The sequence below is a fragment of the Paramormyrops kingsleyae genome, chromosome 5 (genome assembly GCF_048594095.1).
Source record: "Paramormyrops kingsleyae isolate MSU_618 chromosome 5, PKINGS_0.4, whole genome shotgun sequence".
NCBI lineage: Eukaryota > Metazoa > Chordata > Actinopteri > Osteoglossiformes > Mormyridae > Paramormyrops > Paramormyrops kingsleyae.
In genome coordinates this window covers 40608730-40847983 of record NC_132801.1, presented here as the reverse complement: position 1 = coordinate 40847983, position 239254 = coordinate 40608730, and the positions used below count along the sequence as shown (strand labels likewise).

Sequence of the window (239254 nt, the reverse complement as noted above, 5' to 3'; positions counted from 1 at the left end):
TAATAATATTGTCATGCTGAGTGGGACTGAACGGAGACAAACGCAGACGTCAGGGTATCTGGGAATACGGGGTTTAATTTCAGGTAAGGCAGGGCAGACGGACAATACAATGACCGGACTGGGGAAACAAACTGAAACGAGGACTAAATACAGAGAACTAATGACAACAACCAGAAACAGCTGATCACACTGGGATCCGACACGAGGTTAATGAGGGGGCGTGGCACACGGAAGGAGCGGAAGATCGGGGCAGGACAGGGGTAATGTTGGGATAAGATTTTTGTCGTTTTGTTAGCCATTAAGAAAAAAAAGCTCTTCTTGTTTTATCCTGTTCATTTTGTGTTTAAATGCCAAAGAAAACAAAAACAAACATATTTAGGTGTAATTTTGGGGGAACAGGAACCAATTCATTGGTTTTCCATTATTTGTTATGGGAAAAATTCTCAAACTTTTTAGGATTCGATCCGTAGTCCGGAACGGATTAAGTTCGAGAACCGAGGTACCACTGTATATATATCCACATTCATATTTGTATTAGTTCAGAATCCCTTCCGATGGGGGCCGCTGGACCACGAGTGTTGGGTAGAGCAATAATCCTGGGCAGAAAATTAATCTTGAATAAATCCTGCACAGAAGCAATGTTGCTTAAACGTGTTTTCTCTCCTAACACAGGTTAGTAAATATCTGGGTTTAATAGCATGTATGCCCAATATCAGATGTAAATACCATCCCTATTTATTTCGCTTTATTATTTTGTACCGAGAAGCCAGAAATCTATCTTTTTGTTCGGGAAATGCTAAGCGCTGGTTAGCGGTAACAAGCCATCCGTGTCTATATAGCATGGTTATAGCTGGGCGCTGTAGAAATTGGAAATAAAAACTCGGACAATTTCTCACTAACAGTGACGCACGTCACTCTCTTTTTATTAACTTATATCTGTAATTTCACGTTCATTGTGTATATATATCATACTTTTCACTTTCAACAGCAGTTCTTCAAAATATAAATTTTACAGACATTCGGTGTAAAGACAGAAATTGTTAATTATATAAACGATAAAAAAAAATAAAAAAAACTTTTTAGGCAGTTTTCAGCGTTCACTCGATCTGTTCACCAAGGGCGATACCATTAGCTTTCATTCCATATATTCCGAGTTTCATTGTATATATATCGGCATTCATTCCATATATATCGGATTTCATTCCATATATTCCGAGTTTCATTGTATATACTGTATATATCAGGTTTCATTCCATATATTACGAGTTTCGTTGTATATATATCGGGTTTCATTCCATATATTCCGAATTTCATTGTATATATATCAGGTTTCATTCCATATATTTCGGGTTTCATTCAATATATTCCGAGTTTCATTGTATATATATCAGGTTTCATTCCATATATATCGGGTTTCATTCCATATATTCCGAGTTTCATTGTATATACAGTATATCAGGTTTCATTCCATATATTACGAGTTTCGTTGTATATATATTGGGTTTCATTCCATATATTCCGAGTTTCATTGTATATATATCAGGTTTCATTCCATATATATCGGGTTTCATTCCATATATTCCGAGTTTCATTGTATATATATCGGCTTTCATTCAATTTATTCCGAGTTTCATTATATATATATCGACATTCATTCCTTATATATATATCGGGTTTCATTCCTTATATATCGGGTTTCATTATATATATATCGACTTTCATTCCATATATTCCGAGTTTCATTCCATATATATCGGGTTTCATTCCATATATTCCGAGTTTCATTGTATATATATCGGGTTTCATTCCATATATATCAAAGATGATTAAATATTTCCAGTTTGGCATGCCATAATATACAGTATATATATATATATATATATATATATATATATATATATATATATATATATATATATATATACATACACATTAGGCCTGCAACTAAAGATTATTGTGATTATATACATTTATTGCGGAGAAAAACCCTTTTCCGCATTTTACGCTAAAAATGCGCCCGCTTGTGATCACGTGAAACGCCATAGACTTTAGTGACTGAATGGCGCAAATAAGACGATTGGTGAAGAAAAACCCGTGAATGACAGGCGGCAAATTTAGTTTTAAAACGTGTCCGGTTGTATGCGCATACTGCAGTGATGAACTGTAAATAAGATAAATAACATAAGGCTATTTAGTTTGTTTAATAAAAGGACAAGATATAGACCTGGGCCGGTATGCATAAAACTTCCTAAGAATGGCCTTAAGAATGGTCGTGCGCTTGGACTTAAGAGTTAAAAAAAATCTTAGGACCTACGATTATTGTATAAAGCTGCTAAAAGTAACTTTCAGCAAAGTCTAAGCCCAATTCCTATAAGTGCTGACGGGGCCAGCGTTTAAGTGTCCTGAAATGAGTACTACAAATAAAATCCCGCCCCAAATACTGAGTTTAACCAATAGAGGAGCTGCACGGTGAATATATTAGTGACATTAAACAGTTAATAAAGAGCTTTATATAACATGCCTTTTCTGTGATCATACCTTTAATTGGTTGTACGAAAATCTACCTAGCACATCAACAAACAAACAACAAACAAATTTATTTTTGTATAGCGCATTATCACAACATTACATCGTCTCAAAGCGCTTTACAGCATCCCCACCCAAAGCCCCCAGTGAGTAAGCCATAGGCGACAGTGGCAAGGAAAAACTCCCGAGAAGGAAGAAACCTTGGGAGGGACCAGACTCAAAGGGGGAGCCCATCCTCCAGGGGCCGGCAGGGAGAGTCTAATACAGTAAAATTTGAGACACAAACGAGGAGCAGGGGGGAGATGACAAGCCGGTGCCAACGCTCCCTCCAATCGCCAGGCAACCAGAGGCTAAGAATGATATTAAAAGTTTCTTCCAATATTTTAACTCCAAAACAGCTCTGAAAGCTGAAACCACTAATTTGCAGGATAGTAAGGGTCTTATAATTGAAAATGAAATCGATATAGTAAATGAGTTTAATGATTATTTCACACAGGGTTCACAGTGGAAAACATGAGTAACTTACCACCATTTAGTACGAATACAGCGTTGTCTTTGACCAATATATGTATAACTGAGGCTGATGTGGTACTAAGCCTAGCTCAGCTCAAAATAAATCGCAGGGCCCCGATGGCATCTTACCTACATCTTACCTGGATGCAAATAACATTCTAAGGGATAACTAACATGGATGTAGGAGAGGTAGGTCCTGTTTAACGAATTTACTTGAGTTCTTTGAGGAAGCTACAAGAGAAATTGATCACAAAAAGACCTATGATGTGATCTACTTAGATTTCCAGAAGGGCTTTGACGATGTCCCCCACAAATAGCTCTTGCTTAAACTCAAAGCTGCAGGGATTTTATGAACTGTAGCAGCTTGGATTGAAAACTGGTTAACTGACAGGAAGCAGAGAGTAGTTATTAGAGGCACAATCAGGGGCGGAGCTAAAGGTGGGGCGGGCTGGGCCACCGCCCTTGGGCCCGGGCCCTCCCCTGGATCGTAGAGGGCCCTCCCCCCAGCCAAAAGAGGACACTTCCATATACTAAATACACATAAAGTTGTACTGATATAATTTCTCCCAAGCTCTTGACAGCTAGAACACATTACTTACACTTTAACTATGACTTATGATTTTATATCATGTCATTAATGTGTGACTGAAATGAAAGAGTACTATCTAGGACGACGCCCAGACTCTTAACCTGGGTGGAGGGGTGTATAGCGGAACTATCAATATTGATGGAGAAACTGTGGGATTTAGTTAGAGTGAAAGTTGTACCAACGAGTATGTATATAGTTTAGCCTAACCTAGCCACTTAAGGGAGCAAGCCAGCTCAACAAGATGCCGGTCCCAAGCCCGGATTAATGGGGAGGGTTGGCATCAAGAAATAAGGAGGCTATCTTCACTGCATCACAAATGTCAAAATGTGGGAAATATGTGGTTGTATAAATAAATGCGTTAAAGTAGGTTAATGATTCTGTGCTGTCTAAATTGTACTAAAAAGTTAGGCTACATGACATTTGAATGGGCTATACCCGGAGGCATGGATGCATTATGAGAATGAGAAAGACGGTGTGTTCACACTAATTAACATATACCCTATTCACTTAGACAATACACTGTAATTTATATCATTTATGGATGAGATGGGCAGGCAGCTGGAGGTAGAATTTATGTCCTTGGTAAAACTCTGACGGTCTCCACGCTGGTAACAATGTTGCTTTCTAGGCATAGCCAAACAAATCTCCTCCTGTCTGAAAAAGCATAGAAAACGCAATTTAGCCACTAAAACTTTAGTTTTTGTGAGGTACAGTCGAATTCTCTCATTAAGTTTTTTGTGTTCTTGCACCCACAATTTAATACTCGTTTCAGCGCTGCTACATATACATATGCGTGCGTGTGTTTGTGTGCGTGGGAGGGGAAGGGGGGACCTAATCTTTGTTTTGTCCCGGGGCCTTGTGTGCAGTTGTTCCGCCACTGGGCACAATGTCACAATGGGCATGTGTTCATAGTGGGGTACCGCAGGGATCAACTTTAGGACCACTATTGTTCCTAATTTACATTAATGATATTGACACCAATACATACAGTAAACTGGTTAAATTTGCAGACGACACCAAGGTGGGTGTTGTAGCAGATACTGATTTAGCAGCGGAGAGGCTACAACGTGATCTGGATTGAGTTAGCAACTGGGCTGATACCTCGCAGATGAAATTCAACATAGATAAATCTAAGGTAATAAAAAAGGCCAATAGAATGTTGGGTTACATCTCTAGGTGTGTGGAGTTTAAGTCAAGGGAAGTGATGCTACGATTATATAATTCCTTGGTAAGACCCCACCTATAATATTGTGTGCAGGTTTGGTCACCATACCTTAAGAAGGACATTACTGCCTTAGAAAAGGTGCAACGGAGGGCTACGAGAATGATTCCTGGTCTTAGAGGAATGTCTTATGAGGAGAGGTTAGTTGAGCTGAATCTGTTTAGCCTCGAGCAAAGGAGACTAAGGGGGGACGTGATTCAGGTATATAAGATTGTAACAGGACTGGATGCTGTTCAGCCAAATGGCTATTTCAATATTAGTTTAAATACTAGAACTCGTGGCCATAAGTGGGAATTTGAGGAAGCACTTCTTTAAACAGCGTGTAGTTAGAGTATGGAATAGTCTTCCTGCTAGTGTAGCGCAAACTACAAACCTGGGTTCCTTTAAATCAGACCTATATAAGATTTTAACAACCCTGAGCTATTAGTTAAGTTCACCCCAAACAAGCTTGATGGGCCGAATGGACTCCTCTCATTTGTAAATGTATGTTCTTATGACAAGAACAAGTACAAATACGGCTGATTCAAAGACAAGATCGAGACCTTCAAAAACTGGTCTTTAGTACTGCAACATTTGATCCATCCATTTTCTCCCGCTTATCCGAGGTCGGGTCGCGGGGGCAGCAGTCTCAGCAGGGAAACCCAGACTTCCCTCTCCCCGGCCACTTCATCCAGCTCCTCTGGGAGCCGAGAGACATAGTCCCTCCAGTGTGTCCTGGGTCTTCCCCAGCGCCTCCTCCCAGTGGGACATGCCCGGAATACCTCACCAGGGAGGCGTCCAGGAGGCATCCTAATCAGATGCCCGAGCCACCTCATCTGACTCCTCTCAATGCGGAGGAGCAGCGGCTCTACTCTGAGTCCCTTCCGAATGACCGAGCTCCTCACCATATCTCTAAGGGAGAGCCCAGCCACCCTGCGGAGGAAACTCATTTCGGCCGCTTGCACTCGCGATCTCATTCTTTCGGTCACTACCCACAGCTCGTGACCATAGGTGAGGGTAGGAACGTAGATCAACTGGTAAATCGAGAGCTTCGCCTTTTAGCTCAGCTCCTTCTTCACCATGACAGACCGATGCAGCGCCCGCATCACTGCGGACACCACACCGATCCGCCTGTCGACCTCCCGCTCCATTGTCCCCCCACTCGTGAACAAGACCCTGAGATACTTAAACTCCTCCACTTGGGGAGGATCCCATCCCCGACCCGGAGAGAGCATTCTACCCTTTTCCGGCTGAGGACCATGGTCTTGGATTTGGAGGTGCTGATTCTCATCCCAGCCACTTCACACTCGGCTGCGAACTGTCCCAGCGAGAGCTGAAGGTCACGGTCCGATGAGGCCAACAGGACCACATTATCTGCAAAAAGCAGAGACCTAATCCTGAGGTCACCAAACCGGACACTCTCAACGCCCTGGCTGCACCTAGAAATTCTGTCCATAAAAGTTATGAACAGAATCGGTGACAAAGGACAGCCCTGACGGAGTCCAACCCTCACCGGAAACAAGTCCGACTTATTGCCGCTCATGCGGACCAGACTCTGGCACCGGTCCTACAGGGACTGAACAGCCCTTAAAAGGAAGCCCGGCACCCCATACTCCCGGAGCACCCCCCACAGGACTCCCCGAGGGACACGGGCGAATGCCTTCTCCAAGTCCACAAAACACATGTAGACTGGTTGGGCAAACTCCCATGAACCCTCCAGAACCCTGCGGAGAGTATAGAGCTGGTCCACTGTTCCACGGCCGGTGCGAAAACCACACTGCTCCTCCTGAATCTGCGGTTCAACAATCCGGCAGACCCTCCTCTCCAGAACCCCCGAATAGACCTTACCAGGGAGGCTGAGGAGTGTGATCCCCCTATAGTTGGAGCACACCCTCTGGTCCCCTTTCTTGAAGAGGGGGACCACCACCCCAGTCTGCCAGTCCAGAGGCACTGCCCCCGATGTCCACGCGATGCTGCAGATGCGTGTTAACCAAGACAGCCCCACAGCATCCAGAGCCTTCAGGAACTCTGGGCGGATCTCATCCAACCCCGGGGCTCGACCACCGAGGAGCTTTTTAACCACCTCAGCGACCTCCGCCCCCGAGATAGGGGAGTCCACACCCAAGTCCCCATACTCTGCTTCCACATCGGAAGCGTGTTGGTGGGATTGAGGAGGTCTTCGAAGTACTCCTTCCACCGACCCAAAACATCCCGGGTTGAGGTCAGCAGCACCCCATCCCCACCATAAACAGTGTTGATGTTGCACCGCTTTCCCACCCGGAGCCGCCGGATGGTGGACCAGAATTGCCTCGAAGCCGTCCGGAAGTCGTTTTCCATGGCCTCGCCAAACTCCTCCCAAACCCGAGTTTTTGCCTCAGCGACCGCCGAAGCCGCATCCCGCTTGGCCTGCCAGTACCCATCAGCTGTCTCTGGAGTCCCACAGGCTAAATAGGCCCGATAGGACTCCTTCTTCAGCTTGACGGCATCCCTCACCACTGGTGTCCACCAGCGGGTTCGCGGATTGCCGCCGCCACAGGCACCGACTACCTTACGGCCACAGCTCCGGTCAGCCGCCTCCACAATGGAGGCGCGGAACATGGCCCATTCGGACTCAATGTCCCCCGCCTCCCCCGGGACATGGGAAAAGTTCTGCCGGAGGTAGGAGTTGAAACTCCTCCTGACAGGGGATTCAGCCAGATGTTCCCAGCAGACCCTCACTATACGCTTGGGCCTGCCAGGCCTGGCCGGCTTCCTCCCCCACCAGCGGAGCCAACTCACCACCAGGTGGTGATTGGTTGACAGCTCCACCCCTCTCCTCACCTGAGTCCAATACATGCAGCCGCAAGTCCAATGACACGACCACAAAGTCGATCATCGAACTGCGGCCTAGGGTGTCCTGGTGCCAAGTGCACATATGGACACCCTTATGCCTGAACATGGTGTTCATTATGGACAATCCGTGTCAGAAGTCCAACAACAGAACACCACTCGGGTTCAGATCGGGGGGGCCGTTCCTCCCAATCACGCCACTCCAGGTCTCACTGTCATTGCCCACATGAGCATTGAAGTCCCCCAGCAGAACAAGAGAGTCCCCAGAAGGAATGCTCTCCAACACCCCTTCCAGAGACTCTAAAAAGGGTGGGTACTCTGAACTGCCGCTCGGCGCATATGCGCAAACAACAGTCAGAACCCGTCCCCCCACCTGAAGGCGAAGGGAGGCTACCCTCTTGTCCACCGCGGTAAACCCCAATGTGCAGGCGCCCAGCCAGGGGGCAATAAGTATGCCCACCCCCGCTCGGCGCCTCTCCCCGCAGGCAACTCCAGAGTGGAAAAGGGTCCAACCACCTTCAAGGAGACTGGTTCCAGAGCCCAAGCCGTGCGTCGAGGTGAGCCCGACTATGTCTAGCCGGAATTTCTCAACCTCGCGCACCATCTCAGGCTCCTTCCCCATCAGAGAGGTGACATTCCATGTCCCAAGAGCTAGCTTCTGCAGCCGAGGATCGGACCGCCAAGGTCCCCACCTTCGGCCACTGCCCAGCTCACAATGCACCCGACCCCTATGGCCCCTCCTATGGGTGGTGAGCCCATTGGAAGGGGGACCCACGTGCCTTGTTCGGGCTGTGCCCGACCACGCCCCATGGGTATAGGCCTGGCCACCAGGCGCTCGCCATCGAGCCCCACCTCCAGGCCTGGCTCCAGGGGGGGGGCCCGGTGACCCACGTCCGGGCAAGGGAAAACGTGTTTCCAATATTTTTCTCATCATATGGGGTGTTTTGAGCCGAACTTCGTCTGGTTCCTCACCCCGGACCTGTTTGCCTTGGGTGACCCTACCAGGGGCATAAAGCCGCGGGCAACTTAGCTCCTGGGATCACTGGAACACGCAAACCCCTCCACCACGATAAGGTGTCGGCTCCAGGAGGGGTGCAACATTTGATATTACTATAAATTTATATCATGAACAAATGAAGCAATGGTGCAGTGGTAAAAAGAAATTAAAGGTGGGTAAATTTAAAAGGTGCATGAACAGCGTTTATATGCATTTACCCTCCACTACACCACTGAATGAAAGATTTGAGTTAATCTGAATAATTGCTTAATGTAATCCAAAAACTCACAATGTCACATAATAGAGTGGTATTCTGATCGAATTTTCCGCATAAGAAATAATGGAAAACCGATTAATTGGTTCCCGGCCCCAAAAAATTACAGCTAAATATGTTTTTTTTTCTAGCATTTAAACACAAACAAGAAGAGCATATACTTAGAGCTGGGCGATATGGCCTAAAAATAAAATCTCCGATTTTTTTCACAATAAATCCGTTTTTTCAATTTTAATCGATTTTCCCCTCCCCTACTCAAAATCAAACTACAGATGACAAATAAATGGTTCAAAACAAGTTGTTTTTTTTTCTTTTTACCGATAAGTGTAATCTGACAAGCCAAAAAAGATGCTTATAAGTGAGATGGCAGACCATCCCGGCTTTTCCACAGTATGTATGGGCAGTGTGTCTTTTGCAATATACATCGCGACAGCGTCTATTATTGCCTTCCACCGTGCCCTATTCTTATCATATGGCACACAGTTCGAAAACGTATCAGGGACGGTTGCTTGCTTAACTTTGGATGTTGTGCTGGTGCTGCGGCTATTTTCATTTCGCTGGGGGCTGCACTTCTCTCACTCCGCTGTGTGCCTCTGGTTTAGGTGCTGAAATAAATTTGTCGTGCTGCTTCCTTTGATTGCAACAGTTTTTAAACAAACTTTGCAACAGGGACTTGTTTGGTCAGTGTCCGATGGCGCAAAACCGAACCATTGCCATGTTGTTTGTGAATCCGCTACAGTGTTTGGGTGCCCCGCGGTAATATACCCGTGAAGAACGGTGCGTCACATTAGTTCCGCTTTTGGCGCACGCGTGTAAAATAAGTAATAAAATCGATTTTCATAAAAACACATCGTCCTGAACTGTAAATTTGAATTAATCGATAAAATCGATTTATTGCCCACCTCTACATATACTGTACTAAACACATCTAAGCACATTTATCAAAACAGTAATTTGTAAAGTAAGAAAATAAATATATATATGTGTGTGTGTGAGTGTGTATGTATATGTTTTCTCATTTGAATTGCGAACATGAGTTATTGATTGCACCAGAGGGTTACTGTAATCTTTTCATCCATCCATCCATCCATTTACTTCCGCTTATCTGAGGTCGGGTCTTTTCATAATAATTGAATTTAATTAATGCTTGCATCTCTATTGCAGTATTACAATATTTACATACTGTTGTGCAGATATTACATTTTCTCTTTTTTTGTATTAAGCTGTTTCAAAGTTTGAGAAGTGATTGAGACTATGATCTTGAATAAATCCTGCATGAAAGCACTGTTGCTTAAACGTGTGCTGTTTTTGTCTCCCAACACAGAACTCTGTCACCTTATTTCTTTTTTTTTGGAGTACACTGGCCTAGCCTTGCAGCTAGGTTGGTTACAAATTTGGGGGCTCATCCGGGATTAGCATGGTCCTGCCAATGCTAATCTAAAAATCGTGGGATCCAGATTTTTTATTATTGAATCGATCGCCTGACAGACTTCGCAGACAACGATGACTACTCTTTGAGAAGTGTGAAAGGACATCCAGGGTCAACTACTCCAGTTGATCCGTGCTGCAGACACAGAGGTCCTTTATCGCCTTGCAGCATCGTGCAAAGATGAGGTGGCGGAGGAATTGCCAGAAAGAGATGCAGCAATGGTGGAACCTTTCGACTACATTATGTGGTTCTTTAGGAGTGAGGAACTGCGTAGTCTGGAGGACTAAGGGCTGTCCCGTCTGCTTGCCTTCCAGGATCTCATCAATGATCTGCAAACACCAGGGGTCTCATTTACACTCACCTAAAGGATTATTAGGAACACCTGTTCAATTTCCATTAATGGAATTATCTAATCAACCAATCACATGGCAGTTGCTTCAATGCATTTAGGGGTGTGGTCCTGGTCAAGACAATCTCCTGAACTCCAAACTGAATGTCAGAATGGGAAAGAAAGGTGATTTAAGCAATTTTGATCGTGGCATGGTTGTTGGTGCCAGACGGGCCGGTCTGAGTATTTCACAATCTGCTCAGTTACTGGGATTTTCACGCACAACCATTTCTAGGGTTTACAAAGAATGGTGTGCAAAGGGAAAAACATCCAGTATGTGGCAGTCCTGTGGGCGAAAATGCCTTGTTGATGCTAGAGGTCAGAGGAGAATGGGCCGACTGATTCAAGCTGATAGAAGAGCAACTTTGACTGAAATAACCACTCGTTACAACCGAGGTATGCAGCAAAGCATTTGTGAAGCCACAACACGCACAACCGTGAGGCGGATGGGCTACAACAGCAGAAGACCCCACCGGGTACCACTCATCTCCACTACAAATAGGAAAAAGAGGCTACAATTTGCATGAGCTCACCAAAATTGGACAGTTGAAGACTGGAAAAATGTTGCCTGGTCTGATGAGTCTCGATTTCTGTTGAGACATTCAAATGGTAGAGTCAGAATTTGGAGTAAACAGAATGAGAACATGGATCCATCATGCCTTGTTACCACTGTGCAGGCTGGTGGTGGTGGTGTAATGGTGTGGGGGATGTTATCTTGGCACACTTTAGGCCCCTTAGTGCCAATTGGGCATCGTTTAAATGCCACGGGGAGGAAGGAACCGGAAAGAGGAAGGAACCGGAAAGGCTAGGTGAACCGGAAATGCTGTAAGTGACGTCAGACGCCGGAGACTTGGCGGAAAATCTGAATGAACAGCGAGCTGAGCGAGGACAGCGAGGGGAAGTTGGAATCACTCGAAGAATACATTGACTGGTACTTCGACACTACAGTCATGAAGAAGAACCTCAATACATCTTCCCCGGGCAAAAGCGAGACGCCGTCATCCAAAAGAAGTCGCCTGGCAGACTCCCCCGGAGCAACTTCGCCGACTAGTAAAGACTTCGCCGACATCCTGGAGTCAATCGACAAGCGATTATCCAGCTTCGACGCGAGGTTGTCTCTGGTCGAGATTTTGCATCAGGAGTTCACATCCCTGAGGGAGTCTTTGGAATTCAGCCAGCAACAGGTGGAAACACTCGCTGCTGAAAACGCCTCACTACGGGGCTCGGTCAAGTCTCTAACTGAGAATGTGACCAATCTAAAAGAAGAAAATAAAAAAATAAAAGAGACTGTCATCGATCTCCAAGCCCGTAGTATGAGAGATAACCTGGTGTTTTCAGGCATCCCGGAATCTGCTGAAGAGGACGCAGAAATTACGGTTAAAACATTTATCAAGACCCACCTGAAGCTTCCAGAGGACACTGTGGAAAGCATCTGCTTTGACAGAGTCCATCGGCTGGGAGCTAAGAGGCCTGGTGCCCTGAGACCGCGTCCTATTGTGGCCAAATTCGGGAATTTCAAACAGAAGCAGCAGGTGAAAAGCCGCGGCAGGGAGCTGAAAGGAACGGACTTTGGCGTAAACGACCAGTTCCCCAAAGAGATTCTGGAGCGACGCAAAGTTCTGTCCCCAATCCGACGCAGCTCCATCCAGAAGGGCTCCCGAGCTGTCATCGCCGTGGACTGGCTCTACGTGGATGGACAGCTCTACCGCGACCCTAACATCACTCCCTGGTTATATTAATGCCACTCCTGATAAGAACCTGTTATATTTTTCTTCTTTTCCCAAATCCTTTTCTGTTTACTTCAATCTAGCTTATACATGTTAATTCGCTAATTTAATGTTAGGTCATAACAAATACACTACCGTCAGTCTCCGCAGCGCTACAGTGCTAACAATGTTTTCGTTTCTATGTTTCTCACATATACCCTTACTCGCGTGCCCCTTTGTATGTCTTTTTCACTTCTCCCTGCTTTCCCTGCACCGATCACCTGCTTTAAATTTCTACTCAATCACACACAACACCCTCGATTTTTACACATCTGCACGACATGATCATGTACATATGTACTTAGCTTCACCACAACCACTCCGACCTTATAGTGCACACAGACATATAGGATACACACGCACACAAGCGCTCACACGCTTGTTCGTATCTGACTCATTTGCACATGCAATATTAGCTACACACACATGTCTATGGGCACACTAAGGTTTGTCTCATGGAATGTGCATGGAGCTGGCTCCAGAGAGAAGAGGTTAAAAATATTTAGCCAGCTTAAAAAACTACAGGCAGACGTTGTTTTATTACAAGAGACTCATAGACCTGCCACAGCTACAGATGAACTTAAAACACCTGAGTTTCCTAATGTGTTCTCAGCCTGTTATAACTCTAGGCAAAGGGGAGTAGCAATTTTAATACATAAAAATGTTAATTTCACATTACTCAACACAATTATAGATCCAGGGCTGCGAGGATTGCTGGGATTGCTGCGAGAGAGTGGTGTTGAGCTGCAGCGATTGTTTGGGATTGTTTTTTGGAGTGTTTTGAGTGTTTGTGTGCTTTACCTGTTTACGTGGGTGGCTGTTTATTTCTATTTATTTTTCTTATTTCGGTCAGCGTGAGTGCTTGTCTGTCCTGTCTGTTAATTAACAGCGCGATTATTACCGACAGAGATCTGCGGGTGTCGCGTGAGCGGCGTTTTTCTGTCCGCGTTTAAACTCCGTAACAAACACCCGCGGGGCGATAATAACTAATAATATCTAACATCGGTATCGCTACCCAGCGTCGGAAAAGGACAGTTGCTCCTGAGCTTTGCTCGGTCGCCAGTCGGGGCCGGGCGGACATTTTCCACTTTTTTCCCGCTCCGGCAGTAGCCTGCTGTGAGGGGGTTTTTGTGGTTTTTCGACCTCCCAAGAGCAACTTCGATTTCTCCTTGTTTTTAGTTCATACTTGGTTCAGGCAGAAGTTCTTCTGGTAAGTAGTAGTAAATTTATCAGGTTTCAAATTTTAAATAAAATAATAATTAAGTTCCGTTTTAACACAAGTAATAACTTATTTTAGTGTACTCCGCACGTTACTGCATTTATTGTTACGCAAATTAATCTTTATAGTTAAATACACTATATAAATTTACTGGGCTGGGAGTACGGGGTCATAGTGAGTTAGTTAATTATGGGGCCGGCTCAGTGTTGCGTTTGCAAGATGTTTGCTCTTCTGGACGTTAGTGTCCAGTCGGACTTCATCTGCGAGCGATGTAAGCTAGTGGACTCACTCATGGTCAAGGTTCGCGACCTTGAGGAGCAACTGGTTCGCATCCAATGCAACAGTGAGTTAGATGAGCTAGTTGATACGCCGTTTTAATTTAAAAAATTAAAAGTAGACACTGTAAAAGGCCTACCATTAGTGGTCTGTATTTGAATGCTAGGAGTATTAGAAACAAAATTAATGACTTAGAGGCTTTAATTTCTTCAGACAATTACGACATTATAGGAATAACTGAAACATGGATGAATGTCAATGATGGTGATGAATATAATATGGATGGTTATACGTTGTTCCGTAGAGACCGGATAGGCAAGAAGGGAGGTGGTGTTGCAGTATACGTAAAAGAAAACTTGCAGGCAAGGGATCTCACTGATAAAAATAAAAATTCAGAAGCTGTATGGATAAAACTTGATGCTAAAGATTCAAATGGCCTAATTGTCGGGGTTTGTTATAGAGCACCTAATGTAGCTGTAGAGGAAAGCAGAATATTATATGATGATATCAGGATTATGAGTAATAAAAATGATGTGGTGGTTATGGGTGATTTTAATTTACCTGGGATACAGTGGGACACAGTCTCTGGCTCTTCTGTAAATGAACTTGAGATGGTGGAATTAGTACAGGATTGTTTTTTTACTCAGTTTGTTAATACTCCTACCAGGGGAGAAGCCCTTCTTGATCTGGTTTTCTGTAATAACCAGGATAGGATTGGAAAATTAGAGGTTTTAGACCCATTGTACGGTAGTGATCATAACATGGTTAAATTCGAGGTAAATTTTAGTGTCCGAAGAGCAAAGTCGAAATTAAAAGTATACAATGTTAGGAAGGCTAACTTTAATGGTATGAGACGGAAATTAGAAACTGCAAACTGGACAGAGTTAAATAGCAAAACAGTAGAAGAGGCATGGGAATTTTTCAAAAGCACATTGTTGCAAGTGCAAGAGGACTTCATACCTGTTTCCAGCAAAACTAAATCTAGGAAACGACAACCAAGGTGGTTTACTAAGGAAATTAAGAATAAAGTCAGGAGGATTAGGGCTCTGTTCCACAAATGGAAAATAACTAATGATTTCAAAATTAAGCAGGAGTATCTAAGTCTACAGGTAGAGTTAAAAAATGACATTAGGCTATCCAAGAGGGATGTAGAAAGAAAAATTGCATTGGAGGCTAAGCATGACAGTAAAGGTTTCTTCCAATATTTTAACTCCAAGAGAGCACTAAAAGCTGAAATCACTAATTTGCAGGATAGTAAGGGACTTATAATTGATAATGAAATTGATATGGTAAATGAGTTTAATGATTATTTTTCAAGGGTGTTCACAATAGAGAACACAAGTAACTTACCACCAATTAATACGAATACAGCATCGTCTATGACCAATATATGTATAACTGAGGTTGATGTGATACTAAGCCTAGCTAAACTCAAAATAAATAAATCGCAGGGGCCTGATGGCATCTTACCTATAGTCTTAAAAGAGATGAGGGATATTATTAGCCAACCTTTAACTTTAATATTCCAGAAATCGTTATCTGCGGGTGTGGTACCATCAGATTGGAAGCATGCTAATATAACACCCATATTCAAAAAAGGGGATAGAAGTAATCCAGCAAACTATAGGCCAATCAGTTTAACTAGCATTACTGGAAAAATAATGGAAGCTATAATTCAAGTGAAAATGGTAGATTACCTAGATGCAAATAACATCATAAAAGATAGGCAACATGGATTTAGGAGAGGTAGATCCTGCTTAACGAATCTACTTGAGTTCTTTGAGGAAGCCACAAGTGAAATTGATCACAAAAAGGCCTATGATGTGATTTACTTATATTTCCAGAAGGCCCTTGATGTTGTCCCCCACAAATGGCTCTTGCTAAAGCTTAAAGCTGCAGGGATTTTAGGAACTGTGGCAACTTGGATCAAAAACTGGCTAACTGACAGGAAGCAGCGAGTAGTTATTAGAGGCACAATGTCACAGTGGGCCTCCGTTCATAGTGGGGTACCGCAGGGTTCAATTTTAGGACCTCTATTGTTCCTAATTTACATTAATGATATTGACACAAATACATACAGTAAACTGGTTAAATTTGCAGACGACACCAAGGTGGGCGGGGTAGCAGATACTAATCTAGCAGCAGAGAGGCTTCAACGGGATCTGGATTTAATTAGCGAATGGGCTGATACTTGGCAGATGAAATTTAACACAGATAAATGCAAGGTAATCCATGCAGGGAGCAGAAATATAAAGTACAGATATTTTATGGGTTCCACTGAAATAAAGGTAGCTGATTACGAGAAAGATCTCGGTATGTATGTTGATGCTTCCATGTCCCCCTCTCGCCAGTGTGGGGAAGCAATAAAAAAGGCGAACAGAATGTTGGGTTATATCTCTAGGTGTGTGGAGTTTAAGTCAAGGGAGGTGATGTTACACTTATATAATTCCTTGGTAAGACCCCACCTAGAATACTGTGTGCAGGTTTGGTCACCATACCTCAAGAAGGACATTGCTGCCTTAGAAAAGGTGCAACGAAGAGCTACGAGAATGATTCCTGGTCTTAGAGGAATGTCTTATGAGGAGAGGTTAGCGGAACTGAATCTGTTTAGCCTTGAGCAAAGGAGACTAAGGGGGGATATGATTCAGGTCTATAAGATTCTAACGGGTCTGGATGCTGTTCAGCCAAATGACTATTTCAATATTAGTCTAAATACTAGAACTCGTGGCCATAAATGGAAATTAGCGGGAGAACATTTTAAAACAAATTTGAGGAAGCACTTCTTTACACAGCATGTAGTTAGAGTATGGAATAGTCTTCCTGCTAGTGTAGTGGAAGCTAAAACCCTGGGTTCCTTTAAATCAGAGCTAGATAAGATTTTAACAACTCTGAGCTATTAGTTAAGTTCTCCCCAAACGAGCTTGATGGGCCGAATGGCCTCCTCTCGTTTGTAAATTTCTTATGTTCTAAACAGATCTTCAAGCGCAGAAAAGACCATCAGCCCGGGAGATGAGAAGCCCACAAGAAACCCTCCGGTGAAGGCCCAGCTGAACAGAGAACAGCACCCAAGACAAAGCTTCACCAGGAGAGAGAATCCAGAGGGGCTCCACTCCACTGCTCCAAACACCGCGCCTTCCTGAGTGCCATCAACTCAGCAGCTCTGCCATCAACTGCCAAGACCCCCCCCACTCTTCAACCAAGTAAACCAACTTCCTTTCATTCTAACAACTTAAGCTGCTCTGTTAACCTGCTATAAGACTTTAGGGTCCTGTTTCCACAAACTGTGCTTGCTTTGCAGAACAGTATTTCCCATTTAAGGTTACTCATTTAAATCCGGTCATTGCATTTTCATAATTACATCATTTGTTTTATTCCGTTATTTCGTGTTTGTTGTTTGTTTTAGGTGTAATGTCTGTCTTATGTTAGTTGTAGTGTTAGTTAGGAATAAATGCATGTCTTTTACACAACTTCAGCCTCCGTCATTGAATACTCACACTAAGTTCCTGCCTCTGTGCGATCTTGCTACAAGCTCTGAACCTCAAACTCGCGAGACTCTCTCTCATCGGCCGTGAGGGGAACTTTGCTACCAATCGTTTACATTACCTGGTGATGCAGCTCGCTGGACGAGCCTTCTAACCCAGGTTACTAAGCGATACTGGTAATTAGTGAGTCCCATTTAAGTCTCACATTAACAGACTCATAGGGATACCGCAATTGAGTTTGGAGGAGCCGACCATTCGGCATAAAGATTTGTTAATAATCAGCATTAAATAATAATTAATTAAACTTAAATTAATTTCAAACATATTGGTGGAGATATTTAAAATTACCTGAGCTAATAATTCCTACATTAATTGGTGGAAGAACGCGGGCACAAAGTTTAAACTTTTTGTGAGCACACAATTTAAACTTTTTATGACCGAACGTGCAGTTGAATAAGCGCTACTGTGAACAGGTTGCAAAGTTGAGGATTAATTGCACTCACGGCAGTCCGAAGGCATTTAAGCGGGATTATACGGGCTTATTATTTTTTTTAATTATTTCTATTATTAGTAGTTATTTTCTTTTTGTTTTTATTTTCGGTTATTTTATTTTAGGTTTCATTCGTTTTAAACTGTAGTAAACTTAAACCCTACATCTGACGAGATTCTCAGGTATAGCGCGTTGTTTCCAGGATCGATTCGGACGAGTTTCTCCGTTTCTATATATCCTGGCAGAGATCTCTCTCTATTAGCGAACAGTAATTCTTGTTATGAGGTTCTAACCTGAATTCTGTTGCGTTTGCACTCCCTGAGATAAGACCGATAGCTTAGCTACCTATCAGGATCTTACTCCCATGTGTGTGCCTGCTTTAGACAAAGCAAGTTTAACACCACTTTGCGCTGTGAGCCAAGTGTGTGTTATTTAGAATTTGGGAGTCTCCAGTGCTTGAGACCCGCCGTGGTTAAGCACCATTTTCGACGAGATATAGTGCACTCACTATTTAGATCCGTCGCCGTAACACGAGCGCTGTCTCGCTTCAGCAATTGTTTTAAGGGGTTTTAAACTGCGCAAGACACAGAAGTTAGCCGCAAGCGGCGTGTGCATACATTAAAAGTGTATGTGACTCATCTAGCGTCGACAACCGCCTAGCAGCCGTCTTGGTTACGAGTGCAGTCAGCGAACGCCACTCTAACCACTTAAAGGTCAGAGCCCTGAAGGCCTGCCTGACGCCATTTGTTTTTTTTTCTCCTGGGTCACCAGTGACCCCACCCCTTAGGCTCACGTACCTGGGACCCCCCCCCACAAAGGGAGCAACATCCCATTGAGCCTCTAGTGGTCAGGCATAGAACTACCACTCCATTTCAAAAGTGCGCCTCTAGTGGTCAGGCATAGAACTACCACTCCATTTCGAAATTGCGTCTCTAGTGGTCAGCCATAGTAGTGTAACTAAAATTCTAGAGAAAGTTGTTGCTCACCAGCTGTCTTCCTTTCTCCAAGATAATAATGCTAACGAGCTATATCAGTCATATTTCAGACCCAATCATAGCACAGAAACGGCCTTAGTCAAAGTGATAAACGACTTGCTTATGGCTTCCGACCGTGGCTGTATATCGCTATTATTCTTACTGGATCTAACTGCAGCATTCGATACTGTAGACCATAATATTCTTTTGGACCGGTTGGAAACATTGATTGCCATTAAAGGGACAGCACTACTGTGGTTTCGTTCGTATTTAACTGATCGTTACCAGTTTGTCCATGTAAACAATGAGTCATCCATAGCCACTAAAGTAAGATCCCGCAGGGATCAGTGTTGGGCCCACTAATGTTCAATCTATAAGAACATAAGAACATAAGAAATTTACAAACGAGAGGAGGCCATTCGGCCCATCAAGCTCGTTTGGGGAGAACTTAGCTAATATCTCAGAGTTGTTAAAATCTTATCTAGCTCTGATTTAAAGGAACCCATGGTTTTAGCTTCCACTACAATAGCAGGAAGACTATTCCATACTCTGACTACACGCTGTGTAAAGAAGTGCTTCCTCAAATTTGTTTTAAAATGTTCTCCCGCTAATTTCCACTTATGGCCACGAGTTCTAGTATTTAGACTAATATTGAAATAGTCATTTGGCTGAACAGCATCCAGACCCGTTAGAATCTTATAGACCTGAATCATATCCCCCCTTAGTCTCCTTTGCTCAAGGCTGAACAGATTCAGTTCCGCTAACCTCTCCTCGTAAGACATTCCTCTAAGACCAGGAATCATTCTCGTAGCTCTTCGTTGCACCTTTTCTAAGGCAGCAATGTCCTTCTTGAGGTATGGTGACCAAACCTGCACACAGTATTCTAGGTGGGGTCTTACCAAGGAATTATATAAGTGTAACATCACCTCCCTTGACTTAAACTCCACACATCTAGAGATATAACCCAACATTCTGTTCGCCTTTTTTATTGCTTCCCCACATTGGCGAGAGTGGGACATGGAAGCATCAACATACATACCGAGATCTTTCTCGTAATCAGCTACCTTTATTTCAGTGGAACCCATAAAATATCTGTACTGTATATTTCTGCTCCCTGCATGGATTACCTTACATTTATCTGTGTTAAATTTCATCTGCCAAGTATCAGCCCATTCGCTAATTAAATCCAGATCCCGTTGAAGCCTCTCTGCTGCTTGATTAGTATCTGCTACCCCGCCCACCTTAGTGTCGTCTGCAAATTTAACCAGTTTACTGTATGTATTCGTGTCAATATCATTAATGTAAATTAGGAACAATAGTGGTCCTAAAATTGAACCCTGCGGTACCCCACTATAAACGGAGGCCCACTGTGACATAGTGCCTCTAATAACTACTCGCTGCTTCCTATCAGTTAGCCAGTTTTTGATCCAAGCTGCCACAGTTCCTAAAATTCCTGCAGCTTTAAGCTTTAACAAGAGCCGTTTGTGGGGGACAACATCAAAGGCTTTCTGGAAATCTAAGTAAATCACATCATAGGCCTTTTTGTGATCAATTTCACTTGTAGCTTCCTCAAAGAACTCAAGCAGATTCGTTAAGCAGGATCTACCTCTCCTAAATCCATGTTGGCTATCCTTTATAATGTTATTTGCATCTAGGTAATCTACCATTTTCACTTGAATTATAGCTTCCATTATTTTTCCAGTAATGCTAGTTAAACTGATTGGCCTATAGTTTGCTGGATTACTTCTATCCCCTTTTTTGAATATGGGTGTTATATTAGCATGCTTCCAATCTGATGGTACCACACCCGCAGATAACGATTTCTGGAATATTAAAGTCAAAGGTTGGCTAATAATATCCCTCATCTCTTTCAAGACTAAAGGTAAGATGCCATCAGGCCCCTGCGATTTATTTATTTTGAGTTTAGCTAGGCTTAGTATCACATCAACCTCAGTTATACATATATTGGTCATAGACGATGCTGTATTCGTATTAATTGGTGGTAAATTACTTGTGTTCTCTATTGTGAACACCCTTGAAAAATAATCATTAAACTCGTTTACCATATCAATTTCGTTATCAATTATAAGGCCCTTACTATCCTGCAAATTAATGATGGTAACCGCTTGGTAACATAATTAGAAATTACAGTGTTAATTTTCATTGTTATGCTGATGATACACGATTGTATCTATCTGTCAAACCTAGTGACGCATCCCAGCTCTCTTCTTTAGCCGACTGTCTGCTAGACATCCGTTGTTGGATGGCAAGGAATTTCCTCATGTTAAATACTGAAAAAACTGAGGTTCTTTTAATCGGTCCTAAGGAGGCCCGCAATAAGTTTGTAATCCCCAACCCTAGTGGCCTCCCTACTCAATTTAAAACAGTGGTCAGAAATCTTGGTGTCCTGGTAGACTCCGACCTCTGCTTCAGTGCTCACATAAATAGCATTACCAGTACGGCATTTTACCATCTACGGAACATAGCCAAGCTTCGGAAGTTGCTTTCCTTTCAAGATGCAGAAAAACTAAAACATGCCTTTATAACTTCTAGATTGGACTACTGCAATGCCCTCCTTTCGGGTTGTCCATCTGGATCCCTACATAAACTTCAGTTAGTACAAAATGCAGCTGCCAGAGTTCTCACAAAAACTAAAAAATTTGATCACATTAGCCCTATCCTGTCTTCCCTGCACTGGCTACCGGTCAAGTTTAGGATTGACTACAAATTATTGCTATTGACCTACAAAGCTCTGAATGGCCATGCACCACAATATCTCAATGATCTTCTGGTCCCTTACAACCCTTCTCGCCTGCTTCGTTCACAAGGAGCAGGATATCTATTAGTTCCTAAAGTAGACAGGGCTATGGCAGGCTGCAGAGCATTCTCCTACAGAGCTCCGCAGCTGTGGAATGGTCTCCCGGCGGATGTGCGGGATTCAGGCACACTCTCACTTTTCAAGTCTAGATTAAAAACGCACTTGTATAGCTTAGCGTATAGGAAACCTAGTTCTGGTTCCAGCTAGTCCCTCACTCCCAGTCAGACTAACAGTATGAGGTGATGAGCTGGGTGGGGATCGGTGTCATTGGCTTTGGATAAACTGAGGCGTCAGTGCTGTCACTCTAGCTCTACACTAGAGTGCTGATGTTCAGGGAGTCCCCATGCCTGTGTTCCTGCCTGTCTCTCCCTCTTTCTCATGCTGCTATACCCAGATCTGCCGGAGCCTAGACGAATATTGCACTCGATCAGTTTGCTTGCACTGCCTCTGGTTTCCTTAATTGTGACTAATACACAATTTTTCTTACTTCCTCCCTCACCCCTTCTGGGGTGTGCTCCCTGGAGCACAATGTCGTTGAAGAATTTATGCCTCTGCTGCCTACAAGACAATTACCTCCACCACCGGTAACTACCCTCCAACCTGCCTGCCCTTGGCTCAACACGATGCCTCGCCATCCTTCCCTGCGGCTGTGCCTCTATTAATCCTGCCATCGTGCATCAAGCACCACGTGCCTGCACCGGTTGGCCGCTGCATTGAGACTGATATTTCAACCCCTGTATTAGCTTAGTCATTTCATCTTGTTTGTTTGACTCATCTGCCGGCCCCTGGAGGATGGGCTCCCCCTTTGGGTCTGGTTCCTCCCAAGGTTTCTTCCTCTTAGGGAGTTTTTCCTTGCCACCGTTGCCTTTGGCTTACTCAATGGGGGGTCCTTACGAGGCAGAAATGTAAAGCGCATTGAGACAATGTAATGTTGTGATAATGCGCTATATAAATAAAATTGAATTGAATTGAATAGTGTAACAACATCTGAGTTGGGTCTCTAGTGGTCAACACTGGTAATACCAACACACATAATTGGACACAGGTTTTTGCCTGAAAGCAGGAATCAACTTAACAGACCAAATCGATTAGATCACAACACATTAACATCTAATTAGGTTATTGCTGCATAACTAATTGATGTTTACAATTAAACAATAAGAAACAATTAATTTGGTTTGATTTCTGTTTTACCTTTTTGATTTATTTTAGGTTTTACTTCATTTTATGCTTTCATCCACTCCCTCTCCCCCAACTAGAGTAACTCACTGCTGTTCTAACCTGCAACAACTTCTCCCAGGGAACAATTTTTGTTTGTTTATTTTGTCGTGGGTAACTATTCCCGTGGTTCACTACACCCTTCCAGTTACCCATTGACAGGCCCCAGTTCTACTTTATTTTATTTTGTTGGTTTTATTTGTTCGCCCAGATTTAGGTGTCAAGCCACCCACCTAGGCATCACCCAGCCTGAGTAACAGATTTCTGCGGCCACCCTCCTGTTGACCGAGTCACAATGACCCACATGGAAAGCCCACTGGACCAGTGGAAAGATTTTGGTATCTGGTCTGAAGATGTGCCTCCCAACTTGCCACCCGGTCATGTCGATCTCACATGGTCCAAAGAAGCTGACCAAATTGAGGACGACATTGCCGAACTTATGGACATGCCACCCACTCAGAAATGCGGGAGTAAGGAGCTAACCAAAATACTCGGCTCCCTCGCACACCAACTCCTAGCCAGGCTGCAGATTAGCGAAGAGGAAACGTCCGGCCTCAAACAAAGAGTGCAATCACTCAAGCAGCAGGAGGAAAACACCCAACGACTACTGGCAGAGGCACAGAGAGATGCCGCCCAGGCCCAGCATCACATTGGGAATCTGGAGCAAGAACTCCAAAAGAGAAGCTCTCCACCCCATGAGGAGGAGGAGACGGAAGAAGGCGAAATACCTCACACCAGCAAAAAGCTTCAACACGCCCTGGAAGAGCTCAGAGCTGAAGCTGACCAGCAAAAACAGCAAGCCAGAGCCACCAGGGAAAACCTTGAAGCCAGACTGGACCAGGCCTGACACCCTGCTGGACAGAGCCCACGCGAAGCTCAAGAACAAGGATGGTCGGATCCAGGCCCTGGAAAACCATCTGGCAGAGGCACAGAGAGATGCCATCCAGGCCCAACATCACATTGGGAACCTGAAGCAAGAACTCCAAAAGAGAAGCTTTCCACCCCATGAGGAGGAGGAGACAGAAGAAGGTGAAATGCCTCGCACCAGCAAAAAGCTTCAACATGCCCTGGAAGAGCTCAGAGCTGAAGCTGACCAGCAAAAACAGCAAGCCAGAGCCACCAGTGAAAACCTTGAAGCCAGACTGGACCAGGCCGACACCCTGCTGGACAGAGCCCATGCCGAGCTCAAGAAAAAGGATGGTTGGATCCAGGCCCTGGAAAACCATCTGGACGAGGCACAGAGACGTCTGCACAAGATGAATCACCAACTGATCAGCTCCCAGGAACAGCTCATCGATGTCAGAATGAAACATCGGGCGGACGCAGAAGAGATTGACCGGGTGAGACAGGAATTGAAGCAAGCATATGAGGTGAAGTCGGAATTCGAGGCACCCTACGAATCAGCAATGGGACCGACGTCATCTCTAACAGTGCGGTCGCTCCCAAGGCACACGGGGATCTCTCATCGGGACGAGGTAACTCCCTGCCCCTCACCAGACCTTGAGGAACCAAGAACCCAGAAGGTCTCTCTCAGAGAAGACACCACAGATGGAACAGGCCTACCAAAGCGAACGTTACACCAGCACCGTGCTACCACAAAGGAGCTTGATAAAGTAGCTCGGAATATCAACACGTTTACCCCGAATCCCAGAGGAGGCCACGACATTCATGCCTACCTCCAAGACATTGACTTCCACCTCCAAAGACTGGACAATGTGACCAATGAGGACAGAGTCTACCTCATCAGGATCACATCTAGCCTGGAAGTCCGCAGCTTCTTGGATCGACAACCTAGTCGAATCAAAGCCGACGCCATGCTGCTACACGAAGCACTGACTCGGGAGTTTGCTGATCCTGAGTCAGAACAAGGTATCACCGTCGCCTTCGATGTTAAACAGAGCAGACAAGAAGCTACCCAAACCTACTACAATCGCCTTCATCGGGCATATTTTGGGTCCAGAAATGAGCCAGACATGGAAGAAGATGCGAACTTCAAGGCTCTCTTCCTTCAGAACCTCCACCAAACCATTAACCACTACCTGGGGCTCATGGCTTGTCCCTGCACCATGACAAGTCAACAACTGCGAGACCTGCCGATCAAGGCGTACCACAAACAAAGAGCAGCAGCTGAGAAGGCAACCAAGGCTCCGGCAGTGCTGAACCTTGGCACTACAGATCCTAACCTAGCGTTGGAAGGTGGCCACCCTCCTCATCAACCACCAATCCATGACCGAGGTTGGAGAGCAGCAAGCCACAGTGAGCGTTACCCTGGTGCGCCCCCACAGCAGTCAAAGACTCAGCCAGGCTGGTGGGAGACACGGCGCTATCTTAACAAGGGTAAGCTAAGACCAATGGAGCCATGGAACAAGCGGAGAGACCGACAGGGAAACCAGTTTCCTAAGCCAAGCTCTCCCCCAAGTTCCCGACGGAATCCACCACAGAACTGGCAAGACAGAAGGAGAGGTTACGATCCAGACTCAAGGCCTGGACGAACCAAGGAAGAAGAGGAGTCTAATCTACTACAGTTGCTGCGTGATTTCTTTACTCAGCATCCCCTCAAGGGTCAAGAGGACTTTCGGAAGAAAGATCCAAAATTACTAGGACGGAAGCACAAATCACGCAGGACCCCACAACCTTCACCTGAACCCACACCAGACAATGCCTACAAACTCCCTCAGAGGTCAGCCCCAAATGACACTCAACAGTCATCGGCCTTCCCTACCAGAGATATTGGAACAACTGAAGAAGTCCCACCTCAATTAGAAAGTGCTACTGACTCATGCCCAGTAAGAGCACCTGATGTTGGCGTCACCAACACAGAGCTTGATCAAGGGGATGAGCCCCCGCTGGTGCCCGGTAGCACTGTCCTGGTTGTGTGCCTTGACTCAGAGCACCAATCTGACTGTGGCGACGCCTCACCATTTCCTGGCCAGGCCCCTGTGCCACAGGTTCTGGGTGACCTGATGGAAAGGGGGGTAGCCAAGAAATTCTACCTCTCCATCATCCTGGAAGATGTTCTCACCCTCGAGGCCCTCATCGACACTGCAGCAGACATCATCCTCATGTCAGCCAGTCGCTTCTACCAGGTGCAGCACCTAGCCGCTCAGAAGAACAAAACCCTCCAGCCGAGGAAATGCTCTTTGGACGTGCAGGCATATTCACCAGTGGGCACCAGGATGGATCACATGATCCCCCTCAATTTGCACCCTGTATACATTTCCCAACTTGAGTCCATTCCATTCCTCATTGGGAAAGATTTGCTGAACTGGTTCGAGCCATTGTTAGACTTCCAACGTCAGAAAATTTGGGCTCAAGTAACAGAACCGCTGCCACTGTGGACACCTGACACAGCCACATGGGAATGTCAAACCCTGGCTGTCTCCTCGGACCTCACTCCACACCATGGAGAGAACGCAGCAGGAGATCAGTGTCTTGATGCAAGAGACCCATGCCAGCACCATGACTCCTTCCTGTGCAGGCAGGACCCTACCCTGGGATCCTTCTGCCCCAAGATCAGGAAAGGCATGTGGCCCCAAGGCATGGAAGTCATAGATGTGGTAATGACCATGGAGGTAGAAGAGTCACCAGTGACAAAAGAGACTGTATGTCACATGGAGCTTGCTGACGACCAACACCTGACAATTCATGCCATAACTGCCCAGCCTGACGCAGTGCAATCACCCAGCTGCCACAGCTATTCTCAGGAGGGACCAGCAGCACCCAACATTTTGGACACGCCCACACCAATGGAACCGTCGCAACACCACTACTTTGATGAAAATGTCTGTCAAGACATGATCACCATTTATGTAGATGGGTGCTCATTCAAACATCAGGGGACCCTGAAAGCTGGAGCTGGCATTCTGTGGCTCAATGACGACCCTGTCCCACCACAACAGCTCAAGCTTGGTCCTCACACATCGCAGTACACAGAGCTGGCAGCAATCTTAATCACCCTGGAGATGGCCTCCGAACGTGAAGTAAAGGACCTGCTGATCTTCAAAGACTTCAGCTATGCACGTCTCAACTTCATGTGCCATCTCCCTCACTGGACACGGAATGGCTTCAAGACATCAGGGAACAAGCCAGTCAAACACCAAGACCTCCTGCACACGTGCGATGTGCTGATTACCGCACGAAACACGCAGATCTATTGGAAGAAGGTTTGTGGTCATTCCAGACTCCTAGGACTGGACAAGACATGCAATGACCACACGAATGCACTCGCCAAAGCAGGACCACTGCACGGTGACTCGTGGGAGTTTTGTCCCCTCCCACCCACCCATGCTGTCCAGGTCGTCACCCGCAGCCACAGCCGAGCACCTACCTTGATGCCAGAGGCCTCACTGCTGAAACTTTCCCTTCAGGTCTCCAACTCTGACATCGTCTCCCTCCAGCCCACTGATGCTGTGCTCAGCAAGGTCTGCGATCATCTCTGCGACCTCTCTGCTAACTCGATCTCCACAACTGATCAGGCATCCCTTCCTGACCTCCATCACCTGATCTTGGCTTTACCCTTTCTTCATCTTGCCGAGGGCGTACCTCTTGATGTCCCTGATGCCCACACTTCACCATGGCTCGTGGTCCCTCAGGCACAAAGGGGGGTCATGCTACTGTACGGCCACGACGCACCCTGTGCAGGACACCGCAATTCCAAAACACTCAAGATGAAGCCAGCAGCTTGGAATGAACGACATTCCAACCAAAAGAAGGACAACTTTTCCAGCTGAAATCTCCTCCAAAACCCCAACAAGAAAGACCAAAGAGAAAGGGGAGGAAAGATGGTCACAGATAGAGTAGACTAAGGAGGTGGGCTTGACTACTGATATCTGGGTGACCTTTTCATTTTTTTTTTGTTTTTGTTTATGTTTCTTTGTTTTGATAACTTTTCATTTTATTTGATTGTTGTTTTTGGTAAACCTCTGAACCTTAAACTCGCCAGAAACATCGCGAGACTCTCTCTCATCGGCCGTGAGGGGAACTTTGCTACCAATCGTTTACATTACCTGGTGATGCAGCTCGCTGGACGAGCCTTCTAACCCAGGTTACTAAGCGATACTGGTAATTAGTGAATCCCATTTAAGTCTCACATTAACAGACTCATAGGGATACCGCAATTGAGTTTGGAGGAGCCGACCATTCGGCATAAAGATTTGTTAATAATCAGCATTAAATAATAATTAATTAAACTTAAATTCATTTCAAACATATTGGTGGAGATATTAAAAATTACCTGAGCTAATAATTCCTACATTAACCACTCTGCAAATGGGCTCGTCCAGGATTTGAACCCAGGACCGCTCACACCCACAGCGAGAATCATACCCCTAGACCAACAAGTCGCTCATACTGTCAGTGGTTATATGGTGTGTGGGATAAAAATTAGAGTTTTTTAATTTCATGATTTTGCTTGGCAGCAGAAAAATTCACCATGCACTTTTTGTACACAGTTGTGTACATTTCTTCCTACACAACCACGTTTTCAACATAGCAGTCAGAAAATCATGCTTTAAATGACAACAGGAACACACAGTTCCTTATATCTTTGATGGGTTTGGATATGCTGTTTTCCATAGCGTCTTGGTCATGCAAGAAGCACAGGAATGTTACATCTAGTAAAGCTGAAGTGCCATGAAGAACATTGCTGTTCTACGCTCAATGTCCATAGATCATTTTCTTATCGACTTTTACAAATGTTTGAGAAGATTGCTCTTTTACTCTAGATGTGTATTGAAGATCCCCATCAGTTTGCAGAATGCATTTTACACGTCAGGACAAGAGTTTTCTCTTTGATCGTTTTCCTGTCGGGTTTTGCAAATGTTTTGCGAGATTGCTCATTTACAATCAATGTGCATTGAAGATTGCAATCACTTCCAGAAGTTACTTGCCACATCTGCACAAGGTCCTTCTGCATGTGTGCACAATATGTTTGAGCTTAATCTTTGAGGTGTAGGGTTTTGCAAAGACTCGAGCAGATTGCTCTTTTACGGTCAATGTCCATTGAAGATCAAAATCGATTGCCGAAGGTGGGTCTGCTAAATTGTGCCAATATGTATCTGTCTGCTGAAATCACTATGACAATGCACTTGCAAATGTAAAGGGAAATTGACGTGAAACAAAAGCAAAAAGAGTGAACTTGAAAATCATGCCATCTGTGTAATTTATTAGGGAAGGAGTGACAGGCAGAGGTTAAATGAGCACAAGCTAGACTAACATGTATCACAGCATCGGTTGCCATAGAATTTTGACATTGGCTATCTCCTACTTGGTCACTAGTTATCATGGTATAAGGTACTGAGCACCAGCAGATAGGTTGGGTGTTGAACAGAGCTTGACCTGATACCGACTAAACCATTTCCATAAACTTGGACAGAATAAACACCACTTGGACACTGAATGCGGTGAGGACACTCAATCACTTGTTTATTGGTCTAGGTGCAGCTTAAATAGGAAATCACATGGCATGGTCACATGACAAACACACCTGAGAGTGATTCACAATAATTGGGAGCACACCCATTAGCCAATCAATCAATTGATCACACATTATTCACAATCATAGGAAAAACAAAGAAACATCATGGAAACCAACTGCATTGCATCTTAGCTTGGCTATAACCCAAACAGGAACGTAAAAAAGGTAAGCAGCTTCACTTTTGTAGCTGGTTTAGTCATTAGGTCAGCTACCATCTGATCTGTTGGGCAATACTCCAAAGACACTTCACCATTGTTTACAGTTGATCTTACAAAGTGATATTTGATATCAATATGCTTACATCTCTGTCTGCTAACAGGATTTTTTGCCAATGCAGTTGTACCTTGGTTGTCTTCATAGATCATAGGTACACCATATTGATAACAATCAAGATGCTTTAGCAGTTGAGTCAAGTACAAACACTCTTGTGTAGTGGCAGCCAAAGCCATGTACTCAGCTTCACATGTTGACAATGCTACATTTGGCTGCTTTTTGGTCTTCCAGGAAATCAGAGGACCATTCTTACATAGGCTAACACAATAACCAGATGTACTACGTCGGTCATTTGCATCACCTGCCCAATCAGCATCACTATAAGCCACCAACCTTAACCCTTCATCACATTTCCTGTAACAGAGCATCTTGTCATTTGTGCCTTTCAGATATTTCAGTACATGCTTTACAGTTGTCCACTGCTCTTCTGTTGGCTTACTGAAATACTGTGACAATTTGCTAACAACATAACTCAGATCAGGTCTAGTGCATGAGGTTAGGTAGATTAGGCTACCCACTGCCTCTCTGTATTTCCTGGGGTCACTCAGCTTTTCATCACCGTCAGTGTAATTTAACTTTGGTTCACAAGGTGTCGACCTGGGTTTACAATCTTGCATGTCAAACCTTTCCAGCAGTTTACCAACATAACTCTGCTGTGACATAGTCACAACCCCATCACACTGGTCAAAAGTGATACCTAGAAAATTCATCAGTCTACCCAAATCCTTCATCAGAAATATCCCAGTAAGCATCTCTTTGACAGCTTTTAAAGCTCTCTCATCACTGGCAGCAATAACCAAGTCATCAACCCATATCAATATTATCACTTTCTCATGTTCAGTTTCTCTCACGTAAACACAATGATCAGCTGGGTTCTGCACAAAAATGTTTTTGCACAGACAGTCATGTAACATTTTATTCCAGTTTCGACCTGATTGCTTTAGCCCATACAATGATTTCTCCAGCTTACACACCATTTTCTCATTTGTCTGAGATTTTACATCATACCCCTCTGGCTGTTCTATGTAAATCTCATAATCAATCGGTGCATGTAGGTAGGCAGTTTTAACATCCATCTGATGGAGGATCAAATCCTCCTGAGCAGCTTTCTGCATTAACACTCTCACACTAGTAAGGTTGGCAGTAGCAGAAAAGGTTTCGCCATAATCTATTCCCATCTCCTGACTATACCCCTTGGCGACATAGCGGGCCTTGTACTTGTTAGATCCGTCAGCATTGCTTTTGATAGAATACACCCATCTACCCCCCACTACTTTCTTGCCCTTAGGTAGGGTGGTCAGAGTAAATGTGTTGTTATCCCTCAGTGATTTCATCTCCTCATCCATTGCATTTACCCACTCTATTGAGTCGGATGAAAGTCTCAATCAGCTTCTCTGAAAGTCTGAGGTACATTTGAAACCATCTTATAGCAATAATCAATGTTGATCTGCGCCTGATCACTCTCCACTGGTCTTCTTCTCTCTCTACCAGGGTATCTCCGTGGAGAATATGGTTCTTGCTTGACCTCAGCTGGCTGTAGGTTTACCTGACTTGGGCCTAGCCTAGTCTCTGGAATGTCACACTGCTTGGGTTTGTCAGGGTCAGGTCTAGTTGTGCCATACCGCATACCAACATCATCCTCATCAGACATGTCATCAGTCTCCTGTCCCTCAACATTGGACATAAACCTCACCAGTCTGTGTTTCATCACCTTCCTACTGTCAGGATAGTAGACCATATAGGCTGGACTGTTCTTATCATACCCAACAAAGATGCCTTTCTCAGACCTTGGGTCTAGCTTCTTCCTGTCCTGTCTATAGGCATAACACACAGTACCAAACATCTGCATCCTAGACACATTAGGTCTCCTTCCTGTCAGCACAAAATAAGGTGTCTGTCTGGTGCGGTTGTTGAAACATCTATTCCTCACCACTGCTGCTGTCTGTACAGTTGTGTACATTCCTTTCTGAACAACCACTTTTTCAACATAGCAGTCAGAAAATCATGCTTTAAATGACAGCAGGAACACACAGTTCCTTATTTAACCCACTAGAATATCATTCTAGAAAGCTGTGGGTTATACGTCACTGACGCGTTCTTGAAAGAAAGGAGGCAGATCAGATCAGTTAAACCGCCATCATGGCTTTGAGAAATGGCCCTAGTCTACAAGCAGAGCTAATCAACTGATGCAAAGAGGCTGGCATTGATGAGAGTCATGCATTATTGTTGGTAAATGTGCCTACCCATACCGATGTTGCAGCCATTGAAGAGATAATGAAAACTGTGAAAGTCTTAGGGAGAGTCCGTGTCCGGGACACACGAGAAGGATCCACCTCACGTTTTCTGCTGGTGTTGTGTGAATGCAAACAAGCGATTGACCTCACACGCATACCTCCAGAAGTGTCACCTGGAGAAAGGAAAGAGCCATGGGCTGTCATAGCGGTCCAATCAAGAGAACCTGTACCTGACCCTATCTCTGGGGGATTTACAGAACGGTTGGATAGGTTCCTGAGGGAAGAAGGTAAGTCACTTAGTGACATACTAGCCCTGCTCACTCCCCCCGGAAAATCTGGCAGTTCCATCATACGTGCTGTGGGTGAAATTCTGGACAAGACCGTAAAGCACCCTAGTGACACTAACGCATACCGACGTTTGCGCATGTTTTCAGCTGTAGTTCCAACCCCCCCAGGAGAGGAGGTTATGGAAACCTGGATGGAACAAGCGAGGCTCATGATAACTGAGAGTGAATGCTCTGAGAAGGAAAAACGAAGGCGAATTTTGGAAAGTCTCAAAGGCCCTGCCTGGGAGATTGTTAGAGCTGTGAGGTTTTCCGATCCTGAGGCGAGTGCATTTCAGTACTTGGAAGCCTTAGAGAGCACTTTTGGATCGTCAGAGTCTGGTGAGGACCTGTATTTCAAGTTTCGTCTTTTGCGCCAAAGCACTGGAGAGACCCTCTCTGGATTCTTGAGAAGGATAGAGAGGATGCTCAGTAGAGTAGTAGAACGTAATGGATTGTCCCCAGGACTCGTTGATAAGGTACGAGTTGAACAGCTAATTCGAGGGGCAGTGAACTCAGACCTGATGTTGCTCCAGCTTCGGCTAAGAGAAAGGAAATACCACTCACCTTCTTTTCTGAACCTGCTGAAGGAGATACGTGAGGCAGAGGAGAGTGAAGCATCTCACCACAGAATGTCTGCTAAAGCCAAGGCCATACAATACCATGTCATCCAGGAACTAAAGGCAGAGATTCAAGACTTAACCCCCTGGGCCCTGAGGCCTTTTTTCCACTTTCGAGGTAGTCTGACATGCCTTGACATTTTAAAATATTTCACCTATCTAAAAAACATTTATCCCAAAGTGATACATTTGCTTTTATTCAGCACAAACTCAGCACCAATAATCTGAGACCTCTTAGAATGTTATTATTCTATTTTTTGTTAAAATCAACTTTAAACATATACTTTTCAAAAACCTATTTTCAGACATGCTGAGAAATTGTAAAAAATCACATTAGGCCTATAGACATTTCTAGGTAAGACTTTTGAGCTCTGAAGCTTATAGACACAGGGGTTGGCTACACATAGGTGAAAGTGACATTCAGAAATTTTATATGGTTTGATTACTAAAGTGTTAGAGCTTTGGAGTGACACTCTTTTTCTCAAAGTCAGTGGTCTTCACAATGAATATTGATGAGATAGGTGTCCTCACACCTGTAGTAGTTTGCATACTGTCAATGGCCCATCAGTCTGGAATGTCACTGCACCCCACACCCATCACTTTGGAAAGGCAGTTTGAAACGCAAGAAAAGTAGCAACAATAAAATCCCTTTCACAGTTTATTGATAGATGGAATGAAAAATGAAAAACTGTGACTATATAAATATAGAAAGCGATAAATATGATGCAGTGACTATTATTGACGCTCTGGGGACGAGGGCATCATCGACCGCGTATCTTTCTCGTGTATTTCAGTTTATATCTCGCTGAAATCATTATGTAGAATCATGAAAAAAACACTGACTAAATCCGTTATCTGTCTTCTTTTCAAAACTTCCATTGTCAGAAGTATTAAAGTTTTTAAAATTAGGTTAAATAGGCAAAAAAGCAAATCGTGTCACCTTTCGTGGTTTTACTTGCGTCGGGAGCGTTTAGGACCGCTCTCAGCGGAAGATCGCTATTCACGTTCTAAATACGCTGCGTTTGAATCGGCGACCACGTGATTGCAGGCACACAGGCTTAGCCCACTGAGCTATGAACACAGGTATGAGCTTCGCTGCTGAAAGTGGCAACACTGGCGCAAAGCTTCAGCGGCAGAGACGTATCCGTGTGCTATATTGTAGCCGATCAGTGTAAACACTACCCAGACATGTGCTCTTGTTTATTTCGGTCACAATGGGCGTATTCACATATTTCTTTACCCAATACTAACTGTCGGATTATCATGTTATTATCATGCGAATAGCGCGATTTGCAAGTGGGTGGGCGATCAGAGCCGCTTCGAGACGCAGACGCTTAAGTCAGTCACTCTTGTTCTTTCAATTCGTATCACGAAGCTGTAAAAATATATTTAGTTTCTACCTATATATATTTGAAAAGTAGACCGTCCAAGGTTTCTGAGAGTATTTTTAAAATGTGTATATGACAAAAACTCGCAGAGTTATTTAAACGGTTTTGCGAAATTTCTGTCAGATCCCGCCGGCGGGATCGCCGGTCCCAAGGGGTTAAGAACCCAGATATGTGGAGGTGAGTCCAAAACAGTGTCTACATCATCTCTGGTAATTAAACCTAAAGAACAGCAGATAAAACAGACTGACAATTCTGAAGTCCAAGAGTTAAGGAAACAGGTTCGACACCTGCAACAGCAGTTGGCAATTATGAGTGTCAGCTCTACTCACCGCTCATCTCAGATTCCAGAGCCATGACCAAAACCCTCCATTTCTGCAACGTCCCCGAAGGGCAAGTCTGCAAGAACGAGAGATGATTATTTCTGCTACAGATGTGGTCAGGATGGGCATATTGCAACAAAGTGTCAGGCTTCACTAAACCCGGATCAAGTGATTCAAAAGCTGATTCGTTCTCTCCAGCAAGCAAAAAGTGAGAAGTATGAGACTGACGACAACCCCAGAAAAGCTCAGAACCAAGCATGTTTCTCCAAAAAGAGTCAGACGGATGTCAGCGAATCCGGCAGTCTTCCTAAAGGCCTGGTTGGACCAGCATTAACTGTGGATGTGAAGCTTAATGGTCATGGGTGTCAAGCCCTGCTAGACACCGGATCACAGGTGACGATTGTGTTCGATAGCTGGTTTTCCCGAAATCTCCCAGATGTGCCCATTCACCCGCTGACTGGATTGTCCATATGGGGGCTCAGTTCAGCCAGTTACCCGTATAAGGGATATATAGTGATCGATGTTACCTTCCCTGCATCCGTAACTGTCGTGGAGGAGTCTTTGTCCATTCTGGCTCTCGTTTGCCCTGATCCTCAAGGTCCCCCTCAGGTGCTAGTTATAATTGGTACTAACGCCAGTTTCTTCAAACAACTTGCTGCACTCACTCAAGGTAATGAGGGAGCCGATGTCGCATGTACGTTAAAAATCCAGACCCGACACTCTGCCATCCATTTGCCACAGCGGCAGGAAAGTAAAAGACTCCCTGACAAGCCTGAAGGGAAAGTCCGGTGGATAGGGCTTGGTGATTGTGTTGTCCCACCCAGAGGGGAAGTACCGGTCATCTGTCAAATGGAGATTGACAAGCCTCGGAGAACCGAGATCTTTGTGGTAGACACTGAGGAGGCAGACAGCCTTCCAGCTGGGACGTTTATAACCCCTGTAGTACTTCCGTCTTCGGCTGTAGATGGAAAAAACATTCAAGTCATAGTGCATAATGAAACATCTAAGGACATTTCTATCCCAGCAGGGACCGTACTTGCCCACATGTATCCCACTGACACGCTTGCAGTACCCTCAGTGGGTTCCAACAGCTCCAAAGAGATAGACCCAATGTTGTTTGATTTCAGTGAGTCATCCATTCCTAAGGCTTGGGAACTAAGGTTGCGACAGAAGTTGGCAGCCCGAGGTGATGCCTTTTCTACTGGCGAGTGGGACGTGGGACTAGCTCGTGGAGTTGAACATCACATCAGACTGACGGAGAACAAACCATTCAGAGAGCGCTCCAGACGCATTGCTCCTGCAGACAGAGATGATGTACGGCGCCATATCAAAGAACTGTTGGTGGCTGGAATCATTAAAGAGTCAAGGAGTCCGTATGCCTCTCCCATAGTAATCGCACGGAAAAAGAGTGGGGCAATCAGAATGTGCATAGATTACCGAACTTTAAATGCTCGTACCATTCCGGATCAGTACACCACCCCCAGGATTGATGACGCCCTGGACTGTCTGGCTGGTAGTAAGTGGTTCTCCGTACTGGACCTCCGTAGTGGTTATTATCAAATAGCCATGGGGGAGGAAGATAAAGAGAAGACAGCGTTCATCTGCCCCTTAGGCTTCTTCCAGTTCGAACGGATGCCACAAGGGATTACTGGAGCTCCAGCCACATTTCAGCAGCTAATGGAGAAAGCTGTTGGTGACATGCACCTCCTCCAGGTAATAGTCTATCACGATGACATTATCGTGTTTGGACGCATGCTGGAAGAACACGAGGAAAGACTACTAAAAGTCCTAGACTGTGTGCGAGAGTGTGGCCTGAAAGTCTCAATTGAAAAGTGCCAATTTTGTCAGTCCCAAGTCCGCTATGTGGGACACATTGTGTCAGCTGCTGGAGTATCCCCGGATCCAGTCAAGATTGAAGCTGTAACTCGCTGGAAGGTGCCCACTGATCTAGAGTCCTTGAGATCGTTTCTTGGGTTTTGTGGATTTTACAGATGATTTATCAAGGATTACTCAGCCATCGTAAGGCCCTTAATGGAGTTAACCAAAGGGTACCCACCAACGTCTGGACAGAACCGAAAGGCAGGAGATGCCAAGAAATATTACAAAGAGACCGAACCTTTCGGAGAGCGTTGGGATGACCACTGTATTGCAGCTTTCCGTAACATCCTTTACAGTCTGACCCATGCTCCAGTTCTTACTTTCGCCGATCCAACCAGACCTTATGTGCTGCATGTGGACGCTAGTCTGAGAGGCCTTGGTGCTGTTTTAAATCAGGAGCATCCTGGCGGGCTCAGGCCTGTGGCCTATGCCAGTCGAAAACTGAGTGCCTCCGAGCAACGTTACCCCATTCATCAGCTGGAGTTCCTGGCGCTTAAATGGGCCGTTGTGGACAAATTTCACGACTACCTGTATGGTGCCCAGTTCGTAGTTAAAACAGACAACAATCCACTTACCTATGTGTTGTCAAGTGCAAAGCTGAGTGCGACGGGTCATCGTTGGTTAGCTGCTTTAGCTACCTATAACTTTAGTTTGCAGTACAAGCCGGGAAGTCACAACATCGATGCGGACGTGCTGTCCCGATATCCCTGTGAATGAACTGGCTGCTCTGAATGGCAGGAAGTTTCAAAGTCAGGGGTAAAAGCCATTTGTCAGCTGGCGAGTGTTCCTGAGAGTGAGTCGTCATCCGGACTGGTGGATCATTTATGTGTCCCTCCACAGAGCGTTCCGGGGGCATTCGTTTGTCCCACTGCATTGAGTCTGGGTCATATGGAGCAGTTGACTAATGAAGAGTTGAGGAGGGCTCAAGAGGAGGATCCTGTGGTGGGTGTAATGAGGAGAGAAGTGGAGTCTGGGAAAATACTTACCGGAGCGAAGAATTCCAATGCTACCGTGGCTCTGCTGCAACATCAAGGTTCTAAGTTGGTCATCCAGAACCAACTTCTGTACCGAGTCTCAAAAGGTTACTGTGGAGGAGAAAAGAAACAACTCGTCTTACCTGAAAAGTACTGGTCCCGGGTAGTATGTTCCTTGCATGATGACTCCGGTCATTTGGGAATAGAGAGAACCACGGAACTCCTGAGAGATCGCTTCTATTGGCCCCGAATGTCCACCTACATAGAACAGTATGTCAAGAACTGCGGTCGCTGTGTAGCCAGAAAGACGATACCCAAGAGGGTTGCACCACTGAACCACCTGACCAGTGGTGGGCTATTCGATTTAGTGTGTATTGACTTCTTGTCCATAGAGCCGGACTCTAAAGGTTTCAGTAACGTCCTTATAGTAACAGATCATTTCACTCGTTATGCCCAAGCGTTTGTAGCCAAAGACCAAAAAGCTCTGACTGTGGCAAAAATACTGTGTGACAAATTCTTTGTTCACTACGGCTTACCCTCCCGAATTCACTCCGATCAAGGCAGAGATTTGGAGAGTGGTCTCATAAAAGAACTACTGCATATGCTGGGGATCCGGAAATCCAGAACGTCTCCCTATCATCCACAAGGGGACCCCCAGCCTGAAAGGTTTAATCGAACCCTACTGTCCATGCTGGGTACTCTGAATCCAGTGGAGAAAAGCAGATGGAGTCAACATATTACCCGACTAGTGCACGCTTATAACTGTACTAAAAACGAAGCAACCGGGTACTCACCGTATTACCTTCTGTTCGGAAGGGAGGCTCGTTTACCGGTGGATGTGTGCTTTGGGACTTCACCTGATGGAAAAGGAGCTGGTAGCCATCGACAGTACGTGGAGAGGATGACATCAGAATTGCAAAGAACGTATCAGTTAGCAGCCGAAACTGCTCAGAAAAGTCAACAGAGGAACAAACTCTTGTATGACCGGCATGTAAAACATCAGACCTTGACTGTAGGAGATCGGGTGCTGATAAGAAATCTGGCATTGACAGGAAAACAGAAACTCGCAGACAAATGGAATGCTGTACCTTACCTGGTTGTGGAGAAGCTGAAGAACTTACCGGTATACCGTTTGAAGCCGGTATCCGGGATGGGAAATGTGAGAACTTTACACCGAGATCATCTCTTACCGGTGGGGGAGAATGTGAGGTTGTTAGTATCGGAAGAACCGAGGATGGGGTCAGGGGGGCCAGTGACCAGGACAGGACAGGTGGAGAGGGAAAAGAGAAGATTAAGAGAAAGAAAAGTGAATGTGGTAGAAAGTGACTTAAGAAATGACTCTGAAAGTGAAGAGGATGACCTGGGGTATTATCACCCGGATAGGGTGGAGGGACAGCCCAGGACAGAGGCTGATGCACAGGATGGATCTGTGGTGGAGGAGGACTCAGTTTGCCGTGGGGGTGAATTGGATAGACCTTGTGAAGAGGAGGAAGAGCTGACATTCACTGAAGAAGATCAGGGAGGCCTATTAAATCAGAATTCAGTGGAAACCAGAGATCCTGGTTTAGGAGGGGGAGATCCCGGCGCTAGTAATTCTACCAGAGAGGTAGTCGAAGTTAGCCTTTCCCGCCCCAGAAGGAACAGAAAACCTGTAGTCAGATTGAGCTATGATAGCTTGGGTCGATCCACTAACAGACCTGTAACCCTAGTTCATAAAGGGATGGTTGTAAAGGTAGATGGTGGGGCAGGTTTAGCCAGGAAATCTTGTAATACCGTCTGGTGCCACCATATGGCTCAGTGTACTCAGTGTGCACAGGTAAATGCTTCCGTAGAGGCCAGGGTTACGGTTAAATTGTAGAAAACTAATCTCATGGGGACATGAGATATTTAGAAGGGGGAGTATGTAACCCACTAGAATATCATTCTAGAAAGCTGTGGGTTATATTGTTCATTTGTCAATTTGTGTTTTCATTTAGAGTTGAAGTATTGATGTAAGTGAATGTTTGTTTCCAAGTCGCAGTATATGGTGCTTGTGCTTTTAAGAACACCGTTTTAAGAAACCGTAGCAAGGTGGGTGGGGGTGTACAGGGGAAAAACGTGGTTTGGCAATACATGTTAGGTTGTCTTCATTTTCATTGGTTTGTATGTGTTAAGACCCACCCTCCCAGGATAATAGAAAATTGCGAGTGGTTAAAAAGGAGGGAGAGGGAGAGGGAGAGGGAGACCCGGGGAGGGGCAGCTGTAAGTTGAGAGAGCGAGTAGAGCGATAGAGATACAGACTGGAGTAATTGAGGGAGTTAATCGATAAGCCATCATATTAATATTTTTGCAGAGGATATAGTGAGTGTGTATTCTCAGGCGGTGGCCATTATTTTGGTTGTTTTACCTGAGTTATTGGTGTGTATTGGTTTCGCTATTGTGGTTATTTCACTCGCTGGTAAATGGCGTGTGAGCGGACTGAGTTTTAAGTTATCCGAACGATAAACTGAAGGAAGAAAACCAGGACTGAACGCGACAAGAGTTCATCGCACGTTTGGATCAAGGGAAACTAAGTGGCGCCACGGATCGCCGCGTGATCGGGGGTTCTCCTGGCGGCGCTGGAGGGTAACCCACGCCGGCGGCCCGAGACAGCGCTGGAAGTGGACCTGCAGGGGCTCTAACAAAGGGTTCCCCATAACAGTTTTGAGGTATGTTATTGATTTATTTTGTGCTCAGGAGAGTGAAGAGGCCAATTTTCAGTTTCTCTGGTCACTACGAACACGAGCTACATTCCAGGCTTGCAACGGGGTGGGTTATGAATAAATGCTTAGGGTGTGCACGGGCCCACGAGTGTTTATACAGTGTCATGCATCGAAATTGTAGAATCTAAAAAAAAAAAAATTACCTGTATGTAAATCAGGCTTGTCAAACTATGTAAAATATAATGTATTTAAAAAAAATAGAAGTATAAAAAAATGTAAATATAAATTTTACATAGCACACTACGCTGCTATGGACATCATAAATTACTGTTCAGTATTCAGTACTTTTGTTGCACTTTTCAGACAATTTTAATTTTACTGTTAAAACTGTTTTAATACAATGTTATATTTTGTGAAATGTAAATTTAACAAACCAGAGAAATAAAGACTACAAACAGAATCTAAAATCTAAAATTAAGTAAAATTGTAAGTTTGAGGATGTTTTGCGTCATGATTTTTTTTTTTTGAGGAGGCGGGCCACAAAAGGATTCACCCTACACAAGGGGGCCTCCTGCTGAAAAAGTTTGAGAACCACTGGTTTAAGGTATATGTGATTATTATTTTGGTTAATTTAGTAACCCAGCGGCTGGGAAATTTTCCTTTTCCCCTTTGGGGCTAATTGTTTTCTAACTAGTAATTCTTTTGATGGTGTGATTCATTTTTCACGTGAAACGTGTTTCTGTGGTCCATTTATTCTTTCTGACCTTAATTAAAGTCCGTGTTTTACTTATTCAAGTGTTTCATTAATCACAGAGAGTTTCGATTGACAAAGGGTAGTTGAGTTTGTTTAGATTTGATTCAACAGATTGTTAAAGGACCAAGGTAAACCAGGTAGTGACACCAAAGGGGCCTGAATACAACATCGCTAAGGCACTAGATTATTGAACCTGGAGCTGCCCCCTTGCCAGTTTGGGTAAAATAGGGCAGGGGGCGCTACACTTATATCTTTGATGCTATTGGATATGCTGTTTTCCATAGAGTCTTGGTCATGCAAGAAGGACAGGAATGTTACATCTAGTAAAGCTGAAGTGCCATGAAGAACACTGCTGTTCTACACTCAATGTCCAAGGATATTTTCTTATCGACTTTTACAAATGTTTGAGAAGATTGCTCTTTTACTCTAGATGTGTATTGAAGATCCCCATCAGTTTGCAGAATGCATTTTACACGTCAGGACAAGAGTTTCCTCTTTGATCGTTTTCCTGTCGGGTTTTGCAAATGTTTTGCGAGACTGCTCATTTACAATCAATGTGCATTGAAGATTGCAATCACTTCCAGAAGTTACTTGCCACATCTGCACAAGGTCCTTCTGCATGTGTGCACAATATGTTTGAGCTTAATCTTTGAGGTGTAGGGCTTTGCAAAGACTCGAGCAGATTGCACTTTTACGGTCAATGTCCATTGAAGATCAAAATCGATTGCCGAAGATGGGTCTGCTAAATTGTGCCAATATGTATCTGTCTGCTGAAATCACTATGACAATGCACTTGCAAATGTAAAGGGAAATTGACGTGAAACAAAAGCAAAAAGAGTGAACTTGAAAATCATGCCATTTGTGTCATTTATTAGGGAAGGAGTGACAGGCAGAGGTTAAATGAGCACAAGCTAGACTAGTATGTATCACAGCATCAAATGTCATAGAATTTTGACTTTGGTTATCTCCTTCTTGGTCACTAGTTATCGTGGTATAAGGTACTGTGCAACAGCAGATAGGTTGGGAAAGCCTACCACACAAACTAAGGGATCCCCATTTATTAACCGCACTGCACATGGGTTCATCCGGGATTTGAACCCGGGACCTCTCGCACCCTAAGCGAGAATCATACCCCTAGACCAACGAGCCCCTCATCCTGTCAGCTGCTACATGGTGTGTGGGAAAAAAATCAGAGTTTTTCAATTTCATGAATTTGCTTGGCAACAGAAAATTTCACCTTGCACTTTTTGTACACAGTTGTGTACATTCCTTCCTAAACAACCACGTTTTCAGCATAGCAGTCAGAAAATCATGCTTTAAATGACAGCAGGAACACACAGTTCCTTTTATCTTTGATGGGTTTTGATGGGTTTGGATATGCTGTTTTCCATGGAATCTTGGTCATGGAAGAAGGACAGGAATGTTACATCTAGTAAAGCTGAAGTGCCATGAAGAACACTGCTGTTCTACACTCAATGTCCAAGGACATTTTCTTATCGACTTTTACAAATGTTTGAGAAGATTGCTCTTTTACTCTAGATGTGTATTGAAGATCCCCATCAGTTTGTAGAATGCATTTAACACGTCAGGACAAGAATTTTCTCTTTGATCGTTTTCCTGTCGTTTTTGCAAATGTTTTGCGAGATTGCTCATTTACAATCAATGTGCATTGAAGATTGCAATCACTTCCAGAAGTTACTTGCCACATCTGCACATGGTCCTTCTGCATGTGTGCACAATATGTTTGAGCCTAATCTTTGTGGTGTATGGCTTTGCAAAGACTCGAGCAGATTGCACTTTTACGGTCAATGTCCATTGAAGATCAAAATCGATTGCCGAAGGTGGGTCTGCTAAATTGTGCCAATATGTATCTGTCTGCTGAAATCACTATGACAATGCACTTGCAAATGTAAAGGGAAATTGACGTGAAACAAAAGCAAAAAGAGTGAACTTGAAAATCATGCCATTTGTCTCATTTATTAGGGAAGGAGTGACAGGCAGAGGTTAAATGAGCACAAGCTAGACTAGTATGTATCACAGCATCAAATGTCATAGAATTTTGACTTTGGTTATCTCCTTCTTGGTCACTAGTTATCGTGGTATAAGGTACTGTGCAACAGCAGATAGGTTGGGAAAGTCTACCACACAAACTAAGGGATCCCCATTTATTAACCGCACTGCACATGGGCTCGTCCGGGATTTGAACCCGGGACCTCTCGCACCCTAAGCGAGAATCATACCCCTAGACCAACGAGCCCCTCATCCTGTCAGCTGCTACATGGTGTGTCGGATAAAAATCAGAGTTTTTCAATTTCATGAATTTGCTTGGCAACAGAAAATTTCACCTTGCACTTTTTGTACACAGTTGTGTACATTCCTTCCTAAACAACCACGTTTTCAGCATAGCAGTCAGAAAATCATGCTTTAAATGACAGCAGGAACACAGAGTTCCTTATATCTTTAATGGTTTTTGATGGGTTTGGATATGCTGTTTTCCATAGAGTCTTGGTCATGCAAGAAGGACAGGAATGTTACATCTAGTAAAGCTGAAGTGCCATGAAGAACATTGCTGTTCTACGCTCAATGTCCATAGATCATTTTCTTATCGACTTTTACAAATGTTTGAGAAGATTGCTCTTTTACTCTAGATGTGTATTGGAGATCCCCATCAGTTTGCAGAATGCATTTTACACGTCAGGACAAGAGTTTTCTCTTTGATCGTTTTCCTGTCGGGTTTTGCAAATGTTTTGCGAGATTGCTCATTTACAATCAATGTCCATTGAAGATTGCAATCACTTCCAGAAGTTACTTGCCACATCTGCACAAGGTCCTTCTGCATGTGTGCACAATATGTTTGAGCTTAATCTTTGAGGTGTAGGGTTTTGCAAAGACTCGAGCAGATTGCTCTTTTACGGTCAATGTCCATTGAAGATCAAAATCGATTGCCGAAGGTGGGTCTGCTAAATTGTGCCAATATGTATCTGTCTGCTGAAATCACTATGACAATGCACTTGCAAATGTAAAGGGAAAAAGAGTGAACTTGAAAATCATGCCATTTGTGTCATTTATTAGGGAAGGAGTGACAGGCAGAGGTTAAATGAGCACAAGCTAGACTAGTATCTATCACAGCATCAATTGTCATAGAATTTTGACTTTGGTTATCTCCTTCTTGGTCACTAGTTATCGTGGTATAAGGTACTGTGCAACAGCAGATAGGTTGGGAAAGTCTACCACACAAACTAAGGGATCCCCATTTATGAACCGCACTGCACATGGGCTCGTCCGGGATTTGAACCCGGGACCTCTCGCACCCTAAGCGAGAATCATACCCCTAGACCAACGAGCCCCTCATCCTGTCAGCTGCTACCTGGTGTGTCGGATAAAAATCAGAGTTTTTCAATTTCATGAATTTGCTTGGCAACAGAAAATTTCACCTTGCACTTTTTGTACACAGTTGTGTACATTCCTTCCTAAACAACCACGTTTTCAGCATAGCAGTCAGAAAATCATGCTTTAAATGACAGCAGGAACACAGAGTTCCTTATATCTTTAATGGGTTTTGATGGGTTTGGATATGCTGTTTTCCATAGAGTCTTGGTCATGCAAGAAGGACAGGAATGTTACATCTAGTAAAGCTGAAGTGCCATGAAGAACATTGCTGTTCTACGCTCAATGTCCATAGATCATTTTCTTATCGACTTTTACAAATGTTTGAGAAGATTGCTCTTTTACTCTAGATGTGTATTGAAGATCCCCATCAGTTTGTAGAATGCATTTTACACGTCAGGACAAGAGTTTTCTCTTTGATCGTTTTCTTGTCGGGTTTTGCAAATGTTTTGCGAGATTGCTCATTTACAATCAATGTGCATGGAAGATTGCAATCACTTCCAGAAGTTACTTGCCACATCTGCACAAGGTCCTTCTGCATGTGTGCACAATATGTTTGAGCTTAATCTTTGAGGTGTAGGGCTTTGCAAAGACTCGAGCAGATTGCACTTTTACGGTCAATGTCCATTGAAGATCAAAATCGATTGCCGAAGGTGGGTCTGCTAAATTGTGCCAATATGTATCTGTCTGCTGAAATCACTATGACAATGCACTTGCAAATGTAAAGGGAAATTGACGTGAAACAAAAGCAAAAAGAGTGAACTTGAAAATCATGCCATTTGTCTCATTTATTAGGGAAGGAGTGACAGGCAGAGGTTGAATGAGCACAAGCTAGACTAGTATGTATCACAGCATGAATTGTCATAGAATTTTGACTTTGGTTATCTCCTTCTTGGTCACTAGTTATTGTGGTATAAGGTACTGTGCAACAGCAGATAGGTTGGGAAAGTCTACCACACAAACTAAGGGATCCCCATTTATTAACCGCACTGCACATGGGCTCGTTCGGGATTTGAACCCGGGACCTCTTGCACCCTAAGCGAGAATCATACCCCTAGACCAACGAGCCCCTCATCCTGTCAGCTGCTACCTGGTGTGTGGGATAAAAATCAGAGTTTTTCAATTTCATGAATTTGCTTGGCAACAGAAAATTTCACCTTGCACTTTTTGTACACAGTTGTGTACATTCCTTCCTAAACAACCACGTTTTCAGCATAGCAGTCAGAAAATCATGCTTTAAATGACAGCAGGAACACAGAGTTCCTTATATCTTTAATGGGTTTTGATGGGTTTGGATATGCTGTTTTCCATAGAGTCTTGGTCATGCAAGAAGGACAGGAATGTTACATCTAGTAAAGCTGAAGTGCCATGAAGAACATTGCTGTTCTACGTTCAATGTCCATAGATCATTTTCTTATCGACTTTTACAAATGTTTGAGAAGATTGCTCTTTTACTCTAGATGTGTATTGGAGATCCCCATCAGTTTGCAGAATGCATTTTACACGTCAGGACAAGAGTTTTCTCTTTGATCGTTTTCCTGTCGGGTTTTGCAAATGTTTTGCGAGATTGCTCATTTACAATCAATGTCCATTAAAGATTGCAATCACTTCCAGAAGTTACTTGCCACATCTGCACAAGGTCCTTCTGCATGTGTGCACAATATGTTTGAGCTTAATCTTTGAGGTGTAGGGTTTTGCAAAGACTCGAGCAGATTGCTCTTTTACGGTCAATGTCCATTGAAGATCAAAATCGATTGCCGAAGGTGGGTCTGCTAAATTGTGCCAATATGTATCTGTCTGCTGAAATCACTATGACAATGCACTTGCAAATGTAAAGGGAAATTGACGTGAAACAAAAGCAAAAAGAGTGAACTTGAAAATCATGCCATTTGTGTCATTTATTAGGGAAGGAGTGACAGGCAAAGGTTAAATGAGCACAAGCTAGACTAGTATCTATCACAGCATCAATTGTCATAGAATTTTGACTTTGGTTATCTCCTTCTTGGTCACTAGATATCGTGATATAAGGTACTGTGCAACAGCAGATAGGTTGGGAAAGTCTACCACACAAACTAAGGGATCCCCATTTATTAACCGCACTGCACATGGGCTCGTCCGGGATTTGAACCCGGGACCTCTCGCACCCTAAGCGAGAATCATACCCCTAGACCAACGAGCCCCTCATCCTGTCAGCTGCTACCTGGTGTGTCGGATAAAAATCAGAGTTTTTCAATTTCATGAATTTGCTTGGCAACAGAAAATTTCACCTTGCACTTTTTGTACACAGTTGTGTACATTCCTTCCTAAACAACCACGTTTTCAGCATAGCAGTCAGAAAATCATGCTTTAAATGACAGCAGGAACACAGAGTTCCTTATATCTTTAATGGGTTTTGATATGCTGTTTTCCATAGAGTCTTGGTCATGCAAGAAGGACAGGAATGTTACATCTAGTAAAGCTGAAGTGCCATGACGAACATTGCTGTTCTATGCTCAATGTCCATAGATCATTTTCTTATCGACTTTTACAAATGTTTGAGAAGATTGCTCTTTTACTCTAAATGTGTATTGGAGATCCCCATCAGTTTGCAGAATGCATTTTACACGTCAGGACAAGAGTTTTCTCTTTGATCGTTTTCCTGTCGGGTTTTGCAAATGTTTTGCGAGATTGCTCATTTACAATCAATGTCCATTGAAGATTGCCATCACTTCCAGAAGTTACTTGCCACATCCGCACAAGGTCCTTCTGCATGTGTGCACAATATGTTTGAGCTTAATCTTTGAGGTGTAGGGTTTTGCAAAGACTCGAGCAGATTGCTCTTTTACGGTCAATGTCCATTGAAGATCAAAATCGATTGCCGAAGGTGGGTCTGCTAAATTGTGCCAATATGTATCTGTCTGCTGAAATCACTATGACAATGCACTTGCAAATGTAAAGGGAAATTGACGTGAAACAAAAGCAAAAAGAGTGAACTTGAAAATCATGCCATTTGTGTCATTTATTAGGGAAGGAGTGACAGGCAGAGGTTAAATGAGCACAAGCTAGACTAGTATCTATCACAGCATCAATTGTCATAGAATTTTGACTTTGGTTATCTCCTTCTTGGTCACTAGTTATTGTGGTATAAGGTACTGTGCAACAGCAGATAGGTTGGGAAAGTCTACCACACAAACTAAGGGATCCCCATTTATTAACCGCACTGCACATGGGCTCGTCCGGGATTTGAACCCGGGACCTCTCGCACCCTAAGCGAGAATCATACCCCTAGACCAACGAGCCCCTCATCCAGTCAGCTGCTACATGGTGTGTGGGATAAAAATCAGAGTTTTTCAATTTCATGAATTTGCTTGGCAACAGAAAATTTCACCTTGCACTTTTTGTACACAGTTGTGTACATTCCTTCCTAAACAACCACGTTTTCAGCATAGCAGTCAGAAAATCATGCTTTAAATGACAGCAGGAACACAGAGTTCCTTATATCTTTAATGGGTTTTGATGTGTTTGGATATGCTGTTTTCCATAGAGTCTTGGTCATGCAAGAAGGACAGGAATGTTACATCTAGTAAAGCTGAAGTGCCATGACGAACATTGCTGTTCTACGCTCAATGTCCATAGATCATTTTCTTATCGACTTTTACAAATGTTTGAGAAGATTGCTCTTTTACTCTAGATGTGTATTGAAGATCCCCATCAGTTTGTAGAATGCATTTTACACGTCAGGACAAGAGTTTTCTCTTTGATCGTTTTCTTGTCGGGTTTTGCAAATGTTTTGCGAGATTGCTCATTTACAATCAATGTGCATTGAAGATTGCAATCACTTCCAGAAGTTACTTGCCACATCTGCAAAAGGTCCTTCTGCATGTGTGCACAATATGTTTGAGCTTAATCTTTGAGGTGTAGGGCTTTGCAAAGACTCGAGCAGATTGCACTTTTACGGTCAATGTCCATTGAAGATCAAAATCGATTGCCGAAGGTGGGTCTGCTAAATTGTGCCAATATGTATCTGTCTGCTGAAATCACTATGACAATGCACTTGCAAATGTAAAGGGAAATTGACGTGAAACAAAAGCAAAAAGAGTGAACTTGAAAATCATGCCATTTGTCTCATTTATTAGGGAAGGAGTGACAGGCAGAGGTTAAATGAGCACAAGCTAGACTAGTATCTATCACAGCATCAATTGTCATAGAATTTTGACTTTGGTTATCTCCTTCTTGGTCACTAGATATCGTGATATAAGGTACTGTGCAACAGCAGATAGGTTGGGAAAGTCTACCACACAAACTAAGGGATCCCCATTTATTAACCGCACTGCACATGGGCTCGTCCGGGATTTGAACCCGGGACCTCTCGCACCCTAAGCGAGAATCATACCCCTAGACCAACGAGCCCCTCATCCTGTCAGCTGCTACCTGGTGTGTGGGATAAAAATCAGAGTTTTTCAATTTCATGAATTTGCTTGGCAACAGAAAATTTCACCTTGCACTTTTTGTACACAGTTGTGTACATTCCTTCCTAAACAACCACGTTTTCAGCATAGCAGTCAGAAAATCATGCTTTAAATGACAGCAGGAACACAGAGTTCCTTATATCTTTAATGGGTTTTGATATGCTGTTTTCCATAGAGTCTTGGTCATGCAAGAAGGACAGGAATGTTACATCTAGTAAAGCTGAAGTGCCATGACGAACATTGCTGTTCTATGCTCAATGTCCATAGATCATTTTCTTATCGACTTTTACAAATGTTTGAGAAGATTGCTCTTTTACTCTAAATGTGTATTGGAGATCCCCATCAGTTTGCAGAATGCATTTTACACGTCAGGACAAGAGTTTTCTCTTTGATCGTTTTCCTGTCGGGTTTTGCAAATGTTTTGCGAGATTGCTCATTTACAATCAATGTCCATTGAAGATTGCCATCACTTCCAGAAGTTACTTGCCACATCTGCACAAGGTCCTTCTGCATGTGTGCACAATATGTTTGAGCTTAATCTTTGAGGTGTAGGGTTTTGCAAAGACTCGAGCAGATTGCTCTTTTACGGTCAATGTCCATTGAAGATCAAAATCGATTGCCGAAGGTGGGTCTGCTAAATTGTGCCAATATGTATCTGTCTGCTGAAATCACTATGACAATGCACTTGCAAATGTAAAGGGAAATTGACGTGAAACAAAAGCAAAAAGAGTGAACTTGAAAATCATGCCATTTGTGTCATTTATTAGGGAAGGAGTGACAGGCAGAGGTTAAATGAGCACAAGCTAGACTAGTATGTATCACAGCATCAATTGTCATAGAATTTTGACTTTGGTTATCTCCTTCTTGGTCACTAGTTATCGTGGTATAAGGTACTGTGCAACAGCAGATAGGTTGGGAAAGCCTACCACACAAACTAAGGGATCCCCATTTATTAACCGCACTGCACATGGGCTCGTCCGGGATTTGAACCCGGGACCTCTCGCACCCTAAGCGAGAATCATACCCCTAGACCAACGAGCCCCTCATCCTGTCAGCTGCTACCTGGTGTGTGGGATAAAAATCAGAGTTTTTCAATTTCATGAATTTGCTTGGCAACAGAAAATTTCACCTTGCACTTTTTGTACACAGTTGTGTACATTCCTTCCTAAACAACCACGTTTTCAGCATAGCAGTCAGAAAATCATGCTTTAAATGACAGCAGGAACACAGAGTTCCTTATATCTTTAATGGGTTTTGATATGCTGTTTTCCATAGAGTCTTGGTCATGCAAGAAGGACAGGAATGTTACATCTAGTAAAGCTGAAGTGCCATGACGAACATTGCTGTTCTACGCTCAATGTCCATAGATCATTTTCTTATCGACTTTTACAAATGTTTGAGAAGATTGCTCTTTTACTCTAAATGTGTATTGGAGATCCCCATCAGTTTGCAGAATGCATTTTACACGTCAGGACAAGAGTTTTCTCTTTGATCGTTTTCCTGTCGGGTTTTGCAAATGTTTTGCGAGATTGCTCATTTACAATCAATGTCCATTGAAGATTGCCATCACTTCCAGAAGTTACTTGCCACATCTGCACAAGGTCCTTCTGCATGTGTGCACAATATGTTTGAGCTTAATCTTTGAGGTGTAGGGTTTTGCAAAGACTCGAGCAGATTGCTCTTTTACGGTCAATGTCCATTGAAGATCAAAATCGATTGCCGAAGGTGGGTCTGCTAAATTGTGCCAATATGTATCTGTCTGCTGAAATCACTATGACAATGCACTTGCAAATGTAAAGGGAAATTGACGTGAAACAAAAGCAAAAAGAGTGAACTTGAAAATCATGCCATTTGTGTCATTTATTAGGGAAGGAGTGACAGGCAGAGGTTAAATGAGCACAAGCTAGACTAGTATGTATCACAGCATCAATTGTCATCGAATTTTGACTTTGGTTTTCTCCTTCTTGGTCACTAGTTATCGTGGTATAAGGTACTGTGCAACAGCAGATAGGTTGGGAAAGCCTACCACACAAACTAAGGGATCCCCATTTATTAACCGCACTGCACATGGGCTCGTCCGGGATTTGAACCCGGGACCTCTCGCACCCTAAGCGAGAATCATACCCCTAGACCAACGAGCCCCTCATCCTGTCAGCTGCTACATGGTGTGTGGGATAAAAATCAGAGTTTTTCAATTTCATGAATTTGCTTGGCAACAGAAAATTTCACCTTGCACTTTTTGAACACAGTTATGTACATTCCTTCCTAAACAACCACGTTTTCAGCATAGCAGTCAGAAAATCATGCTTTAAATGACAGCAGGAACACACAGTTCCTTTTATCTTTGATGGGTTTGGATATGCTGTTTTCCATAGAATCTTGGTCATGCAAGAAGGACAGGAATGTTACATCTAGTAAAGCTGAAGTGCCATGAAGAACATTGCTGTTCTACGCTCAATGTCCATAGATCATTTTCTTATCGACTTTTACAAATGTTTGAGAAGATTGCTCTTTTACTCTAGATGTGTATTGAAGATCCCCATCAGTTTGCAGAATGCATTTTACACGTCAGGACAAGAGTTTTCTCTTTGATCGTTTTCCTGTCGGGTTTTGCAAATGTTTTGCGAGATTGCTGATTTACAATCAATGTGCATTGAATATTGCAACCACTTCCAGAAGTTACTTGCCACATCTGCACAAGGTCCTTCTGCATGTGTGCACAATATTTTTGAGCTTAATCTTTGAGGTGTAGGGTTTTGCAAAGACTCGAGCAGATTGCTCTTTTACGGTCAATGTCCATTGAAGATCAAAATCGATTGCCGAAGGTGGGTCTGCTAAATTGTGCCAATATGTATCTGTCTGCTGAAATCACTATGACAATGCACTTGCAAATGTAAAGGGAAATTGACGTGAAACAAAAGCAAAAAGAGTGAACTTGAAAATCATGCCATTTGTGTCATTTATTAGGGAAGGAGTGACAGGCAGAGGTTAAATGAGCACAAGCTAGACTAGTATCTATCACAGCATCAATTGTCATAGAATTTTGACTATGGTTATCTCCTTCTTGGTCACTAGTTATTGTGGTATAAGGTGCTGTGCAACAGCAGAAAGGTTGGGAAAGTCTACCACACAAACTAAGGGATCCCCATTTATTAACCGCACTGCACATGGGCTCGTCCGGGATTTGAACCCGGGACCTCTCGCACCCTAAGCGAGAATCATACCCCTAGACCAACGAGCCCCTCATCCTGTCAGCTGCTACATGGTGTGTGGGATAAAAATCAGAGTTTTTCAATTTCATGAATTTGCTTGGCAACAGAAAATTTCACCTTGCACTTTTTGAACACAGTTATGTACATTCCTTCCTAAACAACCACGTTTTCAGCATAGCAGTCAGAAAATCATGCTTTAAATGACAGCAGGAACACACAGTTCCTTTTATCTTTGATGGGTTTGGATATGCTGTTTTCCATAGAATCTTGGTCATGCAAGAAGGACAGGAATGTTACATCTAGTAAAGCTGAAGTGCCATGAAGAACATTGCTGTTCTACGCTCAATGTCCATAGATCATTTTCTTATCGACTTTTACAAATGTTTGAGAAGATTGCTCTTTTACTCTAGATGTGTATTGAAGATCCCCATCAGTTTGCAGAATGCATTTTACACGTCAGGACAAGAGTTTTCTCTTTGATCGTTTTCCTGTCGGGTTTTGCAAATGTTTTGCGAGATTGCTGATTTACAATCAATGTGCATTGAATATTGCAATCACTTCCAGAAGTTACTTGCCACATCTGCACAAGGTCCTTCTGCATGTGTGCACAATATTTTTGAGCTTAATCTTTGAGGTGTAGGGTTTTGCAAAGACTCGAGCAGATTGCTCTTTTACGGTCAATGTCCATTGAAAATCAAAATCGATTGCCGAAGGTGGGTCTGCTAAATTGTGCCAATATGTATCTGTCTGCTGAAATCACTATGACAATGCACTTGCAAATGTAAAGGGAAATTGACGTGAAACAAAAGCAAAAAGAGTGAACTTGAAAATCATGCCATTTGTGTCATTTATTAGGGAAGGAGTGACAGGCAGAGGTTAAATGAGCACAAGCTAGACTAGTATCTATCACAGCATCAATTGTCATAGAATTTTGACTTTGGTTATCTCCTTCTTGGTCACTAGATATCGTGATATAAGGTACTGTGCAACAGCAGATAGGTTGGGAAAGTCTACCACACAAACTAAGGGATCCCCATTTATTAACCGCACTGCACATGGGCTCGTCCGGGATTTGAACCCGGGACCTCTCGCACCCTAAGCGAGAATCATACCCCTAGACCAACGAGCCCCTCATCCTGTCAGCTGCTACCTGGTGTGTGGGATAAAAATCAGAGTTTTTCAATTTCATGAATTTGCTTGGCAACAGAAAATTTCACCTTGCACTTTTTGTACACAGTTGTGTACATTCCTTCCTAAACAACCACGTTTTCAGCATAGCAGTCAGAAAATCATGCTTTAAATGACAGCAGGAACACAGAGTTCCTTATATCTTTAATGGGTTTTGATATGCTGTTTTCCATAGAGTCTTGGTCATGCAAGAAGGACAGGAATGTTACATCTAGTAAAGCTGAAGTGCCATGACGAACATTGCTGTTCTATGCTCAATGTCCATAGATCATTTTCTTATCGACTTTTACAAATGTTTGAGAAGATTGCTCTTTTACTCTAAATGTGTATTGGAGATCCCCATCAGTTTGCAGAATGCATTTTACACGTCAGGACAAGAGTTTTCTCTTTGATCGTTTTCCTGTCGGGTTTTGCAAATGTTTTGCGAGATTGCTCATTTACAATCAATGTCCATTGAAGATTGCCATCACTTCCAGAAGTTACTTGCCACATCTGCACAAGGTCCTTCTGCATGTGTGCACAATATGTTTGAGCTTAATCTTTGAGGTGTAGGGTTTTGCAAAGACTCGAGCAGATTGCTCTTTTACGGTCAATGTCCATTGAAGATCAAAATCGATTGCCGAAGGTGGGTCTGCTAAATTGTGCCAATATGTATCTGTCTGCTGAAATCACTATGACAATGCACTTGCAAATGTAAAGGGAAATTGACGTGAAACAAAAGCAAAAAGAGTGAACTTGAAAATCATGCCATTTGTGTCATTTATTAGGGAAGGAGTGACAGGCAGAGGTTAAATGAGCACAAGCTAGACTAGTATGTATCACAGCATCAATTGTCATAGAATTTTGACTTTGGTTATCTCCTTCTTGGTCACTAGTTATCGTGGTATAAGGTACTGTGCAACAGCAGATAGGTTGGGAAAGCCTACCACACAAACTAAGGGATCCCCATTTATTAACCGCACTGCACATGGGCTCGTCCGGGATTTGAACCCGGGACCTCTCGCACCCTAAGCGAGAATCATACCCCTAGACCAACGAGCCCCTCATCCTGTCAGCTGCTACCTGGTGTGTGGGATAAAAATCAGAGTTTTTCAATTTCATGAATTTGCTTGGCAACAGAAAATTTCACCTTGCACTTTTTGTACACAGTTGTGTACATTCCTTCCTAAACAACCACGTTTTCAGCATAGCAGTCAGAAAATCATGCTTTAAATGACAGCAGGAACACAGAGTTCCTTATATCTTTAATGGGTTTTGATATGCTGTTTTCCATAGAGTCTTGGTCATGCAAGAAGGACAGGAATGTTACATCTAGTAAAGCTGAAGTGCCATGACGAACATTGCTGTTCTACGCTCAATGTCCATAGATCATTTTCTTATCGACTTTTACAAATGTTTGAGAAGATTGCTCTTTTACTCTAAATGTGTATTGGAGATCCCCATCAGTTTGCAGAATGCATTTTACACGTCAGGACAAGAGTTTTCTCTTTGATCGTTTTCCTGTCGGGTTTTGCAAATGTTTTGCGAGATTGCTCATTTACAATCAATGTCCATTGAAGATTGCCATCACTTCCAGAAGTTACTTGCCACATCTGCACAAGGTCCTTCTGCATGTGTGCACAATATGTTTGAGCTTAATCTTTGAGGTGTAGGGTTTTGCAAAGACTCGAGCAGATTGCTCTTTTACGGTCAATGTCCATTGAAGATCAAAATCGATTGCCGAAGGTGGGTCTGCTAAATTGTGCCAATATGTATCTGTCTGCTGAAATCACTATGACAATGCACTTGCAAATGTAAAGGGAAATTGACGTGAAACAAAAGCAAAAAGAGTGAACTTGAAAATCATGCCATTTGTGTCATTTATTAGGGAAGGAGTGACAGGCAGAGGTTAAATGAGCACAAGCTAGACTAGTATGTATCACAGCATCAATTGTCATCGAATTTTGACTTTGGTTTTCTCCTTCTTGGTCACTAGTTATCGTGGTATAAGGTACTGTGCAACAGCAGATAGGTTGGGAAAGCCTACCACACAAACTAAGGGATCCCCATTTATTAACCGCACTGCACATGGGCTCGTCCGGGATTTGAACCCGGGACCTCTCGCACCCTAAGCGAGAATCATACCCCTAGACCAACGAGCCCCTCATCCTGTCAGCTGCTACATGGTGTGTGGGATAAAAATCAGAGTTTTTCAATTTCATGAATTTGCTTGGCAACAGAAAATTTCACCTTGCACTTTTTGAACACAGTTATGTACATTCCTTCCTAAACAACCACGTTTTCAGCATAGCAGTCAGAAAATCATGCTTTAAATGACAGCAGGAACACACAGTTCCTTTTATCTTTGATGGGTTTGGATATGCTGTTTTCCATAGAATCTTGGTCATGCAAGAAGGACAGGAATGTTACATCTAGTAAAGCTGAAGTGCCATGAAGAACATTGCTGTTCTACGCTCAATGTCCATAGATCATTTTCTTATCGACTTTTACAAATGTTTGAGAAGATTGCTCTTTTACTCTAGATGTGTATTGAAGATCCCCATCAGTTTGCAGAATGCATTTTACACGTCAGGACAAGAGTTTTCTCTTTGATCGTTTTCCTGTCGGGTTTTGCAAATGTTTTGCGAGATTGCTGATTTACAATCAATGTGCATTGAATATTGCAACCACTTCCAGAAGTTACTTGCCACATCTGCACAAGGTCCTTCTGCATGTGTGCACAATATTTTTGAGCTTAATCTTTGAGGTGTAGGGTTTTGCAAAGACTCGAGCAGATTGCTCTTTTACGGTCAATGTCCATTGAAGATCAAAATCGATTGCCGAAGGTGGGTCTGCTAAATTGTGCCAATATGTATCTGTCTGCTGAAATCACTATGACAATGCACTTGCAAATGTAAAGGGAAATTGACGTGAAACAAAAGCAAAAAGAGTGAACTTGAAAATCATGCCATTTGTGTCATTTATTAGGGAAGGAGTGACAGGCAGAGGTTAAATGAGCACAAGCTAGACTAGTATCTATCACAGCATCAATTGTCATAGAATTTTGACTATGGTTATCTCCTTCTTGGTCACTAGTTATTGTGGTATAAGGTGCTGTGCAACAGCAGAAAGGTTGGGAAAGTCTACCACACAAACTAAGGGATCCCCATTTATTAACCGCACTGCACATGGGCTCGTCCGGGATTTGAACCCGGGACCTCTCGCACCCTAAGCGAGAATCATACCCCTAGACCAACGAGCCCCTCATCCTGTCAGCTGCTACATGGTGTGTGGGATAAAAATCAGAGTTTTTCAATTTCATGAATTTGCTTGGCAACAGAAAATTTCACCTTGCACTTTTTGAACACAGTTATGTACATTCCTTCCTAAACAACCACGTTTTCAGCATAGCAGTCAGAAAATCATGCTTTAAATGACAGCAGGAACACACAGTTCCTTTTATCTTTGATGGGTTTGGATATGCTGTTTTCCATAGAATCTTGGTCATGCAAGAAGGACAGGAATGTTACATCTAGTAAAGCTGAAGTGCCATGAAGAACATTGCTGTTCTACGCTCAATGTCCATAGATCATTTTCTTATCGACTTTTACAAATGTTTGAGAAGATTGCTCTTTTACTCTAGATGTGTATTGAAGATCCCCATCAGTTTGCAGAATGCATTTTACACGTCAGGACAAGAGTTTTCTCTTTGATCGTTTTCCTGTCGGGTTTTGCAAATGTTTTGCGAGATTGCTGATTTACAATCAATGTGCATTGAATATTGCAATCACTTCCAGAAGTTACTTGCCACATCTGCACAAGGTCCTTCTGCATGTGTGCACAATATTTTTGAGCTTAATCTTTGAGGTGTAGGGTTTTGCAAAGACTCGAGCAGATTGCTCTTTTACGGTCAATGTCCATTGAAAATCAAAATCGATTGCCGAAGGTGGGTCTGCTAAATTGTGCCAATATGTATCTGTCTGCTGAAATCACTATGACAATGCACTTGCAAATGTAAAGGGAAATTGACGTGAAACAAAAGCAAAAAGAGTGAACTTGAAAATCATGCCATTTGTGTCATTTATTAGGGAAGGAGTGACAGGCAGAGGTTAAATGAGCACAAGCTAGACTAGTATCTATCACAGCATCAATTGTCATAGAATTTTGACTTTGGTTATCTCCTTCTTGGTCACTAGTTATCGTGGTATAAGGTACTGTGCAACAGCAGATAGGTTGGGAAAGTCTACCACACAAACTAAGGGATCCCCATTTATTAACCGTACTGCACATGGGCTCGTCCGGGATTTGAACCCGGGACATCTCGCACCCTAAGCGAGAATCATACCCCTAGACCAACGAGCCCCTCATCCTGTCAGCTGCTACCTGGTGTGTGGGATAAAAATCGGAGTTTTTCAATTTCATGAATTTGCTTGGCAACAGAAAATTTCACCTTGCACTTTTTGTACACAGTTGTGTACATTCCTTCCTAAACAACCACGTTTTCAGCATAGCAGTCAGAAAATCATGCTTTAAATGACAGCAGGAACACAGAGTTCCTTATATCTTTAATGGGTTTTGATATGCTGTTTTCCATAGAGTCTTGGTCATGCAAGAAGGACAGGAATGTTACATCTAGTAAAGCTGAAGTGCCATGACGAACATTGCTGTTCTACGCTCAATGTCCATAGATCATTTTCTTATCGACTTTTACAAATGTTTGAGAAGATTGCTCTTTTACTCTAAATGTGTATTGGAGATCCCCATCAGTTTGCAGAATGCATTTTACACGTCAGGACAAGAGTTTTCTCTTTGATCGTTTTCCTGTCGGGTTTTGCAAATGTTTTGCGAGATTGCTCATTTACAATCAATGTCCATTGAAGATTGCCATCACTTCCAGAAGTTACTTGCCACATCTGCACAAGGTCCTTCTGCATGTGTGCACAATATGTTTGAGCTTAATCTTTGAGGTGTAGGGTTTTGCAAAGACTCGAGCAGATTGCTCTTTTACGGTCAATGTCCATTGAAGATCAAAATCGATTGCCGAAGGTGGGTCTGCTAAATTGTGCCAATATGTATCTGTCTGCTGAAATCACTATGACAATGCACTTGCAAATGTAAAGGGAAATTGACGTGAAACAAAAGCAAAAAGAGTGAACTTGAAAATCATGCCATTTGTGTCATTTATTAGGGAAGGAGTGACAGGCAGAGGTTAAATGAGCACAAGCTAGACTAGTATGTATCACAGCATCAATTGTCATAGAATTTTGACTTTGGTTATCTCCTTCTTGGTCACTAGTTATCGTGGTATAAGGTACTGTGCAACAGCAGATAGGTTGGGAAAGCCTACCACACAAACTAAGGGATCCCCATTTATTAACCGCACTGCACATGGGCTCGTCCGGGATTTGAACCCGGGACCTCTCGCACCCTAAGCGAGAATCATACCCCTAGACCAACGAGCCCCTCATCCTGTCAGCTGCTACCTGGTGTGTGGGATAAAAATCAGAGTTTTTCAATTTCATGAATTTGCTTGGCAACAGAAAATTTCACCTTGCACTTTTTGTACACAGTTGTGTACATTCCTTCCTAAACAACCACGTTTTCAGCATAGCAGTCAGAAAATCATGCTTTAAATGACAGCAGGAACACAGAGTTCCTTATATCTTTAATGGGTTTTGATATGCTGTTTTCCATAGAGTCTTGGTCATGCAAGAAGGACAGGAATGTTACATCTAGTAAAGCTGAAGTGCCATGACGAACATTGCTGTTCTACGCTCAATGTCCATAGATCATTTTCTTATCGACTTTTACAAATGTTTGAGAAGATTGCTCTTTTACTCTAAATGTGTATTGGAGATCCCCATCAGTTTGCAGAATGCATTTTACACGTCAGGACAAGAGTTTTCTCTTTGATCGTTTTCCTGTCGGGTTTTGCAAATGTTTTGCGAGATTGCTCATTTACAATCAATGTCCATTGAAGATTGCCATCACTTCCAGAAGTTACTTGCCACATCTGCACAAGGTCCTTCTGCATGTGTGCACAATATGTTTGAGCTTAATCTTTGAGGTGTAGGGTTTTGCAAAGACTCGAGCAGATTGCTCTTTTACGGTCAATGTCCATTGAAGATCAAAATCGATTGCCGAAGGTAGGTCTGCTAAATTGTGCCAATATGTATCTGTCTGCTGAAATCACTATGACAATGCACTTGCAAATGTAAAGGGAAATTGACGTGAAACAAAAGCAAAAAGAGTGAACTTGAAAATCATGCCATTTGTGTCATTTATTAGGGAAGGAGTGACAGGCAGAGGTTAAATGAGCACAAGCTAGACTAGTATGTATCACAGCATCAATTGTCATAGAATTTTGACTTTGGTTATCTCCTTCTTGGTCACTAGTTATCGTGGTATAAGGTACTGTGCAACAGCAGATAGGTTGGGAAAGCCTACCACACAAACTAAGGGATCCCCATTTATTAACCGCACTGCACATGGGCTCGTCCGGGATTTGAACCCGGGACCTCTCGCACCCTAAGCGAGAATCATACCCCTAGACCAACGAGCCCCTCATCCTGTCAGCTGCTACATGGTGTGTGGGATAAAAATCAGAGTTTTTCAATTTCATGAATTTGCTTGGCAACAGAAAATTTCACCTTGCACTTTTTGAACACAGTTATGTACATTCCTTCCTAAACAACCACGTTTTCAGCATAGCAGTCAGAAAATCATGCTTTAAATGACAGCAGGAACACACAGTTCCTTTTATCTTTGATGGGTTTGGATATGCTGTTTTCCATAGAATCTTGGTCATGCAAGAAGGACAGGAATGTTACATCTAGTAAAGCTGAAGTGCCATGAAGAACATTGCTGTTCTACGCTCAATGTCCATAGATCATTTTCTTATCGACTTTTACAAATGTTTGAGAAGATTGCTCTTTTACTCTAGATGTGTATTGAAGATCCCCATCAGTTTGCAGAATGCATTTTACACGTCAGGACAAGAGTTTTCTCTTTGATCGTTTTCCTGTCGGGTTTTGCAAATGTTTTGCGAGATTGCTGATTTACAATCAATGTGCATTGAATATTGCAACCACTTCCAGAAGTTACTTGCCACATCTGCACAAGGTCCTTCTGCATGTGTGCACAATATTTTTGAGCTTAATCTTTGAGGTGTAGGGTTTTGCAAAGACTCGAGCAGATTGCTCTTTTACGGTCAATGTCCATTGAAGATCAAAATCGATTGCCGAAGGTGGGTCTGCTAAATTGTGCCAATATGTATCTGTCTGCTGAAATCACTATGACAATGCACTTGCAAATGTAAAGGGAAATTGACGTGAAACAAAAGCAAAAAGAGTGAACTTGAAAATCATGCCATTTGTGTCATTTATTAGGGAAGGAGTGAGAGGCAGAGGTTAAATGAGCACAAGCTAGACTAGTATCTATCACAGCATCAATTGTCATAGAATTTTGACTATGGTTATCTCCTTCTTGGTCACTAGTTATTGTGGTATAAGGTGCTGTGCAACAGCAGAAAGGTTGGGAAAGTCTACCACACAAACTAAGGGATCCCCATTTATTAACCGCACTGCACATGGGCTTGTCCGGGATTTGAACCCGGGACCTCTCCCACCCCAAGCGAGAATCATACCCCTAGACCAACGAGCCCCTCATCCTGTCAGCTGCTACCTGGTGTGTGGGATAAAAATCAGAGTTTTTCAATTTCATGAATTTGCTTGGCAACAGAAAATTTCACCTTGCACTTTTTGTACACAGTTGTGTACATTCCTTCCTAAACAACCACGTTTTCAGCATAGCAGTCAGAAAATCATGCTTTAAATGACAGCAGGAACACAGAGTTCCTTATATCTTTAATGGGTTTTGATGGGTTTGGATATGCTGTTTTCCATAGAGTCTTGGTCATGCAAGAAGGACAGGAATGTTACATCTAGTAAAGCTGAAGTGCCATGACGAACATTGCTGTTCTACGCTCAATGTCCATAGATCATTTTCTTATCGACTTTTACAAATGTTTGAGAAGATTGCTCTTTTACTCTAGATGTGTATTGAAGATCCCCATCAGTTTGTAGAATGCATTTTACACGTCAGGACAAGAGTTTTCTCTTTGATCGTTTTCTTGTCGGGTTTTGCAAATGTTTTGCGAGATTGCTCATTTACAATCAATGTGCATTGAAGATTGCAATCACTTCCAGAAGTTACTTGCCACATCTGCACAAGGTCCTTCTGCATGTGTGCACAATATGTTTGAGCTTAATCTTTGAGGTGTAGGGCTTTGCAAAGACTCGAGCAGATTGCACTTTTACGGTCAATGTCCATTGAAGATCAAAATCGATTGCCGAAGGTGGGTCTGCTAAATTGTGCCAATATGTATCTGTCTGCTGAAATCACTATGACAATGCACTTGCAAATGTAAAGGGAAATTGACGTGAAACAAAAGCAAAAAGAGTGAACTTGAAAATCATGCCATTTGTGTCATTTATTAGGGAAGGAGTGACAGGCAGAGGTTGAATGAGCACAAGCTAGACTAGTATGTATCACAGCATCAATTGTCATAGAATTTTGACTTTGGTTATCTCCTTCTTGGTCACTAGTTATCGTGGTATAAGGTACTGTGCAACAGCAGATAGGTTGGGAAAGCCTACCACACAAACTAAGGGATCCCCATTTATTAACCGCACTGCACATGGGCTCGTCCGGGATTTGAACCCGGGACCTCTCGCACCCTAAGCGAGAATCATACCCCTAGACCAACGAGCCCCTCATCCTGTCAGCTGCTACATGGTGTGTGGGATAAAAATCAGAGTTTTTCAATTTCATGAATTTGCTTGGCAACAGAAAATTTCACCTTGCACTTTTTGAACACAGTTATGTACATTCCTTCCTAAACAACCACGTTTTCAGCATAGCAGTCAGAAAATCATGCTTTAAATGACAGCAGGAACACACAGTTCCTTTTATCTTTGATGGGTTTGGATATGCTGTTTTCCATAGAATCTTGGTCATGCAAGAAGGACAGGAATGTTACATCTAGTAAAGCTGAAGTGCCATGAAGAACATTGCTGTTCTACGCTCAATGTCCATAGATCATTTTCTTATCGACTTTTACAAATGTTTGAGAAGATTGCTCTTTTACTCTAGATGTGTATTGAAGATCCCCATCAGTTTGCAGAATGCATTTTACACGTCAGGACAAGAGTTTTCTCTTTGATCGTTTTCCTGTCGGGTTTTGCAAATGTTTTGCGAGATTGCTGATTTACAATCAATGTGCATTGAATATTGCAACCACTTCCAGAAGTTACTTGCCACATCTGCACAAGGTCCTTCTGCATGTGTGCACAATATTTTTGAGCTTAATCTTTGAGGTGTAGGGTTTTGCAAAGACTCGAGCAGATTGCTCTTTTACGGTCAATGTCCATTGAAGATCAAAATCGATTGCCGAAGGTGGGTCTGCTAAATTGTGCCAATATGTATCTGTCTGCTGAAATCACTATGACAATGCACTTGCAAATGTAAAGGGAAATTGACGTGAAACAAAAGCAAAAAGAGTGAACTTGAAAATCATGCCATTTGTGTCATTTATTAGGGAAGGAGTGACAGGCAGAGGTTAAATGAGCACAAGCTAGACTAGTATCTATCACAGCATCAATTGTCATAGAATTTTGACTATGGTTATCTCCTTCTTGGTCACTAGTTATTGTGGTATAAGGTGCTGTGCAACAGCAGAAAGGTTGGGAAAGTCTACCACACAAACTAAGGGATCCCCATTTATTAACCGCACTGCACATGGGCTCGTCCGGGATTTGAACCCGGGACCTCTCGCACCCCAAGCGAGAATCATACCCCTAGACCAACGAGCCCCTCATCCTGTCAGCTGCTACCTGGTGTGTGGGATAAAAATCAGAGTTTTTCAATTTCATGAATTTGCTTGGCAACAGAAAATTTCACCTTGCACTTTTTGTACACAGTTGTGTACATTCCTTCCTAAACAACCACGTTTTCAGCATAGCAGTCAGAAAATCATGCTTTAAATGACAGCAGGAACACAGAGTTCCTTATATCTTTAATGGGTTTTGATGGGTTTGGATATGCTGTTTTCCATAGAGTCTTGGTCATGCAAGAAGGACAGGAATGTTACATCTAGTAAAGCTGAAGTGCCATGAAGAACATTGCTGTTCTACGCTCAATGTCCATAGATCATTTTCTTATCGACTTTTACAAATGTTTGAGAAGATTGCTCTTTTACTCTAGATGTGTATTGGAGATCCCCATCAGTTTGTAGAATGCATTTTACACGTCAGGACAAGAGTTTTCTCTTTGATCGTTTTCTTGTCGGGTTTTGCAAATGTTTTGCGAGATTGCTCATTTACAATCAATGTCCATTGAAGATTTCAATCACTTCCAGAAGTTACTTGCCACATCTGCACAAGGTCCTTCTGCATGTGTGCACAATATGTTTGAGCTTAATCTTTGAGGTGTAGGGCTTTGCAAAGACTCGAGCAGATTGCACTTTTACGGTCAATGTCCATTGAAGATCAAAATCGATTGCCGAAGGTGGGTCTGCTAAATTGTGCCAATATGTATCTGTCTGCTGAAATCACTATGACAATGCACTTGCAAATGTAAAGGGAAATTGACGTGAAACAAAAGCAAAAAGAGTGAACTTGAAAATCATGCCATTTGTGTCATTTATTAGGGAAGGAGTGACAGGCAGAGGTTGAATGAGCACAAGCTAGACTAGTATGTATCACAGCATCAATTGTCATAGAATTTTGACTTTGGTTATCTCCTTCTTGGTCACTAGTTATCGTGGTATAAGGTACTGTGCAACAGCAGATAGGTTGGGAAAGCCTACCACACAAACTAAGGGATCCCCATTTATTAACCGCACTGCACATGGGCTCGTCCGGGATTTGAACCCGGGACCTCTCGCACCCTAAGCGAGAATCATACCCCTAGACCAACGAGCCCCTCATCCTGTCAGCTGCTACATGGTGTGTGGGATAAAAATCAGAGATTTTCAATTTCATGAATTTGCTTGGCAACAGAAAATTTCACCTTGCACTTTTTGAACACAGTTATGTACATTCCTTCCTAAACAACCACGTTTTCAGCATAGCAGTCAGAAAATCATGCTTTAAATGACAGCAGGAACACACAGTTCCTTTTATCTTTGATGGGTTTGGATATGCTGTTTTCCATAGAATCTTGGTCATGCAAGAAGGACAGGAATGTTACATCTAGTAAAGCTGAAGTGCCATGAAGAACATTGCTGTTCTACGCTCAATGTCCATAGATCATTTTCTTATCGACTTTTACAAATGTTTGAGAAGATTGCTCTTTTACTCTAGATGTGTATTGAAGATCCCCATCAGTTTGCAGAATGCATTTTACACGTCAGGACAAGAGTTTTCTCTTTGATCGTTTTCCTGTCGGGTTTTGCAAATGTTTTGCGAGATTGCTGATTTACAATCAATGTGCATTGAATATTGCAACCACTTCCAGAAGTTACTTGCCACATCTGCACAAGGTCCTTCTGCATGTGTGCACAATATTTTTGAGCTTAATCTTTGAGGTGTAGGGTTTTGCAAAGACTCGAGCAGATTGCTCTTTTACGGTCAATGTCCATTGAAGATCAAAATCGATTGCCGAAGGTGGGTCTGCTAAATTGTGCCAATATGTATCTGTCTGCTGAAATCACTATGACAATGCACTTGCAAATGTAAAGGGAAATTGACGTGAAACAAAAGCAAAAAGAGTGAACTTGAAAATCATGCCATTTGTGTCATTTATTAGGGAAGGAGTGACAGGCAGAGGTTAAATGAGCACAAGCTAGACTAGTATCTATCACAGCATCAATTGTCATAGAATTTTGACTATGGTTATCTCCTTCTTGGTCACTAGTTATTGTGGTATAAGGTGCTGTGCAACAGCAGAAAGGTTGGGAAAGTCTACCACACAAACTAAGAGATCCCCATTTATTAACTGCACTGCACATGGGCTTGTCCGGGATTTGAACCCGGGACCTCTCCCACCCCAAGCGAGAATCATACCCCTAGACCAACGAGCCCCTCATCCTGTCAGCTGCTACCTGGTGTGTGGGATAAAAATCAGAGTTTTTCAATTTCATGAATTTGCTTGGCAACAGAAAATTTCACCTTGCACTTTTTGTACACAGTTGTGTACATTCCTTCCTAAACAACCACGTTTTCAGCATAGCAGTCAGAAAATCATGCTTTAAATGACAGCAGGAACACAGAGTTCCTTATATCTTTAATGGGTTTTGATGGGTTTGGATATGCTGTTTTCCATAGAGTCTTGGTCATGCAAGAAGGACAGGAATGTTACATCTAGTAAAGCTGAAGTGCCATGACGAACATTGCTGTTCTACGCTCAATGTCCATAGATCATTTTCTTATCGACTTTTACAAATGTTTGAGAAGATTGCTCTTTTACTCTAGATGTGTATTGGAGATCCCCATCAGTTTGCAGAATGCATTTTACACGTCAGGACAAGAGTTTTCTCTTTGATCGTTTTCCTGTCGGGTTTTGCAAATGTTTTGCGAGATTGCTCATTTACAATCAATGTCCATTGAAGATTTCAATCACTTCCAGAAGTTACTTGCCACATCTGCACAAGGTCCTTCTGCATGTGTGCACAATATGTTTGAGCTTAATCTTTGAGGTGTAGGGTTTTGCAAAGACTCGAGCAGATTGCTCTTTTACGGTCAATGTCCATTGAAGATCATAATCGATTGCCGAAGGTGGGTCTGCTAAATTGTGCCAATATGTATCTGTCTGCTGAAATCACTATGACAATGCACTTGCAAATGTAAAGGGAAATTGACGTGAAACAAAAGCAAAAAGAGTGAACTTGAAAATCATGCCATTTGTCTCATTTATTAGGGAAGGAGTGACAGGCAGAGGTTGAATGAGCACAAGCTAGACTAGTATGTATCACAGCATCAATTGTCATAGAATTTTGACTTTGGTTATCTCCTTCTTGGTCACTAGTTATCGTGGTATAAGGTACTGTGCAACAGCAGATAGGTTGGGAAAGCCTACCACACAAACTAAGGGATCCCCATTTATTAACCGCACTGCACATGGGCTCGTCCGGGATTTGAACCCGGGACCTCTCGCACCCTAAGCGAGAATCATACCCCTAGACCAACGAGCCCCTCATCCTGTCAGCTGCTACATGGTGTGTGGGATAAAAATCAGAGTTTTTCAATTTCATGAATTTGCTTGGCAACAGAAAATTTCACCTTGCACTTTTTGAACACAGTTATGTACATTCCTTCCTAAACAACCACGTTTTCAGCATAGCAGTCAGAAAATCATGCTTTAAATGACAGCAGGAACACACAGTTCCTTTTATCTTTGATGGGTTTGGATATGCTGTTTTCCATAGAATCTTGGTCATGCAAGAAGGACAGGAATGTTACATCTAGTAAAGCTGAAGTGCCATGAAGAACATTGCTGTTCTACGCTCAATGTCCATAGATCATTTTCTTATCGACTTTTACAAATGTTTGAGAAGATTGCTCTTTTACTCTAGATGTGTATTGAAGATCCCCATCAGTTTGCAGAATGCATTTTACACGTCAGGACAAGAGTTTTCTCTTTGATCGTTTTCCTGTCGGGTTTTGCAAATGTTTTGCGAGATTGCTGATTTACAATCAATGTGCATTGAATATTGCAATCACTTCCAGAAGTTACTTGCCACATCTGCACAAGGTCCTTCTGCATGTGTGCACAATATTTTTGAGCTTAATCTTTGAGGTGTAGGGTTTTGCAAAGACTCGAGCAGATTGCTCTTTTACGGTCAATGTCCATTGAAAATCAAAATCGATTGCCGAAGGTGGGTCTGCTAAATTGTGCCAATATGTATCTGTCTGCTGAAATCACTATGACAATGCACTTGCAAATGTAAAGGGAAATTGACGTGAAAAAAAGCAAAAAGAGTGAACTTGAAAATCATGCCATTTGTGTCATTTATTAGGGAAGGAGTGACAGGCAGAGGTTAAATGAGCACAAGCTAGACTAGTATCTATCACAGCATCAATTGTCATAGAATTTTGACTTTGGTTATCTCCTTCTTGGTCACTAGTTATCGTGGTATAAGGTACTGTGCAACAGCAGATAGGTTGGGAAAGTCTACCACACAAACTAAGGGATCCCCATTTATTAACCGTACTGCACATGGGCTCGTCCGGGATTTGAACCCGGGACCTCTCGCACCCTAAGCGAGAATCATACCCCTAGACCAACGAGCCCCTCATCCTGTCAGCTGCTACCTGGTGTGTGGGATAAAAATCGGAGTTTTTCAATTTCATGAATTTGCTTGGCAACAGAAAATTTCACCTTCACTTTTTGTACACAGTTGTGTACATTCCTTCCTAAACAACCACGTTTTCAGCATAGCAGTCAGAAAATCATGCTTTAAATGACAGCAGGAACACAGAGTTCCTTATATCTTTAATGGGTTTTGATATGCTGTTTTCCATAGAGTCTTGGTCATGCAAGAAGGACAGGAATGTTACATCTAGTAAAGCTGAAGTGCCATGACGAACATTGCTGTTCTACGCTCAATGTCCATAGATCATTTTCTTATCGACTTTTACAAATGTTTGAGAAGATTGCTCTTTTACTCTAGATGTGTATTGAAGATCCCCATTAGTTTGCAGAATGCATTTTACACGTCAGGACAAGAGTTTTCTCTTTGATCGTTTTCCTGTCGGGTTTTGCAAATGTTTTGCGAGATTGCTGATTTACAATCAATGTGCATTGAATATTGCAATCACTTCCAGAAGTTACTTGCCACATCTGCACAAGGTCCTTCTGCATGTGTGCACAATATTTTTGAGCTTAATCTTTGAGGTGTAGGGTTTTGCAAAGACTCGAGCAGATTGCTCTTTTACGGTCAATGTCCATTGAAGATCAAAATCGATTGCCGAAGGTGGGTCTGCTAAATTGTGCCAATATGTATCTGTCTGCTGAAATCACTATGACAATGCACTTGCAAATGTAAAGGGAAATTGACGTGAAACAAAAGCAAAAAGAGTGAACTTGAAAATCATGCCATTTGTGTCATTTATTAGGGAAGGAGTGACAGGCAGAGGTTAAATGAGCACAAGCTAGACTAGTATCTATCACAGCATCAATTGTCATAGAATTTTGACTTTGGTTATCTCCTTCTTGGTCACTAGTTATCGTGGTATAAGGTACTGTGCAACAGCAGATAGGTTGGGAAAGTCTACCACACAAACTAAGGGATCCCCATTTATTAACCGCACTGCACATGGGCTCGTCCGGGATTTGAACCCGGGACCTCTCGCACCCTAAGCGAAAATCATACCCCTAGACCAACGAGCCCCTCATCCTGTCAGCTGCTACCTGGTGTGTCGGATAAAAATCAGAGTTTTTCAATTTCATGAATTTGCTTGGCAACAGAAAATTTCACCTTGCACTTTTTGTACACAGTTGTGTACATTCCTTCCTAAACAACCACGTTTTCAGCATAGCAGTCAGAAAATCATGCTTTAAATGACAGCAGGAACACAGAGTTCCTTATATCTTTAATGGGTTTTGATGGGTTTGGATATGGTGTTTTCCATAGAGTCTTGGTCATGCAAGAAGGACAGGAATGTTACATCTAGTAAAGCTGAAGTGCCATGACGAACATTGCTGTTCTACGCTCAATGTCCATAGATCATTTTCTTATCGACTTTTACAAATGTTTGAGAAGATTGCTCTTTTACTCTAGATGTGTATTGGAGATCCCCATCAGTTTGCAGAATGCATTTTACACGTCAGGACAAGAGTTTTCTCTTTGATCGTTTTCCTGTCGGGTTTTGCAAATGTTTTGCGAGATTGCTCATTTACAATCAATGTCCATTGAAGATTTCAATCACTTCCAGAAGTTACTTGCCACATCTGCACAAGGTCCTTCTGCATGTGTGCACAATATGTTTGAGCTTAATCTTTGAGGTGTAGGGTTTTGCAAAGACTCGAGCAGATTGCTCTTTTACGGTCAATGTCCATTGAAGATCAAAATCGATTGCCGAAGGTGGGTCTGCTAAATTGTGCCAATATGTATCTGTCTGCTGAAATCACTATGACAATGCACTTGCAAATGTAAAGGGAAATTGACGTGAAACAAAAGCAAAAAGAGTGAACTTGAAAATCATGCCATTTGTCTCATTTATTAGGGAAGGAGTGACAGGCAGAGGTTGAATGAGCACAAGCTAGACTAGTATGTATCACAGCATCAATTGTCATAGAATTTTGACTTTGGTTATCTCCTTCTTGGTCACTAGTTATCGTGGTATAAGGTACTGTGCAACAGCAGATAGGTTGGGAAAGCCTACCACACAAACTAAGGGATCCCCATTTATTAACCGCACTGCACATGGGCTCGTCCGGGATTTGAACCCGGGACCTCTCGCACCCTAAGCGAGAATCATACCCCTAGACCAACGAGCCCCTCATCCTGTCAGCTGCTACATGGTGTGTGGGATAAAAATCAGAGTTTTTCAATTTCATGAATTTGCTTGGCAACAGAAAATTTCACCTTGCACTTTTTGAACACAGTTATGTACATTCCTTCCTAAACAACCACGTTTTCAGCATAGCAGTCAGAAAATCATGCTTTAAATGACAGCAGGAACACACAGTTCCTTTTATCTTTGATGGGTTTGGATATGCTGTTTTCCATAGAATCTTGGTCATGCAAGAAGGACAGGAATGTTACATCTAGTAAAGCTGAAGTGCCATGAAGAACATTGCTGTTCTACGCTCAATGTCCATAGATCATTTTCTTATCGACTTTTACAAATGTTTGAGAAGATTGCTCTTTTACTCTAGATGTGTATTGAAGATCCCCATCAGTTTGCAGAATGCATTTTACACGTCAGGACAAGAGTTTTCTCTTTGATCGTTTTCCTGTCGGGTTTTGCAAATGTTTTGCGAGATTGCTGATTTACAATCAATGTGCATTGAATATTGCAATCACTTCCAGAAGTTACTTGCCACATCTGCACAAGGTCCTTCTGCATGTGTGCACAATATTTTTGAGCTTAATCTTTGAGGTGTAGGGTTTTGCAAAGACTCGAGCAGATTGCTCTTTTACGGTCAATGTCCATTGAAAATCAAAATCGATTGCCGAAGGTGGGTCTGCTAAATTGTGCCAATATGTATCTGTCTGCTGAAATCACTATGACAATGCACTTGCAAATGTAAAGGGAAATTGACGTGAAAAAAAGCAAAAAGAGTGAACTTGAAAATCATGCCATTTGTGTCATTTATTAGGGAAGGAGTGACAGGCAGAGGTTAAATGAGCACAAGCTAGACTAGTATCTATCACAGCATCAATTGTCATAGAATTTTGACTTTGGTTATCTCCTTCTTGGTCACTAGTTATCGTGGTATAAGGTACTGTGCAACAGCAGATAGGTTGGGAAAGTCTACCACACAAACTAAGGGATCCCCATTTATTAACCGTACTGCACATGGGCTCGTCCGGGATTTGAACCCGGGACCTCTCGCACCCTAAGCGAGAATCATACCCCTAGACCAACGAGCCCCTCATCCTGTCAGCTGCTACCTGGTGTGTGGGATAAAAATCGGAGTTTTTCAATTTCATGAATTTGCTTGGCAACAGAAAATTTCACCTTCACTTTTTGTACACAGTTGTGTACATTCCTTCCTAAACAACCACGTTTTCAGCATAGCAGTCAGAAAATCATGCTTTAAATGACAGCAGGAACACAGAGTTCCTTATATCTTTAATGGGTTTTGATATGCTGTTTTCCATAGAGTCTTGGTCATGCAAGAAGGACAGGAATGTTACATCTAGTAAAGCTGAAGTGCCATGACGAACATTGCTGTTCTACGCTCAATGTCCATAGATCATTTTCTTATCGACTTTTACAAATGTTTGAGAAGATTGCTCTTTTACTCTAGATGTGTATTGAAGATCCCCATTAGTTTGCAGAATGCATTTTACACGTCAGGACAAGAGTTTTCTCTTTGATCGTTTTCCTGTCGGGTTTTGCAAATGTTTTGCGAGATTGCTGATTTACAATCAATGTGCATTGAATATTGCAATCACTTCCAGAAGTTACTTGCCACATCTGCACAAGGTCCTTCTGCATGTGTGCACAATATTTTTGAGCTTAATCTTTGAGGTGTAGGGTTTTGCAAAGACTCGAGCAGATTGCTCTTTTACGGTCAATGTCCATTGAAGATCAAAATCGATTGCCGAAGGTGGGTCTGCTAAATTGTGCCAATATGTATCTGTCTGCTGAAATCACTATGACAATGCACTTGCAAATGTAAAGGGAAATTGACGTGAAACAAAAGCAAAAAGAGTGAACTTGAAAATCATGCCATTTGTGTCATTTATTAGGGAAGGAGTGACAGGCAGAGGTTGAATGAGCACAAGCTAGACTAGTATGTATCACAGCATCAATTGTCATAGAATTTTGACTTTGGTTATCTCCTTCTTGGTCACTAGTTATCGTGGTATAAGGTACTGTGCAACAGCAGATAGGTTGGGAAAGCCTACCACACAAACTAAGGGATCCCCATTTATTAACCGCACTGCACATGGGCTCGTCCAGGATTTGAACCCGGGACCTCTCGCACCCTAAGCGAAAATCATACCCCTAGACCAACGAGCCCCTCATCCTGTCAGCTGCTACCTGGTGTGTCGGATAAAAATCAGAGTTTTTCAATTTCATGAATTTGCTTGGCAACAGAAAATTTCACCTTGCACTTTTTGTACACAGTTGTGTACATTCCTTCCTAAACAACCACGTTTTCAGCATAGCAGTCAGAAAATCATGCTTTAAATGACAGCAGGAACACAGAGTTCCTTATATCTTTAATGGGTTTTGATGGGTTTGGATATGGTGTTTTCCATAGAGTCTTGGTCATGCAAGAAGGACAGGAATGTTACATCTAGTAAAGCTGAAGTGCCATGACGAACATTGCTGTTCTACGCTCAATGTCCATAGATCATTTTCTTATCGACTTTTACAAATGTTTGAGAAGATTGCTCTTTTACTCTAGATGTGTATTGAAGATCCCCATCAGTTTGTAGAATGCATTTTACACGTCAGGACAAGAGTTTTCTCTTTGATCGTTTTCTTGTCGGGTTTTGCAAATGTTTTGCGAGATTGCTCATTTACAATCAATGTGCATTGAAGATTGCAATCACTTCCAGAAGTTACTTGCCACATCTGCACAAGGTCCTTCTGCATGTGTGCACAATATGTTTGAGCTTAATCTTTGAGGTGTAGGGCTTTGCAAAGACTCGAGCAGATTGCACTTTTACGGTCAATGTCCATTGAAGATCAAAATCGATTGCCGAAGGTGGGTCTGCTAAATTGTGCCAATATGTATCTGTCTGCTGAAATCACTATGACAATGCACTTGCAAATGTAAAGGGAAATTGACGTGAAACAAAAGCAAAAAGAGTGAACTTGAAAATCATGCCATTTGTGTCATTTATTAGGGAAGGAGTGACAGGCAGAGGTTGAATGAGCACAAGCTAGACTAGTATGTATCACAGCATCAATTGTCATAGAATTTTGACTTTGGTTATCTCCTTCTTGGTCACTAGTTATCGTGGTATAAGGTACTGTGCAACAGCAGATAGGTTGGGAAAGCCTACCACACAAACTAAGGGATCCCCATTTATTAACCGCACTGCACATGGGCTCGTCCGGGATTTGAACCCGGGACCTCTCGCACCCTAAGCGAGAATCATACCCCTAGACCAACGAGCCCCTCATCCTGTCAGCTGCTACATGGTGTGTGGGATAAAAATCAGAGTTTTTCAATTTCATGAATTTGCTTGGCAACAGAAAATTTCACCTTGCACTTTTTGAACACAGTTATGTACATTCCTTCCTAAACAACCACGTTTTCAGCATAGCAGTCAGAAAATCATGCTTTAAATGACAGCAGGAACACACAGTTCCTTTTATCTTTGATGGGTTTGGATATGCTGTTTTCCATAGAATCTTGGTCATGCAAGAAGGACAGGAATGTTACATCTAGTAAAGCTGAAGTGCCATGAAGAACATTGCTGTTCTACGCTCAATGTCCATAGATCATTTTCTTATCGACTTTTACAAATGTTTGAGAAGATTGCTCTTTTACTCTAGATGTGTATTGAAGATCCCCATCAGTTTGTAGAATGCATTTTACACGTCAGGACAAGAGTTTTCTCTTTGATCGTTTTCTTGTCGGGTTTTGCAAATGTTTTGCGAGATTGCTCATTTACAATCAATGTGCATTGAAGATTGCAATCACTTCCAGAAGTTACTTGCCACATCTGCACAAGGTCCTTCTGCATGTGTGCACAATATGTTTGAGCTTAATCTTTGAGGTGTAGGGCTTTGCAAAGACTCGAGCAGATTGCACTTTTACGGTCAATGTCCATTGAAGATCAAAATCGATTGCCGAAGGTGGGTCTGCTAAATTGTGCCAATATGTATCTGTCTGCTGAAATCACTATGACAATGCACTTGCAAATGTAAAGGGAAATTGACGTGAAACAAAAGCAAAAAGAGTGAACTTGAAAATCATGCCATTTGTGTCATTTATTATGGAAGGAGTGACAGGCAGAGGTTGAATGAGCACAAGCTAGACTAGTATGTATCACAGCATCAATTGTCATAGAATTTTGACTTTGGTTATCTCCTTCTTGGTCACTAGTTATCGTGGTATAAGGTACTGTGCAACAGCAGATAGGTTGGGAAAGCCTACCACACAAACTAAGGGATCCCCATTTATTAACCGCACTGCACATGGGCTCGTCCGGGATTTGAACCCGGGACCTCTCGCACCCTAAGCGAGAATCATACCCCTAGACCAACGAGCCCCTCATCCTGTCAGCTGCTACATGGTGTGTGGGATAAAAATCAGAGATTTTCAATTTCATGAATTTGCTTGGCAACAGAAAATTTCACCTTGCACTTTTTGAACACAGTTATGTACATTCCTTCCTAAACAACCACGTTTTCAGCATAGCAGTCAGAAAATCATGCTTTAAATGACAGCAGGAACACACAGTTCCTTTTATCTTTGATGGGTTTGGATATGCTGTTTTCCATAGAATCTTGGTCATGCAAGAAGGACAGGAATGTTACATCTAGTAAAGCTGAAGTGCCATGAAGAACATTGCTGTTCTACGCTCAATGTCCATAGATCATTTTCTTATCGACTTTTACAAATGTTTGAGAAGATTGCTCTTTTACTCTAGATGTGTATTGAAGATCCCCATCAGTTTGCAGAATGCATTTTACACGTCAGGACAAGAGTTTTCTCTTTGATCGTTTTCCTGTCGGGTTTTGCAAATGTTTTGCGAGATTGCTGATTTACAATCAATGTGCATTGAATATTGCAACCACTTCCAGAAGTTACTTGCCACATCTGCACAAGGTCCTTCTGCATGTGTGCACAATATTTTTGAGCTTAATCTTTGAGGTGTAGGGTTTTGCAAAGACTCGAGCAGATTGCTCTTTTACGGTCAATGTCCATTGAAGATCAAAATCGATTGCCGAAGGTGGGTCTGCTAAATTGTGCCAATATGTATCTGTCTGCTGAAATCACTATGACAATGCACTTGCAAATGTAAAGGGAAATTGACGTGAAACAAAAGCAAAAAGAGTGAACTTGAAAATCATGCCACTTGTGTCATTTATTAGGGAAGGAGTGACAGGCAGAGGTTAAATGAGCACAAGCTAGACTAGTATCTATCACAGCATCAATTGTCATAGAATTTTGACTATGGTTATCTCCTTCTTGGTCACTAGTTATTGTGGTATAAGGTGCTGTGCAACAGCAGAAAGGTTGGGAAAGTCTACCACACAAACTAAGGGATCCCCATTTATTAACCGCACTGCACATGGGCTTGTCCGGGATTTGAACCCGGGACCTCTCCCACCCCAAGCGAGAATCATACCCCTAGACCAACGAGCCCCTCATCCTGTCAGCTGCTACCTGGTGTGTGGGATAAAAATCAGAGTTTTTCAATTTCATGAATTTGCTTGGCAACAGAAAATTTCACCTTGCACTTTTTGTACACAGTTGTGTACATTCCTTCCTAAACAACCACGTTTTCAGCATAGCAGTCAGAAAATCATGCTTTAAATGACAGCAGGAACACAGAGTTCCTTATATCTTTAATGGGTTTTGATGGGTTTGGATATGCTGTTTTCCATAGAGTCTTGGTCATGCAAGAAGGACAGGAATGTTACATCTAGTAAAGCTGAAGTGCCATGACGAACATTGCTGTTCTACGCTCAATGTCCATAGATCATTTTCTTATCGACTTTTACAAATGTTTGAGAAGATTGCTCTTTTACTCTAGATGTGTATTGGAGATCCCCATCAGTTTGCAGAATGCATTTTACACGTCAGGACAAGAGTTTTCTCTTTGATCGTTTTCCTGTCGGGTTTTGCAAATGTTTTGCGAGATTGCTCATTTACAATCAATGTCCATTGAAGATTTCAATCACTTCCAGAAGTTACTTGCCACATCTGCACAAGGTCCTTCTGCATGTGTGCACAATATGTTTGAGCTTAATCTTTGAGGTGTAGGGTTTTGCAAAGACTCGAGCAGATTGCTCTTTTACGGTCAATGTCCATTGAAGATCAAAATCGATTGCCGAAGGTGGGTCTGCTAAATTGTGCCAATATGTATCTGTCTGCTGAAATCACTATGACAATGCACTTGCAAATGTAAAGGGAAATTGACGTGAAACAAAAGCAAAAAGAGTGAACTTGAAAATCATGCCATTTGTCTCATTTATTAGGGAAGGAGTGACAGGCAGAGGTTGAATGAGCACAAGCTAGACTAGTATGTATCACAGCATCAATTGTCATAGAATTTTGACTTTGGTTATCTCCTTCTTGGTCACTAGTTATCGTGGTATAAGGTACTGTGCAACAGCAGATAGGTTGGGAAAGCCTACCACACAAACTAAGGGATCCCCATTTATTAACCGCACTGCACATGGGCTCGTCCGGGATTTGAACCCGGGACCTCTCGCACCCTAAGCGAGAATCATACCCCTAGACCAACGAGCCCCTCATCCTGTCAGCTGCTACATGGTGTGTGGGATAAAAATCAGAGTTTTTCAATTTCATGAATTTGCTTGGCAACAGAAAATTTCACCTTGCACTTTTTGAACACAGTTATGTACATTCCTTCCTAAACAACCACGTTTTCAGCATAGCAGTCAGAAAATCATGCTTTAAATGACAGCAGGAACACACAGTTCCTATTATCTTTGATGGGTTTGGATATGCTGTTTTCCATAGAATCTTGGTCATGCAAGAAGGACAGGAATGTTACATCTAGTAAAGCTGAAGTGCCATGAAGAACATTGCTGTTCTACGCTCAATGTCCATAGATCATTTTCTTATCGACTTTTACAAATGTTTGAGAAGATTGCTCTTTTACTCTAGATGTGTATTGAAGATCCCCATCAGTTTGCAGAATGCATTTTACACGTCAGGACAAGAGTTTTCTCTTTGATCGTTTTCCTGTCGGGTTTTGCAAATGTTTTGCGAGATTGCTGATTTACAATCAATGTGCATTGAATATTGCAATCACTTCCAGAAGTTACTTGCCACATCTGCACAAGGTCCTTCTGCATGTGTGCACAATATTTTTGAGCTTAATCTTTGAGGTGTAGGGTTTTGCAAAGACTCGAGCAGATTGCTCTTTTACGGTCAATGTCCATTGAAAATCAAAATCGATTGCCGAAGGTGGGTCTGCTAAATTGTGCCAATATGTATCTGTCTGCTGAAATCACTATGACAATGCACTTGCAAATGTAAAGGGAAATTGACGTGAAAAAAAGCAAAAAGAGTGAACTTGAAAATCATGCCATTTGTGTCATTTATTAGGGAAGGAGTGACAGGCAGAGGTTAAATGAGCACAAGCTAGACTAGTATCTATCACAGCATCAATTGTCATAGAATTTTGACTTTGGTTATCTCCTTCTTGGTCACTAGTTATCGTGGTATAAGGTACTGTGCAACAGCAGATAGGTTGGGAAAGTCTACCACACAAACTAAGGGATCCCCATTTATTAACCGTACTGCACATGGGCTCGTCCGGGATTTGAACCCGGGACCTCTCGCACCCTAAGCGAGAATCATACCCCTAGACCAACGAGCCCCTCATCCTGTCAGCTGCTACCTGGTGTGTGGGATAAAAATCGGAGTTTTTCAATTTCATGAATTTGCTTGGCAACAGAAAATTTCACCTTCACTTTTTGTACACAGTTGTGTACATTCCTTCCTAAACAACCACGTTTTCAGCATAGCAGTCAGAAAATCATGCTTTAAATGACAGCAGGAACACAGAGTTCCTTATATCTTTAATGGGTTTTGATATGCTGTTTTCCATAGAGTCTTGGTCATGCAAGAAGGACAGGAATGTTACATCTAGTAAAGCTGAAGTGCCATGACGAACATTGCTGTTCTACGCTCAATGTCCATAGATCATTTTCTTATCGACTTTTACAAATGTTTGAGAAGATTGCTCTTTTACTCTAGATGTGTATTGAAGATCCCCATTAGTTTGCAGAATGCATTTTACACGTCAGGACAAGAGTTTTCTCTTTGATCGTTTTCCTGTCGGGTTTTGCAAATGTTTTGCGAGATTGCTGATTTACAATCAATGTGCATTGAATATTGCAATCACTTCCAGAAGTTACTTGCCACATCTGCACAAGGTCCTTCTGCATGTGTGCACAATATTTTTGAGCTTAATCTTTGAGGTGTAGGGTTTTGCAAAGACTCGAGCAGATTGCTCTTTTACGGTCAATGTCCATTGAAGATCAAAATCGATTGCCGAAGGTGGGTCTGCTAAATTGTGCCAATATGTATCTGTCTGCTGAAATCACTATGACAATGCACTTGCAAATGTAAAGGGAAATTGACGTGAAACAAAAGCAAAAAGAGTGAACTTGAAAATCATGCCATTTGTGTCATTTATTAGGGAAGGAGTGACAGGCAGAGGTTAAATGAGCACAAGCTAGACTAGTATCTATCACAGCATCAATTGTCATAGAATTTTGACTTTGGTTATCTCCTTCTTGGTCACTAGTTATCGTGGTATAAGGTACTGTGCAACAGCAGATAGGTTGGGAAAGTCTACCACACAAACTAAGGGATCCCCATTTATTAACCGCACTGCACATGGGCTCGTCCGGGATTTGAACCCGGGACCTCTCGCACCCTAAGCGAGAATCATACCCCTAGACCAACGAGCCCCTCATCCTGTCAGCTGCTACCTGGTGTGTCGGATAAAAATCAGAGTTTTTCAATTTCATGAATTTGCTTGGCAACAGAAAATTTCACCTTGCACTTTTTGTACACAGTTGTGTACATTCCTTCCTAAACAACCACGTTTTCAGCATAGCAGTCAGAAAATCATGCTTTAAATGACAGCAGGAACACAGAGTTCCTTATATCTTTAATGGGTTTGGATATGCTGTTTTCCATAGAGTCTTGGTCATGCAAGAAGGACAGGAATGTTACATCTAGTAAAGCTGAAGTGCCATGACGAACATTGCTGTTCTACGCTCAATGTCCATAGATCATTTTCTTATCGACTTTTACAAATGTTTGAGAAGATTGCTCTTTTACTCTAGATGTGTATTGGAGATCCCCATCAGTTTGCAGAATGCATTTTACACGTCAGGACAAGAGTTTTCTCTTTGATCGTTTTCCTGTCGGGTTTTGCAAATGTTTTGCGAGATTGCTCATTTACAATCAATGTCCATTGAAGATTTCAATCACTTCCAGAAGTTACTTGCCACATCTGCACAAGGTCCTTCTGCATGTGTGCACAATATGTTTGAGCTTAATCTTTGAGGTGTAGGGTTTTGCAAAGACTCGAGCAGATTGCTCTTTTACGGTCAATGTCCATTGAAGATCAAAATCGATTGCCGAAGGTGGGTCTGCTAAATTGTGCCAATATGTATCTGTCTGCTGAAATCACTATGACAATGCACTTGCAAATGTAAAGGGAAATTGACGTGAAACAAAAGCAAAAAGAGTGAACTTGAAAATCATGCCATTTGTCTCATTTATTAGGGAAGGAGTGACAGGCAGAGGTTGAATGAGCACAAGCTAGACTAGTATGTATCACAGCATCAATTGTCATAGAATTTTGACTTTGGTTATCTCCTTCTTGGTCACTAGTTATCGTGGTATAAGGTACTATGCAACAGCAGATAGGTTGGGAAAGCCTACCACACAAACTAAGGGATCCCCATTTATTAACCGCACTGCACATGGGCTCGTCCGGGATTTGAACCCGGGACCTCTCGCACCCTAAGCGAGAATCATACCCCTAGACCAACGAGCCCCTCATCCTGTCAGCTGCTACATGGTGTGTGGGATAAAAATCAGAGTTTTTCAATTTCATGAATTTGCTTGGCAACAGAAAATTTCACCTTGCACTTTTTGAACACAGTTATGTACATTCCTTCCTAAACAACCACGTTTTCAGCATAGCAGTCAGAAAATCATGCTTTAAATGACAGCAGGAACACACAGTTCCTTTTATCTTTGATGGGTTTGGATATGCTGTTTTCCATAGAATCTTGGTCATGCAAGAAGGACAGGAATGTTACATCTAGTAAAGCTGAAGTGCCATGAAGAACATTGCTGTTCTACGCTCAATGTCCATAGATCATTTTCTTATCGACTTTTACAAATGTTTGAGAAGATTGCTCTTTTACTCTAGATGTGTATTGAAGATCCCCATCAGTTTGCAGAATGCATTTTACACGTCAGGACAAGAGTTTTCTCTTTGATCGTTTTCCTGTCGGGTTTTGCAAATGTTTTGCGAGATTGCTGATTTACAATCAATGTGCATTGAATATTGCAATCACTTCCAGAAGTTACTTGCCACATCTGCACAAGGTCCTTCTGCATGTGTGCACAATATTTTTGAGCTTAATCTTTGAGGTGTAGGGTTTTGCAAAGACTCGAGCAGATTGCTCTTTTACGGTCAATGTCCATTGAAAATCAAAATCGATTGCCGAAGGTGGGTCTGCTAAATTGTGCCAATATGTATCTGTCTGCTGAAATCACTATGACAATGCACTTGCAAATGTAAAGGGAAATTGACGTGAAAAAAAGCAAAAAGAGTGAACTTGAAAATCATGCCATTTGTGTCATTTATTAGGGAAGGAGTGACAGGCAGAGGTTAAATGAGCACAAGCTAGACTAGTATCTATCACAGCATCAATTGTCATAGAATTTTGACTTTGGTTATCTCCTTCTTGGTCACTAGTTATCGTGGTATAAGGTACTGTGCAACAGCAGATAGGTTGGGAAAGTCTACCACACAAACTAAGGGATCCCCATTTATTAACCGTACTGCACATGGGCTCGTCCGGGATTTGAACCCGGGACCTCTCGCACCCTAAGCGAGAATCATACCCCTAGACCAACGAGCCCCTCATCCTGTCAGCTGCTACCTGGTGTGTGGGATAAAAATCGGAGTTTTTCAATTTCATGAATTTGCTTGGCAACAGAAAATTTCACCTTCACTTTTTGTACACAGTTGTGTACATTCCTTCCTAAACAACCACGTTTTCAGCATAGCAGTCAGAAAATCATGCTTTAAATGACAGCAGGAACACAGAGTTCCTTATATCTTTAATGGGTTTTGATATGCTGTTTTCCATAGAGTCTTGGTCATGCAAGAAGGACAGGAATGTTACATCTAGTAAAGCTGAAGTGCCATGACGAACATTGCTGTTCTACGCTCAATGTCCATAGATCATTTTCTTATCGACTTTTACAAATGTTTGAGAAGATTGCTCTTTTACTCTAGATGTGTATTGAAGATCCCCATTAGTTTGCAGAATGCATTTTACACGTCAGGACAAGAGTTTTCTCTTTGATCGTTTTCCTGTCGGGTTTTGCAAATGTTTTGCGAGATTGCTGATTTACAATCAATGTGCATTGAATATTGCAATCACTTCCAGAAGTTACTTGCCACATCTGCACAAGGTCCTTCTGCATGTGTGCACAATATTTTTGAGCTTAATCTTTGAGGTGTAGGGTTTTGCAAAGACTCGAGCAGATTGCTCTTTTACGGTCAATGTCCATTGAAGATCAAAATCGATTGCCGAAGGTGGGTCTGCTAAATTGTGCCAATATGTATCTGTCTGCTGAAATCACTATGACAATGCACTTGCAAATGTAAAGGGAAATTGACGTGAAACAAAAGCAAAAAGAGTGAACTTGAAAATCATGCCATTTGTGTCATTTATTAGGGAAGGAGTGACAGGCAGAGGTTAAATGAGCACAAGCTAGACTAGTATCTATCACAGCATCAATTGTCATAGAATTTTGACTTTGGTTATCTCCTTCTTGGTCACTAGTTATCGTGGTATAAGGTACTGTGCAACAGCAGATAGGTTGGGAAAGTCTACCACACAAACTAAGGGATCCCCATTTATTAACCGCACTGCACATGGGCTCGTCCGGGATTTGAACCCGGGACCTCTCGCACCCTAAGCGAGAATCATACCCCTAGACCAACGAGCCCCTCATCCTGTCAGCTGCTACCTGGTGTGTCGGATAAAAATCAGAGTTTTTCAATTTCATGAATTTGCTTGGCAACAGAAAATTTCACCTTGCACTTTTTGTACACAGTTGTGTACATTCCTTCCTAAACAACCACGTTTTCAGCATAGCAGTCAGAAAATCATGCTTTAAATGACAGCAGGAACACAGAGTTCCTTATATCTTTAATGGGTTTTGATATGCTGTTTTCCATAGAGTCTTGGTCATGCAAGAAGGACAGGAATGTTACATCTAGTAAAGCTGAAGTGCCATGACGAACATTGCTGTTCTACGCTCAATGTCCATAGATCATTTTCTTATCGACTTTTACAAATGTTTGAGAAGATTGCTCTTTTACTCTAGATGTGTATTGAAGATCCCCATTAGTTTGCAGAATGCATTTTACACGTCAGGACAAGAGTTTTCTCTTTGATCGTTTTCCTGTCGGGTTTTGCAAATGTTTTGCGAGATTGCTGATTTACAATCAATGTGCATTGAATATTGCAATCACTTCCAGAAGTTACTTGCCACATCTGCACAAGGTCCTTCTGCATGTGTGCACAATATTTTTGAGCTTAATCTTTGAGGTGTAGGGTTTTGCAAAGACTCGAGCAGATTGCTCTTTTACGGTCAATGTCCATTGAAGATCAAAATCGATTGCCGAAGGTGGGTCTGCTAAATTGTGCCAATATGTATCTGTCTGCTGAAATCACTATGACAATGCACTTGCAAATGTAAAGGGAAATTGACGTGAAACAAAAGCAAAAAGAGTGAACTTGAAAATCATGCCATTTGTGTCATTTATTAGGGAAGGAGTGACAGGCAGAGGTTAAATGAGCACAAGCTAGACTAGTATCTATCACAGCATCAATTGTCATAGAATTTTGACTTTGGTTATCTCCTTCTTGGTCACTAGTTATCGTGGTATAAGGTACTGTGCAACAGCAGATAGGTTGGGAAAGTCTACCACACAAACTAAGGGATCCCCATTTATTAACCGCACTGCACATGGGCTCGTCCGGGATTTGAACCCGGGACCTCTCGCACCCTAAGCGAGAATCATACCCCTAGACCAACGAGCCCCTCATCCTGTCAGCTGCTACATGGTGTGTGGGATAAAAATCAGAGTTTTTCAATTTCATGAATTTGCTTGGCAACAGAAAATTTCACCTTGCACTTTTTGAACACAGTTATGTACATTCCTTCCTAAACAACCACGTTTTCAGCATAGCAGTCAGAAAATCATGCTTTAAATGACAGCAGGAACACACAGTTCCTTTTATCTTTAATGGGTTTTGATGGGTTTGGATATGGTGTTTTCCATAGAGTCTTGGTCATGCAAGAAGGACAGGAATGTTACATCTAGTAAAGCTGAAGTGCCATGACGAACATTGCTGTTCTACGCTCAATGTCCATAGATCATTTTCTTATCGACTTTTACAAATGTTTGAGAAGATTGCTCTTTTACTCTAGATGTGTATTGAAGATCCCCATCAGTTTGTAGAATGCATTTTACACGTCAGGACAAGAGTTTTCTCTTTGATCGTTTTCTTGTCGGGTTTTGCAAATGTTTTGCGAGATTGCTCATTTACAATCAATGTGCATTGAAGATTGCAATCACTTCCAGAAGTTACTTGCCACATCTGCACAAGGTCCTTCTGCATGTGTGCACAATATGTTTGAGCTTAATCTTTGAGGTGTAGGGCTTTGCAAAGACTCGAGCAGATTGCACTTTTACGGTCAATGTCCATTGAAGATCAAAATCGATTGCCGAAGGTGGGTCTGCTAAATTGTGCCAATATGTATCTGTCTGCTGAAATCACTATGACAATGCACTTGCAAATGTAAAGGGAAATTGACGTGAAACAAAAGCAAAAAGAGTGAACTTGAAAATCATGCCATTTGTGTCATTTATTAGGGAAGGAGTGACAGGCAGAGGTTGAATGAGCACAAGCTAGACTAGTATGTATCACAGCATCAATTGTCATAGAATTTTGACTTTGGTTATCTCCTTCTTGGTCACTAGTTATCGTGGTATAAGGTACTGTGCAACAGCAGATAGGTTGGGAAAGCCTACCACACAAACTAAGGGATCCCCATTTATGAACCGCACTGCACATGGGCTCGTCCGGGATTTGAACCCGGGACCTCTCGCACCCTAAGCGAGAATCATACCCCTAGACCAACGAGCCCCTCATCCTGTCAGCTGCTACATGGTGTGTGGGATAAAAATCAGAGTTTTTCAATTTCATGAATTTGCTTGGCAACAGAAAATTTCACCTTGCACTTTTTGAACACAGTTATGTACATTCCTTCCTAAACAACCACGTTTTCAGCATAGCAGTCAGAAAATCATGCTTTAAATGACAGCAGGAACACACAGTTCCTTTTATCTTTGATGGGTTTGGATATGCTGTTTTCCATAGAATCTTGGTCATGCAAGAAGGACAGGAATGTTACATCTAGTAAAGCTGAAGTGCCATGAAGAACATTGCTGTTCTACGCTCAATGTCCATAGATCATTTTCTTATCGACTTTTACAAATGTTTGAGAAGATTGCTCTTTTACTCTAGATGTGTATTGAAGATCCCCATCAGTTTGCAGAATGCATTTTACACGTCAGGACAAGAGTTTTCTCTTTGATCGTTTTCCTGTCGGGTTTTGCAAATGTTTTGCGAGATTGCTCATTTACAATCAATGTCCATTGAAGATTGCAATCACTTCCAGAAGTTACTTGCCACATCTGCACAAGGTCCTTCTGCATGTGTGCACAATATGTTTGAGCTTAATCTTTGAGGTGTAGGGTTTTGCAAAGACTCGAGCAGATTGCTCTTTTACGGTCAATGTCCATTGAAGATCAAAATCGATTGCCGAAGGTGGGTCTGCTAAATTGTGCCAATATGTATCTGTCTGCTGAAATCACTATGACAATGCACTTGCAAATGTAAAGGGAAATTGACGTGAAACAAAAGCAAAAAGAGTGAACTTGAAAATCATGCCATTTGTGTCATTTATTAGGGAAGGAGTGACAGGCAGAGGTTAAATGAGCACAAGCTAGACTAGTATCTATCACAGCATCAATTGTCATAGAATTTTGACTTTGGTTATCTCCTTCTTGGTCACTAGTTATCGTGGTATAAGGTACTGTGCAACAGCAGATAGGTTGGGAAAGTCTACCACACAAACTAAGGGATCCCCATTTATTAACCGCACTGCACATGGGCTCGTCCGGGATTTGAACCCGGGACCTCTCGCACCCTAAGCGAGAATCATACCCCTAGACCAACGAGCCCCTCATCCTGTCAGCTGCTACCTGGTGTGTCGGATAAAAATCAGAGTTTTTCAATTTCATGAATTTGCTTGGCAACAGAAAATTTCACCTTGCACTTTTTGTACACAGTTGTGTACATTCCTTCCTAAACAACCACGTTTTCAGCATAGCAGTCAGAAAATCATGCTTTAAATGACAGCAGGAACACAGAGTTCCTTATATCTTTAATGGGTTTTGATGGGTTTGGATATGCTGTTTTCCATAGAGTCTTGGTCATGCAAGAAGGACAGGAATGTTACATCTAGTAAAGCTGAAGTGCCATGACGAACATTGCTGTTCTACGCTCAATGTCCATAGATCATTTTCTTATCGACTTTTACAAATGTTTGAGAAGATTGCTCTTTTACTCTAGATGTGTATTGGAGATCCCCATCAGTTTGCAGAATGCATTTTACACGTCAGGACAAGAGTTTTCTCTTTGATCGTTTTCCTGTCGGGTTTTGCAAATGTTTTGCGAGATTGCTCATTTACAATCAATGTCCATTGAAGATTTCAATCACTTCCAGAAGTTACTTGCCACATCTGCACAAGGTCCTTCTGCATGTGTGCACAATATGTTTGAGCTTAATCTTTGAGGTGTAGGGTTTTGCAAAGACTCGAGCAGATTGCTCTTTTACGGTCAATGTCCATTGAAGATCAAAATCGATTGCCGAAGGTGGGTCTGCTAAATTGTGCCAATATGTATCTGTCTGCTGAAATCACTATGACAATGCACTTGCAAATGTAAAGGGAAATTGACGTGAAACAAAAGCAAAAAGAGTGAACTTGAAAATCATGCCATTTGTCTCATTTATTAGGGAAGGAGTGACAGGCAGAGGTTGAATGAGCACAAGCTAGACTAGTATGTATCACAGCATCAATTGTCATAGAATTTTGACTTTGGTTATCTCCTTCTTGGTCACTAGTTATCGTGGTATAAGGTACTGTGCAACAGCAGATAGGTTGGGAAAGCCTACCACACAAACTAAGGGATCCCCATTTATTAACCGCACTGCACATGGGCTCGTCCGGGATTTGAACCCGGGACCTCTCGCACCCTAAGCGAGAATCATACCCCTAGACCAACGAGCCCCTCATCCTGTCAGCTGCTACATGGTGTGTGGGATAAAAATCAGAGTTTTTCAATTTCATGAATTTGCTTGGCAACAGAAAATTTCACCTTGCACTTTTTGAACACAGTTATGTACATTCCTTCCTAAACAACCACGTTTTCAGCATAGCAGTCAGAAAATCATGCTTTAAATGACAGCAGGAACACACAGTTCCTTTTATCTTTGATGGGTTTGGATATGCTGTTTTCCATAGAATCTTGGTCATGCAAGAAGGACAGGAATGTTACATCTAGTAAAGCTGAAGTGCCATGAAGAACATTGCTGTTCTACGCTCAATGTCCATAGATCATTTTCTTATCGACTTTTACAAATGTTTGAGAAGATTGCTCTTTTACTCTAGATGTGTATTGAAGATCCCCATCAGTTTGCAGAATGCATTTTACACGTCAGGACAAGAGTTTTCTCTTTGATCGTTTTCCTGTCGGGTTTTGCAAATGTTTTGCGAGATTGCTGATTTACAATCAATGTGCATTGAATATTGCAATCACTTCCAGAAGTTACTTGCCACATCTGCACAAGGTCCTTCTGCATGTGTGCACAATATTTTTGAGCTTAATCTTTGAGGTGTAGGGTTTTGCAAAGACTCGAGCAGATTGCTCTTTTACGGTCAATGTCCATTGAAAATCAAAATCGATTGCCGAAGGTGGGTCTGCTAAATTGTGCCAATATGTATCTGTCTGCTGAAATCACTATGACAATGCACTTGCAAATGTAAAGGGAAATTGACGTGAAAAAAAGCAAAAAGAGTGAACTTGAAAATCATGCCATTTGTGTCATTTATTAGGGAAGGAGTGACAGGCAGAGGTTAAATGAGCACAAGCTAGACTAGTATCTATCACAGCATCAATTGTCATAGAATTTTGACTTTGGTTATCTCCTTCTTGGTCACTAGTTATCGTGGTATAAGGTACTGTGCAACAGCAGATAGGTTGGGAAAGTCTACCACACAAACTAAGGGATCCCCATTTATTAACCGTACTGCACATGGGCTCGTCCGGGATTTGAACCCGGGACCTCTCGCACCCTAAGCGAGAATCATACCCCTAGACCAACGAGCCCCTCATCCTGTCAGCTGCTACCTGGTGTGTGGGATAAAAATCGGAGTTTTTCAATTTCATGAATTTGCTTGGCAACAGAAAATTTCACCTTCACTTTTTGTACACAGTTGTGTACATTCCTTCCTAAACAACCACGTTTTCAGCATAGCAGTCAGAAAATCATGCTTTAAATGACAGCAGGAACACAGAGTTCCTTATATCTTTAATGGGTTTTGATATGCTGTTTTCCATAGAGTCTTGGTCATGCAAGAAGGACAGGAATGTTACATCTAGTAAAGCTGAAGTGCCATGACGAACATTGCTGTTCTACGCTCAATGTCCATAGATCATTTTCTTATCGACTTTTACAAATGTTTGAGAAGATTGCTCTTTTACTCTAGATGTGTATTGAAGATCCCCATTAGTTTGCAGAATGCATTTTACACGTCAGGACAAGAGTTTTCTCTTTGATCGTTTTCCTGTCGGGTTTTGCAAATGTTTTGCGAGATTGCTGATTTACAATCAATGTGCATTGAATATTGCAATCACTTCCAGAAGTTACTTGCCACATCTGCACAAGGTCCTTCTGCATGTGTGCACAATATTTTTGAGCTTAATCTTTGAGGTGTAGGGTTTTGCAAAGACTCGAGCAGATTGCTCTTTTACGGTCAATGTCCATTGAAGATCAAAATCGATTGCCGAAGGTGGGTCTGCTAAATTGTGCCAATATGTATCTGTCTGCTGAAATCACTATGACAATGCACTTGCAAATGTAAAGGGAAATTGACGTGAAACAAAAGCAAAAAGAGTGAACTTGAAAATCATGCCATTTGTGTCATTTATTAGGGAAGGAGTGACAGGCAGAGGTTAAATGAGCACAAGCTAGACTAGTATCTATCACAGCATCAATTGTCATAGAATTTTGACTTTGGTTATCTCCTTCTTGGTCACTAGTTATCGTGGTATAAGGTACTGTGCAACAGCAGATAGGTTGGGAAAGTCTACCACACAAACTAAGGGATCCCCATTTATTAACCGCACTGCACATGGGCTCGTCCGGGATTTGAACCCGGGACCTCTCGCACCCTAAGCGAGAATCATACCCCTAGACCAACGAGCCCCTCATCCTGTCAGCTGCTACCTGGTGTGTCGGATAAAAATCAGAGTTTTTCAATTTCATGAATTTGCTTGGCAACAGAAAATTTCACCTTGCACTTTTTGTACACAGTTGTGTACATTCCTTCCTAAACAACCACGTTTTCAGCATAGCAGTCAGAAAATCATGCTTTAAATGACAGCAGGAACACAGAGTTCCTTATATCTTTAATGGGTTTTGATATGCTGTTTTCCATAGAGTCTTGGTCATGCAAGAAGGACAGGAATGTTACATCTAGTAAAGCTGAAGTGCCATGACGAACATTGCTGTTCTACGCTCAATGTCCATAGATCATTTTCTTATCGACTTTTACAAATGTTTGAGAAGATTGCTCTTTTACTCTAGATGTGTATTGAAGATCCCCATTAGTTTGCAGAATGCATTTTACACGTCAGGACAAGAGTTTTCTCTTTGATCGTTTTCCTGTCGGGTTTTGCAAATGTTTTGCGAGATTGCTGATTTACAATCAATGTGCATTGAATATTGCAATCACTTCCAGAAGTTACTTGCCACATCTGCACAAGGTCCTTCTGCATGTGTGCACAATATTTTTGAGCTTAATCTTTGAGGTGTAGGGTTTTGCAAAGACTCGAGCAGATTGCTCTTTTACGGTCAATGTCCATTGAAGATCAAAATCGATTGCCGAAGGTGGGTCTGCTAAATTGTGCCAATATGTATCTGTCTGCTGAAATCACTATGACAATGCACTTGCAAATGTAAAGGGAAATTGACGTGAAACAAAAGCAAAAAGAGTGAACTTGAAAATCATGCCATTTGTGTCATTTATTAGGGAAGGAGTGACAGGCAGAGGTTAAATGAGCACAAGCTAGACTAGTATCTATCACAGCATCAATTGTCATAGAATTTTGACTTTGGTTATCTCCTTCTTGGTCACTAGTTATCGTGGTATAAGGTACTGTGCAACAGCAGATAGGTTGGGAAAGTCTACCACACAAACTAAGGGATCCCCATTTATTAACCGCACTGCACATGGGCTCGTCCGGGATTTGAACCCGGGACCTCTCGCACCCTAAGCGAGAATCATACCCCTAGACCAACGAGCCCCTCATCCTGTCAGCTGCTACATGGTGTGTGGGATAAAAATCAGAGTTTTTCAATTTCATGAATTTGCTTGGCAACAGAAAATTTCACCTTGCACTTTTTGAACACAGTTATGTACATTCCTTCCTAAACAACCACGTTTTCAGCATAGCAGTCAGAAAATCATGCTTTAAATGACAGCAGGAACACACAGTTCCTTTTATCTTTAATGGGTTTTGATGGGTTTGGATATGGTGTTTTCCATAGAGTCTTGGTCATGCAAGAAGGACAGGAATGTTACATCTAGTAAAGCTGAAGTGCCATGACGAACATTGCTGTTCTACGCTCAATGTCCATAGATCATTTTCTTATCGACTTTTACAAATGTTTGAGAAGATTGCTCTTTTACTCTAGATGTGTATTGAAGATCCCCATTAGTTTGCAGAATGCATTTTACACGTCAGGACAAGAGTTTTCTCTTTGATCGTTTTCCTGTCGGGTTTTGCAAATGTTTTGCGAGATTGCTGATTTACAATCAATGTGCATTGAATATTGCAATCACTTCCAGAAGTTACTTGCCACATCTGCACAAGGTCCTTCTGCATGTGTGCACAATATTTTTGAGCTTAATCTTTGAGGTGTAGGGTTTTGCAAAGACTCGAGCAGATTGCTCTTTTACGGTCAATGTCCATTGAAGATCAAAATCGATTGCCGAAGGTGGGTCTGCTAAATTGTGCCAATATGTATCTGTCTGCTGAAATCACTATGACAATGCACTTGCAAATGTAAAGGGAAATTGACGTGAAACAAAAGCAAAAAGAGTGAACTTGAAAATCATGCCATTTGTGTCATTTATTAGGGAAGGAGTGACAGGCAGAGGTTAAATGAGCACAAGCTAGACTAGTATCTATCACAGCATCAATTGTCATAGAATTTTGACTTTGGTTATCTCCTTCTTGGTCACTAGTTATCGTGGTATAAGGTACTGTGCAACAGCAGATAGGTTGGGAAAGTCTACCACACAAACTAAGGGATCCCCATTTATTAACCGCACTGCACATGGGCTCGTCCGGGATTTGAACCCGGGACCTCTCGCACCCTAAGCGAGAATCATACCCCTAGACCAACGAGCCCCTCATCCTGTCAGCTGCTACATGGTGTGTGGGATAAAAATCAGAGTTTTTCAATTTCATGAATTTGCTTGGCAACAGAAAATTTCACCTTGCACTTTTTGAACACAGTTATGTACATTCCTTCCTAAACAACCACGTTTTCAGCATAGCAGTCAGAAAATCATGCTTTAAATGACAGCAGGAACACACAGTTCCTTTTATCTTTAATGGGTTTTGATGGGTTTGGATATGGTGTTTTCCATAGAGTCTTGGTCATGCAAGAAGGACAGGAATGTTACATCTAGTAAAGCTGAAGTGCCATGACGAACATTGCTGTTCTACGCTCAATGTCCATAGATCATTTTCTTATCGACTTTTACAAATGTTTGAGAAGATTGCTCTTTTACTCTAGATGTGTATTGAAGATCCCCATCAGTTTGTAGAATGCATTTTACACGTCAGGACAAGAGTTTTCTCTTTGATCGTTTTCTTGTCGGGTTTTGCAAATGTTTTGCGAGATTGCTCATTTACAATCAATGTGCATTGAAGATTGCAATCACTTCCAGAAGTTACTTGCCACATCTGCACAAGGTCCTTCTGCATGTGTGCACAATATGTTTGAGCTTAATCTTTGAGGTGTAGGGCTTTGCAAAGACTCAAGCAGATTGCACTTTTACGGTCAATGTCCATTGAAGATCAAAATCGATTGCCGAAGGTGGGTCTGCTAAATTGTGCCAATATGTATCTGTCTGCTGAAATCACTATGACAATGCACTTGCAAATGTAAAGGGAAATTGACGTGAAACAAAAGCAAAAAGAGTGAACTTGAAAATCATGCCATTTGTCTCATTTATTAGGGAAGGAGTGACAGGCAGAGGTTGAATGAGCACAAGCTAGACTAGTATGTATCACAGCATCAATTGTCATAGAATTTTGACTTTGGTTATCTCCTTCTTGGTCACTAGTTATTGTGGTATAAGGTACTGTGCAACAGCAGATAGGTTGGGAAAGCCTACCACACAAACTAAGGGATCCCCATTTATGAACCGCACTGCACATGGGCTCGTCCGGGATTTGAACCCGGGACCTCTCGCACCCTAAGCGAGAATCATACCCCTAGACCAACGAGCCCCTCATCCTGTCAGCTGCTACATGGTGTGTGGGATAAAAATCAGAGTTTTTCAATTTCATGAATTTGCTTGGCAACAGAAAATTTCACCTTGCACTTTTTGAACACAGTTATGTACATTCCTTCCTAAACAACCACGTTTTCAGCATAGCAGTCAGAAAATCATGCTTTAAATGACAGCAGGAACACACAGTTCCTTTTATCTTTGATGGGTTTGGATATGCTGTTTTCCATAGAATCTTGGTCATGCAAGAAGGACAGGAATGTTACATCTAGTAAAGCTGAAGTGCCATGAAGAACATTGCTGTTCTACGCTCAATGTCCATAGATCATTTTCTTATCGACTTTTACAAATGTTTGAGAAGATTGCTCTTTTACTCTAGATGTGTATTGAAGATCCCCATCAGTTTGCAGAATGCATTTTACACGTCAGGACAAGAGTTTTCTCTTTGATCGTTTTCCTGTCGGGTTTTGCAAATGTTTTGCGAGATTGCTCATTTACAATCAATGTCCATTGAAGATTGCAATCACTTCCAGAAGTTACTTGCCACATCTGCACAAGGTCCTTCTGCATGTGTGCACAATATGTTTGAGCTTAATCTTTGAGGTGTAGGGTTTTGCAAAGACTCGAGCAGATTGCTCTTTTACGGTCAATGTCCATTGAAGATCAAAATCGATTGCCGAAGGTGGGTCTGCTAAATTGTGCCAATATGTATCTGTCTGCTGAAATCACTATGACAATGCACTTGCAAATGTAAAGGGAAATTGACGTGAAACAAAAGCAAAAAGAGTGAACTTGAAAATCATGCCATTTGTGTCATTTATTAGGGAAGGAGTGACAGGCAGAGGTTAAATGAGCACAAGCTAGACTAGTATCTATCACAGCATCAATTGTCATAGAATTTTGACTTTGGTTATCTCCTTCTTGGTCACTAGTTATCGTGGTATAAGGTACTGTGCAACAGCAGATAGGTTGGGAAAGTCTACCACACAAACTAAGGGATCCCCATTTATTAACCGCACTGCACATGGGCTCGTCCGGGATTTGAACCCGGGACCTCTCGCACCCTAAGCGAGAATCATACCCCTAGACCAACGAGCCCCTCATCCTGTCAGCTGCTACCTGGTGTGTCGGATAAAAATCAGAGTTTTTCAATTTCATGAATTTGCTTGGCAACAGAAAATTTCACCTTGCACTTTTTGTACACAGTTGTGTACATTCCTTCCTAAACAACCACGTTTTCAGCATAGCAGTCAGAAAATCATGCTTTAAATGACAGCAGGAACACAGAGTTCCTTATATCTTTAATGGGTTTTGATGGGTTTGGATATGCTGTTTTCCATAGAGTCTTGGTCATGCAAGAAGGACAGGAATGTTACATCTAGTAAAGCTGAAGTGCCATGACGAACATTGCTGTTCTACGCTCAATGTCCATAGATCATTTTCTTATCGACTTTTACAAATGTTTGAGAAGATTGCTCTTTTACTCTAGATGTGTATTGGAGATCCCCATCAGTTTGCAGAATGCATTTTACACGTCAGGACAAGAGTTTTCTCTTTGATCGTTTTCCTGTCGGGTTTTGCAAATGTTTTGCGAGATTGCTCATTTACAATCAATGTCCATTGAAGATTTCAATCACTTCCAGAAGTTACTTGCCACATCTGCACAAGGTCCTTCTGCATGTGTGCACAATATGTTTGAGCTTAATCTTTGAGGTGTAGGGTTTTGCAAAGACTCGAGCAGATTGCTCTTTTACGGTCAATGTCCATTGAAGATCAAAATCGATTGCCGAAGGTGGGTCTGCTAAATTGTGCCAATATGTATCTGTCTGCTGAAATCACTATGACAATGCACTTGCAAATGTAAAGGGAAATTGACGTGAAACAAAAGCAAAAAGAGTGAACTTGAAAATCATGCCATTTGTCTCATTTATTAGGGAAGGAGTGACAGGCAGAGGTTGAATGAGCACAAGCTAGACTAGTATGTATCACAGCATCAATTGTCATAGAATTTTGACTTTGGTTATCTCCTTCTTGGTCACTAGTTATCGTGGTATAAGGTACTGTGCAACAGCAGATAGGTTGGGAAAGCCTACCACACAAACTAAGGGATCCCCATTTATTAACCGCACTGCACATGGGCTCGTCCGGGATTTGAACCCGGGACCTCTCGCACCCTAAGCGAGAATCATACCCCTAGACCAACGAGCCCCTCATCCTGTCAGCTGCTACATGGTGTGTGGGATAAAAATCAGAGTTTTTCAATTTCATGAATTTGCTTGGCAACAGAAAATTTCACCTTGCACTTTTTGAACACAGTTATGTACATTCCTTCCTAAACAACCACGTTTTCAGCATAGCAGTCAGAAAATCATGCTTTAAATGACAGCAGGAACACACAGTTCCTTTTATCTTTGATGGGTTTGGATATGCTGTTTTCCATAGAATCTTGGTCATGCAAGAAGGACAGGAATGTTACATCTAGTAAAGCTGAAGTGCCATGAAGAACATTGCTGTTCTACGCTCAATGTCCATAGATCATTTTCTTATCGACTTTTACAAATGTTTGAGAAGATTGCTCTTTTACTCTAGATGTGTATTGAAGATCCCCATCAGTTTGCAGAATGCATTTTACACGTCAGGACAAGAGTTTTCTCTTTGATCGTTTTCCTGTCGGGTTTTGCAAATGTTTTGCGAGATTGCTGATTTACAATCAATGTGCATTGAATATTGCAATCACTTCCAGAAGTTACTTGCCACATCTGCACAAGGTCCTTCTGCATGTGTGCACAATATTTTTGAGCTTAATCTTTGAGGTGTAGGGTTTTGCAAAGACTCGAGCAGATTGCTCTTTTACGGTCAATGTCCATTGAAAATCAAAATCGATTGCCGAAGGTGGGTCTGCTAAATTGTGCCAATATGTATCTGTCTGCTGAAATCACTATGACAATGCACTTGCAAATGTAAAGGGAAATTGACGTGAAAAAAAGCAAAAAGAGTGAACTTGAAAATCATGCCATTTGTGTCATTTATTAGGGAAGGAGTGACAGGCAGAGGTTAAATGAGCACAAGCTAGACTAGTATCTATCACAGCATCAATTGTCATAGAATTTTGACTTTGGTTATCTCCTTCTTGGTCACTAGTTATCGTGGTATAAGGTACTGTGCAACAGCAGATAGGTTGGGAAAGTCTACCACACAAACTAAGGGATCCCCATTTATTAACCGTACTGCACATGGGCTCGTCCGGGATTTGAACCCGGGACCTCTCGCACCCTAAGCGAGAATCATACCCCTAGACCAACGAGCCCCTCATCCTGTCAGCTGCTACCTGGTGTGTGGGATAAAAATCGGAGTTTTTCAATTTCATGAATTTGCTTGGCAACAGAAAATTTCACCTTCACTTTTTGTACACAGTTGTGTACATTCCTTCCTAAACAACCACGTTTTCAGCATAGCAGTCAGAAAATCATGCTTTAAATGACAGCAGGAACACAGAGTTCCTTATATCTTTAATGGGTTTTGATATGCTGTTTTCCATAGAGTCTTGGTCATGCAAGAAGGACAGGAATGTTACATCTAGTAAAGCTGAAGTGCCATGACGAACATTGCTGTTCTACGCTCAATGTCCATAGATCATTTTCTTATCGACTTTTACAAATGTTTGAGAAGATTGCTCTTTTACTCTAGATGTGTATTGAAGATCCCCATTAGTTTGCAGAATGCATTTTACACGTCAGGACAAGAGTTTTCTCTTTGATCGTTTTCCTGTCGGGTTTTGCAAATGTTTTGCGAGATTGCTGATTTACAATCAATGTGCATTGAATATTGCAATCACTTCCAGAAGTTACTTGCCACATCTGCACAAGGTCCTTCTGCATGTGTGCACAATATTTTTGAGCTTAATCTTTGAGGTGTAGGGTTTTGCAAAGACTCGAGCAGATTGCTCTTTTACGGTCAATGTCCATTGAAGATCAAAATCGATTGCCGAAGGTGGGTCTGCTAAATTGTGCCAATATGTATCTGTCTGCTGAAATCACTATGACAATGCACTTGCAAATGTAAAGGGAAATTGACGTGAAACAAAAGCAAAAAGAGTGAACTTGAAAATCATGCCATTTGTGTCATTTATTAGGGAAGGAGTGACAGGCAGAGGTTAAATGAGCACAAGCTAGACTAGTATCTATCACAGCATCAATTGTCATAGAATTTTGACTTTGGTTATCTCCTTCTTGGTCACTAGTTATCGTGGTATAAGGTACTGTGCAACAGCAGATAGGTTGGGAAAGTCTACCACACAAACTAAGGGATCCCCATTTATTAACCGCACTGCACATGGGCTCGTCCGGGATTTGAACCCGGGACCTCTCGCACCCTAAGCGAGAATCATACCCCTAGACCAACGAGCCCCTCATCCTGTCAGCTGCTACCTGGTGTGTCGGATAAAAATCAGAGTTTTTCAATTTCATGAATTTGCTTGGCAACAGAAAATTTCACCTTGCACTTTTTGTACACAGTTGTGTACATTCCTTCCTAAACAACCACGTTTTCAGCATAGCAGTCAGAAAATCATGCTTTAAATGACAGCAGGAACACAGAGTTCCTTATATCTTTAATGGGTTTTGATATGCTGTTTTCCATAGAGTCTTGGTCATGCAAGAAGGACAGGAATGTTACATCTAGTAAAGCTGAAGTGCCATGACGAACATTGCTGTTCTACGCTCAATGTCCATAGATCATTTTCTTATCGACTTTTACAAATGTTTGAGAAGATTGCTCTTTTACTCTAGATGTGTATTGAAGATCCCCATTAGTTTGCAGAATGCATTTTACACGTCAGGACAAGAGTTTTCTCTTTGATCGTTTTCCTGTCGGGTTTTGCAAATGTTTTGCGAGATTGCTGATTTACAATCAATGTGCATTGAATATTGCAATCACTTCCAGAAGTTACTTGCCACATCTGCACAAGGTCCTTCTGCATGTGTGCACAATATTTTTGAGCTTAATCTTTGAGGTGTAGGGTTTTGCAAAGACTCGAGCAGATTGCTCTTTTACGGTCAATGTCCATTGAAGATCAAAATCGATTGCCGAAGGTGGGTCTGCTAAATTGTGCCAATATGTATCTGTCTGCTGAAATCACTATGACAATGCACTTGCAAATGTAAAGGGAAATTGACGTGAAACAAAAGCAAAAAGAGTGAACTTGAAAATCATGCCATTTGTGTCATTTATTAGGGAAGGAGTGACAGGCAGAGGTTAAATGAGCACAAGCTAGACTAGTATCTATCACAGCATCAATTGTCATAGAATTTTGACTTTGGTTATCTCCTTCTTGGTCACTAGTTATCGTGGTATAAGGTACTGTGCAACAGCAGATAGGTTGGGAAAGTCTACCACACAAACTAAGGGATCCCCATTTATTAACCGCACTGCACATGGGCTCGTCCGGGATTTGAACCCGGGACCTCTCGCACCCTAAGCGAGAATCATACCCCTAGACCAACGAGCCCCTCATCCTGTCAGCTGCTACATGGTGTGTGGGATAAAAATCAGAGTTTTTCAATTTCATGAATTTGCTTGGCAACAGAAAATTTCACCTTGCACTTTTTGAACACAGTTATGTACATTCCTTCCTAAACAACCACGTTTTCAGCATAGCAGTCAGAAAATCATGCTTTAAATGACAGCAGGAACACACAGTTCCTTTTATCTTTAATGGGTTTTGATGGGTTTGGATATGGTGTTTTCCATAGAGTCTTGGTCATGCAAGAAGGACAGGAATGTTACATCTAGTAAAGCTGAAGTGCCATGACGAACATTGCTGTTCTACGCTCAATGTCCATAGATCATTTTCTTATCGACTTTTACAAATGTTTGAGAAGATTGCTCTTTTACTCTAGATGTGTATTGAAGATCCCCATCAGTTTGTAGAATGCATTTTACACGTCAGGACAAGAGTTTTCTCTTTGATCGTTTTCTTGTCGGGTTTTGCAAATGTTTTGCGAGATTGCTCATTTACAATCAATGTGCATTGAAGATTGCAATCACTTCCAGAAGTTACTTGCCACATCTGCACAAGGTCCTTCTGCATGTGTGCACAATATGTTTGAGCTTAATCTTTGAGGTGTAGGGCTTTGCAAAGACTCAAGCAGATTGCACTTTTACGGTCAATGTCCATTGAAGATCAAAATCGATTGCCGAAGGTGGGTCTGCTAAATTGTGCCAATATGTATCTGTCTGCTGAAATCACTATGACAATGCACTTGCAAATGTAAAGGGAAATTGACGTGAAACAAAAGCAAAAAGAGTGAACTTGAAAATCATGCCATTTGTCTCATTTATTAGGGAAGGAGTGACAGGCAGAGGTTGAATGAGCACAAGCTAGACTAGTATGTATCACAGCATCAATTGTCATAGAATTTTGACTTTGGTTATCTCCTTCTTGGTCACTAGTTATTGTGGTATAAGGTACTGTGCAACAGCAGATAGGTTGGGAAAGCCTACCACACAAACTAAGGGATCCCCATTTATGAACCGCACTGCACATGGGCTCGTCCGGGATTTGAACCCGGGACCTCTCGCACCCTAAGCGAGAATCATACCCCTAGACCAACGAGCCCCTCATCCTGTCAGCTGCTACATGGTGTGTGGGATAAAAATCAGAGTTTTTCAATTTCATGAATTTGCTTGGCAACAGAAAATTTCACCTTGCACTTTTTGAACACAGTTATGTACATTCCTTCCTAAACAACCACGTTTTCAGCATAGCAGTCAGAAAATCATGCTTTAAATGACAGCAGGAACACACAGTTCCTTTTATCTTTGATGGGTTTGGATATGCTGTTTTCCATAGAATCTTGGTCATGCAAGAAGGACAGGAATGTTACATCTAGTAAAGCTGAAGTGCCATGAAGAACATTGCTGTTCTACGCTCAATGTCCATAGATCATTTTCTTATCGACTTTTACAAATGTTTGAGAAGATTGCTCTTTTACTCTAGATGTGTATTGAAGATCCCCATCAGTTTGCAGAATGCATTTTACACGTCAGGACAAGAGTTTTCTCTTTGATCGTTTTCCTGTCGGGTTTTGCAAATGTTTTGCGAGATTGCTCATTTACAATCAATGTCCATTGAAGATTGCAATCACTTCCAGAAGTTACTTGCCACATCTGCACAAGGTCCTTCTGCATGTGTGCACAATATGTTTGAGCTTAATCTTTGAGGTGTAGGGTTTTGCAAAGACTCGAGCAGATTGCTCTTTTACGGTCAATGTCCATTGAAGATCAAAATCGATTGCCGAAGGTGGGTCTGCTAAATTGTGCCAATATGTATCTGTCTGCTGAAATCACTATGACAATGCACTTGCAAATGTAAAGGGAAATTGACGTGAAACAAAAGCAAAAAGAGTGAACTTGAAAATCATGCCATTTGTGTCATTTATTAGGGAAGGAGTGACAGGCAGAGGTTAAATGAGCACAAGCTAGACTAGTATCTATCACAGCATCAATTGTCATAGAATTTTGACTTTGGTTATCTCCTTCTTGGTCACTAGTTATCGTGGTATAAGGTACTGTGCAACAGCAGATAGGTTGGGAAAGTCTACCACACAAACTAAGGGATCCCCATTTATTAACCGCACTGCACATGGGCTCGTCCGGGATTTGAACCCGGGACCTCTCGCACCCTAAGCGAGAATCATACCCCTAGACCAACGAGCCCCTCATCCTGTCAGCTGCTACCTGGTGTGTCGGATAAAAATCAGAGTTTTTCAATTTCATGAATTTGCTTGGCAACAGAAAATTTCACCTTGCACTTTTTGTACACAGTTGTGTACATTCCTTCCTAAACAACCACGTTTTCAGCATAGCAGTCAGAAAATCATGCTTTAAATGACAGCAGGAACACAGAGTTCCTTATATCTTTAATGGGTTTTGATGGGTTTGGATATGCTGTTTTCCATAGAGTCTTGGTCATGCAAGAAGGACAGGAATGTTACATCTAGTAAAGCTGAAGTGCCATGACGAACATTGCTGTTCTACGCTCAATGTCCATAGATCATTTTCTTATCGACTTTTACAAATGTTTGAGAAGATTGCTCTTTTACTCTAGATGTGTATTGGAGATCCCCATCAGTTTGCAGAATGCATTTTACACGTCAGGACAAGAGTTTTCTCTTTGATCGTTTTCCTGTCGGGTTTTGCAAATGTTTTGCGAGATTGCTCATTTACAATCAATGTCCATTGAAGATTTCAATCACTTCCAGAAGTTACTTGCCACATCTGCACAAGGTCCTTCTGCATGTGTGCACAATATGTTTGAGCTTAATCTTTGAGGTGTAGGGTTTTGCAAAGACTCGAGCAGATTGCTCTTTTACGGTCAATGTCCATTGAAGATCAAAATCGATTGCCGAAGGTGGGTCTGCTAAATTGTGCCAATATGTATCTGTCTGCTGAAATCACTATGACAATGCACTTGCAAATGTAAAGGGAAATTGACGTGAAACAAAAGCAAAAAGAGTGAACTTGAAAATCATGCCATTTGTCTCATTTATTAGGGAAGGAGTGACAGGCAGAGGTTGAATGAGCACAAGCTAGACTAGTATGTATCACAGCATCAATTGTCATAGAATTTTGACTTTGGTTATCTCCTTCTTGGTCACTAGTTATCGTGGTATAAGGTACTGTGCAACAGCAGATAGGTTGGGAAAGCCTACCACACAAACTAAGGGATCCCCATTTATTAACCGCACTGCACATGGGCTCGTCCGGGATTTGAACCCGGGACCTCTCGCACCCTAAGCGAGAATCATACCCCTAGACCAACGAGCCCCTCATCCTGTCAGCTGCTACATGGTGTGTGGGATAAAAATCAGAGTTTTTCAATTTCATGAATTTGCTTGGCAACAGAAAATTTCACCTTGCACTTTTTGAACACAGTTATGTACATTCCTTCCTAAACAACCACGTTTTCAGCATAGCAGTCAGAAAATCATGCTTTAAATGACAGCAGGAACACACAGTTCCTTTTATCTTTGATGGGTTTGGATATGCTGTTTTCCATAGAATCTTGGTCATGCAAGAAGGACAGGAATGTTACATCTAGTAAAGCTGAAGTGCCATGAAGAACATTGCTGTTCTACGCTCAATGTCCATAGATCATTTTCTTATCGACTTTTACAAATGTTTGAGAAGATTGCTCTTTTACTCTAGATGTGTATTGAAGATCCCCATCAGTTTGCAGAATGCATTTTACACGTCAGGACAAGAGTTTTCTCTTTGATCGTTTTCCTGTCGGGTTTTGCAAATGTTTTGCGAGATTGCTGATTTACAATCAATGTGCATTGAATATTGCAATCACTTCCAGAAGTTACTTGCCACATCTGCACAAGGTCCTTCTGCATGTGTGCACAATATTTTTGAGCTTAATCTTTGAGGTGTAGGGTTTTGCAAAGACTCGAGCAGATTGCTCTTTTACGGTCAATGTCCATTGAAAATCAAAATCGATTGCCGAAGGTGGGTCTGCTAAATTGTGCCAATATGTATCTGTCTGCTGAAATCACTATGACAATGCACTTGCAAATGTAAAGGGAAATTGACGTGAAAAAAAGCAAAAAGAGTGAACTTGAAAATCATGCCATTTGTGTCATTTATTAGGGAAGGAGTGACAGGCAGAGGTTAAATGAGCACAAGCTAGACTAGTATCTATCACAGCATCAATTGTCATAGAATTTTGACTTTGGTTATCTCCTTCTTGGTCACTAGTTATCGTGGTATAAGGTACTGTGCAACAGCAGATAGGTTGGGAAAGTCTACCACACAAACTAAGGGATCCCCATTTATTAACCGTACTGCACATGGGCTCGTCCGGGATTTGAACCCGGGACCTCTCGCACCCTAAGCGAGAATCATACCCCTAGACCAACGAGCCCCTCATCCTGTCAGCTGCTACCTGGTGTGTGGGATAAAAATCGGAGTTTTTCAATTTCATGAATTTGCTTGGCAACAGAAAATTTCACCTTCACTTTTTGTACACAGTTGTGTACATTCCTTCCTAAACAACCACGTTTTCAGCATAGCAGTCAGAAAATCATACTTTAAATGACAGCAGGAACACAGAGTTCCTTATATCTTTAATGGGTTTTGATATGCTGTTTTCCATAGAGTCTTGGTCATGCAAGAAGGACAGGAATGTTACATCTAGTAAAGCTGAAGTGCCATGACGAACATTGCTGTTCTACGCTCAATGTCCATAGATCATTTTCTTATCGACTTTTACAAATGTTTGAGAAGATTGCTCTTTTACTCTAGATGTGTATTGAAGATCCCCATTAGTTTGCAGAATGCATTTTACACGTCAGGACAAGAGTTTTCTCTTTGATCGTTTTCCTGTCGGGTTTTGCAAATGTTTTGCGAGATTGCTGATTTACAATCAATGTGCATTGAATATTGCAATCACTTCCAGAAGTTACTTGCCACATCTGCACAAGGTCCTTCTGCATGTGTGCACAATATTTTTGAGCTTAATCTTTGAGGTGTAGGGTTTTGCAAAGACTCGAGCAGATTGCTCTTTTACGGTCAATGTCCATTGAAGATCAAAATCGATTGCCGAAGGTGGGTCTGCTAAATTGTGCCAATATGTATCTGTCTGCTGAAATCACTATGACAATGCACTTGCAAATGTAAAGGGAAATTGACGTGAAACAAAAGCAAAAAGAGTGAACTTGAAAATCATGCCATTTGTGTCATTTATTAGGGAAGGAGTGACAGGCAGAGGTTAAATGAGCACAAGCTAGACTAGTATCTATCACAGCATCAATTGTCATAGAATTTTGACTTTGGTTATCTCCTTCTTGGTCACTAGTTATCGTGGTATAAGGTACTGTGCAACAGCAGATAGGTTGGGAAAGTCTACCACACAAACTAAGGGATCCCCATTTATTAACCGCACTGCACATGGGCTCGTCCGGGATTTGAACCCGGGACCTCTCGCACCCTAAGCGAGAATCATACCCCTAGACCAACGAGCCCCTCATCCTGTCAGCTGCTACCTGGTGTGTCGGATAAAAATCAGAGTTTTTCAATTTCATGAATTTGCTTGGCAACAGAAAATTTCACCTTGCACTTTTTGTACACAGTTGTGTACATTCCTTCCTAAACAACCACGTTTTCAGCATAGCAGTCAGAAAATCATGCTTTAAATGACAGCAGGAACACAGAGTTCCTTATATCTTTAATGGGTTTTGATATGCTGTTTTCCATAGAGTCTTGGTCATGCAAGAAGGACAGGAATGTTACATCTAGTAAAGCTGAAGTGCCATGACGAACATTGCTGTTCTACGCTCAATGTCCATAGATCATTTTCTTATCGACTTTTACAAATGTTTGAGAAGATTGCTCTTTTACTCTAGATGTGTATTGAAGATCCCCATTAGTTTGCAGAATGCATTTTACACGTCAGGACAAGAGTTTTCTCTTTGATCGTTTTCCTGTCGGGTTTTGCAAATGTTTTGCGAGATTGCTGATTTACAATCAATGTGCATTGAATATTGCAATCACTTCCAGAAGTTACTTGCCACATCTGCACAAGGTCCTTCTGCATGTGTGCACAATATTTTTGAGCTTAATCTTTGAGGTGTAGGGTTTTGCAAAGACTCGAGCAGATTGCTCTTTTACGGTCAATGTCCATTGAAGATCAAAATCGATTGCCGAAGGTGGGTCTGCTAAATTGTGCCAATATGTATCTGTCTGCTGAAATCACTATGACAATGCACTTGCAAATGTAAAGGGAAATTGACGTGAAACAAAAGCAAAAAGAGTGAACTTGAAAATCATGCCATTTGTGTCATTTATTAGGGAAGGAGTGACAGGCAGAGGTTAAATGAGCACAAGCTAGACTAGTATCTATCACAGCATCAATTGTCATAGAATTTTGACTTTGGTTATCTCCTTCTTGGTCACTAGTTATCGTGGTATAAGGTACTGTGCAACAGCAGATAGGTTGGGAAAGTCTACCACACAAACTAAGGGATCCCCATTTATTAACCGCACTGCACATGGGCTCGTCCGGGATTTGAACCCGGGACCTCTCGCACCCTAAGCGAGAATCATACCCCTAGACCAACGAGCCCCTCATCCTGTCAGCTGCTACATGGTGTGTGGGATAAAAATCAGAGTTTTTCAATTTCATGAATTTGCTTGGCAACAGAAAATTTCACCTTGCACTTTTTGAACACAGTTATGTACATTCCTTCCTAAACAACCACGTTTTCAGCATAGCAGTCAGAAAATCATGCTTTAAATGACAGCAGGAACACACAGTTCCTTTTATCTTTAATGGGTTTTGATGGGTTTGGATATGGTGTTTTCCATAGAGTCTTGGTCATGCAAGAAGGACAGGAATGTTACATCTAGTAAAGCTGAAGTGCCATGACGAACATTGCTGTTCTACGCTCAATGTCCATAGATCATTTTCTTATCGACTTTTACAAATGTTTGAGAAGATTGCTCTTTTACTCTAGATGTGTATTGAAGATCCCCATCAGTTTGTAGAATGCATTTTACACGTCAGGACAAGAGTTTTCTCTTTGATCGTTTTCTTGTCGGGTTTTGCAAATGTTTTGCGAGATTGCTCATTTACAATCAATGTGCATTGAAGATTGCAATCACTTCCAGAAGTTACTTGCCACATCTGCACAAGGTCCTTCTGCATGTGTGCACAATATGTTTGAGCTTAATCTTTGAGGTGTAGGGCTTTGCAAAGACTCAAGCAGATTGCACTTTTACGGTCAATGTCCATTGAAGATCAAAATCAATTGCCGAAGGTGGGTCTGCTAAATTGTGCCAATATGTATCTGTCTGCTGAAATCACTATGACAATGCACTTGCAAATGTAAAGGGAAATTGACGTGAAACAAAAGCAAAAAGAGTGAACTTGAAAATCATGCCATTTGTCTCATTTATTAGGGAAGGAGTGACAGGCAGAGGTTGAATGAGCACAAGCTAGACTAGTATGTATCACAGCATCAATTGTCATAGAATTTTGACTTTGGTTATCTCCTTCTTGGTCACTAGTTATTGTGGTATAAGGTACTGTGCAACAGCAGATAGGTTGGGAAAGCCTACCACACAAACTAAGGGATCCCCATTTATGAACCGCACTGCACATGGGCTCGTCCGGGATTTGAACCCGGGACCTCTCGCACCCTAAGCGAGAATCATACCCCTAGACCAACGAGCCCCTCATCCTGTCAGCTGCTACATGGTGTGTGGGATAAAAATCAGAGCTTTTCAATTTCATGAATTTGCTTGGCAACAGAAAATTTCACCTTGCACTTTTTGAACACAGTTATGTACATTCCTTCCTAAACAACCACGTTTTCAGCATAGCAGTCAGAAAATCATGCTTTAAATGATAGCAGGAACACACAGTTCCTTTTATCTTTGATGGGTTTGGATATGCTGTTTTCCATAGAATCTTGGTCATGCAAGAAGGACAGGAATGTTACATCTAGTAAAGCTGAAGTGCCATGAAGAACATTGCTGTTCTACGCTCAATGTCCATAGATCATTTTCTTATCGACTTTTACAAATGTTTGAGAAGATTGCTCTTTTACTCTAGATGTGTATTGAAGATCCCCATCAGTTTGCAGAATGCATTTTACACGTCAGGACAAGAGTTTTCTCTTTGATCGTTTTCCTGTCGGGTTTTGCAAATGTTTTGCGAGATTGCTCATTTACAATCAATGTCCATTGAAGATTGCAATCACTTCCAGAAGTTACTTGCCACATCTGCACAAGGTCCTTCTGCATGTGTGCACAATATGTTTGAGCTTAATCTTTGAGGTGTAGGGTTTTGCAAAGACTCGAGCAGATTGCTCTTTTACGGTCAATGTCCATTGAAGATCAAAATCGATTGCCGAAGGTGGGTCTGCTAAATTGTGCCAATATGTATCTGTCTGCTGAAATCACTATGACAATGCACTTGCAAATGTAAAGGGAAATTGACGTGAAACAAAAGCAAAAAGAGTGAACTTGAAAATCATGCCATTTGTGTCATTTATTAGGGAAGGAGTGACAGGCAGAGGTTAAATGAGCACAAGCTAGACTAGTATCTATCACAGCATCAATTGTCATAGAATTTTGACTTTGGTTATCTCCTTCTTGGTCACTAGTTATCGTGGTATAAGGTACTGTGCAACAGCAGATAGGTTGGGAAAGTCTACCACACAAACTAAGGGATCCCCATTTATTAACCGCACTGCACATGGGCTCGTCCGGGATTTGAACCCGGGACCTCTCGCACCCTAAGCGAGAATCATACCCCTAGACCAACGAGCCCCTCATCCTGTCAGCTGCTACCTGGTGTGTCGGATAAAAATCAGAGTTTTTCAATTTCATGAATTTGCTTGGCAACAGAAAATTTCACCTTGCACTTTTTGTACACAGTTGTGTACATTCCTTCCTAAACAACCACGTTTTCAGCATAGCAGTCAGAAAATCATGCTTTAAATGACAGCAGGAACACAGAGTTCCTTATATCTTTAATGGGTTTTGATGGGTTTGGATATGCTGTTTTCCATAGAGTCTTGGTCATGCAAGAAGGACAGGAATGTTACATCTAGTAAAGCTGAAGTGCCATGACGAACATTGCTGTTCTACGCTCAATGTCCATAGATCATTTTCTTATCGACTTTTACAAATGTTTGAGAAGATTGCTCTTTTACTCTAGATGTGTATTGAAGATCCCCATTAGTTTGCAGAATGCATTTTACACGTCAGGACAAGAGTTTTCTCTTTGATCGTTTTCCTGTCGGGTTTTGCAAATGTTTTGCGAGATTGCTGATTTACAATCAATGTGCATTGAATATTGCAATCACTTCCAGAAGTTACTTGCCACATCTGCACAAGGTCCTTCTGCATGTGTGCACAATATTTTTGAGCTTAATCTTTGAGGTGTAGGGTTTTGCAAAGACTCGAGCAGATTTCTCTTTTACGGTCAATGTCCATTGAAGATCAAAATCGATTGCCGAAGGTGGGTCTGCTAAATTGTGCCAATATGTATCTGTCTGCTGAAATCACTATGACAATGCACTTGCAAATGTAAAGGGAAATTGACGTGAAACAAAAGCAAAAAGAGTGAACTTGAAAATCATGCCATTTGTCTCATTTATTAGGGAAGGAGTGACAGGCAGAGGTTAAATGAGCACAAGCTAGACTAGTATCTATCACAGCATCAATTGTCATAGAATTTTGACTTTGGTTATCTCCTTCTTGGTCACTAGTTATCGTGGTATAAGGTACTGTGCATGATTTTCTGACCTCTCGCACCCTAAGCGAGAATCATACCCCTAGACCAACGAGCCCCTCATCCTGTCAGCTGCTACATGGTGTGTGGGATAAAAATCAGAGCTTTTCAATTTCATTTCATAGGTTGGGAAAGTCTACCACACAAACTAAGGGATCCCCATTTATTAACCGCACTGCACATGGGCTCGTCCGGGATTTGAACCCGGGACCTCTCGCACCCTAAGCAAGAATCATACCCCTAGACCAACAAGCCCCTCATCCTGTCAACTGCTACATGGTGTGTGGGATAAAAATCAGAGTTTTTCAATTTCATGAATTTGCTTGGCAACAGAAAATTTCACCTTGCACTTTTTGAACACAGTTATGTACATTCCTTCCTAAACAACCACGTTTTCAGCATAGCAGTCAGAAAATCATGCTTTAAATGACAGCAGGAACACACAGTTCCTTTTATCTTTGATGGGTTTGGATATGCTGTTTTCCATAGAATCTTGGTCATGCAAGAAGGACAGGAATGTTACATCTAGTAAAGCTGAAGTGCCATGAAGAACATTGCTGTTCTACGCTCAATGTCCATAGATCATTTTCTTATCGACTTTTACAAATGTTTGAGAAGATTGCTCTTTTACTCTAGATGTGTATTGAAGATCCCCATCAGTTTGCAGAATGCATTTTACACGTCAGGACAAGAGTTTTCTCTTTGATCGTTTTCCTGTCGGGTTTTGCAAATGTTTTGCGAGATTGCTGATTTACAATCAATGTGCATTGAATATTGCAACCACTTCCAGAAGTTACTTGCCACATCTGCACAAGGTCCTTCTGCATGTGTGCACAATATTTTTGAGCTTAATCTTTGAGGTGTAGGGTTTTGCAAAGACTCGAGCAGATTGCTCTTTTACGGTCAATGTCCATTGAAGATCAAAATCGATTGCCGAAGGTGGGTCTGCTAAATTGTGCCAATATGTATCTGTCTGCTGAAATCACTATGACAATGCACTTGCAAATGTAAAGGGAAATTGACGTGAAACAAAAGCAAAAAGAGTGAACTTGAAAATCATGCCATTTGTGTCATTTATTAGGGAAGGAGTGACAGGCAGAGGTTAAATGAGCACAAGCTAGACTAGTATGTATCACAGCATCAATTGTCATAGAATTTTGACTTTGGTTATCTCCATCTTGGTCACTAGTTATCGTGGTATAAGGTACTGTGCAACAGCAGAGAGGTTGGGAAGCTGAAGTGCCATGACGAACATTGCTGTTCTACGCTCAATGTCCATAGATCATTTTCTTATCGACTTTTACAAATGTTTGAGAAGATTGCTCTTTTACTCTAGATGTGTATTGGAGATCCCCATCAGTTTGCAGAATGCATTTTACACGTCAGGACAAGAGTTTTCTCTTTGATCGTTTTCCTGTCGGGTTTTGCAAATGTTTTGCGAGATTGCTGATTTACAATCAATGTCCATTGAAGATTGCAATCACTTCCAGAAGTTACTTGCCACATCTGCACAAGGTCCTTCTGCATGTGTGCACAATATGTTTGAGCTTAATCTTTGAGGTGTAGGGTTTTGCAAAGACTCGTGCAGATTGCTCTTTTACGTGCTGTGCAACAGCAGAGAGGTTGGGAAAGCCTACCACACAAACTAAGGAATCCCCGTTTATTAACCGCACTACACATGGGCTCGTGCGGGATTTGAACCCGGGACCTCTCGCACCCTAAGCGAGAATCATACCCCTAGACCAACGAGCCCCTCATCCTGTCAGCTGCTACATGGTGTGTGGGATAAAAATCAGAGTTTTTCAATTTCATGAATTTGCTTGGCAACAGAAAATTTCACCTTGCACTTTTTGAACACAGTTATGTACATTCCTTCCTAAACAACCACGTTTTCAGCATAGCAGTCAGAAAATCATGCTTTAAATGACAGCAGGAACACACAGTTCCTTTTATCTTTGATGGGTTTGGATATGCTGTTTTCCATAGAATCTTGGTCATGCAAGAAGGACAGGAATGTTACATCTAGTAAAGCTGAAGTGCCATGAAGAACATTGCTGTTCTACGCTCAATGTCCATAGATCATTTTCTTATCGACTTTTACAAATGTTTGAGAAGATTGCTCTTTTACTCTAGATGTGTATTGAAGATCCCCATCAGTTTGCAGAATGCATTTTACACGTCAGGACAAGAGTTTTCTCTTTGATCGTTTTCCTGTCGGGTTTTGCAAATGTTTTGCGAGATTGCTCATTTACAATCAATGTGCATTGAATATTGCAACCACTTCCAGAAGTTACTTGCCACATCTGCACAAGGTCCTTCTGCATGTGTGCACAATATTTTTGAGCTTAATCTTTGAGGTGTAGGGTTTTGCAAAGACTCGAGCAGATTGCTCTTTTACGGTCAATGTCCATTGAAGATCAAAATCGATTGCCGAAGGTGGGTCTGCTAAATTGTGCCAATATGTATCTGTCTGCTGAAATCACTATGACAATGCACTTGCAAATGTAAAGGGAAATTGACGTGAAACAAAAGCAAAAAGAGTGAACTTGAAAATCATGCCATTTGTGTCATTTATTAGGGAAGGAGTGACAGGCAGAGGTTAAATGAGCACAAGCTAGACTAGTATGTATCACAGCATCAATTGTCATAGAATTTTGACTTTGGTTATCTCCATCTTGGTCACTAGTTATCGTGGTATAAGGTACTGTGCAACAGCAGATAGGTTGGGAAAGTCTACCACACAAACTAAGGGATCCCCATTTATTAACCGCACTGCACATGGGCTCGTCCGGGATTTGAACCCGGGACCTCTCGCACCCTAAGCGAGAATCATACCCCTAGACCAACGAGCCCCTCATCCTGTCAGCTGCTACCTGGTGTGTCGGATAAAAATCAGAGTTTTTCAATTTCATGAATTTGCTTGGCAACAGAAAATTTCACCTTGCACTTTTTGTACACAGTTGTGTACATTCCTTCCTAAACAACCACGTTTTCAGCATAGCAGTCAGAAAATCATGCTTTAAATGACAGCAGGAACACAGAGTTCCTTATATCTTTAATGGGTTTTGATGGGTTTGGATATGCTGTTTTCCATAGAGTCTTGGTCATGCAAGAAGGACAGGAATGTTACATCTAGTAAAGCTGAAGTGCCATGACGAACATTGCTGTTCTACGCTCAATGTCCATAGATCATTTTCTTATCGACTTTTACAAATGTTTGAGAAGATTGCTCTTTTACTCTAGATGTGTATTGAAGATCCCCATTAGTTTGCAGAATGCATTTTACACGTCAGGACAAGAGTTTTCTCTTTGATCGTTTTCCTGTCGGGTTTTGCAAATGTTTTGCGAGATTGCTGATTTACAATCAATGTGCATTGAATATTGCAATCACTTCCAGAAGTTACTTGCCACATCTGCACAAGGTCCTTCTGCATGTGTGCACAATATTTTTGAGCTTAATCTTTGAGGTGTAGGGTTTTGCAAAGACTCGAGCAGATTGCTCTTTTACGGTCAATGTCCATTGAAGATCAAAATCGATTGCCGAAGGTGGGTCTGCTAAATTGTGCCAATATGTATCTGTCTGCTGAAATCACTATGACAATGCACTTGCAAATGTAAAGGGAAATTGACGTGAAACAAAAGCAAAAAGAGTGAACTTGAAAATCATGCCATTTGTCTCATTTATTAGGGAAGGAGTGACAGGCAGAGGTTAAATGAGCACAAGCTAGACTAGTATCTATCACAGCATCAATTGTCATAGAATTTTGACTTTGGTTATCTCCTTCTTGGTCACTAGTTATCGTGGTATAAGGTACTGTGCATGATTTTCTGACCTCTCGCACCCTAAGCGAGAATCATACCCCTAGACCAACGAGCCCCTCATCCTGTCAGCTGCTACATGGTGTGTGGGATAAAAATCAGAGCTTTTCAATTTCATTTCATAGGTTGGGAAAGTCTACCACACAAACTAAGGGATCCCCATTTATTAACCGCACTGCACATGGGCTCGTCCGGGATTTGAACCCGGGACCTCTCGCACCCTAAGCAAGAATCATACCCCTAGACCAACAAGCCCCTCATCCTGTCAACTGCTACATGGTGTGTGGGATAAAAATCAGAGTTTTTCAATTTCATGAATTTGCTTGGCAACAGAAAATTTCACCTTGCACTTTTTGAACACAGTTATGTACATTCCTTCCTAAACAACCACGTTTTCAGCATAGCAGTCAGAAAATCATGCTTTAAATGACAGCAGGAACACACAGTTCCTTTTATCTTTGATGGGTTTGGATATGCTGTTTTCCATAGAATCTTGGTCATGCAAGAAGGACAGGAATGTTACATCTAGTAAAGCTGAAGTGCCATGAAGAACATTGCTGTTCTACGCTCAATGTCCATAGATCATTTTCTTATCGACTTTTACAAATGTTTGAGAAGATTGCTCTTTTACTCTAGATGTGTATTGAAGATCCCCATCAGTTTGCAGAATGCATTTTACACGTCAGGACAAGAGTTTTCTCTTTGATCGTTTTCCTGTCGGGTTTTGCAAATGTTTTGCGAGATTGCTCATTTACAATCAATGTGCATTGAATATTGCAACCACTTCCAGAAGTTACTTGCCACATCTGCACAAGGTCCTTCTGCATGTGTGCACAATATTTTTGAGCTTAATCTTTGAGGTGTAGGGTTTTGCAAAGACTCGAGCAGATTGCTCTTTTACGGTCAATGTCCATTGAAGATCAAAATCGATTGCCGAAGGTGGGTCTGCTAAATTGTGCCAATATGTATCTGTCTGCTGAAATCACTATGACAATGCACTTGCAAATGTAAAGGGAAATTGACGTGAAACAAAAGCAAAAAGAGTGAACTTGAAAATCATGCCATTTGTGTCATTTATTAGGGAAGGAGTGACAGGCAGAGGTTAAATGAGCACAAGCTAGACTAGTATGTATCACAGCATCAATTGTCATAGAATTTTGACTTTGGTTATCTCCATCTTGGTCACTAGTTATCGTGGTATAAGGTACTGTGCAACAGCAGAGAGGTTGGGAAGCTGAAGTGCCATGACGAACATTGCTGTTCTACGCTCAATGTCCATAGATCATTTTCTTATCGACTTTTACAAATGTTTGAGAAGATTGCTCTTTTACTCTAGATGTGTATTGGAGATCCCCATCAGTTTGCAGAATGCATTTTACACGTCAGGACAAGAGTTTTCTCTTTGATCGTTTTCCTGTCGGGTTTTGCAAATGTTTTGCGAGATTGCTGATTTACAATCAATGTCCATTGAAGATTGCAATCACTTCCAGAAGTTACTTGCCACATCTGCACAAGGTCCTTCTGCATGTGTGCACAATATGTTTGAGCTTAATCTTTGAGGTGTAGGGTTTTGCAAAGACTCGTGCAGATTGCTCTTTTACGTGCTGTGCAACAGCAGAGAGGTTGGGAAAGCCTACCACACAATCTAAGGGATCCCCGTTTATTAACCGCACTACACATGGGCTCGTCCGGGATTTGAACCCGGGACCTCTCGCACCCTAAGCGAGAATCATACCCCTAGACCAACGAGCCCCTCATCCTGTCAGCTGCTACATGGTGTGTGGGATAAAAATCAGAGTTTTTCAATTTCATGAATTTGCTTGGCAACAGAAAATTTCACCTTGCACTTTTTGAACACAGTTATGTACATTCCTTCCTAAACAACCACGTTTTCAGCATAGCAGTCAGAAAATCATGCTTTAAATGACAGCAGGAACACACAGTTCCTTTTATCTTTGATGGGTTTGGATATGCTGTTTTCCATAGAATCTTGGTCATGCAAGAAGGACAGGAATGTTACATCTAGTAAAGCTGAAGTGCCATGAAGAACATTGCTGTTCTACGCTCAATGTCCATAGATCATTTTCTTATCGACTTTTACAAATGTTTGAGAAGATTGCTCTTTTACTCTAGATGTGTATTGGAGATCCCCATCAGTTTGCAGAATGCATTTTACACGTCAGGACAAGAGTTTTCTCTTTGATCGTTTTCCTGTCGGGTTTTGCAAATGTTTTGCGAGATTGCTCATTTACAATCAATGTCCATTGAAGATTTCAATCACTTCCAGAAGTTACTTGCCACATCTGCACAAGGTCCTTCTGCATGTGTGCACAATATGTTTGAGCTTAATCTTTGAGGTGTAGGGTTTTGCAAAGACTCGAGCAGATTGCTTTTTTACGGTCAATGTCCATTGAAGATCAAAATCGATTGCCGAAGGTGGGTCTGCTAAATTGTGCCAATATGTATCTGTCTGCTGAAATCACTATGACAATGCACTTGCAAATGTAAAGGGAAATTGACGTGAAACAAAAGCAAAAAGAGTGAACTTGAAAATCATGCCATTTGTCTCATTTATTAGGGAAGGAGTGACAGGCAGAGGTTAAATGAGCACAAGCTAGACTAGTATGTATCACAGCATCAATTGTCATAGAATTTTGACTTTGGTTATCTCCTTCTTGGTCACTAGTTATCGTGGTATAAGGTACTGTGCAACAGCAGCTAGGTTGGGAAAGTCTACCACACAAACTAAGGGATCCCCATTTATTAACCGCACTGCACATGGGCTCGGCCGGGATTTGAACCCGGGACCTCTCGCACCCTAAGCGAGAATCATACCCCTAGACCAACGAGCCCCTCATCCTATCAGCTGCTACCTGGTGTGTCGGATAAAAATCAGAGTTTTTCAATTTCATGAATTTGCTTGGCAACAGAAAATTTCACCTTGCACTTTTTGTACACAGTTGTGTACATTCCTTCCTAAACAACCACGTTTTCAGCATAGCAGTCAGAAAATCATGCTTTAAATGACAGCAGGAACACAGAGTTCCTTATATCTTTAATGGGTTTTGATATGCTGTTTTCCATAGAGTCTTGGTCATGCAAGAAGGACAGGAATGTTACATCTAGTAAAGCTGAAGTGCCATGACGAACATTGCTGTTCTACGCTCAATGTCCATAGATCATTTTCTTATCGACTTTTACAAATGTTTGAGAAGATTGCTCTTTTACTCTAGATGTGTATTGAAGATCCCCATCAGTTTGCAGAATGCATTTTACACGTCAGGACAAGAGTTTTCTCTTTGATCGTTTTCCTGTCGGGTTTTGCAAATGTTTTGCGAGATTGCTGATTTACAATCAATGTGCATTGAATATTGCAATCACTTCCAGAAGTTACTTGCCACATCTGCACAAGGTCCTTCTGCATGTGTGCACAATATGTTTGAGCTTAATCTTTGAGGTGTAGGGTTTTGCAAAGACTCGAGCAGATTGCTCTTTTACGGTCAATATCCATTGAAGATCAAAATCGATTGCCGAAGGTGGGTCTGCTAAATTGTGCCAATATGTATCTGTCTGCTGAAATCACTATGACAATGCACTTGCAAATGTAAAGGGAAATTGACGTGAAACAAAAGCAAAAAGAGTGAACTTGAAAATCATGCCATTTGTGTCATTTATTAGGGAAGGAGTGACAGGCAGAGGTTAAACGAGCACAAGCTAGACTAGTATCTATCACAGCATCAATTGTCATAGAATTTTGACTTTGATTATCTCCTTCTTGGTCACTAGTTATCGTGGTATACGGTACTGTGCAACAGCAGATAGGTTGGGAAAGTCTACCACACAAACTAAGGGATCCCCATTTATTAACCGCACTGCACATGGGCTCGTCCGGGATTTGAACCCGGGACCTCTCGCACCCTAAGCGAGAATCATACCCCTAGACCAACGAGCCCCTCATCCTGTCAGCTGCTACATGGTGTGTGGGATAAAAATCAGAGTTTTTCAATTTCATGAATTTGCTTGGCAACAGAAAATTTCACCTTGCACTTTTTGAACACAGTTATGTACATTCCTTCCTAAACAACCACGTTTTCAGCATAGCAGTCAGAAAATCATGCTTTAAATGACAGCAGGAACACAGAGTTCCTTATATCTTTAATGGGTTTTGATATGCTGTTTTCCATAGAGTCTTGGTCATGCAAGAAGGACAGGAATGTTACATCTAGTAAAGCTGAAGTGCCATGACGAACATTGCTGTTCTATGCTCAATGTCCATAGATCATTTTCTTATCGACTTTTACAAATGGTTGAGAAGATTGCTCTTTTACTCTAGATGTGTATTGGAGATCCCCATCAGTTTGCAGAATGCATTTTACACGTCAGGACAGGAGTTTTCTCTTTGATCGTTTTCCTGTCGGGTTTTGCAAATGTTTTGCGAGATTGCTCATTTACAATCAATGTCCATTGAAGATTTCAATCACTTCCAGAAGTTACTTGCCACATCAGCACAAGGTCCTTCTGCATGTGTGCACAATATGTTTGAGCTTAATCTTTGAGGTGTAGGGTTTTGCAAAGACTCGAGCAGATTGCTCTTTTACGGTCAATGTCCATTGAAGATCAAAATCGATTGTCGAAGGTGGGTCTGCTAAATTGTGCCAATATGTATCTGTCTGCTGAAATCACTATGACAATGCACTTGCAAATGTAAAGGGAAATTGACGTGAAACAAAAGCAAAAAGAGTGAACTTGAAAATCATGCCATTTGTGTCATTTATTAGGGAAGGAGTGACAGGCAGAGGTTAAATGAGCACAAGCTAGACTAGTATGTATCACAGCATCAATTGTCATAGAATTTTGACTTTGGTTATCTCCTTCTTGGTCACTAGTTATCGTGGTATAAGGTACTGTGCAACAGCAGCTAGGTTGGGAAAGTCTACCACACAAACTTAGGAATCCCCATTTATTAACCGCACTGCACATGGGCTCGTCCGGGATTTGAACCCGGGACCTCTCGCACCCTAAGCGAGAATCATACCCCTAGACCAACGAGCCCCTCATCCTGTCAGCTGCTACCTGGTGTGTCGGATAAAAATCAGAGTTTTTCAATTTCATGAATTTGCTTGGCAACAGAAAATTTCACCTTGCACTTTTTGTACACAGTTGTGTACATTCCTTCCTAAACAACCACGTTTTCAGCATAGCAGTCAGAAAATCATGCTTTAAATGACAGCAGGAACACACAGTTCCTTTTATCTTTGATGGGTTTGGATATGCTGTTTTCCATAGAATCTTGGTCATGCAAGAAGGACAGGAATGTTACATCTAGTAAAGCTGAAGTGCCATGAAGAACATTGCTGTTCTACGCTCAATGTCCATAGATCATTTTCTTATCGACTTTTACAAATGTTTGAGAAGATTGCTCTTTTACTCTAGATGTGTATTGAAGATCCCCATCAGTTTGCAGAATGCATTTTACACGTCAGGACAAGAGTTTTCTCTTTGATCGTTTTCCTGTCGGGTTTTGCAAATGTTTTGCGAGATTGCTGATTTACAATCAATGTGCATTGAATATTGCAATCACTTCCAGAAGTTACTTGCCACATCTGCACAAGGTCCTTCTGCATGTGTGCACAATATTTTTGAGCTTAATCTTTGAGGTGTAGGGTTTTGCAAAGACTCGAGCAGATTGCTCTTTTACGGTCAATGTCCATTGAAGATCAAAATCGATTGCCGAAGGTGGGTCTGCTAAATTGTGCCAATATGTATCTGTCTGCTGAAATCACTATGACAATGCACTTGCAAATGTAAAGGGAAATTGACGTGAAACAAAAGCAAAAAGAGTGAACTTGAAAATCATGCCATTTGAGTCATTTATTAGGGAAGGAGTGACAGGCAGAGGTTAAATGAGCACAAGCTAGACTAGTATCTATCACAGCATCAATTGTCATAGAATTTTGACTTTGGTTATCTCCTTCTTGGTCACTAGTTATCGTGGTATAAGGTACTGTGCAACACCAGATAGGTTGGGAAAGTCTACCACACAAACTAAGGGATCCCCATTTATTAACCGCACTGCACATGGGCTCGTCCGGGATTTGAACCCGGGACCTCTCGCACCCTAAGCGAGAATCATACCCCTAGACCAACGAGCCCCTCATCCTGTCAGCTGCTACCTGGTGTGTGGGATAAAAATCAGAGTTTTTCAATTTCATGAATTTGCTTGGCAACAGAAAATTTCACCTTGCACTTTTTGTACACAGTTGTGTACATTCCTTCCTAAACAACCACGTTTTCAGCATAGCAGTCAGAAAATCATGCTTTAAATGACAGCAGGAACACAGAGTTCCTTATATCTTTAATGGGTTTTGATATGCTGTTTTCCATAGAGTCTTGGTCATGCAAGAAGGACAGGAATGTTACATCTAGTATAGCTGAAGTGCCATGACGAACATTGCTGTTCTACGCTCAATGTCCATAGATCATTTTCTTATCGACTTTTACAAATGTTTGAGAAGATTGCTCTTTTACTCTAGATGTGTATTGGAGATCCCCATCAGTTTGCAGAATGCATTTTACACGTCAGGACAAGAGTTTTCTCTTTGATCGTTTTCCTGTCGGGTTTTGCAAATGTTTTGCGAGATTGCTGATTTACAATCAATGTCCATTGAAGATTGCAATCACTTCCAGAAGTTACTTGCCACATCTGCACAAGGTCCTTCTGCATGTGTGCACAATATGTTTGAGCTTAATCTTTGAGGTGTAGGGTTTTGCAAAGACTCGAGCAGATTGCTCTTTTACGGTCAATGTCCATTGAAGATCAAAATCGATTGCCGAAGGTGGGTCTGCTAAATTGTGCCAATATGTATCTGTCTGCTGAAATCACTATGACAATGCACTTGCAAATGTAAAGGGAAATTGACGTGAAACAAAAGCAAAAAGAGTGAACTTGAAAATCATGCCATTTGTGTCATTTATTAGGGAAGGAGTGACAGGCAGAGGTTAAATGAGCACAAGCTAGACTAGTATCTATCACAGCATCAATTGTCATAGAATTTTGACTTTGGTTATCTCCTTCTTGGTCACTAGTTATCGTGGTATAAGGTACTGTGCAACACCAGATAGGTTGGGAAAGTCTACCACACAAACTAAGGGATCCCCATTTATTAACCGCACTGCACATGGGCTCGTCCGGGATTTGAACCCGGGACCTCTCGCACCCTAAGCGAGAATCATACCCCTAGACCAACGAGCCCCTCATCCTGTCAGCTGCTACATGGTGTGTGGGATAAAAATCAGAGTTTTTCAATTTCATGAATTTGCTTGGCAACAGAAAATTTCACCTTGCACTTTTTGAACACAGTTATGTACATTCCTTCCTAAACAACCACGTTTTCAGCATAGCAGTCAGAAAATCATGCTTTAAATGACAGCAGGAACACACAGTTCCTTTTATCTTTGATGGGTTTGGATATGCTGTTTTCCATAGAATCTTGGTCATGCAAGAAGGACAGGAATGTTACATCTAGTAAAGCTGAAGTGCCATGAAGAACATTGCTGTTCTACGCTCAATGTCCATAGATCATTTTCTTATCGACTTTTACAAATGTTTGAGAAGATTGCTCTTTTACTCTAGATGTGTATTGAAGATCCCCATCAGTTTGCAGAATGCATTTTACACGTCAGGACAAGAGTTTTCTCTTTGATCGTTTTCCTGTCGGGTTTTGCAAATGTTTTGCGAGATTGCTGATTTACAATCAATGTGCATTGAATATTGCAATCACTTCCAGAAGTTACTTGCCACATCTGCGCAAGGTCCTTCTGCATGTGTGCACAATATTTTTGAGCTTAATCTTTGAGGTGTAGGGTTTTGCAAAGACTCGAGCAGATTGCTCTTTTACGGTCAATGTCCATTGAAGATCAAAATCGATTGCCGAAGGTGGGTCTGCTAAATTGTGCCAATATGTGTCTGTCTGCTGAAATCACTATGACAATGCACTTGCAAATGTAAAGGGAAATTGACGTGAAACAAAAGCAAAAAGAGTGAACTTGAAAATCATGCTATTTGTGTCATTTATTAGGGAAGGAGTGACAGGCAGAGGTTAAATGAGCACAAGCTAGACTATTATCTATCACAGCATCAATTGTCATAGAATTTTGACTTTGGTTATCTCCTTCTTGGTCACTAGTTATCGTGGTATAAGGTACTGTGCAACAGCAGATAGGTTGGGAAAGTCTACCACACAAACTAAGGGATCCCCATTTATTAACCGCACTGCACATGGGCTCGTCTGGGATTTGAACCCGGGACCTCTCGCACCCTAAGCAAGAATCATACCCCTAGACCAACGAGCCCCTCATCCTGTCAGCTGCTACCTGGTGTGTGGGATAAAAATCAGAGTTTTTCAATTTCATGAATTTGCTTGGCAACAGAAAATTTCACCTTGCACTTCTTGTTCACAGTTGTGTACATTCCTTCCTAAACAACCACGTTTTCAGCATAGCAGTCAGAAAATCATGCTTTAAATGACAGCAGGAACACAGAGTTCCTTATATCTTTAATGGGTTTTGATATGCTGTTTTCCATAGAGTCTTGGTCATGCAAGAAGGACAGGAATGTTACATCTAGTAAAGCTGAAGTGCCATGACGAACATTGCTGTTCTACGCTCAATGTCCATAGATCATTTTCTTATCGACTTTTACAAATGTTTGAGAAGATTGCTCTTTTACTCTAGATGTGTATTGGAGATCCCCATCAGTTTGCAGAATGCATTTTACACGTCAGGACAAGAGTTTTCTCTTTGATCGTTTTCCTGTTGGGTTTTGCAAATGTTTTGCGAGATTGCTCATTTACAATCAATGTCCATTGAAGATTGCAATCACTTCCAGAAGTTACTTGCCACATCTGCACAAGGTCCTTCTGCATGTGTGCACAATATGTTTGAGCTTAATCTTTGAGGTGTAGGGTTTTGCAAAGACTCGAGCAGATTGCTCTTTTACGGTCAATGTCCATTGAAGATCAAAATCGATTGCCGAAGGTGGGTCTGCTAAATTGTGCCAATATGTATCTGTCTGCTGAAATCACTATGACAATGCACTTGCAAATGTAAAGGGAAATTGACGTGAAACAAAAGCAAAAAGAGTGAACTTGAAAATCATGCCATTTGTGTCATTTATTAGGGAAGGAGTGACAGGCAGAGGTTAAATGAGCACAAGCTAGACTAGTATCTATCACAGCATCAATTGTCATAGAATTTTGACTTTGGTTATCTCCTTCTTGGTCACTAGTTATCGTGGTATAAGGTACTGTGCAACAGCAGATAGGTTGGGAAAGTCTACCACACAAACTAAGGGATCCCCATTTATTAACCGCACTGCACATGGGCTCGTCCGGGATTTGAACCCGGGACCTCTCGCACCCTAAGCGAGAATCATACCCCTAGACCAACGAGCCCCTCATCCTGTCAGCTGCTACCTGGTGTGTCGGATAAAAATCAGAGTTTTTCAATTTCATGAATTTGCTTGGCAACAGAAAATTTCACCTTGCACTTTTTGTACACAGTTGTGTACATTCCTTCCTAAACAACCACGTTTTCAGCATAGCAGTCAGAAAATCATGCTTTAAATGACAGCAGGAACACAGAGTTCCTTATATCTTTAATGGGTTTTGATGGGTTTGGATATGCTGTTTTCCATAGAGTCTTGGTCATGCAAGAAGGACAGGAATGTTACATCTAGTAAAGCTGAAGTGCCATGACGAACATTGCTGTTCTACGCTCAATGTCCATAGATCATTTTCTTATCGACTTTTACAAATGTTTGAGAAGATTGCTCTTTTACTCTAGATGTGTATTGAAGATCCCCATCAGTTTGTAGAATGCATTTTACACGTCAGGACAAGAGTTTTCTCTTTGATCGTTTTCTTGTCGGGTTTTGCAAATGTTTTGCGAGATTGCTCATTTACAATCAATGTGCATTGAAGATTGCAATCACTTCCAGAAGTTACTTGCCACATCTGCACAAGGTCCTTCTGCATGTGTGCACAATATGTTTGAGCTTAATCTTTGAGGTGTAGGGCTTTGCAAAGACTCGAGCAGATTGCACTTTTACGGTCAATGTCCATTGAAGATCAAAATCGATTGCCGAAGGTGGGTCTGCTAAATTGTGCCAATATGTATCTGTCTGCTGAAATCACTATGACAATGCACTTGCAAATGTAAAGGGAAATTGACGTGAAACAAAAGCAAAAAGAGTGAACTTGAAAATCATGCCATTTGTCTCATTTATTAGGGAAGGAGTGACAGGCAGAGGTTGAATGAGCACAAGCTAGACTAGTATGTATCACAGCATCAATTGTCATAGAATTTTGACTTTGGTTATCTCCTTCTTGGTCACTAGTTATCGTGGTATAAGGTACTGTGCAACAGCAGATAGGTTGGGAATGCCTACCACACAAACTAAGGGATCCCCATTTATGAACCGCACTGCACATGGGCTCGTCCGGGATTTGAACCTGGGACCTCTCGCACCCTAAGCAAGAGTCATACCCCTAGACCAACGAGCCCCTCATCCTGTCAGCTGCTACATGGTGTGTGGGATAAAAATCAGAGTTTTTCAATTTCATGAATTTGCTTGGCAACAGAAAATTTCACCTTGCACTTTTTGAACACAGTTATGTACATTCCTTCCTAAACAACCACGTTTTCAGCATAGCAGTCAGAAAATCATGCTTTAAATGACAGCAGGAACACACAGTTCCTTTTATCTTTGATGGGTTTGGATATGCTGTTTTCCATAGAATCTTGGTCATGCAAGAAGGACAGGAATGTTACATCTAGTAAAGCTGAAGTGCCATGACGAACATTGCTGTTCTACGCTCAATGTCCATAGATCATTTTCTTATCGACTTTTACAAATGTTTGAGAAGATTGCACTTTTACTCTAAATGTGTATTGGAGATCCCCATCAGTTTGCAGAATGCATTTTACACGTCAGGACAAGAGTTTTCTCTTTGATCGTTTTCCTGTCGGGTTTTGCAAATGTTTTGCGAGATTGCTGATTTACAATCAATGTCCATTGAAGATTGCAATCACTTCCAGAAGTTACTTGCCACATCTGCACAAGGTCCTTCTGCATGTGTGCACAATATGTTTGAGCTTAATCTTTGAGGTGTAGGGTTTTGCAAAGACTCGAGCAGATTGCTCTTTTACGGTCAATGTCCATTGAAGATCAAAATCGATTGCCGAAGGTGGGTCTGCTAAATTGTGCCAATATGTATCTGTCTGCTGAAATCACTATGACAATGCACTTGCAAATGTAAAGGGAAATTGACGTGAAACAAAAGCAAAAAGAGTGAACTTGAAAATCATGCCATTTGTGTCATTTATTAGGGAAGGAGTGACAGGCAGAGGTTAAATGAGCACAAGCTAGACTAGTATGTATCACAGCATCAATTGTCATAGAATTTTGACTTTGGTTATCTCCTTCTTGGTCACTAGTTATCGTGGTATAAGGTACTGTGCAACAGCAGATAGGTTGGGAAAGCCTAACACACAAACTAAGAGATCCCCATTTATGAACCGCACTGCACATGGGCTCGTCCGGGATTTGAACCCGGGACCTCTCGCACCCTAAGTGAGAATCATACCCCTAGACCAACGAGCCCCTCATCCTGTCAGCTGCTACATGGTGTGTGGGATAAAAATCAGAGTTTTTCAATTTCATGAATTTGCTTGGCAACAGAAAATTTCACCTTGCACTTTTTGAACACAGTTATGTACATTCCTTCCTAAACAACCACGTTTTCAGCATAGCAGTCAGAAAATCATGCTTTAAATGACAGCAGGAACACACAGTTCCTTTTATCTTTGATGGGTTTGGATATGCTGTTTTCCATAGAATCTTGGTCATGCAAGAAGGACAGGAATGTTACATCTAGTAAAGCTGAAGTGCCATGAAGAACATTGCTGTTCTACGCTCAATGTCCATAGATCATTTTCTTATCGACTTTTACAAATGTTTGAGAAGATTGCTCTTTTACTCTAGATGTGTATTGAAGATCCCCATCAGTTTGCAGAATGCATTTTACACGTCAGGACAAGAGTTTTCTCTTTGATCGTTTTCCTGTCGGGTTTTGCAAATGTTTTGCGAGATTGCTGATTTACAATCAATGTGCATTGAATATTGCAATCACTTCCAGAAGTTACTTGCCACATCTGCGCAAGGTCCTTCTGCATGTGTGCACAATATTTTTGAGCTTAATCTTTGAGGTGTAGGGTTTTGCAAAGACTCGAGCAGATTGCTCTTTTACGGTCAATGTCCATTGAAGATCAAAATCGATTGCCGAAGGTGGGTCTGCTAAATTGTGCCAATATGTGTCTGTCTGCTGAAATCACTATGACAATGCACTTGCAAATGTAAAGGGAAATTGACGTGAAACAAAAGCAAAAAGAGTGAACTTGAAAATCATGCCATTTGTGTCATTTATTAGGGAAGGAGTGACAGGCAGAGGTTAAATGAGCACAAGCTAGACTATTATCTATCACAGCATCAATTGTCATAGAATTTTGACTTTGGTTATCTCCTTCTTGGTCACTAGTTATCGTGGTATATGGTACTGTGCAACAGCAGATAGGTTGGGAAAGTCTACCACACAAACTAAGGGATCCCCATTTATTAACCGCACTGCACATGGGCTCGTCCGGGATTTGAACCCGGGACCTCTCGCACCCTAAGCAAGAATCATACCCCTAGACCAACGAGCCCCTCATCCTGTCAGCTGCTACCTGGTGTGTGGGATAAAAATCAGAGTTTTTCAATTTCATGAATTTGCTTGGCAACAGAAAATTTCACCTTGCACTTCTTGTTCACAGTTGTGTACATTCCTTCCTAAACAACCACGTTTTCAGCATAGCAGTCAGAAAATCATGCTTTAAATGACAGCAGGAACACAGAGTTCCTTATATCTTTAATGGGTTTTGATATGCTGTTTTCCATAGAGTCTTGGTCATGCAAGAAGGACAGGAATGTTACATCTAGTAAAGCTGAAGTGCCATGACGAACATTGCTGTTCTACGCTCAATGTCCATAGATCATTTTCTTATCGACTTTTACAAATGTTTGAGAAGATTGCTCTTTTACTCTAGATGTGTATTGGAGATCCCCATCAGTTTGCAGAATGCATTTTACACGTCAGGACAAGAGTTTTCTCTTTGATCGTTTTCCTGTTGGGTTTTGCAAATGTTTTGCGAGATTGCTCATTTACAATCAATGTCCATTGAAGATTGCAATCACTTCCAGAAGTTACTTGCCACATCTGCACAAGGTCCTTCTGCATGTGTGCACAATATGTTTGAGCTTAATCTTTGAGGTGTAGGGTTTTGCAAAGACTCGAGCAGATTTCTCTTTTACGGTCAATGTCCATTGAAGATCAAAATCGATTGCCGAAGGTGGGTCTGCTAAATTGTGCCAATATGTATCTGTCTGCTGAAATCACTATGACAATGCACTTGCAAATGTAAAGGGAAATTGACGTGAAACAAAAGCAAAAAGAGTGAACTTGAAAATCATGCCATTTGTGTCATTTATTAGGGAAGGAGTGACAGGCAGAGGTTAAATGAGCACAAGCTAGACTAGTATCTATCACAGCATCAATTGTCATAGAATTTTGACTTTGGTTATCTCCTTCTTGGTCACTAGTTATAGTGGTATAAGGTACTGTGCAACAGCAGATAGGTTGGGAAAGTCTACCACACAAACTAAGGGATCCCCATTTATTAACCGCACTGCACATGGGCTCGTCCGGGATTTGAACCCGGGACCTCTCGCACCCTAAGCGAGAATCATACCCCTAGACCAACGAGCCCCTCATCCTGTCAGCTGCTACCTGGTGTGTCGGATAAAAATCAGAGTTTTTCAATTTCATGAATTTGCTTGGCAACAGAAAATTTCACCTTGCACTTTTTGTACACAGTTGTGTACATTCCTTCCTAAACAACCACGTTTTCAGCATAGCAGTCAGAAAATCATGCTTTAAATGACAGCAGGAACACAGAGTTCCTTATATCTTTAATGGGTTTTGATATGCTGTTTTCCATAGAGTCTTGGTCATGCAAGAAGGACAGGAATGTTACATCTAGTAAAGCTGAAGTGCCATGACGAACATTGCTGTTCTATGCTCAATGTCCATAGATCATTTTCTTATCGACTTTTACAAATGTTTGAGAAGATTGCTCTTTTACTCTAGATGTGTATTGGAGATCCCCATCAGTTTGCAGAATGCATTTTACACGTCAGGACAAGAGTTTTCTCTTTGATCGTTTTCCTGTCGGGTTTTGCAAATGTTTTGCGAGATTGCTCATTTACAATCAATGTCCATTGAAGATTTCAATCACTTCCGGAAGTTACTTGCCACATCTGCACAAGGTCCTTCTGCATGTGTGCACAATATGTTTGAGCTTAATCTTTGAGGTGTAGGGTTTTGCAAAGACTCGAGCAGATTGCTCTTTTACGGTCAATGTCCATTGAAGATCAAAATCGATTGCCGAAGGTGGGTCTGCTAAATTGTGCCAATATGTATCTGTCTGCTGAAATCACTATGACAATGCACTTGCAAATGTAAAGGGAAATTGACGTGAAACAAAAGCAAAAAGAGTGAACTTGAAAATCATGCCATTTGTCTCATTTATTAGGGAAGGAGTGACAGGCAGAGGTTGAATGAGCACAAGCTAGACTAGTATGTATCACAGCATCAATTGTCATAGAATTTTGACTTTGGTTATCTCCTTCTTGGTCACTAGTTATCGTGGTATAAGGTACTGTGCAACAGCAGATAGGTTGGGAATGCCTACCACACAAACTAAGGGATCCCCATTTATGAACCGCACTGCACATGGGCTCGTGCGGGATTTGAACCTGGGACCTCTCGCACCCTAAGCGAGAATCATACCCCTAGACCAACGAGCCCCTCATCCTGTCAGCTGCTACATGGTGTGTGGGATAAAAATCAGAGTTTTTCAATTTCATGAATTTGCTTGGCAACAGAAAATTTCACCTTGCACTTTTTGAACACAGTTATGTACATTCCTTCCTAAACAACCACGTTTTCAGCATAGCAGTCAGAAAATCATGCTTTAAATGACAGCAGGAACACACAGTTCCTTTTATCTTTGATGGGTTTGGATATGCTGTTTTCCATAGAATCTTGGTCATGCAAGAAGGACAGGAATGTTACATCTAGTAAAGCTGAAGTGCCATGAAGAACATTGCTGTTCTACGCTCAATGTCCATAGATCATTTTCTTATCGACTTTTACAAATGTTTGAGAAGATTGCTCTTTTACTCTAGATGTGTATTGGAGATCCCCATCAGTTTGCAGAATGCATTTTACACGTCAGGACAAGAGTTTTCTCTTTGATCGTTTTCCTGTCGGGTTTTGCAAATGTTTTGCGAGATTGCTCATTTACAATCAATGTCCATTGAAGATTTCAATCACTTCCAGAAGTTACTTGCCACATCTGCACAAGGTCCTTCTGCATGTGTGCACAATATGTTTGAGCTTAATCTTTGAGGTGTAGGGTTTTGCAAAGACTCGAGCAGATTGCTCTTTTACGGTCAATGTCCATTGAAGATCAAAATCGATTGCCGAAGGTGGGTCTGCTAAATTGTGCCAATATGTATCTGTCTGCTGAAATCACTATGACAATGCACTTGCAAATGTAAAGGGAAATTGACGTGAAACAAAAGCAAAAAGAGTGAACTTGAAAATCATGCCATTTGTGTCATTTATTAGGGAAGGAGTGACAGGCAGAGGTTAAATGAGCACAAGCTAGACTAGTATCTATCACAGCATCAATTGTCATAGAATTTTGACTTTGGTTATCTCCTTCTTGGTCACTAGTTATCGTGGTATAAGGTACTGTGCAACAGCAGATAGGTTGGGAAAGTCTACCACACAAACTAAGGGATCCCCATTTATGAACCACACTGCACATGGGCTCGTCCGGGATTTGAACCCGGGACCTCTCGCACCCGAAGCGAGAATCATACCCCTAGACCAACGAGCCCCTCATCCTGTCAGCTGCTACCTGGTGTGTCGGATAAAAACCAGAGTTTTTCAATTTCATGAATTTGCTTGGCAACAGAAAATTTCACCTTGCACTTTTTGTACACAGTTGTGTACATTCCTTCCTAAACAACCACGTTTTCAGCATAGCAGTCAGAAAATCATGCTTTAAATGACAGCAGGAACACAGAGTTCCTTATATCTTTAATGGGTTTTGATGGGTTTGGAAATGCTGTTTTCCATAGAGTCTTGGTCATGCAAGAAGGACAGGAATGTTACATCTAGTAAAGCTGAAGTGCCATGACGAACATTGCTGTTCTACGCTCAATGTCCATAGATCATTTTCTTATCGACTTTTACAAATGTTTGAGAAGATTGCTCTTTTACTCTAGATGTGTATTGAAGATCCCCATCAGTTTGTAGAATGCATTTTACACGTCAGGACAAGAGTTTTCTCTTTGATCGTTTTCCTGTCGGGTTTTGCAAATGTTTTGCGAGATTGCTGATTTACAATCAATGTGCATTGAATATTGCAATCACTTCCAGAAGTTACTTGCCACATCTGCACAAGGTCCTTCTGCATGTGTGCACAATATGTTTGAGCTTAATCTTTGAGGTGTAGGGCTTTGCAAAGACTCGAGCAGATTGCACTTTTACGGTCAATGTCCATTGAAGATCAAAATCGATTGCCGAAGGTGGGTCTGCTAAATTGTGCCAATATGTATCTGTCTGCTGAAATCACTATGACAATGCACTTGCAAATGTAAAGGGAAATTGACGTGAAACAAAAGCAAAAAGAGTGAACTTGAAAATCATGCCATTTGTCTCATTTATTAGGGAAGGAGTGACAGGCAGAGGTTGAATGAGCACAAGCTAGACTAGTATGTATCACAGCATCAATTGTCATAGAATTTTGACTTTGGTTATCTCCTTCTTGGTCACTAGTTATCGTGGTATAAGGTACTGTGCAACAGCAGATAGGTTGGGAAAGCCTACCACACAAACTAAGGGATCCCCATTTATGAACCGCACTGCACATGGGCTCGTCCGGGATTTGAACCCGGGACCTCTCGCACCCTAAGCGAGAATCATACCCCTAGACCAACGAGCCCCTCATCCTGTCAGCTGCTACATGGTGTGTGGGATAAAAATCAGAGTTTTTCAATTTCATGAATTTGCTTGGCAACAGAAAATTTCACCTTGCACTTTTTGAACACAGTTATGTACATTCCTTCCTAAACAACCACGTTTTCAGCATAGCAGTCAGAAAATCATGCTGTAAATGACAGCAGGAACACACAGTTCCTTTTATCTTTGATGGGTTTGGATATGCTGTTTTCCATAGAATCTTGGTCATGCAAGAAGGACAGGAATGTTACATCTAGTAAAGCTGAAGTGCCATGAAGAACATTGCTGTTCTACGCTCAATGTCCATAGATCATTTTCTTATCGACTTTTACAAATGTTTGAGAAGATTGCTCTTTTACTCTAGATGTGTATTGAAGATCCCCATCAGTTTGCAGAATGCATTTTACACGTCAGGACAAGAGTTTTCTCTTTGATCGTTTTCCTGTCGGGTTTTGCAAATGTTTTGCGAGATTGCTGATTTACAATCAATGTGCATTGAATATTGCAATCACTTCCAGAAGTTACTTGCCACATCTGCACAAGGTCCTTCTGCATGTGTGCACAATATTTTTGAGCTTAATCTTTGAGGTGTAGGGTTGTGCAAAGACTCGAGCAGTTTGCTCTTTTACGGTCAATGTCCATTGAAGATCAAAATCGATTGCCGAAGGTGGGTCTGCTAAATTGTGCCAATATGTATCTGTCTGCTGAAATCACTATGACAATGCACTTGCAAATGTAAAGGGAAATTGACGTGAAACAAAAGCAAAAAGAGTGAACTTGAAAATCATGCCATTTGAGTCATTTATTAGGGAAGGAGTGACAGGCAGAGGTTAAATGAGCACAAGCTAGACTAGTATCTATCACAGCATCAATTGTCATAGAATTTTGACTTTGGTTATCTCCTTCTTGGTCACTAGTTATCGTGGTATAAGGTACTGTGCAACACCAGATAGGTTGGGAAAGTCTACCACACAAACTAAGGGATCCCCATTTATTAACCGCACTGCACATGGGCTCGTCCGGGATTTGAACCCGGGACCTCTCGCACCCTAAGCGAGAATCATACCCCTAGACCAACGAGCCCCTCATCCTGTCAGCTGCTACCTGGTGTGTGGGATAAAAATCAGAGTTTTTCAATTTCATGAATTTGCTTGGCAACAGAAAATTTCACCTTGCACTTGTTGTACACAGTTGTGTACATTCCTTCCTAAACAACCACGTTTTCAGCATAGCAGTCAGAAAATCATGCTTTAAATGACAGCAGGAACACAGAGTTCCTTATATCTTTAATGGGTTTTGATATGCTGTTTTCCATAGAGTCTTGGTCATGCAAGAAGGACAGGAATGTTACATCTAGTAAAGCTGAAGTGCCATGACGAACATTGCTGTTCTACGCTCAATGTCCATAGATCATTTTCTTATCGACTTTTACAAATGTTTGAGAAGATTGCTCTTTTACTCTAGATGTGTATTGGAGATCCCCATCAGTTTGCAGAATGCATTTTACACGTCAGGACAAGAGTTTTCTCTTTGATCGTTTTCCTGTCGGGTTTTGCAAATGTTTTGCGAGATTGCTCATTTACAATCAATGTCCATTGAAGATTGCAATCACTTCCAGAAGTTACTTGCCACATCTGCACAAGGTCCTTCTGCATGTGTGCACAATATGTTTGAGCTTAATCTTTGAGGTGTAGGGTTTTGCAAAGACTCGAGCAGATTGCTCTTTTACGGTCAATGTCCATTGAAGATCAAAATCGATTGCCGAAGGTGGGTCTGCTAAATTGTGCCAATATGTATCTGTCTGCTGAAATCACTATGACAATGCACTTGCAAATGTAAAGGGAAATTGACGTGAAACAAAAGCAAAAAGAGTGAACTTGAAAATCATGCCATTTGTGTCATTTATTAGGGAAGGAGTGACAGGCAGAGGTTAAATGAGCACAAGCTAGACTAGTATGTATCACAGCATCAATTGTCATAGAATTTTGACTTTGGTTATCTCCTTCTTGGTCACTAGTTATCATGGTATAAGGTACTGTGCAACAGCAGATAGGTTGGGAAAGCCTAACACACAAACTAAGGGATCCCCATTTATGAACCGCACTGCACATGGGCTCGTCCGGGATTTGAACCCGGGACCTCTCGCACCCTAAGCGAGAATCATACCCCTAGACCAACGAGCCCCTCATCCTGTCAACTGCTACATGGTGTGTGGGATAAAAATCAGAGTTTTTCAATTTCATGAATTTGCTTGGCAACAGAAAATTTCACCTTGCACTTTTTGAACACAGTTATGTACATTCCTTCCTAAACAACCACGTTTTCAGCATAGCAGTCAGAAAATCATGCTTTAAATGACAGCAGGAACACACAGTTCCTTTTATCTTTGATGGGTTTGGATATGCTGTTTTCCATAGAATCTTGGTCATGCAAGAAGGACAGGAATGTTACATCTAGTAAAGCTGAAGTGCCATGACGAACATTGCTGTTCTACGCTCAATGTCCATAGATCATTTTCTTATCGACTTTTACAAATGTTTGAGAAGATTGCTCTTTTACTCTAGATGTGTATTGAAGATCCCCATCAGTTTGCAGAATGCATTTTACACGTCAGGACAAAAGTTTTCTCTTTGATCGTTTTCCTGTCGGGTTTTGCAAATGTTTTGCGAGATTGCTGATTTACAATCAATGTCCATTGAAGATTGCAATCACTTCCAGAAGTTACTTGCCACATCTGCACAAGGTCCTTCTGCATGTGTGCACAATATGTTTGAGCTTAATCTTTGAGGTGTAGGGCTTTGCAAAGACTCAAGCAGATTGCACTTTTACGGTCAATGTCCATTGAAGATCAAAATCGATTGCCGAAGGTGGGTCTGCTAAATTGTGCCAATATGTATCTGTCTGCTGAAATCACTATGACAATGCACTTGCAAATGTAAAGGGAAATTGACGTGAAACAAAAGCAAAAAGAGTGAACTTGAAAATCATGCCATTTGTCTCATTTATTAGGGAAGGAGTGACAGGCAGAGGTTGAATGAGCACAAGCTAGACTAGTATGTATCACAGCATCAATTGTCATAGAATTTTGACTTTGGTTATCTCCTTCTTGGTCACTAGTTATTGTGGTATAAGGTACTGTGCAACAGCAGATAGGTTGGGAAAGCCTACCACACAAACTAAGGGATCCCCATTTATGAACCGCACTGCACATGGGCTCGTCCGGGATTTGAACCCGGGACCTCTCGCACCCTAAGCGAGAATCATACCCCTAGACCAACGAGCCCCTCATCCTGTCAGCTGCTACATGGTGTGTGGGATAAAAATCAGAGTTTTTCAATTTCATGAATTTGCTTGGCAACAGAAAATTTCACCTTGCACTTTTTGAACACAGTTATGTACATTCCTTCCTAAACAACCACGTTTTCAGCATAGCAGTCAGAAAATCATGCTTTAAATGACAGCAGGAACACACAGTTCCTTTTATCTTTGATGGGTTTGGATATGCTGTTTTCCATAGAATCTTGGTCATGCAAGAAGGACAGGAATGTTACATCTAGTAAAGCTGAAGTGCCATGAAGAACATTGCTGTTCTACGCTCAATGTCCATAGATCATTTTCTTATCGACTTTTACAAATGTTTGAGAAGATTGCTCTTTTACTCTAGATGTGTATTGAAGATCCCCATCAGTTTGCAGAATGCATTTTACACGTCAGGACAAGAGTTTTCTCTTTGATCGTTTTCCTGTCGGGTTTTGCAAATGTTTTGCGAGATTGCTCATTTACAATCAATGTCCATTGAAGATTGCAATCACTTCCAGAAGTTACTTGCCACATCTGCACAAGGTCCTTCTGCATGTGTGCACAATATGTTTGAGCTTAATCTTTGAGGTGTAGGGTTTTGCAAAGACTCGAGCAGATTGCTCTTTTACGGTCAATGTCCATTGAAGATCAAAATCGATTGCCGAAGGTGGGTCTGCTAAATTGTGCCAATATGTATCTGTCTGCTGAAATCACTATGACAATGCACTTGCAAATGTAAAGGGAAATTGACGTGAAACAAAAGCAAAAAGAGTGAACTTGAAAATCATGCCATTTGTGTCATTTATTAGGGAAGGAGTGACAGGCAGAGGTTAAATGAGCACAAGCTAGACTAGTATGTATCACAGCATCAATTGTCATAGAATTTTGACTTTGGTTATCTCCTTCTTGGTCACTAGTTATCGTGGTATAAGGTACTGTGCAACAGCAGATAGGTTGGGAAAGTCTACCACACAAACTAAGGGATCCCCATTTATTAACCGCACTGCACATGGGCTCGTCCGGGATTTGAACCCGGGACCTCTCGCACCCTAAGCGAGAATCATACCCCTAGACCAACGAGCCCCTCATCCTGTCAGCTGCTACCTGGTGTGTGGGATAAAAATCAGAGTTTTTCAATTTCATGAATTTGCTTGGCAACAGAAAATTTCACCTTGCACTTTTTGTACACAGTTGTGTACATTCCTTCCTAAACAACCACGTTTTCAGCATAGCAGTCAGAAAATCATGCTTTAAATGACAGCAGGAACACAGAGTTCCTTATATCTTTAATGGGTTTTGATGGGTTTGGATATGCTGTTTTCCATAGAGTCTTGGTCATGCAAGAAGGACAGGAATGTTACATCTAGTAAAGCTGAAGTGCCATGACGAACATTGCTGTTCTACGCTCAATGTCCATAGATCATTTTCTTATCGACTTTTACAAATGTTTGAGAAGATTGCTCTTTTACTCTAGATGTGTATTGAAGATCCCCATCAGTTTGTAGAATGCATTTTACACGTCAGGACAAGAGTTTTCTCTTTGATCGTTTTCTTGTCGGGTTTTGCAAATGTTTTGCGAGATTGCTCATTTACAATCAATGTGCATTGAAGATTGCAATCACTTCCAGAAGTTACTTGCCACATCTGCACAAGGTCCTTCTGCATGTGTGCACAATATGTTTGAGCTTAATCTTTGAGGTGTAGGGCTTTGCAAAGACTCGAGCAGATTGCACTTTTACGGTCAATGTCCATTGAAGATCAAAATCGATTGCCGAAGGTGGGTCTGCTAAATTGTGCCAATATGTATCTGTCTGCTGAAATCACTATGACAATGCACTTGCAAATGTAAAGGGAAATTGACGTGAAACAAAAGCAAAAAGAGTGAACTTGAAAATCATGCCATTTGTCTCATTTATTAGGGAAGGAGTGACAGGCAGAGGTTGAATGAGCACAAGCTAGACTAGTATGTATCACAGCATCAATTGTCATAGAATTTTGACTTTGGTTATCTCCTTCTTGGTCACTAGTTATCGTGGTATAAGGTACTGTGCAACAGCAGATAGGTTGGGAATGCCTACCACACAAACTAAGGGATCCCCATTTATGAACCGCACTGCACATGGGCTCGTCCGGGATTTGAACCTGGGACCTCTCGCACCCTAAGCGAGAATCATACCCCTAGACCAACGAGCCCCTCATCCTGTCAGCTGCTACATGGTGTGTGGGATAAAAATCAGAGTTTTTCAATTTCATGAATTTGCTTGGCAACAGAAAATTTCACCTTGCACTTTTTGAACACAGTTATGTACATTCCTTCCTAAACAACCACGTTTTCAGCATAGCAGTCAGAAAATCATGCTTTAAATGACAGCAGGAACACACAGTTCCTTTTATCTTTGATGGGTTTGGATATGCTGTTTTCCATAGAATCTTGGTCATGCAAGAAGGACAGGAATGTTACATCTAGTAAAGCTGAAGTGCCATGAAGAACATTGCTGTTCTACGCTCAATGTCCATAGATCATTTTCTTATCGACTTTTACAAATGTTTGAGAAGATTGCTCTTTTACTCTAGATGTGTATTGGAGATCCCCATCAGTTTGCAGAATGCATTTTACACGTCAGGACAAGAGTTTTCTCTTTGATCGTTTTCCTGTCGGGTTTTGCAAATGTTTTGCGAGATTGCTCATTTACAATCAATGTCCATTGAAGATTTCAATCACTTCCAGAAGTTACTTGCCACATCTGCACAAGGTCCTTCTGCATGTGTGCACAATATGTTTGAGCTTAATCTTTGAGGTGTAGGGTTTTGCAAAGACTCGAGCAGATTGCTCTTTTACGGTCAATGTCCATTGAAGATCAAAATCGATTGCCGAAGGTGGGTCTGCTAAATTGTGCCAATATGTATCTGTCTGCTGAAATCACTATGACAATGCACTTGCAAATGTAAAGGGAAATTGACGTGAAACAAAAGCAAAAAGAGTGAACTTGAAAATCATGCCATTTGTGTCATTTATTAGGGAAGGAGTGACAGGCAGAGGTTAAATGAGCACAAGCTAGACTAGTATCTATCACAGCATCAATTGTTATAGAATTTTGACTTTGGTTATCTCCTTCTTGGTCACTAGTTATCGTGGTATAAGGTACTGTGCAACAGCAGATAGGTTGGGAAAGTCTACCACACAAACTAAGGGATCCCCATTTATGAACCGCACTGCACATGGGCTCGTCCGGGATTTGAACCCAGGACCTCTCGCACCCTAAGCGAGAATCATACCCCTAGACCAACGAGCCCCTCATCCTGTCAGCTGCTACCTGGTGTGTCGGATAAAAATCAGAGTTTTTCAATTTCATGAATTTGCTTGGCAACAGAAAATTTCACCTTGCACTTTTTGTACACAGTTGTGTACATTCCTTCCTAAACAACCACGTTTTCAGCATAGCAGTCAGAAAATCATGCTTTAAATGACAGCAGGAACACAGAGTTCCTTATATCTTTAATGGGTTTGGATATGCTGTTTTCCATAGAATCTTGGTCATGCAAGAAGGACAGGAATGTTACATCTAGTAAAGCTGAAGTGCCATGAAGAACATTGCTGTTCTACGCTCAATGTCCATAGATCATTTTCTTATCGACTTTTACAAATGTTTGAGAAGATTGCTCTTTTACTCTAGATGTGTATTGAAGATCCCCATCAGTTTGCAGAATGCATTTTACACGTCAGGACAAGAGTTTTCTCTTTGATCGTTTTCCTGTCGGGTTTTGCAAATGTTTTGCGAGATTGCTGATTTACAATCAATGTGCATTGAATATTGCAATCACTTCCAGAAGTTACTTGCCACATCTGCACAAGGTCCTTCTGCATGTGTGCACAATATTTTTGAGCTTAATCTTTGAGGTGTAGGGTTTTGCAAAGACTCGAGCAGATTGCTCTTTTACGGTCAATGTCCATTGAAGATCAAAATCGATTGCCGAAGGTGGGTCTGCTAAATTGTGCCAATATGTATCTGTCTGCTGAAATCACTATGACAATGCACTTGCAAATGTAAAGGGAAATTGACGTGAAACAAAAGCAAAAAGAGTGAACTTGAAAATCATGCCATTTGTGTCATTTATTAGGGAAGGAGTGACAGGCAGAGGTTAAATGAGCACAAGCTAGACTAGTATCTATCACAGCATCAATTGTCATAGAATTTTGACTTTGGTTATCTCCTTCTTGGTCACTAGTTATCGTGGTATAAGGTACTGTGCAACAGCAGATAGGTTGGGAAAGTCTACCACACAAACTAAGGGATCCCCATTTATGAACCGCACTGCACATGGGCTCGTCCGGGATTTGAACCCAGGACCTCTCGCACCCTAAGCGAGAATCATACCCCTAGACCAACGAGCCCCTCATCCTGTCAGCTGCTACCTGGTGTGTCGGATAAAAATCAGAGTTTTTCAATTTCATGAATTTGCTTGGCAACAGAAAATTTCACCTTGCACTTTTTGTACACAGTTGTGTACATTCCTTCCTAAACAACCACGTTTTCAGCATAGCAGTCAGAAAATCATGCTTTAAATGACAGCAGGAACACAGAGTTCCTTATATCTTTAATGGGTTTGGATATGCTGTTTTCCATAGAATCTTGGTCATGCAAGAAGGACAGGAATGTTACATCTAGTAAAGCTGAAGTGCCATGAAGAACATTGCTGTTCTACGCTCAATGTCCATAGATCATTTTCTTATCGACTTTTACAAATGTTTGAGAAGATTGCTCTTTTACTCTAGATGTGTATTGAAGATCCCCATCAGTTTGCAGAATGCATTTTACACGTCAGGACAAGAGTTTTCTCTTTGATCGTTTTCCTGTCGGGTTTTGCAAATGTTTTGCGAGATTGCTGATTTACAATCAATGTGCATTGAATATTGCAATCACTTCCAGAAGTTACTTGCCACATCTGCACAAGGTCCTTCTGCATGTGTGCACAATATTTTTGAGCTTAATCTTTGAGGTGTAGGGTTTTGCAAAGACTCGAGCAGATTGCTCTTTTACGGTCAATGTCCATTGAAGATCAAAATCGATTGCCGAAGGTGGGTCTGCTAAATTGTGCCAATATGTATCTGTCTGCTGAAATCACTATGACAATGCACTTGCAAATGTAAAGGGAAATTGACGTGAAACAAAAGCAAAAAGAGTGAACTTGAAAATCATGCCATTTGTGTCATTTATTAGGGAAGGAGTGACAGGCAGAGGTTAAATGAGCACAAGCTAGACTAGTATGTATCACAGCATCAATTGTCATAGAATTTTGACTTTGGTTATCTCCTTCTTGGTCACTAGTTATCGTGGTATAAGGTACTGTGCAACAGCAGATAGGTTGGGAAAGTCTACCACACAAACTAAGGGATCCCCATTTATTAACCGCACTGCACATGGGCTCGTCCGGGATTTGAACCCGGGACCTCTCGCACCCTAAGCGAGAATCATACCCCTAGACCAACGAGCCCCTCATCCTGTCAGCTGCTACCTGGTGTGTGGGATAAAAATCAGAGTTTTTCAATTTCATGAATTTGCTTGGCAACAGAAAATTTCACCTTGCACTTTTTGTACACAGTTGTGTACATTCCTTCCTAAACAACCACGTTTTCAGCATAGCAGTCAGAAAATCATGCTTTAAATGACAGCAGGAACACAGAGTTCCTTATATCTTTAATGGGTTTTGATATGCTGTTTTCCATAGAATCTTGGTCATGCAAGAAGGACAGGAATGCTACATCTAGTAAAGCTGAAGTGCCATGAAGAACATTGCTGTTCTACGCTCAATGTCCATAGATCATTTTCTTATCGACTTTTACAAATGTTTGAGAAGATTGCTCTTTTACTCTAGATGTGTATTGGAGATCCCCATCAGTTTGCAGAATGCATTTTACACGTCAGGACAAGAGTTTTCTCTTTGATCGTTTTCCTGTCGGGTTTTGCAAATGTTTTGCGAGATTGCTCATTTACAATCAATGTCCATTGAAGATTTCAATCACTTCCAGAAGTTACTTGCCACATCTGCACAAGGTCCTTCTGCATGTGTGCACAATATGTTTGAGCTTAATCTTTGAGGTGTAGGGTTTTGCAAAGACTCGAGCAGATTGCTCTTTTACGGTCAATGTCCATTGAAGATCAAAATCGATTGCCGAAGGTGGGTCTGCTAAATTGTGCCAATATGTATCTGTCTGCTGAAATCACTATGACAATGCACTTGCAAATGTAAAGGGAAATTGACGTGAAACAAAAGCAAAAAGAGTGAACTTGAAAATCATGCCATTTGTGTCATTTATTAGGGAAGGAGTGACAGGCAGAGGTTAAATGAGCACAAGCTAGACTAGTATCTATCACAGCATCAATTGTCATAGAATTTTGACTTTGGTTATCTCCTTCTTGGTCACTAGTTATCGTGGTATAAGGTACTGTGCAACAGCAGATAGGTTGGGAAAGTCTACCACACAAACTAAGGGATCCCCATTTATGAACCGCACTGCACATGGGCTCGTCCGGGATTTGAACCCGGGACCTCTCGCACCCTAAGCGAGAATCATACCCCTAGACCAACGAGCCCCTCATCCTGTCAGCTGCTACCTGGTGTGTGGGATAAAAATCAGAGTTTTTCAATTTCATGAATTTGCTTGGCAACAGAAAATTTCACCTTGCACTTTTTGTACACAGTTGTGTACATTCCTTCCTAAACAACCACGTTTTCAGCATAGCAGTCAGAAAATCATGCTTTAAATGACAGCAGGAACACAGAGTTCCTTATATCTTTAATGGGTTTTGATATGCTGTTTTCCATAGAGTCTTGGTCATGCAAGAAGGACAGGAATGTTACATCTAGTAAAGCTGAAGTGCCATGAAGAACATTGCTGTTCTACACTCAATGTCCATAGATCATTTTCTTATCGACTTTTACAAATGTTTGAGAAGATTGCTCTTTTACTCTAGATGTGTATTGAAGATCCCCATCAGTTTGTAGAATGCATTTTACACGTCAGGACAAGAGTTTTCTCTTTGATCGTTTTCTTGTCGGGTTTTGCAAATGTTTTGCGAGATTGCTCATTTACAATCAATGTCCATTGAAGATTTCAATCACTTCCAGAAGTTACTTGCCACATCTGCACAAGGTCCTTCTGCATGTGTGCACAATATGTTTGAGCTTAATCTTTGAGGTGTAGGGCTTTGCAAAGACTCGAGCAGATTGCTCTTTTACGGTCAATGTCCATTAAATCAAAATCGATTGCCGAAGGTGGGTCTGCTAAATTGTGCCAATATGTATCTGTCTGCTGAAATCACTATGACAATGCACTTGCAAATGTAAAGGGAAATTGACGTGAAACAAAAGCAAAAAGAGTGAACTTGAAAATCATGCCATTTGTGTCATTTATTAGGGAAGGAGTGACAGGCAGAGGTTAAATGAGCACAAGCTAGACTAGTATCTATCACAGCATCAATTGTCATAGAATTTTGACTTTGGTTATCTCCTTCTTGGTCACTAGTTATCGTGGTATAAGGTACTGTGCAACAGCAGATAGGTTGGGAAAGTCTACCACACAAACTAAGGGATCCCCATTTATGAACCGCACTGCACAAGGGCTCGTCCGGGATTTGAACCCGGGACCTCTCGCACCCTAAGCGAGAATCATACCCCTAGACCAACGAGCCCCTCATCCTGTCAGCTGCTACCTGGTGTGTCGGATAAAAATCAGAGTTTTTCAATTTCATGAATTTGCTTGGCAACAGAAAATTTCACCTTGCACTTTTTGTACACAGTTGTGTACATTCCTTCCTAAACAACCACGTTTTCAGCATAGCAGTCAGAAAATCATGCTTTAAATGACAGCAGGAACACACAGTTCCTTTTATCTTTGATGGGTTTTGATGGGTTTGGATATGCTGTTTTCCATAGAATCTTGGTCATGCAAGAAGGACAGGAATGTTACATCTAGTAAAGCTGAAGTGCCATGAAGATCATTGCTGTTCTACGCTCAATGTCCATAGATCATTTTCTTATCGACTTTTACAAATGTTTGAGAAGATTGCTCTTTTACTCTAGATGTGTATTGGAGATCCCCATCAGTTTGCAGAATGCATTTTACACGTCAGGACAAGAGTTTTCTCTTTGATCGTTTTCCTGTCGGGTTTTGCAAATGTTTTGCGAGATTGCTCATTTACAATCAATGTCCATTGAAGATTTCAATCACTTCCAGAAGTTACTTGCCACATCTGCACAAGGTCCTTCTGCATGTGTGCACAATATGTTTGAGCTTAGTCTTTGAGGTGTAGGGTTTTGCAAAGACTCGAGCAGATTGCTCTTTTACGGTCAATGTCCATTGAAGATCAAAATCGATTGCCGAAGGTGGGTCTGCTAAATTGTGCCAATATGTATCTGTCTGCTGAAATCACTATGACAATGCACTTGCAAATGTAAAGGGAAATTGACGTGAAACAAAAGCAAAAAGAGTGAACTTGAAAATCATGCCATTTGTGTCATTTATTAGGGAAGGAGTGACAGGCAGAGGTTAAATGAGCACAAGCTAGACTAGTATCTATCACAGCATCAATTGTCATAGAATTTTGACTTTGGTTATCTCCTTCTTGGTCACTAGTTATCGTGGTATAAGGTACTGTGCAACAGCAGATAGGTTGGGAAAGTCTACCACACAAACTAAGGGATCCCCATTTATTAACCGCACTGCACATGGGCTCATCCGGGATTTGAACCCGGGACCTCTCGCACCCTAAGCGAGAATCATACCCCTAGACCAACGAGCCCCTCATCCTGTCAGCTGCTACCTGGTGTGTCGGATAAAAATCAGAGTTTTTCAATTTCATGAATTTGCTTGGCAACAGAAAATTTCACCTTGCACTTTTTGTACACAGTTGTGTACATTCCTTCCTAAACAACCACGTTTTCAGCATAGCAGTCAGAAAATCATGCTTTAAATGACAGCAGGAACACAGAGTTCCTTATATCTTTAATGGGTTTTGATGGGTTTGGATATGCTGTTTTCCATAGAGTCTTGGTCATGCAAGAAGGACAGGAATGTTACATCTAGTAAAGCTGAAGTGCCATGATGAACATTGCTGTTCTACGCTCAATGTCCATAGATCATTTTCTTATCGACTTTTACAAATGTTTGAGAAGATTGCCCTTTTACTCTAGATGTGTATTGAAGATCCCCATCAGTTTGTAGAATGCATTTTACACGTCAGGACAAGAGTTTTCTCTTTGATCGTTTTCTTGTCGGGTTTTGCAAATGTTTTGCGAGATTGCTCATTTACAATCAATGTGCATTGAAGATTGCAATCACTTCCAGAAGTTACTTGCCACATCTGCACAAGGTCCTTCTGCATGTGTGCACAATATGTTTGAGCTTAATCTTTGAGGTGTAGGGCTTTGCAAAGACTCGAGCAGATTGCACTTTTACGGTCAATGTCCATTAAATCAAAATCGATTGCCGAAGGTGGGTCTGCTAAATTGTGCCAATATGTATCTGTCTGCTGAAATCACTATGACAATGCACTTGCAAATGTAAAGGGAAATTGACGTGAAACAAAAGCAAAAAGAGTGAACTTGAAAATCATGCCATTTGTGTCATTTATTAGGGAAGGAGTGACAGGCAGAGGTTGAATGAGCACAAGCTAGACTAGTATGTATCACAGCATCAATTGTCATAGAATTTTGACTTTGGTTATCTCCTTCTTGGTCACTAGTTATCGTGGTATAAGGTACTGTGCAACAGCAGATAGGTTGGGAAAGCCTACCACACAAACTAAGGGATCCCCAATTATGAACCGCACTGCACATGGGCTCGTCCGGGATTTGAACCCGGGACCTCTCGCACCCTAAGCGAGAATCATACCCCTAGACCAACGAGCCCCTCATCCTGTCAGCTGCTACATGGTGTGTGGGATAAAAATCAGAGTTTTTCAATTTCATGAATTTGCTTGGCAACAGAAAATTTCACCTTGCACTTTTTGAACACAGTTATGTACATTCCTTCCTAAACAACCACGTTTTCAGCATAGCAGTCAGAAAATCATGCTTTAAATGACAGCAGGAACACACAGTTCCTTTTATCTTTGATGGGTTTGGATATGCTGTTTTCCATAGAATCTTGGTCATGCAAGAAGGACAGGAATGTTACATCTAGTAAAGCTGAAGTGCCATGAAGAACATTGCTGTTCTACGCTCAATGTCCATAGATCATTTTCTTATCGACTTTTACAAATGTTTGAGAAGATTGCTCTTTTACTCTAGATGTGTATTGAAGATCCCCATCAGTTTGTAGAATGCATTTTACACGTCAGGACAAGAGTTTTCTCTTTGATCGTTTTCTTGTCGGGTTTTGCAAATGTTTTGCGAGATTGCTCATTTACAATCAATGTGCATTGAAGATTGCAATCACTTCCAGAAGTTACTTGCCACATCTGCACAAGGTCCTTCTGCATGTGTGCACAATATGTTTGAGCTTAATCTTTGAGGTGTAGGGCTTTGCAAAGACTCGAGCAGATTGCACTTTTACGGTCAATGTCCATTGAAGATCAAAATCGATTGCCGAAGGTGGGTCTGCTAAATTGTGCCAATATGTATCTGTCTGCTGAAATCACTATGACAATGCACTTGCAAATGTAAAGGGAAATTGACGTGAAACAAAAGCAAAAAGAGTGAACTTGAAAATCATGCCATTTGTCTCATTTATTAGGGAAGGAGTGACAGGCAGAGGTTGAATGAGCACAAGCTAGACTTGTATGTATCACAGCATCAATTGTCATAGAATTTTGACTTTGGTTATCTCCTTCTTGGTCACTAGTTATCGTGGTATAAGGTACTGTGCAACAGCAGATAGGTTGGGAAAGCCTACCACACAAACTAAGGGATCCCCATTTATTAACCGCACTGCACATGGGCTCGTCCGGGATTTGAACCCGGGACCTCTCGCACCCTAAGCGAGAATCATACCCCTAGACCAACGAGCCCCTCATCCTGTCAGCTGCTACATGGTGTGTGGGATAAAAATCAGAGTTTTTCAATTTCATGAATTTGCTTGGCAACAGAAAATTTCACCTTGCACTTTTTGAACACAGTTATGTACATTCCTTCCTAAACAACCACGTTTTCAGCATAGCAGTCAGAAAATCATGCTTTAAATGACAGCAGGAACACACAGTTCCTTTTATCTTTGATGGGTTTTGATGGGTTTGGATATGCTGTTTTCCATAGAATCTTGGTCATGCAAGAAGGACAGGAATGTTACATCTAGTAAAGCTGAAGTGCCATGAAGAACATTGCTGTTCTACGCTCAATGTCCATAGATCATTTTCTTATCGACTTTTACAAATGTTTGAGAAGATTGCTCTTTTACTCTAGATGTGTATTGAAGATCCCCATCAGTTTGCAGAATGCATTTTACACGTCAGGACAAGAGTTTTCTCTTTGATCGTTTTCCTGTCGGGTTTTGCAAATGTTTTGCGAGATTGCTCATTTACAATCAATGTGCATTGAAGATTGCAATCACTTCCAGAAGTTACTTGCCACATCTGCACAAGGTCCTTCTGCATGTGTGCACAATATTTTTGAGCTTAATCTTTGAGGTGTAGGGTTTTGCAAATACTCGAGCAGATTGCTCTTTTACGGTCAATGTCCATTGAAGATCAAAATCGATTGCCGAAGGTGGGTCTGCTAAATTGTGCCAATATGTATCTGTCTGCTGAAATCACTATGACAATGCACTTGCAAATGTAAAGGGAAATTGACGTGAAACAAAAGCAAAAAGAGTGAACTTGAAAATCATGCCATTTGTGTCATTTATTAGGGAAGGAGTGACAGGCAGAGGTTAAATAAGCACAAGCTAGACTAGTATCTATCACAGCATCAATTGTCATAGAATTTTGACTTTGGTTATCTCCTTCTTGGTCACTAGTTATCGTGGTATAAGGTACTGTGCAACAGCAGATAGGTTGGGAAAGTCTACCACACAAACTAAGGGATCCCCATTTATTAACTGCACTGCACATGGGCTCGTCCAGGATTTGAACCCGGGACCTCTCGCACCCTAACCGAGAATCATACCCCTAGACCAACGAGCCCCTCATCCTGTCAGCTGCTACCTGGTGTGTGGGATAAAAATCAGAGTTTTTCAATTTCATGAATTTGCTTGGCAACAGAAAATTTCACCTTGCACTTTTTGTACACAGTTGTGTACATTCCTTCCTAAACAACCACGTTTTCAGCATAGCAGTCAGAAAATCATGCTTTAAATGACAGCAGGAACACAGAGTTCCTTATATCTTTAATGGGTTTTGATATGCTGTTTTCCATAGAGTCTTGGTCATGCAAGAAGGACAGGAATGTTACATCTAGTAAAGCTGAAGTGCCATGACGAACATTGCTGTTCTACGCTCAATGTCCATAGATCATTTTCTTATCGACTTTTACAAATGTTTGAGAAGATTGCTCTTTTACTCTAGATGTGTATTGAAGATCCCCATCAGTTTGTAGAATGCATTTTACACGTCAGGACAAGAGTTTTCTCTTTGATCGTTTTCTTGTCGGGTTTTGCAAATGTTTTGCGAGATTGCTCATTTACAATCAATGTGCATTGAAGATTGCAATCACTTCCAGAAGTTACTAGCCACATCTGCACAAGGTCCTTCTGCATGTGTGCACAATATGTTTGAGCTTAATCTTTGAGGTGTAGTGCTTTGCAAAGACTCGAGCAGATTGCACTTTTACGGTCAATGTCCATTGAAGATCAAAATCGATTGCCGAAGGTGGGTCTGCTAAATTGTGCCAATATGTATCTGTCTGCTGAAATCACTATGACAATGCACTTGCAAATGTAAAGGGAAATTGACGTGAAACAAAAGCAAAAAGAGTGAACTTGAAAATCATGCCATTTGTGTCATTTATTAGGGAAGGAGTGACAGGCAGAGGTTGAATGAGCAGAAGCTAGACTAGTATGTATCACAGCATCAATTGTCATAGAATTTTGACTTTGGTTATCTCCTTCTTGGTCACTAGTTATCGTGGTATAAGGTACTGTGCAACAGCAGATAGGTTGGGAAAGCCTACCACACAAACTAAGGGATCCCCATTTATGAACCGCACTGCACATGGGCTCGTCCGGGATTTGAACCCGGGACCTCTCGCACCCTAAGCGAGAATCATACCCCTAGACCAACGAGCCCCTCATCCTGTCAGCTGCTACATGGTGTGTGGGATAAAAATCAGAGTTTTTCAATTTCATGAATTTGCTTGGCAACAGAAAATTTCACCTTGCACTTTTTGAACACAGTTATGTACATTCCTTCCTAAACAACCACGTTTTCAGCATAGCAGTCAGAAAATCATGCTTTATATGACAGCAGGAACACACAGTTCCTTTTATCTTTGATGGGTTTGGATATGCTGTTTTCCATAGAATCTTGGTCATGCAAGAAGGACAGGAATGTTACATCTAGTAAAGCTGAAGTGCCATGAAGAACATTGCTGTTCTACGCTCAATGTCCATAGATCATTTTCTTATCGACTTTTACAAATGTTTGAGAAGATTGCTCTTTTACTCTAGATGTGTATTGAAGATCCCCATCAGTTTGCAGAATGCATTTTACACGTCAGGACAAGAGTTTTCTCTTTGATCGTTTTCCTGTCGGGTTTTGCAAATGTTTTGCGAGATTGCTGATTTACAATCAATGTGCATTGAAGATTGCAATCACTTCCAGAAGTTACTTGCCACATCTGCACAAGGTCCTTCTGCATGTGTGCACAATATGTTTGAGCTTAATCTTTGAGGTGTAGGGCTTTGCAAAGACTCGAGCAGATTGCACTTTTACGGTCAATGTCCATTGAAGATCAAAATCGATTGCCGAAGGTGGGTCTGCTAAATTGTGCCAATATGTATCTGTCTGCTGAAATCACTATGACAATGCACTTGCAAATGTAAAGGGAAATTGACGTGAAACAAAAGCAAAAAGAGTGAACTTGAAAATCATGCCATTTGTCTCATTTATTAGGGAAGGAGTGACAGGCAGAGGTTGAATGAGCACAAGCTAGACTAGTATGTATCACAGCATCAATTGTCATAGAATTTTGACTTTGGTTATCTCCTTCTTGGTCACTAGTTATCGTGGTATAAGGTACTGTGCAACAGCAGATAGGTTGGGAAAGCCTACCACACAAACTAAGGGATCCCCATTTATGAACCACACTGCACATGGGCTCGTCCGGGATTTGAACCCGGGACCTCTCGCACCCTAAGCGAGAATCATACCCCTAGACCAACGAGCCCCTCATCCTGTCAGCTGCTACATGGTGTGTGGGATAAAAATCAGAGTTTTTCAATTTCATGAATTTGCTTGGCAACAGAAAATTTCACCTTGCACTTTTTGAACACAGTTATGTACATTCCTTCCTAAACAACCACGTTTTCAGCATAGCAGTCAGAAAATCATGCTTTAAATGACAGCAGGAACACACAGTTCCTTTTATCTTTGATGGGTTTGGATATGCTGTTTTCCATAGAATCTTGGTCATGCAAGAAGGACAGGAATGTTACATCTAGTAAAGCTGAAGTGCCATGAAGAACATTGCTGTTCTACGCTCAATGTCCATAGATCATTTTCTTATCGACTTTTACAAATGTTTGAGAAGATTGCTCTTTTACTCTTGTAGGAATTGAACAGCTCAAATGGGGATGGTTTTCCACCAATGTTCAGGGGAATTGATTATGAATTAATTAATTATTAATTCATACAAAATTAAATATGGAATATTAGGTTTGAGTTGTTGTTCCGATATCACAGTTTTATATTAGTCCCACTTGGTAAAGATCTGGATGATTTAAGTCCAGAATGTGAATGGAATTCATTCGTTGGTATCACTACTCAGTCTAAGATAGCTGCCCGTCCACCGGGTTAGCTTCTTTCTGTAACCTAGCGACTCAGCTCTTGGCCAAAGAGAGAGTCTCGCGATACTTGAGGACGCGAGTGGGACTTCAAAGCTCAGTAACGGGATTCAGACCAATAAAGTGACTTATTGTAAGCACAGAGAGGGAGATTTAAAATGTGAACAGCATGCGTTTATTCTAATACTACACTAAAACAGGACAAACATTACACATAACCTAATACATACAAACACAATAACGGAATTACGGAAAATGGATTTACAGTAGGAAACAGTGATAAGCTTTGATTAAATACTGTTCTGCAACGGCAAGCCTAGGATCTAAACAGGCAACCCAGATTTCGGCGTAGATCAGCCGGTACTAGTTGCCTATTAGAGAGTTGTCGGTGAGTTTACGTGATTGCAGCGGGGATCAGCTTTGTCTTTTGTTGAAACTCGCGGCGAAGAGGCTTCGTAGTTTCGATGGTAGATTTAATCTTCTCCGCGCGTAGTTTCTCCCGCAGTCTTGGATTGGAGGCTTTACGTTTTCTTCTCCTTTTTCGATGACGTTTTTCGAAGACTTTTTCTCCTCCTCCTCCGGGTGTGAGGTTTTTATGCCCCGTGGGCTCCATGAATATTCATGACCCAGGGTCCAACTCATACCCAATGAGAATTGGTACCTGGATCCGAGGGGCCGGTTGCAGGCTCCCCGAATGTCCCCATAGATTTATGGTGGTCTTTGGCCAACTTTTGTGCTGATTTTAATTAAGTAATTTAGCTTTGGGTAGGTTCAATTGTGTAATAATCCGTCCCCGGATTCACATTCGGACATAATTTAGGATGACATTGATACCAAACATGATATTCCACCTTTGATCCAAACCTTTGCTAATTTTCATTGATTAATTTATAATTCCTCTTATGAGGTGCATGCTTATTATTGCCATCAATGTGCAGAATACATGGCTAGGTGGCATATCTCACAGCTGTGACAAGTTCAGGTATATTTTACTGAAGCTGTACCCCATTGCATACAGTGTGTCCTAATTAAGGATGGCTTGGGTAACTTTCTTTACTTCAGTAAAAGAACAGTGTTGATTATACATTGCAAAATTATAAAATGTAGCAAATTGGGCTATTAAAAGGGGTTCAGTACACAAGTTTTAACATACATTGCATAGTCTCTTTCAGACAAAGGGAGGCAGGAAAAGAGCGCGAATCTCTGATTTACGACTGTAAGGCATAGATAAGCAACCGCATTTCTACCCCTTCCCCCCCCCTTTTGGTGAGGGGTGGGGGCCTTCCTTAGTTCTATTAACTAAATAACTATGTGCTCAAACATTTCTACCTACTTGGTTACACCACTTAAACTCATTTCCCCTATTCTCTGAGAGAGGTGTGAGCACGTGGTTGGATAACCCCAGTGTTTACCTATCTGTGCATATTAATATATAAATATATATATATATATATGTATATAATTGTCCAAGTGGCAAAGATACAATGGGACATTCATAAGAAAAATAAAAGACAATTGTGACTGACACATACACATCCACCAAGTTTACAGTAATGATGCCAAATAATAGTGAGGATAACACACAATCAAATACACAATAGATGGCATATGATTTTAGCTTTGTCCCACTCCAGAGAGATGCAGGATCTCCCCCCCCCTTTCCACTATCTGGGTCCTCCGTTTGAGGGCCATAAACATTGGAATGCGGGCTTCGGCTTCCTGGAGAGGGGCCCTGGGTCAAAGAGGTACGGAGGGAGATCTTGGCATGGCCGACTCACTCCCTCAGCGGCCATAAAATACTGGCTGTGGGGCCTGCGTGATCCTACACTCTAGATGTGTATTGAAGATCCCCATCAGTTTGCAGAATGCATTTTACACGTCAGGACAAGAGTTTTCTCTTTGATCGTTTTCCTGTCGGGTTTTGCAAATGTTTTGCGAGATTGCTCATTTACAATCAATGTGCATTGAATATTGCAATCACTTCCAGAAGTTACTTGCCACATCTGCACAAGGTCCTTCTGCATGTGTGCACAATATTTTTGAGCTTAATCTTTGAGGTGTAGGGTTTTGCAAAGACTCGAGCAGATTGCTCTTTTACGGTCAATGTCCATTGAAGATCAAAATCGATTGCCGAAGGTGGGTCTGCTAAATTGTGCCAATATGTATCTGTCTGCTGAAATCACTATGACAATGCACTTGCAAATGTAAAGGGAAATTGACGTGAAACAAAAGCAAAAAGAGTGAACTTGAAAATCATGCCATTTGTGTGATTTATTAGGGAAGGAGTGACAGGCAGAGGTTAAATGAGCACAAGCTAGACTAGTATCTATCACAGCATCAATTGTCATAGAATTTTGACTTTGGTTATCTCCTTCTTGGTCACTAGTTATCGTGGTATAAGGTACTGTGCAACAGCAGATAGGTTGGGAAAGTCTACCACACAAACTAAGGGATCCCCATTTATTAACCGCACTGCACATGGGCTCGTCCGGGATTTGAACCCGGGACCTCTCGCACCCTAAGCGAGAATCATACCCCTAGACCAACGAGCCCCTCATCCTGTCAGCTGCTACCTGGTGTGTCGGATAAAAATCAGAGTTTTTCAATTTCATGAATTTGCTTGGCAACAGAAAATTTCACCTTGCACTTTTTGTACACAGTTGTGTACATTCCTTCCTAAACAACCACGTTTTCAGCATAGCAGTCAGAAAATCATGCTTTAAATGACAGCAGGAACACACAGTTCCTTTTATCTTTGATGGGTTTTGATGGGTTTGGATATGCTGTTTTCCATAGAATCTTGGTCATGCAAGAAGGACAGGAATGTTACATCTCGTAAAGCTGAAGTGCCATGAAGAACATTGCTGTTCTACGCTCAATGACCATAGATCATTTTCTTATCGACTTTTACAAATGTTTGAGAAGATTGCTCTTTTACTCTAGATGTGTATTGAAGATCCCCATCAGTTTGCAGAATGCATTTTACATGTCAGGACAAGAGTTTTCTCTTTGATCGTTTTCCTGTCGGGTTTTGCAAATGTTTTGCGAGATTGCTCATTTACAATCAATGTCCATTGAAGATTGCAATCACTTCCAGAAGTTACTTGCCACATCTGCACAAGGTCCTTCTGCATGTGTGTACAATATGTTTGAGCTTAATCTTTGAGGTGTAGGGCTTTGCAAAGACTCGAGCAGATTGCACTTTTACGGTCAATGTCCATTGAAGATCAAAATCGATTGCCGAAGGTGGGTCTGCTAAATTGTGCCAATATGTATCTGTCTGCTGAAATCACTATGACAATGCACTTGCAAATGTAAAGGGAAATTGACGTGAAACAAAAGCAAAAAGAGTGAACTTGAAAATCATGCCATTTGTCTCATTTATTAGGGAAGGAGTGACAGGCAGAGGTTGAATGAGCACAAGCTAGACTAGTATGTATCACAGCATCAATTGTCATAGAATTTTGACTTTGGTTATCTCTTTCTTGGTCACTAGTTATCGTGGTATAAGGTACTGTGCAACAGCAGATAGGTTGGGAAAGCCTACCACACAAACTAAGGGATCCCCATTTATGAACCGCACTGCACATGGGCTCGTCCGGGATTTGAACCCGGGACCTCTCGCACCCTAAGCGAGAATCATACCCCTAGACCAACGAGCCCCTCATCCTGTCAGCTGCTACATGGTGTGTGGGATAAAAATCAGAGTTTTTCAATTTCATGAATTTGCTTGGCAACAGAAAATTTCACCTTGCACTTTTTGAACACAGTTATGTACATTCCTTCCTAAACAACCACGTTTTCAGCATAGCAGTCAGAAAATCATGCTTTAAATGACAGCAGGAACACACAGTTCCTTTTATCTTTGATGGGTTTTGATGGGTTTGGATATGCTGTTTTCCATAGAATCTTGGTCATGCAAGAAGGACAGGAATGTTACATCTAGTAAAGCTGAAGTGCCATGAAGAACATTGCTGTTCTACGCTCAATGTCCATAGATCATTTTCTTATCGACTTTTACAAATGTTTGAGAAGATTGCTCTTTTACTCTAGATGTGTATTGGAGATCCCCATCAGTTTGCAGAATGCATTTTACACGTCAGGACAAGAGTTTTCTCTTTGATCGTTTTCCTGTCGGGTTTTGCAAATGTTTTGCGAGATTGCTCATTTACAATCAATGTGCATTGAAGATTGCAATCACTTCCAGAAGTTACTTGCCACATCTGCACAAGGTCCTTCTGCATGTGTGCACAATATTTTTGAGCTTAATCTTTGAGGTGTAGGGTTTTGCAAAGACTCGAGCAGATTGCTCTTTTACGGTCAATGTCCATTGAAGATCAAAATCGATTGCCGAAGGTGGGTCTGCTAAATTGTGCCAATATGTATCTGTCTGCTGAAATCACTATGACAATGCACTTGCAAATGTAAAGGGAAATTGACGTGAAACAAAAGCAAAAAGAGTGAACTTGAAAATCATGCCATTTGTGTCATTTATTAGGGAAGGAGTGACAGGCAGAGGTTAAATGAGCACAAGCTAGACTAGTATCTATCACAGCATCAATTGTCATAGAATTTTGACTTTGGTTATCTCCTTCTTGGTCACTAGTTATCGTGGTATAAGGTACTGTGCAACAGCAGATAGGTTGGGAAAGTCTACCACACAAACTAAGGGATCCCCATTTATTAACCGCACTGCACATGGGCTCGTCCGGGATTTGAACCCGGGACCTCTCGCACCCTAAGCGAGAATCATACCCCTAGACCAACGAGCCCCTCATCCTGTCAGCTGCTACCTGGTGTGTGGGATAAAAATCAGAGTTTTTCAATTTCATGAATTTGCTTGGCAACAGAAAATTTCACCTTGCACTTTTTGTACACAGTTGTGTACATTCCTTCCTAAACAACCACGTTTTCAGCATAGCAGTCAGAAAATCATGCTTTAAATGACAGCAGGAACACAGAGTTCCTTATATCTTTAATGGGTTTTGATATGCTGTTTTCCATAGAGTCTTGGTCATGCAAGAAGGACAGGAATGTTACATCTAGTAAAGCTGAAGTGCCATGAAGAACATTGCTGTTCTACGCTCAATGTCCATAGATCATTTTCTTATCGACTTTTACAAATGTTTGAGAAGATTGCTCTTTTACTCTAGATGTGTATTGAAGATCCCCATCAGTTTGCAGAATGCATTTTACACGTCAGGACAAGAGTTTTCTCTTTGATCGTTTTCCTGTCGGGTTTTACAAATGTTTTGCGAGATTGCTCATTTACAATCAATGTGCATTGAAGATTGCAATCACTTCCAGAAGTTACTTGCCACATCTGCACAAGGTCCTTCTGCATGTGTGCACAATATGTTTGAGCTTAATCTTTGAGGTGTAGGGTTTTGCAAAGACTCGAGCAGATTGCTCTTTTACGGTCAATGTCCATTGAAGATCAAAATCGATTGCCGAAGGTGGGTCTGCTAAATTGTGCCAATATGTATCTGTCTGCTGAAATCACTATGACAATGCACTTGCAAATGTAAAGGGAAATTGACTTGAAACAAAAGCAAAAAGAGTGAACTTGAAAATCATGCCATTTGTGTCATTTATTAGGGAAGGAGTGACAGGCAGAGGTTAAATGAGCACAAGCTAGACTAGTATGTATCACAGCATCAATTGTCATAGAATTTTGACTTTGGTTATCTCCTTCTTGGTCACTAGTTATTGTGGTATAAGGCACTGTGCAACAGCAGATAGGTTGGGAAAGCCTACCACACAAACTAAGGGATCCCCATTTATTAACCGCACTGCACATGGGCTCGCCCGGGATTTGAACCCGGGACCTCTCGCACCCTAAGCGAGAATCATACCCCTAGACCAACGAGCCCCTCATCCTGTCAGCTGCTGCATGGTGTGTGGGATAAAAATCAGAGATTTTCAATTTCATGAATTTGCTTGGCAACAGAAAATTTCACCTTGCACTTTTTGTACACAGTTGTGTATATTCCTTCCTAAACAACCACGTTTTCAGCATAGCAGTCAGAAAATCATGCTTTAAATGACAGCAGGAACACACAGTTCCTTTTATCTTTGATGGGTTTGGATATGCTGTTTTCCATAGAGTCTTGGTCATGCAAGAAGGACAGGAATGTTACATCTAGTAAAGCTGAAGTGCCATGAAGAACATTGCTGTTCTACGCTCAATGTCCATAGATCATTTTCTTATCGACTTTTACAAATGTTTGAGAAGATTGCTCTTTTACTCTAGATGTGTATTGAAGATCACCATCAGTTTGCAGAATGCATTTTACACGTCAGGACAAGAGTTTTCTCTTTGATCGTTTTCCTGTCGGGTTTTGCAAATGTTTTGCGAGATTGCTCATTTACAATCAATGTGCATTGAAGATTGCAATCACTTCCAGAAGTTACTTGCCACATCTGCACAAGGTCCTTCTGCATGTGTGCACAATATGTTTGAGCTTAATCTTTGAGGTGTAGGGTTTTGCGAAGACTCGACCAGATTGCTCTTTTACGGTCAATGTCCATTGAAGATCAAAATCGATTGCCGAAGGTGGGTCTGCTAAATTGTGCCAATATGTATCTGTCTGCTGAAATCACTATGACAATGCACTTGCAAATGTAAAGGGAAATTGACGTGAAACAAAAGCAAAAAGAGTGAACTTGAAAATCATGCCATTTGTGTCATTTATTAGGGAAGGAGTGACAGGCAGAGGTTAAATGAGCACAAGCTAGACTAGTATGTATCACAGCATCAATTGTCATAGAATTTTGACTTTGGTTATCTCCTTCAAGGTCACTAGTTATTGTAGTATAAGGTACTGTGCAACAGCAGATAGGTTGGGAAAGCCTACCACACAAACTAAGGGATCCCCATTTATTAACCGCACTGCACATGGGCTCGCCCGGGATTTGAACCCGGGACCTCTCGCACCCTAAGCGAGAATCATACCCCTAGACCAACGAGCCCCTCATCCTGTCAGCTGCTACATGGTGTGTGGGACAAAAATCAGAGATTTTCAATTTCATGAATTTGCTTGGCAACAGAAAATTTCACCTTGCACTTTTTGTACACAGTTGTGTACATTCCTTCCTAAACAACCACGTTTTCAGCATAGCAGTCAGAAAATCATGCTTTAAATGACAGCAGGAACACACAGTTCCTTTTATCTTTGATGGGTTTTAATGGGTTTGGATATGCTGTTTTCCATAGAGTCTTGGTCATGCAAGACGGACAGGAATGTTACATCTAGTAAAGCTGAAGTGCCATGAAGAACATTGCTGTTCTACGCTCAATGTCCATAGATCATTTTCTTATCGACTTTTACAAATGTTTGAGAAGATTGCTCTTTTACTCTAGATGTGTATTGAAGATCCCCATCAGTTTGCAGAATGCATTTTACACGTCAGGACAAGAGTTTTCTCTTTGATCGTTTTCCTGTCGGGTTTTGCAAATGTTTTGCGAGATTGCTCATTTACAATCAATGTGCAATGAAGATTGCAATCACTTCCAGAAGTTACTTGCCACATCTGCACAAGGTCCTTCTGCATGTGTGCACAATATTTTTGAGCTTAATCTTTGAGGTGTAGGGTTTTGCAAAGACTCGAGCAGATTGCTCTTTTACGGTCATTGTCCATTGAAGATCAAAATCGATTGCCGAAGGTGGGTCTGCTAAATTGTGCCAATATGTATCTGTCTGCTGAAATCACTATGACAATGCACATGCAAATGTAAAGGGAAATTGACGTGAAACAAAAGCAAAAAGAGTGAACTTGAAAATCATGCCATTTGTGTCATTTATTAGGGAAGGAGTGACAGGCAGAGGTTAAATGAGCACAAGCTAGACTAGTATGTATCACAGCATCAATTGTCATAGAATTTTGACTTTGGTTATCTCCTTCTTGGTCACTAGTTATCGTGGTATAAGGTACTGTGCAACAGCAGGTAGGTTGGGAAAGCCTACCACACAAACTAAGGGATCCCCATTTATTAACCGCACTGCACATGGGCTCGTCCGGGATTTGAACCCGGGACCTCTCGCACCCTAAGCGAGAATCATACCCCTAGACCAACGAGCCCCTCATCCTGTCAGCTGCTACATGGTGTGTGGGATAAAAATCAGAGATTTTCAATTTCATGAATTTGCTTGGCAACAGAAAATTTCACCTTGCACTTTTTGTACACAGTTGTGTACATTCCTTCCTAAACAACCACGTTTTCAGCATAGCAGTCAGAAAATCATGCTTTAAATGACAGCAGGAACACACAGTTCCTTTTATCTTTGATGGGTTTTGATGGGTTTGGATATGCTGTTTTCCATAGAGTCTTGGTCATGCAAGAAGGACAGGAATGTTACATCTAGTAAAGCTGAAGTGCCATGAAGAACATTGGTGTTCTACGCTCAATGTCCATAGATCATTTTCTTATCGACTTTTACAAATGTTTGAGAAGATTGCTCTTTTACTCTAGATGTGTATTGAAGATCCCCATCAGTTTCCAGAATGCATTTTACACGTCAGGACAAGAGTTTTCTCTTTGATCGTTTTCCTGTCGGGTTTTGCAAATGTTTTGCGAGATTGCTCATTTACAATCAATGTGCAATGAAGATTGCAATCACTTCCAGAAGTTACTTGCCACATCTGCACAAGGTCCTTCTGCATGTGTGCACAATATTTTTGAGCTTAATCTTTGAGGTGTAGGGTTTTGCAAAGACTCGAGCAGATTGCTCTTTTACGGTCATTGTCCATTGAAGATCAAAATCGATTGCCGAAGGTGGGTCTGCTAAATTGTGCCAATATGTATCTGTCTGCTGAAATCACTATGACAATGCACATGCAAATGTAAAGGGAAATTGACGTGAAACAAAAGCAAAAAGAGTGAACTTGAAAATCATTCCATTTGTGTCATTTATTAGGGAAGGAGTGACAGGCAGAGGTTAAATGAGCACAAGCTAGACTAGTATGTATCACAGCATCAATTGTCATAGAATTTTGACTTTGGTTATCTCCTTCTTGGTCACTAGTTATCGTGGTATAAGGTACTGTGCAACAACAGGTAGGTTGGGAAAGCCTACCACACAAACTAAGGGATCCCCATTTATTAAAAGCACTGCACATGGGCTCGTCCGGGATTTGAACCCGGGACCTCTCGCACCCTAAGCGAGAATCATACCCCTAGACCAACGAGCCCCTCATCCTGTCAGCTGCTACATGGTGTGTGGGATAAAAATCAGAGATTTTCAATTTCATGAATTTGCTTGGCAACAGAAAATTTCACCTTGCACTTTTTGTACACAGTTGTGTATATTCCTTCCTAAACAACCACGTTTTCAGCATAGCAGTCAGAAAATCATGCTTTAAATGACAGCAGGAACACACAGTTCCTTTTATCTTTGATGGGTTTGGATATGCTGTTTTCCATAGAGTCTTGGTCATGCAAGAAGGACAGGAATGTTACATCTAGTAAAGCTGAAGTGCCATGAAGAACATTGCTGTTCTACCCTCAATGTCCATAGATCATTTTCTTATCGACTTTTACAAATGTTTGAGAAGATTGCTCTTTTACTCTAGATGTGTATTGAAGATCCCCATCAGTTTGCAGAATGCATTTTACACGTCAGGACAAGAGTTTTCTCTTTGATCGTTTTCCTGTCGGGTTTTGCAAATGTTTTGCGAGATTGCTCATTTACAATCAATGTGAATTGAAGATTGCAATCACTTCCAGAAGTTACTTGCCACATCTGCACAAGGTCCTTCTGCATGTGTGCACAATATGTTTGAGCTTAATCTTTGAGGTGTAGGGTTTTGCAAAGACTCGAGCAGATTGCTCTTTTACGGTCAATGTCCATTGAAGATCAAAATCGATTGCCGAAGGTGGGTCTGCTAAATTGTGCCAATATGTATCTGTCTGCTGAAATCACTATGACAATGCACTTGCAAATGTAAAGGGAAATTGACGTGAAACAAAAGCAAAAAGAGTGAACTTGAAAATCATTCCATTTGTGTCATTTATTAGGGAAGGAGTGACAGGCAGAGGTTAAATGAGCACAAGCTAGACTAGTATGTATCACAGCATCAATTGTCATAGAATTTTGACTTTGGTTATCTCCTTCTTGGTCACTAGTTATCGTGGTATAAGGTACTGTGCAACAACAGGTAGGTTGGGAAAGCCTACCACACAAACTAAGGGATCCCCATTTATTAACCGCACTGCACATGGGCTCGTCCGGGATTTGAACCCGGGACCTCTCGCACCCTAAGCGAGAATCATACCCCTAGACCAACGAGCCCCTCATCCTGTCAGCTGCTACATGGTGTGTGGGATAAAAATCAGAGATTTTCAATTTCATGAATTTGCTTGGCAACAGAAAATTTCACCTTGCACTTTTTGTACACAGTTGTGTATATTCCTTCCTAAACAACCACGTTTTCAGCATAGCAGTCAGAAAATCATGCTTTAAATGACAGCAGGAACACACAGTTCCTTTTATCTTTGATGGGTTTGGATATGCTGTTTTCCATAGAGTCTTGGTCATGCAAGAAGGACAGGAATGTTACATCTAGTAAAGCTGAAGTGCCATGAAGAACATTGCTGTTCTACCCTCAATGTCCATAGATCATTTTCTTATCGACTTTTACAAATGTTTGAGAAGATTGCTCTTTTACTCTAGATGTGTATTGAAGATCCCCATCAGTTTGCAGAATGCATTTTACACGTCAGGACAAGAGTTTTCTCTTTGATCGTTTTCCTGTCGGGTTTTGCAAATGTTTTGCGAGATTGCTCATTTACAATCAATGTGAATTGAAGATTGCAATCACTTCCAGAAGTTACTTGCCACATCTGCACAAGGTCCTTCTGCATGTGTGCACAATATGTTTGAGCTTAATCTTTGAGGTGTAGGGTTTTGCAAAGACTCGAGCAGATTGCTCTTTTACGGTCAATGTCCATTGAAGATCAAAATCGATTGCCGAAGGTGGGTCTGCTAAATTGTGCCAATATGTATCTGTCTGCTGAAATCACTATGACAATGCACTTGCAAATGTAAAGGGAAATTGACGTGAAACAAAAGCAAAAAGAGTGAACTTGAAAATCATGCCATTTGTGTCATTTATTAGGGAAGGAGTGACAGGCAGAGGTTAAATGAGCACAAGCTAGACTAGTATGTATCACAGCATCAATTGTCATAGAATTTTGACTTTGGTTATCTCCTTCAAGGTCACTAGTTATTGTAGTATAAGGTACTGTGCAACAGCAGATAGGTTGGGAAAGCCTACCACACAAACTAAGGGATCCCCATTTATTAACCGCATTGCACATGGGCTCGTCCGGGATTTGAACCCGGGACCTCTCGCACCCTAAGCGAGAATCATACTCCTAGACCAACGAGCCCCTCATCCTGTCAGCTGCTACATGGTGTGTGGGATAAAAATCAGAGTTTTTCAATTTCCTGAATTTGCTTGGCAACAGAAAATTTCACCTTGCACTTTTTGTACACAGATATGTATATTCCTTCCTTAACAACCACGTTTTCAGCATAGCAGTCAGAAAATCATGCTTTAAATAACAACAGGAACACACAGTTCCTTTTATCTTTGATGGGTTTGGATATGCTGTTTTCCATAGAGTCTTGGTCATGCAAGAAGGACAGGAATGTTACATCTAGTAAAGCTGAAGTGCCATGAAGAACATTGCTGTTCAACGCTCAATGTCCATAGATCATTTTCTTATCGACTTTTACAAATGTTTGAGAAGATTGCTCTTTTACTCTAGATGTGTATTGAAGATCCCCATCAGTTTGCAGAATGCATTTTACACGTCAGGACAAGAGTTTTCTCTTTGATCGTTTTCCTGTCGGGTTTTGCAAATGTTTTGCGAGATTGCTCATTTACAATCAATGTGCATTGAAGATTGCAATCACTTCCAGAAGTTACTTGCCACATCTGCACAAGGTCCTTCTGCATGTGTGCACAATATGTTTGAGCTTAATCTTTGAGGTGTAGGGTTTTGCAAAGACTCGAGCAGATTGCTCTTTTACGGTCAATGTCCATTGAAGATCAAAATTGATTGCCGAAGGTGGGTCTGCTAAATTGTGCCAATATGTATCTGTCTGCTGAAATCACTATGACAATGCACTTGCAAATGTAAAGGGAAATTGACGTGAAACAAAAGCAAAAAGAGTGAACTTGAAAATCATGCCATTTGTGTCATTTATTAGGGAAGGAGTGACAGGCAGAGGTTGAATGAGCACAAGCTAGACTAGTATGTATCACAGCATCAATTGTCATAGAATTTTGACTTTGGTTATCTCCTTCTTGGTCACTAGTTATCGTGGTATAAGGTACTGTGCAACAGCAGATAGGTTGGGAAAGCCTACCACACAAACTAAGGGACCCCCATTTATGAACCGCACTGCACATGGGCTCATCCGGGATTTGAACCCAGGACCTCTCGCACCCTAAGCGAGAATCATACCCCTAGACCAACGAGCCCCTCATCCTGTCAGCTGCTATATGGTGTGTGGGATAAAAATCAGATTTTTTCAATTTCATGAATTTGCTTGGCAACAGAAAATTTCACCTTGCACTTTTTGTACACAGTTGTGTACATTCCTTCCTAAACAACCACGTTTTCAGCATAGCAGTCAGAAAATCATGCTTTAAATGACAGCAGGAACCCACAGTTCCTTTTATCTTTGATGGGTTTTGATGGGTTTTGATATGCTGTTTTCCATAGAGTCTTGGTTATGCAAGAAGGACAGGAATGTTACATCTAGTAAAGCTGAAGTGCCATAAATAACATTGCTGTTCTATGCTCAATGTCCATAGATCATTTTCTTATCGACTTTTACAAATGTTTGAGAAGATTGCTCTTTTACTCTAGATGTGTATTGAAGATCCCCATCAGTTTGCAGAATGCATTTTACACGTCAGGACAAGAGTTTTCTCTTTGATCGTTTTCCTGTCGGGTTTTGCAAATGTTTTGCGAGATTGCTCATTTACAATCAATGTGCATTGAAGATTGCAGTCACTTCCAGAAGTTACTTGCCACATCTGCACAAGGTCCTTCTGCATGTGTGCACAATATGTTTGAGCTTAATCTTTGAGGTGTAGGGTTTTGCAAAGACTCGAGCAGATTGCTCTTTTACGGTCAATGTCCATTGAAGATCAAAATCGATTGCCGAAGGTGGGTCTGCTAAATTGTGCCAATATGTATCTGTCTGCTGAAATCACTATGACAATGCACTTGCAAATGTAAAGGGAAATTGACGTGAAACAAAAGCAAAAAGAGTGAACTTGAAAATCATGCCATTTGTGTCATTTATTAGGGAAGGAGTGACAGGCAGAGGTTAAATGAGCACAAGCTAGACTAGTATGTATCACAGCATCAATTGTCATAGAATTTTGACTTTGGTTATCTCCTTCTTGGTCACTAGTTATCGTGGTATAAGGTACTGTGCAACAGCAGATAGGTTGGGAAAGCCTACCACACAAACTAAGGGATCCCCATTTATTAACCGCACTGCACATGGGCTCGTCCGGGATTTGAACCCAGGACCTCTCGCACCCTAAGCGAGAATCATACCCCTAGACCAACGAGCCCCTCATCCTGTCAGCTGCTGCATGGTGTGTGGGATAAAAATCAGAGATTTTCAATTTCATGAATTTGCTTGGCAACAGAAAATTTCACCTTGCACTTTTTGTACACAGTTGTGTATATTCCTTCCTAAACAACCACGTTTTCAGCATAGCAGTCAGAAAATCATGCTTTAAATGACAGCAGGAACACACAGTTCCTTTTATCTTTGATGGGTTTTGATATGCTGTTTTCCATAGAGTCTAGGTCATGCAAGAAGGACAGGAATGTTACATCTAGTAAAGTTGAAGTGCCATGAAGAACATTGCTGTTCTATGCTCAATGTCCATAGATCATTTTCTTATTGACTTTTAGAAATGTTTGAGAAAATTGCTCTTTTACTCTAGATGTGTATTGAAGATCCCCATCAGTTTGCAGAATGCATTTTACACGTCAGGACAAGAGTTTTCTCTTTGATCGTTTTCCTGTCGGGTTTTGCAAATGTTTTGCGAGATTGCTCATTTACAATCAATGTGCATTGAAGATTGCAGTCACTTCCAGAAGTTACTTGCCACATCTGCACAAGGTCCTTCTGCATGTGTGCACAATATGTTTGAGCTTAATCTTTGAGGTGTAGGGTTTTGCAAAGACTCGAGCAGATTGCTCTTTTACGGTCAATGTCCATTGAAGATCAAAATCGATTGCCGAAGGTGGGTCTGCTAAATTGTGCCAATATGTATCTGTCTGCTGAAATCACTATGACAATGCACTTGCAAATGTAAAGGGAAATTGACGTGAAACAAAAGCAAAAAGAGTGAACTTGAAAATCATGCCATTTGTGTCATTTATTAGGGAAGGAGTGACAGGCAGAGGTTAAATGAGCAGAAGCTAGACTAGTATGTATCATAGCATCAATTGTAATAGAATTTTGACTTTTGTTATCTCCTTCAAGGTTACTAGTTATTGTAGTATTTAATACTGTGCAACAGCAGATAGGTTGGGAAAGCCTACCACACAAACTAAGGGATCCCGATTTATTAACCGCACTGCACATGGGCTCGTCCGGTATTTGAACCCGAGACCTCTCGCACCCTAAGCAAGAATCATACCCCTAGACCAACGAGCCCCTCATCCTGTAAGCTGCTATATGGTGTGTGGGATAAAAATCAGAGTTTTTCAATTTCCTGAATTTGCTTAGCAACAGAAAATTTCACCTTGCACTTTTTGTACACAGTTATGTACATTCCTTCCTAAACAACCACGTTTTCAGCATAGCAGTCAGAACATCATGCTTTAAATGACAGCAGGAACACACAGTTCCTTTTATCTTTGATGGGTTTTGATATGCTGTTTTCCATAGAGTCTTGGTCATGCAAGAAGGACAGGAATGTTACATCTAGTAAAGCTGAAGTGCCATGAAGAACATTGCTGTTCTACGCTCAAAGTCCATAGATCATTTTCTTATCGACTTTTACAAATGTTTGAGAAGATTGCTCTTTTACTCTAGATGTGTATTGAAGATCCCCATCAGTTTGCAGAATGCATTTTACACGTCAGGACAAGAGTTTTCTCTTTGATCGTTTTCCTGTTGGGTTTTGCAAATGTTTTGCGAGATTGCTCATTTACAATCAATGTGCATTGAAGATTGCAATCACTTCCAGAAGTTACTTGCCACATCTGCACAAGGTCCTTCTGCATGTGTGCACAATATGTTTGAGCTTAATCTTTGAGGTGTAGGGTTTTGCAAAGACTCGAGCAGATTGCTCTTTTACGGTCAATGTCCATTGAAGATCAAAATCGATTGCCGAAGGTGGGTCTGCTAAATTGTGCCAATATGAATCTGTCTGCTGAAATCACTATGACAATGCACTTGCAAATGTAAAGGGAAATTGACGTGAAACAAAAGCAAAAAGAGTGAACTTGAAAATCATGCCATTTGTGTCATTTATTAGGGAAGGAGTGACAGGCAGAGGATAAATGAGCACAAGCTAGACTAGTATGTATCACAGCTTCAATTGTCATAGAATTTTGACTTTGGTTATCTCCTTCTTGGTCACTAGTTATCGTGGTATAAGGTACTGTGCAACAGCAGATAGGTTGGGAAAGCCTACCACACAAACTAAGGGATCCCCATTTATTAACCACACTGCACATGGGCTCGCCCGGGATTTGAACCCGGGACTTGAACCCGGGACCTCTCGCACCCTAAGCGAGAATCATACCCCTAGACCAACGAGCCCCTCATCCTGTCAGCTGCTACATGGTGTGTGGGACAAAAATCAGAGTTTTTCAATTTCATGAATTTGTTTGGCAACAGAAAATTTCACCTTGCACTTTTTGAACACAGTTATGTACATTCCTTCCTAAACAACCACGTTTTCAGCATAGCAGTCAGAAAATCATGCTTTAAATGACAGCAGGAACTCACAGTTCCTTTTATCTTTGATGGGTTTTAATGGGTTTGGATATGCTGTTTTCCATAGAGTCTTGGTCATGCAAGAAGGACAGGAATGTTACATCTAGTAAAGCTGAAGTGCCATGAAGAACATTGCTGTTCTACGCTCAATGTCCATAGATCATTTTCTTATCGACTTTTACAAATGTTTGAGAAGATTGCTCTTTTACTCTAGATGTGTATTGAAGATCCCCATCAGTTTGCAGAATGCATTTTACACGTCAGGACAAGAGTTTTCTCTTTGATCGTTTTCCTGTCGGGTTTTGCAAATGTTTTGCGAGATTGCTCATTTACAATCAATGTGCATTGAAGATTGCAATCACTTCCAGAAGTTACTTGCCACATCTGCACAAGGTCCTTCTGCATGTGTGCACAATATGTTTGAGCTTAATCTTGGAGGTGTAGGGTTTTGCAAAGACTCGAGCAGATTGCTCTTTTACGGTCAATGTCCATTGAAGATCAAAATCGATTGCCGAAGGTGGGTCTGCTAAATTGTGCCAATATGTATCTGTCTGCTGAAATCACTATGACAATGCACTTGCAAATGTAAAGGGAAATTGACGTGAAACAAAAGCAAAAAGAGTGAACTTGAAAATCATGCCATTTGTGTCATTTATTAGGGAAGGAGTGACAGGCAGAGGTTAAATGAGCACAAGCTAGACTAGTATGTATCACAGCATCAATTGTCATAGAATTTTGACTTTGGTTATCTCCTTCTTGGTCACTAGTTATCGTGGTATAAGGTACTGTGCAACAGCAGGTAGGTTGGGAAAGCCTACCACACAAACTAAGGGATCCCCATTTATTAACCGCACTGCACATGGGCTCGTCCGGGATTTGAACCCGGGACCTCTCGCACCCTAAGCGAGAATCATACCCCTAGACCAACGAGCCCCTCATCCTGTCAGCTGCTACATGGTGTGTGGGATAAAAATCAGAGATTTTCAATTTCATGAATTTGCTTGGCAACAGAAAATTTCACCTTGCACTTTTTGTACACAGTTGTGTACATTCCTTCCTAAACAACCACGTTTTCAGCATAGCAGTCAGAAAATCATGCTTTAAATGACAGCAGGAACACACAGTTCCTTTTATCTTTGATGGGTTTTGATGGGTTTGGATATGCTGTTTTCCATAGAGTCTTGGTCATGCAAGAAGGACAGGAATGTTACATCTAGTAAAGCTGAAGTGCCATGAAGAACATTGGTGTTCTACGCTCAATGTCCATAGATCATTTTCTTATCGACTTTTACAAATGTTTGAGAAGATTGCTCTTTTACTCTAGATGTGTATTGAAGATCCCCATCAGTTTCCAGAATGCATTTTACACGTCAGGACAAGAGTTTTCTCTTTGATCGTTTTCCTGTCGGGTTTTGCAAATGTTTTGCGAGATTGCTCATTTACAATCAATGTGCAATGAAGATTGCAATCACTTCCAGAAGTTACTTGCCACATCTGCACAAGGTCCTTCTGCATGTGTGCACAATATTTTTGAGCTTAATCTTTGAGGTGTAGGGTTTTGCAAAGACTCGAGCAGATTGCTCTTTTACGGTCATTGTCCATTGAAGATCAAAATCGATTGCCGAAGGTGGGTCTGCTAAATTGTGCCAATATGTATCTGTCTGCTGAAATCACTATGACAATGCACATGCAAATGTAAAGGGAAATTGACGTGAAACAAAAGCAAAAAGAGTGAACTTGAAAATCATTCCATTTGTGTCATTTATTAGGGAAGGAGTGACAGGCAGAGGTTAAATGAGCACAAGCTAGACTAGTATGTATCACAGCATCAATTGTCATAGAATTTTGACTTTGGTTATCTCCTTCTTGGTCACTAGTTATCGTGGTATAAGGTACTGTGCAACAACAGGTAGGTTGGGAAAGCCTACCACACAAACTAAGGGATCCCCATTTATTAACCGCACTGCACATGGGCTCGCCCGGGATTTGAACCCGGGACTTGAACCCGGGACCTCTTGCACCCTAAGCGAGAATCATACCCCTAGACCAACGAGCCCCTCATCCTGTCAGCTGCTACATGGTGTGTGGGACAAAAATCAGAGTTTCACTTTTTGAACACAGTTATGTACATTCCTTCCTAAACAACCACGTTTTCAGCATAGCAGTCAGAAAATCATGCTTTAAATGACAGCAGGAACTCACAGTTCCTTTTATCTTTGATGGGTTTTAATGGGTTTGGATATGCTGTTTTCCATAGAGTCTTGGTCATGCAAGAAGGACAGGAATGTTACATCTAGTAAAGCTGAAGTGCCATGAAGAACATTGCTGTTCTACGCTCAATGTCCATAGATCATTTTCTTATCGACTTTTACAAATGTTTGAGAAGATTGCTCTTTTACTCTAGATGTGTATTGAAGATCCCCATCAGTTTGCAGAATGCATTTTACACGTCAGGACAAGAGTTTTCTCTTTGATCGTTTTCCTGTCGGGTTTTGCAAATGTTTTGCGAGATTGCTCATTTACAATCAATGTGCATTGAAGATTGCAATCACTTCCAGAAGTTACTTGCCACATCTGCACAAGGTCCTTCTGCATGTGTGCACAATATGTTTGAGCTTAATCTTGGAGGTGTAGGGTTTTGCAAAGACTCGAGCAAATTGCTCTTTTACGGTCAATGTCCATTGAAGATCAAAATCGATTGCCGAAGGTGGGTCTGCTAAATTGTGCCAATATGTATCTGTCTGCTGAAATCACTATGACAATGCACTTGCAAATGTAAAGGGAAATTGACGTGAAACAAAAGCAAAAGGAGTGAACTTGAAAATCATGCCATTTGTGTCATTTATTAGGGAAGGAGTGACAGGCAGAGGTTAAATGAGCACAAGCTAGACTAGTATGTATCACAGCATCAATTGTCATAGAATTTTGACTTTGGTTATCTCCTTCAAGGTCACTAGTTATTGTAGTATAAGGTACTGTGCAACAGCAGATAGGTTGGGAAAGCCTACCACACAAACTAAGGGATCCCCATTTATTAACCGCACTGCACATGGGCTCGCCCGGGATTTGAACCCGGGACCTCTCGCACCCTAAGCGAGAATCATACCCCTAGACCAACGAGCCCCTCATCCTGTCAGCTGCTACATGGTGTGTGGGACAAAAATCAGAGATTTTCAATTTCATGAATTTGCTTGGCAACAGAAAATTTCACCTTGCACTTTTTGTACACAGTTGTGTACATTCCTTCCTAAACAACCACGTTTTCAGCATAGCAGTCAGAAAATCATGCTTTAAATGACAGCAGGAACACACAGTTCCTTTTATCTTTGATGGGTTTTAATGGGTTTGGATATGCTGTTTTCCATAGAGTCTTGGTCATGCAAGACGGACAGGAATGTTACATCTAGTAAAGCTGAAGTGCCATGAAGAACATTGCTGTTCTACGCTCAATGTCCATAGATCATTTTCTTATCGACTTTTACAAATGTTTGAGAAGATTGCTCTTTTACTCTAGATGTGTATTGAAGATCCCCATCAGTTTGCAGAATGCATTTTACACGTCAGGACAAGAGTTTTCTCTTTGATCGTTTTCCTGTCGGGTTTTGCAAATGTTTTGCGAGATTGCTCATTTACAATCAATGTGCAATGAAGATTGCAATCACTTCCAGAAGTTACTTGCCACATCTGCACAAGGTCCTTCTGCATGTGTGCACAATATTTTTGAGCTTAATCTTTGAGGTGTAGGGTTTTGCAAAGACTCGAGCAGATTGCTCTTTTACGGTCATTGTCCATTGAAGATCAAAATCGATTGCCGAAGGTGGGTCTGCTAAATTGTGCCAATATGTATCTGTCTGCTGAAATCACTATGACAATGCACATGCAAATGTAAAGGGAAATTGACGTGAAACAAAAGCAAAAAGAGTGAACTTGAAAATCATGCCATTTGTGTCATTTATTAGGGAAGGAGTGACAGGCAGAGGTTAAATGAGCACAAGCTAGACTAGTATGTATCACAGCATCAATTGTCATAGAATTTTGACTTTGGTTATCTCCTTCTTGGTCACTAGTTATCGTGGTATAAGGTACTGTGCAACAGCAGATAGGTTGGGAAAGCCTACCACACAAACTAAGGGATCCCCATTTATTAACCGCACTGCACATGGGCTCGTCCGGGATTTGAACCCGGGACCTCTCGCACCCTAAGCGAGAATCATACCCCTAGACCAACGAGCCCCTCATCCTGTCAGCTGCTGCATGGTGTGTGGGATAAAAATCAGAGATTTTCAATTTCATGAATTTGCTTGGCAACAGAAAATTTCACCTTGCACTTTTTGTACACAGTTGTGTATATTCCTTCCTAAACAACCACGTTTTCAGCATAGCAGTCAGAAAATCATGCTTTAAATGACAGCAGGAACACACAGTTCCTTTTATCTTTGATGGGTTTTGATATGCTGTTTTCCATAGAGTCTAGGTCATGCAAGAAGGACAGGAATGTTACATCTAGTAAAGCTGAAGTGCCATGAAGAACATTGCTGTTCTATGCTCAATGTCCATAGATCATTTTCTTATTGACTTTTACAAATGTTTGAGAAGATTGCTCTTTTACTCTAGATGTGTATTGAAGATCCCCATCAGTTTGCAGAATGCATTTTACACGTCAGGACAAGAGTTTTCTCTTTGATCGTTTTCCTGTCGGGTTTTGCAAATGTTTTGCGAGATTGCTCATTTACAATCAATGTGCATTGAAGATTGCAATCACTTCCAGAAGTTACTTGCCACATCTGCACAAGGTCCTTCTGCATGTGTGCACAATATGTTTGAGCTTAATCTTTGAGGTGTAGGGTTTTGCAAAGACTCGAGCAGATTGCTCTTTTACGGTCAATGTCCATTGAAGATCAAAATCGATTGCCGAAGGTGGGTCTGCTAAATTGTGCCAATATGTATCTGTCTGCTGAAATCACTATGACAATGCACTTGCAAATGTAAAGGGAAATTGACGTGAAACAAAAGCAAAAAGAGTGAACTTGAAAATCATGCCATTTGTGTCATTTATTAGGGAAGGAGTGACAGGCAGAGGTTAAATGAGCAGAAGCTAGACTAGTATGTATCATAGCATCAATTGTAATAGAATTTTGACTTTTGTTATCTCCTTCAAGGTTACTAGTTATTGTAGTATTTAATACTGTGCAACAGCAGATAGGTTGGGAAAGCCTACCACACAAACTAAGGGATCCCGATTTATTAACCGCACTGCACATGGGCTCGTCCGGTATTTGAACCCGAGACCTCTCGCACCCTAAGCAAGAATCATACCCCTAGACCAACGAGCCCCTCATCCTGTAAGCTGCTATATGGTGTGTGGGATAAAAATCAGAGTTTTTCAATTTCCTGAATTTGCTTAGCAACAGAAAATTTCACCTTGCACTTTTTGTACACAGTTATGTACATTCCTTCCTAAACAACCACGTTTTCAGCATAGCAGTCAGAACATCATGCTTTAAATGACAGCAGGAACACACAGTTCCTTTTATCTTTGATGGGTTTTGATATGCTGTTTTCCATAGAGTCTTGGTCATGCAAGAAGGACAGGAATGTTACATCTAGTAAAGCTGAAGTGCCATGAAGAACATGGCTGTTCTACGCTCAAAGTCCATAGATCATTTTCTTATCGACTTTTACAAATGTTTGAGAAGATTGCTCTTTTACTCTAGATGTGTATTGAAGATCCCCATCAGTTTGCAGAATGCATTTTACACGTCAGGACAAGAGTTTTCTCTTTGATCGTTTTCCTGTTGGGTTTTGCAAATGTTTTGCGAGATTGCTCATTTACAATCAATGTGCATTGAAGATTGCAATCACTTCCAGAAGTTACTTGCCACATCTGCACAAGGTCCTTCTGCATGTGTGCACAATATGTTTGAGCTTAATCTTTGAGGTGTAGGGTTTTGCAAAGACTCGAGCAGATTGCTCTTTTACGGTCAATGTCCATTGAAGATCAAAATCGATTGCCGAAGGTGGGTCTGCTAAATTGTGCCAATATGAATCTGTCTGCTGAAATCACTATGACAATGCACTTGCAAATGTAAAGGGAAATTGACGTGAAACAAAAGCAAAAAGAGTGAACTTGAAAATCATGCCATTTGTGTCATTTATTAGGGAAGGAGTGACAGGCAGAGGATAAATGAGCACAAGCTAGACTAGTATGTATCACAGCTTCAATTGTCATAGAATTTTGACTTTGGTTATCTCCTTCTTGGTCACTAGTTATCGTGGTATAAGGTACTGTGCAACAGCAGATAGGTTGGGAAAGCCTACCACACAAACTAAGGGATCCCCATTTATTAACCGCACTGCACATGGGCTCGCCCGGGATTTGAACCCGGGACTTGAACCCGGGACCTCTCGCACCCTAAGCGAGAATCATACCCCTAGACCAACGAGCCCCTCATCCTGTCAGCTGCTACATGGTGTGTGGGACAAAAATCAGAGTTTTTCAATTTCATGAATTTGTTTGGCAACAGAAAATTTCACCTTGCACTTTTTGAACACAGTTATGTACATTCCTTCCTAAACAACCACGTTTTCAGCATAGCAGTCAGAAAATCATGCTTTAAATGACAGCAGGAACTCACAGTTCCTTTTATCTTTGATGGGTTTTAATGGGTTTGGATATGCTGTTTTCCATAGAGTCTTGGTCATGCAAGAAGGACAGGAATGTTACATCTAGTAAAGCTGAAGTGCCATGAAGAACATTGCTGTTCTACGCTCAATGTCCATAGATCATTTTCTTATCGACTTTTACAAATGTTTGAGAAGATTGCTCTTTTACTCTAGATGTGTATTGAAGATCCCCATCAGTTTGCAGAATGCATTTTACACGTCAGGACAAGAGTTTTCTCTTTGATCGTTTTCCTGTCGGGTTTTGCAAATGTTTTGCGAGATTGCTCATTTACAATCAATGTGCATTGAAGATTGCAATCACTTCCAGAAGTTACTTGCCACATCTGCACAAGGTCCTTCTGCATGTGTGCACAATATGTTTGAGCTTAATCTTGGAGGTGTAGGGTTTTGCAAAGACTCGAGCAGATTGCTCTTTTACGGTCAATGTCCATTGAAGATCAAAATCGATTGCCGAAGGTGGGTCTGCTAAATTGTGCCAATATGTATCTGTCTGCTGAAATCACTATGACAATGCACTTGCAAATGTAAAGGGAAATTGACGTGAAACAAAAGCAAAAAGAGTGAACTTGAAAATCATGCCATTTGTGTCATTTATTAGGGAAGGAGTGACAGGCAGAGGTTAAATGAGCACAAGCTAGACTAGTATGTATCACAGCATCAATTGTCATAGAATTTTGACTTTGGTTATCTCCTTCAAGGTCACTAGTTATTGTAGTATAAGGTACTGTGCAACAGCAGATAGGTTGGGAAAGCCTACCACACAAACTAAGGGATCCCCATTTATTAACCGCACTGCACATGGGCTCGCCCGGGATTTGAACCCGGGACCTCTCGCACCCTAAGCGAGAATCATAGACCAACGAGCCCCTCATCCTGTCAGCTGCTACATGGTGTGTGGGACAAAAATCAGAGATTTTCAATTTCATGAATTTGCTTGGCAACAGAAAATTTCACCTTGCACTTTTTGTACACAGTTGTGTACATTCCTTCCTAAACAACCACGTTTTCAGCATAGCAGTCAGAAAATCATGCTTTAAATGACAGCAGGAACACACAGTTCCTTTTATCTTTGATGGGTTTTAATGGGTTTGGATATGCTGTTTTCCATAGAGTCTTGGTCATGCAAGACGGACAGGAATGTTACATCTAGTAAAGCTGAAGTGCCATGAAGAACATTGCTGTTCTACGCTCAATGTCCATAGATCATTTTCTTATCGACTTTTACAAATGTTTGAGAAGATTGCTCTTTTACTCTAGATGTGTATTGAAGATCCCCATCAGTTTGCAGAATGCATTTTACACGTCAGGACAAGAGTTTTCTCTTTGATCGTTTTCCTGTCGGGTTTTGCAAATGTTTTGCGAGATTGCTCATTTACAATCAATGTGCAATGAAGATTGCAATCACTTCCAGAAGTTACTTGCCACATCTGCACAAGGTCCTTCTGCATGTGTGCACAATATTTTTGAGCTTAATCTTTGAGGTGTAGGGTTTTGCAAAGACTCGAGCAGATTGCTCTTTTACGGTCATTGTCCATTGAAGATCAAAATCGATTGCCGAAGGTGGGTCTGCTAAATTGTGCCAATATGTATCTGTCTGCTGAAATCACTATGACAATGCACATGCAAATGTAAAGGGAAATTGACGTGAAACAAAAGCAAAAAGAGTGAACTTGAAAATCATGCCATTTGTGTCATTTATTAGGGAAGGAGTGACAGGCAGAGGTTAAATGAGCACAAGCTAGACTAGTATGTATCACAGCATCAATTATCATAGAATTTTGACTTTGGTTATCTCCTTCTTGGTCACTAGTTATCGTGGTATAAGGTACTGTGCAACAGCGGGTAGGTTGGGAAAGCCTACCACACAAACTAAGGGATCCCCATTTATTAACCGCACTGCACATGGGCTCGTCCGGGATTTGAACCCGGGACCTCTCGCACCCTAAGCGAGAATCATACCCCTAGACCAACGAGCCCCTCATCCTGTCAGCTGCTACATGGTGTGTGGGATAAAAATCAGAGATTTTCAATTTCATGAATTTGCTTGGCAACAGAAAATTTCACCTTGCACTTTTTGTACACAGTTATGTACATTCCTTCCTTAACAACCACGTTTTCAGCATAGCAGTCAGAAAATCATGCTTTAAATAACAACAGGAACACACAGTTCCTTTTATCTTTGATGGGTTTGGATATGCTGTTTTCCATAGAGTCTTGGTCATGCAAGAAGGACAGGAATGTTACATCTAGTAAAGCTGAAGTGCCATGAAGAACATTGCTGTTCAACGCTCAATGTCCATAGATCATTTTCTTATCGACTTTTACAAATGTTTGAGAAGATTGCTCTTTTACTCTAGATGTGTATTGAAGATCCCCATCAGTTTGCAGAATGCATTTTACACGTCAGGACAAGAGTTTTCTCTTTGATCGTTTTCCTGTCGGGTTTTGCAAATGTTTTGCGAGATTGCTCATTTACAATCAATGTGCATTGAAGATTGCAATCACTTCCAGAAGTTACTTGCCACATCTGCACAAGGTCCTTCTGCATGTGTGCACAATATGTTTGAGCTTAATCTTTGAGGTGTAGGGTTTTGCAAAGACTCGAGCAGATTGCTCTTTTACGGTCAATGTCCATTGAAGATCAAAATTGATTGCCGAAGGTGGGTCTGCTAAATTGTGCCAATATGTATCTGTCTGCTGAAATCACTATGACAATGCACTTGCAAATGTAAAGGGAAATTGACGTGAAACAAAAGCAAAAAGAGTGAACTTGAAAATCATGCCATTTGTGTCATTTATTAGGGAAGGAGTGACAGGCAGAGGTTAAATGAGCACAAGCTAGACTAGTATGTATCACAGCATCAATTGTCATAGAATTTTGACTTTGGTTATCTCCTTCAAGGTCACTAGTTATTGTGGTATAAGGTACTGTGCAACAGCAGATAGGTTGGGAAAGCCTACAACAACAAACTAAGGGATCCCCATTTATTAACCGCACTGCACATGGGCTCGTCCGGGATTTGAACCCGGGACCTCTCGCATCCTAAGCGAGAATCATACCCCTAGACCAACAAGCCCCTCATCCTGTCAGCTGCTACATGGTGTGTGGGATAAAAATCAGAGATTTTCAATTTCATGAATTTGCTTGGCAACAGAAAATTTCACCTTGCACTTTTTGTACACAGTTGTGTACATTCCTTCCTAAACAACCACGTTTTCAGCATAGCAGTCAGAAAATCATGCTTTAAATGACAGCAGGAACACACAGTTCCTTTTATCTTTGATGGGTTTTGATGGGTTTGGATATGCTGTTTTCCATAGAGTCTTGGTCATGCAAGAAGGACAGGAACGTTACATCTAGTAAAGCTGAAGTGCCATGAAGAACATTGCTGTTCAACGCTCAATGTCCATAGATCATTTTCTTATCGACTTTTACAAATGTTTGAGAAGATTGCTCTTTTACTCTAGATGTGGATTGAAGATTCCCATCAGTTTGCAGAATGCATTTTACATGTCAGGACAAGAGTTTTCTCTTTAATCGTTTTCCTGTCGGGTTTTGCAAATCTTTTGCGAGATTGCTCATTTACAATCAATGTGCATTGAAGATTGCAATCACTTCCAGAAGTTACTTGCCACATCTGCACAAGGTCCTTCTGCATGTGTGCACAATATGTTTGAGCTTAATCTTGGAGGTGTAGGGTTTTGCAAAGACTCGAGCAGATTGCTCTTTTACGGTCAATGTCCATTGAAGATCAAAATCGATTGCCGAAGGTGGGTCTGCTAAATTGTGCCAATATGTATCTGTCTGCTGAAATCACTATGACAATGTACATGCAAATGTAAAGGGAAATTGACGTGAAACAAAAGCAAAAGGAGTGAACTTGAAAATCATGCCATTTGTGTCATTTATTAGGGAAGGAGTGACAGGCAGAGGTTAAATGAGCACAAGCTAGACTAGTATGTATCACAGCATCAATTGTCATAGAATTTTGACTTTGGTTATCTCCTTCTTGGTCACTAGTTATCGTGGTATAAGGTACTGTGCAACAACAGGTAGGTTGGGAAAGCCTACCACACAAACTAAGGGATCCCCATTTATTAACCGCACTGCACATGGGCTCGTCCGGGATTTGAACCCGGGACCTCTCGCACCCTAAGCGAGAATCATACCCCTAGACCAACGAGCCCCTCATCCTGTCAGCTGCTACATGGTGTGTGGGATAAAAATCAGAGATTTTCAATTTCCTGAATTTGCTTGGCAACAGAAAATTTCACCTTGCATTTTTTGTACACAGTTATGTATATTCCTTCCTTAACAACCACGTTTTCAGCATAGCAGTCAGAAAATCATGCTTTAAATAACAACAGGAACACACAGTTCCTTTTATCTTTGATGGGTTTGGATATGCTGTTTTCCATAGAGTCTTGGTCATGCAAGAAGGACAGGAATGTTACATCTAGTAAAGCTGAAGTGCCATGAAGAACATTGCTGTTCAACGCTCAATGTCCATAGATCATTTTCTTATCGACTTTTACAAATGTTTGAGAAGATTGCTCTTTTACTCTAGATGTGTATTGAAGATCCCCATCAGTTTGCAGAATGCATTTTACACGTCAGGACAAGAGTTTTCTCTTTGATCGTTTTCCTGTCGGGTTTTGCAAATGTTTTGCGAGATTGCTCATTTACAATCAATGTGCATTGAAGATTGCAATCACTTCCAGAAGTTACTTGCCACATCTGCACAAGGTCCTTCTGCATGTGTGCACAATATGTTTGAGCTTAATCTTGGAGGTGTAGGGTTTTGCAAAGACTCGAGCAGATTGCTCTTTTACGGTCAATGTCCATTGAAGATCAAAATTGATTGCCGAAGGTGGGTCTGCTAAATTGTGCCAATATGTATCTGTCTGCTGAAATCACTATGACAATGCACTTGCAAATGTAAAGGGAAATTGACGTGAAACAAAAGCAAAAAGAGTGAACTTGAAAATCATGCCATTTGTGTCATTTATTAGGGAAAGAGTGACAGGCAGAGGTTAAATGAGCACAAGCTAGACTAGTATGTATCACAGCATCAATTGTCATAGAATTTTGACTTTGGTTATCTCCTTCTTGGTCACTAGTTATCGTGGTATAAGGTACTGTGCAACAGCAGGTAGGTTGGGAAAGCCTACCACACAAACTAAGGGATCCCCATTTATTAACTGCACTGCACATGGGCTCGTCCGGGATTTGAACCCGGGACCTCTCGCACCCTAAGCGAGAATCATACCCCTAGACCAACGAGCCCCTCATCCTGTCAGCTGCTACATGGTGTGTGGGATAAAAATCAGAGATTTTCAATTTCATGAATTTGCTTGGCAACAGAAAATTTCACCTTGCACTTTTTGTACACAGTTGTGTACATTCCTTCCTAAACAACCACGTTTTCAGCATAGCAGTCAGAAAATCATGCTTTAAATGACAGCAGGAACACACAGTTCCTTTTATCTTTGATGGGTTTTGATGGGTTTGGATATGCTGTTTTCCATAGAGTCTTGGTCATGCAAGAAGGACAGGAATGTTACATCTAGTAAAGCTGAAGTGCCATGAAGAACATTGGTGTTCTACGCTCAATATCCATAGATCATTTTCTTATCGACTTTTACAAATGTTTGAGAAGATTGCTCTTTTACTCTAGATGTGTATTGAAGATCCCCATCAGTTTCCAGAATGCATTTTACACGTCAGGACAAGAGTTTTCTCTTTGATCGTTTTCCTGTCGGGTTTTGCAAATGTTTTGCGAGATTGCTCATTTACAATCAATGTGCAATGAAGATTGCAATCACTTCCAGAAGTTACTTGCCACATCTGCACAAGGTCCTTCTGCATGTGTGCACAATATTTTTGAGCTTAATCTTGGAGGTGTAGGGTTTTGCAAAGACTCGAGCAGATTGCTCTTTTACGGTCAATGTCCATTGAAGATCAAAATCGATTGCCGAAGGTGGGTCTGCTAAATTGTGCCAATATGTATCTGTCTGCTGAAATCACTATGACAATGTACATGCAAATGTAAAGGGAAATTGACGTGAAACAAAAGCAAAAGGAGTGAACTTGAAAATCATGCCATTTGTGTCATTTATTAGGGAAGGAGTGACAGGCAGAGGTTAAATGAGCACAAGCTAGACTAGTATGTATCACAGCATCAATTGTCATAGAATTTTGACTTTGGTTATCTCCTTCTTGGTCACTAGTTATCGTGGTATAAGGTACTGTGCAACAACAGGTAGGTTGGGAAAGCCTACCACACAAACTAAGGGATCCCCATTTATTAACCGCACTGCACATGGGCTCGTCCGGGATTTGAACCCGGGACCTCTCGCACCCTAAGCGAGAATCATACCCCTAGACCAACGAGCCCCTCATCCTGTCAGCTGCTACATGGTGTGTGGGATAAAAATCAGAGATTTTCAATTTCATGAATTTGCTTGGCAACAGAAAATTTCACCTTGCACTTTTTGTACACAGTTGTGTACATTCCTTCCTAAACAACCACGTTTTCAGCATAGCAGTCAGAAAATCATGCTTTAAATGACAGCAGGAACACACAGTTCCTTTTATCTTTGATGGGTTTTGATGGGTTTGGATATGCTGTTTTCCATAGAGTCTTGGTCATGCAAGAAGGACAGGAACGTTACATCTAGTAAAGCTGAAGTGCCATGAAGAACATTGCTGTTCAACGCTCAATGTCCATAGATCATTTTCTTATCGACTTTTACAAATGTTTGAGAAGATTGCTCTTTTACTCTAGATGTGGATTGAAGATTCCCATCAGTTTGCAGAATGCATTTTACATGTCAGGACAAGAGTTTTCTCTTTAATCGTTTTCCTGTCGGGTTTTGCAAATCTTTTGCGAGATTGCTCATTTACAATCAATGTGCATTGAAGATTGCAATCACTTCCAGAAGTTACTTGCCACATCTGCACAAGGTCCTTCTGCATGTGTGCACAATATGTTTGAGCTTAATCTTGGAGGTGTAGGGTTTTGCAAAGACTCGAGCAGATTGCTCTTTTACGGTCAATGTCCATTGAAGATCAAAATCGATTGCCGAAGGTGGGTCTGCTAAATTGTGCCAATATGTATCTGTCTGCTGAAATCACTATGACAATGTACATGCAAATGTAAAGGGAAATTGACGTGAAACAAAAGCAAAAGGAGTGAACTTGAAAATCATGCCATTTGTGTCATTTATTAGGGAAGGAGTGACAGGCAGAGGTTAAATGAGCACAAGCTAGACTAGTATGTATCACAGCATCAATTGTCATAGAATTTTGACTTTGGTTATCTCCTTCTTGGTCACTAGTTATCGTGGTATAAGGTACTGTGCAACAACAGGTAGGTTGGGAAAGCCTACCACACAAACTAAGGGATCCCCATTTATTAACCGCACTGCACATGGGCTCGTCCGGGATTTGAACCCGGGACCTCTCGCACCCTAAGCGAGAATCATACCCCTAGACCAACGAGCCCCTCATCCTGTCAGCTGCTACATGGTGTGTGGGATAAAAATCAGAGATTTTCAATTTCCTGAATTTGCTTGGCAACAGAAAATTTCACCTTGCATTTTTTGTACACAGTTATGTATATTCCTTCCTTAACAACCACGTTTTCAGCATAGCAGTCAGAAAATCATGCTTTAAATAACAACAGGAACACACAGTTCCTTTTATCTTTGATGGGTTTGGATATGCTGTTTTCCATAGAGTCTTGGTCATGCAAGAAGGACAGGAATGTTACATCTAGTAAAGCTGAAGTGCCATGAAGAACATTGCTGTTCAACGCTCAATGTCCATAGATCATTTTCTTATCGACTTTTACAAATGTTTGAGAAGATTGCTCTTTTACTCTAGATGTGTATTGAAGATCCCCATCAGTTTGCAGAATGCATTTTACACGTCAGGACAAGAGTTTTCTCTTTGATCGTTTTCCTGTCGGGTTTTGCAAATGTTTTGCGAGATTGCTCATTTACAATCAATGTGCATTGAAGATTGCAATCACTTCCAGAAGTTACTTGCCACATCTGCACAAGGTCCTTCTGCATGTGTGCACAATATGTTTGAGCTTAATCTTGGAGGTGTAGGGTTTTGCAAAGACTCGAGCAGATTGCTCTTTTACGGTCAATGTCCATTGAAGATCAAAATCGATTGCCGAAGGTGGGTCTGCTAAATTGTGCCAATATGTATCTGTCTGCTGAAATCACTATGACAATGTACATGCAAATGTAAAGGGAAATTGACGTGAAACAAAAGCAAAAGGAGTGAACTTGAAAATCATGCCATTTGTGTCATTTATTAGGGAAGGAGTGACAGGCAGAGGTTAAATGAGCACAAGCTAGACTAGTATGTATCACAGCATCAATTGTCATAGAATTTTGACTTTGGTTATCTCCTTCTTGGTCACTAGTTATCGTGGTATAAGGTACTGTGCAACAACAGGTAGGTTGGGAAAGCCTACCACACAAACTAAGGGATCCCCATTTATTAACCGCACTGCACATGGGCTCGTCCGGGATTTGAACCCGGGACCTCTCGCACCCTAAGCGAGAATCATACCCCTAGACCAACGAGCCCCTCATCCTGTCAGCTGCTACATGGTGTGTGGGATAAAAATCAGAGATTTTCAATTTCCTGAATTTGCTTGGCAACAGAAAATTTCACCTTGCATTTTTTGTACACAGTTATGTATATTCCTTCCTTAACAACCACGTTTTCAGCATAGCAGTCAGAAAATCATGCTTTAAATAACAACAGGAACACACAGTTCCTTTTATCTTTGATGGGTTTGGATATGCTGTTTTCCATAGAGTCTTGGTCATGCAAGAAGGACAGGAATGTTACATCTAGTAAAGCTGAAGTGCCATGAAGAACATTGCTGTTCAACGCTCAATGTCCATAGATCATTTTCTTATCGACTTTTACAAATGTTTGAGAAGATTGCTCTTTTACTCTAGATGTGTATTGAAGATCCCCATCAGTTTGCAGAATGCATTTTACACGTCAGGACAAGAGTTTTCTCTTTGATCGTTTTCCTGTCGGGTTTTGCAAATGTTTTGCGAGATTGCTCATTTACAATCAATGTGCATTGAAGATTGCAATCACTTCCAGAAGTTACTTGCCACATCTGCACAAGGTCCTTCTGCATGTGTGCACAATATGTTTGAGCTTAATCTTGGAGGTGTAGGGTTTTGCAAAGACTCGAGCAGATTGCTCTTTTACGGTCAATGTCCATTGAAGATCAAAATTGATTGCCGAAGGTGGGTCTGCTAAATTGTGCCAATATGTATCTGTCTGCTGAAATCACTATGACAATGCACTTGCAAATGTAAAGGGAAATTGACGTGAAACAAAAGCAAAAAGAGTGAACTTGAAAATCATGCCATTTGTGTCATTTATTAGGGAAAGAGTGACAGGCAGAGGTTAAATGAGCACAAGCTAGACTAGTATGTATCACAGCATCAATTGTCATAGAATTTTGACTTTGGTTATCTCCTTCTTGGTCACTAGTTATCGTGGTATAAGGTACTGTGCAACAGCAGGTAGGTTGGGAAAGCCTACCACACAAACTAAGGGATCCCCATTTATTAACCGCACTGCACATGGGCTCGTCCGGGATTTGAACCCGGGACCTCTCGCACCCTAAGCGAGAATCATACCCCTAGACCAACGAGCCCCTCATCCTGTCAGCTGCTACATGGTGTGTGGGATAAAAATCAGAGATTTTCAATTTCATGAATTTGCTTGGCAACAGAAAATTTCACCTTGCACTTTTTGTACACAGTTGTGTACATTCCTTCCTAAACAACCACGTTTTCAGCATAGCAGTCAGAAAATCATGCTTTAAATGACAGCAGGAACACACAGTTCCTTTTATCTTTGATGGGTTTTGATGGGTTTGGATATGCTGTTTTCCATAGAGTCTTGGTCATGCAAGAAGGACAGGAATGTTACATCTAGTAAAGCTGAAGTGCCATGAAGAACATTGGTGTTCTACGCTCAATATCCATAGATCATTTTCTTATCGACTTTTACAAATGTTTGAGAAGATTGCTCTTTTACTCTAGATGTGTATTGAAGATCCCCATCAGTTTCCAGAATGCATTTTACACGTCAGGACAAGAGTTTTCTCTTTGATCGTTTTCCTGTCGGGTTTTGCAAATGTTTTGCGAGATTGCTCATTTACAATCAATGTGCAATGAAGATTGCAATCACTTCCAGAAGTTACTTGCCACATCTGCACAAGGTCCTTCTGCATGTGTGCACAATATTTTTGAGCTTAATCTTGGAGGTGTAGGGTTTTGCAAAGACTCGAGCAGATTGCTCTTTTACGGTCAATGTCCATTGAAGATCAAAATCGATTGCCGAAGGTGGGTCTGCTAAATTGTGCCAATATGTATCTGTCTGCTGAAATCACTATGACAATGCACATGCAAATGTAAAGGGAAATTGACGTGAAACAAAAGCAAAAAGAGTGAACTTGAAAATCATGCCATTTGTGTCATTTATTAGGGAAAGAGTGACAGGCAGAGGTTAAATGAGCACAAGCTAGACTAGTATGTATCACAGCATCAATTGTCATAGAATTTTGACTTTGGTTATCTCCTTCTTGGTCACTAGTTATCGTGGTATAAGGTACTGTGCAACAGCAGGTAGGTTGGGAAAGCCTACCACACAAACTAAGGGATCCCCATTTATTAACCGCACTGCACATGGGCTCGTCCGGGATTTGAACCCGGGACCTCTCGCACCCTAAGCGAGAATCATACCCCTAGACCAACAAGCCCCTCATCCTGTCAGCTGCTACATGGTGTGTGGGATAAAAATCAGAGATTTTCAATTTCATGAATTTGCTTGGCAACAGAAAATTTCACCTTGCACTTTTTGTACACAGTTGTGTACATTCCTTCCTAAACAACCACGTTTTCAGCATAGCAGTCAGAAAATCATGCTTTAAATGACAGCAGGAACACACAGTTCCTTTTATCTTTGATGGGTTTGGATATGCTGTTTTCCATAGAGTCTTGGTCATGCAAGAAGGACAGGAATGTTACATCTAGTAAAGCTGAAGTGCCATGAAGAACATTGCTGTTCTACGCTCAATGTCCATAGATCATTTTCTTATCGACTTTTACAAATGTTTGAGAAGATTGCTCTTTTACTCTAGATGTGTATTGAAGATCCCCATCAGTTTGCAGAATGCATTTTACACGTCAGGACAAGAGTTTTCTCTTTGATCGTTTTCCTGTCGGGTTTTGCAAATGTTTTGCGAGATTGCTCATTTACAATCAATGTGCATTGAAGATTGCAATCACATCCAGAAGTTACTTGCCACATCTGCACAAGGTCCTTCTGCATGTGTGCACAATATGTTTGAGCTTAATCTTTGAGGTGTAGGGTTTTGCAAAGACTCGAGCAGATTGCTCTTTTACGGTCAATGTCCATTGAAGATCAAAATCGATTGCCGAAGGTGGGTCTGCTAAATTGTGCCAATATGTATCTGTCTGCTGAAATCACTATGACAATGCACTTGCAAATGTAAAGGGAAATTGACGTGAAACAAAAGCAAAAAGAGTGAACTTGAAAATCATGCCATTTGTGTCATTTATTAGGGAAGGAGTGACAGGCAGAGGTTAAATGAGCACAAGCTAGACTAGTATGTATCACAGCATCAATTGTCATAGAATTTTGACTTTGGTTATCTCCTTCAAGGTCACTAGTTATTGTAGTATAAGGTACTGTGCAACAGCAGATAGGTTGGGAAAGCCTACCACACAAACTAAGGGATCCCCATTTATGAACCGCACTGCACATGGGCTCGTCCGGGATTTGAACCCGGGACCTCTCGCACCCTAAGCGAGAATCATACCCCTAGACCAACGAGCCCCTCATCCTGTCAGCTGCTACATGGTGTGTGGGATAAAAATCAGAGTTTTTCAATTTCCTGAATTTGCTTGGCAACAGAAAATTTCACCTTGCACTTTTTGTACACAGTTATGTATATTCCTTCCTTAACAACCACGTTTTCAGCATAGCAGTCAGAAAATCATGCTTTAAATAACAACAGGAACACACAGTTCCTTTTATCTTTGATGGGTTTGGATATGCTGTTTTCCATAGAGTCTTGGTCATGCAAGAAGGACAGGAATGTTACATCTAGTAAAGCTGAAGTGCCATGAAGAACATTGCTGTTCAACGCTCAATGTCCATAGATCATTTTCTTATCGACTTTTACAAATGTTTGAGAAGATTGCTCTTTTACTCTAGATGTGTATTGAAGATCCCCATCAGTTTGCAGAATGCATTTTACACGTCAGGACAAGAGTTTTCTCTTTGATCGTTTTCCTGTCGGGTTTTGCAAATGTTTTGCGAGATTGCTCATTTACAATCAATGTGCATTGAAGATTGCAATCACTTCCAGAAGTTACTTGCCACATCTGCACAAGGTCCTTCTGCATGTGTGCACAATATGTTTGAGCTTAATCTTTGAGGTGTAGGGTTTTGCAAAGACTCGAGCAGATTGCTCTTTTACGGTCAATGTCCATTGAAGATCAAAATTGATTGCCGAAGGTGGGTCTGCTAAATTGTGCCAATATGTATCTGTCTGCTGAAATCACTATGACAATGCACTTGCAAATGTAAAGGGAAATTGACGTGAAACAAAAGCAAAAAGAGTGAACTTGAAAATCATGCCATTTGTGTCATTTATTAGGGAAGGAGTGACAGGCAGAGGTTAAATGAGCACAAGCTAGACTAGTATGTATCACAGCATCAATTGTCATAGAATTTTGACTTTGGTTATCTCCTTCTTGGTCACTAGTTATCGTGGTATAAGGTACTGTGCAACAGCAGGTAGGTTGGGAAAGCCTACCACACAAACTAAGGGATCCCCATTTATTAACCGCACTGCACATGGGCTCGTCCGGGATTTGAACCCGGGACCTCTCGCACCCTAAGCGAGAATCATACCCCTAGACCAACGAGCCCCTCATCCTGTCAGCTGCTACATGGTGTGTGGGATAAAAATCAGAGATTTTCAATTTCATGAATTTGCTTGGCAACAGAAAATTTCACCTTGCACTTTTTGTACACAGTTGTGTACATTCCTTCCTAAACAACCACGTTTTCAGCATAGCAGTCAGAAAATCATGCTTTAAATGACAGCAGGAACACACAGTTCCTTTTATCTTTGATGGGTTTTGATGGGTTTGGATATGCTGTTTTCCATAGAGTCTTGGTCATGCAAGAAGGACAGGAATGTTACATCTAGTAAAGCTGAAGTGCCATGAAGAACATTGGTGTTCTACGCTCAATGTCCATAGATCATTTTCTTATCGACTTTTACAAATGTTTGAGAAGATTGCTCTTTTACTCTAGATGTGTATTGAAGATCCCCATCAGTTTCCAGAATGCATTTTACACGTCAGGACAAGAGTTTTCTCTTTGATCGTTTTCCTGTCGGGTTTTGCAAATGTTTTGCGAGATTGCTCATTTACAATCAATGTGCAATGAAGATTGCAATCACTTCCAGAAGTTACTTGCCACATCTGCACAAGGTCCTTCTGCATGTGTGCACAATATTTTTGAGCTTAATCTTTGAGGTGTAGGGTTTTGCAAAGACTCGAGCAGATTGCTCTTTTACGGTCATTGTCCATTGAAGATCAAAATCGATTGCCGAAGGTGGGTCTGCTAAATTGTGCCAATATGTATCTGTCTGCTGAAATCACTATGACAATGCACATGCAAATGTAAAGGGAAATTGACGTGAAACAAAAGCAAAAAGAGTGAACTTGAAAATCATTCCATTTGTGTCATTTATTAGGGAAGGAGTGACAGGCAGAGGTTAAATGAGCACAAGCTAGACTAGTATGTATCACAGCATCAATTGTCATAGAATTTTGACTTTGGTTATCTCCTTCTTGGTCACTAGTTATCGTGGTATAAGGTACTGTGCAACAGCAGGTAGGTTGGGAAAGCCTACCACACAAACTAAGGGATCCCCATTTATTAACCGCACTGCACATGGGCTCGTCCGGGATTTGAACCCGGGACCTCTCGCACCCTAAGCGAGAATCATACCCCTAGACCAACGAGCCCCTCATCCTGTCAGCTGCTACATGGTGTGTGGGATAAAAATCAGAGATTTTCAATTTCATGAATTTGCTTGGCAACAGAAAATTTCACCTTGCACTTTTTGTACACAGTTGTGTATATTCCTTCCTAAACAACCACGTTTTCAGCATAGCAGTCAGAAAATCATGCTTTAAATGACAGCAGGAACACACAGTTCCTTTTATCTTTGATGGGTTTGGATATGCTGTTTTCCATAGAGTCTTGGTCATGCAAGAAGGACAGGAATGTTACATCTAGTAAAGCTGAAGTGCCATGAAGAACATTGCTGTTCTACGCTCAATGTCCATAGATCATTTTCTTATCGACTTTTACAAATGTTTGAGAAGATTGCTCTTTTACTCTAGATGTGTATTGAAGATCCCCATCAGTTTGCAGAATGCATTTTACACGTCAGGACAAGAGTTTTCTCTTTGATCGTTTTCCTGTCGGGTTTTGCAAATGTTTTGCGAGATTGCTCATTTACAATCAATGTGCATTGAAGATTGCAATCACTTCCAGAAGTTACTTGCCACATCTGCACAAGGTCCTTCTGCATGTGTGCACAATATGTTTGAGCTTAATCTTTAAGGTGTAGGGTTTTGCAAAGACTCGAGCAGATTGCTCTTTTACGGTCAATGTCCATTGAAGATCAAAATCGATTGCCGAAGGTGGGTCTGCTAAATTGTGCCAATATGTATCTGTCTGCTGAAATCACTATGACAATGCACTTGCAAATGTAAAGGGAAATTGACGTGAAACAAAAGCAAAAAGAGTGAACTTGAAAATCATGCCATTTGTGTCATTTATTAGGGAAGGAGTGACAGGCAGAGGTTAAATGAGCACAAGCTAGACTAGTATGTATCACAGCATCAATTGTCATAGAATTTTGACTTTGGTTATCTCCTTCAAGGTCACTAGTTATTGTAGTATAAGGTACTGTGCAACAGCAGATAGGTTGGGAAAGCCTACCACACAAACTAAGGGATCCCCGTTTATTAACCGCACTGCACATGGGCTCGTCCGGGATTTGAACCCGGGACCTCTCGCACCCTAAGCGAGAATCATACCCCTAGACCAACGAGCCCCTCATCCTGTCAGCTGCTACATGGTGTGTGGGATAAAAATCAGAGTTTTTCAATTTCCTGAATTTGCTTGGCAACAGAAAATTTCACCTTGCACTTTTTGTACACAGTTATGTATATTCCTTCCTTAACAACCACGTTTTCAGCATAGCAGTCAGAAAATCATGCTTTAAATAACAACAGGAACACACAGTTCCTTTTATCTTTGATGGGTTTGGATATGCTGTTTTCCATAGAGTCTTGGTCATGCAAGAAGGACAGGAATGTTACATCTAGTAAAGCTGAAGTGCCATGAAGAACATTGCTGTTCAACGCTCAATGTCCATAGATCATTTTCTTATCGACTTTTACAAATGTTTGAGAAGATTGCTCTTTTACTCTAGATGTGTATTGAAGATCCCCATCAGTTTGCAGAATGCATTTTACACGTCAGGACAAGAGTTTTCTCTTTGATCGTTTTCCTGTCGGGTTTTGCAAATGTTTTGCGAGATTGCTCATTTACAATCAAAGTGCATTGAAGATTGCAATCACTTCCAGAAGTTACTTGCCACATCTGCACAAGGTCCTTCTGCATGTGTGCACAATATGTTTGAGCTTAATCTTTGAGGTGTAGGGTTTTGCAAAGACTCGAGCAGATTGCTCTTTTACGGTCAATGTCCATTGAAGATCAAAATTGATTGCCGAAGGTGGGTCTGCTAAATTGTGCCAATATGTATCTGTCTGCTGAAATCACTATGACAATGCACTTGCAAATGTAAAGGGAAATTGACGTGAAACAAAAGCAAAAAGAGTGAACTTGAAAATCATGCCATTTGTGTCATTTATTAGGGAAGGAGTGACAGGCAGAGGTTAAATGAGCACAAGCTAGACTAGTATGTATCACAGCATCAATTGTCATAGAATTTTGACTTTGGTTATCTCCTTCAAGGTCACTAGTTATTGTGGTATAAGGTACTGTGCAACAGCAGATAGGTTGGGAAAGCCTACAACAACAAACTAAGGGATCCCCATTTATTAACCGCACTGCACATGGGCTCGTCCTGGATTTGAACCCGGGACCTCTCGCATCCTAAGCGAGAACCATACCCCTAGACCAACAAGCCCCTCATCCTGTCAGCTGCTACATGGTGTGTGGGATAAAAATCAGAGATTTTCAATTTCATGAATTTGCTTGGCAACAGAAAATTTCACCTTGCACTTTTTGTACACAGTTGTGTACATTCCTTCCTAAACAACCACGTTTTCAGCATAGCAGTCAGAAAATCATGCTTTAAATGACAGCAGGAACACACAGTTCCTTTTATCTTTGATGGGTTTGGATATGCTGTTTTCCATAGAATCTTGGTCATGCAAGAAGGACAGGAATGTTACATCTAGTAAAGCTGAAGTGCCATGAAGAACATTGCTGTTCTACGCTCAATGTCCATAGATCATTTTCTTATCGACTTTTACAAATGTTTGAGAAGATTGCTCTTTTACTCTAGATGTGTATTGAAGATCCCCATCAGTTTGCAGAATGCATTTTACATGTCAGGACAAGAGTTTTCTCTTTGATCGTTTTCCTGTTGGGTTTTGCAAATGTTTTGCGAGATTGCTCATTTACAATCAATGTGCATTGAAGATTGCAATCACTTCCAGAAGTTACTTGCCACATCCGCACAAGGTCCTTCTGCATGTGTGCAAAATATGTTTGAGCTTAATCTTTGAGGTGTAGGGTTTTGCAAAGACTCGAGCAGATTGCTCTTTTACGGTCAATGTCCATTGAAGATCAAAATCGATTGCCGAAGGTGGGTCTGCTAAATTGTGCCAATATGAATCTGTCTGCTGAAATCACTATGACAATGCACTTGCAAATGTAAAGGGAAATTGACGTGAAACAAAAGCAAAAAGAGTGAACTTGAAAATCATGCCATTTGTGTCATTTATTAGGGAAGGAGTGACAGGCAGAGGTTAAATGAGCACAAGCTAGACTAGTATGTATCACAGCATCAATTGTCATAGAATTTTGACTTTGGTTATCTCCTTCAAGGTCACTAGTTATTGTAGTATAAGGTACTGTGCAACAGCAGATAGGTTGGGAAAGCCTACCACACAAACTAAGGGATCCCCATTTATTAACCGCACTGCACATGGGCTCGTCCGTGATTTGAACCTGGGACCTCTCGCATCCTAAGCGAGAATCATACCCCTAGACCAAAAGAGCCCCTCGTCCTGTCAGCTGCTACATGGTGTGTGGGATAAAAATCAGAGATTTTCAATTTCATGAATTTGCTTGGCAACAGAAAATTTCACCTTGCACTTTTTGTACACAGTTGTGTACATTCCTTCCTAAACAACCACGTTTTCAGCATAGCAGTCAGAAAATCATGCTTTAAATGACAGCAGGAACACACAGTTCCTTTTATCTTTGATGGGTTTTAATGGGTTTGGATATGCTGTTTTCCATAGAGTCTTGGTCATGCAAGAAGGACAGGAATGTTACATCTAGTAAAGCTGAAGTGCCATGAAGAACATTGCTGTTCTACGCTCAATGTCCATAGATCATTTTCTTATCGACTTTTACAAATGTTTGAGAAGATTGCTCTTTTACTCTAGATGTGTATTGAAGATCCCCATCAGTTTGCAGAATGCATTTTACATGTCAGGACAAGAGTTTTCTCTTTGATCGTTTTCCTGTTGGGTTTTGCAAATGTTTTGCGAGATTGCTCATTTACAATCAATGTGCATTGAAGATTGCAATCACTTCCAGAAGTTACTTGCCACATCTGCACAAGGTCCTTCTGCATGTGTGCAAAATATGTTTGAGCTTAATCTTTGAGGTGTAGGGTTTTGCAAAGACTCGAGCAGATTGCTCTTTTACGGTCAATGTCCATTGAAGATCAAAATCGATTGCCGAAGGTGGGTCTGCTAAATTGTGCCAATATGAATCTGTCTGCTGAAATCACTATGACAATGCACTTGCAAATGTAAAGGGAAATTGACGTGAAACAAAAGCAAAAAGAGTGAACTTGAAAATCATGCCATTTGTGTCATTTATTAGGGAAGGAGTGACAGGCAGAGGTTAAATGAGCACAAGCTAGACTAGTATGTATCACAGCACCAATTGTCATAGAATTTTGACTTTGGATATCTCCTTCTTGGTCACTAGTTATCGTGGTATAAGGTACTGTGCAACAGCAGATAGGTTGGGAAAGCCTACCACACAAACTAAGGGATCCCCATTTATTAATCGCACTGCACATGGGCTCGTCCGGGATTTGAACCCGGGACCTCTCGCACCCTAAGCGAGAATCATACCCCTAGACCAACGAGCCCCTCATCCTGTCAGCTGTTACATGGTGCGTGGGATAAAAATCAGAGATTTTCAATTTCATGAATTTGCTTGGCAACAGAAAATTTCACCTTGCACTTTTTGTACACAGTTGTGTACATTCCTTCCTAAACAACCACGTTTTCAGCATAGCAGTCAGAAAATCATGCTTTAAATGACAGCAGGAACACACAGTTCCTTTTGTCTTTGATGGGTTTTGATGGGTTTGGATATGCTGTTTTCCATAGAGTCTTGGTCATGCAAGAAGGACAGGAACGTTACATCTAGTAAAGCTGAAGTGCCATGAAGAACATTGCTGTTCTACGCTCAATGTCCATAGATCATTTTCTTATCGACTTTTACAAATGTTTGAGAAGATTGCTCTTTTTCTCTAGATGTGTATTGAAGATTCCCATCAGTTTGCAGAATGCATTTTACATGTCAGGACAAGAGTTTTCTCTTTGATCGTTTTCCTGTCGGGTTTTGCAAATCTTTTGCGAGATTGCTCATTTACAATCAATGTGCATTGAAGATTGCAATCACTTCCAGAAGTTACTTGCCACATCTGCACAAGGTGCTTCTGCATGTGTGCACAATATGTTTGAGCTTAATCTTGGAGGTGTAGGGTTTTGCAAAGACTCGAGCAGATTGCTCTTTTACGGTCAATGTCCATTGAAGATCAAAATCGATTGCCGAAGGTGGGTCTGCTAAATTGTGCCAATATGTATCTGTCTGCTGAAATCACTATGACAATGCACTTGCAAATGTAAAGGGAAATTGACGTGAAACAAAAGCAAAAAGAGTGAACTTGAAAATCATGCCATTTGTGTCATTTATTAGGGAAGGAGTGACAGGCAGAGGTTAAATGAGCACAAGCTAGACTAGTATGTATCACAGCATCAATTGTCATAGAATTTTGACTTTGGTTATCTCCTTCAAGGTCACTAGTTATTGTAGTATAAGGTACTGTGCAACAGCAGATAGGTTGGGAAAGCCTACCACACAAACTAAGGGATCCCCATTTATTAACCGCACTGCACATGGGCTCGTCCACGATTTGAACCCGGGACCTCTCGCATCCTAAGCGAGAATCATACCCCTAGACCAAAAGAGCCCCTCATCCTGTCAGCTGCTACATGGTGTGTGGGATAAAAATCAGAGATTTTCAATTTCATGAATTTGCTTGGCAACAGAAAATTTCACCTTGCACTTTTTGTACACAGTTGTGTACATTCCTTCCTAAACAACCACGTTTTCAGCATAGCAGTCAGAAAATCATGCTTTAAATGACAGCAGGAACACACAGTTCCTTTTATCTTTGATGGGTTTTAATGGGTTTGGATATGCTGTTTTCCATAGAGACTTGGTCATGCAAGAAGGACAGGAATGTTACATCTAGTAAAGCTGAAGTGCCATGAAGAACATTGCTGTTCTACGCTCAATGTCCATAGATCATTTTCTTATCGACTTTTACAAATGTTTGAGAAGATTGCTCTTTTACTCTAGATGTGTATTGAAGATCCCCATCAGTTTGCAGAATGCATTTTACATGTCAGGACAAGAGTTTTCTCTTTGATCGTTTTCCTGTTGGGTTTTGCAAATGTTTTGCGAGATTGCTCATTTACAATCAATGTGCATTGAAGATTGCAATCACTTCCAGAAGTTACTTGCCACATCTGCACAAGGTCCTTCTGCATGTGTGCAAAATATGTTTGAGCTTAATCTTTGAGGTGTAGGGTTTTGCAAAGACTCGAGCAGATTGCTCTTTTACGGTCAATGTCCATTGAAGATCAAAATCGATTGCCGAAGGTGGGTCTGCTAAATTGTGCCAATATGAATCTGTCTGCTGAAATCACTATGACAATGCACTTGCAAATGTAAAGGGAAATTGACGTGAAACAAAAGCAAAAAGAGTGAACTTGAAAATCATGCCATTTGTGTCATTTATTAGGGAAGGAGTGACAGGCAGAGGTTAAATGAGCACAAGCTAGACTAGTATGTATCACAGCATCAATTGTCATAGAATTTTGACTTTGATTATCTCCTTCAAGGTCACTAGTTATTGTAGTATAAGGTACTGTGCAACAGCAGATAGGTTGGGAAAGCCTACCACACAAACTAAGGGATCCCCATTTATTAACCGCACTGCACATGGGCTCGTCCGTGATTTGAACCCGGGACCTCTCGCATCCTAAGCGAGAATCATACCCCTAGACCAAAAGAGCCCCTCATCCTGTCAGCTGCTACATGGTGTGTGGGATAAAAATCAGAGATTTTCAATTTCATGAATTTGCTTGGCAACAGAAAATTTCACCTTGCACTTTTTGTACACAGTTGTGTACATTCCTTCCTAAACAACCACGTTTTCAGCATAGCAGTCAGAAAATCATGCTTTAAATGACAGCAGGAACACACAGTTCCTTTTATCTTTGATGGGTTTTAATGGGTTTGGATATGCTGTTTTCCATAGAGTCTTGGTCATGCAAGAAGGACAGGAATGTTACATCTAGTAAAGCTGAAGTGCCATGAAGAACATTGCTGTTCTACGCTCAATGTCCATAGATCATTTTCTTATCGACTTTTACAAATGTTTGAGAAGATTGCTCTTTTACTCTAGATGTGTATTGAAGATCCCCATCAGTTTGCAGAATGCATTTTACATGTCAGGACAAGAGTTTTCTCTTTGATCGTTTTCCTGTTGGGTTTTGCAAATGTTTTGCGAGATTGCTCATTTACAATCAATGTGCATTGAAGATTGCAATCACTTCCAGAAGTTACTTGCCACATCTGCACAAGGTCCTTCTGCATGTGTGCAAAATATGTTTGAGCTTAATCTTTGAGGTGTAGGGTTTTGCAAAGACTCGAGCAGATTGCTCTTTTACGGTCAATGTCCATTGAAGATCAAAATCGATTGCCGAAGGTGGGTCTGCTAAATTGTGCCAATATGAATCTGTCTGCTGAAATCACTATGACAATGCACTTGCAAATGTAAAGGGAAATTGACGTGAAACAAAAGCAAAAAGAGTGAACTTGAAAATCATGCCATTTGTGTCATTTATTAGGGAAGGAGTGACAGGCAGAGGTTAAATGAGCACAAGCTAGACTAGTATGTATCACAGCACCAATTGTCATAGAATTTTGACTTTGGATATCTCCTTCTTGGTCACTAGTTATCGTGGTATAAGGTACTGTGCAACAGCAGATAGGTTGGGAAAGCCTACCACACAAACTAAGGGATCCCCATTTATTAATCGCACTGCACATGGGCTCGTCCGGGATTTGAACCCGGGACCTCTCGCACCCTAAGCGAGAATCATACCCCTAGACCAACGAGCCCCTCATCCTGTCAGCTGTTACATGGTGCGTGGGATAAAAATCAGAGATTTTCAATTTCATGAATTTGCTTGGCAACAGAAAATTTCACCTTGCACTTTTTGTACACAGTTGTGTACATTCCTTCCTAAACAACCACGTTTTCAGCATAGCAGTCAGAAAATCATGCTTTAAATGACAGCAGGAACACACAGTTCCTATTGTCTTTGATGGGTTTTGATGGGTTTGGATATGCTGTTTTCCATAGAGTCTTGGTCATGCAAGAAGGACAGGAACGTTACATCTAGTAAAGCTGAAGTGCCATGAAGAACATTGCTGTTCAACGCTCAATGTCCATAGATCATTTTCTTATCGACTTTTACAAATGTTTGAGAAGATTGCTCTTTTTCTCTAGATGTGTATTGAAGATTCCCATCAGTTTGCAGAATGCATTTTACATGTCAGGACAAGAGTTTTCTCTTTGATCGTTTTCCTGTCGGGTTTTGCAAATCTTTTGCGAGATTGCTCATTTACAATCAATGTGCATTGAAGATTGCAATCACTTCCAGAAGTTACTTGCCACATCTGCACAAGGTGCTTCTGCATGTGTGCACAATATGTTTGAGCTTAATCTTGGAGGTGTAGGGTTTTGCAAAGACTCGAGCAGATTGCTCTTTTACGGTCAATGTCCATTGAAGATCAAAATCGATTGCCGAAGGTGGGTCTGCTAAATTGTGCCAATATGTATCTGTCTGCTGAAATCACTATGACAATGCACTTGCAAATGTAAAGGGAAATTGACGTGAAACAAAAGCAAAAAGAGTGAACTTGAAAATCATGCCATTTGAGTCATTTATTAGGGAAGGAGTGACAGGCAGAGGTTAAATGAGCACAAGCTAGACTAGTATGTATCACAGCATCAATTGTCATAGAATTTTGACTTTGGTTATCTCCTTCAAGGTCACTAGTTATTGTAGTATAAGGTACTGTGCAACAGCAGATAGGTTGGGAAAGCCTACCACACAAACTAAGGGATCCCCATTTATTAACCGCACTGCACATGGGCTCGTCCAGGTTTTGAACCCGGGACCTCTCGCACCCTAAGCGAGAATCATACCCCTAGACCAACGAGCCCCTCATCCTGTCAGCTGCTACATGGTGTGTGGGATAAAAATCAGAGATTTTCAATTTCATGAATTTGCTTGGCAACAGAAAATTTCACCTTGCACTTTTTGAACACAGTTATGTACATTCCTTCCTAAACAACTACGTTTTCAGCATAGCAGTCAGAAAATCATGCTTTAAATGACAGCAGGAACACAGAGTTCCTTTTATCTTTGATGGGTTTGGATATGCTGTTTTCCATAGAATCTTGGTCATGCAAGAAGGACAGGAATGTTACATCTAGTAAAGCTGAAGTGCCATGAAGAACATTGCTGTTCTACGCTCAATGTCCATAGATCATTTTCTTATCGACTTTTACAAATGTTTGAGAAGATTGCTCTTTTACTCTAGATGTGTATTGAAGATCCCCATCAGTTTGCAGAATGCATTTTACACGTCAGGACAAGAGTTTTCTCTTTGATCGTTTTCCTGTCGGGTTTTGCAAATGTTTTGCGAGATTGCTCATTTACAATCAATGTCCATTGAAGATTTCAATCACTTCCGGAAGTTACTTGCCACATCTGCACAAGGTCCTTCTGCATGTGTGCACAATATGTTTGAGCTTAATCTTTGAGGTGTAGGGTTTTGCAAAGACTCGAGCAGATTGCTCTTTTACGGTCAATGTCCATTGAAGATCAAAATCGATTGCCGAAGGTGGGTCTGCTAAATTGTGCCAATATGTATCTGTCTGCTGAAATCACTATGACAATGCACTTGCAAATGTAAAGGGAAATTGACGTGAAACAAAAGCAAAAAGAGTGAACTTGAAAATCATGCCATTTGTGTCATTTATTAGGGAAGGAGTGACAGGCAGAGGTTAAATGAGCACAAGCTAGACTAGTATGTATCACAGCATCAATTGTCATAGAATTTTGACTTTGGTTATCTCCTTCAAGGTCACTAGTTATTGTAGTATAAGGTACTGTGCAACAGCAGATAGGTTGGGAAAGCAAACTAAGGGATCCCCTTTTATTAACCACACTGCACATGGGCTCGTCCGGGATTTGAACCCGGGACCTCTCGCACCCTAAGCGAGAATCATACCCCTAGACCAACGAGCCCCTCATCCTGTCAGCTGCTACATGGTGTGTGGGATAAAAATCAGAGATTTTCAATTTCATGAATTTGCTTGGCAACAGAAAATTTCACCTTGCACTTTTTGTACACAGTTGTGTACATTCCTTCCTAAACAACCACGTTTTCAGCATAGCAGTCAGAAAATCATGCTTTAAATGACAGCAGGAACACACAGTTCCTTTTATCTTTGATGGGTTTTGATGGGTTTGGATATGCTGTTTTCCATAGAGTCTTGGTCATGCAAGAAGGACAGGAATGTTACATCTAGTAAAGCTGAAGTGTCATGAAGAACATTGCTGTTCAACGCTCAATGTCCATTGATCATTTTCTTATCGACTTTTACAAATGTTTGAGAAGATTGCTCTTTTACTCTAGATGTATATTGAAGATTCCCATCAGTTTGCAGAATGCATTTTACATGTCAGGATAAGAGTTTTCTCTTTGATCGTTTTCCTGTCGGGTTTTGCAAATCTTTTGCGAGATTGCTCATTTACAATCAATGTGCATTGAAGATTGCAATCACTTCCAGAAGTTACTTGCCACATCTGCACAAGGTCCTTCTGCATGTGTGCACAATATGTTTGAGCTTAATCTTTGAGGTGTAGGGTTTTGCAAAGACTCGAGCAGATTGCTCTTTTACGGTCAATGTCCATTGAAGATCAAAATTGATTGCCGAAGGTGGGTCTGCTAAATTGTGCCAATATGTATCTGTCTGCTGAAATCACTATGACAATGCACTTGCAAATGTAAAGGGAAATTGACGTGAAACAAAAGCAAAAAGAGTGAACTTGAAAATCATGCCATTTGTGTCATTTATTAGGGAAGGAGTGACAGGCAGAGGTTAAATGAGCACAAGCTAGACTAGTATGTATCACAGCACCAATTGTCATAGAATTTTGACTTTGGATATCTCCTTCTTGGTCACTAGTTATCGTGGTATAAGGTACTGTGCAACAGCAGGTAGGTTGGGAAAGCCTACCACACAAACTAAGGGATCCCCATTTATTAACCGCACTGCACATGGGCTCGTCCGGGATTTGAACCCGAGACCTCTCGCATCCTAAGCGAGAATCATACCCCTAGACCAACAAGCCCCTCATCCTGTCAGCTGCTACATGGTGTGTGGGATAAAAATCAGAGATTTTCAATTTCATGAATTTGCTTGGCAACAGAAAATTTCACCTTTCACTTTTTGTACACAGTTGTGTACATTCCTTCCTAAACAACCACGTTTTCAGCATAGCAGTCAGAAAATCATGCTTTAAATGACAGCAGGAACACACAGTTCCTTTTATCTTTGATGGGATTTAATGGGTTTGGATATGCTGTTTTCCATAGAGTCTTGGTCATGCAAGAAGGACAGGAATGTTACATCTAGTAAAGCTGAAGTGCCATGAAGAACATTGCTGTTCTACGCTCAATGTCCATAGATCATTTTCTTATCGACTTTTACAAATGTTTGAGAAGATTGCTCTTTTACTCTAGATGTGTATTGAAGATCCCCATCAGTTTGCAGAATGCATTTTACACGTCAGGACAAGAGTTTTCTCTTTGATCGTTTTCCTGTCGGGTTTTGCAAATGTTTTGCGAGATTGCTCATTTACAATCAATGTGCATTGAAGATTGCAATCACTTCCAGAAGTTACTTGCCACATCTGCACAAGGTCCTTCTGCATGTGTGCACAATATGTTTGAGCTTAATCATTGAGGTGTAGGGTTTTGCAAAGACTCGAGCAGATTGCTCTTTTACGGTCAATGTCCATTGAAGATCAAAATCGATTGCCGAAGGTGGGTCTGCTAAATTGTGCCAATATGTATCTGTCTGCTGAAATCACTATGACAATGCACTTGCAAATGTAAAGGGAAATTGACGTGAAACAAAAGCAAAAAGAGTGAACTTGAAAATCATGCCATTTGTGTCATTTATTAGGGAAGGAGTGACAGGCAGAGGTTAAATGAGCACAAGCTAGACTAGTATGTATCACAGCATCAATTGTCATAGAATTTTGACTTTGGTTATCTCCTTCAAGGTCACTAGTTATTGTAGTATAAGGTACTGTGCAACAGCAGATAGGTTGGGAAAGCAAACTAAGGGATCCCCTTTTATTAACCGCACTGCACATGGGCTCGTCCGGGATTTGAACCCGGGACCTCTCGCACCCTAAGCGAGAATCATACCCCTAGACCAACGAGCCCCTCATCCTGTCAGCTGCTACATGGTGTGTGGGATAAAAATCAGAGATTTTCAATTTCATGAATTTGCTTGGCAACAGAAAATTTCACCTTGCACTTTTTGTACACAGTTGTGTACATTCCTTCCTAAACAACCACGTTTTCAGCATAGCAGTCAGAAAATCATGCTTTAAATGACGGCAGGAACACACAGTTCCTTTTATATTTGATGGGTTTTGATATGCTGTTTTCCATAGAGTCTTGGTCATGCAAGAAGGACAGGAATGTTACATCCAGTAAAGCTGAAGTGCCATGAAGAACATTGCTGTTCTACGCTCAATGTCCATAGATCATTTTCTTATCGACTTTTACAAATGTTTGAGAAGATTGCTCTTTTACTCTAGATGTGTATTGAAGATCCCCATCAGTTTGCAGAATGCATTTTACACGTCAGGACAAGAGTTTTCTCTTTGATCGTTTTCCTGTCGGGTTTTGCAAATGTTTTGCGAGATTGCTCATTTACAATCAATGTGCATTGAAGATTGCAATCACTTCCAGAAGTTACTTGCCACATCTGCACAAGGTCCTTCTGCATGTGTGCACAATATGTTTGAGCTTAATCTTTGAGGTGTAGGGTTTTGCAAAGACTCGAGCAGATTGCTCTTTTACGGTCAATGTCCATTGAAGATCAAAATCGATTGCCGAAGGTGGGTCTGCTAAATTGTGCCAATATGTATCTGTCTGCTGAAATCACTATGACAATGCACTTGCAAATGTAAAGGGAAATTGACGTGAAACAAAAGCAAAAAGAGTGAACTTGAAAATCATGCCATTTGTGTCATTTATTAGGGAAGGAGTGACAGGCAGAGGTTAAATGAGCACAAGCTAGACTAGTATGTATCACAGCATCAATTGTCATAGAATTTTGACTTTGGTTATCTCCTTCAAGGTCACTAGTTATTGTAGTATAAGGTACTGTGCAACAGCAGATAGGTTGGGAAAGCCTACCACACAAACTAAGGGATCCCCATTTATTAACCGCACTGCACATGGGCTCGTCCGGGATTTGAACCCGGGACCTCTCGCACCCTAAGCGAGAATCATACCTCTAGACCAACGAGCCCCTCATCCTGTCATCTGCTACATGGTGTGTGGGATAAAAATCAGAGATTTTCAATTTCATGAATTTGCTTGGCAACAGAAAATTTCACCTTGCACTTTTTGTACACAGTTGTGTACATTCCTTCCTAAACAACCACGTTTTCAGCATAGCAGTCAGAAAATCATGCTTTAAATGACAGCAGGAACACACAGTTCCTTTTATCTTTGATGGGTTTTAATGGGTTTGGATATGCTGTTTTCCATAGAGTCTTGGTCATGCAAGAAGGACAGGAATGTTACATCTAGTAAAGCTGAAGTGCCATGAAGAACATTGCTGTTCTACGCTCAATGTCCATAGATCATTTTCTTATCGACTTTTACAAATGTTTGAGAAGATTGCTCTTTTACTCTAGATGTGTATTGAAGATCCCCATCAGTTTGCAGAATGCATTTTACACGTCAGGACAAGAGTTTTCTCTTTGATCGTTTTCCTGTCGGGTTTTGCAAATGTTTTGCGAGATTGCTCATTTACAATCAATGTGCATTGAAGATTGCAATCACTTCCAGAAGTTACTTGCCACATCTGCACAAGGTCCTTCTGCATGTGTGCACAATATGTTTGAGCTTAATCTTTGAGGTGTAGGGTTTTGCAAAGACCCGAGCAGATTGCTCTTTTACGGTCAATGTCCATTGAAGATCAAAATTGATTGCCGAAGGTGGGTCTGCTAAATTGTGCCAATATGTATCTGTCTGCTGAAATCACTATGACAATGCACTTGCAAATGTAAAGGGAAATTGACGTGAAACAAAAGCAAAAAGAGTGAACTTGAAAATCATGCCATTTGTGTCATTTATTAGGGAAGGAGTGACAGGCAGAGGTTAAATGAGCACAAGCTAGACTAGTATGTATCACAGCATCAATTGTCATAGAATTTTGACTTTGGTTATCTCCTTCAAGGTCACTAGTTATTGTAGTATAAGGTACTGTGCAACAGCAGATAGGTTGGGAAAGCCTACCACACAAACTAAGGGATCCCCATTTATTAACCGCACTGCACATGGGCTCGTCCGCGATTTGAACCCGTGACCTCTCGCATCCTAAGCGAGAATCATACCCCTAGACCAAAAGAGCCCCTCATCCTGTCAGCTGCTACATGGTGTGTGGGATAAAAATCAGAGATTTTCAATTTCATGAATTTGCTTGGCAACAGAAAATTTCACCTTGCACTTTTTGTACACAGTTGTGTACATTCCTTCCTAAACAACCACGTTTTCAGCATAGCAGTCAGAAAATCATGCTTTAAATGACAGCAGGAACACACAGTTCCTTTTATCTTTGATGGGTTTTAATGGGTTTGGATATGCTGTTTTCCATAGAGTCTTGGTCATGCAAGAAGGACAGGAATGTTACATCTAGTATAGCTGAAGTGCGATGAAGAACATTGCTGTTCTACGCTCAATGTCCATAGATCATTTTCTTATCGACTTTTACAAATGTTTGAGAAGATTGCTCTTTTACTCTACATGTGTATTGAAGATCCCCATCAGTTTGCAGAATGCATTTTACATGTCAGGACAAGAGTTTTCTCTTTGATCGTTTTCCTGTTGGGTTTTGCAAATGTTTTGCGAGATTGCTCATTTACAATCAATGTGCATTGAAGATTGCAATCACTTCCAGAAGTTACTTGCCACATCTGCACAAGGTCCTTCTGCATGTGTGCAAAATATGTTTGAGCTTAATCTTTGAGGTGTAGGGTTTTGCAAAGACTCGAGCAGATTGCTCTTTTACGGTCAATGTCCATTGAAGATCAAAATCGATTGCCGAAGGTGGGTCTGCTAAATTGTGCCAATATGTATCTGTCTGCTGAAATCACTATGACAATGCACTTGCAAATGTAAAGGGAAATTGACGTGAAACAAAAGCAAAAAGAGTGAACTTGAAAATCATGCCATTTGTGTCATTTATTAGGGAAGGAGTGACAGGCAGAGGTTAAATGAGCACAAGCTAGACTAGTATGTATCACAGCATCAATTGTCATAGAATTTTGACTTTGGTTATCTCCTTCAAGGTAACTAGTTATTGTAGTATAAGGTACTGTGCAACAGCAGATAGGTTGGGAAAGCCTACCACACAAACTAAGGGATCCCCATTTATTAACCGCACTGCACATGGGCTCGTCCGCGATTTGAACCCGGGACCTCTCGCATCCTTAGCGAGAATCATACCCCTAGACCAAAAGAGCCCCTCATCCTGTCAGCTGCTACATGGTGTGTGGGATAAAAATCAGAGATTTTCAATTTCATGAATTTGCTTGGCAACAGAAAATTTCACCTTGCACTTTTTGTACACAGTTGTGTACATTCCTTCCTAAACAACCACGTTTTCAGCATAGCAGTCAGAAAATCATGCTTTAAATGACAGCAGGAACACACAGTTCCTTTTATCTTTGATGGGTTTTAATGGGTTTGTATATGCTGTTTTCCATAGAGTCTTGGTCATGCAAGAAGGACAGGAATGTTACATCTAGTAAAGCTGAAGTGCCATGAAGAACATTGCTGTTCTACGCTCAATGTCCATAGATCATTTTCTTATCGACTTTTACAAATGTTTGAGAAGATTGCTCTTTTACTCTAGATGTGTATTGAAGATCCCCATCAGTTTGCAGAATGCATTTTACATGTCAGGACAAGAGTTTTCTCTTTGATCGTTTTCCTGTTGGGTTTTGCAAATGTTTTGCGAGATTGCTCATTTACAATCAATGTGCATTGAAGATTGCAATCACTTCCAGAAGTTACTTGCCACATCTGCACAAGGTCCTTCTGCATGTGTGCACAATATGTTTGAGCTTAATCTTGGAGGTGTAGGGTTTTGCAAAGACTCGAGCAGATTGCTCTTTTACGGTCAATGTCCATTGAAGATCAAAATCGATTGCCGAAGGTGGGTCTGCTAAATTGTGCCAATATGTATCTGTCTGCTGAAATCACTATGACAATGCACTTGCAAATGTAAAGGGAAATTGACGTGAAACAAAAGCAAAAAGAGTGAACTTGAAAATCATGCCATTTGTGTCATTTATTAGGGAAGGAGTGACAGGCAGAGGTTAAATGAGCACAAGCTAGACTAGTATCTATCACAGCATCAATTGTCATAGAATTTTGACTTTGGTTATCTCCTTCTTGGTCACTAGTTATCGTGGTATAAGGTACTGTGCAACAGCAGATAGGTTGGGAAAGTCTACCACACAAACTAAGGGATCCCCATTTATGAACCGCACTGCACATGGGCTCGTCCGGGATTTGAACCCAGGACCTCTCGCACCCTAAGCGAGAATCATACCCCTAGACCAACGAGCCCCTCATCCTGTCAGCTGCTACATGGTGTGTGGGATAAAAATCAGAGATTTTCAATTTCATGAATTTGCTTGGCAACAGAAAATTTCACCTTGCACTTTTTGAACACAGTTATGTACATTCCTTCCTAAACAACTACGTTTTCAGCATAGCAGTCAGAAAATCATGCTTTAAATGACAGCAGGAACACAGAATTCCTTTTATCTTTGATGGGTTTTGATGGGTTTGGATATGCTGTTTTCCATAGAGTCTTGGTCATGCAAGAAGGACAGGAATGTTACATCTAGTAAAGCTGAAGTGCCATGAAGAACATTGCTGTTCTACGCTCAATGTCCATAGATCATTTTCTTGTCGACTTTTACAAATGTTTGAGAAGATTGCTCTTTTACTCTAGATGTGTATTGAAGATCCCCATCAGTTTGCAGAATGCATTTTACACGTCAGGACAAGAGTTTTCTCTTTGATCGTTTTCCTGTCGGGTTTTGCAAATGTTTTGCGAGATTGCTCATTTACAATCAATGTGCATTGAAGATTGCAATCACTTCCAGAAGTTACTTGCCACATCTGCACAAGGTCCTTCTGCATGTGTGCACAATATTTTTGAGCTTAATCTTTGAGGTGTAGGGTTTTGCAAAGACTCGAGCAGATTGCTCTTTTACGGTCAATGTCCATTGAAGATCAAAATCGATTGCCGAAGGTGGGTCTGCTAAATTGTGCCAATATGAATCTGTCTGCTGAAATCACTATGACAATGCACTTGCAAATGTAAAGGGAAATTGACGTGAAACAAAAGCAAAAAGAGTGAACTTGAAAATCATGCCATTTGTGTCATTTATTAGGGAAGGAGTGACAGGCAGAGGTTAAATGAGCACAAGCTAGACTAGTATGTATCACAGCATCAATTGTCATAGAATTTTGACTTTGGTTATCTCCTTCTTGGTCACTAGTTATTGTGGTATAAGGTACCGTGCAACAGCAGATAGGTTGGGAAAGCCTACCACACAAACTAAGGGATCCCCATTTATTAACCGCACTGCACATGGGCTCGTCCGGGATTTGAACCCGGGACCTCTCGCACCCTAAGCGAGAATCATACCCCTAGACCAATGAGCCCCTCATCCTGTCAGCAGTTACATGGTGTGTGGGATAAATATCAGAGTTTTTCAATTTCATGAATTTGCTTGGCAAAAGAAAATTTCACCTTGCACTTTTTGTACACAGTTGTGTACATTCCTTCCTAAACAACCACGTTTTCAGCATAGCAGTCAGAAAATCATGCTTTAAATGACAGCAGGAACACACAGTTCCTTTTATCTTTGATGGGTTTTGATGGGTTTGGATATGCTGTTTTCCATAGAGTCTTGGTCATGCAAGAAGGACAGGAATGTTACATCTAGTAAAGCTGAAGTGCCATGAAGAACATTGCTGTTCTACGCTCAATGTCCATAGATCATTTTCTTGTCGACTTTTACAAATGTTTTAGAAGATTGCTCTTTTACTCTAGATGTGTATTGAAGATCCCCATCAGTTTGCAGAATGCATTTTACACGTCAGGACAAGAGTTTTCTCTTTGATCGTTTTCCTGTCGGGTTTTGCAAATGTTTTGCGAGATTGCTCATTTACAATCAATGTGCATTGAAGATTGCAATCACTTCCAGAAGTTACTTGCCACATCTGCACAAGGTCCTTCTGCATGTGTGCGCAATATTTTTGAGCTTAATCTTTGAGGTGTAGGGTTTTGCAAAGACTCGAGCAGATTGCTCTTTTACGGTCAATGTCCATTGAAGATCAAAATCGATTGCCGAAGGTGGGTCTGCTAAATTGTGCCAATATGAATCTGTCTGCTGAAATCACTATGACAATGCACTTGCAAATGTAAAGGGAAATTGACGTGAAACAAAAGCAAAAAGAGTGAACTTGAAAATCATGCCATTTGTGCCATTTATTAGGGAAGGAGTGACAGGCAGAGGTTAAATGAGCACAAGCTAGACTAGTATGTTACAGAGCACCTAATGTAGCTGCCGAGGAAAGCAGATTGTTATACAGTGATATTAGGATTATGAGCAATAAAAATGATGTCGTAGTTATGGGTGATTTTAATCTACCGGGGATGCAGTGGGACATTGTTGCTGGCTTTTCTGAAAATGAACTGGGGATGGTGGAATTAGTACAGGATTGTTTTTTTTATTCAGTTTTTTCACACCCCTACCAGGGGACATGCCATTCTTGATCTGGTTTTCTCTAATAACCAGGACAGGGTTGGTAAATTAGATGTTTTAGAACCACTTGACAGTAGCGATCATACTGTAACATGGTTAAATTTGAGGTTAAGTTTAGTGCCCGAAGAGCAAAGTCCAAATCTAAAATATATAATGTTAGGAAGGCTAACTTCAATTGTATGAGATTAAAACTAGAAATTGTGAACTGGATGGAGTTAAATAACAAAACTGTTGAAGAGGCATGGGAATTTTTTAAAATCACATTATTGCAAGTGCAAGAGGACTTCATACCTGTTTCCAGCAAGAATAAATCTTGGAAATTGCAACCCTGGTGGTTTACTAGGGAAATAAAGTATAAAATAAGGAGGAAAATGGCTTTGTTCCAGAAATGGAAAATAACTGAGGATGACAGAATAAAGCAAGAGTATCTAAATCTACTGGCTGAGTTAAAAAAAAAATGACATTAGACGAGCTAAAAGGAATGTCGAAAGGAAGATTGCATTGGAGGCTAAGGATGACGTTAAAAGTTTCTTCCAGTATTTTAACTCTAAAAGAGCTCTAAAAGCTGAAATTACTAATCTGCAGGATAGTAAGGGTCTTAAGAACATAAGAACATAAGAACATAAGAAATTTACAAACGAGAGGAGGCCATTCGGCCCATCAAGCTCGTTTGGGGAGAACTTAGCTAATAGCTCAGAGTTGTTAAAATCTTATCTAGCTCTGATTTAAAGGAACCCATGGTTTTAGCTTCCACTACAATAGCAGGAAGACTATTCCATACTCTGACTACACGCTGTGTAAAGAAGTGCTTCCTCAAATTTGTTTTAAAATGTTCTCCCGCTAATTTCCACTTATGGCCACGAGTTCTAGTATTTAGACTAATATTGAAATAGTCATTTGGCTGAACGGCATCCAGACCCGTTAGAATCTTATAGACCTGAATCATATCCCCCCTTAGTCTCCTTTGCTCAAGGCTGAACAAATTCAGTTCCGCTAACCTCTCCTCGTAAGACATTCCTCTAAGACCAGGAATCATTCTCGTAGCTCTTCGTTGCACCTTTTCTAAGGCAGCAATGTCCTTCTTGAGGTATGGTGACCAAACCTGCGCACAGTATTCTAGGTGGGGTCTTACCAAGGAATTATATAAGTGTAACATCACCTCCCTTGACTTAAACTCCACACATCTAGAGATATAACCCAACATTCTGTTCGCCTTTTTTATTGCTTCCCCACATTGGCGAGAGTGGGACATGGAAGCATCAACATACATACCGAGATCTTTCTCGTAATCAGCTACCTTTATTTCAGTGGAACCCATAAAATATCTGTACTGTATATTTCTGCTCCCTGCATGGATTACCTTACATTTATCTGTGTTAAATTTCATCTGCCAAGTATCAGCCCATTCGCTAATTAAATCCAGATCCCGTTGGAGCCTCTCTGCTGCTAGATTAGTATCTGCTACCCCGCCCACCTTAGTGTCGTCTGCAAATTTAACCAGTTTACTGTATGTATTCGTGTCAATATCATTAATGTAAATTAGGAACAATAGTGGTCCTAAAATTGAACCCTGCGGTACCCCACTATAAACGGAGGCCCACTGTGACATAGTGCCTCTAATAACTACTCGCTGCTTCCTATCAGTTAGCCAGTTTTTGATCCAAGCTGCCACAGTTCCTAAAATTCCTGCAGCTTTAAGCTTTAACAAGAGCCGTTTGTGGGGGACAACATCAAAGGCTTTCTGGAAATCTAAGTAAATCACATCATAGGCCTTTTTGTGATCAATTTCACTTGTAGCTTCCTCAAAGAACTCAAGCAGATTCGTTAAGCAGGATCTACCTCTCCTAAATCCATGTTGGCTATCCTTTATAATGTTATTTGCATCTAGGTAATCTACCATTTTCACTTGAATTATAGCTTCCATTATTTTTCCAGTAATGCTAGTTAAACTGATTGGCCTATAGTTTGCCGGATTACTTCTATCCCCTTTTTTGAATATGGGTGTTATATTAGCATGCTTCCAATCTGATGGTACCACACCCGCAGATAACGATTTCTGGAATATTAAAGTCAAAGGTTGGCTAATAATATCCCTCATCTCTTTCAAGACTAAAGGTAAGATGCCATCAGGCCCCTGTGATTTATTTATTTTGAGTTTAGCTAGGCTTAGTATCACATCAACCTCAGTTATACATATATTGGTCATAGACGATGCTGTATTCGTATTAATTGGTGGTAAGTTACTTGTGTTCTCTATTGTGAACACCCTTGAAAAATAATCATTAAACTCATTTACCATATCAATTTCGTTATCAATTATAAGGCCCTTACTATCCTGTAAATTAGTGATTTCAGCTTTTAGTGCTCTCTTGGAGTTAAAATATTGGAAGAAACCTTTACTGTCATGCTTAGCCTCCAATGCAATTTTTCTTTCTTTGATAGCCTAATGTCATTTTTTAACTCTGCCTGTAGACTTAGATACTCCTGCTTGATTTTGAAATCATTAGTTATTTTCCGGTTGTGGAACAGAGCCCTTTTCCTCCTGACTTTATTCTTAATTTCCTTAGTAAACCACCTTGGTTGTCGTTTCCTAGATTTAGTTTTGCTGGAAACAGGTATGAAGTCCTCTTGCACTTGCAACAATGTGCTTTTGAAAAATTCCCATGCCTCTTCTACTGTTTTGCTATTTAACTCTGTCCAGTTTACAGTTTCTAATTTCCGTCTCATACCATTAAAGTTAGCCTTCCTAACATTGTATACTTTTAATTTAGACTTTGCTCTTTGGACACTAAAATTAACCTCGAATTTAACCATGTTATGATCACTACCGTACAATGGGTCTAAAACCTCTAATTTTCCAATCCTATCCTGGTTATTACAAAAAACGAGATCAAGAAGGGCTTCTCCCCTGGTAGGAGTATTAACAAACTGAGTAAAAAAACAATCCTGTACTAATTCCACCATCTCAAGTTCATTTACAGAAGAGCCAGAGACTGTGTCCCACTGTATCCCAGGTAAATTAAAATCACCCATAACCACCACATCATTTTTATTACTCATAATCCTGATATCATCATATAATTTTCTGCTTTCCTCTACAGCTACATTAGGTGCCCTATAACAAACCCCGACAATTAGGCCATTTGAATCCTTAGCATCAAGTTTGATCCATACAGCTTCTGAATTTTTATTTTTATCAGTGAGATCCCTTGCCTGCAAGTTTTCTTTTACGTATACTGCAACACCACCTCCCTTCTTGCCTATCCGGTCTCTACGGAACAACGTATAACCATCCATATTATATTCATCACCATCATTGTCACTCATCCATGTTTCAGTTATTCCTATAATGTCGTAATTGTCTGAAGAAATTAAAGCCTCTAAGTCATTAATTTTGTTTCTAATACTCCTAGCATTCAAATACAGACCACTAATGGTAGGCCTTTTACAGTGTCTACTTTTAATTTTTATTTGGGCTTTCCGTCTCTCCCCACATAAATTCTTAACTGACCTCCCTGCCCCCCCAGTCCCTAGTTTAAACATTCCTCAACTATTCTGCACATACGCCTCCCCAATACACTGGTTCCCCTATGGTTCAGATGCAACCCGTCCGGCTTGAACAGGTCCCACCTGTTCCAGAAGGTCTTCCAGTGCCCCATAAACCTGAACCCCTCTTTCCTACACCACCATTTTAGCCACGCATTTAATCCCCTTATCTCAGCTAATTTTGCCTGACTTGCACGTGGCACGGGAAGTATTCCAGAGAATACCACCGTGGATGTTCTGCTTCTAAGCTTATCCGCGACTTCTATAAATTTATCTTGCAGAACAGCCCTTCTGCCCTTTCCTATGTCATTGGTGCCAACATGCACCACGACCACTGGATCCACCCCGGCTGGGGCCAAAAGCCTGTCCACTCGATCTGGAAGGTCCCCTACCTGGGCACCAGGCAGGCAAGACACCGTACGGGACCCTCTATCACGGGTGCACACATAACTATCTACACCTCTTATAATTGAATCCCCAACTACCACAACCTCCCTCCTACTAGGGTTAGGTGGCTCCTTGGTGCCCAAGGGCCCACCTGCCTCCCCAGTCTCTTCCGGCTCTAAAGCTGGAAGCACCTGAAAGCGGTTAGAAACCGTTACTTCAGGTGATGCCGCCTCTGTGAACTGTGTACGTCCTTTTCTACCTCTACGACCTACGTTCACCCAGCTCTCTCGACCTACCTGTTCATCATTCTCCCCCCTCCCCGCTTGTGACGTACACATAGTCTCCCTAGAAGGCATATTAACTCTCTCCTTTAACTCATTGCTATGCTGGATGAGAGCCAGCCGCTCCTCTAGGTCACGAACCTGGACCATGAGTGAGTCAACTAACCCACATCGCTCGCAGACGAAGTCCGACTGGACGCAAGCATCCAGAAGGGCAAACATCTTGCAAACACAACACTGAGCTGGCCCCATAATTACCTAACTCACTATGTTCCTGTCCTTTACTCCCAGCCCAGTATATTAATAGAGAATATATAAACTTTTAGTTGATCTAATTAACGTATAGTTAAAACAAAGTGCCGAGTACACTAAAACACTAAATTAACACTTGCGTTAAATCGGTACTTTATTATTAATTATCCGGCAGCGTCAGCGATAACAACCTTTAAATTTAACTTTTAAAATAACCAAATTTACAATTACTTACCCGAGATTAACTTCCTGCTGAACCACGTTTAGCCTAAACTAAAGCGAAGTTGCTCTAGGGAGGCCAAAAAACCACAAAAACCCTCTCAAAGCAGGCTACTGCCGGAGCGGGAAAAAAAGTGGAAAATGTCCTCCCGGCCCCGACCGGCGACCGAGCAAAGCTCCGGAGCAACTGACCTTTTAGAGTTAATGTTACCGATGTTCGATAATATTACCCGCGGGTGTTTGATGCGAAGGACGCAAACAGAAACGCCACTCGCGCCCGCAGCTGTCGGTAACACTCACAAGGACAGACAAGTACACACGTAAAAATAAGAGTAAAAAATGAAAACAACAACAACCACCCACGTAACCGTGCTGGCACACAAACGCTCAAATATACTTTACAGATAATTCAAATCAAATCAACCGCTTCAACAGGCACACAACACAACCCGTCCGGCTTGAACAGTACAGCAATCCCAGCAGCCTCTACAGCAATCCCCTCTGTAAGAGGAAAGAGGATAGGCAGAAAATAACTTTTAGTGCGGGAACTTACCAGTTCTTATTACTAATCCAACATCGTCTATAACTACAATATATATAACTGAAGCTGATGTTTTGCAAAGCCTAGCTAAGCTCAAAATAAATAAATCACAGGGCCCTGATGGCATCGTACCTATAGTGTTAAAAGAGATGAGGGATATTATTTGCCGACCCTTAACTTTACTGTTTCAAAAATCCTTATCTGAAGGTGTGGTACCTTCTGATTGGAAGCATGCCAACATAACACCCATTTTCAAAAAAAGGGATAGAAGTAATTTGTCAAACTATAGGCCAATCAGTCTAACTTGTATAACTGGTAAAGTTATGGAGGCTATAATCAAAGAGAAAATGGTAGTTTACCTGGACTCAAATAACATTTTGAGGGATAGCCAGCATGGATTTAGGAGAGGTAGATCCTGTTTAACAAATCTGTTGGAGTTTTTTGAGGAAGCTACTCAGGAAGTTGATGATAAGAAGGCTTATGATGTCATCTACTTAGATTTCCAAAAGGCTTTTGATGTTGTCCCCCACAAGAGGCTCTTACTTAAACTCAAAGCGACAGGTATTTTAGGAACTGTAGTGACCTGGATTGATAACTGGTTAACAGATAGGAAGCAGCAAGTAGTTATAGGAGGCACAATGTCACAGTGGGCCTGCGTTCATAGTGGGGTACCGCAGGGTTCAAATTTAGGACCACTATTGTTCCTAATTTACATAAATGATATAGACATCAATATATACAGTAAACTGGTGAAATTTGCAGATGACACCAAGGTGGGTGGTGTAGCAGATACTGAACTAGCAGCTCAGCAGCTACAGCGGGATCTTGATTTAATTAGTGACTGGGCCGATACCTGGCAGATGAAATTTAACAGACAAATGTAAGGTACTCTATGTAGAGAGCAGAAATATAAAGTACAGGTATTTTATGGGACCTACTGAAATAAAGGTAGCTGATTATGAGAAAGACCTTGGTGTGTATGTTGATGTTTACATGTCTCATTCTCGCCAGTGTGGGGAAGCAATAAAAAAGGCCAATAGGATGTTGGGGTATATCTCCAGGTGTGTGGAGTTTAAGTCAAGGGAGGTAATGCTAATGTCACATGGGCGTTAGGGGCGTATGGGGTTTTGGTTATACCCTCGTGCCTTTGGTGTGTGAGTCGGGATCGCTGGATTAATTCATTGCCTTGGCAATTGCGGCGCTGGATGATGTATGGGAAATTGGGATTGGTTGGGGAAAGTGAAGGAGGACGACCGCATAAGAGAAAAGGCACCCTGGAAGGAGAAGAAGGATGACAAAGAAAGAGAGACACGGGACGGGAGATCGGGATCAGCGCACACTGGAGGGCGGACAGCGGATGACCCCGGAAGGAGATCGCGGACGCCGAGGACTGGGCGCGAGAGAACCCGGAAGAGACACCCAGGAGACACAGGGGAGAGGGGTGCCAGTGAGAAAGACGGCGCTGGGATGGAAGGGACGCAGCGATTGCATCTCAAGGCGCTTTTTCGGAGAGGGAGCCGCCTGGACGCCGGAGCGGGGGAGAGTAACTGGGCACTCCCCCCGCAGTGAGTTAAGTCGAAACCTTGTTTGCCTGGATAGATCCATATATCGGGTCGGCGCCCGGTCTGGGCTCCGTCTTAGGGTTTCGTAGTTAAGGGGTGTTAGAGATTAGGACATCAATTCTCCCTGTAGTGGATATCGCGATATGGTGTTTTGTAGTGGGTGTGCACGGGTGTTCCGATTTGCATGTGCGATTATTATTGCGGTGCCCTGTGGGGGTGGTGAGTGCGTGTAGCGTGCCTTTGCTGTGATCCCTATAAGGTGATTGTGGGTTGTGCCTTGGCGGAATCTGTTTTTGCTCGCCCTGGTTGTGTGTCGCCCCTTTTAGGCTCGGGCGGACGGGACCCGGCTAGTGGGGACCATTTATTGCACGGGCATCGCCTGGCCCCGATGATTCGATAGTGGATCCTGAACGGACTTTAATTAAGTTTTATTATGTCCTGGTATGCCATTGGCTAGCCTTGGCATCTTTTTAAAAGTGTGTGTTTTTTTTCCTGTAAAATAAATTGCTAAAACACAAACCGTCAGGTGTTGGGGTGTGTGGAGCGACTCATACCAGCACAACCAGTCTGAACCAAATTGGAGGGTCCTGGTGCCCTATTGTAACATCAGGTGGCGTAGTCGAGGCTTTCAAGGGTTATTGGGGGCTTTGTGATCAGGTTACCGATTGCGTTAAAGCAGGGTTGCTTTATAACTGCCCCTATTTCCTTAAGCGTGGCATTTGGGCCGCGTGACGTAGCCGTGACACTAGACCTCACCTAGAATATTATGTGCAGGTTTGGTCACCATAAATTAAAAAGGAAATTGCGGACTTAGAAAAGGTGCAGCATAGAGCCACAGGAATGATTCCTGGTCTTAGAGGAATGACAGCTAAATCTGTTCAGCCTCAAGCAAAAGAGACTGAGGGGGGACATGATCCAGGTGTATAAGATTCTAACAGGTTTGGATGCTGTTCAACCGAATAGATACTTCAGCATTAGTTCAAATACAAGAACTCGTGGCCATAGGTGGAAATTAGCGGGAGAACATTTCAAACTGGATTTAAGGAAGCACTTTACACTAGGGCTGCAACTAACGACTATTTTAATAGTCGACTAGTCACCGACTATTGAAACGATTAGTCGATTAATCGAATAATTATAAAAGTTTTCTAAAATTTACCATGAGATTGCTTTAATTCTGTGGAAAATGATAGTAAACACAAGAAAGACGGGGGTACTTCAATGAAAAATGCATATTTTATTGAACTTTGCTGCTGATAGGCCGATTCATACGAAAAGTAAATAAAAATGCCCTGTCTAAAACCAATTAGGCACAGTGCTCGGTCAGTATACACATAAATGCATAAATAAAGAAACTCTATCATTTAACTCTATCATCAAGGACAGGCACATTTGTTTTATAAGAAAAAATAAATTAAAATCAAGTAAACATTTTCTTCCTGTAAACCAGGGGCAGGCACATTAGCAGCAATAAAACAGTAAACAAAAATATTAAGTGCATTTTGTGAGATACATTCAGTGGTCAATCTGTTGCAAAAGAACTTTACAACTCGTCTCAACATTATGAAATCTAACGGTTTTAAAATAGCTTTCAGAGTCATCTGAATTTAAGTTGTAAACATGGACTGTGTGATACTACCTGGACACAAACCTGTCATGGTGGACAGACGAAGTTTAAAATCAACATGAGGCTCAGGCTATGTCGTTCAGTTTATTCATATCAAGGAAAGTCAGCATATCCACATGGTCTCATGTGAGACTTGCTCTCTTCTGGGAGCAGATATTTCCTGCTGCTGAGAAGATTCGCTCTCCAGGGGTGGATGTTGCAGGAATGCACAGAAGAGATCTTGCTAGGTTTGACAGTGTGGGAAAACGCCCCTCATTTTCGCTCCACCAGCTGAGAGGGTCTTCTTTTTTGGCTATTGGTGGCTCTTTGAAGAACATCTGAACTTCCCTCCTCACCATTTGGATTTTTTTGTCCTCCTGGGTTTCCTCCTCTTCCTCACTTAGACTGTCAGTGTCAAACTGAAGCAGGTTATCCAGCGTTGACTTTCCTCCTGGGATATGACCCCTCTTCTTCTGCTGTACCTCCTCAGGGTCATCATGTAGCCCAGTCTTGGCCTTCTTTGATAGCAAGAACTTCAACTGTACTTTGCACCCTTGTGCCATCTTCAGGTGAGATAAACTTCAGCTGCAAGAACAAGTGGGTTGTCTCTCTCTGCAGACACAGTGTTAAGATTCTCCCATCTCTCACTTATTCCTTTTCCTGCAATGGCTTGAAAGGCTTTTCCTGAGCTTGTCTCAAACTGGGTTTGCTGTATGGACCGTTGCAGCCCTTTGACCAGCTGTGGAAGACATGAAGCAGTAGCATACTCCTGCCCACTGAGGAAAACGGTAGCACATTCAAAAGGCCCTAACCCTTGCACCAGCTCTATTTATATATAAAATTGCTTTTAAATTAAATTTGTGATTTTTTTTTTTGTATGAAATATGTCTGACTGTGTGTGCATTCTAAACAATTACCTTCAGAAACGTTGTACTGTATTTCTGCTCCATCAAGTGGGTGAAATGGGTTCTGGATGGCAGGATGTAGTCTGGATTGAACTGGGCTATCATTTGTTGAAACCCAGCACCATCGACCATGGAGAGCGGCCTCATATCATAGATCAGCATCTGCAATACTGACTCAGTGAGGGCGTTCGCCTGTTGTGGGGTGCACATCTGCTTCTTTTGCAGAAAAGGGTCCATGGTGGCTCTCTTCTTCAGACTGCATGCATTTAATTTAAAATACTTTTGTCAGGCACAGTCGGGCATAACGTTAAATCTCTCTTTTTTTAAAGCGAAAATACGCTTATAAAATGTACAATGTACATCCAAAACAAAACGTATTGGCTTCCATGTTATTTAAATGTTACCGAGGCGAGTCAAACTCCGTTTCATTCAACTGTCCGAAATGCTTTCTCTTTAAATGTTCGTGCATCACCGAGGTGCTGCCGTGATACCCAAGGACTGCTTTGCAAACCATGCAGGTAATCTTTTTATTCACCGTATCCAGGCTAAAATGTTCCCAAACTTTAGACGTTTTGGTACGCGCAGCTGCTGCGTTGGACGCTGCCATTTCTGTATGTTATCGCTCAGTAGAGAAGATAATGCGCATGTGCGACTCTCGGCAGAGATTGTAATGAAGAGAGATGTCTCACTCGGTCGGAAAAAACATGTCTGGCGACAACTTCGACAATGAAATTCATTGTCGACTATTTCTATTATCGATTTTTGTCAACAACGTCGATGAATCGTTGCAGCCCTACTTTACACAGCGTGTAGTCAGAGTATGAAATAGTCTTCCTGATAACGTAGTGTGAGCTGAATCCTTGGGTTCCTTTAAATCAGAGCAAGAAAAGATTTTAAAAACTCTGAGCTATTAGTTAAGTTCTCCCCAAGTGAGCTTGATGGGCTGAATGGCCTCCACTTGTTTGTATAGTTCTTATGTACAACAGCATTGATTGTCATAGAATTTTGACTTTGCTTTCCTCCTTCTTGGTCACTAGTCATCATGGTATAAGGTACTGTGCACAAGCATATAGGTTGGGAAAGCCTACCACACTGACTAAAGAATCCCCATTTATTAACTGCAATGCAGATAGACTCGTCTGGGATTTGAACCTGGGACCTCTCTCACCCTAAGCGAGAATCATACCCCTAGACCACAGAGCCCCTCATCCTGTCAGCTGTTACACGGTGTGCCAGATAAAATTCAGAGTTTTTCAATTTCATGATTTTGCTTGGCAGCAGAAAATTTCACCGTGCACCTTTTGTACACAGTTGCGTACATTCCGTTCTGAACAACCACATTTTCAACATAGCAGTCAGAAAATCATGCTTTAAATGACAGCAGGAACACAGAGTTCCTTATATCTTTGATGGGTTTGGATATGCTGTTTTCCATAGAGTCTTGGTCATGCAAGAAGCACAGGAATGTTACATCTGTAGCCCTGTTAATAAAACAGTTCAAGTTCGTGCCTATTTTGGACAAAATGTTTGTTTAAAATGTTGTGTTAAGAATGTAGTTTGTGTTATTTGAAATATGTCATTACTGTTTTATTGAAGTTTTGTATTTCAATGTATTTTATTTTCATTGATCTGTCATTGATTGGTGTACAAAATGTTTGAGGTACTGTAATTGGTGGAGGAAGAATCACCTGAGGGGAGGGTGTGGTGAGAGGAGCGGGGAGAGCGTGAAGGGGGAGAAGAAAAATGGTGGAGTTAGCGTGTGTTTGGGACGACATAAAGTATTGATAAATACATAGTCCATGTGTTTGTGGAGAAAACTTTAAAGCCAGTGGCGTATGTGTGCTGTGAATGGACAGTGAACGTGCTTATGTCCTCCACTGGGTTATTACGGTCCCTAAACACCAAATCATAAGAGTAGGCTAATGTTAGCAATACAAGGAGGAACTTAAAGGCTGCTGTCGGGGTGAGGGAATTGATGAAGCCCATGAACATAAGAAAATAAGCAATTTACAAACGAGAGGAGGCCATTCGGCCCATCAAGCTCGTTTGGGAAGAACTTAACTAATAGCTCAGAGTTGTTAAAATCTTATCTAGCTCTGATTTAATAATACATTTAATAATACATTTAATTTATAATGCACTTTATATTTGAAAGCAAATCTCAAAGTGCTACAAAATTAATTCGACCCGAAAAGCTCTGTTAAAAAGATACGTTTTAAGACCAGATTTAAAAGCATCAACAGTCTGCCTTAATGCCAATAATTTCAGATGACTTTGAGATAGATGACATTGAGACTGCCATGCATTATGTTAAATGTCTTGGGTGAGTTCGGGTCAGAGGTAAAATGTTCAAACCCAAACTGAGCCGATTTTTTTCTCTTGTGTGAATGTAAAGAGGAAGTGAAAAGTAAGCTGGTGCCCCCTGAAATATTGCAGCACCCAGGTGCCTTACCTTGGCAAGTAATCATTGCATGTGAAGACTCATCTGGCCAAGATGACTTCACTAGAAAGCTGCAAGAATTGTTACAGTCAGAAGGAAAGTCCATGGATGACATCCATGCTTTGTTTGCTCCTGCACCTCCAGAGAGCTCTTCCCCTAAATCCATTATTCGTGCAATGGGTGATTTTTTTGGGGAAAACGTCAAAGCCATATTCAGAGAGTGGAGGCTATAGACGCCTGCGAACATTTTCAGGCACCTCCCCTACCCCAGTGAGTGAGGAACAATTTGATCACTGGATAGAGCAGGCTTACCTTATGGTAGAGGAGAGTGACTGTCATAGCAAAGAGAAGCGGCGACGTATTATTGAGTGTCTAAGAGGGCCTGCTTTGGAAATAGTTAAAGCGGTCAGGGATGATGATCCAGATGTTAGTCCTGAAGGATGTTTGGAAGCTCTTGAAAGTGCTTTTGGAAGTGTAGAATCAGGAGAGGATATGTATTTTGCTTTTCGTCTTATGCAGCAGCAGGCTGATGAAAAGCTCTCAGATTTTCTGAGGAGACTGGAGAAGTCCTTGTGCAAAGTTGTTCAGAGAGGAGGAGTTTCGGTAGCTAAGAAGGATCGTGTCAGAGAAGAACAGCTTCTTAGAGGTGCTGAAGCTCGTTCAGATTTAATGCTGTTACATCTGAGACTAAGAGAACGGTTATTCAAACCCCCTAGTTTTCTGCAACTGTTAGGGGAAATTTGTGCAGAAGAGGAGTATGAGGGTTCACGAGCAAAGTTGAACACTTCAGTGTGCAATACTCAGGTCAGCATATTGTCAGATCGACCGACAGAGATACAAGGGCTGAAAACAGAACTTAAGAAGGAAGGCGCAGCTAGCAGCCATGGTAGATAGTGACAAAAAGGCCCAAGTTAACAGACTGGTGCCACCTCCTAAGCCCAAATTGCCAGCAAATGACAGCTGCCAGGATGTAGAAATTGCTGCTTTGAAGAAACAGGTGAAAAGACTGCAAAATAAAATGAGTAACAGGGATAGTGAGCCAACAGAGGCTTCATCTTATTCCACCAAGGTAAGATCACCTTGCTCAGCACAGTCTTCCCAGAAAGCCTCTTCTAAAGAGTCAGATAGCTATTTCTGCTATAGATGTGGAGAGGCAGGACATAAGAACATAAGAACATAGCCACCAAATGTCAAAATGCGGAGAACCATAGTATGGTTATTCAGAAACTACTTAGGTCACTCAAAAAGGCCAAGGAGAGGCCAAAGTCCCACACAGATACTGCCATGGGTGATGCCAACTTTTCAGTGAAGAAGAGTGCAGTTCAGACGGCTAGCATGGGACAAATTCCTGAGGGACTGATAGGTCCTCAATCAATAGTGCCACTGAAAGTGAACGGTCACCCCTATAAAGCTTTACTAGACAGTGGGTCACAGATCACTATTATATTTGAAGCCTGGCATAGAAGGCATATTTCTGATGTTCCTATCCATCCAGTGGCTGGACTTGCTGTGTGGGGTTTGAGTGAATCGAGTTATCCCTACAAAGGCTATGTAGTGGTTACCATTGAGTTTCCAGGAGTTGTTACAGGGAAGTCAGAGATCGTAGATGTGCTAGCTCTGGTATGTCCAGGCCCCAGTGGCCCAGACAAAACCACAGTCATTCTAGGCAGAAATTCCAGTTTGTTCAGGCATTTGGCTCATCTATGTGAAAGTGCAACAGGGCCCAATGTTCTTAGAAGCCTAAGAATTAATACACAGACTGTCGGAAGCCAGCAGGGACAAAATTGTTCTTCACATAAGTGGAGTAATGATTATGGGGAAGCAGTTGGGTGTGTAAAGTGGCCGGGCCCTGGCAATTTAATCGTGCCGCCTGGAGTCAGCCGTTGTGCTGTCTGTAAAGTAGAACTTAAGCCCTTTGTGGAACAGGTATTGTTGGTGGAAACTTCCCCTGAGTCCACACTTCCTGCTGGTGTGTTGGTGCAGTCAGTAGTGGTGAAGAAAGAGGAGATGGATGTTAACTTCTCAGTGACTGTGCAGAATGTGACTCGGAGAGAAGGGATACTTGCAGAGGGAACAGTCATTGGACATGTGTACCTAGCAGATCCAGTCATTCCTAATCCGGTCTCAGCATCCTCTGGAGTTACAATTCCTCCAGAACTGTTTAACCCTTGGGAGTCGGCGGACCCGCCAGCGGGGACACTTGCATTTTTTTCTGGTAACCGTGAAAAGAACTTAAAATGCGTCGTCATGTTTGATCATACACGTAAGTGTAGTACATCATTTTAATCTGTAAATGGTCTACTTTTATTCATGTATACTCACAATATCCATTGTGCTTTTGTAAAATAAAGAAAATAAACAGGGTGCGCTTTCAGCCGTCTCAGTCTCCGCGAAAATCTTTTTGAAACACGTCACTAAAATGAACTGAAACTCTGCGAATACTGCACAGACAGACATGAGAAATATATCTATAGAAAGCTTAAAGTGTTTACTTTTAAATAAAGCAATTTAAATGAAAAATACATATTTTCAGTTTATGTAATCCATGTGAAACCAAGGAGAGGCACAGAATTTCTGTCGCACTTCATTATCTGCTAATGACCCAAGGCAGGGCACGCCCACACGCCATTCACATGGAAAACAGTCCGGGCACTATACATATACTGTAAGGCCACGGCCCCCAGACACCAGCTTAAAAACACACACACAGCAAACTGCTATGACAATGGGTAAGTTATTAAGTCTTATATAACTCTTATTCTGATAATATTAAACTAATATTAGTCAATATTTTCCTCACTTCAGCTAGCTTTTGTCAGCTTATGTGAAACATTGGCTTTCAATTCCATTTACATAGTTTAGTGTAGCATGTAGATAACTCTGCTAACATGCTGCCTTATGTAGCAAACACGTTATTTCCTGGTGGCTAAGCTAATGCCTTATGGAGTTTACAGATGTTTGTAAATGTTCTAATGTATTTCACCTCGTTTTGGATAGCTTTAGATTATGGTTGCTAAAATATAATTGGCTCCGTTTTGGATAGCCTTTAACATTGCTATTGGTAATGTTATTTAGCAGAAACATTTCGGGTGTAAATGTTTGAGATGCTAACATTTTTTTAGGCTAACATTTTTTAATTTATTTGTTTTTAGGAATGTGTCTGCATCACCCTTGCCTTCACCAGCACCTCACATCGGGACACGCATGCTAAATAAACCACAAACAAAGAAATATGTTTCTGTCCTCAAATTATTTTCTTGTAGCACTTTCCTCTGTCCCATACCTGACTGAAAGGGGTAATTATACAGCTCATTATGCAGGTCTTTGTCTTCTCTGGTGTGAACTACAGCATTATTCATGATCATTCCCACCTCCTCGCATATGGCCTTTCTAAACAAAAAGTGTCTTAGAAAATTTAAATGAATGTATTGTTTTCTGTAAATGAGATGATTGTCACATCATTTTGAAGTAATTTGAATTAGAATTAGAAGCTTTATTTGTCATTGCATAAAATACGTAGTATTAAACACAACGAAATTTAGAGTTGCCACTCTTAGTCAGTGTTTTAAAACTAATATAGTTAAGAATTAACAAATCCGCCCCAAGGCAGCCTACCCACACTCACTCATACACTCCCCCCAAACCTATTCACTCCTCTCACCCAAAACATTAGTCCCCACCTTCCAACCAAAACAAGACACTCCCCTGCACAAAGGTATAGCATCGTAGTAAACGTAACAGCATCAGACTATCAAATGCCTGGTGTTAAAGTGCGAAGGTGATGAGGATAAAGTGATCAAATACAATTTCCAGAGACATACAGTAGTTAATCATTGCAGACGGTGGAGGGAGGGGGGGGGGGGATTGGGGTGGTGGGTGGCCAATGTCTGCAGAGGGATATTGCTTTTGTTAAGTGAACGTATGGCCCAGGGAAAAAAACTGTTGGAAAGTCTTGTAGTGCGGGCGTTTAGTGACCTGAACCGCCTGCCGGAGGGAAGCGGGTTGAACAGGTGGTGGGCTGGGTGGGCAGAGTCTTTGAGAATGGACCTGGACCTGGAGAGGCAGCGGGATTCGGCGAGCTTTTCCAGGGAGGGCAGAGGGTGGCCTATGATCTTTTGGGCTGTGTAAATGACCCTCTGCATGGCCTTCCTGTCTGCTGCTGTACATCCCGCATAGCATACTGTGATGCTGAAGGTGAGTATGCTTTCGATGACTGTCCGGTAGAAGGACACCAGCAGCTTCTGTTCCAGATGGTTTTTCCTGAGAATTCTCAGGAAGTGCATACGCTGCTGGGCCTTCTTAGTTATTGCTTTAGTGTTGATGGACCAAGTGAGATCTTCGGCGATGTGTACCCCTAGGAATTTAACTGACGCCACCTGCTCAATGCATTCCCCGTTAAGATTTAGTGGAGCATGGGCAGTGCGTTTGCGTCTGAAGTCTATGATGATTTCCTTGGTTTTTAATGTGTTGAGAAGTAAGTTGTTTGATGTGCACCAAGTTGCAAGTGACTGCACCTCATCTCTGTATGCTGTCTCATCGCCCCCTCAAATGAGACCGACCACTGTGGTATCATCTGCGAACTTTATGATGAGATTGGAGGGGTGGATGGGGGAACAATCTGATGTATAGAGTGTGTACAGGAGTGGGCTCAACACACAGCCTTGGGGGGAGCCAGTGCTGAGTGTGAGCGAAGGGGAAAGATGGCGACCGAGTCTCACTTGTTGTGGCCTATTGGAGAGGAAGTCTTTAATCCAAGCGCAGGTGGAGGGGGGGAGGCGTAAGTCCAGGAGTTTTTTGACCAGAATGTCCGGGTGTATTGTATTGAAGGCTGAGCTGAAATCTATGAAGAGCAGTCTTGCATAGTTACCCGGGTGGTCAAGGTGTTTCAGCGTTGCATGGAGGGCGATGGCAATGGCGTCCTCAGTGGAACGGTTTGCCCTGTAGGCTAACTGGTGGGGGTCAAATGATGGAGGGAGGTAGTCTTTGATGTGCTTGGCAACCAGCTTTTCCAGGCACTTCATTGCCACAGATGTTAATGCCACAGGCCTAAAGTTGTTCAGGTTTTTGCAGGCAGATGTTTTTGGAACTGGAATGATGGTAGAGGATTTCCAGCAGTATGGGACGATGGCTCGGGACAGGGAGATGTTGAAAATCTTGGTGAAAATTCCTGCCAGTTGGTCTGAGCACGCCTTGAGTACCTTGCCAGGTACTCCATCCGGTCCAGCTGTTTTCCTTGGATTAACCTCCCTCAGGACCCTCCTCACCTGATGTTCCTGGAGGAGTAGCGGGGTGTTGGTGAAGGCTGGGGGGGGTGCTGAATGACCATTTGCCTCGAACCGGGCAAAGAAGTTATTTAACTCCTCTGCCATTGTAGCATCGGCGGAAGGGGGTGTGATCTGGTGGCCCTTGTAGTTGGTGATGTTTTGTAATCCGTGCCACACTTGACGTGGGTTCTTGTCTGTGATGTATCCCTCTATTTTCCTTTTGTATGCGACCTTAGCAGCCCTGATGCCTTTCTTCAGGTTAGCTCTGGATGCACTGTACAGTGCCCTGTCTCCTGACCTGAATGCTGTGTTACGGTCCCTGATGAGGTGCCGCACTTCACTCGTCATCCAGGGTTTTTGGTTGGGGAATACCCTAACACGTTTGGTGATGGTGACCATATCAATACAGTAAACAATGTATGATAGCACAGTCACTGTAAATTCCTCCAAATCGTGGCTTTCAAAAACACTCCAGTCCGTGGTTGTGAAGCAGTCTTGAAGCTGGGAGAGGGCGTCCCCGGGCAAGGTGTTGATCACCCTGGTGAATGGCTTGCTTTTCCTGATGTAGGGAGTATAGGCGGGTACGAGATGCAGCGAAAGGTGGTCCGACTGGCCAATGTGAGGGTGTGGCTCTGTTTTATATGCATGTTTAATATTACAGTAAACATGGTCAAGGGTGTTGCTCTCCCTGGTGGCACATTTCACATATTGGGTGAATTTAGGGAGAACAGTTTTCAGGCAAGCCTGATTAAAATCCCCAGCTATTATGTGTACCCCATCCGGCTGGTCCAGTTGTTGTTTACTAATGCATCCATGAAGATAGCTTAGAGCTACGTCCCCGTTAGCATCTGGGGGGATATACACAGCCGTAATGGAGACTACAGTTAGCTCCCTAGGTAAGTAAAAAGGGCGGCAGATGACAGTTAATGCCTCAAGATCAGGGGAACAGTATTTATGAGTAACATGGCTTTGTGAGCACCAGTCATTGTTAATGTAAATGCAGAGACCACCTCCTCTTTTCTTACCAGAGTCACTGTTCCTGTCGTTCCGGTGAATGACGCGGCCTGCTAGCTGCACAGCTTTGTCGGGTATAGCAGGATGTAGCCAGGTTTCAGTTAGGATCAACACACAGCAGTCCCGGACGAAGTTGTTATTTGCTATCCGTAGCTCTAGGTCATCCATTTTATGCACGATAGATCTTACGTTTGCCAGGAAGACGCTAGGGAGAGGTGGTCTGTGAGGATCCTTCTTTAGCCTCTTTATCAGGCCGGCTCGACATCCCCGTTTCTGTTTCCTGTCCCGTCTCCGTCGTCGCTGTCTGTGAGAGCCGACAACAATCCATGGAGACCCCGGTGTCCTCGATATTTCAGGCGGTATGTTGTTGGCTTGTTGAAAATAGTCCGTGACGGGAATGCTATTTTGAAAACCGATGCTGATCAGGTTTGCACGACTGTATACGCATTGTGCTTGGCAGAGTTCGCCATACAATTGCCGCGAAATACAAACTAAACACATTAAAAAACACCGAACTAGAGGGCACCAAGCTGCAGCACTCACGCGCGCCGCCATCTTGCCTACGTCACTGTGCCCTTCCTTCCTTAAGTAAAACCTCTACATTACAAGATCCAGGTCACAAAAGTCTTGTACACAAATGTCATGAATGTGTTTTGTGGTCTAATTTCAGTGACTTATTTTTTTGTTGTTTTCAATAATCACGCATAACTGTTTTTTTCTCCAATATAAAGACTTATACATACATGCTGCTCATATATTATTGTAGCCCAGTTTCTGCTGAATACAATGTTATCAGACTTTAGACATTTATACGTTTATAAATAACTGAAAAATACACAAATGTCAGGACATGTCAGAATCTCTTCAGGGCTCCAAAACACCTTCAGACTCCCAAGGGTTAACTTTGGTGACTCACCTGTTCCACCAGAGTGGAAGAGGAGACTTCAGCTGAAACTTGCTGAACAGTCAAATGTATTTTCGGTACATGAGTGGGATGTAGGTCTTGCCAAGGGTGTAAAGCACACCATTCGCCTGGTAGACCCAAAGCCTTTCAGAGAACGTTCAAGACGAATTGCACCTGCTGACATTGATGATGTGAGAGAACACCTCAGAGAGTTGCTGACAGCAGGAATTATTAAGGAGTCAGTTAGCCCATACGCATCTCCCATTGTGATAGCTCGAAAGAAAAATGGGAACATTAGGATGTGTACCAGATCAATACACCACCCCTCGCATCAATGATGCACTAGACTGTTTAGCTGGAAGTAAGTGGTTTACAGTTCTTGATTTAAGGAGTGGGTATTATCAGATTGAAATGGCCGATGAAGATAAAGAAAAAACTGCCTTTATCTGTCCGTTAGGTTTCTACCAATTTGAAAGGATGCCGCAAGGAATCATGGGAGCTCTAACCACGTTTCAAAGACTTAAGGAGAAAACGTTAGGTGACATGAACCTTCTCCAAGTCTTAGTTTATCTCGACGACTTGATCGTATTTGGAAATTCTTTGGAACAGCATGAAGAACGGTTGCTCAAAGTGCTGGATAGGCTTGAGAGAGCAGGGTTGAAAGTGTCATTGGATAAATGCCAATTGTGTAGGCATTTATCAGATATGTGGGACATATTGTCTCAAAAGATGGCATTGCAGCTGATCCAGAAAAAGTGGATGCAGTAACTACTTGGCCCCAGCCAGTTGACCTCAAGTCTCTGCACTCTTTTCTTGGTTTCTGCGGGTATTATGTTCTTATGTTCTTATGTTCTTATTACCGCAGGTTTATAGCCAATTATTCTTCCATTGTTCGTCCACTCACAGAACTTAGTAAGGGTTATCCCCTAACTCAGCGTGGTAAGAGACTCAAAAAAGACAGCTCTGTGAAGTATTTTAGTGAATCAGAGCCATTTGGTGACCGATGGGATCAGGCATGCTCCGATGCCTTCAGTCAGGTTATTTATGCTTTGACTCATGCTCCAGTGTTGGCTTTTGCTGACCCCGTAAACTGTATGTACTCCATGTGGATGCCAGCCTGCAAGGGCTGGGTGAAGTCTTGTATCAGGAACATTCTGAGGAGTTTTCTAAATTTTATTCTCAATTTATTTCCTATCTTTTCTGTGGTTTATGTTATCCAATGCTTAATGAGTTTATGGGTTTACAGGACTGATTCATATTAAATTGTGTTATATTTAAATTGTGATTGTTGACTATATTGTGAAGGATTTGCAAATAATCAATTGAGTAAGCATTTACTGTAATTATTATATACTGAGAGGCTATACATCCTAGCAACCTAGAATTAGACATATTTATTTGGGAAGTATTAAAAGAACTCAGGAAGTGCCATAATAGGTTTGTTAGGGGCGCTACACATCTAGTAAACCTGAAGTGCCATGAGGAACATTGCTGTTCTACGCTCAATGTCCATAGATCATTTTCTTGTCGACTTTTACAAATGTTTGAGAAGATTGCTCTTTTAATGTCGATGTGTATTGAAGATCCCCATCAGTTTGCAGAATGCATTTAACACATCAGGACAAGAGTTTTCTCTTTGACCGTTTTCCTGTCGGGTTTTGCAAATGTTTTGCGAGATTGCTCATTTACAATCAATGTCCACTGAAGATTGCAATCAGTTCCAGAAGGTACTTCTGCATGTGTGCACAATATGTTTGAGCTTTATCTTTGAGGTGTAGGGTTTTGCAAAGACTTAAGCAGATTGAACTTTTACGGTCAATGTCCATTGAAGATCACAATCGATTGCCGAAGGTGGGTCTGCTAAATTGTGTCCATTTGTATGTGTCTGCTGAAATCACTACGACAATGCACTTGCAAATGTAAAGGGAAATTGACATGAAACAAAAGCAAATAGAGTGAACTTGAAAATCATGCCATTTGTATCATTTAGTAGGGAAGGAGTGACAGGCAGAGGTTAAATGATCACAAGCTAGACTTGAATGTATTCCAGCATTGATTGTCATAGAATTTTGCCTTTGTTTATCTCCTTCTTGGTCACTAGTTATCGTGGTAAATGGTACTGTGCACAAGCAGATAGGTTGGGAAAGCCTACCACACAAACTAAGGGATCCCCATTTATTAACCGCACTGCACATGGGCTCATCCGGGATTTGAACCCTGGAGGTTGTCTGGAAAAATTTTTGTTTATACACAATTGGAAATAAATATAAAGTTGTCCTCCAAAGAGGGGCGGGTGGTGGCGGGACAATTAAAAAAAAAAAAAAAGAATAGCTGCAAACGCTATTTTTAAAGGATCACTGTCTTTCTCCAAGTGAATATAAAATCACCAACAATAACAGCTTTGTCAGTACTGACCACCGGGTTTGTTAAAAAATCTGCAAACTCCTTAAGAAAATTACTGTATGGCCCAGGCAGTCAATACACAGTAACAATGGTGATTTGGGGTGAAGAGTTACAAAGAGATGAGCCAGCAAGGCTAAGAACAAGAGTTTCAAATGTGCTGAGGCTAAAACTACATTTCTCAGACACTCCTAGGTTAGACTGAAAAATTGCAGCAACAGTTATGCTTATAACTGTATTCAGCTGGAGTAGATTCATTTAGTGCCATGAATTCATTCGGTTTAAGCCAGGTCTCAGTAAGGCATAGGGCACCAAGACTAAAATCAGTAATCATTTCTTTTATTAATAGTGCCTTATGAGCCAGTGATCTTACATTGAGAAGTCCAAGTTTAAGTTTAAGCCCTGCATCACAACTGTTTTCTAGTAACCGATTCATTGTCATTTTTATTAAGTCATTATGGCACACACTACGATGGAATAGGCTTTCATGATTAAAAGTGCGGGGAACAGACACAGTCTCAAGAGGTTATGCCAATTTGCCTGCCGCCTGGGCTTGGCTCGAGTTAGTCAGCTATTCGAGGCTATGAGCTATCGTTTTGTACAGGAAGTCGGCACCAGCCCGTGAAGGGTGAATACCGTCCCTCTTCAAAAGCCCAGGCCTATCCCAAAACGTTCGCCAGTTGCTTATATAAGCCACACCATTTATCGGGCACCATTCTGACAGCCAGCAATGTAGCGACGTTAATCTGCTGTACATTTCATCACCACGTCGATCTAGCAGGGATGGGGCCAGAGCAACATACTGACACAAACATGTTCTTCGCAAGGTTGCACACCTCTTTAAAATTTGCCTTAGTGATCTTCAATTGCCTCAATCGGACATCATTAGTGCCAACGTGAATAATAATCTTAGAGTATTTACGCTTACTGTTAGCCAGTACTTTTAAATTTGACAAGATGTCAGTCGCTCTGGCACCAGGGAGACAATTTACTATAGTCGCTGGAGTCGCTACTCTCATGTTTCTTAGCATAGAATCGGCAATTACTAGAACACTTTCAACAGGTGTCTCAGCGGGAGTTTCACTGAGTGGGGAGAACCTGTTGGAAACACGAATGGGCGAAAAGTGCTGAATAAGCCTACGAATGCTCTGATGCCGGAGTGGGGGGAGACTAATTAGCTATTGCGGACATATCCAGAGCCGTTAACACTGAATCAATAAAACTCTCATTCTCCTGAATGTCCCGTAACATCTGGATACGTCCTTCTAACACTATCTCACTATATCACTATAAATCTTATCCGTCAGCCTAGCAACTAACTGACACTTCTCACATGTAAACGTACCGCTAATGACTGGAGAAGAATAACTAAACATATTGCACTTGGAACACAGAACAGGAGACATGGTGTTGTACTGATGTGCAACGGGAAAACTGAGACTACCTACGATGCTTTGCGAAGAGCACTGTGGAGAACTGTCTGTTTGATCACAGTGACCAAAAATCAATTCAGTTTCAACGCTGATAATTTAACACTTACCATAATTCAACTCATTAAACTATAATTCAACGTTGAAACAATAACATGGTGCTATCTGGGAGTACAGCTGTTTCAAACACTTTCAAATTACGGTACAATTACAGTACAAATTAAATTATTGAACTGTGTATATTTCAAATATGCTATAATACAGTATAGTATTGTACATAAAGTTACTTATTGTAGTTTCACTACTGTATCTCCTTGGCTCATTTTGGCACTTTCTCATAAACTTTGATGAGTCTATAGTCAAAGGGATCTGGATTTAATTAGCGAATGGGCTGATACTTGGCAGATGAAATTTAACACAGATAAATGTAAGGTAATCCATGCAGGGAGCAGAAATATAAAGTACAGATATTTTATGGGTTCCACTGAAATAAAGGTAGCTGATTACGAGAAAGATCTAGGTATGTATGTTGATGCTTCCATGTCCCACTCTCACCAGTGTGGGGAAGCAATAAAAAAGGCCAATAGAATGTTGGGTTATATCTCTAGGTGTGTGGAGTTTAAGTCAAGGGAGGTGATGTTACACTTATATAATTCCTTGGTAAGACCCCACCTAGAATACTGTGTGCAGGTTTGGTCACCATACCTCAAGAAGGACATTGCTGCTTTAGAAAAGGTGCAACGAAGAGCTACGAGAATGATTCCTGGTGTTAGAGGAATGTCTTATGAGGAGAGGTTAGCGGAACTGAATCTGTTTAGCCTTGAGCAAAGGAGACTAAGGGGGGACATGATTCAGGTCTATAAGATTCTAACGGGTCTGGATGCTGTTCAGCCAAATTACTATTTCAATATTAGTCTAAATACTAGAACTCGTGGCCATAAGTGGAAATTAGCGGGAGAACATTTTAAAACAAATTTGAGGAAGCACTTCTTTACACAGCGTGTAGTTAGAGTATGGAATAGTCTTCCTGCTAGTGTAGTGGAAGCTAAAACCATCAACCAACTCTGAGCTATTAGTTAAGTTCTCCCCAAACGAGCTTGATGGGCCGAATGGCCTCCTCTCGTTTGTAAATTTCTTATGTTCTTATTAGTAATTGAGAGAAAATGACTTTCTTTTTTCATCATGATTTCTGTGCAGGCAGCATTAGCCTCAAGTAGCTAGCCAAAAGCAGACGGGTTACCGCAAGGCAAAGTAGGCAATAAAAAAAAATCGTAATTAAAATTTTATGTTTTCATGCATAAAAAGATCCTAAGCAGACTACTTGATTACTATAAGAAAACTATTTATACAGTACAGTGGTACCTCGGTTCTCGAACTTAATCCGTTCCGTACTCCGGATCAAATCCTAAAAAGTTCTGATCTAATTTTTCCTACCTAATTAACGTTAGCTACCTTGCTAACGTCAGCCTTATTTTATTTCCTGTTAAGGATAGTACAGTGCTTTTACATGAATTCAAGTATACTTGAATATACAGTGGTATCTCAGAACTCGAATTTAATCCGTTCAGAACTCAGAATCCTAAAAAGTTCGAGTTGTGATCGAATTTTCCCCATAAGAAATAATGGAAAACCAATTAATTGGTTGCCGGCCTCCCAAAATTACGCCTAAATATGTTTTTTTATTTTTTTTAGCATTTAAACACAAAATGAACAGGATAAAACAAGAAGAGCATTTTTTTCTTAATGGCTTCCAAAACGAAAAAGATCTTATCCCAACATTACCCCTGTCCTGCCCCGATCATCTGCTCCTTCCGTGTGCCACGCCCCCTCGTTAACCTCGTGTGGGATCCCCATGTGATCAGCTGTTTCTGGTTGTTGTCATTAGTCCTCTGTATTAAGTCCGCGTTTCCGCTTGTTTCCCCAGTCCGGTCATTGGGTGCGTTCGACTTGTCGCTACACGATCCGTACACCCTACAGGATCCGTAGCTTCTGGATCCGGTTCATGTACATGTGCGCCTGCATGTGTCTTTCCCAGCGTTAGACTGCGCATGTGCTCAGAGTTAAAGCTTGCGTACATGTAAAGCTTTTACGACTGGTAGCAAACAGTACTGTTTGCGATTGCGGCTCGATGCACTGCGCTACGTACGTTTACGACTCGTAGTGAATTCTAAACACGCATGCGTGTACGTGGACAGTAATTCAATGTCGTATAATCAACATCTATATATATATATATATATATCTCAATTAAAGTCTGGGAGCCCAGACAGATTGCGGTAAAATGGGCAAAATGGGTGGATTTTACCTTGCTACCAAGGTGAACCAATGGAGCAGGATAATTGCATTTGTTATACGTTTGAGCTCAGTTTATTGGTGTTTTGTGACCAATAAATAAATGTTATTTTTCTTTTATTTATGACTGCCGCTTGGTTGCTATAAAACTGTATTATGTGTACAATGTTAAAAAATTTAAAAAAACATTCACTCAGTTACTTTTAATACCAGTTCAATATGAAACCACGTGAGGTACAGATACATTATCTTCTAGAAAAAGATTCTTTTATTGTTATGACTTACTGAGAAACACGTTTCCCACATTTGTTCCACAGGGATCAAAAGCTGAAACAACAATAACTAGACTAAACTTTTAGCGTAGACCCGTTCTTACGCATGAATTATCATAGATAGGGAGGATGTCGTAAATAGGGCTTCTTGTCCTAAAAGCTGGCGACGTACGCAGGCGCACATGTAAACTATGAATGAACCGGATCCGGAACTACGGATCCAGTAGGGTGTACGGAATCGGATCGTGCAGCCAGACTCTCTTGGCCAGACTTTCTTGTGTAGCCGGCTTAAAGCAACGCATTTTGATCCTGACGCAATGCATTACGGTTATGCTACGTTCACACTGCACAAGCAACTACTTGGCGATCATCCATTGTGAGAAGGTAAATTTGAAAAGAAGCGCTACACTATTTATAGGTAACATTTTCCCTCGAGAATGCTTGATTTTAAGCGGGAATGCAAATAACTGGCTCACAACAATATTTATTTGACAAATTATGTCCTATCAGGAGTCGGCGCAAAGATATAAGCTACACGTTTGTTTGTTTTGCGGCCCCTTTAAAAAGTTCTCAGAGCCTGGCATTCTGAGTGGCTTTGTCCCCGCCTACTCTATGACATCAGAGAGCGTCTCCGGCGTTGGCTAGCGTCGCGTTCAGGGTGGCGGGAGCGACGGCTGGCGTCTTTGACGCTCGCGGTGTGATTAGTATGGAAGGCCAACGGGGCCAAAACGTCTTAAAACTTTATGCCTAAAGACGTCAAATATTAACGGCCAGAGACGTCAAATTTGCATGCCTTCAGATGTAAAAAGTCAACACGTCGATTTTTCACATGCAAAAAATCAACACGTCAATTTTTCACATGCAAAAAATCAACACGTCAATTTTTCACACCTTCAGACGTCAAAAACAGGCGGAATTTTGCAACGTGTGCTGATGTCGACAAAGCGACCCTTTCAAAATAAAAACACCACCAACTCCTGTCCACAAACGTCCCTTAATTGAGTATTTCCCTCTTTTTTAATTATCCATTCATACATGCACACTGAACATGAAAAACATGGATATACTGGCTTTTTTTGCATACAAACTATCTGCTGTCACACAACTGCCTCAAGTACTTTTGTCCATTAGACAAACAATTGCACATACTTGTAACTTCCATTCAGTGACTACATTCAACATATTTATTCAGCTATCCCAGCACTGCTGGTATTTAATGGTGTCTATATTGGAGTCTTATTATCTATGTATAAATGGCTTTTTACATACAAGTTGTTGAGACCTGCGCGAACGAACGAGCAGGGAGTGGAGAATCAGACTAAGGAAGCCGTGAATACGGGTAAACAGGGTTTTATTAAAGCAGCACAGGACGAATGTTAATGACAGACCTGGGGAAAACGGACTCAGTCGCAGACTAAATACATAGGACAAGGCGAAAATAACAGGCAACAGGTGATCACAATCGGGAATTAACACGAGGTAAGGAGGGGGGCGTGGCACACACGAGGATTGTACGAGCAGGTCATGACACAAGTCTCCAAACACAAGGACAGATCATAAGATATTAGTTATTATTATTATTTTAATTCTTGTAATATACAGCTGTTACTTTTTCTCATCATTCGTTGTCCCACAGACATTATTTTAAAGTGAGTCAACATGAAAATGTTGTAGCAAAAATTACTGCATTTAAAAAAATTTACATGTTAAGATGATGGCAGAATATTGTGCCTCTGACTACCATTTCGAGCATCAGTGAAAATGGTCGATTGTTCAGAAAAACTGCAACGTGCAAATGCATCATCCATGCAATGTCTGATCAGCTCCCCTGATGAAGAAATCTGTCACATTAGTGTTTCATTCATCGAAATCGTTATCGGCATTTTGTGTTATTCTAGGCTCGTTTTCACTTTAAGTTGCACATTTGAAGTTGTAAAACCAACATAATAAAGGCAGAATCACCTTGTGCTCTAATTTGAATAATCGAAAAGAGGAAATACGACAACAATAGTTAACCTACATCACTGTCAAGTGATTTGCAGTCACACCTGAACGATCCACGCATGTACTTACGTCATAGAAAAAAATTAACATACTATAAATATTTATTATTACGAAAGTGGATGTTTCGTGTCGCAGCAATGAATATATAAATTATACTAATAAGCAGTGGGACGTATCGCCGTACGTGTTTAAACATACTGTGACTAAGAGACAACGCAGGTCTTCGCCGCAGGTACGTATTTCTGCATCACTTTACGTTTTTGATTACGGATTCTTTGCGTGGTTGTGATGAGCCACAGAAGACTGCTTAACGGAGGTGTGCGTGCCATTAAACTAGATAGAGAACTTGGTTTTGAGCGCAAAGGAAAATGGCTCTTAGAAGCTTTCTTTTGAACTGCAATCAGATATTTACAGAATACACCCGGCTGGCATTGTCTAATAATGGACAAGCTAATGTAGACACAATACTGACGAAGTAACTAATTTTTTGCTACTTTAATATAACAGCTGTTGTTATGATTTATGCCCTTAGCGTGTCCTTGAATATCTCTATTTTGCTATAATAGAATGACTACAATGGAAAGCAGTGTACGTTGGGCAAGTGGGCGATTGATTGAAAATGAATTTGCTGATGAGATGATAACAATTTCGGAGTCTGTTGCCAAGATTCAAACACTCACTCAGCAACAAGGTTTGTCAAGTGTATTATATTAAACATATATTTAAATCGTATATTATTATTACAGCATCAATTGTCCCAAAGCATAAAAAAAATCACTACACACACTTGTACTGTGCACTGTGCTGTGGTGACGAATAATTACTCACTTTGTTAATAATAAGAGTAGTAAAAATTGTTACAACTACTACTACAATTACTACAACTACTAGTAGCAACAAGAATTGTAATTAAGAATATTAATAATACATGCATACATGCACATATTTTATTATATTTTTAAATAATTAAGTTTATGTCCTCATTTAAAAAGAGAAATTCTACCTGTTTTTGACGTCTGTGTAAAAAAAAATTTTTAGGCGTGAAAAATCGACATGTTGATTTTTTGCATGTGAAAAATCAACGTGCTGATTTTTTTTACATCTAAAGGCGTGCAAATTTGACGTCTCTGGCCGTTAATATTTGACGTCTTTAGGCGTAAAGTTTTAAGACGTTTTGGCCCCGTTGGCCTTCCATACATTAGATGCATTGCGACCTCTCGCCCGGCTGCACAAACTGGAACCGCCTCCGTGACGACACACCTTTGCCCTTATTGGCTGAAGAGTTTAGTTACACACATGACGTTTGTATCCCAGGCAGTTCCGATGCGTAATCTGCTCCCGAATATCACGTAAAGCAGTGAGAACTGGTTTTCAGTTAATTTACCTGGTAAAATAAAGTTTAAATAAATGACATAAATGCTCAAATACTACACGTAAATTAGTGGTTTATTTATTGTTAGTTACTGTAATATTGTGCTGCTTTATTTGGTTAATCGTCCAGTCTGTGAAGAAGGCATTCAAGTAAGAATTGCATTATAGTCTGTACATGACAATAAAAACTTTGAATCCGGTCCATTGTTTATTTTTTATTATTACTCTGTATTCGTAAATATGTCCGTGAATAGCAAACTTTTAGGTTGCAACATTTGTTCAACTATTACGTAACTTTTTGGTGAGCAATGGCTAACAAAATGATATAAAGTACAGTGTATTACCTGATAAAGTATTTTCGATAAAATAGCACTATGACCAACAAGCGCTGCTACTACAGCAAATACGAGGCTGACACTGAAGCGTTACCTTTTGTTTCCGCTTAGAGAAGTGCTGTGTGACTCATTTCCTGGCGCGTACAATTTATATTGGGTCAGCATTCACGGTTCGACTTCTAGGTTCTAGGTCAAACTGGTTTGTTCGACTTTCAAGAAATTCGAGTTCTAGTGAGTTTGATAACCGAGGTACCACTGTATTTGAAATAGGAATGATTGTGTCCAAGCTTTTGATCCATATATGCATAGGCATTTTTCTGTACTGCTCCCATGTCACAGACCGGAGTCACGTGACAACACACATGGTAGTATGTACATGGCCCTACATCAGTTGTATTTCAACTGTAGGATCACATATCCACATATGACAGAGCTTAAATTCCAGGTGGCCTGAGACAATGCCTACCCTAGTATGAGAGGTACACGTTGGCCTAAGCACAACCCCCCCCCCCCCACACACACACACACACACAGATAACAAGGGAGGCCAGCACTCCAACTTTTATTTCCCACAGATTTAGGGACATACAGGCAGCAGAGTGACCCTCAAGGACAGGGGTCATTTGACTTGGCATGCAACCCCCTCCCCCCATACATCCTGCCTTACATACCATTCACCCAACAGGTCAAAATCCAAAAGAAAGTTTCTTCTAAGTCAGCTTTTGTATACCCTGTATATTTTTTGGCTTATGATTGCTAGTCTCAATATACAGATAGGTTATGTTTGTGTGTGTCCTTAGACAATCTTAGTGTTTTGTGTGCCACCCTTATAGCCATGTTCACGGAGTATCAACTCTTTTACCCCTCACATTTAAACTCATATAAATTTGAATAAATAAATATGTATACCTACCACTGCATATAGATTCTCATGGTCATACCAGAAGAATCTTGAAAATTAAATAGTGTAACCAGGTATATCAGTGTGTCCTAACTTTCAGAGATTCTTCTTTCTTTGTTTAACAACTCCCCTTTTTTCACATTCCTCTGTGGCCCTTATCTGATCTTTGTGGTCTGTTAGCAAGCTCTTTGTGCTCTACCATGCTGCATTAAAAGAACTGAATTAAGATGTACATTATCCATTCTGGAGAGCAGGTCAATTGGGATATGCCACACCAACTCAAAATATGTTGTTCCCAGATGTGCAACTTAAATTGGTATTACCCCAAACATGCCTATCTAAGGATAAGATGTGCTGTTTGAATATGAATATGTAATGTAATGTTTGTACAAAATGTAACATCTGTTGAGGTGCAACCCAAAACACCTATAACGTATACTGATGTGAGTCAGTAACATACATGATATAAGTAACTGTTAATTAATCAATACAGACAGTATGAGCCTGGTATGGCATGTTTGGTGTCAAACTGATGGAAAATCAGTGGTTACCATGAAAGTGTATCAAAAGTTACACCAGCTTAATGAAAATCATCAGTAAAGGGGAATCAGTCTGGTCATAAATTCCAAAAGGACTGCCACAGACACCCCTCCGAAAGCCCGCCAAATGGATGGTCAGCAATTGGTTCGGTGTTGAATTCCTGTTCATCCCTATTCATGAACTTTAGACCATAAAATCTCGCACCTCAGAACAAAGCCAGGAGGAGCAGAAAGCACATCAGCCCAAAGAGAGAGGCGGGGAACATCAGCCCAGGAGAAAAAGCCCTCCTGAAGCTTGCCGGTGAAGGCCTGCTACCCAACAGAGAACTGCAAGCAAGACAAAGCTTCACAAGGAGAGAGAATCCAAGGGGCTCTGCTCCAAACACCACGCCTTCCTGAGTGCCATCATCCCATCAGCTCATCAGCCTCTCCAAACAACTGCTAAGACTCCACACACTCTGCAACCAAGTTAACCAACTTCCCTTCATTCTAACAGTCTAAGTTGTTCTGTTAACCTGCTATACAACTTTAGGGTCATGTTTCCACAAACTGTACTTGCTTTGCAGAACAGTATTTCCCTTTTAAGGTTACTCATTTAAGTCTGGTCATTGCATTTCCATAATTACATTGTGGCTGGGATGATCCACTACTACCCGACGACCTGCTCAGAGCCTGGGAAGAGTGGCAATCAGAGCTTCCCACACTGTCTAGTATTACCCAGCCTCGATGCTACACACCAACCACAAACCAGTCCAGCGTCACCAGGGAAATCCATATTTTCTGTGACGCCTCAGAAAGGGCATACGGTTCCGTCGCATATCTACGCACAGAAGACTACAAAGGTAATGTGCAAGTAGCCTTTGTCATGGCAAGGTCAAAGGTTGCCCCTAAACGCCGCCACACCATCCCTAGGCTGGAGTTGTGCGCCGCACTGAGTGGCTCTCAATTAGACAAATTACTGGAAAATGAGCTAACCCTAGAGATCAGTCGCACGGTGTTATGGACCGATTCAACCACGGTGCTGTCATGGCTTCAGTCAGAGTCCTGCCACTACAAGGTGTTTGTAGGTACGAGAGTGGTGGAAATCCAGGAACTGACTAATCAATATCACTGGAGATATGTAGACACAGGCCAGAATCCAGCTGATGACCTTACCAGAGGTAAAACACTCAGAGTACTGTCCCAGCAGAGTCATTGGAGTCATGGTCCAGAATTTCTACTTCAATCCCCTAATGAATGGCCAAGCAACCCCTCTTGCAGACATATTGAGCACTGATGAATCTGAGCGTCGGAAGAATGCTTTCTGTGGTGCCATCATGATCTCACCTTACCCACGCTTGCCAGACATCAGCAAGAACAGCAGCTCATGGGGCGGCTAATGAACAGAAGAGTCCTACCGCAACAGATTATCAAAGGGCAGAAGCCCATATTCTCTGCTGTATCCAGCGAGACAGTTTCCCAGATGATTATAAACTCCTGGAAGCAGGTAAAGCTGTCCTCCCATCCAGTCGCTTACTTACCCTTGCCCCAGAGTTTGATCACTCCACTAAGGTCATCCGCGTCGGTGGACGGCTACGGCATGCAGAAGGAGTTGATCCCTCATACAAACACCCAGTAGTTCTAGACCCTCACCACTTTGCTACAAAGCTCCTAATTCAAGATTACGATTCTAAAATGTGTCACCCGGGTCCAGAACACATCTTTGCTGAGATAAGGAGAGCCTTTTGGATCCTGCGTGGGCGGGAGGCTATCCGGAAACAACAGCATTCCTGTACCGACTGTCGCAAGTGGAAGGCGAAGCGAGTAGTGCCGAGAATGGCTGATTTGCCACCAGCACGTTTGCGACTCTTCAAGCCACCAATTTATAGCACGGGGATGGACTGCTTCGGACCCTTCCAAGTGAAGATTGGAAGGCGTTCTGAAAAAAGGTGGGGTATTATATTTAAGTACCTCACGACCAGGTGCGTCCACCTTGACGTCCTTACAGGAGTCGACTCTGACTCCTTCCTTATGGCCTTACGACGCTTCATTGCACACCGTGGGACGCCCTTTGAGCTTCTCTCAGACCAAGGCACCAACTTCCATGGTGGGGAGAGAGAGCTCCGTTAGACCTTTGCTGCCCTTAGCCCAGACCTACAGCTGCAGTTGGATAGACAGAAGATAGCCTTTCGTTTCAACCCTCCCAGTGCACCTCATTTTGGGGGAACATGGGAAAGGGAGATCCGCTCAGTTAAGAATGCTCTCCGGAATTAATTTGGTTCCCAACATGTAACAGAAGAGGTGCTTCGCACGGTCCTGATCGAAGTGGAAGCCATCCTGAATAGCAAGCCCTTGGGGTATGTCTCGACAGATGTTGCAGATGTTGATCCGGTTACACCCAATCTGCTCCTCATAGGATGCCCTGACAGTTCGCTACCGCAGGTGGTTTACGCAGCCCCTGAAGCTATGGGGCGGCGGCGATGGAGGCAGAGCCAAGTTCTGGCAGATCGCTTCTGGTCCTCTTTTGTCCGATACTACCTCCCAACACTGCAGGAGCGACACAAGTGGCAGGCTTCTTCGGAGAGTATGGTTGTTGGCACGGTGGTCATGACCATTGACCCGCAGTTGCCACGCTCACAGTGGCCGATAGGCAAGATCACAAAGATATTTCCAGGACCAGATGGGTGTGTCAGGGCAGCAGAGATCAAGGTCGCAGGCCGAACCTATACACGGCCTGTTGCACGCCTCATTGCTCTGCCGAAGATTCAGGACACGACAGACTAAGCAGGATAATACACGTCAGGAGTGTCTTAGGGGGACAAATATGTTGTACATATTTGGGGGCGGCGATGTTAAGACGGAAGCGGAATTGGGAGTTACGTCAATCTGCAGCAGCACTGGATCGTTTATGGCACACTGCTTGCCTGGTCACAGCCTCCAGAGAGCAAGAGTTCCAGAAGTTCACCTGCGCTCCAGAGACATTTCATAGTTATTATCTTATGTGCCCCTCTCTTTTTGGTAGTTAATTTTCCTGTCCGCGATTACGGGTGTGCGTGTATGACGTTCAGTAAGTAATGTTTTCTATACTTTTAATGTAGTTGATTTCTTTCTGTATGCGCAGTATCGGTGTAGTGTTACTACATTGCGTATATGGCAGCTTGTTGGATTTACATGCCCTGTTATCGTTGATGTAGCAATTTGTCATGTGTCAGCATTTGTATGTGGTAATTATAATTTGTTATTGCTATTAATCAAGTTAAAGGAGCACCTCCAACTTGTTATATAGTTCATTGGTGATCCTTTGGTGCCATCTTGTGGACGTGTTTGAAACTGCCATAATTCGCTTACCTTTTCCAGAATGTGCAGTCGTTATTCCCTTTATTGGTTTATTTCAGAACCACGCGCACATATTGGACTGGATGGTGCCTATTGTTAGTTGCTGTGCTGTAACCACAGAATTACAAGTAAAAACCTTAACCCCACCTTGGCTGTGATCCCAGTGCTCTGACCGGCACTTTTCTGAGAACACTACCTCATCCACACTGTAAAATCTAATTAGTTGACCTTACTTAAAAAAAGTATGTAAACTCGTTGCCTCAAAAAAATTAAGCAAAGTAATCTTAAGATTAGTGAGTTATAAAAGCTTGCTCATTGTAAGTGTGCAGTACTAAATCAAGTAGTACAACCAAAAAAAAATAAATTAAGTTCATGTAACTTAATAGCTATGCTTAGTGTTAACTAATTTTTTAATTTTGTGTGGACTGCTTGATACAAATTTAACCCTACTTAGGATTACTAAACACCTATAACTTACTACTCAATCATTTTTCAAGTTCACTTAAATTAAACTAACCAATTTCCCTGAATGGCTCCTTTTTACAGTGGCCCAGGTTTGGGTCCAATCTCTATCTCTATCATTTCTTATCTCTTTTAGCTATTACTATCTAATGAAGGCAAAAACACCACAAAAATATACTTTAAAAGAACACTCACTGGGTTGATTCAGCTACATTAAAACATTTATTTAAAAAAATAATAATTACATCATTGACAGATCTAGACTGAACAATAAATGTTTGACATTGTTATTACTTTTGATTACAATTCTCCAATATAAAATGTGTTTTATAACTAATGTAATAACCTTTCGATAATCAATAAAATTACTTTTCTCCATCCTCTTGTCATATTTAATATGTATTTTAAAGCTAATTCTAAAACTGCTCAGTGTGATCTATGTCTGTTAGGCTATTGTAATAACAATATGCATTAAATATATTATTCAGCCTCAAGTGTTCTGTTACCAAGTATTGGTTTCTTGTACATTCAAGTACAAAACAGCAGCCAAACAACAAACTTGTGGTTTGATTTGACTGTAGAACATGACATGGACAAGGCAAAAATAAAACCACATTTCCGTGAGCTAATTCCAAGCATGTAACAGTCTCACAATATTAAGTGTATTCAGTGCATGCAAAATCATTGCATTTCTGATCAAAACAAAGTACAACCAATGCTTGTGTGTCCCAAAGTGAGCATCAGTCCAAAGTTTAAACCAACACAAAGAAAAACATCACTCCTTGGGTTTTGTATTTGTACTACATTACAACTATTAAAAGTTACACAAATGTAAACAGGTCAACCTTGCTAGGTTTCTTTCTGACAACATTATCTAACAACAAGTCTTTCCAACACAAGGTAGTGCTATTTCCACCATTAGCATACCAGCATAACATGGTACAGACTTTAATGGATTTTTTTTTTTTTATTGAGATAAATTGACATAAACAATGACATAAACAAGCCAGCTCAGTTGCAAGAAAGCATCAAACTTTCTCTGATAAAAGGAGAACATTAATAGCAGCTTACAAAGTACCGTATCTGACAGCTATCTGACAGCTGATGGCTCTTTACTGGTCTAACCCAGACTGTTCTTCAGAGCTAACAATTTTGGTGGGAGGTTTTTCTTTCCCAGTCCAAGCATCACGGTCTGAATAAAGTTGAGTGTATTTGCCAGGCATTGTGGGTAATCCAAATGCAAAGCATAGGTAAGCCCAAATAACAGACAAACTGCCTGAGGCAAGTTTTTAATACGATCCATGACAATACCTCCCTCCAGAATGATGGCAGTGGAGATGGGCTGGAGGTCAACTGAACTTGCACCCTCATGAGGACTATCTTCACTGACAACTGTCAGCACACCAACAGTGATGCATTCTCGAGCCTCAACTTTCGCTGTATCCTACAAAGTTGCACACACATTCTTCAGCATGGACTTTATGCTCTTCTAAAACATTCATTTTTAGTGTTGAAAGTATTTGCTAGAGAATATGGATGTGTTCACACTGGATTGTTACAATATAGCCAACAAAATAAATCTGGTATGGTTAAACTAAAGCTATGGTCCACAAGGTCCATATATTCTTGAACAATGACACTGACTTTTCAACCTACTGTAGACTCCCGCTCCTTAGATTTAAAATGAATTCATGTGTACGTTTACTGTATGTTGCAAATTTCATTTTTATTTACTGCCTTTTTAAATACCTCTCAGATTAGCTGTGGAGGAATTGCTATACAAAATGCATCAATCACTGTACAAAATATATATTGTATATTGTGCAAACAGAATTACATCATCTATGTCAGCACAGATATAGTTCTATATTAATGCAGACCAAACTTTTTCTTATGTGCAAGTACTTACAGAGCATGTGTTGAAGAATTCACTGGAGTTGTCACCAAGTAAAATGGGAATGCCTTTGAGGACAACAGAGCGAAGTACTGTCACATCTGGTGTCTAATGATACACAGAGAGAGAAAATACCAGTTAGAGTAATTTGCAAGGCACAGGCACAAGTCAGACAGGAAATAGAATAGGTTGGTCTGGATCATAGGTTGGTCTGGATCATCTCATTTAGAACTTGATTGATGAACTATCATACAGATCAAAAGCAAAATGAACCAAACTTACCATCCAGCTCATGTGCTGCATCAGCTCACTGAGTTTCTGGCCAACAGTTCCCTTTTTTGTTTTGAAAAGTTCAATGAAACGCGGGACGTACTGGTCCAGAGCCTCAAAGAAGTCTCCCTCAAGATTCTTACTGGCGATTCTATTAAACTCAGCAAACACCTGAAAAAGCAGAGAGAGGGGTGGGTAGGGATGTAGAGATGGCAGAGGTGTTAACATTGCAACAAGTGTGTTTGGATTTCTAGCCACACACCTTAAATTTCTTTTTGATTGGAATTATTTTATTGGTTGAGACCAAAAATAGCTTACCTGTCTCTCTGTAAAGAGTGCTGGCCATCGTTCAACCATGTTCTGTACAGCAGGCTCCTTTTTTATAATTTCTTGTCTGCGTAGTGGGAATGACTGGTCCATCATTTGTGAGATGAGAGTGCCATTGGGTTGTTTTTTCTTCATTTCTTCCACAAGAACCTTTCTGGCATTTTCAAGGCTTGTTTCATCATGTCCTTCAGGTAAGTTAGGCAGGTAGTTTGCTTCACCTCTTTTTGGCCGTTTGATATTCTTGCTTGAGGATTCTCCTTCTGGATTGCCTTTACTTCTTTTGCCTCCATTGATTGCTACATCCTCAAATCCAGCTTTTCGAAGCTTTGTGCGATAATTGGCCATCTTGAATTTAAGGCTGTTTTTCCAGCCATACCATCCGTGTGGTCCAGGCTCAGTGAGGCAGGGGTGTTTGCTAATCAGTGCTTTTGCAACACTGATGAAGTCATCATCTTTAGGGTAAGCCTTGAAACTGTACATCGTCTCAGCAAGCTTTTCTAGTATGTCATGCTTCAGATCTCGTTGTAGAGTCATACGTGTTCCATCCTTCATAAAGGCAAGATCTGCCTGTCTGAGTCTATACTCAACATCAACTGAGAAATTGGGTATGTCAAACAACTCTGGCCACTGTTGTCTGAGCAATGGTGATGCTCTTCCAGTCGACAGGATTTCAGTGTCTGCTGTGCTGAACTC

At 41.5% G+C, this 239254-nt stretch overlaps 1 protein-coding gene and 124 non-coding genes across 126 annotated transcripts in view; all 125 read right to left on the bottom strand.

The window, feature by feature from the left end:
• Window positions 1-41986: 41986 nt before the first annotated feature.
• On the bottom strand, window positions 41987-42058 carry trnap-agg (transfer RNA proline (anticodon AGG)). Its single transcript has one exon. It is a non-coding gene; the product is annotated as a tRNA-Pro (tRNA).
• Window positions 42059-43094: 1036 nt separating this feature from the next.
• On the bottom strand, window positions 43095-43166 carry trnap-agg (transfer RNA proline (anticodon AGG)). The gene has a single exon. It is a non-coding gene; the product is annotated as a tRNA-Pro (tRNA).
• Window positions 43167-44183: 1017 nt separating this feature from the next.
• trnap-agg (transfer RNA proline (anticodon AGG)) lies at window positions 44184-44255 on the bottom strand. Its single transcript has one exon. It is a non-coding gene; the product is annotated as a tRNA-Pro (tRNA).
• Window positions 44256-46403: 2148 nt separating this feature from the next.
• Window positions 46404-46475, bottom strand: trnap-agg (transfer RNA proline (anticodon AGG)). Its single transcript has one exon. It is a non-coding gene; the product is annotated as a tRNA-Pro (tRNA).
• Window positions 46476-47503: 1028 nt separating this feature from the next.
• On the bottom strand, window positions 47504-47575 carry trnap-agg (transfer RNA proline (anticodon AGG)). The gene has a single exon. It is a non-coding gene; the product is annotated as a tRNA-Pro (tRNA).
• A 1038-nt stretch (window positions 47576-48613) lies between these two features.
• trnap-agg (transfer RNA proline (anticodon AGG)) lies at window positions 48614-48685 on the bottom strand. The gene has a single exon. It is a non-coding gene; the product is annotated as a tRNA-Pro (tRNA).
• A 1028-nt stretch (window positions 48686-49713) lies between these two features.
• On the bottom strand, window positions 49714-49785 carry trnap-agg (transfer RNA proline (anticodon AGG)). Its single transcript has one exon. It is a non-coding gene; the product is annotated as a tRNA-Pro (tRNA).
• A 1028-nt stretch (window positions 49786-50813) lies between these two features.
• On the bottom strand, window positions 50814-50885 carry trnap-agg (transfer RNA proline (anticodon AGG)). Its single transcript has one exon. It is a non-coding gene; the product is annotated as a tRNA-Pro (tRNA).
• Window positions 50886-51913: 1028 nt separating this feature from the next.
• Window positions 51914-51985, bottom strand: trnap-agg (transfer RNA proline (anticodon AGG)). Its single transcript has one exon. It is a non-coding gene; the product is annotated as a tRNA-Pro (tRNA).
• A 1028-nt stretch (window positions 51986-53013) lies between these two features.
• trnap-agg (transfer RNA proline (anticodon AGG)) lies at window positions 53014-53085 on the bottom strand. The gene has a single exon. It is a non-coding gene; the product is annotated as a tRNA-Pro (tRNA).
• Window positions 53086-54113: 1028 nt separating this feature from the next.
• trnap-agg (transfer RNA proline (anticodon AGG)) lies at window positions 54114-54185 on the bottom strand. The gene has a single exon. It is a non-coding gene; the product is annotated as a tRNA-Pro (tRNA).
• Window positions 54186-55213: 1028 nt separating this feature from the next.
• On the bottom strand, window positions 55214-55285 carry trnap-agg (transfer RNA proline (anticodon AGG)). The gene has a single exon. It is a non-coding gene; the product is annotated as a tRNA-Pro (tRNA).
• A 1028-nt stretch (window positions 55286-56313) lies between these two features.
• Window positions 56314-56385, bottom strand: trnap-agg (transfer RNA proline (anticodon AGG)). The gene has a single exon. It is a non-coding gene; the product is annotated as a tRNA-Pro (tRNA).
• A 1028-nt stretch (window positions 56386-57413) lies between these two features.
• trnap-agg (transfer RNA proline (anticodon AGG)) lies at window positions 57414-57485 on the bottom strand. The gene has a single exon. It is a non-coding gene; the product is annotated as a tRNA-Pro (tRNA).
• A 1028-nt stretch (window positions 57486-58513) lies between these two features.
• Window positions 58514-58585, bottom strand: trnap-agg (transfer RNA proline (anticodon AGG)). The gene has a single exon. It is a non-coding gene; the product is annotated as a tRNA-Pro (tRNA).
• A 1028-nt stretch (window positions 58586-59613) lies between these two features.
• On the bottom strand, window positions 59614-59685 carry trnap-agg (transfer RNA proline (anticodon AGG)). The gene has a single exon. It is a non-coding gene; the product is annotated as a tRNA-Pro (tRNA).
• Window positions 59686-61823: 2138 nt separating this feature from the next.
• On the bottom strand, window positions 61824-61895 carry trnap-agg (transfer RNA proline (anticodon AGG)). Its single transcript has one exon. It is a non-coding gene; the product is annotated as a tRNA-Pro (tRNA).
• Window positions 61896-62923: 1028 nt separating this feature from the next.
• Window positions 62924-62995, bottom strand: trnap-ggg (transfer RNA proline (anticodon GGG)). Its single transcript has one exon. It is a non-coding gene; the product is annotated as a tRNA-Pro (tRNA).
• Window positions 62996-64033: 1038 nt separating this feature from the next.
• trnap-agg (transfer RNA proline (anticodon AGG)) lies at window positions 64034-64105 on the bottom strand. Its single transcript has one exon. It is a non-coding gene; the product is annotated as a tRNA-Pro (tRNA).
• Window positions 64106-66243: 2138 nt separating this feature from the next.
• trnap-agg (transfer RNA proline (anticodon AGG)) lies at window positions 66244-66315 on the bottom strand. Its single transcript has one exon. It is a non-coding gene; the product is annotated as a tRNA-Pro (tRNA).
• A 1027-nt stretch (window positions 66316-67342) lies between these two features.
• Window positions 67343-67414, bottom strand: trnap-agg (transfer RNA proline (anticodon AGG)). The gene has a single exon. It is a non-coding gene; the product is annotated as a tRNA-Pro (tRNA).
• Window positions 67415-68441: 1027 nt separating this feature from the next.
• trnap-agg (transfer RNA proline (anticodon AGG)) lies at window positions 68442-68513 on the bottom strand. The gene has a single exon. It is a non-coding gene; the product is annotated as a tRNA-Pro (tRNA).
• A 1038-nt stretch (window positions 68514-69551) lies between these two features.
• trnap-agg (transfer RNA proline (anticodon AGG)) lies at window positions 69552-69623 on the bottom strand. The gene has a single exon. It is a non-coding gene; the product is annotated as a tRNA-Pro (tRNA).
• A 1027-nt stretch (window positions 69624-70650) lies between these two features.
• On the bottom strand, window positions 70651-70722 carry trnap-agg (transfer RNA proline (anticodon AGG)). Its single transcript has one exon. It is a non-coding gene; the product is annotated as a tRNA-Pro (tRNA).
• Window positions 70723-71749: 1027 nt separating this feature from the next.
• On the bottom strand, window positions 71750-71821 carry trnap-agg (transfer RNA proline (anticodon AGG)). The gene has a single exon. It is a non-coding gene; the product is annotated as a tRNA-Pro (tRNA).
• A 1038-nt stretch (window positions 71822-72859) lies between these two features.
• Window positions 72860-72931, bottom strand: trnap-agg (transfer RNA proline (anticodon AGG)). The gene has a single exon. It is a non-coding gene; the product is annotated as a tRNA-Pro (tRNA).
• A 1028-nt stretch (window positions 72932-73959) lies between these two features.
• On the bottom strand, window positions 73960-74031 carry trnap-agg (transfer RNA proline (anticodon AGG)). The gene has a single exon. It is a non-coding gene; the product is annotated as a tRNA-Pro (tRNA).
• A 2138-nt stretch (window positions 74032-76169) lies between these two features.
• trnap-agg (transfer RNA proline (anticodon AGG)) lies at window positions 76170-76241 on the bottom strand. Its single transcript has one exon. It is a non-coding gene; the product is annotated as a tRNA-Pro (tRNA).
• A 1027-nt stretch (window positions 76242-77268) lies between these two features.
• trnap-agg (transfer RNA proline (anticodon AGG)) lies at window positions 77269-77340 on the bottom strand. The gene has a single exon. It is a non-coding gene; the product is annotated as a tRNA-Pro (tRNA).
• A 1027-nt stretch (window positions 77341-78367) lies between these two features.
• trnap-agg (transfer RNA proline (anticodon AGG)) lies at window positions 78368-78439 on the bottom strand. Its single transcript has one exon. It is a non-coding gene; the product is annotated as a tRNA-Pro (tRNA).
• A 1028-nt stretch (window positions 78440-79467) lies between these two features.
• Window positions 79468-79539, bottom strand: trnap-agg (transfer RNA proline (anticodon AGG)). Its single transcript has one exon. It is a non-coding gene; the product is annotated as a tRNA-Pro (tRNA).
• A 1027-nt stretch (window positions 79540-80566) lies between these two features.
• trnap-agg (transfer RNA proline (anticodon AGG)) lies at window positions 80567-80638 on the bottom strand. The gene has a single exon. It is a non-coding gene; the product is annotated as a tRNA-Pro (tRNA).
• Window positions 80639-81665: 1027 nt separating this feature from the next.
• Window positions 81666-81737, bottom strand: trnap-agg (transfer RNA proline (anticodon AGG)). Its single transcript has one exon. It is a non-coding gene; the product is annotated as a tRNA-Pro (tRNA).
• Window positions 81738-82765: 1028 nt separating this feature from the next.
• trnap-agg (transfer RNA proline (anticodon AGG)) lies at window positions 82766-82837 on the bottom strand. Its single transcript has one exon. It is a non-coding gene; the product is annotated as a tRNA-Pro (tRNA).
• Window positions 82838-83875: 1038 nt separating this feature from the next.
• trnap-agg (transfer RNA proline (anticodon AGG)) lies at window positions 83876-83947 on the bottom strand. The gene has a single exon. It is a non-coding gene; the product is annotated as a tRNA-Pro (tRNA).
• Window positions 83948-84975: 1028 nt separating this feature from the next.
• On the bottom strand, window positions 84976-85047 carry trnap-agg (transfer RNA proline (anticodon AGG)). Its single transcript has one exon. It is a non-coding gene; the product is annotated as a tRNA-Pro (tRNA).
• Window positions 85048-86085: 1038 nt separating this feature from the next.
• Window positions 86086-86157, bottom strand: trnap-agg (transfer RNA proline (anticodon AGG)). Its single transcript has one exon. It is a non-coding gene; the product is annotated as a tRNA-Pro (tRNA).
• Window positions 86158-87184: 1027 nt separating this feature from the next.
• On the bottom strand, window positions 87185-87256 carry trnap-agg (transfer RNA proline (anticodon AGG)). The gene has a single exon. It is a non-coding gene; the product is annotated as a tRNA-Pro (tRNA).
• Window positions 87257-88283: 1027 nt separating this feature from the next.
• trnap-agg (transfer RNA proline (anticodon AGG)) lies at window positions 88284-88355 on the bottom strand. The gene has a single exon. It is a non-coding gene; the product is annotated as a tRNA-Pro (tRNA).
• A 1028-nt stretch (window positions 88356-89383) lies between these two features.
• trnap-agg (transfer RNA proline (anticodon AGG)) lies at window positions 89384-89455 on the bottom strand. The gene has a single exon. It is a non-coding gene; the product is annotated as a tRNA-Pro (tRNA).
• A 1038-nt stretch (window positions 89456-90493) lies between these two features.
• trnap-agg (transfer RNA proline (anticodon AGG)) lies at window positions 90494-90565 on the bottom strand. The gene has a single exon. It is a non-coding gene; the product is annotated as a tRNA-Pro (tRNA).
• A 1038-nt stretch (window positions 90566-91603) lies between these two features.
• trnap-agg (transfer RNA proline (anticodon AGG)) lies at window positions 91604-91675 on the bottom strand. Its single transcript has one exon. It is a non-coding gene; the product is annotated as a tRNA-Pro (tRNA).
• A 1028-nt stretch (window positions 91676-92703) lies between these two features.
• Window positions 92704-92775, bottom strand: trnap-agg (transfer RNA proline (anticodon AGG)). The gene has a single exon. It is a non-coding gene; the product is annotated as a tRNA-Pro (tRNA).
• Window positions 92776-93813: 1038 nt separating this feature from the next.
• On the bottom strand, window positions 93814-93885 carry trnap-agg (transfer RNA proline (anticodon AGG)). The gene has a single exon. It is a non-coding gene; the product is annotated as a tRNA-Pro (tRNA).
• A 1027-nt stretch (window positions 93886-94912) lies between these two features.
• On the bottom strand, window positions 94913-94984 carry trnap-agg (transfer RNA proline (anticodon AGG)). The gene has a single exon. It is a non-coding gene; the product is annotated as a tRNA-Pro (tRNA).
• Window positions 94985-96011: 1027 nt separating this feature from the next.
• On the bottom strand, window positions 96012-96083 carry trnap-agg (transfer RNA proline (anticodon AGG)). The gene has a single exon. It is a non-coding gene; the product is annotated as a tRNA-Pro (tRNA).
• Window positions 96084-97111: 1028 nt separating this feature from the next.
• trnap-agg (transfer RNA proline (anticodon AGG)) lies at window positions 97112-97183 on the bottom strand. The gene has a single exon. It is a non-coding gene; the product is annotated as a tRNA-Pro (tRNA).
• A 1038-nt stretch (window positions 97184-98221) lies between these two features.
• trnap-agg (transfer RNA proline (anticodon AGG)) lies at window positions 98222-98293 on the bottom strand. The gene has a single exon. It is a non-coding gene; the product is annotated as a tRNA-Pro (tRNA).
• Window positions 98294-99321: 1028 nt separating this feature from the next.
• trnap-agg (transfer RNA proline (anticodon AGG)) lies at window positions 99322-99393 on the bottom strand. Its single transcript has one exon. It is a non-coding gene; the product is annotated as a tRNA-Pro (tRNA).
• Window positions 99394-100431: 1038 nt separating this feature from the next.
• Window positions 100432-100503, bottom strand: trnap-agg (transfer RNA proline (anticodon AGG)). Its single transcript has one exon. It is a non-coding gene; the product is annotated as a tRNA-Pro (tRNA).
• A 1027-nt stretch (window positions 100504-101530) lies between these two features.
• trnap-agg (transfer RNA proline (anticodon AGG)) lies at window positions 101531-101602 on the bottom strand. Its single transcript has one exon. It is a non-coding gene; the product is annotated as a tRNA-Pro (tRNA).
• Window positions 101603-102629: 1027 nt separating this feature from the next.
• trnap-agg (transfer RNA proline (anticodon AGG)) lies at window positions 102630-102701 on the bottom strand. Its single transcript has one exon. It is a non-coding gene; the product is annotated as a tRNA-Pro (tRNA).
• Window positions 102702-103729: 1028 nt separating this feature from the next.
• On the bottom strand, window positions 103730-103801 carry trnap-agg (transfer RNA proline (anticodon AGG)). The gene has a single exon. It is a non-coding gene; the product is annotated as a tRNA-Pro (tRNA).
• A 1038-nt stretch (window positions 103802-104839) lies between these two features.
• On the bottom strand, window positions 104840-104911 carry trnap-agg (transfer RNA proline (anticodon AGG)). Its single transcript has one exon. It is a non-coding gene; the product is annotated as a tRNA-Pro (tRNA).
• Window positions 104912-105939: 1028 nt separating this feature from the next.
• Window positions 105940-106011, bottom strand: trnap-agg (transfer RNA proline (anticodon AGG)). Its single transcript has one exon. It is a non-coding gene; the product is annotated as a tRNA-Pro (tRNA).
• Window positions 106012-107161: 1150 nt separating this feature from the next.
• trnap-agg (transfer RNA proline (anticodon AGG)) lies at window positions 107162-107233 on the bottom strand. The gene has a single exon. It is a non-coding gene; the product is annotated as a tRNA-Pro (tRNA).
• Window positions 107234-108658: 1425 nt separating this feature from the next.
• Window positions 108659-108730, bottom strand: trnap-agg (transfer RNA proline (anticodon AGG)). Its single transcript has one exon. It is a non-coding gene; the product is annotated as a tRNA-Pro (tRNA).
• A 1028-nt stretch (window positions 108731-109758) lies between these two features.
• On the bottom strand, window positions 109759-109830 carry trnap-agg (transfer RNA proline (anticodon AGG)). Its single transcript has one exon. It is a non-coding gene; the product is annotated as a tRNA-Pro (tRNA).
• A 1150-nt stretch (window positions 109831-110980) lies between these two features.
• On the bottom strand, window positions 110981-111052 carry trnap-agg (transfer RNA proline (anticodon AGG)). Its single transcript has one exon. It is a non-coding gene; the product is annotated as a tRNA-Pro (tRNA).
• Window positions 111053-112477: 1425 nt separating this feature from the next.
• On the bottom strand, window positions 112478-112549 carry trnap-agg (transfer RNA proline (anticodon AGG)). Its single transcript has one exon. It is a non-coding gene; the product is annotated as a tRNA-Pro (tRNA).
• A 1027-nt stretch (window positions 112550-113576) lies between these two features.
• Window positions 113577-113650, bottom strand: trnap-agg (transfer RNA proline (anticodon AGG)). Its single transcript has one exon. It is a non-coding gene; the product is annotated as a tRNA-Pro (tRNA).
• A 1027-nt stretch (window positions 113651-114677) lies between these two features.
• Window positions 114678-114749, bottom strand: trnap-agg (transfer RNA proline (anticodon AGG)). Its single transcript has one exon. It is a non-coding gene; the product is annotated as a tRNA-Pro (tRNA).
• A 1028-nt stretch (window positions 114750-115777) lies between these two features.
• Window positions 115778-115849, bottom strand: trnap-agg (transfer RNA proline (anticodon AGG)). The gene has a single exon. It is a non-coding gene; the product is annotated as a tRNA-Pro (tRNA).
• Window positions 115850-116877: 1028 nt separating this feature from the next.
• trnap-agg (transfer RNA proline (anticodon AGG)) lies at window positions 116878-116949 on the bottom strand. The gene has a single exon. It is a non-coding gene; the product is annotated as a tRNA-Pro (tRNA).
• Window positions 116950-117977: 1028 nt separating this feature from the next.
• trnap-agg (transfer RNA proline (anticodon AGG)) lies at window positions 117978-118049 on the bottom strand. Its single transcript has one exon. It is a non-coding gene; the product is annotated as a tRNA-Pro (tRNA).
• Window positions 118050-119077: 1028 nt separating this feature from the next.
• On the bottom strand, window positions 119078-119149 carry trnap-agg (transfer RNA proline (anticodon AGG)). Its single transcript has one exon. It is a non-coding gene; the product is annotated as a tRNA-Pro (tRNA).
• A 1028-nt stretch (window positions 119150-120177) lies between these two features.
• trnap-agg (transfer RNA proline (anticodon AGG)) lies at window positions 120178-120249 on the bottom strand. The gene has a single exon. It is a non-coding gene; the product is annotated as a tRNA-Pro (tRNA).
• A 1038-nt stretch (window positions 120250-121287) lies between these two features.
• trnap-agg (transfer RNA proline (anticodon AGG)) lies at window positions 121288-121359 on the bottom strand. The gene has a single exon. It is a non-coding gene; the product is annotated as a tRNA-Pro (tRNA).
• A 1028-nt stretch (window positions 121360-122387) lies between these two features.
• On the bottom strand, window positions 122388-122459 carry trnap-agg (transfer RNA proline (anticodon AGG)). The gene has a single exon. It is a non-coding gene; the product is annotated as a tRNA-Pro (tRNA).
• Window positions 122460-123487: 1028 nt separating this feature from the next.
• trnap-agg (transfer RNA proline (anticodon AGG)) lies at window positions 123488-123559 on the bottom strand. The gene has a single exon. It is a non-coding gene; the product is annotated as a tRNA-Pro (tRNA).
• A 1028-nt stretch (window positions 123560-124587) lies between these two features.
• Window positions 124588-124659, bottom strand: trnap-agg (transfer RNA proline (anticodon AGG)). Its single transcript has one exon. It is a non-coding gene; the product is annotated as a tRNA-Pro (tRNA).
• Window positions 124660-126787: 2128 nt separating this feature from the next.
• Window positions 126788-126859, bottom strand: trnap-cgg (transfer RNA proline (anticodon CGG)). Its single transcript has one exon. It is a non-coding gene; the product is annotated as a tRNA-Pro (tRNA).
• Window positions 126860-127897: 1038 nt separating this feature from the next.
• trnap-agg (transfer RNA proline (anticodon AGG)) lies at window positions 127898-127969 on the bottom strand. Its single transcript has one exon. It is a non-coding gene; the product is annotated as a tRNA-Pro (tRNA).
• Window positions 127970-128997: 1028 nt separating this feature from the next.
• Window positions 128998-129069, bottom strand: trnap-agg (transfer RNA proline (anticodon AGG)). The gene has a single exon. It is a non-coding gene; the product is annotated as a tRNA-Pro (tRNA).
• A 1028-nt stretch (window positions 129070-130097) lies between these two features.
• Window positions 130098-130169, bottom strand: trnap-agg (transfer RNA proline (anticodon AGG)). Its single transcript has one exon. It is a non-coding gene; the product is annotated as a tRNA-Pro (tRNA).
• Window positions 130170-131197: 1028 nt separating this feature from the next.
• Window positions 131198-131269, bottom strand: trnap-agg (transfer RNA proline (anticodon AGG)). Its single transcript has one exon. It is a non-coding gene; the product is annotated as a tRNA-Pro (tRNA).
• Window positions 131270-132297: 1028 nt separating this feature from the next.
• trnap-agg (transfer RNA proline (anticodon AGG)) lies at window positions 132298-132369 on the bottom strand. Its single transcript has one exon. It is a non-coding gene; the product is annotated as a tRNA-Pro (tRNA).
• A 1038-nt stretch (window positions 132370-133407) lies between these two features.
• trnap-agg (transfer RNA proline (anticodon AGG)) lies at window positions 133408-133479 on the bottom strand. Its single transcript has one exon. It is a non-coding gene; the product is annotated as a tRNA-Pro (tRNA).
• A 1028-nt stretch (window positions 133480-134507) lies between these two features.
• Window positions 134508-134579, bottom strand: trnap-agg (transfer RNA proline (anticodon AGG)). The gene has a single exon. It is a non-coding gene; the product is annotated as a tRNA-Pro (tRNA).
• A 1028-nt stretch (window positions 134580-135607) lies between these two features.
• trnap-agg (transfer RNA proline (anticodon AGG)) lies at window positions 135608-135679 on the bottom strand. Its single transcript has one exon. It is a non-coding gene; the product is annotated as a tRNA-Pro (tRNA).
• A 1028-nt stretch (window positions 135680-136707) lies between these two features.
• Window positions 136708-136779, bottom strand: trnap-agg (transfer RNA proline (anticodon AGG)). Its single transcript has one exon. It is a non-coding gene; the product is annotated as a tRNA-Pro (tRNA).
• Window positions 136780-137807: 1028 nt separating this feature from the next.
• Window positions 137808-137879, bottom strand: trnap-agg (transfer RNA proline (anticodon AGG)). The gene has a single exon. It is a non-coding gene; the product is annotated as a tRNA-Pro (tRNA).
• A 1026-nt stretch (window positions 137880-138905) lies between these two features.
• trnap-agg (transfer RNA proline (anticodon AGG)) lies at window positions 138906-138977 on the bottom strand. The gene has a single exon. It is a non-coding gene; the product is annotated as a tRNA-Pro (tRNA).
• Window positions 138978-140015: 1038 nt separating this feature from the next.
• Window positions 140016-140087, bottom strand: trnap-agg (transfer RNA proline (anticodon AGG)). Its single transcript has one exon. It is a non-coding gene; the product is annotated as a tRNA-Pro (tRNA).
• Window positions 140088-141123: 1036 nt separating this feature from the next.
• Window positions 141124-141195, bottom strand: trnap-agg (transfer RNA proline (anticodon AGG)). The gene has a single exon. It is a non-coding gene; the product is annotated as a tRNA-Pro (tRNA).
• Window positions 141196-142223: 1028 nt separating this feature from the next.
• Window positions 142224-142295, bottom strand: trnap-agg (transfer RNA proline (anticodon AGG)). The gene has a single exon. It is a non-coding gene; the product is annotated as a tRNA-Pro (tRNA).
• Window positions 142296-144433: 2138 nt separating this feature from the next.
• On the bottom strand, window positions 144434-144505 carry trnap-agg (transfer RNA proline (anticodon AGG)). Its single transcript has one exon. It is a non-coding gene; the product is annotated as a tRNA-Pro (tRNA).
• Window positions 144506-145533: 1028 nt separating this feature from the next.
• On the bottom strand, window positions 145534-145605 carry trnap-agg (transfer RNA proline (anticodon AGG)). The gene has a single exon. It is a non-coding gene; the product is annotated as a tRNA-Pro (tRNA).
• A 3096-nt stretch (window positions 145606-148701) lies between these two features.
• trnap-agg (transfer RNA proline (anticodon AGG)) lies at window positions 148702-148773 on the bottom strand. The gene has a single exon. It is a non-coding gene; the product is annotated as a tRNA-Pro (tRNA).
• Window positions 148774-149811: 1038 nt separating this feature from the next.
• Window positions 149812-149883, bottom strand: trnap-agg (transfer RNA proline (anticodon AGG)). Its single transcript has one exon. It is a non-coding gene; the product is annotated as a tRNA-Pro (tRNA).
• Window positions 149884-150921: 1038 nt separating this feature from the next.
• Window positions 150922-150993, bottom strand: trnap-agg (transfer RNA proline (anticodon AGG)). Its single transcript has one exon. It is a non-coding gene; the product is annotated as a tRNA-Pro (tRNA).
• Window positions 150994-152020: 1027 nt separating this feature from the next.
• trnap-agg (transfer RNA proline (anticodon AGG)) lies at window positions 152021-152094 on the bottom strand. Its single transcript has one exon. It is a non-coding gene; the product is annotated as a tRNA-Pro (tRNA).
• A 1026-nt stretch (window positions 152095-153120) lies between these two features.
• On the bottom strand, window positions 153121-153194 carry trnap-agg (transfer RNA proline (anticodon AGG)). The gene has a single exon. It is a non-coding gene; the product is annotated as a tRNA-Pro (tRNA).
• A 1037-nt stretch (window positions 153195-154231) lies between these two features.
• On the bottom strand, window positions 154232-154303 carry trnap-agg (transfer RNA proline (anticodon AGG)). Its single transcript has one exon. It is a non-coding gene; the product is annotated as a tRNA-Pro (tRNA).
• Window positions 154304-155341: 1038 nt separating this feature from the next.
• On the bottom strand, window positions 155342-155413 carry trnap-agg (transfer RNA proline (anticodon AGG)). Its single transcript has one exon. It is a non-coding gene; the product is annotated as a tRNA-Pro (tRNA).
• Window positions 155414-156441: 1028 nt separating this feature from the next.
• trnap-agg (transfer RNA proline (anticodon AGG)) lies at window positions 156442-156513 on the bottom strand. Its single transcript has one exon. It is a non-coding gene; the product is annotated as a tRNA-Pro (tRNA).
• A 1028-nt stretch (window positions 156514-157541) lies between these two features.
• On the bottom strand, window positions 157542-157613 carry trnap-agg (transfer RNA proline (anticodon AGG)). Its single transcript has one exon. It is a non-coding gene; the product is annotated as a tRNA-Pro (tRNA).
• A 1028-nt stretch (window positions 157614-158641) lies between these two features.
• trnap-agg (transfer RNA proline (anticodon AGG)) lies at window positions 158642-158713 on the bottom strand. The gene has a single exon. It is a non-coding gene; the product is annotated as a tRNA-Pro (tRNA).
• A 1038-nt stretch (window positions 158714-159751) lies between these two features.
• On the bottom strand, window positions 159752-159823 carry trnap-agg (transfer RNA proline (anticodon AGG)). Its single transcript has one exon. It is a non-coding gene; the product is annotated as a tRNA-Pro (tRNA).
• Window positions 159824-163074: 3251 nt separating this feature from the next.
• trnap-agg (transfer RNA proline (anticodon AGG)) lies at window positions 163075-163146 on the bottom strand. Its single transcript has one exon. It is a non-coding gene; the product is annotated as a tRNA-Pro (tRNA).
• A 2117-nt stretch (window positions 163147-165263) lies between these two features.
• Window positions 165264-165337, bottom strand: trnap-agg (transfer RNA proline (anticodon AGG)). The gene has a single exon. It is a non-coding gene; the product is annotated as a tRNA-Pro (tRNA).
• Window positions 165338-166374: 1037 nt separating this feature from the next.
• On the bottom strand, window positions 166375-166446 carry trnap-agg (transfer RNA proline (anticodon AGG)). Its single transcript has one exon. It is a non-coding gene; the product is annotated as a tRNA-Pro (tRNA).
• A 4355-nt stretch (window positions 166447-170801) lies between these two features.
• On the bottom strand, window positions 170802-170873 carry trnap-agg (transfer RNA proline (anticodon AGG)). The gene has a single exon. It is a non-coding gene; the product is annotated as a tRNA-Pro (tRNA).
• A 1029-nt stretch (window positions 170874-171902) lies between these two features.
• On the bottom strand, window positions 171903-171974 carry trnap-agg (transfer RNA proline (anticodon AGG)). The gene has a single exon. It is a non-coding gene; the product is annotated as a tRNA-Pro (tRNA).
• A 1038-nt stretch (window positions 171975-173012) lies between these two features.
• Window positions 173013-173084, bottom strand: trnap-agg (transfer RNA proline (anticodon AGG)). The gene has a single exon. It is a non-coding gene; the product is annotated as a tRNA-Pro (tRNA).
• A 1028-nt stretch (window positions 173085-174112) lies between these two features.
• trnap-agg (transfer RNA proline (anticodon AGG)) lies at window positions 174113-174184 on the bottom strand. The gene has a single exon. It is a non-coding gene; the product is annotated as a tRNA-Pro (tRNA).
• A 1038-nt stretch (window positions 174185-175222) lies between these two features.
• Window positions 175223-175294, bottom strand: trnap-agg (transfer RNA proline (anticodon AGG)). The gene has a single exon. It is a non-coding gene; the product is annotated as a tRNA-Pro (tRNA).
• A 1038-nt stretch (window positions 175295-176332) lies between these two features.
• trnap-agg (transfer RNA proline (anticodon AGG)) lies at window positions 176333-176404 on the bottom strand. Its single transcript has one exon. It is a non-coding gene; the product is annotated as a tRNA-Pro (tRNA).
• Window positions 176405-177432: 1028 nt separating this feature from the next.
• On the bottom strand, window positions 177433-177504 carry trnap-agg (transfer RNA proline (anticodon AGG)). Its single transcript has one exon. It is a non-coding gene; the product is annotated as a tRNA-Pro (tRNA).
• A 1028-nt stretch (window positions 177505-178532) lies between these two features.
• trnap-agg (transfer RNA proline (anticodon AGG)) lies at window positions 178533-178604 on the bottom strand. The gene has a single exon. It is a non-coding gene; the product is annotated as a tRNA-Pro (tRNA).
• Window positions 178605-179642: 1038 nt separating this feature from the next.
• Window positions 179643-179714, bottom strand: trnap-agg (transfer RNA proline (anticodon AGG)). Its single transcript has one exon. It is a non-coding gene; the product is annotated as a tRNA-Pro (tRNA).
• Window positions 179715-180742: 1028 nt separating this feature from the next.
• On the bottom strand, window positions 180743-180814 carry trnap-agg (transfer RNA proline (anticodon AGG)). Its single transcript has one exon. It is a non-coding gene; the product is annotated as a tRNA-Pro (tRNA).
• A 1028-nt stretch (window positions 180815-181842) lies between these two features.
• Window positions 181843-181914, bottom strand: trnap-agg (transfer RNA proline (anticodon AGG)). Its single transcript has one exon. It is a non-coding gene; the product is annotated as a tRNA-Pro (tRNA).
• Window positions 181915-182952: 1038 nt separating this feature from the next.
• trnap-agg (transfer RNA proline (anticodon AGG)) lies at window positions 182953-183024 on the bottom strand. The gene has a single exon. It is a non-coding gene; the product is annotated as a tRNA-Pro (tRNA).
• A 1028-nt stretch (window positions 183025-184052) lies between these two features.
• trnap-agg (transfer RNA proline (anticodon AGG)) lies at window positions 184053-184124 on the bottom strand. The gene has a single exon. It is a non-coding gene; the product is annotated as a tRNA-Pro (tRNA).
• Window positions 184125-187364: 3240 nt separating this feature from the next.
• On the bottom strand, window positions 187365-187436 carry trnap-agg (transfer RNA proline (anticodon AGG)). Its single transcript has one exon. It is a non-coding gene; the product is annotated as a tRNA-Pro (tRNA).
• A 3260-nt stretch (window positions 187437-190696) lies between these two features.
• trnap-agg (transfer RNA proline (anticodon AGG)) lies at window positions 190697-190768 on the bottom strand. Its single transcript has one exon. It is a non-coding gene; the product is annotated as a tRNA-Pro (tRNA).
• Window positions 190769-191806: 1038 nt separating this feature from the next.
• On the bottom strand, window positions 191807-191878 carry trnap-agg (transfer RNA proline (anticodon AGG)). The gene has a single exon. It is a non-coding gene; the product is annotated as a tRNA-Pro (tRNA).
• Window positions 191879-192897: 1019 nt separating this feature from the next.
• Window positions 192898-192969, bottom strand: trnap-agg (transfer RNA proline (anticodon AGG)). The gene has a single exon. It is a non-coding gene; the product is annotated as a tRNA-Pro (tRNA).
• A 1038-nt stretch (window positions 192970-194007) lies between these two features.
• trnap-agg (transfer RNA proline (anticodon AGG)) lies at window positions 194008-194079 on the bottom strand. The gene has a single exon. It is a non-coding gene; the product is annotated as a tRNA-Pro (tRNA).
• A 1029-nt stretch (window positions 194080-195108) lies between these two features.
• trnap-agg (transfer RNA proline (anticodon AGG)) lies at window positions 195109-195180 on the bottom strand. Its single transcript has one exon. It is a non-coding gene; the product is annotated as a tRNA-Pro (tRNA).
• Window positions 195181-196208: 1028 nt separating this feature from the next.
• trnap-agg (transfer RNA proline (anticodon AGG)) lies at window positions 196209-196280 on the bottom strand. The gene has a single exon. It is a non-coding gene; the product is annotated as a tRNA-Pro (tRNA).
• Window positions 196281-199540: 3260 nt separating this feature from the next.
• trnap-agg (transfer RNA proline (anticodon AGG)) lies at window positions 199541-199612 on the bottom strand. The gene has a single exon. It is a non-coding gene; the product is annotated as a tRNA-Pro (tRNA).
• Window positions 199613-200650: 1038 nt separating this feature from the next.
• Window positions 200651-200722, bottom strand: trnap-agg (transfer RNA proline (anticodon AGG)). The gene has a single exon. It is a non-coding gene; the product is annotated as a tRNA-Pro (tRNA).
• A 35562-nt stretch (window positions 200723-236284) lies between these two features.
• The window catches only part of LOC140590940 (uncharacterized), an 8069-nt gene continuing 5099 nt past the window's right edge, over window positions 236285-239254 (bottom strand). For both annotated transcript variants that reach the window (XM_072712737.1, XM_072712738.1), the window contains 4 exons: window positions 238553-239254; window positions 238247-238405; window positions 237980-238072; window positions 236285-237514 (listed from right to left, as the gene is read on the bottom strand). The exon at window positions 238553-239254 is cut by the window's right edge. In XM_072712737.1, the coding sequence (XP_072568838.1) occupies window positions 237191-237514; window positions 237980-238072; window positions 238247-238405; window positions 238553-239254 (1278 nt within the window). In that variant the 3' untranslated portion in view covers window positions 236285-237190. The remainder of the gene's footprint in view (window positions 237515-237979; window positions 238073-238246; window positions 238406-238552) is intronic.